At 40.0% G+C, this 283,886-nt stretch overlaps 1 protein-coding gene and 2 long non-coding RNA genes across 3 annotated transcripts; 2 read left to right on the top strand and 1 right to left on the bottom strand.

Moving 5' to 3' along the window:
* The first annotated feature begins 56,958 nt into the window (after positions 1-56,958).
* On the top strand, positions 56,959-203,673 carry STIM2 (stromal interaction molecule 2). Its single transcript, XM_072945459.1, has 12 exons — positions 56,959-57,631; positions 110,645-110,775; positions 147,529-147,643; positions 176,010-176,121; positions 179,506-179,621; positions 182,554-182,731; positions 183,251-183,428; positions 187,899-188,066; positions 188,764-188,864; positions 189,105-189,343; positions 197,253-197,526; positions 202,005-203,673. Exons 1-12 carry the CDS (start codon positions 57,229-57,231, stop codon positions 202,480-202,482), a joined length of 2,493 nt encoding a protein of 830 aa, XP_072801560.1. The 5' UTR covers positions 56,959-57,228; the 3' UTR covers positions 202,483-203,673.
* Positions 203,674-215,295: 11,622 nt separating this feature from the next.
* Positions 215,296-224,907, bottom strand: LOC140700512 (uncharacterized). The gene is made up of 3 exons (XR_012078924.1): positions 224,568-224,907; positions 222,347-222,405; positions 215,296-215,376 (listed from the first exon to the last, which is right to left on the bottom strand). It is a non-coding gene; the product is annotated as an uncharacterized lncRNA (long non-coding RNA).
* Positions 224,908-226,655: 1,748 nt separating this feature from the next.
* LOC140700510 (uncharacterized) lies at positions 226,656-229,291 on the top strand. Its single transcript, XR_012078919.1, has 3 exons — positions 226,656-226,764; positions 226,864-226,956; positions 229,074-229,291. It is a non-coding gene; the product is annotated as an uncharacterized lncRNA (long non-coding RNA).
* Positions 229,292-283,886: the final 54,595 nt, after the last annotated feature.

Raw genomic sequence — 283,886 nt, 5'->3', positions numbered from 1 at the left:
AAGACGGATATGTGCCAACTACTCACACACAGCTTGACTGTCCTTCCCAGCCCAGCCTCCCTCACTCATAGGTCTGCTGCAGGACTGACTTCTCCAGTGAACGGAATGTGAGGGGAGTGATGTGCACTAATTCCAGGCCTGGCCCATGAAAAATTCCTGGGTGACCCTCCACATTCCCTCTCATCCTATCCCCCATCTATGGGTGCCTAAGAGGACCCTGAAGCCCTGGAGGTGATGGAGCCCCTAGGTGGAAGGAGCCTGGGTCCCCTGAATCACCACGTGGAAGGCTGCTGGCCAAATACCTGCATGAACTATTACTTGAGTGAAAAACAAACTTGTATTGTATTAAGAAGCTGAGAATTAGAGTCGGCTTGTATAGCAGTTAGCCTACTTCGTAAAGTTGTTGTAAGAATTAAATGAACATCTGCAAAGCACAAAACAGTCCCTGGAATATTTTTATAAATGAGCTACATACCTGATTGCTATTATCATGATAGATGGTTGGATGGATAGATAACTAGGTACTGAGAGAGAGAAAGAGAGAGACCAAGAGAATTATGTTTAGGAGTTGCAAAGGTATTGGGCACCAGAGTCTTTTTTTCCCAGTTTACTGAGATGTAATTAACACACAGCACTGTATAAATTTAAAGAATACAGTCTAATGATTGGATTTACATATATTGTGAAATGATTACCACAGTAAGTTTAGTTAACATCCATCATCTCATATAGATATTATAAAGAAAAAGAAAGAAAATTCTTTCCTTCCTTTTGAGAAGAACTCGTGATCTACTCTCTTAACTTGTAAATATACCATACAGCAGTGCTACATATAGTCATCACGTTATGCATGCATCCTAGGACTTATAGCTGGATGTTTGTACATTTTGACCACCTTCATCCAAGTCCCCCTGCCCTCCTCACCTCCCGGTAGCCACAAATATTACCTTTTTTCTATGAGCTTGTGTTTTGGGGGTTTTTTTTTAGATTCCACATATAAGTCAGATCATATAGTATTTGCCTTTCTCTATCTGACTTATTTCACTTATACCAGAGTCTTATTTTTCAGATTACTGCCAATATAATATTAAAAATATGGTTTTAGTATCCAGCTGTAGAATTTGCATTTGGGGAGCAAAAATGGCATTGTAGAAAAATACACTGAAGCATTTATTAGTACATCCCTATATTTCCTGAAGAAAAACAAAAGCCTATCACTTTCCTCAAAGAGATGGAGCATGGATGAGACAAATTTTTTCAACCAAAGATGTTCATGCAAAAATAATAGTTTGCTTTTCCATTCTAATAATTATTAAAATCACTTGCTTATTGGGAAATATGAAGGCAGGAAGGAAGGTCATAACTGAGCTGCCTCAGAGGTGGCTCCCTCTCCAGTTGTTGGCATTTCCCTGGCAGTGCTGTGTCTCTGTCCCAGTCACAAAGGCTTAAACCCCAAAGTCATCATTAGGTTTTTTCTTGACTATTAAAATGGCCTCCTATTGGCCAACCTGCCCCCAGTTTCCTCCCCATGCCTCCCTACCCACCCCCAAATCCATCCACCACACTCTCCCCAAGACAGTTGCCCCCAAATCCTCCTTTGTCACCACCCTCTCTCTCCTGCTCTAAACACTGCATGGCTCTTGGCTGCTTCCCACAGAGACTCTCAGACTTTTCTAGAGAAGAGCCATAATGATAATCGTAGAAGAGAACAAACTCTGTCATCCATTCTTTAATCATTGATACAATTCATTCTAATAACATTTCCGAGCACCTGCAATGAACCACAGGATACAACAGTGAAAAAGCAGGCAAGAAGTCTCTGCCCTCATGGAGCTTACACTAGAGGACAGGAAGATACAGAATGAATGAATAAATAAGTTAAATCATGGTACATTAAATGGTGATAAGCATAAGGAAAAAATTAATTAGGAATGAGTAATAGTAGGTACCAGGTGTGGGTGTAGGAGGATGCTATTTTAAATAAGGTGATCAGGGAAGGACTCAATGAAAAGTGATATTTAAGCCAAGACCTGAGAAGATGAGGGAGTAAGATATGTGCAGAGCTGAGGGAGAGAATTCCAGAAGGAAGAAATTTGATCCAAGAGCAGGCCTGGTATGTTTGAGGAGCAGCAAGGAATCCAGCAGGACTGGCATGGTCTGAGTAAGGAGAAAGAAGACACTAGATGAAACGGAGGTTTGAAAACCATCAGATAGAGTCTGGCTTTTCCCCTGAGTGAACTGGGAAGACATTGGAGGGCTCCAAACAGAGGACTGAATAGCATGGTCTGACTTATGTACTGAAGTGATAGTTCTGGTTGCTTGGTGAAAAATAGCCCATAGTGAGCAAAGGCAGAAGCCAGGAGACCAGTTAGGAGCCTAAGAGAGTGTGAGCAAGAGACAATGGATGATGGACACTTAGACCAGGGTGGTACCAGTGGAAATTCTAGATATAGGGTGTACATAGAGCCAAGACAATTTTCTGATTGATCAGATGTGGGGGCTAAAAGAGGAATCAATCATGACTCCATAGTTTGAAGCCTAAAAATATAAACAATGGAGTTGTTATTTAATGATATGGGAGAAGAAACGGTTTATTGTGGGAAGATTAGGAGTTCCCTTTTTGGGTATGTTAGGTATGAGATGCATATTAGAATTAGATACATCCAAGTGAGGATGTCAAGTATGTAGTTGGAATTCAGGGGAAAGGTCCAGGCTGTAGACAGCAATTTGGGAGCTGTCAGCATATAGACTGGCTGAGGTCACCATACCAGATCATGTGAGTAGAGCAGTCATCCAAGGGCTGAGACCTGGGCTGTCCCACCCTCTTGCGTGGTCTGTGAAAGAGAAGAACCATCGGAGATGGAAAAGGAGTGGCCACTGTGAGAGATGAGACACTAGAGGAATGTGGGATTGATCCTAGAAGCCAACCGAAGGGAGTGCTTCCAGGAGGAGAGGCTGATTAAACTACATCAGATTCTGCAGTGGTCACCGCAGCTGAGGGCAGATCATTGACCACTGGATTTAGCAACATGGAAGCTACTAGGGACCTGACAAGATCTAAGTGGGAGCAAAACACTGATGGGGTGTGTTCAAGAGAGACCAGGGTGAGGAGAGGGAGAGAGAGTACATTTAAACACAACTCTTTGAACGAGTGTTGCTATTAAGGAAGCCAATTAAAGGGGCCACAGCTGGAGGAGAATATGGGGTCAGGAGAGGGCTTTCCTTAAGATGGGAGAAATGTCATCATTTTTGTATGTCACCGGAAAGTTGGAGGTGCATTGGCTAAAGCAGCCTGCCCTAAGCATAAAACTTCTTAGAATTCTTAAAGATTCACATCAGTTTTCCCTTTTATTCTGAAGAACATCTATTTTAATTTACAGGTAATCAATCCTTCCAAAATCTTTGAGTAAAACTGACCCTCCCAAAAGAGTACACTATATTTTTCCTATCGCCCTGCAAGTACTCATAGGATATACATGCCCCATTCTGAGAAGTGGCTTCAGATTAGGGCCTGGCTGTGTAGCCTGTCTTTCCAGGCCCCCAGTACCCTGAACGCAGCTCCTTTCCTGGCCTCCTTCTCCCTCCACACTAACACATACACACTGTTCCGGCCAGAGTAGTCTGTAGCCTTCCTACATTTCCAGGCAATGGGCCTATTAAGGAGGTAGTTCTGTGACTAAAAATCAAAATTTTGCCTTGCTCCCAAGTCAAGAAGTTCAGACTCTAACCAGCTATTGAGTAAAAGTTTTTCTTTTTTTTCCCCTCCATTATCCTTAAAAATTATCAACATTTAACAGACAACCAGAAGACTTGGAGAACCAAATAATGTGAAAGTGGCTGGAGAAGCCAAGTGTTTGCAAGGTGGAGGGAGTCAGAACCAGTGAGGGATGTGGCCAGGAAAACCTGAAGTATGTGGAGTGACTCCTCTGTCTCTGCCAAGAGATATGCAGGGACCACACAATCTGTGTCCATCAGGATTCCTCATGTGCTGTGTGTCAGGAGTCCCATTCACTCACTAGTGAAAAGTGGGGATTTACTCCCTTCTATAACTAGAATGTTTAAAGGAGGTGAATCGGCTCAGACGTGACATGATGTCATTAAGGATACACCTCTTTTTCTCCGTGTGCCTCTGTGTTGACTTCATTCTCAGACAGGCTCTTTCTAGTGGCAATAAAGGCAGCTGCCAGCAGTTCCAGACTCTCTTGCTTCAAAGCACCTGAAATCTCAGAAGGACAGAGTCTGTCTCTTTCCTAATAGTTCTAGCAGGCTCTGGGAAAATTTGATTGGTCCATCTTAGGTCATGTCACTTTTCCTGCACCAATCATGTGACCAGGTAGATGCAGAGTTCTGAGTAGTTAGGCCAGAGTCATGTGCCTCCATCCTTGAGGTTGGAGGTGAGATCTTACTGACTGAGGATGAGGGAGATGTTGTCCTCAAAGGAAAACTGATGTGCTGTTGCCAAAAGGAAGGGGGAATGCATATTAGGAGCAAAAAGAAATATTGATCTCTATTCTATACTACTAATGTCAATTTATTTTTGAAGGAAAAATTCCTATTTTAGTCAAGAATTATTGATTAGCTATTCATATTTTTCTAGCTTTTTTGTTACTTCTTTGGAGCTTGAAATTAATTTTTTTAAATAAGAAAATAAGCCAAATGAAACTACCAAGATGAAATTAGTAGACAAAACCGAACATTATTGAAACAGAAGTCAACAGAATAATGAAAGGATAAATAAATTCAAAACTGAATTACTTTCAAAGAATAATAAACAGATTTTATGAGCTTTACATTTATAAATAAAAAAGAACCACACCACATATACGGAAGTGATTAAAAGTCATAAATGGATGTATAATGGAAAAAATGAAGGTAATGTATGTTTTTTTAAACAAAATATAAAATATCAAAATTAATCATAAAAGAATTAGAAAAATCAAATGTTAATTACCGTAGAGGAGATGGAAAAGGTGACTTTAAAACCACCATTGGTACCAGATGGCATAATGGTTGAATTTTAACTTTTAAAAATAAATAATTAAATGTTACGTGAATAATTCTAGGCCATGGAAAAATGTTAAAAGTCCTATAATTTGATATTAAAAGAGAAAATCAACTAATCAACTACACGTAAATGCAAAACGTGAAAACAAATCAGCCAATAGACTCCAGCAATGAATCAGAAGAAGAATAATTTCATGATTGAGTTTGTACTCCAATAATTCAAGGTTAGTTTAGTATCAGAAAATCTATCAACATAATTCATTCCTACATTTTCCCAAGTATCTATTAATACTTAACAAAAGACCTCAAAACCTGTGGCTTCAATAAGTAACAACGTATTATTGCTTGTGATTCTGTAGTTTGGCTGGGCTCAGCTGGGCTGTTCTGCCCCACAGGATGTTGCTGAGTCACTCAAAATGCTGTGATTGTCTTTGATTGGGAGTTCAGCTGGGGCTAGAACATTCATCATGGCCTCTCATCACTTAGTAGGTTAGCCTAATCTTTATTACATCATAGTACCTGGCTTCTAAGGGTGAGTGTTCCAAGAAGATCAATTCCATTGTGCAAGTGCTTGTTAAGGTCTGACTGCAGCATGCTTGCTAATATCCAATTGGCTGAAGTCACGTGAAGAACTCCACAGGGGTGGGAATACTGGGAAGTGTGGTCCACTGGCGTCACCCAGGTAACAGTTTACCACAATATTGAAAGAGAAAAATCATAGGACCCTACCAATAAGTGCCAAAAACACATTTGATAAAATTTAACAGCTATTTCTAATAAAAAAAACAAGGTAAAAGAGGTGTGGAAACCAAGAGCAAACATTTATATTGAGTTATATGAAATCACCAATGTTCAATTCTTTCAGACCTGTAAAACAACAATTGCATATGGTTCAATTTAACATTAACTTAAATGGAAGAGTCCTGAAAATATTCCCATTAAAATCAGGAACTTGAAAGGAAAGCCATAATCATCATTACTATTTAACAATGTCTGGGTTCTAATAAACACATTGAGACAAGAGTATTAAATAACTGGTATAAATGTTGGAGGAGTCTAAACAATCTCTATTTGCTGATGATATTGTCATATACTTAGGAAACTCAAGACAATTTTATAAAATACTACTAAAATTAATAAAAGAATTGAATGTGTTCATTCTTCTTTGAGTAAGCACCTGAAAAACAAAACAGGAAATAATGTTTCATTCACAATAAAGTCAAAATTTTTGTAGAAATAAAATGATAAGGAGGACATTTAACTATAACATCAAAGTATCTAAACCACAATCTTAACAAATAAAAGAATATTTCATAGTCTTGGTCGAGAATATAACATAATTAAAAAAAAATCCATCCTCCCCAAATTAAGATACAAATCTAATGCGATTACAGTTGGAATGCCAGCAATGTTGGGAAGGTGAGAGATTGTATAAAATTGTCTTCAAATGTATATGGAAGGATAAATGCCTGAAAATAGCTAAGAGAAAATTTTAAATAGGTAAAATTTTAAATTAAAATTAAGAGAAAAATTCTACAGTGAAAAAATTTTTCCCATTCTTGTCCCACACCTGCCCAGGTCCATCTCACCCCCACCCACCCGGAGTTTCCTTATATACATACAAGTGGATACAAATACTGAATCTTGTTTTTCCCTATGTTTTACGTAAAGAGTTGCATATTACTCATTCTGAACCTTGTTTTTTGCTAAATCTCCAAGAAATGTGTAGCTTAAAAAGAACGTTTTGATCCTTTGTTATATAGCTGTTTCATGTTTATTTAACTTCCTCTAGCATTGAAAATTGAGGTTGTTTCTAATACTTTCTTACTACAAACAATGTTGCAGGTATGTGTGTCTGTGTGTGTGTATGTGTGTGTGTGTGTATGCACACATTTTCTCCTTAATAAAAATATATCTGTAGAATAACTTCCCAAAAGTACAATCTTGCCGGGAATATGCATTTGACATATTGCCAAATTGCCCTACATAGGGGTTTTGCTCTTACCAGAAATGAATGAGAATGTGTTTGCCCAGAGTCTCATCAACATGGGGTGTTATAAAACATTTGGATTACTGCCAGTTTAAGAGGTGAAAAACAGTATCTCAGCATAGTATATTTGCACTTTTTTTTCTTATTAGGAGTGAGACTGAGCATCTTCTAAGAGACATTTGTATTTTCTTTTCAAAAATTTTTCATAGTCTTTGCTCATATTTCCACTGGGTTGAAGGATAGACAAATGAATCAATGGAACAAAATAAGAGAGTCCTGAACGGAACTAACCATGGACTTTTAGTTTCATTTAAGACAAAAGTGAGCTTTCACCTCTAGACAAGGCAAATTTATAGACATTGAAAGCAGACCTGTGATTGTGTAGGCTAGAGGATAAACAGGCATAAGAAAAATTTGGGGGGTGATGGAAATGATCTTTAGCCAGATTGTGGTGATGACTGCTAACCTCTATTAACTTACTAAAATCACTTAATGATGGGTGAATTTTGTGGTGTGTGAATTATATCTCAATAAATGTTTTTAAAAGTGATTTTTCAATCCAGTGGGAAAAATTAGGTATTAAATAAGGATGCTAGAACAACTGACTATGCAGCCAGAAGAAAATTTAAATGGACCCCTCTTTTACCCCATATGCAAAAATGAATTCTAGGTGGGTTAAAGACCTAAATGTAAAAAATTAAAACAACAATAATACTAGGACATCACATGCAAAATCTAGGGTGGGTGATAAGACCTTTTCATTAAGACCAGAAACTCAGAAGCTATACAAGGACACATAGGTATTTGAGAAAATGAAAATGAGAAACATTTGGAAAAGATACCATAAACTAAGTGAACAGATGAAGAGCAGATTGGGGAGTTGGGGAGGACTGGCCACCCAAAGATCAGACAGAGAGTAAATAGCTAGAATATACAAAAAAAAAAAAAGTCTTATAAAACAAATACATAAGGCAGGGATAAACATCACAACAGAAGGCAGAGAAAACTGAGAAAGGGATATGAATAGGCAATTCACAAAAAAGCAGTCCCAGGTGGCCAATAAGTACGTGAAAAGAGGCTCAAATCCATGTGAAATCAAGGAGACAAAATCACAATAAGACATCAGTTTACACAGATCAGATGGGAAAATTAGAGACCGACGACCTTTATTGTTAAAGGAGATGTGGGGATTTTCATACATGCCTGGTTGGAAAGCAATACAGCAACATCTGTTACGATTACAAATAGATACATCTTTCACTCAGAAATCTCACTCCCAGGAATCTGTCTCTTAGGAATGAAAGCTTCCAAACCTAAGGGTATGTTTACACGGAAGTGGACTGCATTATAAACAGTAGTAAAATCAAACAAACAAAAACCCCAAACCTGGAAACAAAGTGAAGATCATGGGAATGGCTGAATAAAGGATAGTTCTGCCACCCCATAAAGTTATATGTGGCCATTAAAAAGAGTAAATTGGAGCAGGGAGGGTATAGCTCAGTGGTAGAGCACATGTTTAGAAAGCACAAGGTCCTGTAGAGGTCCCAGTACCTCTATTAAGATAAAAAAAAATAAACCTAATTATCTCCCCTCCAAAACAAACAAAAAAGAATAAATTGGAGCTAAACCAGGTGAATTAAGAGAGATTCCATCAGGTGTTGGAGAAAACAAAAATCAAGATACACAAAAATATAAAAATAATAAAATAATGATAAACAACTTAAACATGTATCTGTATAACGGTACATGGATGTTTATAGATGATTGTATGTATATGGAGAAGAAATAATGGGAGGATAATGTCTCAGTCAGCTCCAGCTGCTATAACAAAATACCTAGATGGGTAACTTAATCAACAGACACTTACTTCTCACAGTCCTACAGTCTGACATCCGAGATCAAGGTGTCGAAAGATTCGATTCTTGGTAAGTTTCCTCATCTAATCCTAATTACCTCCCAAAGATTCCGCCTCCTACCTAATACCATCACAATCGGAGTTAGGACTTCAACTTGTGGATTTGGAGGGACACGCACATCCCCTCCGTAACAGATACATGTTCTCAATTGTTGATACTGGTTGCCTGGGATACCAACGGTGCATCGGGGGTGCTACAGAACAACCAAAACAGAAAAGAAGGAAAATGAAGAAAATAAATCATAAGATTTATCTGTTAAAGTAAATTTATCTTTTATCAGCAGATTTCAGTGCACCCGACCGATAGCTGTTGCATGGAAGATTTCTCCCTGTTTTCAAAATGGAGACATGCAGGCTCAGAGAGGATTACTTCCCGAGCCAGGGCCCCACAGCAAGGCAATTACTGAACCATAAATACCACCCAAGCCTCCAGACTTTCCCATGGCTTGAATGGGATCCATTCCCAGATAAATATAACCAAGTTATTAGCATGAAATGGATGAAGGCAAACATACAAATGACAAAGGCTGGGCTTCACAGCCTGAGAGTTTAGAACTGGCCCTGTGACTTATCCAGTTACCCAGAATTATCCAGTGCGACTTTGCCAGGTGGAGGTGAAGGTGGCTGCCTCTCTGCATTTCCGAAAGAAACAGAACAAATGAGGTTGTGGCTGGAGCCGCGTGAACCAGCTCCATTGTCCCGCTCCCAGTTGTCTCCAGCCCATTTGTGGCAAACAGGGCATTTGGAGGGATTAACAGGGAGTAGGAGTGGGTGAGCAGATGCAACAGATTAGAGAGGAAATCTGTTCCTGGGTGGCTCTTGGCAAGCTGGTGGGTTTCTGGCAGAACAGTGGAGAGAGAGGATGCTTGGGGAAAGGAGGAGAGGAAAAGGTCTCTTTTTCCTTTTTTGATTTTGCAAGTCCTTCTGGACAGAAAATTTTACCGCTTGCATATCTTCAGTAAACTGCTGCTATATTATAAATAAAGGGAAGGAGGGAGGTGAGTTAGGAAGTGGAATTTTCTGGAATTCAGTGGATTCAAATGAATTCAGATGGAATTCAATGGGACCTACTCTTTCAGTGGACGTGTCTCTGAGGGCCCAGAGATCTAACTCCTTTTTTGAAAATGCATTTTTCTATGTTATTATAAAGTTTACAACTTGTGATCTCTAACAGCAATCGTGGGCATTTACCCTGGCCTCTGAGAGTCCATCTGGGGTGGGACTCTCTCCCCAGTCTTTCACCTGCGGGGAGCTGGCGGACCTCAGCTAAATCAGAGCAACATGAAAGAGCAAAGAAGCAATCTATTCCACTGCCTGGGGCTGGGGCTCTGATCGGCCACAATGACCAGGCAGGATTGAGGCCAGCTTTGGCTGAGCAGCTGCAAAAGAGGTCAGCCCAGGCGTGGGGGCCCCTTGTCCCCTTCCTCGACCACAAACAGCCCCACTTTGCTAGCACCGCACTAGTAAATGGAGCTCTTAAATAAACGGGAAGTGGCGGACACAGTCCAGAGGGCAAGATTTATTTTTATTTAGAAAGGTTGAAGAGGAAAAATTTAAACCTAATTTAAATATTTACTCAGAGAGGAGCTCAGCTAAACCGCTGAAACTTTCTAACCTTGACTCAGGACGGGAAGCTGAAGATTGCTTTTCCGAAGTCAGCCACAGGCAACAGAGAAACACCCCCGACTGAAAGAAAGAAAGAGGGTGTGAAAATTCAGGAGATGCATGCAGTCAGTTTACAGTTTGAGATCGCGTGGTCCAGCTCCTCATCCCACAGACGCTTGATTGGACTTGCTGTGCGACTCCGGGCGAATTGCTTAGCTGTTCTCAGCCCTGGTGCTTTCATCTGTTACAGATGGAGGGGAAAGTAGCTGTCTCATAGACCTCTTATGAGATTAAAAAAGCGAGAATGTAAAGTCCTGGCACACAGGAGGGGCTTAATAAAAGTAAGCTATGAGGACTTAACTCCACACGAAGCCTAGGAAAGAAACTACAGGTTGCTGGACTCTCTTAGATGAAGACTCAGTGAGTCTGAGAAAAGGCCCAGGGCTCTGTATCTTGAACATGCTCTCCAGGATTTTCTACTGGGCAACCAGGTTCGGAAACCAGGGTCTCATGACCTCAGGCAGAAGTGGCCCTACCGTGGATGCCAGCAGGATTCTCACCCCGCGGTCCTCATGCAGATTTAGTATCACGGCTTCAGAGACCCATGGATGCCTAGCAGATGTACTGAACTGAGTACTTCCTCATCTCACTACTCCAGCCCTGCCCCCCCCCTTCCTGCAGCCTCAGTCACAGTCGCTCTGGATGCAAGCTTGTGCTGTCTGTCCCCTCCCCCCCATATCCCAAGACTTGCTACACCGTTTCTTTCCTCCAGACCTCTGTCTCCCAGCTTCCCCTCTTGCAACACTGTGGACGCCCATGCACAGGCAGAGAGGCCTTAACAAAGACTAAATCAGGCCCCCGGGGCCTCCTGCTCCTCCATCTCTCACCTCCCTGGGCTGCCTCGCACTAGGTTTCAGCCCCAGCCTCCCTCCCTCCCACCTGCACACACGCGAACACTCCAATCCTGGGCCTGACTCTGGGCCTTGGTGCTGGCTCTCAGCAGAGCCTGGAACACCTGTGCTCTCCCCCTTCACCCCCAGCCTTCCCGCAGCTGCTGCTCATCCAGGTCTCTGCTTACAGGCTGTCTCTGCAGAGAGGTAAGCTCTGACTGCCACTGCCAAAGGGACCAACTCTGTGACATTTGGCAGGCTGCTCAGCTTTTCCAGAACTCAGTTTCCTCACCTGCAAAATGGGGATAATAATAGTAATTCTTAGGGTTGCTAGGAAGATCATATGAGTTTCAATGTAAAATTTTAAAATTTTTTCATTAAAAATGTTTTTCCTGTTTTATTAAGAGATAATTGACATAGAACGTGGTGTTCATTTAAGGTGTACGATATAATGATTTGATATATTGATGTATATATATATATACGATATAATGATGTATATATTGCAAAATGTGTACCACAATAGGTTAACATCCATCACTGCACATAGTCACACATTTTTTTTCTTGTGATAAGAGCTTTTACAATGTGCTGTCTTAGCAACTTTCAAGTATACAGTACGGTATTGTTAACTATAGTCCCCACGCTGTACGTTACATCCCCAGAACTTCTTTATCTTATAACTGGAATTTTGTACCTTTGGACCACCTCCACTCATTTCCTCCACCCTCTACCCACCATTTCTGGCAACCACCAATCTGTTCTCTGTATTTAAGAATTCAGATTTTTAGATTCCACATACAAGTAAGATCATACAGTGTTTCTCTTTCTCTGATTTATTTCACTTAGTGTAATGCCCTCAAGTTCTGTCCATGGCATTGAAAATGGTAAGATTTCCTTCTCTTTTATGGCTCAATAATATATATGTAATATATTATACTTCATGGTTTTATATACTTATATATTATATTATATATAAAATATATTTTTTTCTGAATATTTTATGCCTCAGTAATATAATATATATCATACATTTTCTCTTTGCATCCATCTATGGAAAATGTACATTGTTTAAACGAGTGCCAGGCACTTAGTAAGTGCTCAATAAATGTAAGGTGTTAGCTCATATTTGTCTTGTGGAATTACAGTAATTTACTTCGGCACCTTCCATGGAGTGTGAGATTGCGGGGAGCCTTACTCATCTTACTATTCAGGCCAACTGGCAGGGTGTCTGGCATAAAGAAGACACCTCTACTGAGATGAATAACGTACCCCAAAATTCATGTCCACACAGAGCCTCAGAATGTGACCTTATTTGGAAATAGAATCTCCAGATGCAGTTAGTCTAGGTGAGGTCATACTGGATTAGGGCAAACCTAAATCCAAGGGCTGGTGTCCTTCTAAGAGGCCACATGAAGATACGTACGGACACAGACACAGACACAGAGGGAGGAGAACCATGGGATGGCAGAGGCAGAGACTGGACAGATGTGAGGAATGCCAAAGGGTGTCGGAAAGAGCCAGAAGCCGGCATGAGGCCAGGATCACCCCCCGGAGCCTTCAGAGGGAGCCTGGCCCTGCTGGTGCCTGGACTTCAGACTTCTGTCCTCAGAACTGTGAGGGAAATTTCTGTTGTTGTAAGCTACCCTATTGGCTTCTTGTGATGGCAGCCCTAGGAAACTAAAACATCAGCCAGAAACTGCTGACTGAGAGAGAGAGGAATTCAAAGTCACCCTGTTCCGAGTCCCCCATACACTGACTCCCACGTGGGAGCAAAGGCTTCTCTTCTCTTTTCCCTGTAACATTCCAGGGAGCTCTTCAGGGCGCTGGCAGACAGGGTCCCCTCGGGAGATACAGCCGGGAGCCAGAGTCCTTCCCACTCTGGACGTAGAAGTGGGGAGACCAGGAACCACCCTGCCTCAGCCAAGGTCAGCCCAACGTAAACCAAGCCACTATTTGCCATCAAGACAGTGATGTCTGTCCAAGGAAGGAGGAGGGTCTTCCACAACGAAAGTGGCTGAAATCCATCCATTGGTCCCGCATCACTGAGCGAGTGCCCCCGAGTGCCAGGTACTGAGTGAGCGTGACTCTGAGCTCCTGCCACCACTGCTCTGCCCTCTCCTGGGAAACCTCTCATTTCCTCTCCCGAGTCTTTGCTATTTATATATACTGAGCTGCCTCATTTTCCCAAGGGGCTCATTTGGCAAAGATAAAAATGGCTTGGCAAAACCAAGACCAAAATACGTTTCTGATGAGAACCGCCCACCCTTCAATGTGCCACTTGCTGGGGGAGTTTATTCTCTCCCATCCACGGGGCACGTTATCATTTCATCCAGGACACAAGAGCATGCAGCCCCCGTGAGTTTCTCGTTCTGAATCTTGGATTCTTGGCCTTTTAAGATCAACCCCTGAATTCTCTAGGCCAGGTCCTAAGTTGAGACCTGTTTACAGAATGTATCAGGTCGCTAGAACAATGGAGACGAATGAAAATAATCACAGCTGCTTCCACTGAGTGTTTACTCTGCACCAGACACCATGAGTTTTATTTAATGTTCATTACACTCCCTAAGGACTATTATTAACCCAACTTTGGTGATGGGGAAACTGAGGCACGGGGAGGTTGAATAATTTATCCAAAGTTACATAGTGAACAAGGGACAAGTGACAAGCCAGACGGTGATGATGGCAGTCTGGCCCCAGAGCCCAGGCTCCAGCCACTGTTGATAGCACGGCTGAAGGACACATCTTTGCAAAAAGTATAGCATGCTATCATTAAGGACCCAAAAACGATTCCTGGAGTGGAGGGTATAAAGCACATGCTTAGCATGCACGGGGTCCTGGGTTCAATCCCCAGTACCTCCTCTAAAAATAAATAAACCTAATTACCAAAAATGATTCCTTTGAGATCTTACCCTGTGTGTTGTGTTCCTAAAAATAACTAATATCAATTTTCTGAGCAGCAATAATCCACTGGAAACCTTTATTGAAGCATAGAAGAATGTGGAATTTGGAGTCAGTTAGACATAGATTCCATTCCCGGCTCCGCCTTCACTAGAGATGTAACCTTGAGCAAGCTACTCAGCCTCTCTGGACCCTGGTTTCTCCATCTGTAAAGTGATGGCATTTACAAGCTGCCTGGCGCATAGGAGGCACTCAGCATTTTAGTTCTGTCAGTTCCCTCTGCCTAAGTAGATTTTACGTGAAATTCCACAGCTAAGGAGACACGATACACCCACTGTCTTAGCCCATTCTGGCCGCTAAAAGAATACATAGACGGAGTGGCTTCCTAACAACAGAAATTTATTTCTCACAGTTCTGGAGACTGGGAAGTTCCAGATCGTGGTGCGGTAGGTTGGGTGTCTGGTGAGAGCCTGCTTCCGGGTTCGTAGACAGCAATCCTCTCACTGTGTCCTCACAGGGTAGAAGGGACAACTCCAGTCTCTTCAGACCCTTGTAAGGGCACCAATCCGCGTCCTAACGGTTCTGCCATCATGACGAAGTAACCTCCCCAAAGCCCCACCTCCTAATATCATCCCCTTGGAGGTTAGGTGGGGATGCAAACTTTCCATCTATAGAACTACCTTAGGTCACATCTAATTTGAGTGAGATCATTATTGAACTAAGATACAAGTAGCTAAAACAAACCTCCAGGAGTCAAGAAGTTTGGTTACTGATACCAAGCACTAAACAATTACAAAGATGTTTGGTAAACACTCAGAATGTGGTCATTGCTGAGCACCAATAGCCTTATTTCCTGGGAAGACAAAATGTACTGGAGCAAATGCTGGACTTTGAAACAAAAGAGAAAATCTGGACTCCTGGCTCAATAGGGAGTATGGACACCTGCTCTGCCCAGCACACCCAGTTGAGGCAAAAGGAGCCTCGGGTCAATGTAAAGTGATCGTAACTATAAGGAGCTCACAAATACAAGACGCTGTTGGGTAAAGCCGTGTCTGTCATGACATGGTGAGTTTTCCAGCAGCATAGACACCAGTCTGAGCAGTGTAGGTGACACACCACGTCCTGGTGGGAGACACGTGTGCTAAATGTTCTTCTTTTGCCCAGAACCCTGGCTGTGCCCGCCACTCTTCTCCCAGCTCTGTGCCCCCAGAAAACTTTTTTATTGCATCACTGGGGTTTCCTTGTGCCCTGGCTGGACACAAATGAGCGGACACAGGGCTTCTGCTTTCAGCTTCCTGTCTAGCTGTTCCTGGGCAGGGCTGCAGTTTTCTACCTAAGACCACACTCCTCTTGGGCAACCACTTACCCTGCTCTCCCAGTCTCCCATGGAGAAGGTTCTTGGGTAAAGAAGGACAGTTTAGGGGAGTGGGAAGTTGGGCCAACGATGGGAAGAAGGGGGTACAGGAAGCACTGATGAGCTGCTCGGCTCAGACCTCCAGAAAACAGTGTCCACGGGCCTCAGAGTTGTCCAGCCCGAAGGTTGGGGAGGCTGGGTCCCCCTGAGGTTCCCAGAGTGCTGACACGCTACCCACCCACACTTCCCCCCATCATCCCTCCATCCATTCTCTTCACGTACCCCATGGGTGTGCCTTCTCTTCCCTGCCTGACTCCAAAACTCACTATGTTTTTCCAAATCGTTCTGTCTGAATAACCAGAGGGTGAGATGTTTGGGCTGGCCCGACCCCTCCCATCCTCGATCTGATGGCTGCTTCTCCGCCGTTCTGCCTGGGGGCTTCCTGAGGTGCAGGGTCCTGCAGGTGCTCACAAGCAGGGCCACAGTGTCACAGCCCTTGGGAGCAGCCTCAAGCAGTGACTGGGGGAGGCAGCGGAAAGTCCCCCAGAGTCCTCGCCCTTCGATTTCTTCCAGGGGTCTGAGCCAGGCTGCTCAGGGCAGGACTGCACGTCAGAGCTCCCTGGGCTGGCCGCCTTCCCTTTCCCAGCCCACTTTCCCAGCTCCCTAACAGGCCTTCTCGGCATCACCTCCCAGTGAACCTGTCAGCACTTGAACCTTTGGCTCAGAATCTGCTTCTGTGAGAACTCAGCCTAGGACACCAGGTAATCAGATGCTGACCTCTTAAGTGTGTTGAGTGCCTCGTCTATCCAGGTCACTCACCCGCTACCATGGTTAAACTGTCTAAATTCCATAGCGAGGTTGATAACATCCTCCAAGAGTTGGCCACTGCTGACTGCCCACCTTCGCCTTTCCCCAGTGCTCTCTCCACCACACCCTCCTGCCCGACTCCCGCATACCAGCTGTGCTCAGTTATGTGCAGTTCTTGGAATATATTCCAATCTCAAGCCTCTGGCCCTGTGCCATGCTAGTCTCTCTGCCAGAACATCCCCACCATTCATTAGTCTACCTCCCACTTGGCTTCCAGGTTGCAGCCTTCTCTGATCACCCTCCCCAAGCACACACCCGAGCTGGGTGACATGACTCTCTTCTGCGCTCCCAAACCACTCTGTTCTGATATTGTCTGCTCTCTCCCACTAGACTGTAAGCTCCGGGATGCAGGAACTCTGACATCTCTTCAGATTCCCAAGCCTAGCACCATACCTATGCAGAGTAGGTTTTGGGAAAAAATACTTGATGAATTACTAGGGGAAGAAAGAGTAGTAAATGAAAAAGCTTTTAATTTTGGAAAGGGAGTAAGACAATTTCTCTAATACAAGGTGGAATACGGTGAGAATCATGAGGAAATCGAAACCACTTTGTGGGCGGCCAGTGTGGACACAAGGCAACAATGACTTCCTTGTAAAAGAGGTGAACTTGGGCTTTGAAAGTTGTCAAGGACGAAGATAGCAGGGCAGTGGAATCGGAGAGGAGGCGGTGCAGACAACCCTGAGCACGGATGTCCTGAGGAATGAGCCAGGCCAGCAGCGTGCAGGGCACCCAGGAGAGCTTTTGCGGGGGGCAGTGAGGAAGGCAAGGATGGGGGTGCTTCCTCTGACCACGTAGACACCGTCCCAGTACGTGTGACTTTGCTTATTGTCTCGTCTGCTGACCCTCCCCCGGCACTGCCATCTTTCCTTCCTTCCTCGGCTTCCTCTGTTAGTGGGTGAGGCTTCCTGTTAAGTGTTCTGAGAACTGTGGTTTTCAGAGCTTCAGAGGAATGCCTGCCAGCAAAATTACCACTGAAGAGCCCCACTGAATTCCAAGAAACGGCTCCTCACTGCGCTAACCTGGGCACTCCAGGGGGCACCAGCCTCCCGGGGGATACGCCGTCCTCCTCACTTTTGGGGCCCGTCCTTGACAGAGCGTGCAAGGCCAGTCAGGAAGGTCCTGTGCCGCTCCGCTTTCTGTCAGCAAAGCCAGACTGTAACGGCCAGGCTGCTTGCTATTTAAGGCAATCCTGCGCTGAATCATTTCCAGGACAGAGACCCCCTTCCAAAGTGAATCACCATTCTTTTGTTTTTTAATTAACAATTTGAAATTTTTATATAAGGCAAATTTCCATTTTTCTGGAATCCACACATATGTATATATATATAAATATATATACATATGTGTGTGTGTGTGTATCTATCTGTATACATAGAACTATGCAGTAAAGGAAGACTAGACAAAGTCAATCAATGTTTATGGCCACCCATGTGGACGGCCTCATTCCGGCTGACCCTCCGGATGGCCAGTGTTGGGGACTGGCTGGAGAACAAGAGGAGGAGGAGGTTGGGGTGTCTCCTCCCCACTTCCGCCCACTTCAGTGCCCCCCGCTGGCATTGCCTGCCTCCCTCCCCAGGTCAGTCCCTGCAAGGCAGCCCAACTCTCCTCACAGCTTCCACGCTCGGAGAGCTGGGGGCACGGCACCCTCCCCTTCCTCCTTCAGCTCACAGGGGGAGTATCCTCTCCCGACTCTTGCAGGAAGTGGACGCACCCTACTCCCTGTATTTTCCCGGCCCCCTGCCCACACCTCATACCCAGCCCATTTATTAGAGTCTCTCAATTTGAACCATCTGGAGGGAGTGCTGCTTCCTGCTGCACCCCGACCAATACGTTGACAAATCAGAGTCCCTGTGGTGCCCTGTGAAAGGCACTGGTCTTAAATCAAGAGGCTGAAGTGCAAGGATTGGCTGACTTTGGGCAAGTCACTTCACTTTTCAGGGTCTTGGTTTTCTATCTGTAGAAAAAGACTGAGAATGCCTATTTCAGAGTGTGCCATGATGATTAAAAAAAAAAAAGTTAAAATGACCAGGAAACACTAAAGGAATGCAAAGAGTTCAAGAATTCTTAGAAAACTAGAATATTTGGTTACTCTGAATATCCCATCAACTCTTCTGGATAAGAATATTTGCTTTGTTCTTAGTCAGTTCAGGCCAATGTAACAAAAACAACGTGGGTGGCTTAAATGACAAACATTTATTTCTCACTGTTCCTAGGGCTGGAAGTCTGAGATCAAGTCTCTTGGCAGATCCCGTGTCTGGTGAGAGGACCCTTCCTGGTTTGTAGAAGGAGATGGCCCTCTTCTTGTAACCTCACCTGGTGGAGAGAGCGATCCCATGTCTCCTCCTCTTTTTTATAAAGATGTTGATCCCATCATGAGGGCCCCACCCCAATGACCTCATCCAACTCTAAGTTCCTTCCAAGGGCCCCATCACCTACTACCATCTCATTGGGGCTAGGTTTCAACATATGAATTTTGGGGGGACACAAATATCTGGTTCATGACACTTTGTCTAAAGCAAAGTACACCTACACCCTGTGCTGAGACCAGAGGCGACTAGAAAAAGGAAAGCCCCCGGCCTCTCTCCTTCCTATGTGTCCATGTTCTTTATGCCTAAGATTAAGTTTTTTTAAAAAAAAATACAGTTTAAATTTACAGTAGGTCCTTGCTGTTTATCTATTTCATATATAGTAGCATGTATCTATTAACCCCAAACTTCTAATTTATCCCTTCCTCTTTGGTAACCATAAGCTGAGCTTGTTTTAATCATCCACCTTCAGTGAGTGTCTTAGGCAGAAGCTTCTGTGCTTGAGTCTTACAAGGACCAGTCTGCTTTTTCTTTTCCATCTTCTGTCATTCTATAATCAACTGGGCTTTATTTTTATATTCTTCCAAATCTTTCACATTCTGTCCAGTGTTTGGGGCTGTTTTAACTCCTTTAAATCGCACGCTTCCCTAGAGTGTAAAGTAATACTTTTTAGTAAGAACTCTATCACTCACTAAATTCTCTTTACCACCTCACCCCAATGCTATCTCAGGCAGGACTCTCCTACAGATGGTTTTTATCAATGAGAAATTGTTGTCTTGACTTTAGAAAAATCTAGATCAATTTTTGTGTGTGTGGCCAAAATTCACCAGAAAGTATTTCACTCTCTACTTTGCTTTAATCATATAGACTTGGCCTAAAAATCTGATCTTTTCCTGGAGTGGGTCATTCCAGCACTACATGGGTGTTCCCCATACAAGGGAACAATCAACAAGATAAAGTTACTTTGAGCTCTTAATTGGTTTGCCAGAACTTCCTCTTCCTGTCACAAAACAGCCTTTTGAGCCTCACATTTAATATAATCCTGCCCAGCGCTTTAGTGAACAAGAAACATTCTGGAAATAAAAGCGATTTCACATGTAAATGACTAATTGATACTTTTAATCTTCCAATAACCCTTAGTATTTTAATCTTCCAATAACCCTTAGTATTTGTCTTTACGAAATCTAGTGCCAAAACACCTTTGAATGTTGTTCGAATTCTTTTGATCCCTGGAGTTTTATTGTACCAAATATTTGCTAGAAATAAACAGGACCTTCTTACAGGACTTGGCAATACTTTGATATGCAAAGATTTTTGATCCTGCTAAGTATGGTAATTGTGTTTAATAACTGTGACTTGGTATAATTTTCCTTCTTGATAATTTATAGTCATACTTAAAAACAAACAAATAAAAAACCAGAATTAATCTCTTTTAGGTAAGACATGGCATGACACCTCTATAGCGTGTGTGGCAACCCAAATGGGGAAGCCCTACACATTCCTAGGTTCTAGAACCGGAGTGCGTGGGACTTGCTGTACCCCCATCCCTCAGGCTTGCTGTACCCTTCAAGGCCTACAGAGCAGATGAACGTTGCCTCTGTGTGAGAGCCCTCCCCACAGGCAATTTATCAAGGGTCAGCAGACTCTTTCTGTAAGGGCCAGGTAGTAAATATGTTAGGCTTTGAGAATCACGTGGTCTCTGCTCCATCTTCTCAGTTCTGCCATTACAGTGAGAAAGTTGTCAGAGGCAAATAGGCAAGCAAAAGGACATGGCGGTGTTGCAATAAAACTTTATTTACAAAAAAAAGTGTTGGGCTAGATTTGACCCTGAGGGCTTTTAGCTTGCCATCCCCTGCTTTATTTCATTACAGAGCAATTGCTATATTGTATTGTAATTATCTCAAACTTGTCTCTCTCCTCCTTAAACTCATGCACTTCTAATGCAAAGTCTCCCCTGTTAAACATTTTCAAAAATAGAGTCCAATCATTGGGCATCCAATCATAAAAATAATTGGTTCAATCAAGAGTCATCAGTGGACACTAAAACAAGTGAGAGATTTTAATGAGAAACAAGATATTTCCGTAATCTCTAAATATCTCCCCACAACATTCTTATTAATTGCAAAGGGGAAATAGTCATCTTTATGGGGGAGAAACCTGGCAAAACCCCCCTCAATCAAGTGGTCAAAGTTAAGACAACTGGTCACAGGATAAATCAACACCATGTGCCTCACTTCTGTGGGATTCCTGCCGAAAGTAAATAATCCGAGTTCAATCAAGTGAAAACATCAAAGAAACCCTTACTGAGGAGCATTCTGCATAATATTTGGACTATAGTCACTAACAGCAGTGCCATGAAGGACAAATACTGAGGAATTGAACTGGTCCAGATTGAAGAATTGAAAAGAAGTGTGACAAGTGAAGGCAACATATGACCCAGGATTTTCTTTTTATAAAGGGCACTATTGGGAAGATAGACAAATCTGAAAAGGGTCTGCAGATTGAATAGTGTTTCGTGTCAAAGTTAGTTCCAGATTTTGATAATTATACAGTGATTATGCCCTTGATTTTAGTACATACACACTGAGGTATTTACAGGTAAATGGGCATCATGGCTGCAACTAGGGTGACCAGTTGTCCCTGTTTGCCTGGGACTAAAAGAACTCCCAGATGTGAGACTTTTGTATTTCCATGGCACTATAGTCATTATTTCCTTTCATTTAAGAAACAATAATAAATCCTTTCAGCAGGTGACAATTCCAGGTGAGCAATAAGCTCTGAAGCCAAAGCATCCTGAAAGGATACCATCCAATAAAACACACAATCAATTCTGGTAAATGCTTGATCTTAAACTTACTCATTATGATGTTCTAGGTGTATGAGATTTGTGAAAATTACATGACTTACTGTAACTTCTATAAGGTGAACTTTAAAAAAAATGGATTTCTAGGAGGAGAAGAAAACACTGGAATGATGTTTTGCTCTGCTAAGGCTCAGATTGAGTCCTCTGAATCCCAGACACCCAGCGGCTGAGAGTAACCCCTGAGGTTGTGTGACTGGCCAGGTTTAGGGGGAAATGAGATCCCTCTCCTGTACTCTAAAGGTCTAATCAGCTAAGCCCTGAGGGATGAGACAGAAGATGAAGAGGAAGCAGAACTCTCCGAGGCAGTGGAGGAGACTGAACAACATGAATTCTGCTTCCCCACCTCCTTCAGACATCCACTCGGCCCCTTGGGTTACAGCAATTAAAGTGGTTCAGAACTATTTTAGTCCGGGATGGGCATGGACCATCAGTTACCAGATCTCAGAATTTTAATATTAAAATCAGCAAAGTCCCAGGCAAACTGGGAGGAGTTGGTCACCCCAGTGGCAATGGACACTCAGAACATTCAGAACAAAAATGTGTGTGGGGGGGGCACAGGGCGGTGTCTGGGTGTGTCTACGCGTATGTGTCTGTGTGACTGTAGAACAAAACGTGGTAAATGTTGACAGTTGGGGCATATGAGTGAAGAATCCTTGCATCAATCTTGCAACTTTTCCATGGCTCAAATTGTAGCAAATTAAAATGTTGAAAGGAAACTTCAGTCCAGTTTAAGAAATGTCCTTCTAGGTAGAATCAAACGTGTTCTTTGTGCCGTGGCAGTGAGTACGGCGGCCCAAAGTTGAAGCCGAAGTGATCTGAGTCTCTGGGTTGTGGGGCGTTACTCAAATGTGGGGAAGGGAAGCCCTGCAGGACCCCAGCTGGAACACTGGAAGCCTGTCCTAGATACCAGGTTTTCAGACCCAGGAGTTAGAAGCAAGTCGGAAAGTAACTGAATGTCAGTTACTATTTCATCACTGATCCTCTGCCAGGCACAATGTTACGGGCGCTCTTTCAGCTCTCAGAACAACCGTGGGGGAGACTGAGAATAAGGGGAAAAAGAGAGTCATAAAAGAGTTAAACACTTGATTAACGGAACACAGCTACAAGTGGCCAAGGAGGGATCCAAAACCAGCTCCAAATAATGGGAAGACAACACAAATGCCTAACAGTGGGGGAGGGGGCAGTTAAACACTGTATGTCCATCCCTACTGGGGAACAGGAAGTAGCTGTTTAAAAATACGAATGATTGCTGCATCTTCTGATATATGGACAGGTCATCAGTGATGTGTTGTGGAGTCAAATTAGCCCAGCTACATTCAGTCTGTGTTATATGAACCCCTTTGTGCATGTAGGTATATGTTTAATCTATGTGTGTGTGTGTGTGTGTGTGTGTAAAACTATAGTCATACACACACATTTTGTGTTAATAGAAAGTTCAAGGGCTGTAGGCCTCTCAAACTTACAGTCCATAAGAATCACCTGGTGAGCTTGTTAAACTGTACATTCATACCACGCTCTGCTCCTGATTAAGAAGTAGCCTAGGCGGGGGACCCTGCCAGTCTGCATTTACAACAAGCACCTGTGATCTGGAAGGCCGTCAATCAAGCTGTTTCCATTGGTTTCACCTAAAGACTAAGAATTTTCACTTTTAGACTTTAAAAATAAATTGTATTGTGTGAATATTTTTAAATAGGCATGGACCACTTTGATAATTTTAAAATTTATTTTTCAGCCCTGCCCCAATATTGGTCCACTTACCATACCACAGCCTGCCTGACAGCTCCTGGACTGAAGACCAGTACGTTACTGGCAGCTGTGACCCAGGCCCCAGGGGAGCAGAGCGCTGTAAGGCCGTTCCTGAGGCCAAGCTCAAGGTTAGCCCAGGGGTTAGCACATATGTAGGAAACTCATCTGAGCTTCTGGAAACAGCGACTGTGGCATCTCCAAAGGAATGTATGTCTGGGAGGCCAAGGCTCAACAAAGGCAGGTTGTGACCTCCCAGAGCAGTTGCTGGAAGCAAAGACAAAAGAAATCCCCAGCGCCTAGCTGGTTCCTTGAAGAAAAGAGTAATTGAACTTTTTTCTTTAGTGTTTGTGAGCAACTTGTGCTAAACTGGGCCGTCTATTTCCTCTCCCAGGATTATGACCTGTGGAGGTTCTGGGAGCCAGAGATGGTGCCTGGAGATCCAGGCAGCTGGGATGAAATCTCAGTCCCTGGGAATACCTGGAAGGGGTGCCGGGGCTTCCGGGTCTTGGAGTACCCATTTCTGCTCTGTTTTGCTTCTGTTTCCCCTGAACAGAGTGGGGAATGCTGGAGAGAGGAGCGGAGCACCCACACAGAAAAAAGGTAAAAATGTAAAATGTAAAAGGATCCAGTATCTTATCATTTCTCATCATTTCCGTCACTCACACACGGGTCCAGGCTGCCAGTGCGTCTCATCTAGATGACTGTAGGCTTGGCTGTAGCAACAGCAAAACCCACGATCGCCCTGCGCCTGCTCCTGTCACTTTCAGCCTGTGCATAGCGCTGCAGCCATGGTCGTCTGGTCAGTAACACAGAAACCAGAGCGCATCACGCTGGTGCCTCCAATGGCTTCCCATCCCACTCAGAATAAAGTCTAAACTCCTCACCCGGCTCATGAGGCCTTATCCACTCGGGTTCTCAGACCTTATCAAATACTAGTCCTCACCTTGATTACTTCTCTGTAACTGTGCTGACCTCTTGTTCTTCCTCAAACTGCCCAAACATTTCATGCCTCTGGGCATCTGTTCTTGCCCTTCCCTCATCCTGGAATGCTTTTCCTTCAGATATCTGCCTGACTTTCCTCCTCTCCAATTTCAGTACTTTGCTCAAATAATCCCTTCTCACTGAGGCCTTCTCTTACCACTGTGTCTAAAACTGTAACCTTCAACACACTTTCCGCTGTACTTTTCTTTCTCCTTAGTACTTATCACCACTTAACGTATTATACATTTACCTTATCTGGTGATGGTCTTTAGCCCCATTAGACTGAAATCTCCATTAGTATAGGGATGTATTTGTTTTTATGGCTGTATTCTTAGTGCCCAGAACATCTCCTGGAATATACTTGGCACATAAATGTCTGTTGACCGGTTGCTAACTGGACGGGAATCACTTTACTCAGATTTCTGTATGCCTTGACTCTCATGCTGCATTTGGGGTAAGGATGCGTGAGTCCTAATGTGATGCACAGAGGAGAAGTCTTCTGAACTTAAGCATGCATGTGAATAAACACTCAGCATCTTCTGAACTGTTCGAAAGGTCTTCAAGTCCTAGCCACCCTTTCTCTTGAAGGTCCCACCTTCCATCTTAGGAAATCTATTTAGATGCACCTACTTTCCACATTAAACATAATTTTGGTTTACATTTTTAAAAGGACTATTATAATTTTGCTTTTGAAGTCATTTGGCAGCAAGTGCGGCAGTTCATTTACAATCGGCTCTGATTTAGCAGTCATGCACGCTTGGGAGTTCTTTTGAAGTGAAATCAAATCTAACCTTAAAATGATCTTCAAACGTAATGAAATTTTTCTGAATAATCAACTCAACCGTTAATGAAATTGGGATAATGCTGTGCTTTGTGGGCATTTATGGAAGAACTTGGTAATTCAGGTTTTGCGGTGTTCCGTGTATGTGTGAGAGCTGATAATTGTTTTCTTTGGGGGCTCAGCCATGTTGATGGGCCCCTGGAATCTCATCACACCCAGGTCTTGGACCTAGAAAATCCAAAGGATAAAACAGTAGTGGCAAAAGTCAGAGATTAGAAAAAGGAAGTGTCCATTGCTGCCTGATAACGTAGGTCCTTGACTAGTGGTAGATGTTCCATGAGCGTGGCGGGGAGCCAGGGACCGTGGCGGGGCTCGCCGGGCTCGTGCTGGAAGTCTCTGTCCCAGTTTGCTGTCATGCACAAGCCAGACGGGTGCCCATTCTTTATGTGTGGCAGACCTCTGGTGGCCAGGCAGACCACTTCCCTCTGTGACCCTCCCTTCCCAACTTCCATCGTCTTCTGGGCCCCGATGAAGGAAATATTTTCACTGACATTTTATGACACTTTTGCAGAATTCCGTTGACTCATACGAGACAAGATGGGGGAGTTTTCTGCAGCAGTTGCCACGTGGGAAAACAGAAAAGTGAGTCACCTCGTATGCCAAGCCCGGCTGTTGTCTGTGCAGAGCATTTTTCATCACGTCACCTTCAAAGCTGTCCCTCATTTGCAATGACATTAGCCTTGGTGAATTTTGTTTTCCCCTCTTAAGCTGTCAGTTGCCAAGGTTTTCTTGTTGCTCTTGCAGGCAGAGCACATTTATTTATCACAGAAGAGCCTGGCTCTGAAAGGATTCATGCACACTTCCTTCTGGAGAGGGAAAGAAAACATCTCATTCCCAGCCCGTGCCATCCACTGCAAACCTTTCCAAACCAAAAGCTAGTGAATGTCCACGAGTGGACAGATGTCATCCAAAGCAGGCATGGATCATTTTGTTTGTTTTTCTGGCTAACCCTGCACGACTTTGAACCCACTCTGTAAATAAAAGAGACAGGAGAACAAAACTCCATATACTTCCTGCTTTCCTCCCAGCTTGCTGACATTTCAAAGCCCCATATGTTTCCCTAAACAAAGTTTCATGAAAATAGGTATTACAAAATAATACAATGGTTTTTAGGTTATTACAAGCCAAGAGGAGCGAGGCTGCCTGCCTGTGGCTGTGCGGGGCAGTTTACAGGATGCTGTGATTATCTCTACCTCTCTGCATAACAGCAGGCATATTTGAAAGGTTTAAAATAGAGATATGGATGGGGAGGGTGTACCTCAGTGGTAGAGTGTGTGCTTAGCATGCACAAGGTCATGGGTTCAATCCCCAGTACCTCCATTAAAAAACAAATAAATAAACCTAATTACCTCTCTTCCCCCCAACCAAAACAAGTAAAAAAAATAATAACTTAGTGACTTAAAATGGAGACTAAGACCCATGACTTGTGTTTGCTTCTTCATTTAGTCATGTAAGTGAGCAATATCCTGCAACTAAACTGCAAGCAAGATTTAGTTTTAATAAATATTTCCTATTCAGAAATGGATGACTAGATAGCGTTGAAACACATCGACTCCTAAGGAGGTGTGATGGACATTTGCTGGTCGTCTCTCCAGCATGGACTCTTTCCTTCCCTGTGTTAATTTTCCTTGGGAATACTCACCTCTTCCACTCTCACTGTTGGTCTAGACAGGAATGACCTCAGCCCCAGCTCCAGGAATGAATTATAGTTGGCTCAAGACAATCAATGCATCCCCTTCCTCAGGCCATATGGATTGGTCAGGGATGGGTTCATGGTTCAATTTGGGCCAATGATTCTACATTAAGAGAAGAGAAAGAGCTCAAGTAAACAACCTAACTTTATACCTCAGGGAACTAGAAAAAGAACAAAGTAAGCCCAGATTAGTAGGAAAGAAGAAGTGACAAAGATCAGAGCAGAAAATTTAAATGAAATATGGTTTAAAGACTAGAAAGGCAATAGAAAAAAGATGATAGAAAGGACCAATGAAACTAAGAGCTGTATTTTTGAAAAGATAAACAAATAGACAAGCCTTTAATTAGACTTACCAAGAAAAAAAAGAGGGAAGACTCAAATAAATAAAATTAGAAGTGAAAGAGGAGACATTGTAAGTCCTTTCACAGAAATGCAAAAGATCATAAGAGACTACTGTGAACAATTATGTGCGAACAAATTGGACAACCTAAAAGAAATGGATAAATTCCTAAAAGCATACAACCTATCAAGGTTGAATCATAGAGAAACAGAAAATCTGAACAGACCGATTAATAGTAAGGAGCTTAAATCAGTGATCAAAAAACAAAACAAAACAAAACAAAAATATCCCAACAAAAAAATCTAGGACCAGATGGCTTCACTGGTGAGTTCTACCAAGAATTTAAAGAATTAATACTGACACTTCTTATACTCTTTCTATTTGGGCCAGTGAGAGAGGTGACAATCACAGGACTTGGGTGGAAAATACTGAAAGAGATTCTCTGTCCCTGGATCACACCTGGTCTGGTGTGAGGATGTGAGGTGTGGGACAACCAGAGCAATTTGCTACCCTGGGCAATTTGTTTCTTTGTTTTTGTGGCTTTAACCTCACAGCATACTCCACTTTTCTTTTTGTAACATGAAACCCTATTGTCTCTTAGGGAACCATATTTCCCTAACTCTCACTCCTTTCCGTTCTAGCTAATCCTGCCTCCTGGCTCCAGCAGAGGACATGTGACTCATTCATAACCAATCGTGGCATTCCATTTACAGGGGTATTTGATTGGATCAGGGATGGGTACACCATTCCAAGATGGCCAATAAAAATTAGATCCAGGACTTTTATTTGAAGCTTTATTAAAAAGGCAATTGATGGATTTGCTGAGGGGGGAGTATATAAACATCTGTGGACATGTGTGCCACCACATGGAGAGAACAATTCTGAAAATGAAGCAACAGAAAGAAAAGAAAGACAAGAGATAAAGAGATGGTGAGAGAAGGATCAAATCCTCACGTCATTGTCTGAAGCTTGATCCAACCATGCCTGAGGCATGTTCAGCAATAACTCCCTTTTTCTTAAGACAGTTTGAGCTGGATTTTCTGTCACCTAAAGTTTAGAATCTTGATTGACACAGATCTGAAATTATTACACTAAAATAAATATTTTTATTTATTATAATATTGTTATTTTCCCCAATACAAAAGTAATACATGATTAATGCAGAAAATCTGGAAAACACAAAGAAAATAAAGCAAAATCCACTTTTAGTTCAACTCTGATATTGCAGCTGCTAACCTTTTAGGGTCTGTTCTTTGAGTCTTTTCATATGCTCATTTATAGGTCCCTGCAACACGACTTCCAAATTATTGCAGGTACACTATAATTTATTTAATTCCTCCTTTTTAACAACTGAAGTCATTTTCTTCCTTCCTTCCTTTCTTTCTCTTTCTTTCTTTCTCTCTCTCTCTCTTTTTGCTTTCTTTCTTCTTTTTCCTGTTATTTGCTATTCTGTGTTGGTAAATCTTTGCATACATCCATGTCCATTTCCTTAGAAAAAATGCATTTTCCTCAATTTTTTATTATAAATAATGTTTAAATAAATGTTTATGCATTCTTTTGTATAGAATTAACTCCAAGAAGTGGAATGGCTGTGTCGAGGGCATGCTTGCTGAAGGCTTTTGGAATACACTGCCTAATTGCCCTGTGGAAGGTTGTTTGACTCTGCACCTCTGCTGGTCCTCCCCACGACAACACACACTGCGTGTTGCTGTTACCTCATTACCACCAAGAAGAACATTTTCTTCATGTTGGTTTGCTATTTGTATTGTTTTCTTGACTTACCACTTCATAACCAAAAATTTGGAATTCTTTTACTTTTCTTTCAGGAGTAATTGGAAAGATAAGGTAATAACTCATTATTCAGTTATTTTAGTTATTTTTCCAATGACATCTTCTGTAGGTGAAAGAAAGAAAGAAAGAAAGAAAGAAAGAAAGAAAGAAAGAAAGAAAGAAAGAAAGAAAGAAAGAAAGAAAGAGAGAGAGAAAGAAAGAAAGAAAGAAAGAAAGAAAGAAAAGAAAGAAGGAAAGAAAGAAGGAAAGAAAGAGAAAGAAAGAAAGAAAGAAAGAAAGAAAGAAAGAAAGAAAGAAAGAAAGAAAGAAAGAAAGGAGAAAGAGAGAAAGAAGAAAGGAGAAAGAGAGAAAGAAAGGAAAAGCGGACGCATTTTGGTTGGAAACACCCATGGCCCATGGCTTCCAATTTTTGCCGATAATTTTCTCTATCACTGACCTGCCATGAGTTAAGTACAATGACTTGAGAAGTGCTATTGTCTGGTCACACTAGTTAAATAAAAGGGATTTGGAGCTAGATATTCTGGGTTCAAATCCCAGCCCTATCACTTAGCTATTGTGTGACATTGGAAACATTGCTCAGAATCTTTGTGCCTCATTTTCCTTATCTATAAAATCAGGATAATAGTACCTACTGAAGTAAGATTTTTACATCATTATGGTAAGATGAACAAGGCACTCATAATAGAGCTCCTGGTACAAGATAAGCCCTCAATAAACATTAATTATCAGTAGTAAAACATAATAATAGCTAAACCATATTGAATGTTTACCGTGATACAAATGATAGAAACAACCCATTTGATCTTCACCAACTCTCTGAATCACCTTATTTTGTTATGTTCATTTTATAAATGAACTAAGGTGCAGAGGGGTTAACTAACTTAGCGTAAATCTCCTTGTTAATGTGTGGAACTGGGACTAAAGCTCACCTATATTGCCTCTGGAAGAACATAGAGGACAGACTGTTCACATTTAAACAATTTTTTATTCGAAGGCTATACTTTTGTTATAAAAGTTTAATTTAATTCCCACTACAGGAAGAACTTCACGTTCTGTCTGCCTATCACTTAAATCTGGTATTAGAGCATCTTTGCCTGGAAACCTAACTACCATATTTAATAATGACCTATATCATGAAAGGTGGGGTATCTTTAACAATTTAAAGTTGATATACATATCAGTGCCCTAACTGTCTGGTTATAATAAGTGAACATTATTTTAAAAAAATATATATGAATGGCATTCCTACTAACCACGGTTTAAATTCTTAACAAAGAGACTATCCTTATTAAGATAGTAGGGTTGTTACAATCATAGACATTTGTGACTCTTCAATTCACCTTTGAGAGTCATTGCTACAGTCGACGTCCACATATATTTTGTTAGATTGGATTCAGCTGGATATTCAACCACCCTAACAGCAAAGTCCAGTAAAGCTTGGCATAATGACATTTCAAGGTTTGTAACCCTGTTGGTAGGCAGAAAAGACGGCGCTGCTTTAACTTTAACAAAGACTAAGGCTGCGGTGTTGGGTAGATGTTTATATTGGTTCTGGGTGTGGGTGGTGACGTAGATTGAAAGGACAGAGCAGAGAAAGTGGAGAGTGAAGTGTTACTAGCAATAAAAGATAAACCCGTCTAGAGAAATAATAATCATTTTGAAATAGGAATGAACCTCCCAGCCAGGGCAGTTCAACCCCCTGCTGAGAGGTGGGGTCAGGCAATTCTCTCCCCTCAAACAGTTACATAACATATTTTTTCCCTTAGGAGGTTTCACAACCCCTTTTATGAACTGTTAATGTGCTTATTCAATCGTATCATGGGGAAAGGTAACTAATTTTTAACTTTAACCAGGATGGCTTGACCGTCCCATGATAACTCTGGTGAACAGACACAGAATGCAGTTCTGTAGCCTTTCTTTCACTCTGCATCACAAATTTCATCACAATAAATGATAAACACCAAAATGGAAAACGCTTCGTTTGCACATTCACTTGATTAAAATACTCAGCTTTAAATGTATTACTATTCAAATAATCTCTCATCTTAGTCACCAAATTCATCGTTTGGGTCAAAAACATTAGGCTGATACCCACCTACCCCGCCAGAAACCCAAGCAAATGTTTTTGAGGGTGGAACCATTTCACTCGGTTTCGAGATGGACAGAGGCCATCCAGCAAACCCGTATCTAAAGATTCTTAAAACAAAGAACTTCGAAACGTTTCCTCCAAGATCTAGTTTGGCAGATGCTTTGATGCCTGTGAGCTGAAAGAGTAGGATGGAAACTGCCCAGCACTGCGAGTCAGAATTCTTCAGCTGTGGCTCTAAGTATGTGGTCCCAAGAGAATTATCAAGTACTCTAAGCCTCAGTTTCCTCTTCCATAAAGTGGGCTTGGCAAGGGATCCACAGGCTATGTGTGTGAACACAAGGGATGCCCATTATGATTCCTTCTGGGTAGACTTAATTTACATCACCTGGGGAAATTAATTTCAGCCTCCAAGGCTGTACGTAGCTTCAGATGCCTTAAATGGAAGGAGCCCGACCTGTGAACCCTAACTTGGTTTTAAATAGACTCTTTCTGGCAGCTTTTTCAGAAATTCATTATGCAGCAGAGATAAAAAGAAAATACTGAAACATCTTTGGTTGTTCCATATAATCTTGGAGCTGTTGATTTTGTGCTGAAAGATTATCTAATGGAAACCATTTTATCATTCCAAATCATCTCTAGATTAGCCTTTGCTTGGATGGTAAAATACTTGATGAAATGACATTTAAAACATGTCTTCCCCTCTCACATAATACATTGCTTCCCGAATTCGTGCATGCCCCAGTATAATGTACTATGGTAAAAGAATTAAGAGTGTGAACTCTGGAACTCCATCTTCAAATCCTGCTTTTGCCACTTATTAGCTGTGTGGCCTTGGACAAGTTACTTAACCTCTCTGTGCTTCAGTTTCCTCATTGGTAAATAGGGATAATAAAAAGTACCTACCTTATAGGATTGTAGGGAGAATTTGCTAAATTAACAAATATTAGAGACTTAGACAAGTATATGTGCTGTGTTTAGCATTAGACTTTCAAACAGTGGTTGGCAATTAGTACACGCTGAGCAAATATTAGCGTTTACATTACTGCTTTAAATGAGAGAGGTTGTGATGCAGGAGAGTGGGAAGAACTCAGGAAGGAAGATTGGGATAAATCCATTTATTTTATACCCCTTAGTCATTGTATCTACAACATTTAGCAAACCAATTATCTTTCCTGAGAGCTACGTTTGCCTGGGCATCCATCCACAGATGCCCAGAACTCAAGACTGGAAGGAAATATAAAGCTCAAATAACAGTTAATTAGAAGGAGCTCACTTTGAAAAATATATTTGCTTTTTAATGGAGCTTTAAATGAGCTCATGGGATGTTTATTATAAAATACTTGCCTGTACCAAATGCCTTAATGGGAAAAGCCTTATTGCAATTCAGTTGTTTAAATAATATACAAGCCGGGTCCCTCCTGGGACTCTGTTCCCTTTGTGGGAGTCAAAGATTCTTTGAATGTCCCTAGGTATTCCAAAGCAATCACAAAATCACATTTCAGAGGTAGAAGGGAATTTAGAAGTCATCTCCTCCTAACCTCTCTTTTTATAGCTGAAGAAACAAAGGCAACAGGGTTAAAGGATTTGCCTCAGGCAACTCAGCATTCTAGAAGCTCAAGTCAGCCCCCACTTTCTTTAACTCTTAGTCCAGCCCCTTTCTAGTAACCTTTCTGCAATCTTACAGAGAGAGGGAGAGGGAGGGAAAGACCAAGGGGCAGAGGGGAAAGGACGCTGCTACTGGCAGGTGGGAAATGCCCCAATTTTTTCCCTCTCATGTAGGAAAAAAAAAGGATAAACTGACCACATGCCTGTAGAAACAACTACGATTTAGGAGAGAAAGTGTCAAGGCTAAGGAATGAATCACCAAGCACCCAAGGTGAAAGTCTATTAGCAGCAGGTATGCTTCTTAATTGTTTATTTTCACTTCATCGGGGCTAAAGCCTGTTGCTATGTTGGGTCTGCGCAGCATTTTGTGATGCCTGTGGACAAAGAGCATGGCTAAGCACCCAGCAGGTGAGGTTTTGCTCTCCCGGAACCATTCTAGCAAACAGTGTAACCTGACACAGGTGAGACAGGGCTCCCTGGGTGGGTATAGCTTATCTTTGGCAATTCCTTCTGCACTCCTTCCACACCCATAAAACCATACAGGAACCATCCAGGAGCTGGGTTCGGGGAACAGGGCATCAGTGATTTGGGCCATTTCATCTCAAGGAAGTTACGGCTTCCCAACCTAGGGTGTCCAAGGGCCACAAAGGAGATTTCTGTAAGAAGCTGACCCTACCAGAGGAGCACTCAATCTCACGTCCCGAATTTGGTGGGAAGATCACATAGCTGTTTACTCAACTTGTCAGGTACTTGCAAATCCCCAGGTCTGTTCCTTCTGTGAATAAACAAAGCTTATATGCAAATGATGAACACTCTTGTTTGGCTAGAACTCCTGAGCACTGTGGTGCAATATGCCAGTGGAGACTTCACCGGAGGGTTCCAGGCTCCCATTTTTAATTTGGTGGGTTATCTTTCTGTTTCCTTTAAGTGTATGTGACATTCTATCTCTGCATAGGAGATGTTTCTGCAAACCTAACTTCCACTGCATCTTAATGGGTAGACAAAACAATAAGAGATAAGAGATAGATCCTTGTAATTAAGTGTGAGGCCCTGAAGCAGCTCTCAGAGCTGTGCAGTGTTTGCATATTTCTGGGACATTTATCACCTCTGACCTCTGCAGTTGCCTTCTGTTACAGGGAATTCCCTAACCACCAGATTGCAGCTTCTGCAATTCAGAGGCTCAAGAAGGTTTTTGTTTGTACTTCAGTTCATGTAGAACCAGTATCCAAACTCTGGCATCTGAAGACTAAATGCCCTTTAAGGCTTTAGTTTTATGAAACAAAGTGACTGCCCATGTGGTGTGATTTTCCCGGCATGCTGGGACTGCCTGATACCCTCCACGTCCCCCTCCTCAAACTGGCTCATGCCTGGAGTTCTGCTTATAGAGACGCATCTGTTGGTAAAGGAGGAATTTACCTGGACTGTATAGGCAGGCATCAGACCTCTGTGAACTCGTGATTATACACAGAGTTTGAGTATATGTGCATTTGACCATTTTTAGCCTCTGAAAAGAGACTCTTTAGATCTTTGCTGGTACCCAAAAGTGTCAGTAACCCACCAAAAGTCTCAGAATAGTTGCATTTTCTGATAAGATGTTGTTATTTACTACTGAAGGTGCACAAAAACACAGAAACACATGGCCATAAAAGTTGTCTGTCACAGAGAGGGCCAACTGGAAGCTTTGCCTAAGACATTTTCTAGAAAAACAAACAATAATTTTATTAGCTTTTTTCCTATTCTTTATTCAAAACAAAATGTCTGTACTTTTGAGAGAGATTATCACAACACAGACAGATGCTATCTTTCTATTTTCCTTTCAAAAGTAAGGCCTGATTATGGGACCTATGGGGATTCTGAAAATAACTCTGGAAAATGTTATCTCTTACAGCAGAGGTGGTCAAACTTATTCAGTAAAGAGTCAGATAGTAAATATTTCTGACTTTTTGGGCCCCGTGTTCTCTGCTGCAGCCATACAACTCTGCTGTTGTGTGGAAAGCAGCCATAGAGAATATGTAAACAACTGGGAGTGCTGGTGTTTCAATAAAACTATATTTATAAAAAAAAAAGTGGCAAGCCAAGGGTGGAGGATATGGTTCAAGTTGTAGAGCACATGCTTAGCATGCACAAGGTCCTGGGTTCAATTCCCAGTACCTCCTCTGAAAAAATAAATAAATGAATAAACCTAATTACCTACCCCCTCAAAAAAAAAAGAAAAAGAGAGAGAGAGAGAATGTTTAAAGCAAACAAACAAAAAAAAAGTGAGCCAGATTTGGTCCATGGCAGCAATTTGCTGAACCTTGCCTTAAAGGTTTAAAGATGCTACTGAATGAAAATAATAAGGTTCCCTTATCTGCCAGGTTTATGATACATGCCAATTTCAAGCTACTTTGCAAAAACAAAATGCTTAATCATATTATTCCATTGGTTTGTGTTAGAATTGTGTTAGAATAAAAGTAATTTCAGTAAGTATTTCTACATGCTGGGCAAGCTATGAGTGATATTAAATACCTAATAATTAAAATCAAGAACTCCACATGTCACCATCGACAGAACAAAGAGACAACCTTCTGAATTAAAGAGAATATTTGCAAGTGACATGATCAATAAGGGGTTAATATCCAACATAAATAAACAGCTCATACAATTCAGTATCAGAAAAACAAACAACCTAAATAAAAATGGGCAGAAGACCTGAATAGACATTTTTCCAAAGAAGACATACAGATGACCAATAGACACAGGAAAAGATGCTCAACATTGGTAACCATCAGAGAAATGCAAATCAAAACCACAATGAGATATCACCTCACACCTGTTAGAATGGCTATTATCAAAAAGAACGTGAATAATAAATGTTGGTGAGGATGTGGAGAAAAAGGAACTCTTAGACACTATTGGTGAGAATGTAAATTTGTACAGCCACTATGGAAAACAGTATGGAGGTTTCTCAAAAACTAAAAATAGAATGACCATATGATACAGTAATTCTACTCCTGAGTATATATCCACAAAAAATGAAAGCACTAATTCGAGAAGATACATGAACCCCTATGTTCATCACAGTATTATTTACACTTGTCAAGATATGGAAGCAACCTACGTGTCCATCAACAGAAGAATAGAGCAAGAAGATGTGGTATATATACACAATGGAATATTACTCAGTCACAAAAAAGAATGAACTTTTGCAATTTGCAGCAACATGGATGGACCTGGAGGGCATTATGCTACGTGAATAAGTCAGAAAGAGAAAGGCAAATACTGTATGATATCACTTATAAGTGGAATCTAAAAAATAAAACAAATGAATAAATATAACAAAACAGAAACAGACTCACAGATATAGAGAGCAAACCAGTGGTTACCAGAGGGAAGCGGGGAGAGGCAATATAGAGGTAGGGGACTAAGAGATACAAACTACTATGCATAAAATAAATAAGCAACAAGGACATATAGTACAGCACAGGGGAGATAGCTGATATTTGGTAATAGCTTTAAATGGAATATAATCTATAAAAATACTGAATGTTGGACACCTGAAACTAACGTAGTATTGTAAATAAACTATACTTCAATAAAAGTTAAATTAAATTAAATCAATAAAAGACATAGCTTGAAAAAAAAGAAAAATTTCCCCATGTCAGATTTTTCCAGGGCATGAGACAAAAATAAAACTAGCTTCTTTAAACCATGATTTGTCTTTCCATGCAACTCAGGGAGACCAGGTTTTTGGCAAACGGCTACAGTAAAATAATCCTTCTACCCTAAGACCTTCACTCTGGATGGGAAATCTCCCCCTGATCCTCCACAGGTAGACTTCTGTTTTTTCTAGAAACCTGATATCCTTTAGAATCACAGGCTTCTGGTAGGACAAACACAAGCAGGTAGTGTCTGCCAGGCTTCAAGCTGCTGCTTGTCCAACTGGGGAGAAAGGAAATCTTTGTGATGCTCCCAGAGTCCGTAGCTCCTTTCATATCCAAGGCAAATGGTAGAAACTCTGGTCCTCCTTTTCCTTTCCACTTTCAAAATAATGAGTCATTTTATCGTCCTGTTTAATATTTCGTTTTGCATGCTGTCTGGTTAGAACCTTTCGTATCTGCACAGTATCAGAGAGTGAGGTTTGAACAAATGAACTAAGAGGAAAAGAGAAAGGTCTGGGATGGGCACCAGATGAGCCAGAGGTGACTTGATCAAAAGCCGATCAAAGAGCCCATCAAAACTGAAATCATTCCTCTAGACAACACACCCCCCTCAGACTCGGTGTGTGCTACTTGCCTACAGGAAAAACAGTCAAAATGTAAGTAAGCTCTGCCCACTGTCCACAAGGAGCTTAAGTAAGAGGTGCCGGCACACACAGCGACAAGCAAAGAGAGACTTTACATTGCCCAATAACAGAAGATTTAAGTTGGCAGAGGTCGTTGGACTTCACAGATGCCAAGGTAGGCGGGGCACAGCAGGGAAGTCAGGGGTGCAATGCAGGTGCAAGAGTCAGTAGGAAGGAAAGACGTTCTTTTTTCTTTTTTTAAGTCAGATTTATTGAAGCATAGTTACAAGCAGTTAACTCACCCTTTTAAGTGTATAGCTGTATGTGTTTTGACCGACACATGCAATCATGAGACAGTATTTCCATTATCACAAAAAGTTCCCTTGTGCCCGTGTGTAGTCAACTCTTCTGGCCACTCCCAGACCTTCCTAACCCCTGATTTGACTTCTGTGTCTATATATATTTGATTTCTGTCTTTGCCTTTTCCAGAATGTCAGATAAATGAAATCATACAGTGGGTAGTAGAAAAACTGAGAAATCTCAAGCAACGAGGAGCTTTTTAGAGATTAAATGTCTGTAAAGCATCTTAAGACAGATGGGGCAGTCAGAAAAGGTAGCCTGTGTTATAAAAACTGCCATAGATAAGAGATCGTCTGGGGGTACGTATTTCTACATAAGCTTCCTAAAATGAATACCTGATCGTACCACATCCCTGCTGGAAACCTTTCCCATTGTCTTTAGGATGAAATCCAAATTCATTCATGTGGGTTGCCAGACCTTGTTTGATGTGACATCTCTTGTTTCCTCCAGCCCCCGTCTCTCCCCATTCTCCTCTTTTCCATTCTCCACTTCGAAATCTCCACACTGGCCACTCTGCACACACCCTTCCACACAGCATGCACTCTCTCTCACCTCTGGGACTTTGAACGTGGGTTTCTTTCTATCAAGTGCATTTTCCCCTGACCCCCACCTCTTTGGCTTCAGACTATGGCTTCCCCTGGAAGCACTTCCTGACCCTCCCGGTTTGCTTTAACCACCATGCATTTGTGGGCTCCGACACATGTACCCCCCATCTCAGTGCTTATCAGACTACCTCGTCATGGCATGTTTGATTGTGTGTCTTCCCAGTGAGACTTCAAACTCCATGAAGCTCCAGGGAACTGAAGCCCAGTCTGTCTTACTCATGGTTGTCTTTTTAGTACCCAGCACAGAGCCTGGCACAGAGTGGTTTCTCAATATATATTCGACAAACAAAATTTAGACAAAATTCAGAAGAGGGAGCGTTGCTTTTAGCTAAGGGTGAAGAGGGGCAGGGAAATGAGGAATCAAGAACTATGCTGTGGGAGTGGGGAGGGAAATAGCTCAGTGGTAGAGCACATGCTTAGCATCCACAAGGTCCTGGGTTCAATCCCGAGTACCTCTGGTAAAAAAAAAAAAAAAAAAAAACACTACGTTAGGAAATACATGGCATTTGTATTTTGTTTGTTTGTTTGTTTGTTTTATAAAAAATATAGTTGTGACAAGAAATATATGGCATTTGAATGGGGCTCTCGTCCAGCTATTTACCTGTTGTCTCGTGGCCCCAACTGGCCTTCTGTATTCTGCTTTTAAGGTAGATAAAGCCACGTGTCTGAGAACTACATTTCCCAGACTCTCTTTCGAGCTGGGCCTGAGGGAAATCCAAAGGCAGCAGTGAAAGAAGAGCCTTTCTCTGGCTCTGAGAGTGAGGTGGTTGTCGGAGCCCCAGAGCAGGCGGGGAGTCCAGGCTGTAGCAGCCCGGGCGGAGGCAGCATCACTTCAGCAGTTCCAGCTGGTCCAGGCAGTGCCCCTGCGGCACAGCCAAAACAGACAAGCAGCTCAGCGGCAGGTGTGGACGGAGGGGCTTCAGACCAAGGGTGCTGAGCTGCGGCTTCTCTTTTACTCCTTCAGCTTTGTGCTCTTCCAACACTTCCAGTATCTTTGAAACCAATTCCCCGTATTAAGTTCCCTGTGTTTGAAATACCTAGAGTGGTCTCTATTCCTCTGCCTAGACCCAGACCAATAGTGCCTTGAAATCAGGTTAGGGGGTGAAGACAGAAAGGCATTCTGTTGGGAGAGACTGCCATGAGCAAAAGTCCAGAGTTGGAAGAGCCTGGCGGTGTTTTTGCAGAGCAGAAGATAGTCCACTCTGGCTGGGGTGTAGTGACTGAATAGGAGAGTGGCAAGGAGAAAAGCCACAGAGGGATAAAGGGCCCATGCAGTGGAGGAACTCAAACACTGGGTAGAAAAGTCTGCACTGGTTTTGGTGAACAGGGAGATTCACTGCGGCCTTGAGCCAAGTGCTCTGACTGGAGCCGGGCAGGAGAACATTGTTCTGCTTAGCGCTGGGTGGGGTGAGCTGGAAAGAAGGGCAGGATGCAAAAACTGGCAGAAATAGCCTATTTAGAGACTGTGGGACTTGGTTGGAGGAGAGGAATGAGAGAGGACACAGCAAAGATAGCATACAGCACCCCACAAAAGTGGGGGCATTCAGAGAGTCAGGAGGCCAGAATTAAAGTGACTTGGAAGCTGTGGAAGGCAGAAAATAACAACAGGCATCTGTACGGGACTTTGAGTTTTCCCCTGTGATCTCAACTGATTTCAATTCCAATTTCCTAGCGCTTCTAACAGGCTGCTCACTGCCATTCGTCTACAACTTGACAAAGAGTCTAGGTTACAGAACATGATTTGGTAGTCATCTGCCCAGAAGAGAGAACCAAAGACATAGTGCTGGATGAGATGACCAAGGGTGAGAGTAGAGAAGCCAGACCCACAAGGATGCACGTAGGCAGGTGGGTGGGAGGTGAGACAGAGGAGGTGGAGAAGTAGCGGGAACGTGGGTGGCAGGAGGACCAGGACAGTCCTGGGCCACAGAAGTCAAGGGAGAAGAAAACCTGATAAAAAGTGAGACTTGCCAAGACTGTCACCTCACGCAAAGTGTTAAAAAGAGTAAAGATTGAGGAAAAAATCCATGGGGTTTGCAGATATCAGTTTCAATTTTGTAGCAGGCACACAATCTAGATTTCTAAGGGTGAGAGTGGTTGAATAATGAGGAAATAAGACAGTGAGAATAACCCATTTTACTATCCTCTAGGCCTCTTTTGCATCTAGTTTCTCTGCCTACCACAAAGCCCTTCCCTTCCCACACCCTCAGCGCCTCACCCACCAGCTCCCTATACCGCCTTCATCCGAGTCTAGAATGGGCCAACTGCTGCGATTATGCTACAGAGCCAGCTCGCTGTCTAGCTTATTGTGGAGGACAAAGTTATTTATTAGCATCAAAGAATGGTGCTTAATGTTGTAAATTAATGGCCCTTAAAGTTATGCTGAGGGGTTTTTCTTAAAGACTTCTAGCAATTTATTAAATAAAGGCTAGTTGCCTTCCATAACTTCATTAAAAACAAACGCATAAGAATTAGAGTTTTCCCCTCCCCCAGCCCTCTTTTTAAAAAATAAAGTGTAACTTGTGTCATGTACTTGACATCCGCTCAAAGTCACAAAATCTCACCGACTCACACCATTAAGCGTTGAAAGCTGCAGACCTCACTTTCCCTGGTGAACTCCACAGACCGCACTGAACAGCTGGTGAGAGGAGGCCACAGAGGGAGTGAGCCGGCTTCCTGTACTTAGACAGGCGGAAGCCAAGGTTAAGATCTGATTACTCTGCAAGGATTCCAGGACTTGTCTTAAATCACCTTGCAGAATTCTGTTAGCCAATCAGAGCACTTTCAGTAGCACCAAGCAAGAACCGGTCAGCCCTCACAACTCCGGGAAGTTCCACTTTGGGGGTAGGGTATATCAGCCCAAGAAAGACCTTTCATAAAATGCAGAACCTACTAAATTCAAACCTACTGTGTTCATGATAAAATACTAGCCTCTAATTCACATTCTGTGTGGAAAAATAAGCCTGCAAAACATCCAAACAATGGTGCAGTAGGTGGAAACAGATGCCGTTTGTTTTAAAATAAATAAAATCATTTATTTTAAGACTAGTTTATTTAACACTTGAAACGGAGAAGATTGCTTATTCCACACAACAGCTTAGGTTCTGAGTAGTTTACCTGTTATTTAAAAAAAAATACAGGGCTATCAAATAGTTTTCTAGACTTTTTAAAGCAGCACCTAAATGTTTAACTCTGTGTGGTTCTGAAATGTTAAAAAAAAATTAAAGATTTTCCCTGAAGTTTCCCATAGAACACTATGGTGTTATAGGATAAAATGTTTTAAAATGGCCTTTTAAAAAACCTGTGAATTAGTCTCAAACAGCCTAATTTTATTTTTCTAAATGCCAATTCTAAGCCATAAACACTCATGATTGGTATCTTTGAATATGACACGAGCAAGAAGTAAATCTCGGTTAATTTCCACTGCTGGTCTTGAACTGATTTTTTTTTTCCTAAAGCGTGAAATTTCAAACGGAGATCTTGCTTTATGTCATGTTGCTTTCCTTCTTGATTTAGTTATAGTGAGCGTGTGGGAAGGAGGATGAGGGAGGAATAGGGATAGCTGGGTGGGTTCAAACTACTTTTCCATCACCCTCCTTTATGATTTAAAAAAAAATGCTTGAAAACTTAGTCTCTCCCCTTGCTGCTTCAACTTCATCACCTCCCATTCACTTCACAACCCACTGCCATCTGGATCCCATCCCATCCCTCCATTCAGACTGTTCTGATGAAGATGTTACTTGCGAATCCAGTGACCTATTTTTAGGCCCCCTCCTACCTGACCTTTCTGCAGCATTGCACAGCCTGTGCAGACCCGACTTAGTGATCCAGGCGCCCACGGTAAGCAGCAGCTTGGGCGAAGCTGGGTCCCGCAGGGCTGCACATGCAGAAGCTGAGTGAGTCATGGGAAGCTGGTTGTGCAGCAGGAATGTCCCCCTTCAAGGGAGAAGCTGCTGCTCGTCTCTGGTTGATTTTGGCCAAGGCAGAGAGTAGACATGGTGTCGTTAAATCTCTCTCTTTTTTATTTTATGGAAGAAAAGCTTGTTTTGTTATGAGAATGTTTCCCATTTTCAAATGCTTGTAGAACAAGTAAATGTATCTGTAGACCTCCCAGGAGAAATCTCTGCTGGAGATGGTCCTTCCTTTCTCTTGGCTCCTGTGCTTACCTCTCTCTCCCCGTTCATCTCTGCCTTGTTTTCCCTCTATTTTTTTTTTTCCATCTATCTCTCTCATGTTGGGGCTCCCCAGTCTTCCTTCTTGGCCTTCTATTTTCTTATTCTCTTGGGCAATGTCATAAGCCTATGGCTGATTCTGAGTGTTTTCAATCAGTATAATTGCAAAGGGTCCCCACGCTTGGGGTTTCATGCCATGCAGCTGCTGTCTTTACATTCTTCTGATGTCTTTGAACTTGTGTTTTGCAAGTGAAGTCTGATAGGACAACAGGAGTATGTGCTGAGGGCTTGGCATCTCAGGTTAAGTTCAGTCTTTTCTCCTCTGCCTCCCTGGGAAGGGCTCTTGGCCACGCGGCTCTCTGACCCTTGCACCTTGGGCCCTGCTTGCTCTCCCCTTACTCCCCGCTCCCCAGACTGCTCCTGGTCTCCACACTGGCAGGGATCTGAGCACAGGAGCAAGGAGGGTGGAGATCACAACCAGTGGCGTCTCAGGTCAGGCAGTGGAGGCTGTTCCCACTCCAGGCTGGCAACACTGCAGCTCAAATTCAGTGGGTGATTGGCTGACCTCTCACCATCCTTGATCCAAATACCCAGCACATCCTTGCACAGAGGTTGAACTATCTGCTTAGGGTCACCTATCTGCTATGGGTTGGGACAGCTGGCCTGTGGAAACATGGCAGCCATCAGGTTCAAGGACATGCAGACCTTGCCAGACCCAAGGAGGAATCCTGGGCACCTCCAAGGCTCTGAACTCACCCTGCAAGTATCCCCACATCCTTTGGGCCCACACTGTGCCTGGGGGAACATTTTCTTCCTCCTCACTTCCCTGAACCTGGCTAGTGTTCATTTCTTTTGGTCAGCTTGGGGCACCCTCCAGGGTCCAGCCAGAAATAGGGATTGCATAATTTCAGTGACTCCACACACGTAGAACAGTTAACCGTTCTGATATCTACATTTAGAACCAGCATTGCACAATATAAAGATGAATGGTAAAATTCATGCCAGTGATTTACAATTTTTATTTATTTAGAGGAACATTAAATAGCAAATGAAAAACCACCATGACATGTTGAGAGACTGTGGAAGAAAGGAAAATGCTTTGTATTTTAATACCTTAGTATATTTGATAACTTCGGTGCCATCTTTTTCCTGCTTTGTGAACAAGGGGGCCCACATTTCCATTTTCACCAGGCCCCCCAATTTGTGTCCCTGGTCATGGCCAGGCCTGCATTTGCTGACAGCTCCTACCATTCATCTTCAGCCTGGACCACGCTCCACCCCAATCGCAGACCCACATTTCTGACAGCGCACTGTGCCAGTGCCCCTGGAGGTTTTGCAGGCAACTCAACTCAACATATTCTCGTCTGATCTCATCCCCCTAAACGGCTTCTCCCCATATATTTCCTTTTTCTGTTAATGGAATATCATCTACTCACTCTCTTGTAACAGAGTGGGTAATAAAATTGTTAAATGATTGAATGAAACCTTAGAAATGTTTTCAATTCTTTCCTTTCTCTCGATATCCAATATCCAATTGGTCATCAGGTTCTATCTGTTCTACCAAACATCCCAGGCCCGCTCACGTCTCCACGTCCACACATGGTACATGGGCCTGCAATCCCTCTTGAATGCCCCTTCAAACCCCAGGTCCCATATTACCTTCTCCAAGAAGCCTTTCTGTAATTGCCCAGGAATAATTAGTCATTCCTTTTTCTATGACCCTATAGTCTGCTTTTATATCTATTATGCTGTATTGTGATTATTCATTTATATGTCTGTCTCCCTTACTAGACTGTGAGCAAATCAAGAGCAGGGTATATGTATTTATCTATTTTTTTATGTCTTGCATAAAATGTTGGAGACTCTCAGTAAATGATTAGATGGTGCAGGGTAAAATAAGACAGAATTTATGGGCACCAGAAAAAGCAGAATCTTGTATGGAGCAGCCTCTTTTCTGGGGATACCTGGGCCCAGGGGGACATAAAATGGAGGCAGACCCCATATCTCTGTGGCTAGAGGCTCATTTCAAGCACAGACAGCTCATGAAGAAGAAAAACAGAAAGAGAAGCAGAAAAAAATATTATTTGCCACTTGCAAAAACATTATATAATGGAAATAATGAGTAATGCAATAATTACTGAATTAAAAATTTTTTGGAAAGCATTAACATGATAATTTTTATTTTTAAAGATGTTTTGACACACAAAGCTGTACTTGATTAATGTACATAACTTGATGAGTTTGGAGATAAGTATATATCCATGAAAACACCACCACATTTTGCACCATAAACTTATCCATTACATTCAAAAGTTTTCTCCCACTCTCATATTTATTATTAGTATTATTGTTGTTCTTGTTATTATTGTGTGATAAGAACACTTGACATAAGATCTACCTTCCTAGCAAAATTTTAAGTATGCTGGATAGTGTTGGTAACCACAGTCCACAAACGATAAATGCTGGAGAGGCTGTGGAGAAAACGGAACCTCACACAGTGCTGGTGGGATTGTAGTTTGGTGCAGCCACTATGGAAAACAGTATGGAGGTTCCTCAAAAGACTAAAAACAGACTTCCTAATGACCCAGGAATCCCACTCCCGAGCATATATCCAGAACAAACCTTAATTCAAAAAGCTACATGCGCCCCAATGTTCATGGCAGCACTATTTACAATAGCTAAGACATGGAAACAACCTAAATGTCCATCAACAGATGACTGGATAAAGAAGCTATGGTATATTTATACAATGGAGTACTACTCAGCCACCACAAATAATAAAATAATACCATTTGCAGCAACATGGATGTCTTTGTTCTTAGAACGTTGTTCTAAGTGAAGTAAGCCAGGAAGAGAAAGAAAAATACCATATGAGATCACTTATATGTGGAATATAAGAAAAAAAAAGATAAAGAACTTATTTACAAGACAAACACTCACAGACGTAGAAAACAAACTTATGGTTACCAGGGTGTGAAGGAGTTGGGAAGGGATAAATTGGGAGTTTGAGATCTGCAAATACTACTATATATAAAATAGATAAACAACAAGTTTCTATGGTATAGCACAGGGAACTATATTCAATATCTTGCAGTAAGTTATGGTGAAAAAGAGTATGAAAAGGAATATATGTATGTTCATGTATGATGGAAGCATTATGCTGTACACCAGCAACTGAGACAAGATTGTAAACTGACTCTACTTCAATAAAAAAAAAATATATATATATATATATATATATATATATATATATATATATATATATATATATATATAAAACTAAAAAAAATAGGCTATGATGTACAGGAGATCTTTAGGACTTATTCATCTTGTATAATGAAGACTTCATACCCTTTGGCTAATCCCTCACTGTTGGCCCCTCCCCTCAGCCCCTGGCAACCACCATTCTACCCTCTGTTTCTAAGAGTTTGACTATTTTATATTCATCATGTAAGTAGTATTGTGACATTTAAAGCTTCATGCTTTAAATCCTCTCAGGGAAAAAATATCAATGCCATGTCCAAGTATATTCATGTCTCCTCAAATTTTTAGTCATAGCATACATTTGATCAAGACTTCTATATTCACTGCATGTTTTTCCCAGTATCCTACAAATCTAGTACCAGATATTGGAACTAAACAACTTAAGGAGTCAGAGAAAGGCGAGATGGTGCCAAGTACCCTGGTGAAAACACTATCATAAAATGTTGTATTCACACCAAAGACCATTAACAAAATATATTACATTTTTATCAACATTAAATATGAACTCTGCGACAAGGTCTATTGTTAACTCAAACTTTAAACTTTAGTAATAGCAGAGCAAGAGTTCTTTACAGTTAAGAACAAAATTATATGCTCCACTTTGCTAATCATCAGGGAAATGCAAATCAAAACCACAATGAGATAGCACCTCACACCTGTCAGAAGGGCCATCATTAAAAAGAACACAAATAGCAAATGTTGGCAAGGATGGGAAAAGGGAACTTTGTACACTTTTGGTGGGAATTAAATTGGTGCAGCAACTGTGGAAAACGCGATGGAAGTTTCTCAGAAAACTGAGACTAGAACTACTTTATGACCCAGCGATTCCACTCCAGGGTACATATCTGAAAAAAAGAAAAACACTAATTCAAAAAGATACACATTCCAACCCCTCCTCACCGCCATGTTCACAGCAGCACTATTTCCAATGGCCTAGCCAAGATATGGTAGCGACCTAAGGGTCCATCAAAAGGTGAATGGATAAAGAAGATGTGGTATATATACATAATGGAATACTACTCAGCCATAAAAAGAATGAAATTTTGCCATTTGCAACAACATGAACAGATTTGGAGGGCATTATGCTAAGTGAAATAAGTCAGAAAAAGAAAGACAAATACTGTATGACATTACTTATATGTGGACTCTAAAAAAACCCAACAAAGTAGTGAATATTAACAAAAAAGAAACAGACTCATAGATGCAGAGAACAAACTAGTGTTACCAGTGGGGAGAGGGAAGGGGGAGGGGCAATATAGGGGTAGGGTATTAAGAGGTACAAACTATAATGTATAAAATAAGCCCAATATTTTATAATAGCTATAAAGGGAGTCTAACCTTTAACAATCGTTAATCACTAGGTCGTACACCTGTAACATATAATTTTGTACATCAACTATACTTCAGTTAAAAAAGCAGAATCATAAAATCATAACTGAAGTCAATACAGGTGTGATTCACAATTGCCTTAAAAATCCAGCAGGTATTTTGGGTAGGTTAGTACTTTCCTTCAATCTAAGAAGTGAGATTATCTACCTATTAATATCTACTTTTTAATAGCAAGCATTAATATGTTCTGAGCCGGAGGCTTGGTAAAACAGAAAACTCACTAGTAATTTCTAAATTAAGTCTTCATAGCTTGATTCCACTGGTTCAGAATGTCCAGACCAAATCATGTGGGGTGTCTGTTAAAAATGCCACTACCTAAGCCCCATCCTAGACCCACTATATTAGGATCTTTGGAGGAAAGATTGAGGAAACTGCATTTTTAACAAGCCCTCTACCCCATCCCAAGTGATTATTAGGCACTCCAGATTTTTAAAAAACCCAACTTCCAACATAAACACAAGAATTTTAGATTGTCAAATAAAATAACTTTTCATTTCTCTTTAACAATATTGGGAAATGAGGAGTTCCAGCTGAGTGAGTTTCCCAGAAGACTTTAATTTCAGTTTACCCCCATAAGTCCTGGAACTTTTCAATGTTTTAAACATTTTAATAAAAATCTTTCTAAACTGTGTTATATAATGCACCATCCTCTCCAACAGAATATATTACACACATTAGGCATTGTTATGGGTGACTCAAGATCATTATTACAAATATCCATTATTATAAAAATAGCTTAAAAATTTATGAAGTCTATAAAACTGTCTGATTGTACCCTAAAGTCTGTTGCCAGCTGTGTTTTTATGATACTACAGTTGCTTTTTTGTGTTTGGTTTAGATAATTTTCCCGGTTTCACCCTTGCTGATAGGTAACTTTTATTAATGGCACCATTACTTTTTCTACTTTCCATGTTTCCGTTTAATAAGCTCTGGGAAAGCATGAGGAATTCTGGATGAGTAAAGTTCTTGTGTGGGCGTGAGGATCAGTTGGAATGCTTTCCGGTGTCATGAAAAGCCTCAACTCAGATTAAATTAAACAATAAAGGAATTCATTATCTCACATAAGAAGAATCCTTGTTTTGCATAGTTGCAATCAAATTATACATACGAGATTTATCCTGCTTGTTTCACTTATTATATCAAACCATTTCCTATGTCATTAAAATGCTTAATATTCTTACATATAATGTTTCACCATACACAATTAATTCAACAAAATTTGTTGGGTGTCATCTATGTGCCAAGCATAGGAAGGTGGCGGAGATGAAGTGAGGAGTGATGACATGCATGATTCCCAGTCTCAGACTTCCACTTTACTAGGAATGCTCCATTAGTTATTTGACCACTATTGTTTCCAAAGAATTGTTTGACAATTATACATTCTGATAAACATTTTGCTTATATTTTGGTTTATTCCCACAGGAGTAACTTCTCACAGTGATGTCACTGGGTCATTTTAAGGCTCTTTATATGTATGTTTTGAGATTTTTTGTGTGTGATAAAATACACATAAATGAAATTTACCATTTCAGCTACTTTTAAACGTACAATTCAGTGGCATAAACTATACCACAATGTTATATAACCACTGCCACTAACCATCTCCAGAGCTCTTCATCATCCCAAATTGAAATCCTACCCATGAAATGATAACTTCCCACCCCTCCTTTCCCAGACCCTAGTAACTACCACTGTGATTTCTTTCTCTATGAATCTGACTATTCTAGGTCCTTCATATAAGTGGAATCATACAATATTCATCCTTTTGTGTCTGGTTTATTCCACTTAGCGTAATGTTTTCAAAGTTCATTCACATTGTAGCAGGTATCAAATTTCATTCCTTTTTAAGGCCAAATAATATTTTCATTGTGTGTATATATACCATATTTTATTTCTGCATCTGTTGATGGACATTTGGATTGTTTCCACCTTTTGGCTATTACGAACATCTCACTCTATTTTTAAATTGCTTTCTAAAATAGACTGTAGTAGACAGTCTGGTTAGGCCTACTGACAGTACATAAACAATTTTTTTTTACAGTTTCATTCACATAATTATTTTTTTTAACTTTGTTAATAGGAGAAAAAATCTTAGCACTAGTTTGTTTGCTATTTCTTCATTTGCTAGTCAAGTGACTATTTTCAACTGTTTATATTTCCACTTTTGTGAAATATCTGTTCATGTTTGTCACCTATATATATATATGCATATATTTGAATCTTAAGATTTTTCTTATTGTAAGAATTTTTTGGTATATGTATTTTTTTGTTGAAGTATAGTCAGTTTACAATGTTGCGTCAATTTCTGTTGTACAGCATAATGCTTCCGTCACACATGAACATACAGATACTCGTTTTCATATTCTTTTTCACCATAAGTTACAAGATATTGAATATAGTTCCCTGTGGTTTACAGTAGAAACTTGTAATCTATTTTATATATGTATTACTTCATATCTGCAAATCTCAAACTCCCAATTTATCCCTTCCTATCCCCTTCACACCCTGGTAACCATAAGTTTGTTTTCTATGTCTGTGAGTCTGTTTCTGTTTTGTAAAAAAGTTCGTTTGTCTTTTTTGTAAGAGTTCTTTTTTTTTTAATTTAAAAATATTTCCCCATTATCCAATTTACTGCACATATGTTTCCCAGTTTATTTTAGCCTTTCCATTTTGGTCAGGCTTCTTTTTGATATAGAGACTATTTTTCATCTTAATGGAGTCAAATTTATCATTTAGTACATTTGTAAATTATATAATCTATTTTAAGCTTAGAAAATTCATTCCCATCAAGAGCATATTTCTTCACTGATTTTTCACTCAACGCTTTATCCATCTCAAGTTGGATATATCAGTGTAAGATGATCTAAACAATTTCTTTGGACACTTTTGATTGCTAGTCTTACTTAATCTTTCTGCTACATTGGCTGCTAAACACAATTTTTGAAAGTATGTCTGCCATTTTATTGCTCCCTCTTTCCTGGTTCTTACACATTCTTGCTGTTAGTTTTTAGGTTCCTTTCCTGCACCTCTTTTCTATCTGTTCCTAAGGCTGATTTCAACTGTTTATTGTTCTCATTGTATATTCTCTCTGAGTAATCAGCATATTGGATGACACCTCCCCCTGACCCTCCCCCTTTTTTTAATATTTGGCAGAAATACCTACGTGGGTTTCAGATCTATGTGTTTAGTCATTGATTTATTTAATATTCACCAAATATCAATTGCACATTTACTCCACCAGGCAGTTTTTTAGGCTCAGGAGATAAAATGCCTACTCTTGTGGAACTTACATACCGCTGGGGGTCACTGACAATATTGCAAGTAAATACTATATAGTATTTTAGGTAGTGATAAGGGCTGTAGAGAACTAATACAGGCAAAGAAGTTAAAAAGTGTCTATGGCTGATGGGGGTAGGGTATAGCTTAGTGGGAGAGTGCATGCTCAGCATGCACAAGGTCGTGGGTTCAATCCCCAACACTTCCACTAAAAATGATAACAATAAAATGGATAAATCTAATCACCTCCCCCCTAATAGCTAAAACAAAAACAAAACAAAAAGTATCTGTGGGTGGATGTGAGGATTGCAATTTTAATTTGAATGGTCAGGGAAGGCCCTGCTGAGAAGGCGACATTTATGCAAAGAGCTGAAGGAGATAGAGGAGGGAACAACCATTGTGGATATCTGTTAGAAGAACATTCCAGGCAGAAAGAAGGAAAAGCAAATGTAAAAGCCTGAGGCAATACTGTTCCTAGTTTGTTCCAGGAGCGAGGGAACCGAAAGCCTTTGCAGACTGAATCAGAAGGAGAGCAATAGGAAATGAGGCCAAAGATGCAATTAGGGTCACATCACACAGGGCCCTGTCAGCCATTTATTGCTTTTACCCTGAGCAAAATGGGCTGTTTGAGAATTTTAAGGAGAGAAATAACATGATCTCTAGCAGATGTGCCAAGAATAGACTTTGGGAGAGCGTGGGCAAAACATGGAAACCAGTTAAGAGGTGATTGCAATAATCCAGGGTAGAGCTGATTGCTGCTTGGACCAGAGTGGTAGCTGCAGAGCTGATGAGAAATGGTAGAGTCAGCAGGATTTGCTGAGTGATTAGATGTGGGAATGTGAGAAAGGATCTCAGTCACTGAGTGGGAGGCTATAAGAGAAGCAGGTTTGGAGGAGAGTATTAGGAGCATGGGTTTTGAACATGTGAACCGGTGATGCAATTAGTATTTGAGTGGAGATGTCAGTATGCGTCTAGAGTTCACACAATAGCTCTGAGCTGGAGAAATAAATCTGGGGGTCAATAAAATATAATGGCATTTAAACCTCTAAGATTGGATGAAATTATAAAAAAAAATGAGTGCAGTAGAGGAGAATTGTACACACTGAACCCTCAACACTCTGTATATGTACAAAACAATCATTTTGATAGAACAGAGGAATAAAAACTGAGAGGAAAGAGTAAGCTATTATCCAGGTTTAAGATCCTATATGATTATTAAAATCTTGCACCAAATTTAGCTTTAAGCTTCCTGGCAGCCAAAGAATGAATATCACTTATCAAATTCTCAGAAGCCTTGTTGCCATTATTACTTCTTTCTTTTACTTTGCAATGATAAGCCACTAGATTTTCCAAAGATCCTCTCCCATCCATTTCTACTCCAGTGGGTGTACATTACTGTGGCTTTCTTCCATTTATCCAACCATATTTCTTATTAGGTAGAAATCAGATTTTAGGTTTAGCTCTTTCAAATCATAATATGGTATTCTGGTCTTTCCAAGTGGTTCAATGTTAAAATGCGCGCGCGCGCGCAGACACACACACACACACACACACACACACACACACACACACACACACACACACACACACACACACACACACACACACACACACACACACACACACACACACACACACACACACACACACACACACACACACACACACACACCTGCTACAGAGAAATCACATGAGACTGAACAGCCAGCACTCTTTGTGGCCCACTCAGGAATTCGGTTTTTTTTTTCCGTCTCCTTTCCTGACTCACTCTCCTTGCCCCTCACTCTTGCTTCCCTGGGGTTGCACTCCCTAAGGAATTATTGTTATATAAGCCTTTACCTCAGGTTCTGTTTTCTAGAGAACCTGCATTCAAATGTCACCATGGACTGTACCCTGAGGCATGGGCCCTGTAAAGACTCTTATGAGCTTATTTTTGTCGAACGTGCTCTTACATATTTTTTCTTGTGTTCTTTCTTTCCACATTCCTCTTTTGCACAATTTAAGCTCTTGTCCTTAACACTCTTAAGGGCTTAGATAATCATAGCTAATTATGCACCAGGCAACTTTACAACCATTTTCACTTCGCTACAATCCTGTCTAGGTACTATTATTATTACCTTTTTACAAAAGAGGAAACTGAGGTTAAGATGTTTAGTGACAAGGCCAAAGTCACACAGTTAGTAAATGGCTGTGTGAACTCCAGAATCCGTATTCTTAATGACATTATAGTTCAAATAAGCCTCCACTGAGGACCTGGCTTTCCTGGAACCAAGATACAGGGGATTCTCTCCTTATGAGGGGTTTAGATTCCAAATGGCTGCACTTATGACCATGTTTTTTATTCATTCAAACTTAATGAGAAAGGGACTTAAATTTGCAGTTTCCAGATGAATTTTCCACAAAAGGAGAGGAAAGTGGGTAACCCTTTGAAACTTTAAAACTGGTCTACTTTTCTTGTCCTTGTTCATGTGCGTTCTATAGCATCTCTTTCTAAAATGGTCATATTCTGTATACTTTGAAATTGAGGGCAGGTAATTCCCTCCTAGATAAATTCTTCAAGTGTTGAAACTTTTAGCAGCTTTGTGTCCGAGAACTCACAGATGTTACAAACTTTTGACTGGCGCTTTGAGCCCATGGAATCATACTTTGCCTGAAAGCAAAAACTTTACCATCCTAAGCTTTAAATTCTAGAAAAAATACATCTTTTTAAATGATTTAGGATTAGGGTAGTAGGCATCTGATTTAGAAGCTTATTCTCTTGCATCATACTCCAAAGTTTTTCCATTCCATCAATCACTTTTCCAGTCCCTTGCTGTCAAGAGCATAGGCATATCATGGTTTATCTGTTGTGTAATTTGCCTTTTCATTTTCAGAATTGTTGGTACTACTCAAGGAATCATCTGTGTGTACATGAAGCAATTCTCATCATTTTCAGTTGTGAGTATCTCTTATCTCCATCACAATTCTACTCCTCTTTTTACAGAAACTGTGCTTGTCTGATATCATGTGATCATGTTCATGTAACACCTCCAATTAAGCAGTAACAGAGCAAACATCCTCTTCAATAAAAGGAATGACCCCACAAACTCCCTGAGTATCTTGGCTTATGTGGGCAAAGTTGACTTGCTTTTGCTCTGTTAGGTGGTTTTAAAAATTTTTCATTAATACGTTAAAATGTCTCAAAGAGTTTTTGATTTTCTTTTAAGAGCCTTTCTTTCTCCATTCAAGGAGAAAATGTTATGATGAGGTATACCACCTTCACTGAACTAGATGGGTAATATTCCATGCCTTATTGGCTTTAGGCAGAAAGAATCTTGCTAATGAGTTACTTTCACTGTCATTTTTTTCTTTAGTGCTCTCATTTATTCAACAATTTGAGAACTATATTTGTATGTGGAGGCTTCACTGTTTGGATCTGGGGCCATCAAGTAAGCAGTATCAGTTTAGACATGTTTCCAAAGTTCTCCGGACCTCGATTCCCTTGAAAGCTTGTGTGGGGAATGAACTGTACAACATCAAGGAGCTGGTTCACAACAGGATTTGCATTTCTCCGAGGGGCTTAACCAGGATGAGCAAACCAAGCGAACTTTCGGATAGTGCTCAGTCAGCACCCAATATTTCAGGGGCCCGGGGTCGCAGCCGAGAAATCCTACTTGCAACCGTCCTCTGGGTCAAAGGCGGACCGGAAAGGCTCCGTGGGCGGTGTGAGACGCAGGACCAAGCGCCTCTCAGCCACACGCTGGAGCTCCCCACTCCTCCGCCTCCACCCCAGCTCGCGCTCCACGCCCCACCGCCGCCAGCCCGCCCACGCGGCGACGTCACCGCGCGCCGGCCGGGCGCCGGGACTCGCCGCCCACGGCGTGGGAGCCGGAAGCCGGGCGAGCAGCGGAGCGCGGCGTCCCGGAACCGCGGAGCCTGAGAGCTCGCGCACCTGAGGAGAAGCGGCCGCAGACAGCGGGCATGCGCGACGCTGCCAGGCGGCGCAGGCGCGCTGCCGGCCTCGCGCGAGGGACGAGATCCGGTTCTCCGGGTTGGAGAGGGTGGGGCGTCGTGGGCTGTGCAGCGTGCAGGGGGAGAAAAAGTAGACGGGGAAGCAGCTGGACTCTTGAGAAGGGCGGATTTGCTTCTGGGATGGGGACGGGCCGGCTGCACGGATCCTGGTGTGCGTCTGTGCTGGGCGTGCCCCACGGAGTAAGGGATTTGTCGGAAGATGAAATCAAACCGCCACGCAAAGTGCGATACTCTTTTCTTGCGCCGAAACACGCTCAAAATACACACCCAGAGCCTGGGGCCAGTTCTTCCCAGGGATGACAGCGTACCTGTGTGCCGGGCACCTGCAAAGGCTGACTTGTTATTTCAGTCTCCCGCCGCCACCAACAGCCCTATGAGGCTGACTTTATTACAAGGTCCCCAGTTTCCCGTCTGGAAACCTAGGACAGATTAACTTGTCTACAGGTCGCACAGCTCAAAAGTGGTGTTGTTTCCTCCAGATTTATCTGATTCCAAAGCTTATCAGATGCTTGACGTCATGAATGGGTGAAAATTAGACAATAAAAGCATTCTGTAAATAAATGGTAAATCGTGAGGTTTGGACGTTAAGAGGTATAAACCAAGCTGTAGGAATGTCAGGGAAAAGGAGTCAAAGTGGATTTTGAATAGTATTTGGCAAGAGAAAAGGAGAGAAGACAGCTTTTGGGAGGCAAGGAAAGGGAAAGAAAAGGCTTAGAGGTGGAACAGGAAACCTGAGAAGAAAGGGAAGTGATTGCCTCAACTGGAACCTTGTGTTTACGTTTGGCTTGCAAATTGGAGCATCTGTAATTCTAGCGATAGGATTCGGTTCCAAACCAACAGACTTTCTCTTTTCTGCATCTAGGTTTATGCTAGATGCCGAGTAATAACTATGCCTTTGTTCAGCAAGAAGGTGCATTCTGGCCATTCACTTAACAGTCGGAAACCTTGGTACCCGTGACAAAGATGATACGAGATGGAGGATTTCTTGCTGAACCCTGTCCTGGGAGGGGACCCTTTAGTGCTTGCAGGTTCTCTATCTCTGCAACTCCTTTGTGGCTCCACTAGTGAGAGGAATAAACACTTAATCATAATCCCAAATCCAGTACCCTCTCAGTGCCAGCATCTATCTTTAAAAGAAAGAAAAAAGTCCATATCATCTTTGTTTAAAGAGGCTTGGCCCCAGTGATTTGTTAATTTGTTCTTGGTTTCATACTGCTGTTACTGCTATAACAGTTTGCTCTGCCTAATTTAACAACTGATTAACTACTACTTTAGCCTCTAATTGTTTAATGGGTGTACATTTTAATCTCCTAAGCAAGATTATAAGATTCCCGAGGCAGGAACTGTGTTCTCTATCTTGTATCTCTGAATACTGACTTGATTTTTTTCAAGTGTCTCTCTTACGCCCCTTGAAACACCAATACTGAGTACTCTGCCTGGCACATGCTAGGCACTCAGTTAATATTGAATGAATGAAATGTTGCCTTCTGGAGAGCAAGAAACAAGCCTGTTATTCCTTTATATTTTGCTGGCTTTCTAGAAGAACTATCTCCTTTAGGAGGACATTCAGCAAATATGTAACTTGATTGCTGTGCCTTTCAGCAGCGGAAATATAATCTCCCTGTTGCCTTAAAAAGAAATACCACCTAAACACCATGCCCCCAAGAAGTCTGTCAAGAAATCATTGTGGATAGATTGATTAGCCTCAAATAAATTCTTAATTCTTTTCTGCAGTGTGCATCTGCCCTTCCTCAGGCAGTGATATTCATAGTTATGTTGGCTAGGCTGCCTAAGAAATTCTTTGGGAGAGTGTAACTTGAGTATCTTCCTGACTTGAGAAAACAAACCAATAAAAAACCAAATCAAAACCCTAACCCAACAATAGAACCCAATACCAAACAGGACTTTTGTGCTTAAGAACCCTATCTGCAAATCTTTAACAATTTTGTGCCGCTGGAGAGAGAATGCGTGTGTGTGTGTGTGTGTGTGCGCGTGTGTGTGCGCGCGTGCGTGCGTGCTTCAGACAAGGTAGGTGAAGCCAAGTCCAGTCTCAACCACGTTTTTCTGTCAACCTATTCAGCTGACAGCAAAGACTCCATGGGGTGGGGTGCGGTTCTGGAGGTGTTGAGTTCAGCTAAAGTTTAAATACAGGAGAGTCGGAGGCTAGAGCAAATCCTTTTCAATGTTTACATTCAGTGGTGCTACTGAATGTAACTAACCTGCCTCCCATTTACTAGCTTTGGAACCTAGGGGGCAAGTAATGACATTTTTCGGCTTTAGCGTCCTCTTTTGTAAAATGGGTATGAAAACGGTACCACCCACCTAACTTATAGAATTATAATGTGTGAATTTGTAAAGCGCTTAGGGACACTGCCTGGCACACTGGCACGTAGCAAGATCTTTAAGTGTTTAATAAGTAAAACCCTACGCTGTGCTAACCTCCACTTCCACACTGCTAGCCTCTTATTAAGCCCCACCGATACCGAAATTCTGGAGACGCCGCTTTTCTGATTACAGTGTTTTCTAACCCACGCAATTATTTTTGCTGCCGTTTGCAGTGCTAAAACTCGCCCAAACGATTTGGGATATCCGTATTCTTATCCCCGCCCCCTTCGTTCCCGCTCCCCCTCCCCCGCCGCCTGAGTAACTGTGGGGGCGTGAATGGGGGAGGGGGGCATGCCCGTCTTCCCTCCCACCCCCTATCTTCGCTGCTCCGCGAAAGCCTTAGAAACCTCCTCAAGGCTCTCTTGTCCTCCGAGGAACGCCCCCGGGGGCGGGGCTTCAAAGCCGCGCAGGCCCAGTGCAGCAGCGCCGCGCCTGCGCGTTGGAGAGGCTGAAGGAGGCGGGGGATTGCTATGCGAGCGAATGTGTGAGGGGAGGAGGCGTCCGGGCCGAGCGTGGTACTACGACGGGCGCGGGCCGGAGGGGGCGGGGGGATGCGCCGCGGCGGTGGCGGCGGCGGCGGCGCGGGCGCTGGGACTGGTGTTTGGAGGCGCCAGAGCAGCGGATCCCGGTCTCGCTGCCGCAGCACCGCGGGTGTGGCGCGCGGCCTGAAGACGCCGTACCTTTTTGCTCACCTTTTTTTTTTTTTTTTAAATAACCGGAACCAATGAACGCAGCCGGGACCCGAGCTCCGGAGGCCGCCGGTGCCGACGCGACCAGGCTGGCGCCCCGCAGGAGCTCGAGTCTGAGGCGGCGGGGGCGGCCCGAGGAGTCACAGGCGGCGGCGCCTCGCGGAGCGGGCGAGTGGCCGGTGGCCGGGGCGCCGCCACGCTTTCCCCCCGCTCCTCCTCCGCGTCCTCATCCCGCCACGACGCCCGGCCCGGCCTCGGGCTGGCTGCGGCGTTGGCGCTGGGCTGCGCTGCTGGTGCTTGGGCTGCTGGTGGCCGGCGCGGCGGACGGATGCGAGCTGGTGCCCAGGCACCTCCGCGGGCGGCGGGCGGCGGGCTCTGCCGCGGCGGCCGCCTCCACTCACGCCGCGGCGGCGGGCGACGGCCCGGCGCTTATGACAGGTGAGGGCCGGGAGGGCGAAGGGCGGGGCTCGGCCGGGCGCTGCGGGACCCCCATCCCCGGGAGGGGCCCGCGCTCCTGCGGGGCCGCCTGTTGTTCGACGGCCGCGGCCAGTGCGGGATGCCGAGCCGGGTGCCCAGACGCCGGCGCCCCGGCAGCTGCTTCGTCGCGGTTCCCTGCACTCGGGACGCCTTCCCTCTCCCCTCTGACACCCCGCCCTCGGCTGAGCCTCTCGACTGCACTCACTTCCCCGCCCTTAAGTCTGCCCCGCGATGTTCTACGCTGAGCAATGCGGTGGTTTCTCTTCCGTGCTGCAGAAGAGCCAGCAGGGTCTGCAGGGTACTGGGCTGATTTTTTTTTTAAGCTGCTGGAAGTCAGCAGCAGCAATGCGGTATTGAGTCCGCCTCTAGTGCTGCTTTTGCAAAGGCAGCTGGCAGCGAGTCTCACAGGTTCAAAGCCCCGCTGAGCACAGTGTCCCACGGGAGGCTGCTAGAGCGGATTCTTTGAGAGACTTAATACCTAGTGGTATTAGTGGTTCCTTATAAGTATGCGGAAACCTCTAAGTCTAATGTGTATTTTTGGGGGGGGTGGGAGGAAGACCGTTTTGCTGGTGGGAGCATCACTGGGTGACAGAGGGTACAGAAATCTCAGCAGGTAACCAGGAATATACCTAAAATTTACTAAGTGCAGGGTATTCGGTGCTTTGTATTTGAGCAGCGCAGTTCTGATAGGCTGCACCAGCATCTTTTAAAATATGGAACGTTCTTGAAATTATTGAAAACTTGCAAACGTGTGGTAAGGCTAGGTGGAAAAATGACTCCTCTTAAAGCTTTCCAGTGTCATGTACAACTGATAGGTTGTGGTTTAGGTAATGATGTAGGGATCGTGGAATGATTTCTTTTGGAAAAGTAGTGGCCACGTTTAAAGTAAGCTTTTGTTTTTGTGGCACTCTTCTTTATTTTTAAAAGTAATCTGTAAGTTTTCTAGATTAATTGCAAGAATAAAAAGGAAAAAGTAAAGCGGAACACAATGACCCTTCATTAATTTAACCAGAGTGATAGTCCAACAGGCGTTTGAAAGTTACTAACAGCTGCTGTGAGTGGTGCTCAGGAGCTATATTCTTTAGAGCAAAGCAGCTATTCTCTGGATTCTGTGACAGGATGTTGACTATTCTAGAGAGGAAGGAGTTGGTAAACTCTCCAAGCTCTTTGGAAGTTGTAATGTATGGAACATAATGATCAGAATATTTAATTTGCTTTACCCTGAAATAAATCAAGCCCTTTTAAATGAGCTTGAAACATCAAACCTACCTCTGGGTAATTTTGATAAAATGATTACAGAATGATCAGTATTAGGGAGTATAATATAGTTTGAGTAAGAGGGTAGGTTGGATAGTTTTATGCTTCAGTAGTCTTACGGTGATTATTAGGGAAGTAACAAGCTAAAACTATAAAGTGAAGGTTCAGTGCCTCATGCAGGAAGGGAGGGAGCTGAACTGTTTGGGTTTCTAGAAGCTGTGGAGTGTGGCTCTTGGTTTCTTGAGCAGAAACGTTTGGTTATTAAATAATTGGCTAATGTTTTACCAATATGTCATTGGTAGAAGGGCACATGATTCAGAAAACTTAGTATTTATTAACCACTAATGTATATGGGTGTCGTGTAGATTATTTCAAGAAAATTACTTCAGATGGAATTTTATTTTAGTAAGCTGTTTATAATCCTTCCTTTTGAAGACTTAAATTCCTCTGAGTTATTTATGGTATTGTGAAAGAGGAAAAGTGATTCTTACTGGATAAAAAGTCTGATATATCACAGAAAAATGAGTTTGTGCTATAGTGCTTTAAAATAAGTTTACTAAAATGATATTTACCCTGGAATTTATTTTTAATATTCTTATTGTTTCCCCTTGTTAGAGTATTGAGTTTTGACTAGTTAGACATTTCCATTTAAAATTTAAGGTAATAAAACTACGCTAAGTTCAAGTTAAATTGTGGTCATTTTAATAAGTTTACGTAAATACAGTCAATAGCGCTGGTATCTGAGAAAAGATAAATTGAAATTCCATGGTAAAGTTAGAGCATATTGAAAATTTCTTTGAATTTTATGATCCATACAGGACTCCTTCCTACTCTTCTGATTGTATGAATAATGCTTTCTTTTATGCTTTCCATTTGTAAATGTTGTGCTAAACCCAGAATGTAATTGATTATTGCTATTGTACACTTCGGGAGGTAGAACCATAGACTGAACTTAAAAAATACTGTGTTATCATATTCTAAGCAGTGTTAGTGGATAGAAATGGGGTGGAGAGCTTCAGTAATAAAACTAAGTTTCATGTGAATTTTTAAAGTGGAAAATTCTTGTAAGAATTCTGAGAGAATTATTCTCTCTGGCTCTGTATTAAACATGTCATTTAACTGTGAATTCTTGATAGCTCTAAAAATGACAGCCCAAATCACTTTATCTTCTCTTTTCCTCTACAGATGAGTATTTTAAATACTTACCTTTATAAGCTTCGTAAGTTTGCCTCTTACTTGTCTTGTCTAGAAAACGTTCTTTTCCACTGAAGTTTGCCTCTCAAGAGTTTTACTTTAGAAGTTTAGTGTATTTTAAGAATAAATCGCCTTTAAATCATCTATTGCATGCTTAGTTTTGAGCAAGCAGGTGTTATTATAAAGAGAGTATGACAAGTCATCAAAATAAACAGACCTGTTGTCATAAGAATATTGGTTTATATTGTCTTTTCCTTTTTTATATCACCCTTTCAAGATTCAGTTTGCAAATGTTTTGATAAGATGAAACCATTAAATATTTACAATGCTATGTAGTAAGGGCTTAAGTTATATATAATTTCAATAATAACAATAATTTAATAATTTAATAATATATATATAGTTAGAGTTCTTACTTTGAAAGTAATTGAAATTTAAAGCAAGTTAGGGATTGGTGATTGAGGACTTGTTGATTATAATCTAAAGCAGTGCTTTAATAATTCAAAACATCACTTTTTTTTTCTTATTTGCCTAACAGATTTAGAAGTAATGAATTGATCCCAGTAGGGAGTGATCTCATCCAGATGTGGTCCTTGAGAAATAGTTTATGAAAGGGCAATGTCTATAAAATAGACATATACACATACATAGATATATCGCACATGTATATAGAACACAATTCTTTAGTCTACAATTCTTAATTCTGTAATAATTGAAACATTAAAACATTTTTTTCTTACATGTAATTGTTTCAGAATTTTTTTAAAACAAATTTTAACTTTAGAAATATTTGCTTTTTTTAAAATGAACTAATGATGCTTTCTTTAGTGCCTTTGTAAAGGTTTTACCTTAACTATAACACTTTTCACTAGTTTGCTGTTACTAGTCATAGAAAATGCATATTTTAAAACATGTCTTTTGGAATAATTAAAATTTCAATGGAAATTTAAAATATTCTTAGTTTGAAAATATAATTTCGTTTAGAAGAGCCACTTTACTCTCTAGCACTAAACACATCTGTGTAGTAGGGCTTTCAGTAACTTGGATGAAAATACCTCGCGTGAGTGTGACTGTCGTTAGAAAAATGTTAAGCTTCACCTTTCATCACCTTGCCTTCCTAACATTTACCCAGCGAATGTCACTTTTTTTTTTTAAATTAGCAGTTGGCTGGAGTGTAGCATGCACCTATTGCTTTGAGTAGTGTTTTGTGATAAATTTACACGTGTAAATGTTTTGATTGTGACAATAAATTCATAGTGTAGTTCACATAGTAATAGAAACTGTTGTTTCTTTTGTGAAGTTACTCTTTTTGTATTTAGCTTAGGATTTCCTGAGGCCGCCTTTTGATGACTAGGTCTTCTGCTGTATCCTTTTTTTCCTTTCCCGTAGTTACCATTTACCAGTCCCTTTCTTCATCAGGTTTTTCACCATTGCTGTAGGTTGCTTTTTCTTTTTCCTGTGGCTAACTACAGAATTAAAGAATATACGCTCATCCCTTTTGATCTAGTCTGTTCTGACAGTTTAAGAATTAGTAATTATCTTACTGGTCTGGCAACATTGCATCCTTTGGTACTCTTTTTGAGAATACTATGGCAGAACTGATTGGTCTCTGTTGGGAATCCCCTGGCACAGGAAAAACTCAAATGGCCAGCTAGAAAAGCGGGTTCAGGATTTAGCTTAATTTTAACAATAGGAGGATCCACACAGGAATTCTCTAATTTGCTAAAGTCTTCCTTTGTGGTTGGATACATGCTAATGTTTTTAGATTACTTTAGAGTTTTGAATAACTGTATCAAACATTTTGGATATTGCCCTACTCAGTGATAATAATGCAGTGTGGAACACTTTTAAAATGATGTGTGGAGATTTGTATTTGTACATATGGTAGCTAAAGTATGTACTCATTAAGCTAATGTTAAAATTAACAGCTAAAAGTATGATTAGCAAGCCATTTTTTGATATTCACCAGAATTAGGACCTTATTAAGAACTACCTAGGAGATTACTTCTGAATTGATCAGATTTCATCAACTAAGCAATTATTAAGCACATGCAGATTACCACATTGTAGGAATAGTAAAAAATACAGAAGAGAATAAAACGTGGGTCTGTCTATTGGGAATAATAGGCATATTTTTTGAACTATTACTAGTGGTCAGTATTGTGCTGAGTGCTTTATATATATATAACTGTTTTTGATTCTGAGATTAATTCTGTTAGAGAGTTGCTAGCCTCAGATAAGAGATGAGGAAACTGATGCAGGTTGATCTTAAGTAACTTGCCCAAGGTCACACTTAGTGAGTAGCAAAGTCCGTTGTTGACCTAGGTTTCTGTCATTCCAAAGCTTTGATTTTTAACTGGTATGTTGTATGCATCCTTATACAGACTGCGATTAAGAATAACGGACAGCAAAATATTGGGAAAAGGAAGGCTACTAAAGAATATTACTTGGAGGAGGGTTGGGTTTGAGCTGGACCTTGATGTACAGATAGGACTTCTTGTGGAGATGAGTGAAAGGACTTTCCAGGAGAAGGCATAAGCAAGAATAAGGAGTTAGTTTATAGTTTTTCTTTGGAGTTGAGCATAGGGTGTATGTAGAGTAGAGGGAAATGCAAGGAGAAAAAAGTTTCGGTCAAAGTATCAAGAGCTTTAGTATTACCTACTTTATTCCATATGTATTGAAATGTCAACACATCTGAAACTAGGGTATTCAGCCATGTGCTGGGGAGTATGGGAAGCCACAGGAAAGTAAGATACAATTTTCTTGATATGTTCATTTTACTAGATTATTTTGTAAATAAACATTAGATATTTAATAGTAATTTAAAACATTTAACAATACTAAACATGCACAACTTATGGGAAAATGTAAGTTTACTTTAAATTTTAAGGTAAAACTAAAGGCTTAAAAAGGTATGTTGACCTTTCAGAATGTTCTGTTCATAAACGTAGAGTTCTAAATCTATTATCCTGTCAGGGATTGAGAAGCCCTGTGGTTTTTAAACATGGGAGTGACATGACCTCAGTGTTTGAGAAAGCTAAGTCTGGGTGGATGGAAATGAGGAGATAATAGAGATAAATAAAGAGGCCATTTAGTAAGCTATATAGGAGTCAAGGTCTTGAGAGTTCAAATGATGTTATGGCTATGAAAATATTTGGAGGAAATTTTATAAAATGTTTTTTGTTATTAGATTTAAAAGGAATCTATAGGAAGTCTAAAACGAAATTTACCTTTTAAACTCCTAGAGTTTGTAGAATGACTTAAAGTGGTACAAGTCCTTGAAAACAAGCAAAAAGAAACACTTTGTTGTATTGTCTTCTTCATTTCAAATGTACCTGTTTAATATAAAATTATTATTTTTATATATGATTGGACTTACGTTAGGATTTACAAAGTGTATGAAACTTTTTAGTAATCCATATTTAAAAGTGCATGTTTATTCCTTAACAAAGGATAACTGTTTCCAGATTGAACTAACATTACAGTGCGTCAGAGTTGAACTCCCCCGACCCCACCCTGCTTTGAATTACAGTGTCTCAGAGTACTTGACATAATTTTTTTCAATATTAACTTTTGAATTTCATTGTGTGAATTTCACACCTGATCTGTAGATGATGATTTCAAAAGCGAAATCTGAATGATTTGTTCTTTTCCTTAGTCTTCTAGATCTTTATGTTAGTAAGTATTAGATGTTCAGTCCTCCTTGACACTTGCTGATCCTACCTTCAATAACTGTCTCCTTGCCTGGTTTCATTGTTGCTGATTTTAAAGGTGATTCTCTCCTAAGCCTCTGTCCTTAGTCTGTGTTCCTCTATCCTAGCTGAACATTTCCTCCTCAGAGAACTTCGTTACTAGGAAAGTTCTCAGTTGAGGGTGGGGAACCCTAAGCCAATGATTGATTTGACTTTTGGCACTATTTCATTTGGCCCTTGAGGTGATACTGCACAACCATCATGGCTGCAGTCCTGAGAGTCGTTTCCTCTCTCCTGGGCTTCATCAGCCATCTCGTCTAAAGTGAAACAACTTTAGGATTAAGGATTGGTTGTAGAATTTTTGATAGTGACTACTCAAGTGTTTTCTTAAGATAATGATAACTCCCCCACCCCAGGACCAGGAAACCAGAGGATGACAAGAACAGTTTACTTGGACTAACATTCATTTCAGAACCCAGCTGCCTGTATCTGCCCCAGTAGTTTGTTGCAAATGAATTTTTTGTGTGCTTCTGGATCTCGGCTTCTGTGTAACTTACTCTTTTCCTCTAGTCATTTTCACTTTCTTTCTCTATTTTCCTAAACTTGACATACTGTGGAACTGAAAACTTGAAAAATGATTTTACTGAATTAAGTAAAAACTGGGTTTTTAATTTTAAAAATCCTTGAAGTGAGTATCTTATTGATGTAATTAAAAAATACCGAGAAACCTCATCACAAACCCCCAGAGTAATGAGAGCGATTTGTAACTGTTTCTTAAATGATTCTCAGTAAGTGAAAAATGTTTTAAAAATAGTTATTTGAGATTTTTTCCTGCTATTCAGTACAGGATACATTTCACAGATTCATGTTATTGAACTCGTGTTTTCTTTCCACTATTGTTTTTCTTTCCTTTTAAAAATATCTGATGTTGAGTAATAGATAATCTTAATTCCTGTTCTTCTTTACTTCCATTCTCCAGCAATAAATCTCTTAACTGTTCCAATAATGACGAATATATACTTTTTCCTTTGTTTTCCTGCTGTCTGTTATCTTCCACTCTTCTTTCTACTTTGTCACCCACATTCACACCATGTTAATCCTTGATATTTCTTTCTTCTGTATTTCTGGGTGCCAAATGAAAAAAAAAAACTACTTTAAATCTTTGTCCAGCTGTGATATAGATATCCTTTGCTGTTTTTTGAAGTTGGTTTCTTAAAGTGCCTTCCGATGTGCATCCAGTGTTTGGTTTTAGGTCTGTTGAAATGGGTCCTAAAAAGAACCATATAGGTTAAAAGTGAGAAAGTCAGACTTCAGTGAATGTGTGTGTACACATGTGGTTTTGAACATTTTTAGGTGACTGTTTTGTGTCAGACATGATGCAAAGAACTGGAGGCATAAAAATTGACCATTTTTATTCTTACAAGAACAGTATAAAGTTGAAAATTGCCTGAGTGGATTGCATAATTTAAAAGTGTATAAATATCATTTTTAATTGAGGTATATTTGATGTACAATATTGTATAAGTTTCAGGTGTACAACATAGTGATTCACAATTTTTAAAGGTTATATTCCACTTATAGTTATTATAAAATATTGGTTATATTCCCTGTGTTGTGCAGTATACCCTTTAGCTTATTTATTTTACATGTAATAGTTTGTATCTCTTAATTTCCCACCCATATCTTGCCCCTCCTCCCTTCCCTCTCCTGACTGGTAACCACTAGTTTGTTCTCTATATTTGTGAGTCTGTTTCATTTTTTGTTCTATTCAATGGTTTATTTTTTCAGATTCCACATATAAGTGATGCCATACATTAACCCCTTATTAGTCATATCATTTGCAAATGTTTTCTCCCGTTCAGTAGGTTGTCTTTTTGTTCTGTTGATGATTGTGTTTCTTGGAGAAAAGCTTTTAAATTTAATTAGGACCCATTTGTTTATTTTTGGTTTTATTTTCTTTGCTTTAGGAGACAGATCCAAAAATCATTGCTATGATTTATGTTAAAGAGTGTTCTGCCTGTGTTTTCTTCTATGTGTTTTACAGCTTCTGGTCTTACACTTAGGTCTTTAAATCGGCTTTCAGGTCATTTTTGTATTGGTGTTAGAGAATGTTCTGATTTCATTCTCTTACATGTAGCTGTCTGGTTTTTCCAGGACCACTTATGGTAGAAACTGTCTTCTATTGTATATTCTTGCATCCTTTGTTGTAGATTAATTGATCATAATTGTGTGAGTTTGTATCTGGGTCCTCTACTCTGTTCTGTTGAGCTATGTGTCTGTTTTTGTACCATACTGTTTTGATGACTCTAGTTTGTAGTATAGTCTGTGTAGTATAGGGAGTGTGATTCCTCTGGTGCTTTTCTTTCTCAAGATTATTTTCGCTATTTGGGATCTTTTGTGTTTCCATACAAATTTTAAAATTATTTGTTCTAATTCTATGAAAAATTCCCTTGGTATTTTGATAGTGATTGCATTGAAACTGTAGATTGCCTTGGGTATTATGGTCATTTTAACAATATTAGTTCTTCCAATTCAGGAACATGGTATATCTTGTGTTGTCTTCAGTTTCTTTCATCAATGTCTTACAGTTTTTTAAGTATAAATCTTTTGCCCTCTTAGGTAGGTTTATTCCTACATATTTTATTGTTTTTGATGTAATTGAAATGGAATTGCTTCCTTAATTTCTCTTTCTGACAGTTTGTTATTAGTGTATAAAAATGTAACAAATTTCTGTGTATTTGTTTTTTAAAAGGAAATGACTGTGGTAGCTTATCTAGTAGCACTCTTGCATTTTCTAAAAATATCTATTAGAATATTTATTACAAGTGCTTGTTATACATTTGTAGTATTAAAAATAAGCTCCTCCCCTTCCCCTTCTTCGGAGCAAGGTATAATATAAATGAACATAGTTCTTTTTCATTCACTCTTTTGTATTACTTTTAGTCTTCGTTAACAAACAAACAAAAAATACAAGCAAGCAAACGCACAAACAAAACTTCAGTGACTTTTATGTGCCAGTCACCAAATTAAATGTTTGAAGTTTTAGGATTAATAAGCTATTGACCCTGCCTTGTTTTCTAGGTGGAGATATACCAATTTAAAGGGTGATAATACTTTGTGATGAGGGTATATAGGTATATAGTATATGTGTTGTATTTAACAGAATTACAAAGATAGAGCTCCTAACTTTGATGTAGAGAGGTGGGTTATTAATGAAGAGGTCCCCCCTCCTCTACAGTGTTAAGTATTCACTGAGAATATATAAGAGTTTGTCAGATAGGAAAAATTATAGTGGTGTGAGAGGAGTAAGCTGAGTTGGAAATGACATTGATCATAGACATTGTCATTTGAGAATGCTAGATGGAGATTGTGAATTACCAAATACCCAGGATGGCAGAGTCAGTGGTCAGCCTGCTTGCAGTGTGCCAACATCCATATTTGCATGTGGGATTCAAATTCATGCCTGGCATTTTTATATTTTATCTCATTTAATCCTTATAGAAGCCTTGTGAAGTTATTTTCATCTCCATAATAAGTTATCCCATATAATGGAGATTTAGGATTGCTCTCAAATAGTTTATACTTTAAAAATCCTTCAGTGCTAACGGTTTTTATGATAAAACCTAGGGTGTGGTTGGAAGTGAATTAGAAAATGAGGCTGGATATGTAGCAGAGTTAAACTTTCTGATTAATGTTAAATTCTAGATCTTCATTGTCCAAGGAATCTTATGAGTTCCTTCTTCATTTGTCTTTGGTAAATAACCAGTTTTTCACTTCTTGAAGTTTTGCTATTAAGTATTTTGACATCTTAAAAAATACTCATTTAAAATGTATAATTTCTAGGGCTTAAGACAAATGACTTAAAAAATTGGTATTCTCAGTGGGTAATTCCTATTTGTGCTTTGTTTTCATGAATATTCCTTAAGGCTGGAATGTAATTTTTAAGAAACATGGCGTTTTTATATCTTAAATTTTTATTTGCACTGTAAGTCTGTTCCATCTTTCATACAGTGTGATTGAGAGCATAGCCTCTAGACTAGAGCAAGATTTCCTGGGCTTAAGTCCCAGTCTGACAGTGGTTTTGTAATTTAGGGTAGGTGATTTAACTTATTAGAACCGAAATTTCCTTATCTCTAAAATGGGTTTGAAGTATAAATGAGTTAATCGGTATAAAGTGCTTAGAGTCTGGCAAGTGTAAGTGTTCAATTACTGGTGATTTATTTTTTTTTTAAACCTGTAGATACAGATGTAGGAAAATTGTAGAAATGGTCTGGGATATATTGAGGAGTATTGTTAAGATGTTTATATACATTTGAAAAAGTAAGAAGACATACTTTAAGTCACTTGTGATCTAAATAACCATTAATGGTCTAAGATTAGTTAACATTTTATAGAAATATGAAACTAAGTGTAGACAGTGCAATTGAGGAGTACTGTGGTATTTTTAAAAAGTTGTATCATTAACTTAAGTCATTTTGTACCTTTATTATTTTATAATTAAAATATCTGAAGCATTTAGCAGTTGTAACAGCAGTCTGAAAAATCTTTAATTTCTGAGTATGAAGATTTATTATGGGAAAGTTAGAACATACAGAAACGTATAAAGTAGAAAACATACCTGCCTCAACAACTAGGCATAACAGTTATAACACCAGTCACAGTCTTTTTAAGGTCTCTTTTATATTCTTATATATATTTAATAACAGACTCAGAGTATTTTTCTCTTAATGTGAAATTACTTAGTAAATATTTGAATGTTGACTATATTACAGACATATGATAAGTATGGGGGACACAGTGATGAACAAGATTGATAAGGTCTTTGTCCCCATGGAGCTTGCATTTTGTTTGTGAAGATGGGGTGGGGGGAAAGCAGTATTTTAATTTGCGAGAAATGCTACCAAGGAACAAAAGAGACATAAGATAGAGAATAATGTGGATAGTGTGGGGACAGCTATTATTTTAGGTAGTTTGGTTAGGGAAGGCTTCTGAGAAGGTCACATTTAAGATGACATCTGAAGGATAATAAAGAGCCAAGTCTGTGAAGAATTAGGGAACAGTGTTCAGCTCAGGAGTAAAAGGATGGACAAAGACCTTGAGGCAAGAAAGAATTTGAATTATTTGAAGAAATGAAAGAGTATCATTTTGACTGAGCATCTTGAAGGAGGGGGAGAGGAGCATGCAATCTGGCTGTACAGTGGGAAGGGCCAGATGGTGCAAAGCCTCATAGACCTTGTTTGGAGTTTATTCAAGGGGTGATAGGAAGCAGTTTAAGGAGGGGAGTGAAGTGATTTGATTGATTTTTGTTTGGCATGTTGTGTGTTTTATACTGTGGAAAAAACACATAACATGAAATTCACCATCTTAACCATTTTTAAATGCATAGTTCAGTAGTGTTAAGCATATTCACTATTGTTCTACTTTCTGTTTCTGTGAACTTGACTACTTTAGATACCTTACATAAGTGGAATTATATAGTATTTGTGACTAGCTTATGTGTCTTAGCATAAAGTCCTTGAAGGTTCATCCATGTTGTAGCATGTGACAGGACTTCCTTCCTTCTTAAGGCTGAATAATATTCTATTGTATGTATATACTACATTTTTAATGTCCATTCATCTTTTGACAGACTCTTGGGTTGCTTCTACTTCTTGGCTGTTGTAACTAGTGCTGTGAATGTGGGTGTACAATATCTCTTCAAGATTCTGCTTTCAGTTTTTCTGGATATAGTCAGTGATGGGGATTGCCGGGTCATATGATTCTGTTTTTAATTTTTTGAGGAAGCTCATACTGTTTTCCTTAGTGGTTGTATCATTTTATAATCCCACCAACAGAGCACAAGGGTTCCAGTTGCTCCATGATTTATATTTTAAACTTTTCTTTGGCTGCTGTTGGGGACTGAATTGTTGGGAGCAAGAGTGACCATAGGGAGATGGCCTAGAGGAGTAGTTATTAGGAGTCTAGTTAAGAGTTAATAATGGCTTGGACTAGAATGGTGGGAGAAAAGGAGGGGTTAACAAGGTATTTTGGAATTCGTATCTACTTGACTTGCTGATAAACTGGGAAACAGGAGTGACAGAAAGGGAGGAATCAAGGATAACTCTTAGATGGTTAACTTCAAGGTTCCTAATGACGTCTGTGATGCTAATGCAGGTAATCTTTCCCAGAAGCCCTCAGTATATTTCTTCTCATGTCCGATTGGTCAGTCCTGGGTTATTGAACAATGGAAATAGGATTTCCCTAGTTTAGAACAACCATGTTTCATTGTCGTAGGGCTGGTGGAGTGGCCCATCTTCCTGAGCACATTGCTGCCCCATATTTGAACAAAATGGAATTTCTCTTAGGAAGGAAGAAGGGAAGGAATAACACATAGTTAATTAGTTTTGTGAGCTTTGGGGAAGCATCTTGACCTCTTTTGCCTCATTTGGAAAATGGGAGTAAAACTGCCTCACAGAGTTGTGAGGACTCAGTAAAATAGTGCTTAACAGGGAGTAAATGCTGAATTAATGATTTTTATTGAATCTTTACATGATTCTCCCCCTCCCCCAACCATCTTTGTTTTGACTTTGTATTTCTATTAACTACACCACTGTTTTCTGATCAACCAAACTGAAATTCTAGGAGTTACATTTGACCTTTTCCCCATTTCCTCCATTCTTATTGCTACCACACTGGTCCTGAACGGAATCATTTGTGCTAGAGGAGGCAGTTCAGTAATCTTACAACTCCTCTTGTACTCTTATATACTAGTTCATTAATAAAACTTTTATTATTTTCCATTTATACTAAATTAAATTTAAACTTGTTGTGAAGTTCATAATGGACACAAACTCCTGCCAGTCTTCTGCATGTCATAAATACACTCTAACAAAATTAGCCACTCCTTGTTCTTTGAACACACCTTATTTCCTCCTTTATTCCTTTCCTTACATGTTTCCCTCATGCTCGAGTGTCCTCTTAATCTCTGAAGGTCCAAACTAAATGTTTATTCAGTCAGTAACTATTGATACTATTCAGTGTTTAGCACACTGTTGTAAGAATTGGAGGTATAATGGTAGGCAGAAATTGACATGGTTCCTGCTATTCCATGTTTCTTTTGCTGTAAAGTTTTTCCAGAGTCATCTTCAATAAGACATGACTTCTTCCCCCTTGGAACTTTCTTAATAGATTGTTTATACTCTTCTTATCACAATTCTGATAGGCGGTATCTGTCTACTTGCATTGTTTTGCAGTGGTTCTTTCTTTTTAACTCACTTGAGGTATCTATTTTGGTATCTTTCTCTTAAAAGTTATACCATAGTCTTGTAAATACTTTCTGACTTGAAGCTTTGTCTTTGATTGTAATCTGTTGCAATTGCTACCTTACATCTGCATAATGATTAATGGTTTACAAATATCCCAAAGTATCCAGCACTTTAACATATATGGGTAGTTAGTGTGGAATACATATAACTTAATCACTGACATCTTATCAAACATGTCTCTGTTGGTATTGCAAAATTTTATATGTTAAATATTTTGGGGAAGAGCTGTAGCACATCTTTTCTTGTGACCACTAACTTCTAGTGGAAAAATGTTCCAGGATCAGCTTTCAGTCTTTCAGTTTTATAAAGCAGTTTATAAAGCAGCATATGAGCAGTTACGATTAATACATTATTCAGTTGGCTTAAGTCATGGACTCTTCTTTAAGTAATAATTTCTCATCTTTTTGAAAGAGTTTAGGGAAATTAAAACAATGTAATTATTAAAAAGGGTAGAATTTTATTCAACTTGTAATCTCACAGGCTTTAAAACATTTAAAAAGTGCTAGTTAATGTGAAATTAAGAGTAGTAAAGTCAGTAAGTATTAGGCAGGGACTGTGAGATTTCACTGTGTTACTTAGTTGGGGAGTGTATTTATTTAACAAATATTTGAATGCCTACTTTAAACTACTAGACACTTCTTAGGTGCTGCAGAAATACAGAGAATTGAACAAATGATGTCTCTGCTCTCATGATTTCACATTTAATGCTCTACTTGTTGTGCAGTTGTGGTTTTGCTATATACAGGGTGTGGTCTTTGGACAGATTAGTGACCACCACACTTTATGATTGCCACTAAGCCCAGTATTCACTAGTTCCTTTGTAACTGAAGTTGAGTGGTACGTTGATTTTATTTATCAATCTTTTTTACTCATTTGTAATATCAGTTATACAAGTCATGATAAATCTCTTTGAGTCTTATACAAAGCATATGTAAATACATGTATTCTAAAATCAACTTTAATCCAATATTATAGACCTAGAACTAGAATCCAAAATCTGTTAACTCCTGATCTTGTTTTTGCCATATGCTATATAATATTTCTTTATGGAATCTATTTTTTTTTCTCATTTTCCCCTCCCTTCCTTCCTTCCTTCCTTCCTCTCTCTTCCTTCCCTCCCCTCCTGCCCCTCCATTCCCCTCCCCTCCTGCCTGTCCTTTCCCCTCCCCTCCGCCTTCACCCACCACAGTCCACCCCTTGCTTGATGTTGCCGCCCCTGCTTGTCATGACCCCGCCTGCTCTCCTAGTGCCGGCTTCTGCCCTCAGCCCACGCTTCTGCCTTGTTAAAGGTGTGTGGTTAACTGTACATTTGATGCCTCCTTGGAAGCCTCTTTTTGGGTGATGCAGCTATGTGCAGACACTAGGCCATCCACTTTTCTGAGCCTATACCTCTGAGCCTGCTATACCTCTGTCAGTTTTTGTATTTTTATTTGCAGCTCTTGGAATTTACTCAGATTTCCTCTTCTTTTTATTTATTTTAGCTTTTATTAATTTTTTCTATGTTAGTATGTTTGCTACCATTTGTAGAGTCTTAAAAAGAAAATTACCAAAATCAGTACATATTGTGTGCCTTAATATGTACTTCTAAATTAAAAATTTATTTTACCTTTGGAGTCTACTTTAAAATGTCATAGAAACATGCAGATATGTTGGCCCTCTGAATTTAGTCAAAACAAAAATAAATGATAGATTGCTTAAACTTGCTCATAAAATTATTACCTAGCTTTTATTGTGTACTGAAAATTTAGTTTTACATTTTGAAAGTCTTTAAAAATTCATTTTCAGGTAGGTGGCTGATAGTCATATATTATTCATCATAAGCCTTGTATATTTAACTATTAATAATTAGGACTTTTTTCATATTCTAGATTAATAAAGGAATAAAAACTTGTTACGATATTCTGGAACCTCAAATTTATAATGAAACAACATGGGAATAGGCTTTGCTTAGGAAATAAAAGATAATAAGATAAATAAGTCTTTTTTTGTCTTCATTCAGCTTTTCAAGATTTCTAGATAAACAGCAGCTGTTTTTGGTTAAATACAAATTCCAGTGCAAGACATGATATGTTTATAGATAATTCCTTTCTAATCATGATTAAGATGTTCCTGAAAAATCTTACCCTAGCACAATTTGAAATTGAAGTACTGAGATCTTATGGGAAAAATAAGCTTTGAAGTGAGGATCAATAGACACATGTAAGTCTATTTAATGTTTATATTTACTGAAAGAAAAGACCATAGTAAAGAATCATTTGCATTTAGAAAAGTGAATTTCTATTTATTGTCCTTCTGTTATAAGGAACTGTTCAGAATTTCCTTCTATAACTTGTGAGATGCTCAAAAACTCATTTTAGGTTATGTACACTAAGGAGCATATTAGTATGCTCCTTAATGTTTAGTCCATTGAAAAGTTAGACATCCTTGTTTGTTAATGGAATTGTTGCTTCTTACCTCTTAGGGTCCACAGTGGTACCAGACATACTGATTAACTTGGATAAATAAAATGGGAAAAGTTTTGGGTAAATTTATTTAGCAAGTCTTTGAACATCTCCACAACTGTAGCTTAGATATCTTCAGTAATTCCCAGGATATTGGTAGAACTCGAATTCTGCCTGTAGGAACCTTGGATCAGGAGATATGAGGATGCTAAACATTCTGATTTGGCTCTGTTCCCACCACTTAAGTGGGTCTTTGGATCTTAGCACTTTCCCAGCCTTTAGACATGGGAATACTTTTAAGGCCAGGTAGACTTTACCTAGGTTTCTTTTAATTCAAGATTGCACTTTAAAAGTCTCAACTCTGGCTTTTCCCTGCTTTATTATTGTCAGTCTCTCTAGATCCCTCTTTTTTCCAGTCTTCCCTCACACAGTGTTTTCAATAGTGAAAATGATAAACCATAAATAAATTTGTGGTAGAATTATCACAAACTAAAATTATGATCCCAGAGGATTTACTAAATTCATATATAATTGTTTTTATAACTCATAACTAAATGCCTTAATGTACTTGCTGAAAAATAAGTTTTTTTGGCCAAAATAATATAGTCTGAACATCCACATTTGTTTGGTGGCTATTGGGAAGAAACTATTAATATGTGTTTGTTGGGTTATACTTCACAGTTTAAGTCGTTTTCATGTCTCATCACATCTTGCTTCTGTTTTATCCTTTTCCTCTAATTCATTTTTATGTGGAGATAATAAATAAGGTCATATTTTTATAGATAATGGAAAATATTTTTATAATATCTGCAAAATACATAGTCTCCAGTAGCTAATTATTTCAAGCTGTATCTTTGTTGAAAACTTTTCCTTTAACTTGCTTTATTCAAGACATTGATAACTTCACAATTTTAAGTTTTCTGACCTCTTTAGGTCTGTGGTTTGTTGTCTTTATTTGATTTTGGAAAGTCTCAATCATTTATCTTTTTAGATAATTCTCTTGTGCTATTTTTCTTCTTTGGGACTCTAATTAACTGTATGTTAGACCATTTGATATTGTCCCACAATTGTTGGGTGCTCCCCCCCTTTTTTTAAGCACTCCTCCTTTTTTTTCTCTTTTTGCTTTGCTTTGGATAATTTCTATTGGCCTGTTTTAAGGTCACTGATAATCCTATCAAGGGAATTCTCCAACTTTGCAATTACGTTTTTTAATTTTAGTATTATCATTTGACTCTCTTTTGTAGTTTCCATGTCTGCTGAAATCCTCCATCTGTTCATACATGTTGTCTAGATCCTTTAACATATTAATCTTTTCCTCTAGATCTTTTAATGTATTAATCATAGTTATTTTAGCATCCCTGTCTGGCATTTCTAACATCTGTGTTACCTCTGTGTTTGGTTCTGTTGTTTGCTTTATCTCTTGACAGTGGGTTTGTTTTTCCTTGCTTTATTATTTATCTCATAATTTTTTTAAAATTAAATTTTATTTATTTATTTTTATACTTATTTTTTAATCAGTCTTTTTTTTGGAGATGGGGAGGTAATTAGATTTTTATTTAATTTTTTTTTAATGGAAGTACTGGTAATTGAACCCAGGACCTTGTGCATGCTGAGCACGTGCTCTACCACTGATCTATACCCTCCCCTGCTATGTCTCATAAATTTTGATTGTATGATAGAACAGTTGAGACTGAGGTAAATGTTGTGTATGTCCAGAAATGGGTTCACTTTTTCTATTAGACTATTCTATTAGACTGTCAGTTTGGTAGCTTGAGTCAGTTTTGTCACTAGTTGAGCTAGGTATGGCTCTGTCATTGTCACCTTCACACCACAGACTTCACATTTCCCCAGTGGAGTGTTGCTGTTTGTGCTTTGTGCGGCCTGAATAATGCTCCTACTCCACTGACAGCTGTCAGCAGCGTGGCTGCACTGTCGAGGGGCATGCTGTGTGTGCGCTAGGTTTGCGGTGGGAGTGGAGAAGTTCTTGGTTCTCCTGATCTACCTTCAGGCTTAGGTAGGGCTTGTGAGCCTGGACCTTGAGAGTGGGGCTTTCTAAGTCTTCCTTTTCCCCTAGTGACAGCTAAGCTCTGCCTTGTGTCTGAGGGAGGAGTGAGGCTAGAGGGAGTTTCCTGGCTCCTGTCCAGTGGTAGCTTACTGCTTAGCTCCAGTATGTGATTGTGGACCAAGTGGGCTTCTTGTCTTTCTCCTGAGGTAGTGGGCTTTTACTTCTCCCTCTCTCAGGAGCAGTGGGTCTTTGCCTGGGCCCTGGGGATGGGAGGAGATACCCACTTCTCCTGGTCAGGGTTTCTCCCTCAGACACTGACTAATGCTGGTTTTTGATATATGTCTCTGTGCTAATTCTTTCCACATTTTGAAATGTGTTCTCTTATCCTGGTATTCACTTGTATTCCCTATCTGGGTCTTGACTTCCTATTGATAATTGCTGCCCAGACCCCTCCATGGTCTAACTTAATTTCTAGTCTTGTGCTCTTTCTGCATCGCGCTAAGGTTGAGTCATTAACATTACTTAAGTAAAGTAATTACTGAAAAGGCAGTAAGCTTTTCAATTATTTTTGATTCAGAAATTACCAGTTGTTTTAGTTGATATCCTTGACTGTGTATAATACAAAACCCTCTAGACCTTGGATTGCTGTGTAATTTGCACCAAAAAGTCTCTATTGAGGATTCCATCATTTTCTTTAGCTGATTTCACAACCTAATGGTTGTCACAGTTTTTATTCTTCATTGCTCACCTGTGGTGTAGAGTGCATGGTTTTGTAGAGATGAGTCAGATGACCTGGGTTTAAATCCCTGCTCTACCATTTCTTTTTATCTGTCTATTTATCCACGACATATTTATTGACTCCCTTGTCTATTCCGGGTGCAGAGTCATCACTATGACTTCTGGCAGCTTTAATTTATTGAGCACAGTCATTGTGTTAAGTGTTTTTCATAGGTTCACATTTAATCCTTCCAACAACTCTATCAGAGCCGTAGGGTTTTTTTTTTTTTTTTGGTAGTAATTATTTGAGGAAATACTGAATAATTATTTTAGGAAACTGAAGTCCTGAATAGTTAAGAATCATGCCCACAACCTCTAGATAATAAGAGAAGCAAACTTTCCACAAACATTATAATGTTTATCTGATAGTACTTCATAATATACTTAACTCTTCCTCTATTACTAGGATCACACCTTAGTTTTAGTTTTACAAATAATGATTCAGCCAGACTCCTAGGGGCTAAATACTTGATTGTTCTGAATTCTCATTTACTGCATCTAGACCATCCGTCAGTAAATACTATGAGTTCTGACTATCCACATACAGTTTGAGTTTCTCCACTTTTCCGTATCCCCATTGCCATCACTCTGGTCCAGGTCCCCATTTCCCCTCCCTGGATTCCTGGAGCAGCTTCCTAACTTCTTGTTATTGCTCTTGACTTTCCAGTCTGTTCTCTCCAAAGCCTGTAAAAATGCACATAAGATCATTTCCTTCCCCCTTCAGTGGCTTTCCTTTGTAATTACAATAAAATAGAAACATTTTATCCTTGCCTGCAAATCCCTGCTTGTTCTGGCCCCTGCCTACCTCTCCATATTAATCTCTTTTCATCTTTTTACCCAACACTGATTTCCTTTCTGCTGCTAAAATATGCCAGACTCTGCCTGTTTCTGAGTCTTGGCACTTGAGGTTTCCTGTCTTCACTGTTCCTCTATTCCACATCAGCTTTTTGCATGGCCGACTTTAGTTTTTGGTTTTGTATCTTTCTCAGAAAGACCTTTTTGGTGACCACCTATACTATCAGTCTCCTTCCTTCCTCTCCCCAGTAAATACACAAAGCACCTTTAACACTTAGATACACTTAGAGCTAGAAATTGTATTTTAATACATTTATTAACTTACTCTCTGTACTTACCCATAGAGTTGTCAGCTCCTAAAGAATTGGACCCTCGTCTCTCTTGTTCATAAATTACCTAAATGGTATCATAGGTAATCTGTAAAACTTTTTGGATAATGAATGCCTTGATTTATATTTTGATCTTTCCCCCACTAAGTCTAGAAAACCAAAGCAGAATTAAGCTAAAGGAAATGATTAATGTATTTTAAACTATATGTGCTAATTTAAACATTTCAGAAGTGATTTCCCCTCTTTTTATTTAGATCTTATAAATACTTAAAATGGGTGGTGTGCCGTCTCAATTTTCATTCTTCTTTTATATAGTTTTTTTAAATTATTATTATGAACTTGGAAAATACAAATGTATCAAAGAGAAAACAAATCTCACCCTCAGAACCACTTTGACGTTGTTCTTTTTTATATACAGTAAGTATCATTACATAGTTACAGTCCTTTTAAATGCAATTTTGCATCTTGCTTTTTAAAATCTTACCTATTCACATCTTTTCGCTAACTGTTAAATGGAATAGAGCATTTATTATCTACATGTTCTTATTGTTGGAAAGATTCCCATTGTTAAATAGATTGTCTTCAGTTTTTCTGTTAAAAATACCGTTACAAACATTTATGTGCATAAACTCTTTCTGCATTTAGATTTTAAGGGTATGTTCCCCAAAGTGTACTATTGGATTATTTTAAGATTTTAAAAATATATATTTTGGCAGTATATATATAAAATATATATTTTCTTACTGCATATATTACTGCCAAATTGCTTTCTGGAAGGATTGTTTTTTGAGTGGCCATTGGTGTTTTCATTGAAAAAGAACCTTTGCTATTTTGTGTGCAATATCGTGTTTCATTTCTTTAATTATTAGAGTTTGAATGTTTTCCCCTTTGTGTATTGTTAAACACATTGCCCTTTGTGACGTTGAAGTGGTTCTGACAACAGATCTCTTCTCTTAAACTAATGAGAGGGTAAAGCCTGATTCTTCCTGACATTCCATTATTGTGAGTCTTGTAAAAGTGTGATATTATTGAAAGGATGAGTTTTCTGATAGATTAATTGTGCTTCCATTTTTTCCCAATGTTGTTGAAGTTTCAGCTGTTGATAGTTTTTCCCCCCTCCTTTTAATTCTTATTTAATCCAGAAACCTAGTTTCTTGAATTTCTTGAATTTAATAAATCAAATTTCTGAGGGGTAAGTTACCATGAGTATTACACCTATTGGTTGTCTTTATTTTCTATTGCAGGTTTCTCTTGAATATTAACTCCTTTCCAAATGGTGAAGTCCATGATACCTAATTGCATAGTTAGTCTGAAGTTTGTGTTATTCATCTCTTTTATGACTTGACCTATAATATGTAACTCTAGGGACTAACAGTGTGTGTTATAAGCCATGGGGACTGGTGATCAGAGAAAACTGCAGAGTGAGAAAGAGGGAGGGTTGGGAATGGAAGACAGGCATGGAATGAAGGGAAGAACTAGGGCTTTAGAGTAATGTAAAGCTGCACTTTAACTGTGTACCATTTACTAACTTAAAGTTTCTGTGCCTTAGTTTCTTGGGGAAAAAGGGAGATGGTGATTTCTGTCTTTCAAGGTTACAGTAAAGGTTAAATTATACACACACAGCAGGTATATACCTGTGCTGTATAGTGTATTATTTGGTGCTCAGTAGATTAGCTTTATTTTCTCTTGGGAAATAGAAGGAGTGTCACAATGTCTGGGAAGACCATATTGTAGAAACATAGGTGTGAGTTGTACTAGCATATGTTAAGACATTGTGATGCCGACCATATGCAGTAAGTTACACTGTCGTGGGCAAAGCAATTTAACAGATTTATTCTCTGTAATCAAGCTGTAGTGGAAATAGAATTGTGTAATTAAAATAAGGTATGAAAAGACTCTTTGAAGGTTAATTTAAAATGAAAACTTCCTGCTATGTTTATTATAATTTTTTGAAAGAGATTTAATGCTGTATCAAATAATGCTCCTTTTGTAATTGAAGGAGTACTGTTGCTATACTGTAAATCTGCAAGATTGTGTTTTTTGATAGGATGTTGATAACTTAATTTCATATTAGATGCCCATCAATTGGATCCTCAGTATTCTCTGAAAAGTTATTGTTAAAATAAGATTATCAAATTGTCACCTGGGTTAACACCTGGGAAATGGTTAATCCTCTTGGTAAACTAGGTATGGTTACCTCACATGGGATTGGCATAAAGGGATTAGATACCTGAGTTGTTTACATTCCTTTGGAAGAGAAGATGCTTGCTCTAGAATTCAGTGAAACACAATTGGGCCTAAGAGTTACAACTTCTCATCTTTATAATGAACCAGTTCCTGGAGAGCATTCCTCAGTCCCTTCTGTGTGCCGTCCTTTGTGCCAGCTCTGGGAATGGGGACTTGAGGTATTTATAATCTAATGAGGAAGAGTGGGTATAACTACAGAACATTGTGATAAAGGGTGTATAAAGACTTGTAAGGGATAAAAGGATCATGAGAGAATAAGGTGGAGGAGATAAATGAAACGGGCTCTGAAGTAAAATGGACTTGTGCCATTTTAATCAAGGTGAACAAGATACCTACGTAATAGAGTTGTTGTAAACAATAAATAAGATCAGTGTAGGAAGAATGTTTAGCACAGTGTTTGCCACATAGTAACGCTTACAAAGTGTTAGCTGTTAGTATTTAAATTCCTACAGTTTCTTTCTGTGGTGATTCAGTGCTCTAAATGGTTATTTTTAAAAATTCTTTAAGATAATTGGAGTGAAGGGTTAAGAAAGAACCAGAATGGGACTGGAGTATGATTTATTGCTACTATCTCAACTTCTTTGGGAAATTCAAATATAAAGAAAGCTAATAATAGTTAATGATCCTGCTTTATAGAAAGAGTACTGTACATGTTATTTTAAGAAGGGGCTTTTTGTTGCATTCCGGTGCCCATCTGTCAGTTGGCTACGGTAGAAACACCCTGCTGACTTAGCATCGTTGGGAGATTAAGTATCCCACGTGAGTGGAGAGCCAGCATTTATTGAATACTGACTATGTGTCACGTGCTCTTCTGAACGCTCTGCATGGAGTAACTCCTTTAGTCCTCACAACAAGATTATGAGGTAGAGCTCCACTTCCCAGGTGAGGTAACGGAGGCCCATGTTAAGTACATGTTCACAGAGTGGTAAAGATGGGATTCTGCCAACAAGCATGCGAATCCTTAACCTCTTTTGACTCTTGAATAATTGCAGCTTAAGTCCTTTGAATTATAAACCTGTTTTATGTCGAACACTTTGGAAGCAAATTATTTCTAAAATTTGTTACTTCCCTGTCTTCTGCTGCGTACGGGTTCACAGGCACAGTGTTACTGGTGTTCTCTGCCAAAGCACGGGTGTTCTTCAGGACTGTTGGTTGTGTAGAGCTATTCAGCCTTAGCTTTCATGGCCTTGAACTGCTGAACCTTATTTCTTCATAAGCTTTTTACTTAAATACGACAGTACAGAAAGTGGCTCAAAAATCACTGGACAGCTTAGCTATTTTTTACAAAGTGAATGATCCCATATTACCAGTACCCAGGTCAGGAAACATACTACCTTCACCCCTGGTGTCCCTCATGCCCCCTTATAATCACTGTCTGCTTCTCTGTCCAGGGTTAACCACTACTTCAGTGCTACAGGATAGCTTTCTTGTTTCTGAATGTAATATAAATGTAGAATCATCTACATATGGTTACATCATAGTTTATTCATTGTGTATACACACACACACACTTAAAATGTTTTGGTATCTGGAAGATGGGTGTCAAGGCTTTAGTTGTCATAACTATTGGTAGTGTGATGGATTCTCCTTTGAGTAAAGCGTTTAGAGTATTTGTCTGTGATATTTGTGATATCTTTTCATTGCTGAGAATTTGTTTTTAAGGTCTATCTGTTTTGCCTAGGTGAAGTCAGAAGGAGCTTTCAGATAAGTGCAGTGTTTAACTGTGCTTATCAGTCTAAGGAGTTCAGGAGCAGAGAAACTCAAAATGTAAGGTCCAGTGTACTTGCATTATGAGAATGTAGCTAATTTAGCACCTCAGATTATAGATAGGGTGTACATATATGCAGTTTATATATACATACACAGTGTTGACTTATCCTAAGTACTGAGAGATTTCATGATGGTTTATTGAAAAATTCATGTAAACTTTGCTTCAAATCTGATCTTTAGATACGAGATATTTAGAAATGATTACCATGGGCCAGTTCCTCTTATTTGCCAAATAAGGAAGTTGGGACCTTGAAAGCTCATAATTTGTGGTTAAGCGGAAAACAAGAAAAATACGACAGGTGGAACATTCACTTTCCTTTTATATTCGTTATAAAACCAAATCAGTAAGAATGATGGAAGGAGAACTAGGAAAGTACATCAAATTTTCTTGCTTAAAGCTTTTACTATTCAACAGCATATTCATATAATTGAGAAGACTGTTTGAAAATTTAATATAAGGCTAATGTATTAATTCAACATACTTATTGAGTACTTTGAGACATTGTTCTGGGCACTGGAGCATGAATGAATAAAACAAAACAAAACAATGAGTCTACACTTAAATGGGTAAGACATAGTAAAGAAGTAGAGAAATAAATACGTATCAGGTTGAGAGGTAATAAATGCTATGAAAGAAAATTAAGTAAGGGGAATAAAGAGTGTCAGGGCAGAGTCTATGTGTGTATGTGTTGTTTTGTATACAGTGGTCAGAGAAGGCATAGGTGACATTTGAGAAGAGGGAAGAAAGAGACAATGATGCAAGTACCCTTAGGTGGAGGGAACAGCAGGTGTTGTGGGTCCTGATGTGGATGGAGCATGCTTGGATTTTGGAGAAACTTCCAGGGAGACTCCTGGGCTGGTGTGGATTAAGCAGTGGAGAGAGGTTGGGGAATTAAATTAGAAAGGTAGGCAAGGCTGGAATGTACAGGGTCTTGTAGATTGATGTAAGGATATTGGTATTTCTCTGACTGAGATGGGGAGCCACTAGTGGGTTTTGAGAAGAGTTGTGACGTGGTGTAACTTGTGTAGTACCGGGATCACTTCAGTGATTTCATTGAGATGAGACTGTAGAAGGGCTGTAGTCTCAGGGAGCAGGGAGATTAGTTAGGAGGCTTTTGTTGGTCGGTGGGGGAGGGAATGGTGGAGCTCCGGGGCTAGCAGTGGAGATGGTGGGAGATGTGGTATAGGTGTTCTACACGCAGATACCAAGTACAGTGAAAGCCTTTCTGTTCTGTTGTCCTGAACATCAAGTTCATTGTAACATAAACTTTATTGTGATGTGAAAACATAAAAACCTATGCTATATTACATAATTTAAGGAGTTAGGATGTTAGAACAAACTTACTGTAGTTTTTCAAATGCTGGATGTTAGGGATACCATAAACACTAAACCAAATAGTTGAATTTTTTTTTTAACCTCCACGTCCTCAATCCCTTTAAAACAGGTTTTACTGTATTTTTCCTTCTTGCTCTTCTGGTTGATACTGCTTTCATTTATATTGACTTTCTCTTGTTTCTGATATTTAGCTTTGTTCTTATGTGGTGATATAATTACAAATAAACACCTCATCTGTTTTATTTATCCACACTTTAACCAGTTTTCCTTTAGTAGTTTATTAGGTTTTTGACCTTTCTTTCTTAATTTTGTATAAACTCTTCAATTCTCTTAAATGTATATCATTGTCTCTACCTAATTTCAAGTGATTTTGCTTGATTATGTAACTAGATCTTATTTCATTTTGAAAAGGCGGTGGAGAGAACGAATTATTACCTGTGTTCAGCAGATAAATGTACTTAGTAAATGCTTAATTTTTAGTTTTTGCTGTATTTATTTTGTACTAGTTTGTTGTTACTCGGTTCACTTACCTGTTGCAAACTGTATTCATTATGCCACGTACACATTCAAGAATTTACACATACGCATATTTCAGTAATTATAGTGTGTGGTAAGTATCCAGGCTTTGCAGTCACACCAGTATGAGTATCTCGGTTCTGCTGCTTGTTAGATTGGCAGGGTATTTGGGCCTCTTGTACCTGTTTGTAAAATGGGAAACAATGCCTGGCTTCCACGGTTGTGAGTGCCTAATACGGTGTCTGGTAGTAGTAATAATAGTCCCTCGAGTATTTATTGTCTCGTTTCCATTTACAAGCCGTTAGGTTAATATTTAAAGAGTTAACAGAGATCAAATATATGAAGTATTTCTTTAAATTTTCTTTTAGTTGCTCTCCCTTTGCTTTCTTTCTTCTTTCCCTTTCTTTGTTCTGATCTGTTTGGAAAGAACTACAGAGATACAAATGTAGCCTTATCTGAACTTGTGATAAGCATAATACATCAAATAATGAAGCCTGTTAGGAACTACTTGTGAGATGAGCAGAAGCTGATAACTTGGTTTTTAATAAATGAGACTAGTAGAGGCAGTCAAAGTAGTTTCTGCTTGGGTTGAGGTGTTTTTTTTTTTTTTTTACATTGCTAATCTAAAATCAGAACAATTGTTATACAATTATAGCCTTTGAATTGAAAGAAATGGACAAACCTAAATGTTTAAGTTTTCTGCTAATTACAGGAACTGCTGTGGTGCATCTCCCTTTCATTGGCTCCGCCAGTGCTTTCAGGGACTGGGAGCTCACTGTTTCTTGGGCAGCCTTTCCCATTAGGAGACAGATCTGGTTTATGAGAAGTTATCTGTTATAAAGCTGAACTCGTTCAGTACCTTCTATGGTTTCTGGATCTATTCTTCAAGTCAAAAAATGGCTGCTTTTTCTCTTAATATCTTTAAGGACTCTGTATCAATCAGAGTTCTCAAGAAAAACAGAAGGAAAATACTTATCTATAAATAAATTATATTTTAATTACTAATTATTTAAAATTTAAATATTAAAAATAACTAAATAAATTATACATATATGTAAAATTGTAAGAGATTAATTTCAAGGAAATACGTAGAACAATTACAATTTCCATTTCTATAACTGGTCATGTGGTTGTAGCTGGTCTTTGTGACTGCCTTCTTCCACTACGTATTCCATATTCCCTTTGCTCTCCACAAGCACCTTAGCTAGTTGCGGTTCTTTGCCTGATGAGGTGACCCAAAACATTATTTCTGAAGGGTCTGGCCCATTCGTAATCCTGCCTGGATTGTGTTGTTACAGTTTTCTGTTGACTTAAATCACAGGGCATGGTGATTAAGAGTTACCTTAAGGGATCTCCTATATTCCAGACTTACTCTTTCTTACCACCCTTGTGTAATAACAGTCCAGTCTCCTCTTGGTAATCAGAATCCCTCACACCAGTCAGTAAAGTAGTCCCCTTCTTTACCCATTGATACAGAGGGAGGAAGAACTCAAAGTGTTCTTCCCAGTGGCAGTTTTAACTTCCAGTTCACTGTAATCATTTTATCTCCCAGTGGGAGCATTATTCCCTTTGAAACTAAGACCTATAGGCCAGCAGAGCATAAAATCATAAAGTCGTGTGGGCACAGAAAGGAAAACTTTTGCTAATGGATCTCTCGGAGCAGCAGTGAGTGATGCCACTCTCATTTTCACCCTTTGATTCTAGGATCTGTGAATCCTAGCTATGAGAGAAATAGCACTGTATATTGGTTGCTGATTTAGATCATATACAGCTTCCTGGAGAATATTGTGCCAACCCTGCAAGGTATTGCCACTTAACTGGCATTGTAACTGAGTCTTCAAAAAGCCATTCTGTGTTCATGGCAGAACTATGTACAATAGCCAAGACATGGAAGCAACCTAAATGTCCATTGACAAATGATTGGATAAATAATTTATGGAATGTATATATTCCATAATGTATATATAATGGAATACTACTCAGCCACAAAAAGAATGAAATAATGCCATTTGTGTCAACAAGGGTGGACCTAGAGATTATCATACTAAGTGAAGTAAGCCAGAAAAAGACAAATACCATATATGATATCACTTATATGTGGAATCTAAAAAAAAAAAAAAGACATAAATGAACTTCTATGCAAAACAGAAACAGACTCACAGACATAGAAAACAAACTTATGGTTACCAGGGGGGAAAGGGAGGAGGGAGAGGGATAAATCAGGAGTTTGGAATTAGCAGATAAAAACTACTATATACAAAGTAGCTAAACAACAAGGTCTTACTGTATAGCACAAGGAACTATATTCAATAGCTTGTAATAATCTATAATGAAAAAGAATATGAAAAAGACTCTATCTATATCTATGTCTTTAACTGAATCACTGTGCTGTACATCAGAAATTACCACAACATTGTAAATCAACTACAAAAAAAAAGAGGCTCTTTTATTGTTCTGTCCACCAGCTTCTTAGGATGATGGGGAACATGTTAAGACAACTGCTCAGTGAATTTCTTGAGCATGAGTCCATTGCTTACTTGTGCTGTGAAGTGAATTCCTTGATCAGAGGCAATAATGCTTTGTCAGATACCATGACAATGGATAAGTCTTCTGTAAGTTGTGGATAGTAGGTTTAGCAAAAACGTTAGATTCAGCAAAGGCAAATCTGTGTCCACAAAGTCTCTTTCCATAACAAAACCTTTCCTCTTTGTGTTAGAAGCAGTCCAGTGTAATCAACCTGCCACCAGGTAGCTGCCTGATCCCCCTGGGGACGGTGCCGTTTTGGAGACTCATTGTTGACCTCTGATCTCTGCTCCTGGCATATTGGGCACTCTGCAGTGGCTGTGGCAGGTCAGCCGTCAGGACTGAAGTCCCTGTTACTGAGCCCATGCATGACCTTCCTTCCTTCCATGACTTTGCCATGAGTCCAATAGACAATGATACTGGTGGCCAAGAGAGAGGCTAATTTGTACAGAACAGGTCATATTATCCACTTGATTATTAAAATCATCCTTTGCTGAGATGACCCTTTGGTGAGCATTTGCGTGAACACAGATATTTTCATGTTTTTTGCCCCTTCAGAGAGGCTTATCCATATACCTTCTCCAGATTGCCTTGTCACCAGTTTCCCAATCGTGTCCTTCCAAGTCCCTGATCATCTAGATAGACCATTTGCCACATCCTGTGAGTTGATAAGCAGTGGCATCTCTGGCCATTTTTTTCTAAGCAAAATAAACAACCACGCATGCACTGCTTAAGAGTTCTGTCTCCTGGGAGGATTTCCTTTTCCATTACCCTTCAGGAATGTCCTGGAAAGGGCTGCAGTGCTGCAGCCATCCACTTTTGGGTGGTGCCTGCATATTGTGCAGAATCATTTGTAAATGAGGCCCAAGTTTTCTCTTCTTTGTTCAGCTGATTTAGGAAACTTCCCATGAGGTCATAAATGTGGACTAAGAGAGAGAAGATAATGTAGCAGGGATGAATACCATGGACATTTGGGCCACTTTTTCATATAATTTACTTGTGCCTTCAGGGCCTGTGTGGTCTCAATCTTGTATATACTACCACCATTTGATGATGGAGTACTGATAATGTGTACCTGATCTTATGGCTTCGGGGTCAGACAACACCCAGTTCATGATGGGCAGCTCGGTTCACATGGTAACTTAGGGGCCCATTGTTAAGCATCAGTCTCTACTGAGGCCCAATAGCAGGCCAAAATCTGTTTCTCAAAAGGAGAGTAGTTATTTGCAGAGAATGGCAGGGCTTTGCCCCAAAATCCTAAGGGTATGTACTGTGGTCAACCTATACAGGCCTGTCAAAGGCTCCAGACAACATCTCTCTCTGTGCCGACCCTTCAGGCATCATTAGATATGCTGGATCACATGGCCCAAGTGTCAGAGCAATCTGAATCATTGCAGAGCCTTTTTCTGGGCCCTACTCAAAACTAGCTTTATAGGTCTATTGATGTGATGAATAAGTTTGTGTCATGTATCAGCCTGGCTAGGCTGTTCAGTTAAACACTGGTGTAGATGTTGCTGTGAAGGTAATTCATAGATGTGATTAACATTTACAATCAGTTGACTCTTAGTAATGGAAATTACCCTTGATAATGTGGATGGGCCTCATCCAACCAGTTGAAGCCTTACAAGCAAACACAGATTTCCCAAGAAGGAACTGTGCCTCAAGATTGTATTTAGAAATCTTGCCTGTGTTTCTAGCCTGCTGGTCTGCTTTACAAATTTTGGACTCTAAAATTGCAATATCAACTCTTAAGTCTGAGTTTCCTGCCCAATAGTCTGTGCTACAGATTTCAAAGTTGCCAGCCCCCACAATCATATGAGCCAATTCCTTAAAATAAATCTCAATGTGTATTCTCTCTCTTTCTTCTGTGTGAGACAGACAGACCGACAGACACACACACATACACAATGTATATATCTCCCATTGGTTTTGTATTTTTGAAAAACCCTGACTGATATACTTGGTTAATGGGCTGGAGTACTGAAATACAAAGAAACTCACTGGTTGCTGTCCTTTTTTTGTTGTTTATAGGAGTGACCAGATGCAACTTATTCTTTACCTAAGGGGTATCTTGATATGGCCCGTATCAGTAGACCCCTAAAAATTTCACTTAGGTGGAAGGTCCCTGAGTATTTGTCCAATTTTTTCCCTACCCTCTGACATGCAGTTGTCTTACCAATAAATCTGAAGGAGTTGTAACTTCTTGCTTACTAGATCCAGTTTGAATAGTATCATGAATGTAATGGGTGTGGTATTTTGTTCAGGGAAAAGTCTGTCAAGATCCCTGAGAACTAAATTATGCCTGGGATCATAGGGCTGGAGGGTTGATAAACCCCTGAGGTCAGGCAGTGAAGATATATTGCTGGACTTGCCAGCTGAAAACAAACTGCTTCTGGTAGTCTTTATTAACAAATATTGAGGAGAAAAGCATTTGCCAGTCAATCTGCATGCTAGGTACAAAAGGATGTATTAATTTGCTCACACAGTGAATCCACATCTGGTACAGCAGCTACGATTGGAGTCACCACCTGGTTAAGTTTATGATAATCCACTGTCAATCTCCATCTGTTTTCTGCACCGGCCAAATAGATGAGTTGAATGGCGATTTGTTCAGAATCACCAACCCACCATTCTTTAAGTCTTTGAAATGGTGGCACAAATCTTGGTAGCCCCTTCATTAATGTGGGATCACTTTTGGCTTAGTATTTTCCAAGTCAGAGGCAGTTTTAGTGGCCTTCACTTAGCCTTTCTTATCCTAATAGGTCTGGAAACCAGTGTAAAGACTCTGCTAGTGGCTAAGTATGTCTGTTGCAAATACAAATTTACGAACTGGGGAAATAAGCACAGGATGGATTCAGGTAATATCGACCTGAGCTAAAACCTCATCAATTATCTGATCTCTGTAGTTCCTTACTCTGACACATGGAGCGCAATGACATTTTAGGTCTCTTGGAATCAGTTCTGAGCCAGGGTCCAAATATCCCTGAAAAAATTATGTCCTTTTCCCAGTACATAGTCACCCTGGTAAAAAGGTGTAGATCCATTTGGGGATGGCTGGGACAAAGATTTAACAGTATGAAATTTTTGCTGTGTAGGACGGTCTTTCCTCAAGGGGACCTATCCTCCTGTTCATCCAAGAGGTTCTGAGTCTGTAAACTGGCTCAAGTTTCAGAATTCATTGGGGGGCCTTGACTTTGTTTTGGCAATTCCAGTTAGCCTTGTGTTCACTTGATCTAGAAATCTTTTGCCTGTATAGATCAAGTAAGAATTTAGTAGACAGCCCTTCTGTTTCTCCTCTAGAGGCACCATGATCAACTAGTGAATGCCATACATAGGTCTCTGAGTCAGACTGTTCTGATAACTGTTTTCACCTTGCTGTCTGTTGTGGTAACCTTGTCCACCTTGTATTTGGTGTTAGAGTTCTGCTCCTTGGCCCCTGCCTTCCCAGGATCCAGGTATCCCTATGGCATTTAAGGATCCTTGTTCAGTGGTAGCAGTTCCCATTGTAATTTCTGACCTGCAGAGAAGAGCATCCACAGAACTCTTCAGTGATGCTGAGGCTCACCTCACACATTTATTTCTGATAGTCCTGGTGAAAGGTATGTCTTCTGGACCCTCCTGGGGTGGGTGAGCAGGTTTTACATGATAAAACTGTTTTAACATTTCTGTTTCTCAAAGCCTTTGGATACCACTTGCTGCGTTATACCATGGCAGTTCTGACATTTCAGCTTCATCTCATTGTACCTTTTGGTTGCTGTTTTATCGAGCCAACGAGTCAGACTACTAGAGCCCTTTCTAACCCCTTGAGCTACAACACTAAATCTAGAATCTTTGCTTAGTAGTGTCTTATCAGTAAATTCAGCCTCATCCAGCTTTGTTTTGTTAGTATTATTCTACATCCGTAATGTCAAATCTCACACGTATTTCCCAGGTTTCTGTCTTACAAATTAGAAAAATCATGCTGTTCTTTTGAGTTGTAGTACATCTCCCAGGGGTCACACTTTATATTGCACCTTTTGGGGTCAGCTGGGACTTGTAGTTGTAGGTGTAGAAGCAAAGAATCAGTGTAGGTTCTGAGGAGAATTTAGCTGTGTCTGGCAAGGCAACTACCTAAGGGGAGGTCATTACAGATTCTTCATGCAAAGCATAGTTCACCTCAGTGAAGGGTAGAAGGTGTGCTTCTACTTGCAAAGAAGATCCAGCAAAATTTAGTGATTCAGTGAGATCTGCCCATATGTTTCCATCCCAGTTTGCAGGATCCCATTTCTTCCTAATCAAATGCCCTTAACTATAACAGACAGTATCTTGTGAGGTCAGGAATTCCATTTGTGTTGTAGTTCAGCCACTCACAGGATAGCACTCTGGGTTTAGTTTTCAGATATCTCAGCCCTAAGGCTTCAGTAGATAAGGGTTTCAGCGCAGACAGAAGCTTTTCAGGTCACTTACGTAGTGTTAGAGCTGGGCGTATGGAGAGCTGGGCTTATCCTTTCATTTCCCACTTCACTCAGCAGTTAGGGGTCACCAACTCATCTCATTGTAATTATTAGTTTGACAAATGTTCTAAGGTATCAGTTGCACGTTCACCTAAAACCTTGGTTTTTATAAGTATTTGAAGAGTCGTGTCCAATGGTTATATTGCTGTATCATGGACCACTAATGCCTTCCATATCTCTTTACTGGAAATGGAGTCATTAATGCCTTCACATCTAATCAGAGTAGAGAACCAATTTCATAAACTGCAGAACCGGTTTTGAAAACTCATCTTTAAGCTTCTGTTCCTCTAGAACTACTCTTGGTACTCAAGTCAGTATCAGTCAGGGTTCTTCAGAGAAACAGAACAAATATATATGTGTACACACACACACACACACACGCACAAAATGCAAGATTGCTTTTAAGACACTGCCTCGTGAGATTTGTAGGGCAGGCTGAAAGGTCACCTTGACTATTGGTCAAGAAGTAGAACTCCATCAATACCCCCAGAAACTTCCTTCTCCCATGCTCCCTCTTTTTAATCACAGCCTTTCCTACTGCCAAAAATGTCATTATTTCTGTGGTAATAATAATTTCCTTCCTTTTCTTTTTATCTTTACCATTTGTGTGTGTATATATATATATATATATATATATATGCTTAAAAAATATTACTTAGTTTGTCTTGAAGTATATAGTAATAGAATCATTGTCTGTGCTTATAGTCTCTCTTGCTCAAGAAAAAGTATGATTTTGTTCATTTTGTATGTAACTTCAGTTCATTAATTCTATTGCTGTAGTGTATTCAGGTTTTGAATTCTCCAGTTTAGTCAGTTTTTCTGTTGAACATTCTGTTTATTTCTACTGTTGCCTTTTATGAACAATGCTTCTTTGAATATCCCCTTATTGTACATCTGTGTGGATTTCTCAAGGGGATGTCATTAGGATGGTTACTGGGTCAGAAGGTATCATCTTTACTTAGTAATGCCTAATTATTTGCCAAAAGAGATGTGTCAGTTTACTTTCCTAGAATCACCAATGTTAGTATTAATACACTTAAAAAAATTTCTGTGGTGGGTTTGTAAATGATACCGTTTTGTGCATTTAATATGCTCATTACTATTGAAATTGAGCATCATTTTGTATTATTGGTTATATGGATTTATTCTTTTGGAAATTGTTCAGGTCTTCTGTCTGTTTTGGGGTTGGTCTTTTCTTTCCCCCCCTCTTACAGTGTTCCTAGAATTCTTTATATTTCTATTCTTTGTTACAAAGTGTTTTTGGAATTCTTTATATTTGTGTCCTTTGATCACAATCACAGTACCTCTTTTCAATTTGTGGCTTGTCTTTTTATTTACTTTATGGTGTGTTAATGTTAGTTATTAATGTTACTATTGTCAAGTTAACCAGGCTCTTTTACTATTAAAAGCTTTTTGTATCTTAGTTAAGAAATTCTTCACTACTCTGATGATATTCTACATTATCTTCTCAAAGCTGTATAATTTGTATTTCAAATTTAGGTTTTTAATTTGCTAGGAATTGATATTTGTGTGTTCTGTGAGAATCGTGTCTGATTTCCATTTTTATTTTCTGTATATGGATGCTTAGCCAATTCCAGAACTATTTATTCTGCAAGTTTGAATTTTCCTTACCAGTTTGCTTTGTTAATTCTGTCATGTATCAAATGTTTGTATGTGTGTGGATCTGTTTCTGAGCTCTTTATTTTTGCCACTGATTTTTTTTTTTTGTCTGTTGCTTTGACAATACTCACAATGTTTTTAAGTTACTGTTACCTTATAAGACTTAATATTTGGTATAGCAAATTTCTCACTTTTTCTAAACTATCTGGCTATTCTTTGCCCTTTGCATATTCATATACATTTTATAGTCTGCTTGTCCAGCTCTAGGGGAAAAACCTATTGGGAATTTGACTGAAATTGCATTGATTTTTTTTTTTTTCAAATTGATTTGGAGATAGTTGATATCTTTATAACATTGAATATTACGATCTAATAATTTGGTGTCTATTTCAATGGCTCTTGTAAAGTTTTATAATTTTTTTTCCCTAAAGGTCTTGCTCACTGTTTTTATTTATTCCTAGGTGCTTTATGATCCCCCTTTCTTTAAAAAAAAAAAAAAAACCTAGTATCTTTACTTTTAAAATAAGATCATCAGTTCCCATGCTTTAGGATTATCATGGATTCATGATTGTCTTGAGAATTTTTTGTACCTCAAGAAGTATGAACTTATAAATACTCTCTTTTTATGAAATTTTTTAGCACGGCTAGGAATAGGCAAGAGTTAGACCTTAAGTGGGTTTTGAAAACCCTATATGGATGAGAAATATGAAAAACAGGAATTTGATTCTGACCAGATTTTATCAGTTCTAAGTCTCCATCTTACTCTGTTTTTTATGAGGGCTAGCTAGAGTTGCAATCCCAACCTATGGAACTCTTTGGATAGTTGGTTCTTATGAAACTTTCAGCCAGAACATGAGGGCCTAACATTCAGACAGATTTTGAATTAGTTTGAAAAAGTAGGTGAATCTATTTTTGGCTTTATACACTACCCCAGGGTCATTTTCTTTGTAAGCATGTTTGAGGAGTAATCATCAAATTCATTGTATTAGTTATATTTATTGCTGCATTATATATTCCACAAACTCAACAACTTAAAACATCATGCATTTATTATCTTAGAGTTTTTATTGGTCAAATGTCTTGCCATGGCTTACCTGGGTTCTTGTCTCAGAGTCTCCTAGGACTGAAATCAAGGTGTTGTTTGGGCTGCATTCTCATGTGGAGCTCGGAGTCCTTTTCCAAGCTCATTCAGATTATTGGCAGAATTTAGTTCCTTGTGGTTATAGTACTGAGGTCTTTGATTTCTTGATGTCTTTTGGCCAGCTTTCCACAACATGGCAGTTTGCTCCTTTTAGGCCAGCAGGTGAATCCCTCTTACACTTTGTGTCTCTTTGATCTTTTTTATGGATTTTTTTAAATGAGTGAGGTTATTCCTATCCATAATAGATTCTCTTTTGATTAACTCTTTGAAGTCAGAGTCAGCTGATTAGGGACCTTAATGACATCTGCAAAATCCTTTCTGCCATGAGATGTAACATTATCACAATAGTGAGATCCTGTCATACTCACAAGTCCTCACATTCAAGAGAAGTGGATTATACAGGGTTTATACACCAGAGAGCAGGAATCTTGGGAGACATGTTAGAATTCTGCCTACCACATTCTGATCCACACGTGAAAATTTTAGTTTCTCATGCCAAATGATACCTTGATTCCTTTTCAAACCTGGATTGCTTTTTTTTTTTTCAGTGCTTTTGTTTTGAGTTAACTATAGACTTACAAGAAGTTGCAAAACTTTTACAAAGAGGTACTGTATCCTCATCCTGGTATTGAATCTTCCAATCTAAAAATTGAAAGTTTTCCCCAATGGTGACGTCTTAAATATAAATTTGGTATAGTATCAAATCCAGGAAATTGGTATCATAAAATACAGTTAAGTAAACTACAGACTTTAACTGTACCAGTTTTTATATGCATTAATTTTTAAATTTTGAAGTGTCTTTGAGTATAATCCTATGTCTAGATTCATATAACCACCACATTCAAGATATAGAACTGCCCTGTCATCACAAAAGAATTTCTTTGGGCTCCCCGCATATAGTAACACACTACTTCTGAATTCCTGTCAGCCACTGTTCTGTTCTCTATACTTTTGCCATTATGAGAATGTTATATACATGGAATTTTAGATTATGTAACTGTTCTGAGATTGACCCTTTTCACTTAGCATAATGCCCTTAAAATTCATTCAGATGGCTGGACTTACCAATAGTTGGTTCATTTTTATTGCTGAGTAATATTCCACTGTATGGATGTACCGCAGTTTGTTTAGCTATTCCCTCATTGAAGGAAACTTGTGTTGTTTCCAGTTTGGGCCTATAACAAATAAAATTCCTGTAAACATTCATGTTTGGGGCTTTGTGTGAACATGCTTCCATTTCTCTAGAATAAATGTTCAGGAATGCAGTTGATTTGGCCATATGGTAAATATATGTTTAACTTTTTAAGAAACTACCAGACTGATTTCCAGAGTGGCTGTACCATTTTACTTTCTTACCAGCAAAGGATGAGTGGTACAATTTCCCTGCATCCTTTCCAGCATTTGGTTCTGTTGGTATTTTTTATTTTGACCATAAATTCTAAGAGATGTTTGGTAGTACCTCATTGTGATTTTAATTTGCATTTTTAATTGCTTGCCTTTGTTTTTTTATTTGTTTTTGTTTTGGCTGTATACCCAAGAGTGGAATTGCTGAGTTATATGGTAGTTCTATTTTAGTTTTTTAAATAACCTCATACTGTTTTCCATGGTGGCTACACCAGTTTACATTCCCACTAACAGTGTACAAGGATTCCCTTTTCTCCACATCCTTGCCAACGTTTGTTATTTGTGTTCTTTTTGATGATAGCCATTCTGACAGGTGTGAGGTGATATCTCATTATGGTTTTAATTTGCATTTCTCTAGTAATTACTGTTGTTGAGCAGCTTTTCATATGCTTGTTGGTCATCTGTAAGTCTTCTTTGGAAAAATGTCTATTCAGGTCTTCTGCCCAGGTTTTAATTGGGTTGTTTGGTTTTTTTGATAGTGAGTTATATGAACTGTTTATATCTGTTGGATAGTAACTACTTACCAGTCATATCATTGGCAGATATTTCCTACCATTTATTAGGTTGTCTTTTTGTTTTGTTGGTGGTTTCCTTTGCTGGGCAAAAGCTTTTAAGTTCAATTAGGACCCATTGTTTATTTTTGGTTTTATTTCCTTTGCTTTAGGAGACAGATCTAAAAATTATTGCTACAATTTATGTCAGAGAGTGTTATGCCTATGTTTTTTTCTATAACTTTTATGGTTCCTGGTCTTACACATTGGTCTTTAATCAGTTTTGAGTTTATTTTTCTATATGGTGTTGGAGAATGTTCTGATTTTATTCTTTTACATGTTGCTGTCCAGTTTTCCCAACACCACGTATTGGAGAGACTGTCTTTTTTCCATTGTATATTCTTGCCTTCTTTGTTGTAGATTAATAGACCAAAAGTGTGTGGGTTTATTTCTGGGCTCTCTATCCTATTTTATTGATCTCCTGTGTGTCTGTTTTTGTGCCAGTACTGTACTGTTTAGATGACTGCAGTTTACAGTATAGTTTGAAGTAAGGGAACATGATTACTCTAGCTCTGTTCTTTCTCAAGATTGTTTTATCTATTCGAGGTCTTCTGTGTTTCCATATACATTTTAAATTTATTTGTTCTAATTCTGTCAAAAATGCCCTTGGTATTTTGATAGAGATTGCATTGAATCTGTAGACTGCCTTGGATAGTATGCTCATTTTAACAGTACTAATTCCTCCAATTATTGAACACAGTGTATTTTTCCATCTGTTTGTGTCATCTTCAATTTCTTTCATCAGTGTCTTACAGTTTTTTGAGTATAAGTCTTTTACCTCCTTAGGTATGTTTATTCCTAGATATTTTATTCTTTTTGGTGTGATGGTAAATAAGGTTGTTTCCTTAGTTTTTCTTTCTGATAGTTCATCGTTAATGTATACAAGTACAACTGATTTCTGTATATTAATCTTGTATCCTGCAACTTTACCAAATTCATTGATGAACTCTGGTAGTTTTCTGGTGGCATCTTTAGGATTTTCTATGTATACTATCATGTCACCGGCAAATGGTGACAGTTTTACTTCTTTCTTTCCAATTTGGGTTCCTTTTATTTCTTTTTCTTATCTGATTATTGTGGCTAGGACTTCCAATATTATGTTGAGTAAATGTGATGAGAGTGGGCATCCTTGTCATATTCCTGATCTTACAGGAAATACTTCCAGATTTTTACCATTGAGTCTAATGAGTCTGATGTTAGCTGTGGGTTTGTCATATATGGCCTTGTTTATGTTGAGGTATGTTCCTTCTGTGCTCACCTTCTGGATGGTTTTTATCATAAATGGATATTGGATTTTGTCAAAAGCTTTTTATTTATCTATTGAGATGATCAGATGGTTTTTGTTTTTCACTTTGTTAATGTGGTCTGTCACATTGATTAATTGCAGATATTGAAAAATCCTTACATTCCTGGTATAAATCCTGCTTGACTGCTTGACAACGGCATATGATCCTTTTAATATATTATTGGATTCAGTTTGCTAATGTTTTGTTGAGGATTTTTGCATCTATGTTCGTCAATGATTTTGGCCTGTAATTTTCTTTTTTGTAATATTTTTGTGTGGTTTTGGTTAGAAGGAACCTTTGTGATATAGTTGAATCCCTCCATTTTACAGGAGATAAAAGCCATTAGTGTATGGATAGAGTTGTCTGCACAACCCAGGCTTCCTGTTTCCCAAATCAGTGGCCTTTCTTATTTTGCCTTCCTTCAGATAAAATACTGGGTACTTAAGAGAAACTTTTACTTCTTTAGGCGCATAGTTGAGTGTACCATTCCCAAGAGGTTAGGTAGAAAAGTACAAGTGATATTAGGGAGAAGAAGGAATTTTAAGACTTCAGTTTCTTAAGTTACCAGTAATTAAAACTGCAGTCAGAGTTGTTATTGATTTTTTTTTTCTCCTCCAGAAGTTAGACAAAGAGAGCCTTGTTACACTTTTCAGGGATTAAAATTTATGTAATACAGTAAGAAGTAAGGCCCTGTGTGGTTGCTGCATAACTTTGTACTTGAAATTCAGTTGAAATTTTACTTTAAAAAGCATTACTTTAGTATAATTTTAGTAAAATTTAACTTTATATTTAATATGAAAACTTTCAAACTGTGTACGAGGTAGTTCCTTGAAATCTGTCTACTTAAGTCCTTATTCTCACTAAATATAGTCTTGAAGAAAATTGTTTCCTTCAAATTTTTGAGTTGATACTGATAGTGGGAAGGGTTGTTATTTGAGTTTTGAAGATTCAATATATTATATCATTTTTGTGGTGTCTTTTCCCCTGGAGGGGCTTCTTCCTCTCTTGCTCACTGCTGGGGTGTGCTGGAGACCCCAGACTGGACCCCACTCCTCCCCTCCAGCACTGCCTCCTCTCCCCCTTCTCCTTCGTTAGGTATAGCACGTATTTCAGTTGCTAATACTCATCTCCAGTTCCTGTTGTCTGCTCTTATTTAAGAATTTTCTCTTTCCTTCCTTTCTTACCCTTCTTTTCCCAGGAAGTTTATTCCTTGTCAAATGACGAGACACATAGGGACATACTAAAGGGAGGAGCCCAGGTTTGCTGAGGTAATTTTAAAATCCCAAATACCTTTGTAGAAAATACGTGTCCATATTTTAAGTGAATTTTTAAAAATTTTACTTAAGTCATTTTGATTGTGTTTGAATATTTTTTAAAGGTAATACCATTAAATGTTAGATTTGTCAGTAGTTATTTTGAATAAAAAGTTTCTAGAAACTGAGGCTGTGCTGTTTTTGTTTAAATGATAATTTCTACGAGGATTTACTAAAGGTTCATATAAAATTATAATTTCGGTTGAGTTAAAGTTGAAGGTCACATTTAGCATGGCTTGTGAGTTTTTTGCTCTGAAAAACAGAACATTTTATTTAAATAAAACTCATTATATATATTCTCATCACAAAGATGGGGCTTATATCTTCCGTAGAGATGGTTCAGTTCCTTTATATAATAAATATTAATTTCTTTTTAGGTTTTATGGGTGTTGTTAGCAGCACTATAGTTCTACAGTTTTTCTAAAACCATGTATTATTTTTTACTTATGTTTTTCAGTGCTATTTATAAGAACTCTTGAGGGGGGAATATTTTATGCTATTTTGTAGCTGGGGAAACTAAGAACTAATGATGTCAAGAGGTTTGCTGAAGGTTACATGGTTAGTAAGTAATGAAATTGAAATTAGAGCTCATTTCTGATGTCAAAGTTGGTGGTGCTGTGATTGTTTCGGGAAAGTATGGATTGATAGACAGTTACTTGTGATTATAAGAGTTATGCGTGAAGATACAGTAAGAGCAGGAAATAGAATATATCTAACTGTTAAGAGGTCAGGAAGGCTTTAGAGAGGGGGTTAATCACTAGTGAAGTGATTCTTCAGGGACCAGAATGTGCCTTGTATTTTGTGCTGTGGAGACTGGGTTTTATTCTTCGGGATATTGGGAAATACTGAAGGATTTCAGCAAGAGGGATGATGTGACCATCTTCATATTATTCTAAAGAGGCCATAAAAGGGGGTACATTTGTAGCATGGTGGTACTAGAGATAGGGAGACCATTACAGGAAGGCCGGGGTAGGGGGCAGTGATGAAGTTATCTCTGATGGCAGTGGTGGAGAGGGAACTGGATTTGAGCTTTTAATAATCAGACAACATACTGATGTTGTTCCTCTCAGTCAAAAATAAAGCTGAAAGTTTGTGTTTAGAAAACTGACTCGGTTCTGACCATCTTCAGATTGCTGATCTGTAAAGAGCTTGCTCTGAATTGTTAAAAGAGTATAGCTATGTTTAGGATAGAAATCATGTCTTTTAGGGATAAAGCTATTTCTTTAATGAAAGCTAAATTTATGCCTGGATTATGGTAATAATGTCAATAAGACTTTTCAGTATAGGATCTACCCAGTCACATCATTTCAGGAAGCAAAGCTAACTTTACTTAAAATGATCAGTACTGTTTTATGAATGACTTCTTTCATTCCATTCCAGATCATTCTAAATCATTTCTTAGAAATTTCTGATTGAGTTCTGTAGGCAGGAAGAATGCAGTAATTGTAATTCTTTTTGACAACATGTCCTTCTAGGCCACATTCTATCTACTTGATGCCACCCTGCATCTTGTCTTTTCCTCATATCCTGAAATAGAAGGGGCCTGTTGCAGTGTTCCAACCTGTCATGTAGCAGGTGGAGTTTTCCTGGGTTGTGTGTGGAAGAACAGTCTTCCTGTTGTTAATTGTGCCCAAAAAAAAGGTTATAATAATATGAGTTTAGTTTTTAGTTTCTAATTATTCAGAAGTTTAGTTTAGGTATCTATGTGTATCTTTCTCTAAAATTAAAAAATACAAAGGAAAATGGTACCTGGTTTTATGCTTGGTAATGAATAAGGTCTTTTTCTGGTTGATGACATCCTGTTTAATGGAGGCTGCATACCATAGTGGAATGAATGAGAGTTCTAGGCATTAGTAAAACTTGCCTTGTAATATTTTTGTAATCTTCCCCTTTCTAGCTCACTCTGTTAGTACAACCTTAGTTTAGACACTGTGGCTTGGGATAATAAAATAACTTCTCTCTCTGTCTCCAGTCTGTTGTCCTCAAGTCCACCCTCTGCAGCTACCCGAATATTCTAACACAAATCTGACACCATCCTACTCATGTCTCTATGAGTCTCTTATTGCTAATGGGTTCTGCTAAATGCTTGCAGTTGTGATATAGCCAGGGTGGCTCCTTGAATGTTTAATTTCCATGAAGTCTTGCTAGCTCGACAGTTTTACACACACACACAGGTACTTGATTTTTGTAAAATATTTTAATGCATTCATTTCTTTGTATGCTTCAAGTACTATTTTACTTTTTAAATTACTTCTTAATAGTATTTATTGAAATACCTGATATAGGTAGATGTTAATTGAGACAGAAGTATAAAATTATGAAAAAACAGAAAATAGGACACATAACTGGGAGTAAATAAAAAAGTGGCACAGATCTCTGTCAGCCATGTTCATAATTCTTAAAAGCCAAACTTAGCTGAGGCCTTCAAGAAGTGCTAAGAATAATAAAAGACATTTTGAACATTATGTTTGGATAAAAACAAGGAAGGTAGCAGATTATTTCTGATCCTGTAATGATAATAGATGACAGTAGGAAGTCATCTTCACCACTCATTTGACTCTCTTTTGTTAGGAAAGTAATTGATTGAAAATGGTAGATCCAAGTTATTTTGAGAGAAGGATGAGAAAGGAACTAACTGTTCTCGGTAGCCAGGATATTTTCACTCTAGGGTCTAAAAACAACTTTAATAATCCTGTTTTCATGATCTCTTAGCAATCTTGGAGACCAAGAATAGTATGGGAAGGCTGGCTGGTTTTCATAAAAACATTTTTTGAGGCATAATTGACATATAATAAATGATTTCTATTTAAAGTGTACAGTTTGATAAGTGTTGGTGTACATACATACAGTGAAACCATTGCCACAGTCAAGATAACGAACATAGCCATGATCCCTCAAAAGTTTCCGCATGCCCCTTGGAAGAGTAGACTGAGAAAAATCAGTCAGTGGGGAGGAGGACAAGAATATTATGTTGTCCTGGAAACTGGATAAAGAAGAGAATGATCAACTGTGACAGATGCTTACTGATAGTCCAAGGACGATAAGAAGGGAGAATTGGCCGTTGGATTTAGTAATGTAGAGGGCACTGGGGGTTTTGACCAGGATGATTTTGGTGCAGTGGTGAGAGCACAAGCCTGAATGGAGTATATTTTAGTACAAAAAGGGAGGAGACAAATTCGAGATGGTAAGTTAGCGATGTTTCCGAGGAGATTTTCTACAAAGGGAAGTAGTAAAGTGGAGTTCAGAGTGTTTTGCCCTTTTTTTAAGGATGGGGAAAGGCATGTTTATATTCTGATGCCAGTGATCCATTGAGAGCGACATGTTAAGATTGAGTACTTCGAGGAGTGCTCTTGAGGGGCTCTGTGGGATGAAATTTAATTCACGAGTGTAGGGATTGGCATTACAGAGAAACTGGGATAATTTATGTCTGTCAGTAGGTCAGACATACAGTATGAGGTGTGGACCCTGGGAGGTAGTTTGATGGGTCATGAGAGTTTATGGAAATTTTCCTCCAGCTGTTTAATGAAAATTTTTTTTTTCTTTCAGTGAAACATAGCAAGCAAAGTCATTGCCTTGAATAAAGAGGGGGAGAAGGCATTGAGAGTTGCAGATCAAGAAGGTGTGAAATAGAGGAGAGAGTGTGTAGGCTAGGGAGTTAGTTACAGTGTGATTGCCTGGCAACATTAGGGTGCATTTGAGGTCTGTAGTTATGGATTTCCGGCATCGTGATGAGCTGTGTTTGGAGCATAGGTGTAAATGCACAGTAGGTGGAGAATTAGATTTGTTTCAGGATTATGGCTTTGCTAACCAAGGATAATAAAGTGAGAGAATGGTAAGTGAGTTAAGGGTGTTTGCGAGGGAGTGATTACAATGAGTGGCTGTGGATTTAGCTTTTAAAGGAGGGGAGGGAAGACATTAAAGGGTGAGAAACAGTAACCCATGCAGGAGATGAGCAGAGTTTACATAGTGTTTCGAAGGTAGAAACAGCATTTCCTGAGACTGGATGTAATGTGTGTGAGAGTGGTCTTCAAGAATGACCTTAAAATTTTTGATGCTTTAGCAGTTGTAAGAATGGAGTTGCTGTCAGCTGAAGTGCTTGGTAGTTTGTCACATTCAATGAATTGGTTACATTTAGTTGATGTGATTGTTCCACATAAAAAGAAAATTTTCTAGTGTAATTAAAGCTAGGCAAATATAAATATAAACCAGCTTAACCCATGAGCACTCATTACATTTCTGTATTGATTCAGTCACTCAGCACATACTTACTGCGTATTTGCTGTTTCAGGTGATGTTCTAGGTGATGGGAATGTAGCACAGAGTATTCTTTTGGGTATTTTTAAAACTAGGAAGTCTTTCTCTTTTGACAGATTGTGGGATAAAGGGAAAAATAAACTTCTTTGGATTTGGACAGACCTGGGATGAATTTCAACAAAATGATTAAAATTTTTGACCATGGGCAAATTACCTTACAGATGAGAGTCTTGGCTTGTGTATTGTGAGAAGCAGCAGCATGATTTCAACTTGGGAGGATTATTGAGAGAAGTAGAATTAGGTTATCAAGCAGAGCACCTGGCATATGCTACCCGATAAATACTCTTACTCCCTCTTTATCTTCTCTCTTTGTATTTTAGAGTGTATTTGGTTTGGGGAGCAGCCAAAAGATATTAGAGTTGATTCTAATTAAAAACTATTGTTTTTGATATCTGTTGAGGTAATAGTAATATAATAGGAAGAGTAGATTGCAGGAGACTTGGCATTGAATTCCTTCTGTGCTCTTTATTAGTTAATTTCCTTGGGCACCTTACCTTTCCGGATAATAGTAAGAGGTATCTACTGAGTGTTGTTTATGGTGTTCCAAGTATGTTCCACATAGTGTGTTAGGTGTTTTATATGTAGATATCTCATTTAATTTAAACAACAACCTTGCAGATTTGCTGTTATTCCCATTCTACCGATAAGGAAGTTAAGGCAAAGAAGTTAAATACCTTTCCTGAGGTTATATAGTAAGTGGCAGAATAAGAATGAATTGAAAGTTCTTCTTCCCCCTACAGAATGCTCAGCTTTTGTCGTCTGTAAAATTGCAATGCTAATTTTATTTTCTGTGATTGTTGTTAAGTTCTTGTGCTGAGAAAGAAGTGGAGCAGTGTCGTGCTCCTGGCTCAGTGCTGGGCGGTAACAGCAGCGTTCTCTTTGTTTCCCAAGTGGTGATATAGGTTGGAGAGTATAATGATCTTGTTCTCCATCGCTTCTGTTTTGCTTATAGCTTTTAAGAAATTGTGGTAAAATGTACATAACATAAAATTTTACCATTTTAACCATTTTTAAGTATGTAATTCAGTGGCATTAAGTACATTCATAATGTTCTGGTTGTAACTTTGAATTATATTCTTCTCTGCAAAACAAATGAAAATAAGCAAGGCTGTTCCACTCTGTGCATATAATGTTACTAATCAAAATGTTAGTGTTTATAGCATCCTGGGAAACCAAGAAATCAGTAGATAAGTGTATGCATGCACTTGTTTACTTTTTTTTTTTTTTTGCACCTAGTCAGCAGTATTTTCCTGCATATGACAGATACAACAGGGTTATAAACAGATACCTTATTGCTTTCTAGGGAGTTATAGTATAAAACAAAATGGAAAAAATTAGGCAGCTGTCAATGAACATAGAGATGAATACAGCTGCCCAAATATTCCTGCTTACGTATTTATATACATTGAGGGAACATATTGGTTAACTATGAATATAAGTTGATGTTTTTTGGGTTGAAGGATGTGTTGGTAAATGAATTGCATATTAAAATAGTTATGAGGCAAAGGCATTACCTTTTAGCAAGGCTCTTTGAGAAAATTAGCAGGAACTTTTTGAGGTGGCAAGGACAAGATGCTTTGTGTGGGTGGGGGAATAAGTGGGAGGGAAATAATCAGGACATGATAAATTAAAAAATGTACCTGGAAAATGGGAAGGGACCTAAGTAAGTAAGTGAGTTTGTATCAGATAGTCTGTTTAAAACATTTGGAAAGTGTAACTGAACTTAGCAATTTTAAAATTTTTAGCTAATGATCAGGGGAAAGTTCTTTTTACAGTAGTCAGGCTAAGTAATAAGTACTTGATAAACAGTCAATGATTCAGAGCTCCAAGAGGCAGTCATCAGTCAGAGGGGGTTTTATTTTCTGTTCAGTATAATACTTAAGCCATAATTTGATACATCGGCAGTGGTTTCTCAGCCCTCTGTTGGTGAGGTTTGCCTCCTCTATCTGTTGAACTTTTCTAAAGTCTGAGTTAAACACTAAAGATTCTAGAATCCTTCACCTGCATTTTTATAGCATCCTGATACAGCATCGTGTATGCCAGTTACAACTTTCCCTTTCTCAGCTGTTCTGGCATGTAATTTACTTTCAGTAAAGATTAGCATATTTTGAATATCTAATATATAACAGAAAATATGCTAGGCAATGGATTGAAACTTACTTCTCTTAAAAAAGCTATGCATCAGCCTTTATTACTGATTTATTAGGTTTTTTTTTGAGAAACATCCATTAATCCTGTTGTACACGTGGCATTGGTGATATACGAGACATTGAAAATATGAGAGAAGTAAGACTGCCTTATAGAGGATGTCAGAAAAGGAGGAAGACATTATTCACTGTCTTTTTGAGTTTGAATTGGATTGTTGAATTAGTGAAAAATGACACCAATTATCTGAAGATTTTCAAGAAAGTTTACTCAAAATATTCAGATTGAAGTATTTGATTTGATAAATGCTTGAGCTATTAATGGAAGTACTAAGTACAAACAATATTTATTTAAAACTTCTCTCTCAATGGTAGTATTAAGAAAATCCTAATCATGAGACTCATAAGTAGCTGCCAGTAGGGTAAGCCAAGTTCTTGGCAGTATATGATGTGCACATTGTTAATGGGCTACGGTCACTCGTTTGTGATTAAAAGTCAGCTCGCTCTCCTTGTTCTTTTCTGCATATAATTTGCTGATCTTAATGATATTATAGGAAGGAACTAGCTTTAATGACTGGATTTACTTTTTCAGCTTCTTTTTTTTTTTTTTGCATTAGTCAGTGGTTTTTTTTTAAACGCCTCTAATTGATTCCTATGCAGTAAACTACACATATTTCAGATGTACAATTTGATGAATTTTGATAGATGTATACACCAGTGAAACCACCACCACAATCTAGATAGCTAAAGCTTCCATCACTCCCCAAGAGGTGCAAATTTCAAATTTGCATTTTATCCCTTCCTATCCCCTTTACCCACTGGTAACCATAAGTTTGTTCTCTATGTCTGTGAGTCTGTTTCTGTTTTGTAGATACCAGCTTCATTTATTTCTTAACCTCTTATTTTCTTAGCTTTCTGAATTGTATTCCCTGCATGTACCAATTGACTAGACAACAAAATACAGAATATCGCATAGTTATGCTTCTAGTAAAGGCTTAATGGAATCACATTTGACACGTTCCACAACTCTGTGTTGTTTGGTCTCACTCAGCCAAATAGAAGAGAAGTGTACCTTTGTTTTACCTAGACTCTTAGTCCTGAAATGTCAGTCATATTCTTCTGTTTTCTCTCACTATCTTCAGTTGTCACTTCAGCCTAACCTTTTCTTTCTGTCCTTACTTCCGTGATTGTAGTTTATGTTGTTACTTCCTGCCTGGACTATTGGAATAGGCATTTGTTGGTAATAGGCATGTAAACTGAGACTATAGTTTCTGCTCTAGATTAAAATAAAACTATGTGGAAAAGCTTATTTTGAACTTGAAAGCACTACATAAAATATAAGTTGTGATTTCTGTTACAGTTGCTATCAAGTCACGTTCCCTTAAACATTAACAGTGGCTTCTTTTAGACTCTTGTTTGTTGGTTCATTGTCATTCACTGCCTGAGAGCTCCAGGCCATCTTTCCAGGTTCACATCCTGCTGCTCCTCCACCCATGAGTTGCTTGTGTTTTCGTCCTCCCTCTGGGGAGTACTGTTGGCCAGCCAGGACAGTTGTGTGTTATGTGGGACTGGCCTGTGCCTTGTAGTTACTTAACATCCTTGGCCTCCCCACCCCTCCATTGAATGCTGGCGGCAGATGGGAGGAGAGGTGAGCTGGGTAGGTGAGCAGGGAGGAGCACTAAGTAGCACTCTCAACTGAGAACCAGTCTGCTAGTCAAACTGCTCTTTGTGGGTCCCAGAGCTCATCGTATTTCCTCTTTGGGTTTGTTCTTTTTTCTCTTTTTCTAACCCCACTTATTAAAATCTAATTTCTCTTTCTTGATAGCACCAAAAATGTAATTGCTTGCATGTAAAAGTCAGTCAGGCAGTTATTGATTAGTGATGTAGGAAAATGAGTGCTATGAGAAGATGGCCGTGTTCCAGGTCCCAGGCGAGTCCCTGGGATGCGTCCCGCCAAGTGAGGATCCTTGGCTTCATTCACTCAGGAAAGAATTCAAGAGTGAGTCATACTTGAGAAAAAGTAGATTTATTCAGAAAGATGCACACTTCATAGGCAGAATGTAGGCTGTCTAAGAAGGCCAGAGAGGCCATGAGGCACTGGGGATGTGTGTGTGTTTAGTTTAAAGTAAAAGTAGATACATACTCCACAGACAGAGTATGGGCCATCTCAGGTGTGAGAGGTACGGGGTTGTTAGTTTTTAATGGGCATGGTAACAGTATGCTAGTAAGTGGGAGGATTATTCCAGCTACTTTGGGGAAGAGACTGGGATTCTCAGGAATTGGTCCATAACCCACTTTTTAAAAAAATTTAATTATTCTCTTGGGGGGAAGGTAGTTAGATTTATTTATTTATTTTTAGAGAAGGTGCTGGGGTTATTGTCATCATTATTTTGTCAACTGACACTGGTGACACTGACCCATTTATGTTCATTATAATGATACTCAAACATGAATTGGAATCTTCAAGACTGATGTGAATCCCAGCTCTGTCATTTCTAGGAGTGTGGTCTTAAGCAAGTTACTCATATGTCTCATTTGCTCATCTGAAGAATGGAGATAATATGTGCCTCACACAGGGTTGTAGGGATTACATTATGTACATAAAATAGCATTAGCTTCTAGAATAAATTAGCTGTTTCTTATTAGGTGAAATCATTTTAATTCATTAACTATTTCTGCAGAATCAGATTGAGTGGCTTCGAGTAGAGTAGGTAGAAATTAACAATGGTGTTGATCGCTGACTTTGGTTAAGTCTTACTCTGTTTCAGCTGATTCTCTTTTTCTCAGTGGAATGTGCTTGCTGGTCTTGATGCAGAGGAAAGAAAGGAATGCTCAGTGTAATAATGCTAAAAAGATACATCACACCATGTTGCATTTAACACAGGGTGAGGGCACCGAGAGGAGGTACCTTGTCTTAGTTGTTACGTTGGATGCCCAGTGCCAAGCACAGGGCCTGGCACATGACAGGCCCTCCATATCTTGTTTAAATGAACAAGGGAATTCCGTTTAGATGAGAAACATGTTCTGGCTATGGTATATATGATGCGCACTGGTGTGTTTTGGGTAGCCAAGGAAGACGTCTGTAAGATATTGGTAAAGGAGATTAATTCTGGTATTTTAGCATTTGTCTTTGAAACCATTATACCTGATGCATAATATGCACAGATTTTTTATAACAGTTTGTATATTTTAAAAGAAATGTGCATCAGCCGCTTTGAGTTAAAATGATCATTTGTGCTGAATTAACCTAGAAGGGAGACAACTGAGAAAAAATGAAAAAGACTTTAGAACAGGTAATGGAGATCAGAACTCACTATTCTGTTAAATTTCTAGGCCTTAAGTCACTATACCAAAAGGAAATAAAATTTTGTGTGTAGAAATGGATCACCCTTGCCATGTCCTCAACTCCTTTCCTTTCCTTTTGCTGCTCCAGCTCAGCCAAACCCCAAACCTTAGAGCGTCTTCATCATCTCCCTCCTCCATTCCTTGGGGACAGGGACTGTGAATGCTGCCAGGATTCCTGAAGCACTTCCTGACAGCTGTGCCTTGCAGTCTTGCCTCCATCCTATTTTCCACCGTCACCAGAATGATCTTTCTATAAGGAATCAGATTCTGTTGATCCTCTCCTTGAAATCCCTTATGGGCTGCTCATAGTTTTCAGGGTTAAAAATCCACATTCCTTAGTATGGAAAACCACTTTTAGAGATCTGACCCTTCCTTACCAATCTCCTATCTGATCTGTTATTTTTTTCCCACATGTTGTCTGTACTCCAGACATATTAACTAACTTCATTTCTCTGAGTGTCCCATGTTCTTTTCATGCCATTGAACATATGATGTGTCTTTTTCCAGGCATGCTTTTCTCTTCTTCCCAAGATCATCAAGTATAGTTCCTTTAAAATTCCCCAAGATTACCTCTAGAAAACTTCTGACTTTTCTTTCCCAATCTGGATTAGGCGCCCTTTCTCTGTGCTCTCATAACACTCTCATAACACATTAATAACAATTAATGTTCTCATTGTAGGATCTGTGGTCCTAACCCAACAGCATGCCTTCTTCCTCCCTAGACTGTGAACTTTTTTGAGTACAGGATACTCTTATTACCTCTTTAATTTCTAATGCTTCACTGGTTTGCATAGTACAGAAGCCTAGAACTTTGTGATTTAGTTAATGTATGAAGTAACAGTTTATCAGAGGTCCAGAATGTGCCCAGCTAAGTCCTGGGTTAATTATGAATATGTGAGAAATGGAAGGACTTAGTCCCTGTTTGTAAGTTTAGTTGTATGCACAAAGTGACAAAAGTACAACATTAAAGAATGATTTGAGAATAAAGATGCAGTTGAAAACTCCAAATCCCTGGAAATTTTATTGTCTGCTCTTTGCTCTGTTTTTCCTTAGTATTTACCACTCCTAACATGCTGTGCCTTTTACTTACTAATCTTGTTATGCTCATCTCTCCCACTGGATTGTAAGTATTATGAAGAATTCTTATCTCTTTTGTTCACTATGGTATTTCTAGGGCCTGACACATGTTAGGTGCTCATTATATATTTGTTGAATGGATGGAATGGTGTTCAGGGAAAGAAGTACTCACTAGGAGTTAATATTTATGAAATACTTTATGGAGAAGTCACATCCTGAAGTAGACTCTGAAAGATAGTGAGTTAGTAAGTTCACTTAAGTAAAGAATTACCAGTTTTGTTTTTATATGAGTTTTTCTTTCCCCAATCATATGTTTCTTCTAATTTTTTTTTATAGGACTTCATAAGGTTTCTATAGTCCTCACTGTTGACTTCTCTTAGAGTTTGACAGCAAAGCCTATTCAGTCAGTGAGTGATGCTGACCCTTTCCTTATATACTGGTTGTAATACTTTCACTGCTTAGGTTTATTAGCAAAATAAAATATGTGGAAAAAATTAGGTCTGCTGGAGGCAGTAAGACATTGTACACAGATCATTTTATACCGTATGTTGTTGTAATGCCTGAGAGCTTATATTTTACTTTGCATCCATGTAAAATAACTCTTAGGCATATAAGGGTTCTGGTTGTTTTATGTATTAGGGCTCATAATTGACCATTATGCTTATTCAGTTTTTTGATTTTAGCAAGTCTTGATCAGAGTTTTAAATATTTATTATACACATATTTATGTCATGTAACTTATAATTTCATTTTCCATTTTTTTAGAGTTTCCTTTTCTGTTTCCTTCTCTTCTAAGACTAGAGTAATTAAAATTATGTTTTGAATTAAAAATGTTAAATTGACAAACTGGGCTATAAGTAGAACATGTAGGTACTATAAGCTTAAATTGTTTTTTTAGAAAATTATTAGTTGGTCCCCAGGACTGTCTTCTTTTCTTGCAATTTTTTTCCCTAAGTACAGAATTAGATATTCTCGGGCCTTTATAGCTGCAGTAGAGCTTTGTAAACATCTAGTCTGCTTGCTTGACTTTAGAGGGGAGGTAGCTAAGACGCCAGGGCAAGTTATTTGTCAGTCAGTTCATACAGGACCAAATGATAAACTAGATTTTTAACTGTTGTTGAGGAGATAACCAAACTATGGCTAGCCCTTTTATTATGCTAATAACCGCTTTAAACTTTAAGACCATACTGTTCCTAGAAATACATGTGGATGTGATGACATTTTAGAAGTATATGATTTTAGTGACCTGGTAGAACAGAAGTTGGTTCCTGGAATTTGTCAACCCACCAGTCAGCCAGATTGCGTGTGAGTGAAGTTTTGACAGTACTTTTCCATTTTGATACATAGGCTGTTTGTTTACTAGTTGAGTCAACAGGAGGTAATTTCTTACTAATCTTACTTTAAGCCATGAAAAACCTCATACTCTCTAAATTGTTGATTTTTGACAACCTGAATGTGAGGATTCCCCATTGAAAGAGATTTAGCCAGTAAATATATGTTAAGGAAAACATGAAGAATAAGATTTTAGAAAATTCAGTTTTTCCTTGTTGAATCTAAGAAGTTATGTATTTAAAAAAGTCATATGGATGGACTCTTAGATCTGTTAAGATAGAAAAATGAAAACGAAGTTTCTAAGGATCATGTGAATATTCTACATTTCTTTTCCTTATATTCTTTGTGATGTTTCCCTAGGACTTACAATTTAATTAAACTAGATTATACAAAAATTGCACTCTGTACTCTGATTTTTAGTTTAGTTTTGTTTTTTTAAGGAGGAAGTTTATATTTGGGGGGGAGAATCATTTATAAATACAGTAAGTTGGATAAGAAGAAAATGGTTAAAGATGTGAAAAAATGTAGACAAAATGAATTTAGTGCTAGTTGTAGTTGACTAATAGCAATTAAATTGAATTACTTATTTTTAGTGCATTTATATGTTATACTTGTGATATGAAGAATGCTAGACTAGACTTTTTAAAGCCTCTTTAATTTGACTTAGTCTGAAATTTAATTTGTTGGTTTTGTTTTAAATTATATTCTCTTAACTGTAGCCTGTGTTTTGGGATGGCGAGTTAGTAACTGGCCTTTGTTCTATTTCAGATCCCTGCATGTCACTAAGTCCACCATGCTTCACAGAAGAAGATAGATTTAGTCTGGAAGCTCTTCAAACAATACATAAGCAAATGGATGATGACAAAGATGGTGGAATTGAAGTGGATGAAAGTGATGAAGTAGGTGGAGTCACTTTTTCTCTGGTATTCTCTTAAAACAGAATGAGTTTTTAATCTTAAATTTTCCCATTATTTCTCATGTGACTCAGCTCCTTCGTCTTCAACATCTTTAGTTTTTCTCTTTACATTTGAATTTTATTCTTTGTATTTACATTTTTTTTCACGTCTGTAAAGTCTTCCCAGTTTTGTAAGAATCCTCAGTCTCATGTACTTGGGTTTCTTAAACATAAATCTTATTCTTACTGTGTCAGTTACCTTTTGTTGTTTTACAAACCGCCCCAAAATTTAGTGGCTTAAAAATGACAACAGTTTGTTATTTCTCCTGATTCTCTGGATTGACTGGACTTTGCTGGGTACCTTTTCTGTTCCCTTGGATATGGCCTGAGGTTACTATGGCAGTTGCGCTCAAACTCTGCTGGGCGGGACTACCTCCCATGACCTCTGTTCCTTTAGTCTCTCTCTCAACTTGGCCTCTGCTCATTCAGGAGTCTAGCTCAAGCTTCCTTACAGCATGGCAGCTGGCTTCCCGGTGGCAGTGTTCAAAGAAAGCAAGTTTCCATGTGAAAGTGCTTATCATGCCCCTGCTTGCCAGTGCCTGTTGATGTCAGATTGACTTAAAGCAAGTTATTTGGCCAAGCTCAGAGTCTGTGTGTGACAGGATTATACAAGGGAATGAGTGCCAGGAGATGTGGTTTACTGGGGGCACTAGTGTAATCTGCTGTACCCACTGTGCAGATAAACAATGCTTTATTTCTCAAGCATTCTCATCTTACCCCTGGTCTGGTGTCCCTCTTAGTTTTCTTCATAGAAGTTGTTTGCTTTTCTTTTTCTTTCTTTCTTTTTTTTTTTTTTCTTTGAGAATAGAAGAGGGGTTTATTAGATTATGCTGCCATAGACAACAGTGGGCCACACAGACAAGAGGTGCCTGTGTGAGCCTAACAGTTGTTTATTTGACTATGGTCTCATTTTAACCAAATTCCTTCATCATTTCTCATGTCTCTTCAACTTCTTTGTTGTATTCGTCACTGTTGAGATGCTTCTCTTTTAGTTTATATGGTACAAATTACATTATTTTCTACATTATTATCTAATGTTGTGTGATGGTGACATCTTCCCATCACATTGTTATCTAATCATGTTGTTATGTAACAGTAACATTCTCTGAAGATCAGTTTTTGACCTGCTGTGTAAAACATTTACCTTGAGAACATTCATCCATTTTTAGGTTACTCTGGATTCCTCCATCTCTAAGCCAAACCAGATTCTGACCTATGTATGCTGCTTTCTGCCTGACATCTTTTGAGAGCTCTTACTTTTGTTTTCAACTTAGTTTATCTAAAACGAAATCACACTTTTCTTTGAAATCCCTCACTCTTAATAGCACTTGTGGACCTACTTCTCTTCAATTTTTAAAAATTAAAAAAAACTTCTGAATCAGGAGTTGGCAGACTTTTTCTGTAAAGGGCCAAGTTATGGGTTGAAGTATGTCCCCTGTCCTCCCCCCCCCCCCGCAAACGTATTTTGAAATCCTAACTCCCGGTACCTTAGAAAGTGACTTTATTTGAAAATAGTTATTTCAGATGTGGTTATTTAAGATGAGCGTATACTGGAGTAGTGTGTGTCCTTAATCCAACATGACTGGTGTCCTTATAAGGGAGGACAACACCATGTGGGAAGACAGAGACAGGGGAATGGCAGATCATGTGGCAGTGGAGGCAGAGTTTGGAGTTATGCAGCTACAAGTCAAGAATTGACAAGGATTGCTAGTGACACCAGAAGCCAAGAGAAAGGCGTGGACTATGTTCCTTCCTAGAGCCTTTGAGAAGGCATGGCCCTACTGATACATGATTTCAGACTTACAGCCTCCAGAACTGTGAAAGAGTAAATTTCTGTTGTTTTAAGCCATTCAGTTTTTGGTACTTTGTTACAGCAGCCTTAGGAAACGAACAGGCCAGCTAGTAAATATTTTGGATTTTTGTGGGCCATATGGTCTCTGTTGCGTCTACCCAGCTCTCCCACCGAGGTGTCAAGCAGCCATAGACAGTCGGTGAACTGACGGGTATGCTGTGTTGCAGTAAAATTTGTTTGCAAAAAAAAAGACGTCAGACTGCTATAAATAAAATTTTGTGTACTTAAAGTTTATTCCTTTTTCTTCTTTTTCACTTATCTCTTCTAGTTATTTGATTGCTGTATTTTAATGTAGGTATTTACTATCTTATGCCTAGATTATTACCTATAAATTTTTTCCTCTCTAATCTATCATGCATATTACTTGGAGAGTGTTTTTCTGTAGCTAAAAACTTAACAATGATTTCTTAGTACTTAATTGATTAGATATTAACTCTTTAATCTTTTTTAATATCTCTGTATCAACTGATTTTTATTTGCTGAAGTAATCTCTTCTTGTTGTGGTTTAATCATTTTGATTAGAGCATGATTCCATTAATACCAGAATCACAGCCTTCAGTTTAAAATAGTCAAGTGTATTTCTTTCACTTAAGAACTACAGATGACAGGGTAGTCCTGTTTTATATTATTTCCAACTTAGAAAGTATTTGAAGTATGTAAATGTATTCTGTTGGTCATAAAGTAGAGTAGGTAAAGTGAAATTGATGGATTACCAGGAGTTTTACTTACTGGAAAATAACATAAGGTAGTTGTCATTTATTGAGAGTCATTTTATTATATTGGGTAATTCATCTTCTCAACATTATCACCATTCCGTCTCTCTCTTCCTGTACAAACACACACACACACACACACACACACACACACACAGAGTAAAACCATTTTAGTAGTACTACTCTGTACTTTATTTATTTTTGAGGGGGAGGTAATTTGTTTTATTCATTCATTCATTCATTCATTCATTTTTAATGGAGGCTCTGGGGATTGAACCGAGGACCTCGTGCATGCTAATAAGCACATGCTTTACCACTGAGCTATACTTCCCACCATACTCTGGATTATTAGTGATTAACTGTTCTTTCTAATCCTCCCAAAATTGTCTAAATCATTTATTTAGTTGCCAATATAGTTGCTTAAGAATTTGAATATCAAGTATTCTAACATAAATTCTATTTACTCCACACCTTATTACTATCCACATAAATTAAGGAATAAATAGAATTTTATGTTCATATATTTGGTACTTTTTGTGAAAGAAATTGTTCTCTAGACTAAATAGATTTCATAAAATCATTTTTTTACATTTTCTTGATCATTTACAGTATTAGTTTTATCAAACTCCATTGTCAACTCTGAGGGTGTATAGTGTTTAGTAGATGAGTGCCCTGTGCAGTTTCATAATTGTATTCATCAGTTAAATTGGAAATAACTTTTAACATTAAATCTTGTGGTACTGTGAGGAAAGAATATAATTTTAAGTTGTTACACTGATGATGCAGAGTTTTCCTTTGATTTGATATTACTTGAAGAACTAATCATTACTTAGCATTGTTTTAGATTAAGAAATATATTAATTCTGAGGGATTCTTTTTAGGGGGAAGAGAGGTGGGGCTGGGAGGGCATATATGGTTAGTTTGAAGAGTATTAGTATTATAAAATGGAAAGACTGGTATGCACTTTCAGTTTTTAAAGCTGGAATAGTTTTAGATAGTCTCATTTTAGAAGTTATGAATTAATTTATTAAGATTGGTTAATTTTGAGCCTAGAATAAGGCTAGATTCTTTATATTTAAGATCTACATAATAAAGTTACTTTTACTATTAATTAATATATCGAGTTGTAAATATTACTACTCTGGGGTGTTCTCTGACACCAACCAATTCTTCAGTTTCTAACACCAACTACATTTCCAAGAATTCAGTCCAATTCTGAGACTGTCTTCCTGGAGATAGTATCAGATCCCACAAGTTAAAGGGCTCAGTCTTATAATACTGCCTTCACTTCAGATGCCAGTCACAAGTTTCCAATTGTGTTTGCAAACTTCTGACTGGCTATAAATCTGGGGTTCCCATGACAACTTCTTCGGATTTGAAAATTTGCTGGATACATATCTGAAAAAAACAAAAACGTTGATTTAAAGATACATGCAGTGTTCGTAGCAGCATTATTTACAATTGTGAAAATATGGAAGTACATCAACAGATGAATAGATAAAGAAAATGTGGCATATACGTACAGTGGAATACCACTCAACCATAAGAAAGAATGAAATTTTGCCATTTGCAGCAAGATGGATGGACTTGGACAGTAGTATGCTAAGTGAAATAAGTCAGACAGAGAAAGACATGTACTTTATGATATGATATTATGATATGATACTTTGATATGTTATATGTGGAATCTAAAAAATAAAACAAACTTGTGAATATAACAAAAAAGAAGCAGATTCACAGAACAAACTAGTGGTTACCCATGGGGAGAGGGAAAGGAGAGAGGGGCAGTAAGGTTAGAGGATTAAGAGGTACAAACTATTACATATAAAATAAGCTACAAAGGTACTGTGTACAATATGAGGAATATAGACAATATCTTATAACAACTATAAATGGAGTATAACCTTTAAGAATTGTGAATCACTATATTATACTTCTGTAGCTTATATATTACTGTACCTCAACTATACTTCAATGTCTCACAGAATTCAGGAAAACACTTTACTTATGTTTACTGGTTTATTAAAAAGGATACAACTCTGAAACAGCTAAATGGAAGAGATATATAGGTCAGGGTGTGGTAGGAGGGGCACATAGCTTCTGTGTCCTCTCTGGGCATGCTCTCCCAGCATCTCCCACACCTCAATATGTTCACCAACCTGGAAGCTCTCCAGAGAATCTCAAAATTCTAGAGTCTTTATAGAGCTCAGTTTTCCCATAGATCAAGTGGGTGGGACTGAAATTTCCGGTTCTCTACCGCTTTGTGATGACCAGCCCCACCTAGAAGCTATCTAGGGGCTCCACCTTAGTCATCTCATAAGCAGGAACCCAGATATGATCAAAGGGGCAAAAGACAGTCCATCACCAAGGAAATCCCAAGAGTTTTAAGACCTCTGTGCCAATAAAGACCAAATATATTTCTTATTTTATCACAATTCCAAAAATACTTAAATCTGGAAAAAAAAGCAAAAATTCACATTTTTAAATCATTAAAAATACCTTCAATGATGGCCATTCTGACTGGTGTGAGGTGATACCTCATTGTAGTTTTGATTTGCATTTGTCTGATAATTAACAATATTGAGCATTTTTTCATGTGCCTATTGGCCATTGGTATGTCTTCTTTGGAGAATTGCTATTTTAGGTCTTCTGCCTATTTTTGGATTGGGTTGTTTGTTTTTTTATTATTAAGTTGTTTATGTATCCTGGAAGTTAAGCCCTTGTCAGTGTCATCATTTGCAAATATTTTCTCCCATTCTATAGGTTGTCTTTTTGTTTTGCTTATGATTTTCTTTGCTGTGCAAAAGCTTGTAAGTTTAATTAGGTCCCATTTGTTTATATTTGCTTTTATTTCTCTTGCTTGGGTAGACTGCCCTTGGAGAACATTAAGATGTATGTCAAAGTGTTTTGCCTATTTTCTTCTAGGAGGTTTATAGTGTCTTATGTTTAAGCCATTTTGAGTTTCTTTCTGTGTATGGTGTGAGGGAGTGTTCTAACTTCATTGATTTACGTATGGCTGTCCAGTTTTCCCAACACCGCTTTCTAAAGACATTGTATTTACTCCATTGCATATTCTTGCTTCTTTTGTTGAAGATTAATTGACCATAAGTCTGTGGGTTTATTTCTGGGCTCTGGGTTCTGTTCCATTGATCGATGTGTCTGTTTTTGTATGAATACCATGCTGTTTTGATTACTATAGCTCTGTAGTATTGTCTAAAGTCTGGGAGTGTTATTCCTCTAGCATCATTCTTTTTCTTCAGTAATGCTTTGGCAATTCTGGGTCTTTTGTAATTCCATATAAATTTTAGTATGATTTCTTCTAGTTCTGTGAAGAACTAGAAAATTTGCTGGATACATATCTGAAAAAAACCAAAATCTGTAGATTAAATCTGTAGATTGCTTTGGGTAGTATGGCCATTTTAACAATATTAATTCTTCCAATCCAAGAACATGGGATATCTTTCCATTTCTTTAAATCATGTTTAATTTCCTTAATCATTATTTTGCAGTTCTCCACATATTAAGTCTTTCACATCCTTGGTCAGATTTATTCCTAAGTATTTTATTTTTTTGGCTGCAGTTTTAAAAAGGATTGTTTCTTTGCATCCCTTTTCTGATATTTTATTGCTACTGAAAAGAAATGTAACTGTTTTCCCTATGTTTATCTTGTATCCTGCTACCTCACTGAATTCTTTTTTATGAGCTCTAGTAGTTTTTATGTGGAACCTTTTCTACATATAGTATCGTGTCATCTGCATATAATGACAGTTTTACCTCTTCTCTTCCCATTTAGATCCCTTTTCTTGTTCAAGTCTAATTGCTGTGGCTAGGACGTCCAATACTATGTTGTATAGAAGAGGTGAGAGTGGGCATCCTTGCTTTATTCCAGATTTTTGTGGGAAGGCTTTCAGCCTCTCATTGTTGAGTATTATGCTGGCTGTAGGTTTCTCATAAATAGCTCTTATGTTGAGATATGTTCCCTCTATACCCATTTAGGTTAAGAGTTTTTTCATAAATGGGTGTGGAATATTTTCAAATGCTTTTTCTTCATCTGTTGAGATGATCATGTGAATTTTTTCCTTTCTCTTGTTGATATGATGTATCATGTTGATTGATTTGTGGATGTTGAACTATCCTTATGTCCCTGGGATGATCCCAACTTGATCTTAAAATGTGTGCTCTTTTTTATGTGTTGTTGCATTCTCTTTGCTATTATTTTGTTGAGGATTTTTTACATCTATGTTCATCAATGATACTGGCCTGTAATTTTCTTTTTTTGAAGTGTCTTTGTCTGGTTTTGGTTTCAGGGTGATGGTGGCTTCATAGATTGAATTTGATAGTATTCTCTTCTCTTCAGTCTTTTGGAAGGATTTGAAAATGATGAGGGTCTGTGTATATTTGGTAGAATTCTCCAGTGAAGCCGTCTGGTCCTGGACTTACACTTGCATGGAGGTTTTTTATTGTAGATTCTGTTTCACTTCTAGTGATCAGTCTGTTCAAATTATCTATTTCTTGATTCAATTTTGGTGGACTGTATGTTTCTAAAACTTGTCCATATCTTCTAGGTTGTCCAGTTTGTTGCCATATAGTTGTTCAGAATATTCTCTTGTGATTTTTTTGTATTTCTGTGGTGTTGGTTGTAATTTCTCCATTTTCATTTCTGTTTTGTTTATTTGTGTTCGTTCTCTCTCTTTTCTTCTCAGCGAGCCTGGCCAGAGGTTTGTCAATTTTGTTTACTCTTACAAGAAACCAACTCTTGGCTTGATTGATTTTTCCTGTTTTTAAAAAATCTCTATTTTATTTATTTTCTCCCTGTTTTTTATTATTTCTTTCCTTCTGCTGACTTTAGGTTTTGTTTGTTATTCTTTTAGATAATAAATTAAGTTGTTTGTTTGCAGTTGTTCTTGTTTTTTGAAGAAGGCTTATATCTATGAACTTCTCTCTTAAGACTGCTTTTGTTGCATCCCATAAATTTTATGTGGTTGTGTTTAATGCTGGAAAGGGTGTGGAGAGAAGGGAACCCTCTTACACTGTTGGTGGGAATGTAGTTTGGTGTAGCCATTATGGAAAACAGTGTGGAGATTTCCTCACAAAACTAAAAACAAAAACTAAAAATCTTATGGTCTAGCAATCCCACTCCTGGGCATACATCCAGAGGGAACTCTAATTTGAAAAGACACGTGCACCCTAGTGTTCATAGCAGCACATACACAATAGCCAAGACATGGAAACAGCCTAAATGTCCATTGATAGATGACTAGATAAAGAAGCTGTGGTATATTTATTCAGTGGAATACTACTCAGTCATAAAAAAGAACAAAATAATGCCATTTGCAGCAACATGGATGGACCTGGAGACCATCATTCTAAGTGAAGTAAACCAGAAAGAGAAAGAAAAATACCATATGATACCATTCATATGTAAAATCTGAAAAAAAAAAAGAGGACACTAGTGAACTCATCTACAAAACAGAAATAGACTCACAGACATAGTAAACAGTCTTAGAGTTACCAGGGGAAAGGGAGTGGGAAGGGATAAATTTGGAAGTTTGAGACTTGCAAATGATAGTTACTATATATAAAAATAGATAAAAAACAAATTTCTTCTGTATAGCACAGGGAACTATATTTGATATCTTGAAATAACTTTTAAAATGAAAAATAATATGAAAACGAATATATGTACATATATGCATGACTGGGACATTGTACTGTGCACCAGAAATTGACACACTGTAACTGACTATACTTCAATCAAAAAAACCAAAAAAACGAACTTATGGTTACCAGGGGGGAAAGGGGATGGCAAGGGATAAATTGGGAGTTCAGGATTTGCAGATACTAGCTACTATATATGAAATAAACAAACAGTAAGTTTCTTCTGTATAGCACAGGGAACTATATTCAATATCTTGTAGTAACCTGTAATGAAAAAGAATATGAAAATGAATATACATATGTATATGTATGACTCAAACATTATGCTGTACACTAGAAATTGACACAGCATTGTAAACTGACTATACTATAATAAAAAAATGACACCAATTTGAAAAAGTACCTTCATGGGAAAGATCTGTTCAAATTGTGTATAATATATAGACAGAGAGGTATTAAGTAAGCTTATGCAGATATTTGACAGCTTATTTGAATGCATTTGATTGCATAATAGTTCCTAGAATTACAAGTTATTTTAATCTTTTTACCCTATCATCAAATGTTAAATGCGCAAATGTGTGAAGTGTTACCATTATCACTGTGCCAAACAAAGTGAGCATGCATGGCTGGATAATTTATACTTCAGTGGAATTCTTATTGAGTCTTTTAAATATCAGGGGAATTCCAAATATTTTGTAATAAAAGTTAGAATAGAATTCTAACTTTATGTTAAAAGGTAAAACTTATGTTAAAAGAAGTTGGAATTCTGTCAGTGTGATAGGTGAACTTGAATGTTTAAAAACAGAAGATAGTATATTTCTCTCTGTATTTCTGGCATTAATATTTAAAAGCAAATATAGTTTGCTTCTCTATCTTATTAATACCTGAAAGAATCTATAAGTCTGTTATCCAGTATAGTAACTAATAGCTACATTTGTCTATTGAGCACTTAGAATTGGGGTGTGTTATATGTGTAAAATTACTTCAAATTTTGAAGATTTATGTAAACGTAAAATATCTAAACTTTAAAATTTTGACTATATGTTGGAAATAATAATATCATGGACACACTGGGTTACATGGAACATAATATAAAATTAATTTCACTTGTTTCTCTATACTTTTTAATGTGACTTCTAGAAAATTTCAAATCACATGTAGATTGCAGTTCATTTCTATTGGACAGGACTAATCTTAGAGACTATGGTATATTATAGGCTTTAAAAATGGGTTATTAATTCTGCAGCTCTTGGACTAGTTTGATGCCTTCAGTTCATTATAGCTACATCTTGATTTGCATTTCTTGTTAAAGTGTCTCTTATGAAGATGTAAATAATAGTACTGTTACGAGTCTCTAGTAGCCATCATTAGGAAACTTCACGAGTTTAATAGGAAACCTTCATTAAAAATTTAAAATACTTAATTTCTTGTAATTTTTAATTGAGATACTGCTTTTTTAATTTAGAAAAATATTTAGCATTTTGAAAATGCTGGTTTAAAACTTACTTTTTTTCTCTTTAGTCTTCTCTGTTTTTGGTCATATGAGAGCATTTATTTTTCTAATTTATTCATTCATTTAATATTGAGCTAATATTTGAGGCTCTATTTTATGTAAGATACTCGAATAGATCTTGGAATGTATCAGGAACAAAACAGACAAAGTCTCATATAAATCTTAAAGCCATTAGGCTAACATTCTGTTGGGGCTTGTGGGAAGGCAGACTAAACAAAAAACTAAGCAGAGAAGGGGGATCAGGACAGGCAGATAATGGATGGTTGTAATTTTAAATAGGATGGTCATGGCAGGCCTCATCAAGAAGGTAACACTTAAAGTGTATACTGTATGTAGCACTTAGACATGAGAAAAAATATTTGGCAATTTTCCAATGCTAGTCTAAAATTGAAATTGGAGGACTAAAGGTGTTTTAGATTAGGAACAGGATGTGAAGGTTTTGCATTCTAGGTCATTGTCTTCTGGTCCAAGATCAAAAAGATTAGTCGTCAATATATGCTGAATTTGTGACCTGTTTAGATTAACTGTAATGACTTAAGTTTTCATGTTCTGTTAGTATTGAAGATATTTTGGAAAGTATAGATACTGATTAGCGAATAATTTAAATAAGAATATTGAAAGGTTTTGTTGCCCTGAGCACAGCAGTAGGAGGCAGTGAGAATTGATATTGTTATTGCATACTTTGTGACTGGAAATTTTATTATAGTTTCTGGTGTATATGAACTTTGTTTTCTGGTTTTACTTTTCCCCTATTTTCTTTTAAATTAAACATTTTTTTCTTCCCCTTTTCTACTTTTTCTTGCCTTTTATCCATTCTTCCCTTTTATTGATGTCATTTGGAATAGTTTTAATGTTTTTATTCTTAGCAATTGGTTTGATATATGTAACCAACTTTAAGACCAGCTTATGTGAAAAATCTGGTTGTACCATGTTTTCAGTTTTTCTTATATTAGCTATTCTGCCTGAAAAACATCTTTGCCATCATTTGTCTGTACACCTCTCAGAGAACTTAGTTTTAACCACACAGATGTATCTGTATCAGAAACAAGAAGAAGCACTGAAAAAAGTAGGCAAAAGTAGAGTTAGAAAAAAATAGTAGAAAATACATTTGAAAATAGGATCTCTGAGTTTTGAATTATATAGAGTACTGTTTCTAAAGGAATAATTATGTGTTTTCTTTACTGAAGTTTCCTAAGTTAAAATTTCTGCTTATGTTTTAGTTATCTATTGCTGTGTAACAGATTATTCCAAACATAGTGATCATCTCCAAACGTAAGCCACTCATGGTTTTATCGTCTCACAGTTTCCATGGGTTAGAAATCCAGGTGCATCTTAGCTGGGTCTTCTGGCTCTAGACCTTTTACAAGGCTGCAGTCAAGATGTCAGCCTGATTTGGGGAGGATCCACTGTAAGACCTCCTCATATAGCTGTTGGCGCCACAGGTCTTCACTGGTTGTTGATTGGAGATACCAGTTTGCTGCCACGTGGCTCTCTCTATGGAGCAGTGTGGACTTCTGTTAGTGAGTGAGAGGGAGCTGAGGGCGAGGGTTGATGGAGGGGGGAGAAAGACAAAAGCCAACAACGTGGAAGTCAAAGTCTTTTTGGAACCTCATCTTGGAGGTGATGTTCCATCACTTTTTTGTCATTCTCTTTGTTAGAAATGGGCCACTAGGTGCAGCTGATGCTCTAGGAGAGGCAGTTACACAAGAGCATGAATAAGAGGAGGTGGGGACCATTATGGGCTATTTTAGAGGCTGCTTACTGTGATTTGTTTCTGTGCTTTGCTAGCTAGAGATACTTGATGGGAAATTCTCAAGCCGTAGAATTATAAAGTATAAAAACAGTAAAGTTATATAACTTTCTTCAAAAGGCTTCATTTTGGAAGTGACCCACAATAAGACTTTTCATGTTTATCTTTGTAATAGTATATGTCTAACATTTTAAAGCATGTTAAGTTTGATTAAAATGATCTATTGCATAGTGCTTTTACATGCACAAATGTACCAGTGCAACTTACTTGGCTGAAGGGTCACTTGGCATTCACTTTAAAGAACAAGCAGGGCAGAGGTAAGGTGAAGAGAGTAGGTGCTAAAGAATCCTTGCTGTTAAATTATAATTACTGAGATATTTTCCTGTGTACTGAAAATTTCATAGTTTCATAGTTCAGTTAATAACATGATGCCATAAAAACAGGCTTTAATTCTTTCTGGAAATTAATAGCAATAAGCGTAAAACTAGAATAGCAAAGAATGTAAATAGTTATTCCATAGAAAAAAGGGTTAGATGGCCCAAACTGAGAATGATGGATTAATTTAGTATTGTTGCTCTGGGACTTCTCAAATTTACATTTTTGGATTTATATACTAAAATAACAACACAGTTATTTAGCATTTACTATTCCACACTGTAAGCACTTTACATGCACCATGGTATGGACTCCTTGTAGCAAATTTTTGAGCCCCCCAAAATACCATAATTATCTTATTTGCAAATAAGGAGCTAGGCTTAGGGAGGTTAGGCAGTGTGCCCAAGGTTGCCACTTTATTAATGATGGAATAGACTTGAACCCATGTTCTTGATTTCTAGTCTGTGTTGATTTTCTATTTTAATGTATATCATTAATCTCTATCATTATGCCCTCCCTGACACAATCTATAAAAATAGCTGTATATAAGTATTATGTGTACATAAAAATGTTTTTACTCTATATACATGCATGCCATTATACCAGTTGTGTCTTTTTAAAGTGACCACGAAAATATACATTAAAAGTGAGATAAAATTAAATGTAAATGGAAATTTCTCCACCTTACTTTACCAATTCAGTTGGACTAGATTGTCTGGGCAACCGAATATGGAGACCACTGCAGTAATGAATTATAAAGCAAGGTCTGTTTTCATTCACATAGGCTTCACTCCATTTTTATGAGAACTGTGAGACTTTTTCAAAAAAGCAAGTTCCAGAGACACTGATAATGTTAATATTTATTCTTCCCTACTTTCTGCTGTTCCCTGGATACAGGTCTCTTAACTATGTAGCAGATCAGTTACTGATACTCTTACGGTGATCACTCTGGTTTTCATGACTGAAATTAGCTATGATACTGTGATTCTTGTAAGAAATGGTATTGTAAGAATGGAGCAAAGGTCATGCTCACTTATACTAATTTAGAAAAAAAGTCAGGGAATAACTGAGGCAGAAACTTTAGAAACATTTTGATAAGAGAAGAAATGATTAAAATCTACATTTTATTTCTTCCTTTGAAAAATATCTTTTTCTGTAACTTTGCCTATGATTTTTTATTTTAGCTGCAAATTCCATTGATTTTTAAATTTAATTTTTATTTGGAATGTGTCAAATTATTTATCTGTAGAGCTTGCAGAAGTAATGGCAGAAACACTCTTCTCTTATCTAGGAGGAAGTCATCTCTTGGGATGTGTGCATAGTATTTGGATATACTACAACACATCAAATTCTGTTAAGCACGAATATCTGTTTGTCACTTTGCTTACCTATTCTCTGTTCACTTGTTCTTAACGGCAGCTTGAGCTATTCAAAATAATACGGAGGCTGTATACGAGTTTTGGAAGCAAGGCAGAGAAAAGGTAGGGGCACTCTTCTACTTTGCATTTAGCTTACAGAATGAGGGAAGAAAGGCAGTGAACCCACAGGACAAAGTGGATCACTGCAGCCAAATCTTTGGGCCTCAAGGGGGAGAAGTTGATGAAAAAGAAGTTGTTCTGTTTGAAAGATTGCTCTGAGGAATAAATCAAAGTATGCTCCTGGGACAAGGAGCAACTTGTTAGAAATGCGAATTCTCAGCCTTACTGAATCAGAAACTTTGGGGTAGGACCAGAAGTCTGTGTTTTAGCAAGTCCTTCCATGATTCTGATGCCCACTTTGAACTTTAATAAATTTACAGTTGTTTTTGCACTGTACTTTTGTAACAGTTTTTATAATCTTAGGCAATATATTTGGCTACTGTGATGTCTTGCAGAAGACATGATTTCCTGCCCTTGGACTTCGTGATTTCACTTTGGCCTAAGTTCCACCTTAAAAATTTCTTAGTATGTTCTACAGGAAGTCATGGACGTGCAATTACTATAAAGCAGGGCTGTGTGTATATTTTTCTGGGGAGAGGATTCTTTGCTTTTGTTAAAAGATGGTTCTGTAGACTAGAAAGGTTAAGAACCACTGTATAAATTATTGAGACAGATTTTAAGAAAATTTCATTTTATAACTATATAAATGTAACTAGAAAATTTGTTAAGTTCTAAATTTTCTAACCTTCTTCAGCATTTATTTAGTTGTGTACTTGGGCTCTTATGTCTTGCCTTGACAATTATAGTACCTAGTTACTGGACCTCCTCCTCTGTCTTAGTTTTCCAGTTCACTTACCAGCTGCTGCTGTTATCTTTCTCTTTATGATATTTGATAAGAACTAATTCTCCCAGAGTGTTTTAATTCATGTATCTCCTTCTCTTTGAAAGCAACCACCACAGAAACCAGAAGACCTTATCTTTTCTTACCATCCAGACTGTCTCACCTCTACCCCTTGAGTCTCTGATTTATTATAATGGGTTCTGTCTTCCTGATGCTTCCTTAGTCACAGGTCATTTGAACAACACCATTGGTGCTATACAGTTCAGTTACAGCTGGACTAAATAGGCATTTGTTGTAGGAACTTAAATACCACAACAGTATCTCTGGAAAGATGGTTTCAAATGGCAAATAAATGCTCTTAAATCAGTCAGTTTATAAACAGAATGAATGATCTATGGTATGAGATCTGTCTGTAAAGAGCCAAAAACTGCTGAAGTTATTTTATGGCCTTGAAACATTCAACCCAGGACTTCTTGCCTCTTTCTGGGAGTTACCATAACCCTTGCTACAACTGGTAAATATTTTAGCCCCTTCCTCCAAATTATTTTGCTTCCCTTAGTCATGGCATCTGATAATTATACTTTCATTTAAAAAATTGTTTCCCGTTCCTGTTCCATTAGTTTTTAATTCACCTTAACAAGAGTTTCATGTTGAATACTGTTACAGACTGGAAGGGGGCAGAGGAGCGGGAGGGCACATCACAGCCTGCATCTGTACTCCTTCAGTTCCAGCCTGACTGTACTGCCAGTCCTGCTCCTCTCCTCCCCCTCCTTTCCTGGACATTTGCAGGATCACAGCATGGCATTGCCTTTATGTAGTTTTTATTTTTTGAGAGTTTAGCACACTTCACGTATTGTCTCATATTCTAAAAAAATCTGAGTTCAGATGGGTACAGAATCTATTTATTCCCATTTCACAAATGAATTAAATAAAACTGTACCTTTACTGTAACATTAACTCTATCTGCCTTATATTATTATTATAGATAGGATGACCATGTAATTCATCATCCAAACTGGAATACTAGTGAAAGAGGGTGCTGTTAGTAACTACACCAGCATAACAGGTATAAATGAGGAGTGTCCCAGGCAAATGGGGCTGTACCTTTACCTTGCTATATGTCTTATCACAGCCTGCTTTCTATTGTACTGCTCACCTTTGTCTGTGTTTTGCTACTTTGCTAAGTTACTCAGTTGATCTAAGTTTGTGCTAAGGTTTATTCTGTCAGTAAGCTTGGTTGGATCTATTTCAGTTTAGTTTATTGTCTTAAGTCTTTCTATGCAGTATAGTTTGTTTTTTAGTAACATAACTCAGGCATTTTTCTATTCCTTTTTCTTAGAGTTAAGTGATTTTTTGTCTCTCTATTCTTTAGAAATAATATAACTTAACAGTATTTTCCATATTAACTTAAAATAATACTCACTGACCCTTTTATTGATTTTTATAATTTTTCCAGTAGTAAGTTTCCTGGCTTTGCCTGATTTTCATATCTGAAGAATTTTGTGTAATAGTTTGATTTCCCTGTGGACCTATCTAGTGTTCGGCCTGTTAGAGTTTCTCCCAGGACTTGGTGCCGCAGTCACGAACCACGTGGTCTTCAGAAGATTGTTTTGCTTTAGAAACCTTTTGTGTGGTCTTCAGGTATTGTGCCATATCAGGGACATGTAAGGTAAATTGTTCTTATCCTCAGGTAACCCCACCATATGTCGACTACAACATCATGGCTTATAAAGCATTTATATTGTCTCACATTATCTTCAGCCTTTTTTTTTTTTTTTTTTGAGATAGGCAGGACAGGTGGTATCCCTCTTTGTAGATGAGGAGCCTGAGGTTTAGAGAGATTGTGTTCTTAGGTCACATAGTGTATGTAAGGAGAACTGGGTTAGAGCCCAGGATCCTAGTTCCTGTTCACTCTCCAGAAAATGTTGAGACACAGTTCCAAATTAGTTTTTCTTTTGTTGTTGTTTTTTAAAAACTTGTGATCAGCTTTGAGCTCTGGGCACTGAAAGAACCCCCCTATGTCCATTCTTGAACTGTGTTTCTGTTAATAACCTAATTTTAGTTGGAAACCTCTAGATACTGATGTCAGCTCTTTCACTAGGACCTTAAACCTCCTCATTCCCTCTTTTTGGTTTGAATCCTATTGACTTAATGTTTTGAGTGTTACCTTAAGTTTGCCTGGAGGATCCACCTTACCTTGCCCTAAAGATTACTATTTTCACCTGTTAATTATTTCATTTAGACTTTCTGTCCTGGCCTGGCTGGGTCTGGCCTGGCTTGATATTCCTCATGACCTAGTATCGGTACTGTCAAGGGTTGATGACTTGCTTTTTACTGTTCCCTTGGCCTTTTTGTAATGTTATTGGGTCTGGGGGGTTAAAACTATAAGGCTAGTAAAGCACAACTGATAAAAAGAACATTTTAAAACTGAAGGACTATTTTACTTTCATTCTGAAAATGCTTAAAACAGTTTATCAGTTACAGTTGTTAAAAACCAAAATTCAACTGAGTACATTTTAAAGATCTTCTTGGCTTTGTCCAGTGATTCATGAATTGGGCAGCATCCCATTTAGTAGGTAGAAAGGAGCTCTGAGGAGCTGTACAAAATGAAAGACTTTTATAGGCAGAAAGATGCAGAACACGGAAGCAGATTGGTTGTGTCAAGGTCAGCTTCCTTTAGGGTACATTAGGGGCCTATCAGACCGATTACCTCAGTAGTGCTGACCAGATTAATTCCTGCTTAACTGTTTTGAGATTCCATTCCTGGGAGAGGCTGAAATTAATTTAAGTATTAAGTCTTGGTTTGCTGATGTGGGGCTTAGCAAAAGTGACTCCATTATGGGCTTATTGTCTTATTTTTAACAATCGCCCCCTTTTGATCAGACTCTTGGCCTAAGAGATATGATGAAAACTTAAGGCATTAGTGCAACTGCCTGCTAATGCTCTCAAATTCTTGCAGTTTTTGCTGATCCTCTGTGTGGTATTCACAGGTCATGACATCTGGTTCATATTTTTTAAGTAGGCCATTCTCTTTGTTCCTTCTCTGAAGTTCCAGTCTTACGGAGATCATTTGCTTGTTGGTTAGTGACTGCAGACATGCACTTAAAGCTTTTTTGAGAATACAGCATACCAGGGAGACTGTTATGATTGTTCCCCGAGACCTGAAACCAATTAAATCAAATAAGTCAAAGAAAGAGCCTGCTAAAGAAGTCACTTTCTTAAGCCAAGTGGCTTATTTAGTTATCTTATGTAGCTGAGTTTCAGCTTGCCTGGAAGTGTTAATTCACGTGTAGCAGCTGGTTTTGGTCACAACACAGACACCTTCTTGCTCAGCTAGAAGATGATCAAGAGCTACCCCATTACCAAGAAGTTAAGGATATTTGTGGGGCAACTATTGCTTTTGCAGCATATTCTGTTTTATCTTCAAGAGTTAAGGACAGGTTCCTGATCATAGCCTCATTTGTACTCAGTCCTAACCAGGGAAGTATGAACCTGCCACAGGAAGTGAATCCTGAATCATGAGTGCCTCCTCTTAGGTCCCTTCTAACTTGATGATGTAAATTCAGGGGAGTTGACCAATGAGGTGTCTCACTTTGATTGTGGGCAGTCAAGGGTACAGTTAGATCACCTAAGAGGCATTGCCAGCCATCTAGGCATTCATAGGTCCGAGGAGAATGATAGCCACCACAGACAAAGATGATTCCTGTTGGGGCACAGACCACTCCCGCTGAAATGGTCCTGTTGATTGACTCATTCACAGGGATTATTGCACTTGCCAATTCAAGCCATGGGTCAGTTAGGTTTTCAGTGCATTTGGGAAGTAAATCTAGCCTGAAGGGAAAAAAGTTCTAAATTCCTTACAAAGATGCGGGTGCTGGTAAGATCCTTTTGTAATTGGGATAGGATCCAATTTATATAATCATAAGAATGGGGGGCGGTGCAAATGTACCATGGTTTGTGTAGGTATTTGTGTCTAGTTGGATAAATACAATTACAATTGGAGAAAAGTTAAAACAAAGCAGTGGATGTTCTGGCCGTAAAAGTCAGACTCTGTAAGTGACTTCTAAGGGGGTTTGATTGTAGTTTGTTCCTCCCTTCCTTCCCCCCTGCATCCCTCCCTTCCTTCATTTTTTATAGTTTATGATGACATTGGGAATAGAAGAAAAATTTGTCACAGGGAGCACCAGGAGGTCTCTAGCATCATGGACAAATTGGAGTTTCTGATGAGAAATCCAGGAGAATGAAAGGTTACCCCTCGTAGCAGTGGCCTGGGAGATATGGATGATGGCATTATCTTTCTAGACCAATGCCAGAGTAAAGGAAAGAAAGAGAAGAAACAAAGGCTTCATGTTTAGCTAAAGTATGAGGTCTTGATCCATTGTCTTGTGTGGAAGCATTCTGCCTCAATGTTGGTTACTTCTCTTCCTAGTCAGTCTGGTTTGGAGGTCTCCAGTGTTTGCACAGGACCAAATGTCAGATGTAGCCTTCTTCAGCTGTGAAATGTGTACCCAAGTTTTAATGCCTTCGAGTTTCATGTTAGTGTCAGTGGTCAGGAGCACTTGGTAAGGTCCTTCCCAGTGGGGCTCAAGGGCTATCTTGATGCCATTTCCAGAATATCTAATCACCAAACTCTAGACTGTGACCAACAGGATCCTTTGAATTGGGATCTGGAAACAGCTCTTTTAACCTGTTGATGATAGGCTTTAGCATAAGAAAGACTTACAGTGGTTGGTCATATTAGCATGTGATAACAAGGCAGAAAGTTGTATACCAGTAGCTCATGTGGAATGAGTTTGTTTCCTAAAAGGAGTACTGCAAACAGCCAGCAAGATCAAGAGGCAGTCCCTTAAGCCAAGGGAATCCAGTAGTTTCAGCAAATTTTGCAGAGTTTTTGTTAAAGCTTGTATGATTTGCCCAGTGAAGTGAGTGCCCGCATCACTGGAGATTGTGGAAGGTATACAGAAGTGGGAAACAGGTTTTCTAACAGTTTCTTTGCCACTGTGATGGCATTAGCCTTGTGGCAAGGGAGGGCTTCATCCCATCCAGAGAACGTACATACAGTAACAAGAGCGTATTGCTAACCCATACCAGGTGACAGTTGAATGAAATCCAGTTGTAGGTGCTCAAAGGGTCTAGAGGGAGGAGGTTTGAGGCCTCTGGAAACAAAAACAGTTTTCCCAGAATGTAGACTTGCCAGGTCAGACATTGGTGGTAAACAGTTTTATGGAAGTCTCCTCACTCATGTGTATTCATAATTTGAGTCATCTTAATTGCACCACAGTGGGTAAAGGAATGCAAATACTGGAAGATGGGGTTTGCGAGGGAGCCAGGAAGAACCAAGTGGCCATCTTGTGTTTCTGTAACCCCAGCTATTCATTTACTTTACAGCCATTATTTGCCCATCATGGCTTCTCTGATTCAGGAGCACATTGTTGCCATGTTGCAAGGACATTAGGATGACAAAGGTCTGGCAACAAAGGGGTCAGTTTTTACAGAAGCAGAACGGACTTTATCTACGTGTGCCACACCTGTACAGATTCTGTTGCTGCTGCCTGTGCACGAAAGTCATCTAGGGCGTTTCCCTGATAGTCAGGTTCAATCCTTTCAGTGAGCCTCAATTTTGATATAGTTTCAGAAGGTAGGATAACAGCAGCAAGAACATCATTTATTTGTTGTCCATTTTTGGTTGGAATCCTAATGGATGTAAGAAAACCCCTTTGTTTCCATAACATCCCCAAATCATAGATGACCCAAAAGCACATCAGCTGTCAGTATAGATATTAACAGTCTGTCCTTCTGATAATTGGCATGCTCTGGTAAGGTCATGGGGCTCTGCTTGTTGGGCCAACTTAGCTTGTGGGAGATTTCCCCTCTCAAGTAGTTCGTCTTGAATAGTAACAACTTAGCCAGCTGGGAAATTCCCATTTTCATTTGTGTAGTATGACCCATCAACAAACAAGATTAGATCAGTATTAGTCAAAGGGGCATCTAGTAAATTGGTGTCACGAAATGGAGTGTTGTTACCTTGCGGGCGTGGATTTCACCTTTATCAGGCAGAGGTAGTAACAAGGAACAGTTAAGAACACTGCAGTGTTCAACATACAGATTAAGGTGGTGAAAGAGCTCATAAGAAGTTAGTCTGCTTGAAGAGAATTGCTGAGTCAATTCAGAATTAAGAAGACTTTGGACAGGATGTAGAGTTTGTAAATAAACGTCATTTCCTAGGATTAAAGCTGCTGAGGCTTCTACTAAGTTTGCAGCTGCAGCTATAGCCTTAAGGCAGTTGGGCTAGACACAGACAGCTGAAGCAAGTTGGATGCTGTAATAGGCCGTGGGCCTGTGTTTATTATCATGGTCTTGCATGAGCATTCCCAGGGCTTGGTTACATTGTTCATGTACAAATAAGGTGAAAGGCTTTACATAGTTAGGTAGCCCTTGGGCAGGTGGTTCTTGCATCAATTGTTTTAGTCTTATAAAGGCCTACTCAGGTTTATCATCCCAGAGTAGGGGTTCAGGGACTAAATTTTAGTAAATTCACAGAGTGGGAGAGCTGATAGAGAAAAAGTAGGAACCCATAGTCTACAACAGCCAGGCAGGCCTAGGAACCCATGAAGCTGTTGCTTAGTTGTAGGCCTACAAAATTTTTAGATTAGTTTAACTCTTTTTGGAGATAACTGGACTCTTAGTGTTTAGATTATGACCTCGGTAATGAACAGGGTCTCACGATAATTATAATTTTTCCTCAAAGACTGTATATTTCTGTTTTCAGTGAACTGTTACAGCAAATTAATGGAATTTTTTATGGATGCCGTTTTGCATAGCAAAGGGTTATCCACGTACTGTAGAAGGATTCATTTCCTGGTGAACTGGAGGGTACCTTTTGGTGGAGCACTTAGGGGAAGTAAGAAAGGGCTTCAGTGAATCCTTGAGGCATGGCTGTCCAGGTATATTGTTGATTGTTCCAAGTGGAAACAAATAGGTATTGGCTGTTGGAGCAGAGTCTACAGGGATGCTGAAGAAGGCTGAACATAGATCCATAGCAGTGAACCATTTTGAGTCAGGTAGAATTTGCGACAGAAGGTTGTTTGAGTTTGGAACAACTGGGAAATGAGGAAGAGCTGTCTTGTTAATAGCTCTTAAGCTGTGGACAAATCGCCATCCTTGCCTGTTAGGCTTCCAGACTGGCAAGATGCATGTGTTGCGGGGGCTGGTACAAGGAATGATTAACCCCTGTGTGATTAGGTCTTCTATTGGTGTGAGGCCTTATATGGCCTTGGGCCTTAGTGGATATTGAGGCAATTTAGAAAAAGGTTTAGATATATGTATATCTGAATTTTTATAGGTTCTATGCTTTTACTCTTCTAATGACAGTATTAGAGGTAGCCCACAGATTGTTGGGCACCTTGATTAAATTAGGGATCTTTTGCTGGAATTCTTACTCTTCTGTATCAAGGACAAATTGTAAAGAACATAAAAAATCAGGTTCAGATTGGTCAGGAAATTCTAAGGTGAGGTCTCCATTGGAGGCAAAACGTATTAGCCCTTTTAATTTAGAAAGCGGATTTTTTTACTGAAAGATTAACTGGAGCTGTATCACATAGCAAAAAGGGAAGTTTTTCAGGGGAAGGTCTCAGAGTCATTTGTACTGGTGATGCAGGAGAACAGATATGGGACATGCGTAGGGCCGAGTCCCAGGTCTCGGTTGAGCCCCTGGGATGTGCCCTGCCAAGTGTGGGTCCTTGGCTTCCGCAGGAAAGAATTCAAGAGCAAGCCGCAGTTGAGTGAAGGTAGATTTATTCAGACAGATACAGTGAAAGGCAAGAGAAAGGCCACGAGGTATGGGGTTTGGGTGCTCAGATTAAAAGTAGATACACACTTCCTAGACAGAATGTGGGCTGTCTCTGAAGACGGATAGGGGCAGCCTTGAGGCACCGTGTTGCTGGTTTTTATGGGATTGGTGGCTTCATATGCTAATAAGTGGAAGGACCAGTCTAAGTAGCCTGGGAAAGGGGCTGGGATTCCTAGGAATTTGGCCATTTTCCACTCTTCGACCTTTTGTGGCTAGCCTTGGGACTACCATGGTGACTGTGGGCGTGTTGTTTACCATGTTAATATATTACAATGGGTGTATAATGAAGCTCAAGATCTACTAGAAGTTAAATCTCTCATCATCCTGAGCCTCAAGGCCTACTGGGGGTTGAATCTTTCACCATTTTGATGTTAATTGCTGTAGCATTTCTTGAATGGCTGTGCCCTGCCCCCTTCCGTCCTGTCTCACTGGTTGAGATAGAAACACTGTTCATTACATACCCGGACTACAGAAATTTTTTTTACTCTGAGTGATTTGTTCTTCTCTGGGAGTGGGATTTAAAGTAGAGAGTGTAGCTCCAGGATCTACCAGAATTTAGAAAGGTTTTCCATCAATTTGAATTTTAGTTTTCCTGTGGCTGTCTATGGGAATTAATGGTAGCAGTTTACTGGAGAGTTCCTTGGAGTCTCGTCAGTCCTAGGAGGGGTCCATATGGGGGCCCTCCTGCAGGGATATATATGGGGGCATTGAAGTCGATGTTGAAGGATTTGCATAAGATCTTTGAGGACAGTCTTTTTTCCAGTGTCCCAGTTGGTTGCAAATGAGGCACTGATTACTGGGCCTGCATTTTGATGATGAACCCCCTAGGAGTGTACAACGGGGGAGGCTCAGATGTTATTTTGGGTTCTGGCTTTGGAGCTATTGTAGCTGTAAGGCTAATAGCTTGGTGGACTTGTGTTTCAAAGTTTTCTTTTAAGTGTCCAGCTATGGTTTTGAGTTCAGTCAGACTGGTGGCTTCCCATCCTATTTTCTGCCTTTTTATTAACCCACTAATCTCAGGGAATACTCCATTTACAAATAGGGCAGCTCGAGCAGGTTAGGTGACATCGTTTACTGTATGAAACCCAGAATGCTGTAGGAAGAGAGCTTTCAGATGGGCTTTCAGGTCTGCCGCAGATTCATCTTTCTTCTGTTTGCATGTGAGAATAATAGACCGATCAGTGCAGGCAGGGAAGAGTAGGAATAGCTTTTAAAGGATCAATCGCTATTTTGTGAGCTTTTTCTGTTCTACAGAGGAGAGGACCAAGTTGAAGATTGAGGATCTTGGAAATCATCCTCGGGGTTATGCCATTCTCCTTCCTGCATGCATTTTTGGATTTTACCAGGTCCTACCAGCATGTGCACAAGCCGATAAAGACCTGGCAGTACTGGGGTCATAGAATTCTAAATTCTTCAGAAAACTTTCAGAGATGCCCCCTTGAGTTTAGTAAATTCTTTAACTATGGCCCTTAGTTTGGTCTTTGACCAAGGAGTGAAAGTTTCTTGAAGAGGATTGCCTCCAAGCCTCGGGTGGCCTTATTTTAAAGGGTAACTGTTTAATAGTCTTTTCAGAGTGGAAAGGCAATTCGGATAGAGGATAAGAATGTGAGTACTCAGGAAAAGGAGAACAAAAGGGAGCGATAAGACTCATGTCAGTCTTACTGTCTGTTTTAGGTACCACTTGTGTATATAATTTTTCATAGATTTTTTGCAACAGATCTTTCAGTGAAGCTATTTTGTAATCTTTAAACCTTTCGGAGGCTTTTGCATATGAATTAAAATAGATATCCTATCCTGTTTGTTTGATTTGGGCATCCTTGCTTTCACTTGTAGTTCTTAAATGAGTGATCTTACCTGATTGGAGTGTTCCCCATAATAGCCATTGTAATTCTAGGTTGTCTTTAGTAAAATTTTGCCATTTTTGTTCATACTTACAGCTTCTGAGACCACAGTTCTTAGGCATAAAATGAGCAGGTATACCAGAAAGTGGCATGCTCAACTCTGTGGAACTTAAGGATCCCATTTCTTTAGCTAAGCATTGGATCATTGCCTCATGGAATCAAATTCAAACTTAAGGGGGATATGCTGTTGGGTTGGGGCTCATGTGGTGTTTTATGGTGTACCTCACTGCATGGAAATTTTCTTGAGGTTGGCAAGTGACCCAGTCAAACCAGTTCTGTGATGAACTTAAAAATTTAACACAAGAGTCTAGAGTTAGGTGTGATTGCTCTAACAGTCTTTAAGTACTTAACTCGTGACCACCAATTTCGTGGCTTTGGCTTTTGAGATTACCATTAGCATCAGCTTCATGTTCACATTAATAAGAGACCAGTAGTAACCTGGCGAAGATAAGGCCTTGTAGGCGCCACTGGCAGTTCCCAGTGTGTAATCTGGGGACTGAACCAAGGGCCTGGAGTTTGAGTTCCAGGTGGAACCAACCATCTACTAGCTCAAGTTGACCTTCTCTAAACTGGAATGCCTATCAGATTGGTAGCTCAGTGCAAAGAGAGCAGATAGAGAACTGAGAGGAGCTCACCCACAGCTCTTGGAAATAGTGAGAAAGAGAACTCAAAAGGGTTTGCAGGTACCAGTGCCTGTGTTTCTTGTTGTACCTGAAGCCATCAGAAATTTCCTTTGAATCCCACTGCTGCCACCAATACTATTAGAAAACAAAATTCAGATGAGTAAATCTAGAAGATCTTATTGGCTTTATGCAGTGATTCGTGAATCAGGCAGCATCCCGTCTAGCAGACAGAAAGGAGCTCTGAGGAACCGTACCAAGTGAGAGACTTTCATGGGCAGAAGGGAGCAGACAGAGAAGTTACACCAGCAACAAACAGGTGGGTTGTGTTGTGGCAAGGTCGCCTTCCTTTAGGGGATGACTGGGGTCTGTCAGGCAGATTATCTCACTAGTGCTGATCAGGTGATTCCTGATTTATTGGTTTAGGATTCTGTTCTTGGGAGAGACCATAACTGTAATTAAGTAAGTCTTGGTTTGGTGCTGTGGGGCTTAGCATAAGTGACTTCATTTTGGCCCTGTTGTCTTGTTTTTATCACAGTTCAGGTTTTCCTATCTCTGCACTGGTTCCCGCAGCAGCTCCTGCTCCTAAGCCTCTCTTTTAGTAAACTGAGGCTCTCTCTAGTTGCTTGTCAACTCTCCAGGCTTAGGGGCCTGGGTTTGTTGTGTCTTCCCCTCTTTTATGGATCTAAGAGATGTTTATTTTTCAGTCTGTTCAGCTTTTTACTTGTTGTTCGAATGGAGTGGTGACTCCCAAGACCCTTGCATATAGAACCGGGAACCAGAAGTCTCTTCCTTAAGATTTTTGTCGTTCGGATTCTTCTTTCCTTTCTTTCACTTTCTAGGAGGCTTTATTCAGGTACATAGCTTTGATTATCTGTGTATATTCAGTTCTGACTTTTGTCCTGAATACCAGTTTCACATTTTGTCTGCTAGGATCTCCAACTTGGTGTCCTAAATTCTGAAAAAAAATTTATAACCATCTCTCTTGTTTTCCTGTTTAGGAAATCTCATTCTGAGCCAATTACTGCCTTCCTTACAAAACTATTTCCCCTGAAGTTTGTTATTTTTATTGGTGATATCACTCTTTTACCTACAACTCAGGCTTAATGCTCCATACTCATCTTTCTCTGCCTTCTTGTCTCCTCTGAATTGTTGTTTTTTTATTATTATTATTATTTGGTTTTCCAACTTGTCTTGCCATTGCTCATCTTTTTCTCCTTTAAAATAAATTCTGACCATTTGTACTTGATTAACATATTTTAGAGTATGGTATTTTGCTATTCCCTGCTTCCTCTCAGCTTGGACTGGGTCTTCATAGGCCAGAAGTCTCAAACTTAAATGTGCATCAGAATCACCTGGAAGACTTGTTAAAACACAAATGGCCAAGCCTATCTTCAGAGTTTCTGATTCAGTAGGTCTGGGATGAGACCCAAGAATTTGCCTTTTTAAATATTCCCAAGGGATGCAGACTTTGCCTGTCTAGTGACCATGCTTTGAGAATCACTGCTGAAGTCCACCAAGTATAGTCTAGATTTCTTAATTTGGCATTCACGATCTCCTGTAGTTAGTTCCTAATCTACTCTTTAAGCCATTGCTATTTACTGCACAGCTTCTTTACGTACTCTTTACGCTAGCCAAAGTGAACTACTGACAGGCAGCTCTTTGTACACATCCTGTGTTCTCATGAGACATTTCACTCATAATTTCTCAGTCTCTTCCTGTTCCATTTTGCATGTCAAATGATACCCATTTTTAAGATTAATTTTTAGATTTTGCTGAAATAGAACTTCATCTATATAAAGTCTTCCTTGTTTATTTAAAATTTTTTCTATTGTTCCTCTAAGCCAGAGTAACGTTGTACCATGTTTTTCCCTTATGGCATTTGTTGTTTTATAGTTTAGCCTGACCCTTATTTTCATTTTATTTTTTTCTTTCAGTCAACTTTTTGTATTTTATTTGTTTCACATTAGTTATCTGGCATATGTGTGGTAATTGAGAGAAGTTAAACTCTTTCTGTAGGCTATAACTAGGAGCCCTAACAAGCCGCCATTCCCTGACTACCAATATAGGATTGTCTTATTCAAAGAAATGGATTGCCATTGCTACCCTGAGTCTCAGTGATGGAAGTATTTTAAACTCCTTTTCTCTTTTCTACCCTTAAAAAAATCAATGAATGATAGAAAAAGACATTTAAAAACTACAGTATATGGCAGGTTAATGGGATCTCAGAGGTTGGCTTTCTTAATGATCCTGAGGGATGAGCAGTACATTTCAAGTAAATATGTTTTTTTGTGACACACACACACACACACACACACACACACACGCACACAATGGAGTACTACTCAGTCATAAAAAAGAACGAAATTTTGCCATTTGCAACAACATGGATGGATTGGGAACATTATGTTAAGTGAAGTAAGTCAGACAGAGAAGGATAAATACTATATGATATCACTTATGTGTGAAATCTAAAAAATATAACAAACTAGTGAATATAAGAAAAAAGAAGCAGACTCACAGAGAACAAACTAGTGGTTTCCAGCGGAGAGAGGGAAGGGGGAAGGGGCAGTCCAGGGGTAGGGGATTAAGAGGTACAAACTATTATGTGTAAAATAAGCTACAGGGATATATTGTACAACCCAGGGAATATAGTCAATATTTTATAATAACTGTAAATGAAGTTAAACCTTTAAAAATTGTGAATCACTGTATTGTACCCCTATAACTTATATAATAGAAATAGAACTATGTATATAATTAGGTTGAAACAAATTTTGGATGGCTTCATACCCCTTAGTCTCTGTTAAAAGGATATATAGACATAATAATATGCAGTTGGACAATTGACTTATAAAGTCAGTTTACCAGTATGATTTTGTGATTCCTTATATTTTTACAATAACTTCTATAGCTTGCTGGTCCCCATCAATTAGATCTGTTATCTAGATGTTATTCTCCTTTTATCTCTGTCTCTCTTTCTCTGTTTTATCAGAGAGACCAACATATACTACCAGATGTAAGTTAAATATATAATAGATATTTTATAAAATAAATATAGTTAATAAACTTGTATGAGAATTTTAATCTCAGTAAGACTGAGAATCCCTGACTTAATTCTGTGTTGTTCTTGGGAATTATCAAACAGTGGTTTGGTGAATCTAGGTAACACTTTCCTTAGGATAAAATTTAAGAGAGAATATGAAAATGTATGTCAGAAGCTCTGATTAATTTGTAATTTTGTTTTTTAATATATTGGCCATATAAGGGAGCTAATCGGTATGAAAAATATGTGAGTTAATCATACTCAATGGAATAATTTTATTAAATGTCAGGTAAAATGTGCTTTTTTATTAAAGATAAAAAAGATAAAGAAAAATTATTTTTAATTTTGCTATATAGTGTCATAATTTGTCTAACAGTTCTCCTGTTGGCAGTTTGAGTAGTTTTAAATTTTTATTATTGGTACCAATATTGTAACGAAAGTTCTTGACCTTTTTATATAGTTCTGGGAGTGTTGCTGTATGATAAATTCTGAAAAGTGGAAATTCTGGGATAAAGACAACAAGCATTTAACATTTTAATTGACTTGCCAAAATTGCCCTCCAAAAAGGTTGTACTAATTTGTACTCTCATAGATGTATGAATGTGCCATTTCCCACACCTCCTGTACAGGCTGTTTCCCCCCCCCCCCCAACAACTTTATTGGAGTATAATTGACCTACAATAAATTGCATATACTTTTCCATGTAGTTACATTTCCAGCAATCTTTATTCCTTTATGAAGATTCAGATTTCCGTCTGATACTATTTTCCTTCTGTTTATAGGACTTTAAAAACATTTCTAATAGTATGGGACTTCTTGTGACAAACTCTTTTAATGTTTGTATATGTGAAAAAGGTTTTATTTTGCCTTCATATTTGGAAGATACTTTTGCTAGGTAAGAATTGTAAGTTAACAGTTATTTCTTCTATACTTTGTGCTGTTGAAGTGTTCCCTGGGTTGTATGGTGTCTGATGAAAAGTGTTGTCCTCCTTGTCTTTGTTCCCCTTACTTAACATGCCTTTTCCCCTTCCTCAAAGTTGCTTTTAAGATACTCTATGTCTCTCATTTTAAGCTATTTGACTATGACTTAGATTGTTATAGTTTCCTTTGTGTCTCTCGTCTTGAGGTTTATTGATCTTGTGGAATCTGTGGGTTATAGTTTTAATAAAATCTGGACAAATTTTGACCATCATTTCTTCAAATACATCTTTTGTCATTCCTTGGCTTCTCAGGGACTCCAGTTACACCTATGTTAGGCTGTCTAAAGTTTTCCCACAGCTCATTATCTAATTTCGATACTTTCTGATGCTTATTGTATTTAAGTTTGCTGATGTTTTAGTTTGCTGTATTTAGTCAGTCAGTAATCTCATTTGATATTTTTTCATATATTTCATTGGAATTTTCATGTTTAGAATTTTGATTTGGGTCTTGCAAATTTTTTTTTAATCTTACATGTCTCCATTAACATGCTTCATATTTACCCTAACTTCTTTTTTCCCCATCTTACTATTTATCCTAACTTCCTCCTTTTCCCTGCCTTAGTATTTACCCTAACTTCCTTTTTCCCCCATCACTATATTGCCTCTCCCCTCTTCCCTCTCCCCACTGGGAACCACTAGTTCATTCTCTGTATCTGTGGTCTGTTTCTTAAATACCTAGAATATAGCTGCAATAACTGTTTTACTATCTTTGTTCACTAATTCTCTCACATGTGCCATTTCTGGGTTTTGATTGATTTTTACTCTCATTTGGGGTTTTATTTTTCTGTATTTTAGCATGTTTGATAGTTTTCACTGGATGCCAGACATTATTGATTTTACCTTGTTAGATCCTGAATATTTTGCATTCCTATAAATGTTCTTAAGCTTTGTGGACAGGGTTAAGTTACTTGGAAACAGTTTAATACCTTTGGCTGGTACTTACAAGCTTTTATAGGTAGGGCCAATGTAAGTTTAGTCTAGGGTTAATATCCCCAGGGCTGAGGCAAAATCCTTTTTGGTATTCTACCTGATGACCCACAAATTATGAGGTTTTCCACTTTGTCTTGGAACAAGCACCATTCCCTGCCCTGTGTAATTTTTAGGGATTTTCTTCAGTTCTTTTGCATGTCCTTTTTCCTTGGCTTGCTGTAGCTTCCTTGCATGCATGAGCTAATCAGTAGTCAGCTAAAACCCAAGGCACCCCTCCTAGATGTCCAGGCTTCTCTCTCTGTGCAGCTCACGCTTCTCTGGTACTTAGTACCGGACTCTCTAGCCTCCCTTGGTCTCCCCAGCCTTCCAGTTTCATCTCTTCAGCTTCAGAGAACTGCCAGTCTCTGCCTGGATTCTCTCTTCCTGCACCTTATTCTGGAAGTTCTCTCCAGGAACAAATTTAGGTCAGTCATAGGGCATGCTTTGTTTCTTGTCTCCCAGGAATCACTGTAGTTTGTTGCCTGATGTTCAGTGTCTTGAAAACTGTCGTTCTGCATTATTTTCTCTGGTTTTTTTTGGTTGTTTTGAAGAAAGATGGTAAATCTGGTCTCTGTAATTTAATTTTGATGGAAAGTATAAGTTCTGACTTACTAAATTTTAGCAAATAAAAAACAGGAGATTTTTTTGGTTACATCTTAATGCTTATCTTTACTTAAAGTGAATTTCACATATTGTTAAATCTGAATGACTCACCTTATATATTATTGATGTTATGAGTTTATGTCATAAGCTTATGAGTATTGATCACACAATTCATGTGCAAGAAAGACATTTAAGTAAGTATTTGGGTATTTAAAGCTCTGGTATTTGAGACCAGATTCTAATGGTAGATTTTGGCCAGAGACTAAGGTCGAAACTTGACTTTGGTATATCTTTAGTTGCCATGGTACCTACCTGTTTTAACCCCAATAAAAGCAACAAATTTTTACCATATATTTGTAAAGCTATGCTCCCTTCTTCATCTTCATAGCTTTATGAGGTAGTTTTTACCTCACAAATGAGAACACAGGAGGTAAGTCATTTGACTCTTATTTGGTGTTCTTTGTAATAACAGTACAGTACTTTTTTTTTTTTAATTAGTGGACAGACTGATGTTGAATCATGAGTAATTTTGTTAGAGATTTTTGGATTATAATCAATAATAATCTTTAAGAGTAATCATGATATAGGTCATGCATTGGTTTCTGTGAAACAAATGGCAGGCAAACTTCATTTCATAAAAACACTGTGTTTTACAAGTTTCTTTGTAAATTAGTTGTTTGACTCTGTCGTTTGTCATCTCTATCAACTGATCAGTCAATGCACTAGTGTCATAAATAATGGCTAAATTCTATAGCTGGTTTATAAAAGGCCATGGTCTGTCTTAAATGGTGTTGACAGTAATTGTGAAGCCAGTTGACTCTTGAGCTGTTTTGAGAACAGAATTGAAAGGAGGTCATCGGTGGATTTATTGTAGGTAAACTGGGGATTGACTGATGGGTTTTGATGTTGGAAGCTCAGGGAATGGGATTAAGGGCTGAAATGGTACTATAGCAACACTGCAGGGAGTTACAGTGCTCACTGCGGAGTGCTGCAGTGCTCACAGGAGGTGAGCAGAAGTGTAAAGTTATGCTTGTGTTAAAGTGTAGAAACTAAACAGATCAGCTTGAAATTTTCATTAGTGTAGAATTTACATGTTTGAATTTAGGATCAGAGGAAATTTTTTTAAGGTAAAGGTAAAAATAATTTACCTTTTTCTTCCATTCTTTCATGAAAACACATTCCAGTTTGCCTGTGTTTTTGTGTCAGTGTCATCACCACCTTAGATGAAAAGATCAAAGTTACTAAAGCAAGGAATGTCTTAGTACCAGCCCCTAACTAACACTGGTTACGGCGTCTCGTGTGCTGGGTTCCAGTCAAATTTGATAATTGCTGCTCTCTGTAGATTTGATTCTTAGATCAGTGATTATCAGCTGATGTTTTGTAGTATCTCAGACTGTGTTCAGTTACTTTAAGAAATGGTATACAGTGTGCAAATCAAGGCAAAAATCAAAAAAATAAATGATTTACATGGAATAGCTGACATTGAGTGTTTACTGTATACCCAAGCACCATTCTTTACACTTCATATGAAATAAATTAATTTTTGCAACCCTTTGACATATGACTTTTATTACCATTTTGCTCATGAGAAAACAGAAGCATAGAGCATAAAGTAACTTAAGATCATACAACAAATAATAGATTTGGGATATCTGTGTGGTCTGTGAGTCTTTGCTCACAACCATTGTGCTGTTTACTTTAACAGTTTTGGGATGAAGAGAGAAACATGGGCAGCTCATGCTTAATTAGCATGTTATCACTTCTGAGAGTTTGGGAATCAATGCATTTTTATAGAACATCTACGTTAGGATGGTGGTAAAGAACATAAACTTTGGAATTCTTCAAAATTTACTTCCAGTATTAGGTCTCCTGAATAGCTGTACAAAGTAGAATAAATTGCTAACCCTCTCCTGGCCTTAGCTTTTTCATCTTTAAAAGTGAGAATAATGGTAGTTACCTTTCTTGTTATGCATTATTTCCCCTGAGACATTATACTAACCTATTTTAGTAGTATTTTCAAGACAGGAAGACCCTGCAGGTTTTTTTAAGGAGCTCATCTGCTTTAACCAGCTCACATGTCAGACCTTGGACACTGTTGTTTTGATGACAGGTGTCCTTTGGGAAAGTTTCTGCTTACGTTGTCAGTGAAAAGGCTGTGGTTTTCCCTCCATCTCTGTTGTGTATTTTGTTTCAGAATATGTGAAATGGTACTTTAAGAGTATTGGTCAATCTTATCTTTATAAATGTCTGATATTCCCCAAAATGTGTATTAAACCAATCAAAATAGTCAGGGTGAAACTCACTTGGTTAGGCTTTACACTTTAACAGAAATCACATTGATATATAAAAATCACTCAGAATACTCTTATTGTCTCATAGTTCTATGCACTATGAATGCATTTTAATTTAATCTTCATAACCATGTGTAATAGACAATTTTATTTTCCTCACTGTACAGAGGAGAAAATATGAGGCAAAAGGGAACATAAGTAATGGAGTCAGATTTTGAATATAGTCTGTCAGATTCCAGAGTCCGAGTGCTTAACTATGATGATAAATCACCTCTCCTGGGTTTTGAAGTCTTAAAATTATGTATTTAAACATAAAAAGGGAAACACGGGTTTATCATTGTTATATCATGGAAATCAGGGCAAGATTTGTGTAGCCCAGGCCTTCTGAGGAACTGAAACTGGGAAGTTGTGAAGAACCAAGGCTGTTCTGTGCTGTTCTTTCTATCTCTGTGCTCACGTCTGTCTCTTTCATATTTCCTCTCTCTGCTTACTGGCTTCCTCCCTTCCCCTCACCACCTGGCCCATCTTGACCGCTCTAAAATGGTACCTTCAACGGAGTGTCATTATCACTCAAAAAATCCAGAACCTTGGCCAAGTGACCTAATGTTTCATGGTCTGATTTGTAGTTTCTTGTGAGATAGAATCCTGTCATCCTGGTCAGGCTCTGGATTGTTTCCTTCTGGGTCAAGTGTCTGCCCTTTGATCACATAGCCATAGCAGTGAGTGATAGGTCAAAGGAGGGGTGACTGGCATTCAGAGATCCACACTAATGTTGGTAGGAGTTCTCAGGGAAGGAGGTAGAGGCTGAATATAGAGTCCCAGAATATTTCTATACTAACATATATCGGATTTCATTAAAGCAGTATCAAAAAATAACTGCACAAATACAAGATACAAATATAAATACAAATGCAATAAACCTAAAACATAAGCAGTAAAAATAAATACAAGAAATAACAGCACAAATACAAAACACAAGTATAAAATGCAAATGTTATAGGTGCAAGGAACTGAAATCAGCTTATCATTTAAAAAGTAACTGCCTTCAAGTTTATTAAAGTCAAGGAAAGACTGATGAACTATTCTAAATTTAAGGAGACTAAAGGGACGTGTGGACTAAATATAACACATGGTCCTAGATTGAATGCTTTTGCTACAAAGAATATCATTGAGGCAACTGGAGAAATTATATGTATTCTGTGGATTAGACAGTATGGAGTAGAGAGTATCAGTGTTAATTTCCTAATTTTTATGGTCATGCCATGACTATATAGTATAACATTATGTTTATAGGAAAATTATGATGAGTTATTCAGTGGTAATGAGACAACATGCTTATAATTTATTCTCAAATGATTCAGAGGGTGAGGGGGAGCTTTTTGTTGTTCTGCAACTTTTGAAAGTATTTCAAAATAAAAAGTAACTTTCTGAAACTGAATATGTAGTTTCTATAATGTACCAGAAGATCTGAGTGAATGTTTTTGAAAAGATAATTCAGTAGTCATGTGTTATTGAGCACTCCTTTATTTGTGTCATCAATTCAGGCTTTCTACAGTAGGTTTGCAGAATAGGATATGTTTACCAAAGAACTCTATATTATTTGCTGTACATTATTTGAAGACTTACTTCATTGGATTTCAGAATCTATTTTCAGATCTCTTAATTCATGGATTTCAGTGAATAAGAAGTATTTGTCATTTGCTCATGAGTTTTCAGTTACAGGTGATTCTTTTAAGAATTTCTCTACTAGCCTGCCTTATTTCTAAAATTTACAATTTTCTGTGAAGTTTTAGAAGTTTGAGCAGTCACAGTGGTCTGCACTTCTGTAGTATATTGGGAAGAGGATTTAATGGACACTGATGGTTTTTAGTGTATTTGGTTTAGTTAAATATTTTCCAACATTTCAACATAAAGTGATTCTAATTGTAGTGTTTTCTAATCATATTTTGTGATCAGATGTTGAAGATAGAGGAGATATAAAATATACTTTTATGTTTTATGAATATATTTTTGTGTTATCTTGGGACTTGTGTTTTAAAACAGAAGTAAGTATATATTAATGTTTAAATGATAATTCCAGGGAAAATATAATTTGGTGTATTTATTGTTTTCACCCAACTTTCTTAGGAGCCAGACAGTCCTTTTACATAAGCAAGTACACTATAGATATCTTTATAAGCTTTTTTAAAATTTCCTTTTTTGATATCTTAATTCTTTTATTTTGTTAATCACATATTTTGGTAGATATTTATACACTTCTTCTGGGCTCTCAAAAAAAAATAGTTCAGTAGCTAGGATGTGACATCAGTTTATATATGATAATTAGCTTTATTTTCTGAAATATTTGATCCCCAAACCACAGAACTCTACTTCTGGATTCTTTATGTTCATGTGGTGAAAAGAATTTCCTAGGACATTGTTTTTTTAAATGTATCACATAAATGAAACAGTTTCCATTTGTTCCAACTGACTGGACCATTTCCAAGACAGGCTTCCTCTCTGCTCTCTAAGTCATCATGTTTTTCAATCTAGAATTTCTCTCTAGCTCTTGGAACTATTCCAAAATAGGGGCAGTTTCTGAGCATCTCAGTGGCAATGATTTTTTCTAGGTATATCTACAGGATTCTGAAAAGATTGGTCAGGAAGAGGAAGAGGGATGGGCAGAAATAGGGAAATAGAAATGGGAGGAGTGGAGGCAATGAGGCAGGCCCCTTTAAAGATAACTTTAAAAGGAGGCATTTAGGAAAAAAGAGTAAGACACTGTTTAAAACAGCAGAAAATATAAGTGCTAGAGTAGACCTTCTAGATGAATGCTTTTCAAATTACCTGTGGTGAGGGACCAGATTTTTCATGTTCAGTTCATTATGAATAGGATCTACATGGTAAGTACATTTGCCACTTACTTGAGTCAAATTCTTTGAAAACATTGTCTAATTGCTGTAAAAGTTTCTAAATTTTGAAATTCCTCCACTTGTCTGTATGCCATACACTGGTGTCAGTTTGCTGACTGACAGTAGGCTGCAGACCACATGTTGAGTGGTGGTGTTTTCCCTAAAACCTTGTTTCTTCATTTTGCACCCAAGGTTATTTAGCTAAGAAAAGTGAAATGATTTTCTCTATATTACACAACTATTAAATTTTTCTTTTTTTAGTTTCAGTAGAGGATAACTCTACTCAAAAGCAACATTTGGTCTTTTGTCTGATGATAATATTCATTGTGTGTATATAAAAGTCAGAAAAATACGCCTTTAGGGTTTGGGGCTGTAAGATTCTCACTTTCTGCATTACAGATTTCTGAAATAATCTTGTGTGTGATCTTACACTTTTGGAATCAGAAAAAAATCAATAAAGATACAAAGCAAAACAAGAAACATCAGAAATACTGAGACAGAAAAAGCATAATAATAAAAAAAACAGTATTAGTTTCATAAAATTAAAGTAATGGGTTAATATGGGGGAAGCATCAAAAGATAAGGCCTAAAAGATTGTCAGGGATGGGGTTGGAAAATGGTATGTAATTCATAAAAAGAAGTTTGCATTTTATTTGGTAGACAATGGGGAGCAATTGAGGAATTTTATATAATGAAGTAATACAGAGTAGGTTGGTTTGTAGCAAGAAAATTTTAGTGTTTTATCTCTCTATATATTTTAAAGTAAGATTAAGAGGATCTACTTCAGTTTTGTAAAATACCTTAGTTTTAAACACTGTAATTGAACTGTAAATAATGACTTAAAAGATAGGAGAACATAGAAATAATGATGCAGAAACTGAGATTAGCATTTATTGTGTTCTGAAATACCCCGTCACTAAAAAATTAGTAAAAATGTATAATATTGAGGTAGTATATGATGCTGTTGAGCATAACTGTACTGCTTGGGTTGGAAACTCTCATCTCTGATGTTCATTGTTTTTTCAACTTTGGACAAATTCCTTAACCTCTTTGGATCTTGGTTTTCTCATCTATAAAACGATGATACATAATACTTTCCTTATAGAACTGTCATGAAGTTAAATGACTTCTCTCTCAGTGTGTGTGTGTATAGATAGGACGTATTTATCATATAATGTAGAATAGTGCGTGATAAATAATGAACATTAAACAGGTACTTTTACTGCTGTCGTTGCTGTGGTTAGAAGGCATCACATTAAGTAAATTTCATACACTTGCAAGAATAATGTGAGTATAAAATACCAACAATGTACCAGTTATTATCTGAAAATCACCAGCCACTGGATTTCAAATTTTCTTTCTTTCTGTTTTATAAAGAAGAAAATAGTGAATTTAAGTATACTTAACTTAGTGCATTCTCTTTATAGTTTATCAGAGAAGATATGAAGTACAAAGATGCTACTAATAAACACAGCCATCTGCACAGAGAAGATAAGCATATAACTGTTGAGGATTTATGGAAACGATGGAAAACATCAGAAGGTAAGACTGTTTTAGTGATCTGGATCCTTCAGCTGCTTTTCTGCCTGCTTAACTGTTGTTAACTCACTAATTGCAAAAAGCCAAAAAATCAAATAACATTTCTCTGAGGATATTTATATTTTAGTAAATAATTGTTCCATTTTTGATTTTGAACTATGGTTTTCATTTTTCTTAGGATTTATTGAGGGTCAGCCTGTCAGATAATTTAATACCTTATACTAGAATAAATAAGATAATGCATGTCTTAGAGCTTAAAGTTGTAGAGCATTGTTTCATCTGTTAAATGGCATTATTGTAAAAGATTTATCAGATAAACATATGGATCCCAAAGTTTTCTTTTCACTTAAGGAAAACAGTTCCTAAAGTCTTTAGAAGGCACAGAAGTTTCAACCCTTTCCTTAAGTAAACCCTTTATGAAGTTTTCTAATAGCGCATGATAGAGTTGTGTAATTTACGTTTTGTCCCTTTTCCAACTTGTAAGTCCTCAAGCTGTCTTATGCATAGCAGTTGTTTGGGGCCGGAAAAATGTATGACCTAAAACCTTAGCTTGATCCCTAGTACTAGAAAACTGCTTAAAAAAAAAGTCTGTTAAGCTTTTTCTTTTTTTTTTTGGTAACAGAGTCAACCAAGATGTCTTTTTCTAATGTTTCTATTCTTTTATCAAAGTCAAGAAATTATGTTGTAGCATGTATTTTTTCAAATTTTAATTTTTTTAGGGGGGTAGGTAATTAGTTTTATTTCTTTCTTTATTTTTAATGGAGGTAGTGGGTATTGAACCCAGGACCTCATGCATGCTAAGCACGTGCTCTGCCACTGAGCTATACCCTCCCCCTGTAGCATATATTTTACTCTGCAAATTTGAATAATGAAATGAGATTAAAAAGAAGCTGGGGGTAGATTACCAAGTAAGAGTATGAAGAAATAATAATGTTTACTAGACTGTCAGTGGTAACATTTGGGAAACTATTCCGTTAATGTTCAGTATTTTTATTAATGTAGAAGGTTTATAGCTTGTTTACATTTTTGTTTTCACTTTTTGAAAGAGGCATCTGATGAAATACTCCGAGAAGAAGAAAAAGAAAGAAGGAAAAAATACCACTGACTTCAATGAAAGATACATAAACTTAAAAAAAATCTGTCTTTTCATTTCCCTTCCCCATACCATTTTAGTGTAATATGAACATGGGTGGGAATAGGAATAAATGAGTATAAATTTCATGCAGGAAAGTGCTAGAATGGTTGAAAACTCAATAAGACAGTCTGTTTATATGAGAACTCAGCACTGTGTAGGTATTAGTAAAGGACTGAGAAATCCATCATGGAGTCTGTTGCTACTAGCGTATTTTAAATTCGGGGTTTGTGATAAGTTGAATGGCGCCCACTTAACTATGTTTGAATGGAGAAAAAAAGATTTGACCACTTCTCACTACCTGTTGTGCCACCACCCTGCTTCAGCCCCCATCTCTTTCCTGGATAATTGCAGTAGCTGCCTAGGGATTTCCCTGTGTATACTTGTGTTCTTCACTTAGCAGAGTAATCTACTTAAAATATAAATCAAATTTGCTCGTAGTCTGTATTGGCTCAGAGTAAAAGCCAGAATCTTTACAAAGGTCTGTAAGACTCTACATGATCTGCCCTCCACATACCGTCTTCTCTTCCTTTCCTGTCCTGTCCGTCCCTCTCACTGTGCTCTGTCCCAGCTGGACTCCTTACTATTCTGCAGCTGCAGGAATGCTGATGTCCTCTTGGCTAACTCCCTTAACTCTTTTATTACCTCAGTGCTTTTTCTCTCCCTGAGGCTTGCTCTGACAACTCCGTTTAAAATTGCAGACCACACCCTCCCTGCCGCCTTTGTTTTTTGGCACTCTTGTTGATCTCTGTTCCTCAGCTTCACACTTTTTTCATGTCCTGTATCACCTTCTAAGATATAATACATTTGACTTATTTGTTATGTTTATCTTCTCTCCCAGGCCCCCCAAGAATGTAAGTCTCAGAGAGTAGGAGTGGGGAAGAGTTTTTGTCTATTTTATGTATTAGTCTGTCCCAAATTTGAGAGGATTCTGCCCTCAGATCCCATTTTGATTTCCCACCCTCGTGTGTTTTGGGAATCTTTTGTGATTTATGAGAATGTTTGTTCGGTTTTAGCTTAGCCGCTTATATCTCTTTTCCCCTAGGCTTTCGCCTTAATTCCTGCCTCCTAAAATTTTACCATTGTGATGGTGAAAAGACTTCCCCCTAAGTCTTTAAAGAATTAGCCTCAGTTATCTGTTCTGTGCTTCTTTTTCTCCTAACCCCAGCCTCTCATACAACCTTCTCAGGTGATCAGGGCTTGGAAAGAGTAGTCTTAGGGCTCCCACTGAAACAGCAGCAAGAGAAGGAAGCGTTGGGTGAAAAAAACTGCTACCAGAAGCTTTACAGTAACCTAATTGACTTTCTTAGTATTATTTCTCTCAATTGATTTTACCATGTCACACACTTTATTTGTTAAAGGGCTCATGTAAAGGCAGGGCATTATTGCTGGACCAGTGGTTCTAAAGTCATAGCCTAGAGGTATCTCAGGGACAAGTCATGATAAATGTGTAGTTCTGCTTTCATCTGGTGTATTTTATTTCTGTTTAAGATTTCTCCTGGGAAACAGAAATTCTTCTGAAAAGGTTTGGAAACTGCTTATAAAGAGATTAAAATGCAACAATATGTCATTTAAATATGTAATTTAAATTTAAAATTTAGTTGAATATGATTACAGATACATGCACAGGCACACACACATATGTTTGCACACACAAACATGCAGTCATACTTTGCCCATCATTGTTGTCTCCATTGCCTAGAGCAGTGCCTTACTTACTTTGATATTCAGTAAATATTTGTTGAATGAATGTACAATACCTGATGAGCATTGGATACTCAGTAATTCAGTTCATCAAATACTTTGATTACAAGCATTTCTGCTGTAATGAAATATATGCATTCCTGAAAAACTTGCACTTTGTAAAATTATGAACTTAAAAATTAGAGTGTATGGAAAAAATTGGGTTGAAACAGGCTACTCAAAACCTATGCAGGTTTGTAATCAGAACACTAACAATATTAATAAAAATACTAGCACAGGTACAAAAAGTGTGTTAAATTCCTAATCAGTAAATACTATAGTATATTATAGGACTTTACCTTAAAAAAGTAAGTAAATATGACCTACTAGAAAGAGATACTGAGGTTGCTACATTTAAGAAGGGCAACGTGCACAAAAATAAGAGCTGAACAACAAGCATTTCTAAGACAGAGGCTGTGGCCAGATTGAACTAAGAGGAGGAAGGAATGGTGAGCAGACATATCGTGTTCACAGGTTTGCTGTCTTGGTGGTCTTATACTTTGTATTCATTTGCTGTTACTTGGTGATGTAGAATGATAACACCTGAGGAAAAGTCACTGGTGAACTGATGTGACTTTTATATTAACATGATTCCTTTTTACCAGTTGCAGGTAAGCTAATTCATGCTACAGCTACAATGTAGCATAATAGGTTGTTATCTATTATGAACTAAGCAGACATTAGATCCTGAGTATTAAAGATGAGCTAAATGCATCTCTGGGCTATAAGGAGTAAGTAGCTGAGTGGGAAGAACAAAGTAAACAAATAGTTGCAACATATGTGATGTGTACAGTAATAGAAGTAAGTGTCAGATATGGAGATAGCCCACTGGAAGGACTAATGAACTCTCTGGTAGGATAGTACCCAGAAGGTAGTGTTTGCCATAGGCTGTTAGGGTCGACCAGGAGTTCTAGAAGGGGATAAGGAGCTAGACCATAAATGGTAACCCCCTTATAGCCCCTTCATCAGTTACCTGAAAATGTGCTGGAAGTGGAGGTAGCACACTACAGGAAGTGTGTGGGCTTTCAAGCTATGCAAATTTAAATCCTGGCCCTTCTGTTTATGAAGATTAAGACATTTGGCACATTTAAAAATTCACTTATAGGATGCAGTTCTTGTGTGATATAAATGAGTAATGTAATGAAACTGCCTGGCGTAATTCCTGGCAATACCAGATAGGCACTTATTAAGTGTTGACTTACTTATCGTGTAAAAATGATGAATGAACTAAAATGTTCAGCTCTGAAGTTTTTAAGGTTTTTGATTCAGTCTTATAATATTCATCAATAAAATGGACAGGTATATTTGGCTGAATACTCATGATTGTAGTGTGCAATTCTCTGGAGGGTGAAATGTACCTGAGGTCTTTATGGAATGTTGTCATTGGGGGAAAAGTAAAATTATGTTCCTCAGAAATTGATCTTGATCTCATACAGAAAAACTTCAAAATGACCTGAATGTACTTTTGTGTGTGTGTGTGTTTGTGAGAATTCTTGGTTAGTTTGTATATGGCAACAGTCCGATGCAAATGAAAGCCATTTTAAAAACTAGTATTAGATTTCAGACAGATTTCTATTAACTGGATCAGTTGTAAAAATTATTGAATGCAGCAATTAAATGATAGATACCTAGCAAAGGAAAATATAGATAGAAAATTATTGGTTATGTATAAGATTCAGGGACCACAGTAGATAAAAAACTGATTAAGTAATGTACTGTTTTTAAAAATGATAACTCATTGAGTTAAATAGTTATTATAACATGAGACAGCTATGAGGTAATCTTTCCATCCTGTTCAGCACGGGTCTTATCTTACCTAAGGTCACTGTGTAATTTTGGGCTTTACAAATTGAATAGACATTTGGAAGATTTGCAGGGGGTTTGTTATTGGCTTTTGTTGTTGTTAGAAATTTAAAGGAACTGAAATTGCCTGAGAGAATGAAAAATGCAGGCATTTAATACTGGTTTTCAAGTGTATATAAAGCCTAGCTCTAGAGAAATGACCAAAGTGTTTTCTTTCTGTTTAGGAAAGCAAAAATGTAAATGTTACATAGAAGGAAATATAAAGGGAAAGAATTCCTGACCTATGGGTGTTAAGTTTCTAAAAGTAAGGAGGATTATGACTATTTCCTTTATATAGATCCTTAATATTGATACAGATTTTTTTCGGAGTGTGAAAGTTTAAGTTGAACTCTAAATCTTGATGAAATCTACCAGCTTATTTAGGTCTATGCTATTGGTTCCAATGAGACTGGAATGTAAAAAAATGTAAAAGGATCAGTGCAGATAGTTTGGGATTATCAGAAGAGTAACTCAAAATATAGACCTTGTAGATGATAAAAGTAGTAGTATCTTTGTGGCATCCATCAACACAATGTTTGCTTGTATGTTTACAGTATGCATGGCAGTCACTATAGTGGGGTACTTAGTATAAGATAAGGCCTTTCTCCTCCAGGAGCTTACAGTACTGTTACCTGTGCAGAGATGAACTGTTAAATAACAATACTGGAAGGGTCGATTAAATGCTAGGTAAGTGGTTCTATTATGGGAATTTAAAGGAATGAATAGATTTATTATGGGGAAGTCTTCATTTTTGCTGATGACTCTTCTGCAGAATTTTGAAAGAGAGAAAATTTTCCTACAGAGAAGTGATAAAGAAGAGATATATAGGTTAGCACATTAAAATGAATAAATGGATAGATGTAAGTCCAGACTTTAGTCCTAAATCCCTCAAAAGAGCACAATTTACAAGTCAGAAATGTGATTTTTTAGTGTATGAGTTAAGAATACATCACTGATATAATATGTCTTTTGGTATTAACGTGCAGTGCTTAACCTTTCTGTGTCTTAGTTTTGTCATCTGTTAAATGCTGGTAAAGGTTGTCTACAACATCAGATTGTTAAGGATGAAATGAATTTATACATGTAAGGTACTTAGAGCAGTGCCCACCACATAGCAAGTGCTCAATGATTAGCCCTTGTACTAGTGTTCTTGTCAGATAAATGTGAACATGGCTCGTGGGGGACGTTGGAGATTGATACTGCTGGAAGAGGCATCTGGGTTGGGGAATAGTAGAAATGGGGCTAGTCAGAGAGGGAGACCAGACTAGTGAGCCTTGCTGATTAAATCTGATGAGCTTCTTTAAGAGTGACAAGTAAGATTCTACTGATAATACTGAGTGGTAGTGGTTGCCTGGAGCAGCACTTTATTGAGGATTCTTGATCTGTGTCTGGTCTCAGTAGCAAAGAAGGATATTATTATAGAAATCATTGGTTGGCAGTATTTACTATGTGTGTGGGAAGTTATGTAGCGTATTTTAACATTTTTATCATCATTGTACTAAATGTTAGCTGTTACAGCGTCTTGTTTTAGAAAACCTTCTATAGGAGAGGTATAGGATAATGAATTCACTATAGGCCTGAAAACTAGCTTTGAATTTAATATAATGTGAACTTGAGTGGAAAGAATGAAAATACACAGGTACTGAAGATACACAGATGAAGGATATGTTTCTGTCCTCCACCTGTCTACAGTCTGTTACTTGAAGAAAGGTCTGTTGACGGGTAATTAAAGGCTGCGATCCTGTCTGTAGCTGAGATAGGTAGTAGGCACTGTGGGATTATAGAAGAAGAAATAAGTCATTTTGCAGAAGTCAGGTAAGGCAAGAGGAGTTAGTTGCACTTAAAGGGACATTTACCTTTCATCTCTTGTCACCCCTTCACTGGGAAGCACTCTGCTAGATTAATAGCTTTCAGGATATTTATAATTAGTATAGCACATTTAAAAAACTCAAGGCTCTTAATGTGCTTCAAATGCTTGTGCTGTTTTACTAACTCAGGTTTTTAACACTTTTGACTTTTATATAATACTTCTAGTTCTAGGAGAAATTGTTAGCTGTCTATAGAGGTACTGGGTTTTCATTGTCCACAGGAAGTGGTTTATACAAGGGAAGGCCTGTTCTTGAGGTAGAATCTAGTTTCAGAATGACAAATGTCATTATTTGCACCACTAACAAAAGGCTCTTGTAGTCAGTTTCTGGTGTGTAGTGAATAGGTGACACAAACATATTGTTCATTTGTTCTATCAGACAACATTTAAGTGTGCTTAATGTAAGTTTTTGCCATAAGAGTACCATAAAGATTACTTCATCAATTTGTAAATTGCTTGATCAATTTGCAGAACACTTCTGTATTAATCAGAATTGATTTTTGTACTTTGTATAAATTGTATTCCTTATTCCTTTATAATCAAGTAACTTTACTTTTAGCATATGATTATCTGAATGAGTTCGGAGCACTCACAATAAATTGCTAATCCTTCTTAATCATCATCCATGTTAGTATTTCTGTCTCTCTGTTCCCTTAATTTCAGATCTCTTCATCAGGGCTAACTGTTTTAGTTTTTATTATATTAGCTATCTTCATTCCTATTTCTCTTTCTCTTTTATTGTTGACACCCTTCCTCTTACTTCAGGAAACTTGAGTTTTAGAGATTTAGGGTCATTGCATGTACTGATTTGCTGGGATTAATGATGCCTTTTTAATCTGTAGAAGGTACTTGACTTTGAGACAGCTTTGTCTTTCTTTATAGTTGTTTCTTGGTTTTGTCCTGAAATAGAGACCACCTCTCAGAATAGGATGCAGTCACCGACTGCCTATCACATCTCTCTGTACTTTGGGCTCTAGAAAATTTGACAATCTGTATTCTGTGTCAACGTATGAATTAGATATATTGTGAGCCTCATTTTTCTCAAATAACAAACTTTTGTATATTCATCTTAGGATGAAGCTTTTCTTATAATTTAAGGAAGTACTATTCTAAAATTGTTTGTGAATTTGCCATATTGTGGTTTTCTGTACACCTGAATTATTCTACATTTCTCCTCTGCTATGTTCACAGACTCAAGGGATACCTCAAGTTTGGAGTACAGTTACAGAACCTTCTGCAGAAGGTAAAAATGAGGGCTGTCCACTTTTCATTATGATGGACTATCTAGAAAACAGTAGACTTTCTGGAACATCTCATTCTTTCCTCTTTACCCCACCAACTGGGAATCAGTTCCACATGAATGTGTGTTATATTTTGCTTTACCAATCCTTGGTTTGGGAAGAGGGTGGAGAGGAGGGACTCTGGTTCAAGTTCTGGTTGTTAAAATATATGTTATTGCAGGAGATTCACTATATTAAATTCTGCTTTAAGTGGAACAAATATTTTGTTTCTGCTCTTTTAGATAAGAGGCGTGTTCACTGGTATTAGTATTTTCCCCTTCAAAGATGGTCAGTTTTACAAAAATCTTTTTTCAAACAAGTCTTATGCTTACTTGAGTTTTTTTTTTTGTCCCACTGAATATTACTTAGCAATTTAGGGCAACTGTAATAAAAATAATGCAAATTAAAAATACAATGAAAATAAAGATTTCAAAGATACTAGATAGCCATTTCAATTTGAATATGAACATGACTTATTTCTAAAAATTCTAAACATTTCTACAATTCTGGAACATGTGTGATAAAATATAGAGTAAGTCACCTAACGTGTATATGTGTCTCATACTTAAAAGTCTTTTCACTCTATGAATGGTTACTTTATTCAAATAGAGTACTAAGTGCAAATAATGTTTGTTGTCTAAACTTTGTCATCTGGTTAAGGTGCTCTTCAGTAAGAGGTCCTTCATAAGCATTCTTCTGACATTTGGCCAGTCTTCTGCTTCTCTTTTTTTTTTTTTTTTTCGCATCATTGTAAATTCTTCCAAGATTTTGAAAATGGTGGGCCATTTAGATACTTTGGATTCAGAGTGTTTAGCATCGGCTGCTTACTTAAGTAGTTAGCTTAAAATTAAGAGTCTAGATCAGTATGACAAAATGAAACAGCAAATGTCAGTTGTATTGAAGGAAATTAAGTTTTTACTTCCATCATCAATTTTATTTCCTTACCATGTAATTAGCTAAAAAAAAAAAAGTATGAAATAGTTTATCACTGGGAGCCTATGGCTACTTAAGGGCTGTGTTCTAAAACAGAATTAACCATATAGAGTTGTGATTCACTCACATAAAGGTATGATAGTTAAAGTCATTTGAATTGAGAGGTCACTAAGAGAAGGAAAAGGGAAAAAAATAGCTCCCCGGGAACACTGCTAAGACAAAAACCAAGAATTAGCTAATGAAATAAATAATGGCCATCAGAGACATAAGAGGTGAGTAAAGAAGGTACAGTTTCTTGGAATTCTATAGAGCAGAGTTTTCAGGAAGTGATGGATGGTTGTATAGTTGAGGGCATAATCTGCCATATTGCAGAGTATTTGCTGAGTGCCCTCATGAAGAACTTTTAAAGTCTCTGTAATAAGAATTAGTTGTACTCCTGAGGAAATGACTGATTTTGTTTCCTTCTTTGTCTACTTTTTATAACTATTACTAAGGATCTCGTGTATATTTTGTGCATGCTCTTAGTTTCATTCAGTTTCTGTTGTCCATTGACATCCTTCATGTTTTATTCTCTTTATATTATATGAATCTTTGTAAGTCATTTCTTCTCTCTTTCTCTGTATCTCTCATTGAGTGATAGAGAGAGGAGAGATGAAAAGAGGCCGAGAGTGGTGATATAGAGAAATACGATGTATTGGAGAAAAGCTCTTAGATATTGCAAGAAGAAAATCATTAACCTTGAAGAAGAGAATGTAAGCATTGATTGGTATGGGGAGTTGAGTCACATACACACACAAAATAAATCTTAAAAAAGATTTAAGTGGAAGCAACTCAAGAGCCCATCAACAGGTAAATGGATTTTTAAAAATGTAGTATACAATGGAATATTATTCAGCCTTAAAAATGAAGGAAATTCTCTTGCAACATGGATGAACCTTGAAGACATTATGTGAAGTGAAAGAAGGCAACTACAGGAAGATAGAGTATGATTCTGCTTATATGAGGTACCTAGAGTAGTCAAAACCATAGAGACAGAAAGTAGAATAGTAGTTGCTGGGGGAGGAATAAGGGGGAGGGGGGCAGGGGGTTGTTGTTTAATGGGTAGAGAGTTTCAGTTTTGCAAGATGAAGAGAGTTCTGGAGTTGGATGGTTGCATAACAATGTGAATACTTAATACCATTGAACTATACACTTAAAATGGTTAAGATGTTAAATTTTATGTTATGCATATTTTACCACAATAAAAAATGATTTAACGAAATGAGTAGATATGAAGTAGATATAGCGGGTAACACCTTATTTAAGGGGTAGACAAGAAGATGGAGGAAATTGGTGGTTACAAATGGGTAGTATGATCAAGTAAAGGATTTTCTTAAGAACTGATAGATCTAATTATGCTTAAAGAAAAAGGGAAGTACTCTACTGACATTTTTAAAAAATTACACATTTAAAAAGCTTTTCAATTCAGGCAGTATTTTGTTCAAAAAGTACTACCACCATGTATAGGAATTGGTAATTGGGTTTACATCTTAGTACATCTTAATGTAATAAATGTCAGCATTTTTTTTATGGATATTATGTTGGATTATGGATTGAAAAGGTATTGTTAGGTTAATAAAAAATGAATTGAAGGCAAGAAACTTATTGACAGAATGATTTTCTTTTGCTAGATGATGCTGACTCACAGGTTTGTCACTAACCATTTTCAAATCCTTTGTAGAATTTACTTCCTATGAATAATTTGAATGACAGTTTTTTTTTTTAAAACAATAGCTTGAACTTTTTGGAAGAGGTTGAAGGTGGGCTGGGAAGAGGGGAAATGGAAGAGAAATCAGAGAGGGGAGGCCTAAGGAATTCCTTACCTTTCAGATTTTCTTATTTGCTTGTCTAGTTTCTGAATTATATATTATAAGAATATAGAATTCTAACATCCTTATTTTCCATGTTTTGACCAGTACCAAATATTTTGTGGCAGAATTTTAATGATAGTGCTACAGCTCTCCTACAATGAATAATAATAGGTTTCTGTGTGCTAGCTGCACACCCACTGATCCAGAGCCTGTGACCCTAGCAAAGGTAAGCATATCCCAGATTGCAGTGTGAGATAGTTGAAGATTGATCTGCTTTGATAGTTGTTTAAATTTTTCTCATCTGTTTTTAATGAGCATGCTCAATTGCATGAATTTGACCATGCATTAGACTGCATTCTCTTTTAGATGTGTAATTAGACGCTTTTGAAAGAGGGAAGGTTAAGTTTTAAGTTAGTAGATATATGTTTTAGGACTGTGCCTAGATTCTTTGAGTGGTTTTCAGGAATGCCCAAAAAAGTAATCATTCTAGTTTCTAATAGAACCTGCGCTATATTAAGTACCAGAGGTTGAATTTATCACAAAACTAAACGCTTAAAGAATTCCTGTGCATAACTGATTGTAATATGCTTTGTTGAGTGGCTTGAAATTACAGTATACTATGTCTTCTTTTTTTTACTACATAGCTTTAAACTTTGAGCAGTTTATCCATTTTAGTAAGTTTTTCTTCAGTGGAGGAAGATTAAAGAGAGGACTCAAATTATCTCAAATAATGCGAAATTTCTTGTAAGGATACTCTGCCATCAATGATTTTATTAATTGCAGGTGACTAAAGTCAGACTAACTTGCTCCATTCATTCATTACATCAAAAATTGAGTTGTTCCTGGAGACTGGCATTATTCTGAGTTTAGGGGATAGAGCATTGAGCAAAATAGATTTCCTGCCTTCATGAAGTTAGCACTCTTTTAGGAAGAGAGATAGTGAACAAGTTTGCATGTGTATGTGTAGAGATACACACATTCACATGACTGCTGCAACAGATAAGTAATATGATAAAAGTTAAGCAGGGTAACACATACATAGTCAGTGACCAGGTAGGATGGGGGATATTTAAGTAATGTAGTCAAGGAAGAACTTCCCAGAGAAGTGATGTTTGGTTGTAGACCTGAGTGATGAGAGAGACTGAGCCACAGGAAGGTCTGGGTGAAGTATATTCCAGCTTAGAGATCAACCAGGCTAAGACTCTAAGGCTGGAATGACCTCAAAGTATTTTGGGGACTTTAAGAAGGCTGGTATAGCTAGAAGATCATAAGAGATGGGGAGACAAGTATGATCAGAGTGATAAGCGGGGGCCAGATCTCAGAAGACATTGTAGGGTCTAAAAAAGAGCTTAGGATTTATTTTAAGTATAATATCATTATATTGCAAGTCTAGCTCCATTTAGGAGTCTTGAGTAAAGTAGTGATCTATGATCTATCTTTTGAAAAGATTATGTAGTGACTGGGTGGATATTAAACTCTGGAGGGAGAGAGGCAGCAGTGGAAGTGAGGCTCTTGCAGTGACCTGGTGGGAGGGAGGTAGCAGAGAGGTCTGATTGGTGATATGGTTTAAAAGAATACTGACAGGATTTGCTGTTAGGTTGGATTCAGGAAGTTGAAGAGGATGGGGACAGAAATTAAGGATAGTGTCTGGGTTTTATGTACCTGTGGTGTTCAGATTTCTTGGAGATGGAGGCAATTAGGGGGGAAAAGTCAAACAGGCTCAATTGGGAGATTAGTAGTGGGGAAAAAAAAAAAAGGTTAAAAACCCCTGAGATCATGATGCAAAGAAGTGAAGGAATAAGTGCTGAGAGGTCAAGAAGCAGAAGAGGATCCAGGAAAGAAGAAAGAGAAGAAATGACCAGTGAGGTATGAGGGGAATCAGGAGAATCTGGGGTCAAGAAGTCCATGAAGAAAATGTTTTAAGAAAGAGCACAGTCAGCGTCAGATGCTCCAGTAGTTCGAATAAAATCATGGCAGAGACCTCACCATTGGATTGGCAAAGTAGAGGTTAAGGTTGTTGGTGATGTTGACGAAAACAGTTGCACTGTCGTGGTGGAAGTGAAAGTCTGATTGGAGTGGATTGAAGAGGAACTGAAGACAGCAAATATTGTTGACTTTCAACAAGGAGAAGAAAAATGGGACTATGATACCTGAAGATAGGTATGACATGAAGGAAGGATTTTTTTATTTTTTAAAAGATGGAAGATATATTAATGGAATGACCCAGCTGAGAAATAATTGACATAGGAGAAAATCAATCTATATTAATTAAAAAGTATCTTTATTTAACTTAAGAAAAGTGTAGCTGTGTAGTCAGTGGCTTAATCCACTCTGGTTATCTGTATTTCTGTTTCTGTTTCTTTATGGATTTTGATTTTATTTCCTCCTCCTGCATTTCCTAGAGGTTAACTCTGTGGCTGCTGGCAGTTGTAGACTTATCTTTTCCCAGGATCAAAGAGAAATAAGAGTCTTTCTTGCTTGATCTAGTTATAAAAATTTCTGGAAGTAACTGGGTTACGTCATATGGCCATGCCTAGACCTTGTCAGTGTGACTTCCAGGGTATGTTCTATGATTACTTCCTTCTCTGACCCCTCTCCCTGATGATCTCGATTCTTGTTTCAGAAGAGAAAAAAGGGGTACCTAGTAGACAAACAACTATAACAGACTGATGAGCAAGAGAAACTAGACTTTGACAAGAGCAGGTAGAAGAAAAGTTTAAAAGATTTTTCTGGATTCAGAAATAGGTGGGTGTGGTCTGGCACCATGGGTCAGATATAAAATATAGCTACTCCTTCAGAAAATCTGATATATTCTTGATACTTGCAGTCTAAAACTTTTGGACTATGAATGGATTTTCTCATAGACAGGCCTCTTTTGGTCCCACTCTGAATTTTATGATAAGAGTATATTATTTCCCAAATATATTATCCCATTTTGGTATTTTAACTAAATTTGAACTAATATAACCCTCAACCCTGGACAGTAAATTTTCTTCCGCCTCTCCCCTTTCCAAAATCTGCATGGCTATTACAGATTTTCACTATTGCATAGCTCTTTTCACTTGACAAGGTGAAACCCTGACTGCATTCACCTAGGCTCACCAGACATATCTATACTGTGCAAGAGGAAACATAAGTGTTTTTAAAAGCATCATTGGAGGATCAAAGAAGTGAATCTGAGCTGGCAGAAACTAAGTGGTGTTCATTCTGAGTTAGTCTGGAAATCTAGAAAGTATTGCCTCCCAAGTACACGTAAATTCAGGAAATAGATGATTCCTGTCACTTGACCTAAATATCCACTAAAGGCAAATAGTATTCATCACACTTAAGTAGTATTTAAGAATACCAGCTACTGTTCCCAACTGCTTTACTGCAAAAAGCTTAAGAAAATGGAAGGTTTTTGCAGTGTGATGTGTTCATGATGTCCTAGAGTTCTTGTCATTTGAGTTACTCATAAATTTTTACCAAGTGAGGCTTCTCAGTAGGAGAAAAAGAACAAATAAAACATTAGAGAGTCAATGAATATAAAGTTTATAAAAGCATCCAGAGATTTGTCAAGGAAGATATGCCTTTATGAAATTACAAAAAGAGAGGCGAAGCAGCCAAGATGGCAGAGTAGAACAAGCCAGAGCTCAGCTCCTCTCACGCATACGCCAGAATCACAACTAACTGCAGAACAACCATTGATAAAAAAGACTGGAACCTATCAGAAAAGACCTTCCATAATTAAAGACATAAAGAAGGAACCACAGCAAGACTGGTAGGAGGGGAGGACTCGAGGTATAATCAAGTACACCCCCCGCCCTGGTGGGTGACCCACAAGTTGGAAAATAATTATAGTGCAGAGGTTCTCCCACAGCAGTGAGAGTTCTGAGCCCCACATCAGGCACCCCTGCCCAGGGGGCTGCGCTGGGAAGAGGAGGCCCCAGAGTATTTAGCTTTGAAGGCCAGTGGGGCTTAATTGCAGGAGCTCCACAGGACTGAGGGAAATAGAGACTTCACTCTTAAAGGGTACACACAAAATCTCATGCTCACCAGGACCAATGGCAAAAGCAGTGATTTTATAGGAACCTGGGCCAAACCTATCTGCCGGTCTTGGAGGGTCTCGTGGGGAGGTGGGGACGGCTGTGGCTCACCCTGGGGACATAGACATAGTGGCGGACATACTGGGGAGTATTCATTTGCATGTACTCTCCTGGAGGCTGACATCTTACTTGGGTCATTAGCACCAAGACCTAGCCACACGCAACAGCAGGATTCAGAGCGGGGCTACCTCAGGCCAGACAACTAACTTCAGGGGGCATATCCCCACCCATCAGTAGACTGTTGCCCACAGCCTCCTCCAGACATACCCCAGGATGTGGCCTTGCCCACCAGAGGGCCAAGACCCAGCTGTACTCACCAGTGGGAAGACACTGGATCCTCCCACCAGAAAGCTTGCACAAGCCTCTAGACCAGCCTCACCCACCAGGGGGCAGACACCAGAAACAAGAAAACTACGATCTTGCAGCCTGCAGAGCAAGTCTGCAAACGCAGGCCAGACCCTACTCCAGGATCAGCTGGCACCTGGCCCTTGGGTGACAAGAGGAGGGTGCACTGCTGGGATGCATAGGATATCTACAGAGGGCCACTTCTCCAAGGTCAAGAAACATAACTAACCTACCTACCACATACATAAAAATACAAATAGAAATTTAGACAGAGTGAGGTGGCAGAGGAATGTGTTTCAGACCGAAGAGCAAGGTGAATTCCAGAAGAGGAACTAAGTGATGAGGAGATAGGCAATCTACCCGAGAAAGAATTCAGACTAATGATCCTAAAGTTGAGCAAAGAACTCAGGAGGAGAATAGATGCACAGAGCAAGAAGCTAGACGTTTGTAATAAAGATTTAAAAAATATGAAGAACAACCAAGCACAGCTGAAGAATCCAGTAACTGGAATGAAAAATACACTAGAAAGAATCAGTAGCAGACTAAATGAAATTACAAAAAAGAGTTTTATTAAATTATGAGTAGTTATGGGTAATATCTTGCTGTTAATCAATTCTAGGAAAAAGAATACTTTTGTAAGACTTAGGTACCATAAGAAATGATAGTTTTATTTAGTGTAAATTGAAGTGCTGTATTCATTTTTCATATTTTTAATGAAAAATTTGGATAGTATTTTTTTCAAAAATTAATTCGATGTCATTGTGATCATCTTTTATTTTCCTTTACATTAATAGTATGCAAGGAGCAGAATTCTCTGAAATACCAAATTGGTGTAATATTTTTATTAGTAGCATTTGTATAGACTGAAAGCATGTGTAAGCTACAAATAGGTGTGGTATTTGTCTTCTATAAGAGTTTATTTATTTTGCAAGTAAACTGGTTGAGCAGGACTTAGAAGTCATTTCTGTGTGTTTTGGTTTGTCCACACTTCCGTTAAAATAATCATTACTTACTAGATAATAAAGTATTCTGTTTGCATGGAATAACAAGTGTAAGAGGGCAATTTATTGTTTAAGAAGAACTCTGAATCTAATTATTTGGTAATAACTTGTTGGTTTGTCTCCAACACTGTTTCACCAAAGTAAGCAGAATTACTTTCTTCTCCACTGGCACAGCTGGGGCCTGAAAAAAAAGTTAAAACAGGAAAGCACTTCTGAATCTGGGAAATCAGTCAATTGCAAGAGAACAAAAAAATACAACTGGGAATTGTTGAATAGACAATTAGAAAAGCCAAAAAAAGAAAAGAAAGAGGGAATAGAAACCGGTTACTTCAACTCTAGCCCATTAAAGTAGAGAAATAGTAAAGTTTAAATGTTTTAGTGATTTAAACCAATGTAATCATCATGTTCCTAAAAAAGATTACTTAAATATCAGATTATTCCTGAATGCAGCTAAAATCAAGAGAAGAATTGGCCTTCCTTTGCAGTCTCGTTTTCAAAAAGTATCATAAATATTTTTATACTAGTTTCTTAGTTTTTTGCTAAATAAACATCATAAATCCATACTAGAAGTTTTTTTAATATTGTGAATTTAAGATCTTACATCGTTTCAACCTGGTATTAAATGGATATTGAACAGCAAGTAAACTTTCTGTGGATTCTAAGGCTTCATAATTACTTAGGGCCTCTCATCTTTTAGATCCTGATAGCTTGAGAAACCCCACGGGACAGCTGTTTTTTCCTAGAGAGACAGTATCCCAAAGAAAGTGTGGAGCTTGACTTCCTGTATTCAAGTCTTTATGTAACACTTACTAGATACATTCCTTTGGGTAACTACCATAATGTTTCTGTCCTTTGCTTTCCCCATCTGTAAAATGTAGGTAATAACAGTACCCACCTTAGAGGACTGTGTGAAGGATTAAATGAGTTAATATATAGAGTTTAGGACAATACTTGACAGCAAATAATGGCCTAGTGTTTGCTTAGTGTTAAAAGATTACCATAGTTTCTTGAAGAAAACCACAGACTACAAAGTAATAAAGAAGTTAGCAATTATTAGAACTCTCTGCCTACAGAATAGAGAAGGAAAGATTATTAATATAATTTTTAATTTCTTCATTGAAAGCAGTTTCAAAATTAGTGAAAACTCGCAGGACCAGAATGAAGAACTCTTACATACACTTTGTCTAGAGACCCTCATTCCAATTTGCCATTTGTCCTAATAATGATCTTTTTAGCCAAAGAGCTAGGATTATATGTTACAACCAGTTGTCCTGGCTTTGTAGTACTCTTAATAATATTATTTTTTTTTAAGCTTTTAAGTAACTTTTTTTTAAGGTTTTTTTTTTTAAGTAACTTGTTTTATTTAAGTGTATTTATCCTCTTGTATTTACTTTTCTTGTCCTCTTTAATCTGAAGCAATTCCATAGTATTTCCTGGACTTGCATGTCTTTGACCAGTAATTTTCAAACGTGTCATTTTATAGATTGTTTCTAAATTAGGATTTGTTTGATGTTTTCATATGAGTAGATCCATGTTAGGCATTATGGGCTGGACTGTCACAGAAATGGTTCTTTTCACTATATCCTTGTGAGTGGCACAAAATCACATTCCACATATCACTTTCACCCACTAGTTTTAACATCATCGATGTTTTTTCCCTGAATTAATTTTTACTCTGAAAGTTGCCAAACTATAATTTTTCAAATTCCATCATTCTATTTATTAGTTGCACTCTATTGTAAGGAAGAGATTTAAACAGTGTATTATCAACATCTTGTCCTGTGAAAATGGTGGTAGATAACAGACATATCTTCAAAGTAGAATTTGGAGACATAGTGAATCTCAGAATCTTACGACTGTTATGAAGATTGATCTGCATTTATTCATGTATATCAGTGTGGACTCCTGGATTCCTATTTTATTCAGTGGGTTTGTTGCTTTCATTGTTTTGATCCTCAAATTGCCCAGACACGGCTTGTGGGAAGCCTTTCAAGCTGGCTTTTATGTTGTTTTATATGTATGTCTCCATCATTTTTTGTATGTATTTTAAATGTGTTTGCATCCTTATTTTCTAGCACAAACAAATATTCCAGGCACATTTGGTTATTTCTCAGCCCTAGCCCTGGAAACAATCATTTCCCCAAGGAGTTGTGGTTACTTCTAGTTGAGATGGTGTCTAGAAACCAAGATTTGCACACTGGATGTTTTCCTTGCTATTGAGGTATTGTTCCCAGGCCCTCTCAGTGGACAGAGTTAAGAAATACACACCCGTATATTTACTTATCTCTATATTAAAAGTCACATGTTATCACTGATACCTGATAACCAGTGCACATTGATACTAGTCTAACACTACTGGGTTAATTCTGGCTTAACCTCTTCCCATTTGTATCTCTGTTCACTGACTGAAAAACCTAGCTCTGTTATCTTTACTATATTAGTTTTTTAATTTGCTTAGTTCGCCTGCACATAGTCAGTCTCTTGACACCACTGGACTGCTACTTCACTCAGGAGCCTGCTTTATTGGGACCATTAGAACCTCTGCCTTCACAAAGCCACCACTGTAGTGTCCTCATTGTCCTCATTATAAGGACTCTGCTCACCACTAGCCTATTTTCCCATCCTCATATGGAACCTCACTCCCATTGAGTAATTTGAGAATTAAAGTAACTTTGAAGAGAAGTCAGGTGAGCACTATCCAATGACTCTGTGTTAAGGAGTCTGTCTTTATGAATAAATTGTTATTACAAAAGCACGTTATTCACATTTTTTCCTCACATAATTCCAGCTATTGACGAAAGTCCCCTGTGAATGGGGTGGCTATTTAGTATTTTAATATTTTAATCACTGTGTCAGTAGTACTCACGAAACAAGTGAACTTTTCCTAAAAGTAGTTTTGACATTAATAATAATTAGTTAAACCATTGTTGTATATAGTTAAGTGAAGCCTTAATTGGAAAATGCTATACGCCAAATAAATGCAGTTAATGGTATTTGTGAACTGTTAAAGAGTTTTAAATACTAAATGTAGTAGAAAAAGTCATATGTAGTTGTAGGTCAAACAAATTTCCTGAGTATAATTGTCTTGATATTGCTTCTGCCATTGCAGTTGGTGACATTTCTATTCTAGAAGGAAAAAGGATTAACAGGTTTTGCATGTAATGTCTCTTCTTACACGAAGGTGTGTAATGACAAGCTGCAGAAGCTCAATTGTTAGCTGGCCTTTGTGTTCATTTTTTGTTTAACTCCCTCTCAAAGTCAATACATCTTCTTACATCAGGCTTTCTGCTAGGTAATAATTTCTTGACTCTGGTGTTTTATGTTTACTTTATGTAGTGCCCAGTAGTAATTACTGTTCACTCAGTTCATATTTGCTGAATAAAAGAATCCCAAGTCACCTGTACAGAAAACCTTCTGAAGAAACTTGCAAATTCCAAGAGAAAAATAATGAACATTTGTGAAATATTAATATAAAATTAAAGCAAACATTTGTAAAGGTATAATTTATAATTTTTGTTTTTGTTGTTAAACATATTCTTTAAAAACAGCATTCTCTCCATTTTATGAAGCTTAGCAATGCTTTTGAAAAAGTTTGTTGCTTTATCCAGAAATGCCACTGAAAAGAGTGAATGCAAAGGTGACATTTTCCTGGCAGCCTTGGTTAATAAATCATTTTGTTATTCCTTTATTCATCCAACAAGTATTAATTGAGTTCCTCAGAAACATCTGCCATTCCACATTTGTTTAGTGCCTGCTATATTTTTGGCATTATATAACGTGTTGGAAATATAGAAATGAATAGGAGACATTGTCTATCTTAAAGAATTTATCTTCATTTGATGTGAAATACTCTGTTTGCAGTTCAGTGTTTTTTTTTTTTTAAAAAAAAAAAAAAGACTGCGGGCTGAGTGTAAAAGGGAAGATGCATAACCAGAGATTCAGCTGCTCTGTCCCTGAGGTGATATCTTCAATGACACCATAATGAGATATTTGGGAGGACTTGACTAAACATTTAGTACCCTAATAGCCATTGAGTCCACTGGTTTTGTTGACTTATTTATAAAGAAAGCAAATTCCTTAAATTACTTGATTATGAAAAATTTCTGATCTGATGCTTATTTATTGTTTTATGTTGATAATTACATTTGTGGAGCACTTCTGCCATTCCTAAGAGTTACTTCCACGTACATTTTGTTAGTTAATCTTCAGAACAGTCATACAATTTTGAGACTCAGTGTTTCTCCAGCTTTTATTTTTAAGATAATGTGTTTGTTATTCTCTCACCATCTTCACAGAGTGAGGTGTTGATAACATACTCTGTTAAAATGATAAGCTTGCAGTTTACAGAAGAAAAAGTAATAAAGCCTTCCCTTAGTGTCCGTTGTACCGCTGTTGGGAAGAGAACATCCCAGTAAGTTTTGAGTTCTGAGTGTTCAGACATTTACCAATATTTAGCTAGTGTGCCTAAAAATTGCATGTAATTCTTGTGTGATAAAAGGTAAGGAGCTCATGAGAGAAGTGTGTATTTCTCTTTGGTACAACTACTAATATCTAGATTTCACAAGTTCAGGGTGTGGCTTTTAGGTGTCCAAATATAGCATGTTGCAGGAATTTAGTCCATGTTACAGAGACATGCCCCACTGACCACCGTGCAGACGAGGCGCTCACATGCTGGCACTGTTCTAAAGATAAGCCTCTCTTGATTGTGCTGAGCAGCTGATCATCTAAAGTCTCACTCAGAAATGACACCACAAAGTCTGTAAACTGCCTGAGTTAGGATGAAGTGTGGAAGGCTTAAACTTTTTTCATCTTTTATATTTTAAAAAGTTTTTTTTGTGTTTATATTACATTTAGTTTAAGTTGTTTTTCATCAAACTCCATGTTGAATCATAGGTTAATTGCATTTTTCCGTGATGAATGATGTCCGTCACTGTAAAGAGAATTTAAAAGGCTTCTGTAACTTAAAATTCTTAGTTGAAATTGCATTTGGAAAAGTGGTAACGGGGGAGGATATAGCTCAAGTAGTAGAGCGCGTGCTTAGTATACACAAAGTCCTGGGTTCAATCCCCAGTACCTCCTCTAAAAATAAATAAATAAATAAACCATCTCCCCAAAAGATTATAAAATAAAATAAATTTTAAAAAATTATATTAAAAAAAGAAAAGTGGTGAATACTGATGTGCACTTTTATTTTAGGAATTAGTACTTCACATAAACATGCCAATAATTCAGGTATTTTTCAAATAGCAAATAGGTTTTACCTTGTATATCACAGTAGCTTCAAAATATAGAGCTTCTTTCAGTAACCATCTCATAGGCCATCTTTAAATATAGTTACTTCTTGTTAACAATGTTTATTCTTTCTCCTTTCTGACCCCCTTACCAAACCTTTCTTTTGATTACCTATAAAGATGTTTTCATACTTCAGTAGAAAGCAGCAAGTGTGTATTTAACTGTACAGTACTGTATTATGATATCAGAAGTTTATTTCTTTAAAATATTAGTTTGCCAAAAGAAACTTGTTAATGCCAGTTGCTTTCTTAACATTAAGAACAACATAATATTTTTTTTTATCATAAATTTAGGCTATAACAGTTTTCAAAGAGTAGAAGAGCTATTAAGGAATGAAATGCAAAGTAAATGTAAATGGTGTGTCTTATATCCAAGGTGTGACACAGCTGATTGTGAATCTGGCTGTATTTTGAAGTTTTCTCAGCATGCAGAGGAGAAGTGGAGGAGGAGCATAATGCTTAAGAGTTGGGGCTTTGAAGTCAGTAGATAGAGTTTTAAAATCCTGTCTCCGCTGCTTATTACTTCATGTGTGAATTTAGACAAGTTACTCATTCTCTCTGAGCCTCAGCTTCCTGATCTGTAAACCAAGATTATAATACTACTTCTAAAACCTACTTCATAGGGCTGTTGAAAGAATGTCATGAGATAATTCATTTATCACAGTTACTGGAACTTACCAGGTGCTCATGAAATGTTAGCTTCTGCTGTATGAACGTGTCTCCACACGCACACTAATGCTTTATAATTAGAAATTAGCTTTTCCCCACAGTTCTTGGGTGATCTCACAAATCATCTTTAAAGGTTTTTAGGACAGCATATATTTATATTAAATATAACAGATGAAAACTGATATGGTGGCACTTCACTAAGCTTTTTGTATTTTGTATTTTTAGGCCTATAACATAATACAAGTATATGGCTAAGTACATTAGGTGCATTGGTTTTTATAAGATTCCCTTGTATGGATGAAATGTGCAAATAAATACATATGTTTTAATCTTTTGAAGTTTCTCTTTCACACTGTTTGTGTCTCACATTTGCTTAAGGCAGGGATGGACTGGAAACACACAAATTCTCCTCTCATCCTTCTGTCAAACGTAGCTGTAAACTGGCACCTTCTAACCTCCATTATGTCGTAGGTCTCTGTGATCCTCCTTTGGAGTCAAGGATTCTCTAATGTTGCTTTGAAATGTGGTATCGGGAAAACAGTATTTGTTTTTCACACAACTGTGGGGTAGCAGGTGGACACCATTAAAAACAAAACAAAACAAATTCTTGTCTTTAAAGAAGAAAAAAGTCAGTTATATATCCAGCTGATATTTAAATGGCAGCTTTATGCTGGGCTACTGGAAACTTACAATAATATAATAGGAACATAAGATGTAATTAAGCAAATAGTTACAAAATAAGGCAGTACATATGCTATTCCATTTGGTAGAAATAGTACTTACTATAGAAATTCAGCAGAAGGAGAGATCACTTTCGGTTGGAGTGTTTCTTCTGCTTACAACCTAGTTTGTACAACTGAGGATGTACCTATGCATGACTCATGAGTCTTTTTTAGAAGGCTGCTTTAGCTGGGTGGCCACAGGAATGCTAGTTTCTTTACCTCTCTGTTGCTGGCTATTTCTGGCCCTTCCTGTCCCTTCATTTTCCCCATTACTACAAATCCTGCTGCTGTTTAAAAGCTTTTTCTCTTTGGACCTAGTTATCATTTTTCATCTTTTTAAAATGCTGATCCAAAATAATTGTATGTTGGTGGGATTGACAGTAGCAAGTAGGAAGGGGAAGAAAGGGAAGCTGTTCTGGTGTAGAATCAGGAACCTCATTCTCAGTTACAGAAATAGCCTTTTTGATGGCAGCCAGGGAGAGGGATGATGGAAGAGTTCTCATCTTGCCTCTGTTCTGTGAAAATCCATAAATGTGTGCCCCCTCATTTCCTGGAGATTTGGTTCTAGTTACTCTCCTGTCCCCAGTCTCCCCTGTCCCACACTGCTTCCTTTGCTCCAGAGCCCTGCTCCAGCTCTGAATCCCCTGACCCTTTGAAATCCTGCCCTTCAGGCTATTAGAGCCCCTTTTCAAGTCACTCCCGTGGTGAAGAACTGGCATAGCTCCAGTGGGCTATTACGTTACTACCTCCAGGCCTTCAGTAGGCCATGATGCATGCTTGATGTCTTTAGTGGAGTCCTGAATCCATTAATGTAATTACCCACGACAGATTGTTCATATGTAATGTTTAACTATTGTATTACTATTAGTACTATATGCCTGGAAGGTTTGTTTCTGGGAGAAAATGTGTTTCGAGTTTTAAAGTTAAATAGTGAGCTGTCATTTAAGTCAGGAGCCACTTATATTTGCAGTGATCTTGGGAGACAGAAGATTAGAATTCCGTGTTTAGCTGTCCTAGTTACTAGACATGTGTAACTACATGTGTGATTACATAGCCTCTCTTGGCCAAGGCTCTCGTACAGACTGTAGAGATAATCGCTGTCTCTCCCGTGTGGTTATGGGGGTGGTAAATGAGAATGCATGTAAGTGTGTAATAAAGTGCAAAATCCTGTATCAAAGGAATGTGGCATTATGGTGTTAACTATTACCAGGTTAGATAAAAGAGCTAGTTCCTGCCCTCTAGGAACTCACCATCCAGAGGATAACACAGGCATGAACAGTTCCATTAGTGTATGTGGCAGATCTCATGGCAGTTGTATATACATGTGATCAGGAGCACAAAGGAGAGCAACTGTATTCTGGAAATGGAAGGAATAGGGGAAACTTTGAGGAGGAGGGAACTCCTGATCTGTCTTAAAGGCTAAGGAAGAGCACGCCTGGCCAAGAAAGAAGAAGGGAGAGCCATTCCAGGTGGAAGGAGGGGCATGGGGGAACATGACAGATTCGGAAAGCAGCGTACATGGCTGCAAGTGTGGAGCATAAACTATTTACTTGTAGTGCCTGATTCGATTATCAGGACCACTTACCCAACTCTGAAGAGGCAATGTTATTGCTCAGTGGTTAACAACTCAAGAAACGGGCTTGGTCTGAAACCTGGTTTGACTGTTTACTAATCTGTTTTATCTGATTAAGAACTTCACCTTCATAAACTTACAGGTTCAATATGATGGTAAAAGTACCTACTTCACAGTGTCGTTACAGTGGTTGTTATAAATAACTTGCGAATCTCTCAGTGTTTAATAACACATAGTAAATTTTCAGGAGCAATTTTTTTTCTTTCCTGAAAGTTCTTAGAGTTAACTTTTCCCCTCTCAGTAATCTGTAATGTACTGTTACAGGTTAACAGTTCAGCAGTATTTTAAACACCACCTCTTGTTTATTATAATACAATCATTAAAAACAGAATTTGAATGAATTTTAAAGATGGTCTGGCTCAAAGTCATTATTTTGTGTGTTGAGAAACTGAGTCACAGTTAAATAACCTGGTTGTGATACCATGGTGAGTTAGTGGCACAGCTGAGACTAGGATCAGGTCTATTTGCATTCTAGAGTTCTTTCTATTGGTCTTGGAATAAATTGCCAAAAATCATCCAGAGACACTAACCTGTAGCGTTGGCCACAATTTCTAGCAGAAACAATGTAAGCTAACGATGTGAAGATAGACAATTCTGTAGCTTTGCAGATAGATAAAACATATTTTTAAAAGAAATGCCATATCCTTCTCTGCCTGCCCCTCTGGTGGACGTGCTGTTTAACAACAGCGCAAGTGAAAGAGCAGTGAGAGGCGGGTGATGAGAAACTGGATAATTCTTAAATGAATAACTCCTTTGCCATCAAGAATTTCTTATACAAGCAAGTTCCTATTTCTCTTTATTTGGATCTCCTCTCTAAAATGTGGATATAGATTTTCATAACACACTTGTCAATTCAACATGGTCTTCTTCATTTATTCAAGGGGGCCCAACAGATAATCTGTTGAGAGCCTTTTGTTTCCTAAGTTCTAGGGCTAGAATGGTGAGTGAGAAACTTATGCTTCAGTGCTATAAACAGATGTTGCAGCAATAATCATACAGATAAATAATTATAATTAGTTAAATGCTATGCCTAAAAAGTATAGAGTGATATATGATTGTATAGCAATGTTTGTGAATACTCTTCGAGGAATTACAGTTTAAACTGAGATATGAAGGCTCAGTGAAGTAAATAGGCAGAGATGAGTCAGAGGGATGAGAAAAGGAAAGAGGAAATAGCATGTGCAAAGGCCCTGAGGAAAGACATGGTATTATCTGTCCTATGAATTGAAAGATGATTATTGCATTTGGAGCAGAGAAAACTAATAGAAAATACAGGTCCTGGTCATGAGAAGACAAGATATTTACTGACATCACTGAAGAAACCAAACAGCACAAGAAGTGAACCTCTCCCCAAAGTAAACTGTATGCTCTATGTCGGAATTTTGTTGTTTTAAAGATTCATTGTAAAGATAACTACTTTGGGGCCACTTTTATATTCTCTTTACTAGATACAGTAACACGAGAATTTGGGCACTTTAAACATTTATTCTTTTTCGTTTGATTTTTCTTCCTTTCTATCCTGGCTCATTTGGAATTGACGGAATATTTTGATGTACTGTAGTGTTTAGATCAGCGACTTTTGCTGTTGATCAGTTGGGCAGCCATAGAAATGACAAAGAGAATCTTATCCTGTTTTCTTGGCTGAGCTTTCTGTGTGGGTGTGTGAGGTGCAGCTGCGCTGCTGGTTTCTTGGCAGTCAAGACAAGGCAATTCTCAATGCAGTTCATCTTGAATAGGAAGAAACTTAAGAGTAAAAAGACTGCTTTGAATGTATTAATTTCAGTGGAAAGCACCCAGGGCCTAAACCTTTGGCTGATATTTATTCTAAGTTATTTGGCTAAATGGATACAGCAGCCTTAGGCACAGGTCCAACCTGTGGCAGGAACACATGAAGGAGAGAGATCATAAAAAAAAAGCTTTGTCTCAGTGTAAAATTACCAGTTACCATATATAATTTAAAAATTAATCTTTGTTAATGCTTTATTTAAGCATTTTTTCTAAAGAGCACTTAATGAAAAATGCAGATTGTAAAAATCTGGCTTTGCATGCAAAAGTAAATTCATAATTTTCTGTAATTTATCAGAAAGATCTTATCTCAGATTTATCACAGATGGATTCTCAGATCTGCTTTTATACTCACTTGTTTTCTTCACTCTCCTTTGGCCTCTTCTGTGCTCTGTAAGCTTTTTGTTTTTCCAAACCCTCAAATTAAATGCAGGCAATATGGAGCTCTTCTTTTTTCAAGCCCACTTGCATCCTTCCCTTTGGATAAACTCATCATTGTTCTTCGCATTCTTCATTCAGAAATGTTTGAGTTGCTTCCGCATTGAACTGCTTGTTTTTATGTCTACTGTTATTTAATATTAGTGCTGTCAGACTTCATAGGATCAGGTCCTGAGGTCAGTTAGCCTGAGTTCAGATCCAGTCCTGCTGCTGACTGTCTTGGTCCTGTTAACTTCTTAGTTTCTCTTCTCCAAAATGAAGATAATCATGTTAGTTCTCATACCTTTTTTTTTTTTTTAAGGCTTAAAGGAAAAAATGCATATAAATGGCTTAATTCAAAATAAGTATTCAGGAGAAGAGATGTTAGCTATTATTTATTTTATGATTTAGAGCCAGTCTTCTAGAATCCGTTAATAGCTATTCTCAACTACTGGGTGATCTCATTCAGTCTAAAGACCATCTATACATATGACTCCTAATTTATATCTCTGTTCCTAACCTCACTCTTCCCTAAGCTCGAGACTTGAATATTTGACTGCTAGTGTATATTTACACTTAAATATCTAATACTTACTTCAAACAAAACGTCTAAAAACAGAACTTTCGATCTCTATCACCTGCCCCCACTTGCCTCCCCAGTCTGTACCTCCTCATTTTTTCCTATCTCAGTTAGCGGTACGACTCTCTGTGCTTTTTTGGGCTTTCCTTTAGCCACTAGCCCCCATCCATTTCATTGACACATCTAACAGCATTTTTCCCAGAATATGTCTTGAATCTGACCACTCGGCACCGTATCCTCTCCTAGCACTGTGGTTCAAGGCTGTCCCTTTTGCTGGGACAGTTATAGAAGGAATGTTCTCCTTTTATCTCTCTGTTTTCAGTCTTTTCTCCTACAATCCATTCTCCACATTGAATAGTGATATTTTAAAAACGTGAATTATTTACCCCTCCTTCGATTATTGAAATTAGAAAATACCCAGAATTTTTGAAAGTCTTCAGTGACGTGGCCCCTCTGAATACTTTCTATCCCACAAACATAGCTAGTTCATTCCTTATCTTAAGGTTTTTACATGAGCTTTCCCCCCTGTTTGGATTACTTTTGCTTCTAAATTATCACAGTGTTGCCTCCTTGCAATTTTTAGGTCTCGGTTTAGATAACACTTCCTCAGAGAGGCTTACCCTGGCATCGTTCACTTCTTCCTTCTTTCGTTAATTGCCCCTCCCCACTCCCAAAATGATTTGTTTTATGAGGACAAAGACTTTATCCATCTTGTTTACTGCCATATTCCCAGTGCTTAGAATGGAACCTGATACTTGAAAGGTTTACAGTATTACATAGATGGACGTCTAAACACAAGAATGAATGAATAAATATGCATCTCGTAAGTTTTCTACAACCAGGGAAATGATGGATTATTTCATCCTGTTCAAACTTTGCATAAATGCTTATGTTAGAATTAACCATGCTAATGTTTTGTTCTCTTTTCCTTTATGTGTCTTCTCTGTTCTAGATTGTAAGCCCTTACGGGTAGGAGGTATGTCCCCATTGTTCTTCCCTTCTCATCAAACGCTGAATATCATTTTACTACTTACTGTTGATTGAATTGAATTGAAAGTCAGTCTAACATCTTTATTTCCCCTGAAGTTACAGTAATTGTATATGTGTGTGTGTATATAAATATAAATATATAATTTATACAAATTCTGTAAGCAGATGTCTTTAAAACATGTCTTATTCTGTTATCTTTTGCAGTTCATAATTGGACCCTTGAGGACACACTTCAGTGGTTGATAGAATTTGTTGAACTACCCCAATATGAGAAGAATTTTAGAGACAATAATGTCAAAGGAACAACGCTTCCCAGGTGTGTCTTTATTATCCAAATGTATTTTTCCTGCTCATGGAGAACTATGTACTAGATGTTACTTTTCAGTGCCAGATCTACAAGTTACTTCTGTGGTTAAGGGTGCAAAGAAAATACAAATATATCCACTCTTTAATATTTGTAAGGTTCTGAATTTACAAATTTTAATCTATTTTTCTTATCTAAATAATCAGGCCTTTTAAAAAATTTATTCCCAAGGAAAGTAATTTTGAGACTTAGAAGGTGGGCATCTTTTTTAGGTAACAGCAAAGGTTCAACTTCTTGCCACATGGTAAGTGTAACAAAAACTTACTCATTTGATACAGATCTATTTGAAAAGACCTATTTGAATGGATTAATATACAGAGCCTTCTTAATTGGTATTATTTTAATAACAATGATAACCACTTATATTAGTGACCGTTAGTTAAACCTCAAAGAAAAGAAGTTTAATAATTGTAAATAATTGCAAGCATTTTGAAATGTGTATTGCATGGAAGTACTCTGTATTATCTCACTTAAGCTTCATGCTTAAAATGAAGCGTGCATTGTTACTCCTATTTTACAGATTGGAAAAACCAAGTCAGAGAGAAGTTAAATGTTTTGCCTGAGGCAGCATTTGAATCCAGATAGAGCTGATACCTAGTATAGGATGCCAGTTTATTCCTTAAACTTCTGAAATTAATTGTCACTGCTTTTCTAATGATGTTTTTAAAATCTGTTAGTTAACCTAATAGTCCCTGTTAGTTAACCTAATAATCCTTATAGATTTGAATGTTAAAATTTTTTATGATTCCACTGGAGCTTGAGCCTTATCTGATTGCTTATGTTCCATTATGTTCCTGGATTGTTTATTGTATCAGAAAAGACTCTAATCCTTTATTACTATCTAATTATTAAATGGGTAATGTATTTCTAATCAATTTACCTACATATCCTATTTAACTAAGTGACTTTTATGGCTTTAAAGTTTGTATTTTGGATTAAGTTGAAAGTTTTCATATCTCCTTAAATATATTCTGAACATCATGGTAGGTATTTCTGATTTTACTGTGCATATGACTATAATGATGAAGTTATGGAGATAAGAGTCAATTCAACAAGTACATATTGCGTATGTTTTATGTTTATGGTGCACCTAGATGCTGGAAGGAAGAAAAAAATTAAATGCGATAGTGTTCTTGCTTTTAAATATGACAAATCCCTAAGTTAAAACAACACAGGATAGTAGAGCATTAAAGTGGGATTAGGTTTGTTCAAGTTATATATGTTATCCTGGCACTTCCAGTATTTTTCTTACATTGTCTTTTGAGAAGTTTCTTTATGTAACAACAACAGTGAAATAAAATAGGCTGCTTGATGTTTTGACAATAAATGTTATAGGCACTTTTCTTTTGGTTAAGTAAAGGTTATCACAGATAACCTCAAATTCTGGTAGAATTATTTAGATAACATCACACACTTAATGAAGATCAGTTTTAAGAATAGTGAACATGTTACTACAGAAGAAAAGCTACAAGTGTGGAAGTTCAGCTTTCAGGGCAGCCCATTGGAGCCTTTTCCAGTGGAGGCAGAGGGAGACTGGAGTAGCCTTCATCAAGGCCTTTTTATGAGGGAATGGAAATTTAAAGAGGCAATGTCATTTAACTTAAACAACTGTGTAAGTCACAGAGCTTTTTCTAGGGTAACTGTAGATATATTAGCTACTTACAAGAATGTGAAAGAAAATGTGTTACACATTCCAAATGTACACATGCATTATTATGTTTCCTTTCTGTGACATTAAAATATTGTTACACCTGCCAAAGGTAGCCAAAATTATGTTAGTTTTATGTCATGGTTATCTTTAAGCCTTTCACAGTGTGGTCTGTATTCTGTAATTCTTGTTTACCAGAGCTTATACTAAGGCTCTCTTCACCTGACACATGCCTCCTCAATCCTTACAGACTTGTGTGAACTTCACTGACATCCTCACCCACTCAGGTAGAATTGCTTCCACCTCTGGGCTCATATTAAACTTTGCATAAAATCCTGTTTTATAGTTTCCTTTTTACTACATCTCATTGTCTTCCTTAAATTTAGTCTACTGATTGTCTTGCTGTTCATTTGTGCATCCACCCTATGCATTCATTCGTCTATTATACAAACATTTATCAATTATCTACTTTTGCCAAGCACCATGCTAGGTTTGGGGACACAGAGATAAGACGTAGTTTTTGCCTTCAGGCAGTTTGACAGCTGAAAAATGTAACAGAAACATACATGAAAGGTTAATTGCAGAGATGATGAAGGAAGGCATTTTTAAAAGGGAAGGTTAGAATTCTTTACTCTCTAAAGTTTTTTAGAAGCCTCATAGAAGTTTCTGTAACTTATTCTTGCTTAGAGTTCTGAAATCTTCCTAAATAAAATGTAGTGGGCTCAGAGTACAGTCATTGGAATCATACATATTTGGATTTGAATCCCTGCCATACTTCTTACTGTATTATGTAACCTTGGGGAAGTTACTTAGCCTCTCACTACCTTAGTTTCCTCATCTGTAAAATGGCAATTTTATATATATTGTATATTTTGTTTTGAATTTTAACTGAGCTCTTGGCATAGGATCCAGCCATAAGTACATGCTTGTTTTTATTGTCGTTGTTATTAACAATTATTATTATTACACTTTGTGTCATAAAATCCTTATTAGCATCATACTTGGTTGTTAAGAAATCTTTGTTGATTACTGGGCTACTTGGATTTGAAGTCCAAAACAAAGTGATTTTACTTCCTTATTTCACCTGTGTCTTTTGGCACCCTGCATATTTTCTTCATTGCTAATTAAATGGTTTAATACTTCTTATTACGTAAATCCCTCAATTTACTCTCCCGTCCAGAGAAGACTTTCTGCTTTCATTTATGACCTCAGGGGAATTTAATTTTTAAATGGTTTAAATATTAGAATGTACAGGTATAAGTTGTTTGAGATATTTATTTAAAAAGTGAGATGATCTAAATTGAGATTGATTTTTAAAAGTCTGCTATTAAGTAAATTACTTACAATTTTCTTTTTGTTTATGAAATGATAGTAAAATGCCAGAGGTAATTAATGATTATAAAATACTTTGAATTTGGTAAATTTCTAAATCATATTAAGTTAGAGTGTAAAGTAACCTTAGGAAACAAAAACATCAGTATAGCAACTAAATTATTAACATGCAGGAGTGTCCACAGCAGAGTTTGCATTGAAAAGGTTTGATACATGTAATAAAGTGTTAAATCACACATGGATGAGCTCATATTCATCACTAATATGTAAACTGTGTTAAATATGTTGCTCAAATATTTAAATTTGCATACTAGAAATATTTTCATTTAATATATATGTATTTTTTTAATGAACAGGATAGCAGTGCATGAAACTTCATTTATGATCTCTCAGTTGAAAATTAGTGACCGGAGTCACAGACAGAAACTTCAGCTCAAGGCACTGGATGTGGTTTTGTTCGGACCTCTGACACGTTAGTATTCTCTCTTACAAGTTATGACGCAAAAGAATAATCAGATCATCTACTTATCATTTAAAGAAGAAAAAAGTAAGAAAGGTGGTTATGGACTACTGAGAAGAATCTTCTGTTAGATATAAAAGATGTAATATTATCTTCAAAGAGTTATAGTGTGAGATTTTCTGTCATTGAAATATGGAATGTGGAATTTTCAAAGCTGGTTACTGATATAAAAAGTTGAAAAACCATGTTGATAACTCAGAATTAAATTTCTAGATTAAAAACTCTTTAAGTAGCTTTCATATTGATGTTATTATAACTGGAGATTCACTAAAGAGTCCCTTCAAAAAATGGTGCAGTCTAAAACCATCTTGAGAACATGAGGTAATAAATCCTAACTTGACTTCATTAATTACTAGGAAAAGGATTTTTTTTGATATAGATCGAAAACAGAGGCCTGCTTAAAACTGTACAAAGTAGCAGACTGTCCTGGCAGAACACAAGGAGGAGAATGTTATTTGATTGTTTTGAAGAACATTTAAGAAATTGCTATGTCATATTTATAAGGAAAATAGACCTTGTACTTGTTTACTTTGACAAGAATACTTTATTCCCAGAAGGGAAATTTAATATATTTATTTCATTTAACTTCAAATTTCAGAAAGCTTTGGGGGAAAATGTTTGAGGAGTACACAATTTAGAGGAATAATGTTTTATTTTTCAGAAGCTCAAAAGGAATAACAAAATTAATCTAAGAAAAATGGCTTGTAAAAATTATAAATTAGGAAACTAATGTTTATTTTATTTTAATTCTTGGCATCAAGAGACTTGCAGATTCCTGTGATACTGCTCTGGGGGTGCCCCGGCCTAAGAAGGGTGACTGGAGTGGTTGGATGGATTCCATGACTTTACTGGAGTAGATCTTTTTTGGCTCAGGCTAAAAGAGCAGCTGATGAAACAGCTGGAACTCCCCTTTGTGAGAGTTAGTGCAAATGCACTGTTGGTAGAAATTACAAACCCTAGGAAATAGAACACTGTTGAAATGCCAGGCATTCTACAGAGCTGATACCCCTTCTAACCTTTTCCTTGTCCTAAGTTTTCAGTTGAATCTATTGGGGATTGTCTTCTGTGAGATTCTGTCTAGTTTTTTCATGTGAATGATTGGTGAAAATAGAAATTAAACGATAGAATTTGTCTCTACATACAAGTTGATCAGGAATATTTATATTTTATTAATTCAAGAACAAACCACCCTCTACGACAAACAGTATTATCATTTGAAAAGAAACAAAACTAGTCTCGAAGAATGTTGAAAACAAATGTTTTAATAAACAACCAGTTAAAAAGTTAATGATGCATTATATTTTAAATGTGTTTGTCTTAGAATTATTGTTTGAATGAATGAGCCCTACAGTTGGAACACCCACGTTAGATTTATAAAAATGGCATTGTCAAGTGAACAGAGATACATTTTAAAGGAGTTCTCACTGAAATCTTTTCCAGTTTGTGGTACTTATTATACAGTCTGGGACTTGTCCATCTGTTTGTTGTTATTTCTGGTGATTATAGTTCAGCCTGAACAAGGCTCATATTTGAACTAGAGCCTGCACTGAACCTCTCAGTCAGAGGCAGAATAAAAATAAATCCTTTTGAAACGTTAACCTTCTGCTAAAGAGTGAAGAGTGAATCCTTTTCACTGTAGATGAGGGCGTGCACTCTGGAAACATGCAACCTTGAGGGTCTGTGGCATAGAGCAGGCTATTTATCACACTGTGTGAAACATACACTAACCCTAGATTTGTAAGCATGGGAACTTTTCATTTCTGTAGACTCTTCACCTCATCAAATGTGCAAAACGTCTTCCTGCTGGAGGCCTGGACGGTCTGGCAGTTTTTCACCAAAAAACTAAATCTCTTTGCAGCAAACATACATTGTATTGTGTTAGTTATTGTGTCTCCCTCCACAGAGCCCCTCAGTCAGGGACAGACTAGGAAATTATTTGCTGATTTTTGTGTTTTGTGTCACTGAAGACAGTAGGCCCTGGTTCCTTGCTCCTTACTGTAGAAAGTGCTGGGGGCCACGGTCATGCCTGGTGCCTTAGGGAAGGCGATCCTGTTGTTTCTCTAGTAACCCAGGTCTCTCTGGCAGGTTGCCACCTGAAACAGTACTTGTTAGGATCATTCAACCCATGGTTTCTCAACCATGGCACTATTCACAGTCTGGGCTGGATCATTCCTGGATAATTCTTTTGTTACCGCAAAAGAGGGGGCAGGACAGAGATTGTCCTGTGCATTATTGGATGCTTAGCAAGATCCCTGGCCTCTACCTACTAGACACCAGAAACGAACACCCCCACTTGCACCTCCCAGTAGTGACGAGCAAAACTGTCACCTGTCTGCTGGGGAAAATAATCCCCTTTGGCTGAGAATCCCTAATTAGTCACAGTTACATGGCTACCTGCTTTGGGGAAATGCTTTTTCGTGAATGATTAGGATTTCAGTTTGTTTATCAAAGCATGACAGCTGCCTAACTTGACTGAAGGAAAGGAATTGGAATGATAATGGTGATACTCCATGACTCACTCTTTTCACCCCACAGGGGGCCATTCTCACTATATATACACGATGGGAGACGCTGTGGCTCTTTTAGTGGTCCCTAGGACTTTTGTTACTGCCTCCTATACCAGCGGGGCATGGTGCATCCATGTGGGTTTATTTCTGCCCTCCTGTAGGTCTGGTATATCAGGCAGTTATAATAAGCATATTGATTCTTTGAAGAAAGAATTTTTTAAAAGACTTGAGCTTGTATATGGATGGGACATCTTCATATTTTGTTCTGTTTTGTTTTTAGATATCTCCTACATTTTTTTTTGTAAAGTGCCTCTGTGTGTTGATTTTTTAAAATCATACTTAAAGATTAATTTAACCATCTGTAATTCTCGTCATAGGCCCTCCTCATAACTGGATGAAAGATTTTATACTCACAGTTTCTATAGTAATTGGTGTTGGAGGGTGCTGGTTTGCTTACACGCAGAATAAGACATCAAAAGAACATGTTGCAAAAATGATGAAAGACTTAGAGAGTCTACAAACTGCAGAGCAAAGTCTAATGGATTTACAAGAGAGGTGAGTAGATAAAAAAAGGCTGTAAGTCTTGTTATTTATGTGGGAAAGTGCAGTTTGTGAATATGTAATATGGGCATGTGCTTATACACTTAGGTTGGTACACACATCAGGAATTGTATGTACACTGCATTTCATATTTTTAGAAAAGTGTCGCATTGTCATAATTACAGATTTATTCTAAAGGAATGTACTAGGGAATAAATGGGAAGACCAGTGGAAATAAATCACCTATAGGTAGAATTATATGTATAGTTAAATTTTATTTTTAACATGATTTAAATCATTATAAATTTCTTAACTCTCCCTGCTATCCCTGTGTTTTTAGCTCAAGATAACCAAAATAGCTATGTAGCAGGCCACCTGATGTTTTTGTTGTCCAAACTTCAGATTAATAATAGAAAATGCTGTGAATTCTGATTGAAATATGTATCTTATTGCTTGATACATATTTATTCTTCATTACAATAATGAAATTTTGGAAACTTTTGTGAGGAATTTTCATTTTTATTGTTCTGTAAGGCTTGAAAAGGCACAGGAAGAAAACAGAAATGTTGCTGTAGAAAAGCAAAATCTAGAGCGCAAAATGATGGATGAAATCAATTTCGCAAAGGAGGAGGCTTGTCGGCTGAGAGAGCTAAGGGAGGGCGCTGAATGTGAATTGAGTAGACGTCAGTACGCAGAGCAGGAATTGGAACAGGTATTTACATTTTAAAAAAGTGTTTGTGAGGATATTGTTTTGCCGCTCTGAGGAGCTTTTTTGTTTTTGTTCAAACTCCTACATTTGGTTCCATCATATACTCTTCCTTAGTTAGTAAAGGAGTCATTTGTTCATATTGTTAGCATTGGTCAAGGTCCATATAACAAAATAATGAAGTACCAACTAAAAGGTAAAGCTTCCATCATGTTCACTTCACTCATGAAGTGTTATCCCATGCCATGTTAATTGTTTTGAGTAAATTTAAAGTATTTATTTAACGTCTGTCATATGTTTCAGACTATATCTAATGTTAAGAATCTCTATTAAACATCATTTGAATCCTGTTAAATGGTTTTAGAACATAATCTACAAATTCTGAAGTTGTCTAAAAGGTGTCCTTTCCCAGGATCTGCTTCTGCTATGCATTTACTCAAGAAGGAATTCAGGCATTGCGTGGTCCTTCAGAAAAGGCAGGGGCTGGGGGAAGGCATCCTGGGAGAATTACAGGCAATTATAGACAGGTGTATTAGTTTTCTAATCCTGCTATAAACAATTACCACCAACTTAGCGGCTTAAAACAACACACATTTATTATGTTACAGTTCTCAAAGTCAGAGTCTAAAATAGGCCTGCAGGGCTGCCTTCCTTGTGCAGACATGAGGGGAGGATCTGTTTCCTTGCCTTTTCTAACTTCTAGAGGCTGCCTGCATTTCTTGGCTGATGACCCCTTCCTTCATTTTCAAAGCATGTCACTCCAACCTCTGCTTCCATGGTCTAATCCTCTGCTTCTGACTTTGACCCTTTCTTTACTGATAAAGAAACCAAGAAACAAAATGAGGGTGAGAAAACTTGTTCAAGATTAGGGAGTGACTCAGTTGTAAAGCCGGGCCAAGAACCGAGGTATTCTGCCTCCCACTTTGCTTTATGCACTGTTGCCTTCTCAGTCAAGAGCTAAATAAGAAATAAGAATTATGTAATGGATGAGTTTCAATTTCAACTCATGAGAAAGTGTTTGGTGTACATGACTAGTTCCTTTAAGATTGTCACTTTTGGTAGGATTGTCTGACAGAGTGCAGCTCTTTTTTGTTAACTGCTAACTGTTCTCTGTCATAGACCAGACATCTGGTTTTGGGTCTTCCGTGTAAGGAATTTCTTCTTGAAGTTGACTCCTAGGACTGTTTTGCCATCAGGTCCTATTTACCTGACGAATCTTGTCTGTACAGAACATAGTAAAGAACCAGGGAGTTAACAAAAAAAGCCTAGCCGAAATTATACTGTGTCCAAGAATTAGATATTATTTCCTTTTCTCCTGTGAGAACTCCATGCCTGTTCCCACTGAGATTTCAATTCTTGGTTTGTTCCCAGGGCTGAACTAAGACATTTGTTAGCTGTTTTTCTGAACTTTGCGGACAGGGAAAAAACAAATCAAAAAGTAGTAGTAGGAATTCTTCTATAGAGTCATAAACTAATAGCAATGTTTCTGGGGAAACTGCCTCACAGTGAGGGAAAAGACACAATACAAAGAAGGAGCCCAAAGTTACAAACATTTAAGCCTGGGGTTTGGGGCGTAGAGACCTTGCACACATTAGTAGACCCTAAGATTACCATGATGCTACATTCCAGCATAAATGGAATAATCCTGATGAGATTCTGAGTCTGTGAAAAGTGGTTTAAAAGAGAGAACTGGGTATTTAAAAAGAGTTCTGTCCAACATGATTACAGTAATAAGATACACAATTTTATGAGTGCTCACTGTATGCCAGAAGTTTATGCTACGCATATTATTGCAAATATTTTGCTCATAAATTTTAACCCTCACTATACATAGATATTATTCTCACTTACAGATGAGATGTGTAGGTATGAGATGCTATTATATGGCAAAGGCAAGATTACTTGTGTCTTCTCCAAAGTCCATGTTTTCCCATACTACTATTAAAAGCTTTGTTTATAGAAGCAAGTTTAACTGGGAAATTAATTTATGTGTAATGTCACATAATCCACAATTCCACATAGTTTGAAGCATTACTGTATCTTGTCTGGAGGGTAATCAGCTTCCCAAAGTTAGAAGACAGAAAATCTGGTACATATTTTATATAGTGTTATTTTCCATAAAACAAAAGCTTTTGGGTGAATAATAGTACCACTTTATATTTTGTGTGGTTTAAGTACTTTTCACATAAATGATTTCGTTCTTAAAGACTCAAGGAGCCTAAAGTCAGGACAAGTCATAGTAACGCCTGTTGTACATGAAACAATAAGCCTCAGAAAATAAAGAACTTGCTAAAGGTCACAAATACAATAAATCATGAAGTTGGGTCTAAAAGCCAGGTTTTCAGATATTCAGACTGTTTTTTTCTGTGATCTGTTTTTACTTATTGCTGTTTTATTCCTAAGAGATAAAAATTTTGCAAATACTCATTTTAAAATAATTTAATAATTCATCATTTGTAAAAGCTACTAATTACTCAATTTTCACTGCATCCATTTCCCTATAAATAACAATGTAATTCAAAGTGAGGATTGGAATCCAGGTCAAATGATAAACTTATGAATAATAGTAGAGAAAATAGTTGCTATTGTTGGAAGGTTAGAATTTCTAAAATTTTGAGACATTATTTGACAGTCGGTCAAAACATTGATCAGCCTCAGTTTATACTAGAAGCATGTCAGTTCTGTGTTAAGTGTGTTTATTGAGCTCTTTTAGGGAAAATAAAATCGTGAACATAACATTAAGGAAAATGTTTATGATTAAAGAGAAGAACATGAGTGAATTTGTTCTGATTCTCTGTATACTTCCTTAGCAATGAGAACTGTATGGGAATTTTAGCTTTACAATTGTGTGAGAAAAGGGCCTGCTGACCTGCGCTCTGCAGTGTTGTGTAGAACTCCGTGTCACAGGACCCGAGCTCCTGTGCTCTCTTCTTGAGGGATCAGCAGGGATATCACAGCTTAGCCAGTTGTCTCACTAAGCACGGTGCTGTCCCAAGCACGTTGCACAGAGAATCAAGTCAGACAAGTATTGTTAGGGTTTGTCTTCAGTCAGTAAATGCTGTTTTACCCTTACTGTTAATATCTATATCTTGAATTGTCTACTGCCTGTCTGGTTGTGATTCTTTTTAAGTTTTAGAGTTTTAAAAAATATTTTTCTACCTTTTTTCCCCCTGTGGTATCTGACAGTTGTTCTATTTATAAAAATTTGTGTGTAATACTCTAGTTTATTCTGGCACACAGTAAGATTTATTTAAATAAATTAGGCTTGGTCAGATCAAACATTCTTCTGCACATTAGTTTAGGAATTCAGTGTTAGTTACCTTACTTAACTTTGGGGCAGATTAATTTGCAGTTATGGTGCTCCAGAAGCAGGATGCTCCGTGGTCCATCCATCACTGTGTCTGCAGGTCTTGAGTGTGTGTACCTAATTCCATAAAACCCATCACATATCTGTACACATTCTTAGCTTGAGCTTGTGCTGGTTTTCAGGCGACTCATTCCTGGAATAGGTTTTCTCTTCCTTCTGTGTTATCTTCTTAGTGAGACTTTCCTTAAGAATTTTTTCCTTAGCACTTAATACCACTTCACACACTAAACATTTTAGTTTTCTGTTTATTGTCTGGCTCCCCTAAAGGGTAGCTGGAAGAAAAACTTCTACATCTTGACGCTGAAGCTTTTCATAGTTTCCCATGAAAGAATCAAGAAGACTCTCACCCAGAATCTAGTTTCTTGAAATTTACACTTGGTCTGCAAATGCTAATTTATTTACTTCCTGGTATGTTAGAAGCAGGAAAAAATTAAATAGAGGTGACAAAACAGACTGTAATAAGGAGATATGCTCATAACAGTGTGAAATAATTGGCCATAAAGATGCCATGAAAAACTTTTAAAAATGATATAATTACTTTTGAAAGTGAGTGTCTAGTTAGATGATTACAGTGAGGCCCTCTGGGAACGTTAGAAGAGGTGGCAGAACAGGTCTGCACCCTGTTGGGGATACTTCTGCATGTCCTACTCCATGAACAAAATACACGTTATGAGAAAATGTAATCAGTTTTGTACATGTCTTAGATTTGTTTTTCTCTTAGTGAGTCTGGCTATTATAAAATATAAAAATGCAATATTGCAACCTAAGATATATGTGTAAGCTGCCTCTACCCTCTGGCTTTACAACTTTGCTTAGCAAGTTTAAGATGTATTTAAAACTTCACCTTCAGTTTTAATGTTAGAAATATACTGTTTTAGACTGTGATTTTAAAAAATATTTGCAAAGAACATAATTCAAATTGCTTTTTCTTTCAATATGGTACCAAAAAAAAATCTTAGTTTCTTAAAGAAATCTTAATGTAAATGCCTTTAAAAAGAATTTTTTCCCTCTCTAACCCTGCCCCCATCTCCCTTTCTCTCTCTCTCTCCTCCTCCCTCCCTCTCCTTCTCTCTCACTCTTCTCTCTTTTACTTCCTCCCTCCTTCCCAGGTTCGAATGGCTCTGAAAAAGGCTGAGAAAGAATTTGAACTCAGAAGCAGCTGGTCTGTTCCAGATGCACTTCAGAAATGGCTTCAGCTGACGCATGAAGTAGAAGTACAGTACTACAACATTAAAAGACAGAATGCTGAAATGCAGCTAGCTATTGCTAAGGATGAGGTACTCGATTGTGTTTCAGAACTTAAAGAAATTCCTTAGAGGGATTAACTAACCAGTTGGGATACAAAGATCTGAATAAAATTTTTAGTATCACAGATTCTTTTCATGAATTGGAACTCATTGCATAAATTGACCCTGTAATCCTAGGCTGCAAGGTAAAATTACTTTATTTAGAGAAGTATATACCTTTCAGAATGAACTTCATATCCTGTGAAAATCAGCCCTATTATCATCATCATAAATGTTTTATATGGAGCTTTTCTCCTCTAGGGTGCTGCTTCATATCCAATTCAGGTTAGTAGTTACTAGAAATTAATGTCTGACTCTTAATAATTGTGTGAAATTAGATTGAGTCTTGATCTGATTTCTAGAAGAACAGCAACAGAAAACTCAGTTCACTCACTAACACCTCCGTTGCAGTAGGTTATAGTTCATGTTATTCTTCTGGTTTTGATAGAAGATTCAGGCCTTTTTTGATTCATGAAAATAAGAGAGAAAGCCTCCAGAACAAAGTTTGTCTTAGGAAAGCATGCTTTCTCCCTCATCTGTTTTCTTCTTTGGAAGGTAGGGCTTTATCTTGGCTCATAATTATCTCCATTGGTTTATGATTACTAATATATTCAAAACAAAAGAAACCTCACTAGCATGTGTGTATTTTTCCCAACCCAGTCTCACTTCTCTCACCTTGGGTTTTTAGGCAGAGAAGATCAAGAAGAAGAGGAGCACGGTCTTCGGGACCCTGCACGTGGCGCACAGCTCCTCCCTGGATGAGGTGGACCACAAGATCCTGGAGGCCAAGTAAGGCGCTGCCGCAGCCGTCTGTCTGTTCTCACTGTGTTGACGTGTGTAACTTGTAGACAACTTAGGTTTTAGTTTGTCATTTAACCATGAACTTTTACTCATTTTATACTAATTCTAAGAGGGGGTAATTTCTTGAAACTGGTTACTTACCCTGGCCTGTTCATGTAGTTGCCTTTTTTCAGTGATGTATTCAAGGCTCTTGGAGGCAGCAAGTAATTCCTGTACTGGCTTTTCCAGGAAAGCTCTCTCTGAGTTGACAACTTGTTTACGAGAACGACTTTTTCGCTGGCAACAGATTGAGAAGATCTGTGGCTTTCAGATAGCCCATAACTCGGGACTCCCCAGCCTCACCTCGTCCCTGTATTCTGATCACAGCTGGGTGGTGATGCCCAGAGTCTCCATTCCACCCTATCCAATTGCTGGAGGAGTCGATGATTTAGACGAAGATACTCCCCCAATAGTGTCACAGTTTCCTGGTAAGTGGTGAGTTCAAAAAAGAGAGCTGGCACAGTTTTAGAGTAACTTTCTACCGTGCCTTTTATGAATCATTTACTTTGAAATCTATGATGAAAATTGTGTTCATTCTTGTCTTTTTTTTCTCTTTGTTGTTTATTGTGTTTACTGTTTGAGAATACTATGTGAGGTATGCGTGATACACACAGATATACACACACACATATATATATAATAACGTATCATGCATGCTGAATTGTATGAATGAAGTGCTGAACTTTGAGGGAGAACATCCTTTCATATGGCAGCTTAATCTATGGTAGAAAGTAAAAATTAGAGAAGACCTTGGAGACCTGAGTTCCAGTCCTCGTTCTGCCACTGAACAATGTGACTTTGAGCCAGTTGGTTTATTTTAACTTGAGTTGCCATTCCCAATAGGCACGTTTCATAGTGTTTTGTTTGCTTTCCCAGTTCTACGCTTTTATTAAGTGTATTACCCTGCTGTATTTGACGCATGAAGCACTAAATCGGTTTACCTTTAAAGAAAATTAAATTGTGTTTGTGTTTAGAAAACGTACTTTTTTTTTTTGTTGCTAGAAAGTGGAGCTTCTCCCAAAGGTGGTTTTAACATGTACAGTTTTTATCATAATTCTTTTATAAACAGTCTTCTTTGAAAATGTTTACAATATAAAGAATACATTTTGATAGGAAGGTGAAATTTAAGTATTTTAGATATTATTAATTATAGAATTTATTTATAAATATTTAGACTTCTTGCAACATTACAGAGTTTAAATTTAAAATGGTATATGTCTTGTAGTAGAAATCACTTGAAAACTCTTTATTCCTATTATTACCTGCCTGATTCATTTCTCAATCTTTATAACCTTTTTGAAACAGTGTAAATAGAACAAGAGTCCAAAGAATGGAGAGCAAAATTTAATCACTGATCTGTTGAAAACTTCACAGAAATTCCATCTTTGAGACAAATCATGATATATGAGCATTCTCCAATTTGAATTTTTCTGTCCCATTGTTACAGCTTTCCTAAAGTTATGATTTAGGAAGGGTTCTAACTTCAAAACAATGGTATTAAATAAAGCCCTAAGTTTGCAAATAATTGGTGAGTGACTATGCGCTTGTGTTCATTTCTGTGATTTTAATTATATAGTTTAATGCAGACATAATGCAAGCTGACTGGGGAGACACTAAACTCATACAAGAGGAGGGTCGGAAGGACAGATTGTAAATGCAGTGAATACTGGCAGCGCATGACCTCAGTCCTTTCACTTGCCCTGTGCTGCAAGGTAGTGATGGTTGCAAAGTTTAATCTAGATCTGGGCCAGCTCCGCTGTTTGAATATTAGCAACCTACGTTTAATTGAATTATGTGTCCTTAAGCTTGCCATATGCAGCACTGATTCATCAGTATATGATTTTGTTTGAAAATGATAGCTTTTTAGAGTTGCAGTTCCTCCTTAGAATCCGCACTTGTTCAGTATCAGAAGTGTGCCTAGACGTATCCCCTGAAGCTAAGTAGTTCTCTTTACTTTGCTTTTCGTGTCTGTAAGTACTTTCTGGTGGGACAGGCTCTCCATATGTGCATTAAAATCAAACACTTAGCACTAGATGTGAGTAATTTAAGTTTTTAGTGACTGTGATATACAGAGAAATGTGAACTTTTAAATATAAAAATGTACAAGAGTTGATTTTAAGTTCAGTATGATGTTTTAGAAATGCTGGAGTTTATTATCCCTGAAAAAATAACTTTTGCCAAAGAGTATACTTCGAGAGCTCTATCTCCACCCAGTGGCACAAAAGTAATACTCCACTCTAGTTATAAAAGCATAAATAAAGACTTGGCAGTAGGACTAGAGTCTAGAGTAGGATGAAGGCTCTTCATTATATATCCTTTTGAGTGGTTTAAATCTGCACCATGGGTATGTGTAATTGGTCTAAGTATGAAGTAATGACAAGGAAACCTGCCTGTGGTGCATTAGTAGCAAAGTGAGAGATTGTAAAACCATACTCAGAATAATACTGTCTATATTTAATTATGTATAAATTAAAAAAAATATTATCAAGTGTTAGCTCTGTGTGGATAGGAGAACAGATGATAATTGTTTTCCTATTACCTTTATAGTATCTACTAAATATTCATAGTGGGAATGTAGTTGTAATTTATTTAAAGTTTCTTATTATAAAGCACTTTAGATGTGCTTAAAAGTTCTGAAAATGAATTGCCCATCTACTACAAAGGTAAACAGATTTCAATATTTTTGCTCTATTCATCTTTCTTTTCCTCTGAAAAGGAAAACACATCACCTCCCCTTCCCACTATTCTAAGTGGGAATCTAAGCCTGTTGTGCTTTTATTACATGCAGATACATCTATATGTAAGTAATAGATACAACTGTTGTTTGTAGAAAAATATACATAAATGTCATCAAACTGTAGGTATCATTTTTCAACTCTTTTTGCTCCAAGGTATGTTTTAGAAAATTTCCATGTTTATATATATATATAAATTAATTAAATTCACTTCAACTGTTTAACATAAGTTAACCACAGTGTATCTGTTTTATTTATTATAATAATAACCAGAGTTTATCCATTTTTCTACTCAAATAAGTTCTTTCTACTTTTTGCCCTTGCAACCAATACTGCAAATGAGCATCCTTATCTCTTACCTCCTTGTTCCTAACTTTGAGAGTTTCTCTGGGTGGACACCTAGAAATGGATCACCAAGTCCTTGGGAAGGCACCTCTTACTAGTTGTTGCCAAGTTGCTTTCGGAATGGTTCTGTCAGTTTACACACTTAATTGTTTTTAAGTGCCTGTCTGCCTGTATCCTTACCAATACTTGGAATGATCTGATTTATCTGTTTTGTAACTTGAATGGGAGTTATATGATATCTTATTGCTATTAGAATTTTTATTTCTTTGATGATTACTGAATTTTTAGATGCCGTATAGCTTTTTTTTTTTTTTTTTAGTTACATGTGTTACCTTTCTTTAAAAAGTTACACTTCAGTTGCTTGTTGCTGATATGTAGGGAAAAGCTGTTGATTTTAGTACACTGATTTTGTTTACAGAAACACTGAATTCTTCTATGCAAGTGTCTTGGATTTTTTTGTGTGGACAATAATAATGAATTGTTTTTTCCTTTCCAATTGTTAACCCAATCTAAGACCTCTAGTAAAATGTTGAATTAAAGTGCTAAGGTGATTGAAGGCAAATGGTGAATGCTATTTCTGACTTTAAATAGAATGCGTCCAGTATTTCATCATAAAGTGTTTTGTTTTTTTCTTTTGCTCTGTTTTTGATGGATCACTTTTAAGTTAAGGAAATTAATCTCTATTTCTATTTTGCTAAGAATGGTTTTTCTTTTAAATCAACTTTACCAAATTCTTTTTCTTTTTTATAATTGAGGTATAGTTGGTTTTCAGTGTTGTGTTAATTTCTGGTATACAACAGAGTGATTCAGTTATATCCAAATTATTCTGTATAATTTGAGATATTTGCTTGTTTCTTTTTTTATTGGGTTGAATTTTAATCTGTTTAAATGCATTCCTTTAAATGTCAGTGAAGCTATTTTTGTCACAATGTTCTATTTTTACAATAATTAGATTTGGTTTGCTATATTATTTTATTTAGGGTTTTTACATTTTTAATCATACATTAAATTATTCAGTAATTTTCCTTCCTGACACTCTTTGATTTTGACATCAAGATTACATTAGCATCATAAAATAAAGCAAGGAATACTCCTTTTTCTTCCATTTCAATTTTTTCCCTACTCTTACAGAGGCAATGTAGTACTTAAGAATTTGGTCTCTGAAACAAGATTCCTTGGGTTTGAATCCTTACTCCTCCATTTTATCCTATCCTATCCTTACTCCTACATATATATGTAATGTTGTCTAGTATTTTGTTTTGTTTTCAGTCTCTCACAAAACATTTTTTATTTGTGTAACTTTTTGAGAGGTACTCTCTCTGAGTCTCAGCTTCCTTGTTTGTAAAATGTAACCTATCTTGTGAAGCTTTCATGTAATTTAAATCAACTACTACTCCTAAAACACTTAGAACAGACCCTGGCCCATAATAATCCTCAGTATGTTTTGAAGTTTATTCTGTATTCTGAAATATAAGATACAGATTATTCCATGAATATTTTGAAGAGATTGCCTATAAATTGAGCTCTGTGTGTTGGCATGAGGGCAAGAGACAGATTTTTAAATTACTGATTCAATTTCTTATAATGGTTCTAAGTCTAGATTATTAAGTTATGTATTTCTAAAATATTGTCTGTTTTATCTGAGTTATAAAATTTGTTGGCTTAAAGTTGTCCATAGTTTTTTATATGGCTAAAAAAAAACTCACATCTTTACATCTTCTTTTAATTTCTCCTCCCTTTATTAATCTGACAAATTTGTCTATTTTATTTCACTCTTTGATTCTAGAGAGCTAATAACTTGGTTGGTTTTGTTGATATTCTCTATTTCTGATCTTATCTTTTATTTTTTTTTGAATTTACTTCATTTGTTTTTAATATTTAGACACCTAGCTTATGAATTTTCAGCCCTCCCTTTTCCCTTAATGTATGATTTTATGGCTATGAGTTTCCCTCTACGAACCACTTTAACTGAATCTGCAAGTTTTGATATGTGTAATATGATTATCATCTAGTTTTAAAATGTTTCCAACTTTTAATATGTTTCTTGCAAAAGCCATTTTTTAATTGTTTTATTCAGTCACTGTTCGGAAATACTTAATGTGTTTCTCTTCATCATTGCTTTTTTTTTTGTTTTGTTTTGTTTTGTTTTTGTTCATCATTGCATTTTGCTTTTTACTCTTTCCTTTTTTCCCCCTTCTTCTTTGAAAATACATTCTTTAGTAAAAGTTCTTTCATTGAGCAGCTGGGAGTGGTGAATTCTCTCAGTCATTGCCTGAAAATGTCTTTATTTTCACTCTCACTTGAGAATAATAGTTTAACTGGATATCAGATTCTAGATTAGCAGTGATTTCTCCCAGAGTATTTTGAAAATATTTGTCATTATTTTCAGGCTTCTTATTGTTACCATTGAGAAGTTTCAGTCAGTGTTCCATGTAATCTGTTCAGGTAATTGTTTTTAGGTAATTTCTTACTTTTTTCTGATTGCTTAGAAGATGTTTTCATTTTCTTTTGTTATATGATTTCACTATAATCTAATTAGGTGTGGAAATTTTTCCGTGATATTTGGCATGCTTTTGAATCTGAAGATGTATATCTTTTTTTCAATTAAGGAAATGGAAAAATTAGCCATTTTTCTCTTTGAATATTATTTTTTTCTCTCTATTTGCTCCTACTGGGATATTAGTTGTATAGAAATATTAAGACTAGTATTAGCCTATTACTTATATATTGGATCTTATTTTATCCTACACATCTCGACCTTTCTTTTTATCGAATTTTGCTGCAGTCAGAGAAATTTCTTCAGATCTGCCTTCTAGTGTACTTGTTCTTTCTTCAGCTCTAATTTTGTTCACCCTATTCTTTGAATTTTTAATTTTAGTGACTGTTTTCATTAGTTCTCCTTGAGTCTTCATTAACTCTACCTGTTTTTTTAATGCCTTGATCTTTGCTCATATTTTTCAATTTTTATTTTATAGTTGAATGGTTTTAAACATCGTTAATTTTTACTTTTTTTGGATAATTGTATTATTTGATGTTCTTGATAGATTAAGGTAGCTGTTCCTTCAGTTTGCTTACTAGATTGCCTTCTCCTGTTTCATAGTTTTTTAGTAAGCTATCTTAAAGGGTCTTGCTTTTTTTTCTCCCCCATGGAAAGCATTAGTGAGAAGGAGTAGTCCTCAACGTCGTTTCTTTTGCTTCTGGCAGTAGTTTCGAGGGCTTCCCCTACTCAGTACCGTTTCTTTGGTTAACCTTTTGGATTTAGATTTCACAGACCCTTTTGGGTAGTATAAACTTGAGCTAGTATGAGTTAGCTTGTATTGGGTTTGAGTATTGAATACCCAGAGTATTGAGTTTTTCACAAGAACCTTTTAAAACTCCTGTATCCAGAGAGCAAGGAAGTTCCCTTGCTCATTGGTCAGAGTTTTTCCCTAATACACCCTCCCACTGAGGAATGTAGCCCATCTGGGCCCAGGCTTTTATCCAGAACTCTCACTCACAATTCCTCTCCTTACCTCATATGGGCTCAGGACATCATTTATATCCCCAAATTAAAACCGAAATCTTTAAATTACTGAGACCAAGAACCTCCCACAGCAGTTCCAGCATCACTCACAGGCCTGTTAGCTCTGACTTTTAGTCCCTCTGCTTTGGCATCTGAGAATTTTGTCTTCTTTCTTGCAAACTCAGCTATGCATTTAAAACTATTGTTTGATTTTATTCAGCATATTGAAGTGTTTAAAGGTATTTAAAGTGTGTGATTGGGGGCTGGGAATGGTGGTCAGATTTCTTTGACTGCTGTATTACTAAAACTATTAGTCCATATACTAATTATTATTTTTGGTTGTTGGTGGCAGGGGGTACTCCCTTATTGAAAACCAGATTTTATCTTGTTGTAAGAAAATACAGTTTGCAAAATAGTGTCATAGTAAATGGCTATGCTTTCATGTGTAATTATTGATATTAGAATGAAAAATTATCTTAGAAGTTAACTTCTATATAGTGAATTTCAGTGTTTCATTTAACTACTTACAAGTTGCAGGTGGGGATGGCTGTCGGCCTTCAGTGAAAGGGAGCAGAATGTGTGAAATAATGAGGTAGAAGTGTGGTCAGATCTTAATTGATGTCTTAAACTTATTATTTTAAAAATGGAGCAATTCTGAATAATGGCAAGACCAGGCAGGGCATGAGAGTGGGTGGAGGTTCATGTCTGGTGAGAAGAGATGAAAACCACGGTTGGTTATGGTGTTGGGTACATCTCAGAGAGGAGATTGTTCCGGTTGACGATAGGCTGGATGGACTGGTAAGAGAGAGAGTGACCAGGAAGCGACTGATGAAGTGGAGGTGAAAGATACACGTGGCCTAAAAATGTGAGCTTCAGAGGAACATGTTTTTATAAAAGGATGTGGGAGTAAGGGTGTACAGACAGTGCTGGGGAGTGGGAAGACCATCAACCTGATGATCTGATGCTGTAGTATGTGAGGTGAGGTGCATAAGAATGAACAGCTTCAGCTTGAAAAGGTTATTCTTAGGAGAGCTATGTTTCAATTAAGGCAAAGAAATGAAATACCCATCCAGTGAAGATCTGAGCACGTGGAGGAAGTTTGTTTACTACCTGCGTGGGTCTAGACTGAGACTGGTAGCAGGAACAAGGTAGTCTAGGACTTCTGGTTAGTTCCACAGAGGTCAGTGTTCTCTTGAGGTCCGCTCAGTTTTTGTCGGAACTCTACCTGACTCGGAAAACTGTATATACCATATTTAAATAGTCCTTGATTTAAGATTTCTCAAAGTTCAAACAAGTTGGGCTATCTCAAGAAATAACCATTGAAAAATCCAACCTGTGTTTTTCTTCTTTTAATATTAAAATTCATTAAAAGATTTGCAACAGAGTACAGATGCCTTATAAATATGCTATGTTGATTTTTAAATTTAAGGATTTATTCTCTTATGTAAATGTTTAAGTGTTGATGTTTTTTGTATGAAAAAAAACCTCATGTATTTGTACTTCTGTTTATTTTTTAGACCTGTTTTCATTTGTGTTACATTCTTTTCTTTCTCTCTCTTTTATTTCTTCACTTCCCTGAGAAGTGGTACAGGTGGATGGAGGGTGGTAATACTTGGGCACTTACTTACTTGAATAAAGGTAGATTAAATGCTGACATAGTAGTAACGTCAGTTCCCTTCGGCGTGTGTTTGTAGTGTGAGTGAAAGGAGCACTAGATTTTACGAGTGTGTTTATTTTTCTATGCTTGGTTTTCAGGGACCATGGCTAAGCCCGCCGGATCGCTGGCCAGAAGCAGCAGCCTGTGCCGCTCCCGCCGCAGCGTGGTGCCGGCCTCGCCGCAGCCCCAGCGCGCCCAGCCCCCTCCGCACGCCGCGCCCCTGGCGCACGCCCGGCACCCCCACCACCCCCCGCACACGCAGCACTCGCTGCCTTCCCCTGATCCAGATATCCTCTCAGTGTCCAGTTGCCCTGCTCTTTATCGAAATGAAGAGGAGGATGAGGCCATTTACTTCTCGGCTGAAAAGCAATGGTATTAGCCGTGAATTAACTACAGTACACGTTGGGCTGGGCAGTGGGAGGAGGGTGGGGAGGAGGGCTCTGTTGTGTTCGCTGTCCGTTGCTGCATGACGTTACCACAGACTTAGTGGCTTCTAACACCCATTTATTAGCTCTCGGTTCTGTACACCAAAGTCCAAGTTTGGTGTGGCTCAGTTTTCCGCTCACAAGGCTAAAATCAGTTTGCTGGCTGGGTTTTGTAGCTTGGGGGGCCTCGTCAATGCTCACTTGGTTGTGACCGAATTCAGTTTCATGTGGTTATAGCATTGACGTCCTGTTTTCCGTGCTTGCTCTCAGCTCAGGGCCTGCTCTCCGTTTTGAGACGAGGCCCACTGTTCCTTGCTCCATGTGGTCTCCATCTGCAAAGGCAGCAGCAGAGAATTTCCCTTCTGGCAAAGCCCTCCTTTGCTTTGCATCTCTTGATTTCCTTTATCTCTCCAAATTCAAGAGGCTTAAGCTGGATAGTAATCTCCCTATATTAAGATCGACTGGTTTGGGGCCTGATTACACCTACAAAATCCCTTCATAGCAGCACCTAGATTAGTGTTTGATTGAATAACTGAGAGAAGATGTGTGTATACCAGGGCTGGGAATCTGGGGACCATCTTAGAATTCTGCCCACCAGAGGCATAGGATATTTTCAGATATCACTGTTCAGAGGCCATTGTACACAACTGACTCAAGTCTCAGAACATAAACTTGTCTTATGAACAGTTTTCTATGTGAAATATAAAGGCATGAGCTTAAATATGCTTGAGCACAAAGAAATATTAAATATAACTGACAGGTTTTAAAATATTTGTTGCCACTTAGTGATTTGTTCTGTTCTGTGCTAGTACTTGCTGCAAACAGGCAGTATCAGATACTAAAAGTTTAAGAAAACGTCAGGAATTTGAAGGAAGAAATTATATTCATAACAGGTTTTTTTTTTTTGTATAAAGTGGATATAGCCACAGTGTATTGTCCAACCCGAGGACGCCAGTGCTCAGTGAGACCTGTTACTATTGGCGATCTCTCTCTCTAAACCATCTTCTTCTTTGGAATAGATGGTATTAAGTGACAGAAAAACTGGTATTAGTTTCTCATTTTGCCACTTAGTAGCCGTGTGGCCCTGAAATCTGTTCTCATAAGAGAAATAAAACCAAAGGGAATGGATTAGACACTCTGCATGAGCCTTGGTGACTGTCATGTGATTCTTCTGTCAACATCAGCCTCAAGTAATCATTTTTCACGCATAATTGTTTCATCTACTAGTGAAGGTGTATTTTATGATTAGCCAGCGATCATTATAACATATCCTAAGGAGGTAGCCCAAGGTTTGTGTCCTCATTGCCGCTGAAGAATCTGATGCAGCTTTGCTTGGTTAGCACTTTACAGTTAGCTTTTTTGTCTAGTCTTTGGAGTACAGCTATAGTTACCAGGAAGATGGCTTTACCGACAGAACTAATTGTGTGTGAGGAATGGGAATTAGGAGGGAAACTCTGGAGCTTTGCTGTCCAGGAGAGTTCTTTGCGTTGATGGAAATGTTTGGTCCTCATTTCAAAGAGCACTGTCAAAAATTCAGTTAGCTTATAAATATGAGAAGAGTTGATTCAAAAAACTTTTCTTCCTCTCCGTTTTAGTCTTTTAAGTGTTGAACCACCAGAATCCTTACAAAATAATAATAAGAGCATTTACTCTTTACTGATATTTTATTGCTGCACACGTATGCTCCTTTAAACCTTACCTTGAGTTAGGTCTTGCTATACCTGCATTAAATTTACAGGAATTCAACTACACATCACTATGGGAAAAATAGAAAAATAGGAAAATAACATAAATAGTGCATACAATTAAGTTGAACATTCCAAAAAATACATGCTCTAGAAAAAATGGGCGATCTTAAGGTGCACTGGACCATTATATACTCTAAATTTGACTTGTTAGGCAAAAGAAGCAGCATTTCAGTTTATTATGTTTTGGAGTTAGGGTGTTAGAGCTAGAAGTAATATTAGAGATTAATTAAATTCTCTTACTTAGACAGGAAAATTGGGGTCTGGTAAAATTAAGTGATTTGCCCACGGTTGTACAGCTGATTAACTGCAGGACCAGGACAGGAATCTAGGTCTCCCAGTGTAGATCAGTATTCTTTCCACACATTATTTAGACTTTTAGAAACTTGTTTTTGAAATACTTTAAACCTAGGTTAGAATTTCACATACAAAGCAGCCAAACAACACAGCAGAATAGAAAGTAAATTCATAAAATTTTAACTAAATCAGCTTCTGGCTCTGGAAGCTAAGCAGCCTCACAGTGATATATGCTGTGTGATTAATGGACATCTTCTCCAAAAAGAAGCGTAGCAGAAAGGTCCCCACCAGTGATTGATTTCTGAGTCATTTCTTCTATCTAAACTGCCTCTTAACCTCTGTTAGCACTGTCCACCATCAAACTGTAAAAGCACTTAAAAATTACGCAGTAGATGTGACTGTAGTAAATGAAAGCATCACTTAAGACCTTATTTGCCCAGGGGATATTGTACCTTCTGAGAGCTTGGAGTGTATCAAAGACAGTCTTCACACACGTGTGTGAGTAAAGTGCGTAGAAAAGGCTGATTACATTCAGCCATCTAATATGTATATCTGAAATGTATTAAAATAAATACATGTCAGAAGCAATAAACATGCATATCATAACATGAATGTTAGTAATCATAGGTCATCCAAGGTGAGTAGTATTCGGTTCAGTCATTGTATAAATGTGGCCATAGTCCTTGCTGTGTGCTGGGTACTTGCTGATAACTTGAGCTGCCAAGATGGAAGAGGCAAGTCCTGGCCTCCTTCCAGCTGGTGGATCATGATCATGTGTGTTCCTGCCCTTCTGTCTTCAGCTCTCTTCCTTCTCCCATCTTAATTTCTTTTGCCAGTTACTTTTTACCTTGAGTCCACTTTTCACTTCTTAGTCATTCCTTTCATAGAGTGGACACTATTCATCTCAGGCACGATACATACAAAAATGAATAAAACATGATCCCTGTTGTTCAAGATCGACCAGCCTCCCTTCCTCCTCCCTCCCTCCCGTAATTATTAAATATGCACTCTGAGCTTGTCACTATTCCAGAGAATACAGAAATTAATAAGACTCCTTGTCCTCATAAGTTTCCTTTCTTCTGGGGAAATTGACCATAAAGAAGTTAATATAAAATATGTTAGGTAGTGGTAAGTTCTGAGATGCTAACTACGAGGAAAGAGAATGCTGCTTTTGGTAGGGCTGTTCAGGGCGGTGTCTCTGGAGAGGGAGCGTTTGAGCAGTGACCTGAGTGACATGGAGAGGTAAGCCGTGTGGAAATGGAGGGGAGACGATATGAGGCAGAGGGAATAGCAAGTGCAGCAGCCCTGAGGGGGTCACAAGATTGGCATGTGGCGGGGACAAGGAGGGGCTGTGGTGGGAAGAGGCAGAGAATAGCCAGACGTGCCGCGGGAGGGATAACCGTGGACCTGACCGTGGAGAGCATTGTGGACTTTGGCAAGGACTTCGGATCTGAGCCTGCGTATGGGAGGAAGCACCGCAGAGTGCTGAGTGAGGGAGTGTTGTGCCCTTATTGAGTTTGTAGAAACCACTTTAACAGCCAGCCGTGTAGAGGAGTAACCAAGGGGGAAGAACTAGAATGGAAGCTATTGTAACAGTTGAGGTAACTGCCTGGTGGGGCAGGAAGAAGGGTGAGTTTGAGGTATTTTGAAGGAATAGCTTGATCGCATTTACTCTGTGTTGGCTTTGGGGTTGTAAGCTTTAGTTTTCCAGTCCTCTTTATTTTTTCTTTCCACTGTAGAGAAGGGAGGAGGGGTATCACAAAGAAATAAACTTGTGAGAATTTATTGAATGTTTCCCCCCCCAAAAATAGCTCTATATCATTGCCTTTCACCTGCCATCCACTCCCCACACTCAGCATCCTTCTCCTCTCTTTAAAACTTGGGAGAACTTATATTTTAGCTCAGTTATATTCTTTTCTTCCTTCATTAGGAAGCTATATTTAATAAATTTAATGACTGACAAAGGGAGTGCCAGTGATTAAAATTCATCTTTTCAAATACATGATGTCAACTGTGATTTAGAAAGAAAAATTTTCAGTATTGAAACAACATGAAAGTAGGTGCAATGATTTTAAAAATCCATAAAGTGCAAACATTTTCATTTCTCTGACAATTAAAAGAGGTATAACTTAAAAGTTATAATGTTTTTTAGATTCAAAGATGTCATTATCATGATTTATGTTAAAAATTAAACGTTGAGTTTTGATAAGTTGTATTAAAGTAGTAATTTTGTTAAAATGCGTATAGAATTTTAACATCTCTCTCTTTTATATTTCGACAAACAGTGGGAAGTTGTTTTGGTTAGAATAAATGAAGAATGTCTGCTGGTACCCTTAAGAACATTACTGATTTAAAATTTTATCTTTACCTCTGTCTCATCCAGGGAAGTGCCAGACACAGCTTCAGAATGTGACTCCTTAAATTCTTCCATTGGAAGGAAGCAGTCCCCTCCTTCAAGCCTTGAGATATACCAAACGTTGTCTCCTCGGAAAATATCAAGAGATGAGCTCTCTCTAGAGGATTCATCCAGAGGCGACTCGCCCGTAACTGTAGATGTCTCTCGGGGTTCTCCTGATTGTGTAGGTCTGACAGAGACCAAGAGTATGATCTTCAGCCCTGCAAGCAAAGTGTACAATGGCATCTTGGAGAAATCCTGTAGCATGAGCCAGCTTTCGAGTGGCATCCCGGTGCCTAAACCTCGCCACACGTCGTGTTCCTCAGCTGGCAACGACAGCAAGCCAGTTCAGGAAGCCCCAGGTGTCGCCAGGATAAGCAGCATCCCCCATGACCTCTGTCATAATGGAGAGAAAAGCAAAAAGCCATCAAAAATCAAAAGCCTTTTTAAGAAGAAATCTAAGTGAACTGGTTGGCTTGATGGAATTCCATTCAAGTGGCATCTTTAAACTTTTATCTCCCACCCTTCACTCCTTCTGTTTTGTTTTAAGTTGAGGAATGTAATTCCATTGGGGCTTTCCAGACTGGATGCCATAGTGGAATGTCCTTAAGGGCAACTGTCTACTGTCTGCTTATTTAAATGACTATATAATCAATTTGTCAAGCCAGTTATTACTGAAAAATCATTAAGAGATGAGACAGTTTACAGTCATTTTTGCCTATTTATTTCTGCTTTGTTGTTAGTGATGTATATACAACATTTTGTTGAAAGCCACTATGGACTTACAAGCTTTAATGGACTAGTAAGCCAGCATGGGCTTGCAAAAATTTCTTGTTTACCAGAGCATCTTCTTATCTTTCCACAGAGCTATTTACATCCTGGACTACAATAACTTAAAAGGAGTAAAACTAATTGCACTACTGTTTTCCAGACTGGAAAAAAATCTCTGCGAGTGAAACTGTATAGAGTTTATAAAATGACTATGGATAGGGGACTGTTTTCACTTTTAGATCAAAATGGGTTTTTAAGTAGAACCTAGGGTTTCTAACTGACTTGATTTCTGGAAATGAAAACCCACGCTTTTATTATGGGAAGCTTCTCTAAATGCATTTAACATTATAAAGTTTCGAGTCCTGCTGTAAAGATCATGTTGTTTTGTTTTCCCCAGGGCTTTCACTGTGATTTTCTGCATTGCAGGCTGTATGATAAAATACAAATAATTTAAAGAGAGAAGGCTCTTGATTCCTTACCCAGGTGGACGAGTTAAAACCTGATTGAAGGACTTAAAACATTCACAAGCTGATACTGAGGTGGGGAGAGGTGGGGATTCAGGCACTTGTTTACAGACTTAGTAACTGCAAAGGATTTATGGTTTGTGAAAAACTTGTACTGTGGAAAAGAGAATAAATCGAAGACAATATTGTGTGGGACTGTGCTGATTTTTGTTGATAACACTCCACTAAAAACACTATGTTTTCTGGAGAGTCATGTAAGCTGTCTGGTTGCTTAATTGCAATATAGGAAATAGTGATGTGTTGGAAGTAAGTTGTCAACAAATCTCTTTCTATTTTATATTGTTTGTCATATTTTTATGTAGTTTGAAATGTTTAAATGTTCTAATATCAGAATTAACAAATATAAATTTATGGTGCATTTAGATTGTGTTGTTTTAATTTGTAAAGTTTGGGGTTTGTTAAGATAGCTTATTATGACGGCAACTTTTACTGTGAACATTGTCACACAGAGCAACAAGGTACATTAACATCTGGGGAGTTTCTGCTTAAACTGCTTCTTTTGAAAATTCAGTTGAAATGATGTGGTTAATGCAATGTGGATGAACATCTGAGTGAACAACCGATACATACTAGCTAGAATGTTTTTTTTAGCTTTATGCCTAAAATAATGCCCAGCCCAGTCTGTTTAGATGAAATTTGCTCCAAAGAAATACTTTATTAAGAAGATGTACCGTTTCCCAAAGTCTCCTAAATTCTGTGTACTTAAGTACTGCCCTTAAAACTGTTAAGGCCTTGAATGATATTTATATGCATAGGTATTCATGTATTTAATAGTGTTGTAAGGGAAAAAATTGACATGAACATAGTGTTTTGGACTAATTACAAGCTACGTTAACCTGAAAGGTCAAGAGTTGAGTAGCAGACATTTAGGAAGGGGAAAATTATGCATTAAGAATTGAAAAATGTTGTGGAAAGTTTCTTCAGAGTGAAAGGAAAACCTTATCTTCTTTCTCTTTCTTACAATCAGGCAGGTGTTCTTCCCTTTGAAAACTGCAAAAGAGATGAGAACTGCTTAGTTTGATGAACAGAAAAGGTAAAAGCCATGGGGCATGGAGTGGTGCTGGGAGAAGGAATTGCTCTAGGAGTACCCAGCAAGGCCCCCACTTGTTCAGAGTTAGAAGGAATCCTGGATCAGAACCATCTGGACTCTGGAACTTGTGGTGGGTGATGGGAGAGGCTGGCCTAAGTAGAATGTGGGCTGTCTTATGTCAGGGAATGCATTGTTTGTGCTAAATTTCACATACTCGTTTATAAACAGATTCAACCAAGGGATATTTGCTACATTATGTAGCTTGTAATATTTACTTTGCATTGATACAATGCTCTGTTTTTGTAAATTTAACAGAAAAATAATTGGGGTTTGAAAAGCCACAGTAATTTCTGTGTCTCATCGTTTATACATGAAGAGTTGGATGTTAATATAAATTTTAAAAGTTACCCATTTGTTACCTTATTTTAACCTTATAAAGCTATGCTATTTTCCTGATTTTAGAAGTAATTGTAAAAAATAATTTATGATAGAAAAATACAAAGAAGAAAAACAACAGCAAGCAGATCAAATTCTACCGCCCAGAATAATCGCTTTTAATATTTTGGTATGTTTTCTGCTAGATCATTTTCTATCTGTTGATATATATTTTACATAATTGAAGTCATACCATATGGTTTTATATGTATGTCTCTTCACTTAATATAGTATGCACATTTCTCCAGCATTATTAAAAACTCTTCATGAACAACATTTTAATGATTGTATGATATGCCATTGAATTCATTTACCATAATCTTTTAAATTACTATTTTATTATTAAGCATTAGGCTGTTTCCAAATTTCTGATAGGTGGAATAATATCATTTAACATTTATTAAGCACCCTGTATGCCAGGCACTGTTCTAAACTCTACTAGATATTTTCATTTAATCTCTACACCAACCTCGTAAGGTAGGTATGGTTTTTTGGTTTTTTGGGTTTTTTCTTTTTAAAATCACCATTTTACCGATGAGGAAACTGAGCCCAGAAAATCAGTAATTTGCTGAGGGTCACATAGCTAGTAAGTGGTAGAACCATGTTGTTAACTTTGAAGTCTGCATAAATTCTAATCAACATTCTGATTCCTTAGAATACATATATTTAGCAAAGCATAAAGGCTTTTAGTTTATGTGTATGCACATGTGTAAACATGCACACACACGCAGTCTCACATACACCTTGAGGGTGACTCATGTGAAAGTTCTTTCTCCATGTAGCCATGTTTGTCGTCCCCCCCCCCCCATTTGAGTGTATGACTGACTTTTTAACTCATACCATCAATGTCTGAGTTACCATTTGGTTGAAACTTTGCTAATTTAATAGATTTTTTTTAAAATAGGGAAATAATGTCTGGTATGGATGGAGAGTTTTTTCATATTACATATTTTTCATTTCATTGAATTGTCTGTTCATGTCTTTTGCCCATTAAGTTCTTGTAGTCGTCATGTTTTTCTAAATCTTTTACATAGTCTTTCAAATGTACCTATTCTTGTATTCTTCATTTACCAACTAAAACCATGTTTTTTTTAAAATCATACACGTATTTTTCATGTTTGTTTTTAAAAAGTAAGGTGAAGAAAACCTACATTTAAGTTCGAGTCTTACTGATCTGGTTTTAGGTCTTGCATGACAGAGTAGATTTTTTCCCCAAAAAAATTACAGGTAAGAGACAGTGAGAATCTGCTTAGTCCATTCTGCAGCTATTTAATAGTTTACCATGTACCAAGCATCATGCTAAACTCTGGAGGTACAGAGGGAACGTGCCAGGTACCTGCCCTAAGGAACTTGGTATCTAACAGAGGAGACAGATCAAACACACATCGTTATAAGGGCAGTAATAGAAATGTAAAGCAGATGCTGGGGAGAAGGGAGCTAATGGGGAGACAGATTATGTAGCTCAGAAGTATTAAGTGAAGGATAATTTAATGGTGCTAGTTTTCTGAGGACGTGAAGAGATTTGCTGTGGCTGAAGCAGAGCCGAGGGCAACAGAGTTTTAGGACTTCTGCTAACAACTAGTAGTCCGGTTCCAGCAAGTGCGCTTGCAGTTACTGAGTTCCAGCAAAGCACTTGGTAACAGCTGTGAGGATGCTTGTTTGGGGCTAAGTTGTTTACCATGGAAAAGCAGCATTTGCACAATCCCGCATAAACCCTGTTAGTGCTGATAAAAAATTGTCTACCCCCCAAGCTCACCCCCAGCCCTAAAACGGGGGAGTCTGTTGAAAGACATGCCTTCAGATTTACCCAGGTGGGCCTGATCCGATCTTGGATCAATTGGTATCGAGTCGGCTTCAGGCCAAGTTCCAGGATTTTGCCTCAGGCCAGTGACTGGGCTTTCCGGGCGTTATCTATGCATCTCTGAAGTGGCCCCCAAAGGGTCCTCTCCATAGCGATGTTTGCAGTAGGCCCAGCCAGGGAGGTCTCAGCCCAGATCCTGACTTATCAGCGAGCAGGGTTTGAGACAATGCCCAGGATCCTGTCTCGAGCTGGAGTTTTGACTGTCCCAGTCTCCATTATCCTTACGTTTCAGCCTTTACTGGCTATGTTGCAATGCTTCATCAGCTCCCAGAGTGAGGGAGCAGGCGGTGAGCTCATGGAGAGGCGTGCAGCCCGCCTCCCCTGGGTGAGAGCAGAGCGCGCGGGGACCCCAGTGCTCACCGTTCCGAGCCCTGGGCCTTCAGGCAGCCGCAGAGTTGCTGCTTCCCCTTCCCCTGTCCTGCCAAGGTGGCCTGGCAGGTTCTGTTTCTCTATAAAGCGAGACTCAAAGAAATTTTAACCTGGGTCAGAATTGTTCTTCATCTCTTGCTTCAGACAGCCACTTGTGGTTTCACGTGGCTGTGTTACATAGCAGCCATCCCAGTGTCTCAGGTCTGGCAAGAGTATCTCGCGTCTATTCCTACTGCCTCTTTAATTGCAGCATCTTAGTTCTAAAATGTCCACATGGGCTAATGTCCTACATGTGAGAGTGTTAACTTCTGAAATACTCTCACTGATCTCTGGTCCCCGGGTTGTGATGGCATCAGATCACTGAAGGGCACCAGCACTGAGGAACTGGAAAAGGTTTCTACAATAAGAATGTGGCTTTTTTGTTTTATTTTTGAAATTCCAGCCATCCAAGTTTGATTCTTTCCCTTAAAAATCTATGAACCCTCAAGAAGTGCATCTGTAGCCAAAGCGTACAATGACAAGAAATTAAAAAAAAAAAAGTAAAAAAAAATTTTTTAGTTAAAAGAAAGGGAGGTTGGATGGGGTGGGGATGGATAAAATGAAGCCTGAGTGCAACAGTGAACCAGAGGTTGCCTTTGACCTTTAACATAAAGGTAAGAAAAATGAACCTGGATATAGGATCAGGCACAGGACCTTGAGAAAGGAGAGGTGGTTGGGAGGGGAAAAGTGCATTTATTGTCAAATCACCAAATATTGCCCATTTAATCCCTGAACATCTCAGCTAATGCTTCCACTGCCCTGGGGCCTTGCCGTCTTCATCTCTCATTTTATTAACTTTAAAGAGCTAGCTGGACCCGGCCCCACCATCCTTCCTCCACTTGTTGGTGAGCTTGCTAAGCCATAGGATGGATTTTCTCCAATTAAAATCTTTCTGTGCCTTTCCATTGCCTGTAGGATAAAATATAAACTTAGCACAAATTAGCAAAAGACCCTGGTGTTCTAAGCCCTGCTTACTCCTCCAGCCTCATGCCTCACGTTACGGACATTAGCTCGCCAGTTACACACAGCTCTGTGCAGCTTCCTCAGCAGGCCAGGCTGCTGCATTTGCCAGAGCGTCCTCTCCTTTCTTGGGCCACAAACTCTGAACCTTTAGCTCAGCTCAGGCATCTCTAGGAGGCAGTCAGTACACCCGCCGAAGCAGAGAGACCACTCCTGTGAGTGTACAGAACTTTGTATTTATTACAGCACTCATCACATCGCATGACGACGACCTGTTTACTCGTGTGCCCAATAAACCAAACTGCTTGAGAGCAGGCACTCTGCCTTATCTCGCTTTGAAGTCCCAGGAACTGGAACTTCAGGCACTTAATACATCACATGCCTGAAAAATGGATAAATGAGTAACACGTTATTGCTGCCTCAAGTTTCAGACTGTTAAGGGCATTCACAAGTTTAATGATTTCTTAGAAGACAAGTACCCCATACAAATGAGCGCTGTATGGCCTTTTTTTTTTTTGGTAATGCAGATTCAAGAAGGAAGAGATCAAGATGGCATGGAGTAACTAGTCTGTTTTCTTTGTGAATGTTTGGAGCTGCTTCTGAATCATGAGTGCTGTCTGAATAGGCCTCATAGGAACGGTGTCAGAGCGTTGGGTTCTTTCTTCTCAGGCTCCGTTGGCCCACCCGCGGCGCTCTACCCCCTCTCCCGACCTCAGCGTTTAGCCACTACTCCGCATACCTGGGAATTCATGTGATTCCTTGTATTATTAGCTCTTACTCTTTTCATAATTATACAGTGAGAGCCTACGACGTGCTGAGTGCTGGGCACAGGACAATAACTAAGAGAAACGTAGTCCTTACTCCTTTGTCGAACAAATCCATAAATAATTACAGAAATGACCGTCCTTGTTGTCAGTGCTGTGGACAAACAGTCACAGGGCCGTGTGAGTATGACTTAAAGGGCAGGAAGGGCCTTGCTGAGGGAGGGACATTTGTGCTCACCCTGCAGAATCAGCAGGAAACAGACAAGAGTGTCCCTGAGTGGCCCAGGCGGTGGGAACAGGGCGTGGAGACAGACTCCCGGAGGAGAGGGATGGTGTGTGCTCAGGGAACTGACAGCCGATTCGAGTGAGGGAGCCGAGGAAGGGCCAGACTGTGCAGCACACTGAAGACTAGACTCCATCCTGAGATCAGTGGGAAATCCTCGAAAGGTTTAAGCATGGGAAAAGGAATCTTTTAATATTTATTTCACCTGTCTGTTGCATCCAGGGGTAAACGCATTGGTTTGTACATCCTTACCTCCCCCCTTAGTGCCTGTTGCTAAGTCAGGTACTCAGTCAGTAGATAGCAATTTGGCTTCCAAGTGGAGGGAGACAAGTGTAAGGGTGAGGATGCGCAGGGTATTTCTGGAGACTAGTGAGGACCCTGGAGAGAGCATGCGGAGCCGTGGGACGTGAGGTCAGCAGGGGCTGCCGCCACAGAATAACAGACTGCGGGCTTCAACAACACACTTTCTTACAGTTCTGAGGCTGGAAGTTCGAGATCAAGGTGCCAGAAGGGTCAGGTTCTGGTGCCAGCCCTCTCCGTGGCTTGCAGACAGCTGCCTTCTTGCTGTGTCCTTCTCTGGCAGAGAGATGGAGAGGGCAGGGAGAACGCACAGGTCCTATCGGATCAGGGCCGGCTCTGTGATTTCATTTAACCTGATTTCCCTCCTCGTAGGCTCTATCTCCAAATAGTCACATGGAGTTTAGACCTTCCACATATGAACCTGGGGGGACGCGGTCAGTCCAGAACAGCGTTTACACTGTGAAGCCATCACAATTGATGCTTAGGGGGCCGATCTTGGGAGCGTCTTTTTAATTCCAGGCTAGGGACTCAATCTACATTTTAAAAATATCTCCCAAGGGGGATCCTGGCTGTATCAAGGAACACTTACTACATCTCTGCGTTTTACTCCTAGCCTGTAAACCAAGGGCCTTCCCCACGTTTGGGAAATAGTTCATTTTCTCCACTTTCTCTGAATCTTTTGTTGTTGTTGTAGAATTCTGATTACAGAAATGTAAAAGAACCCATGATTTTCTAGGCCTGCACAGGAAAAGCAGCCGGCCTGTCAGTCTCTCCTGTGCTGGGCCTTACTTGTCCTGCCACGGCCGACCACGTTGGCTGGGTGGGAGCAGGCACGCCCACGTCCCCGCAAGCGGATTGCGAGGAGGGGAGGAAAGCGGGGAGCGCAGTGCTGACCTTGGGGGTTTTAACTGGACGGCATTCAGCTGCAAGTCATAGAAAACACAACTGAGCAATGGCTCCCAATATTAGGGCTTTAGTTTTCCCCGTAGTATTAGCGGATAAGAGGGACTCTTAAATCAGGAAGCCCACCACAGTGTGGGTCCTTGCCACCGGCTGTGAAAGAATCCATGCAGCACAGGCAGAGGGACGAAGTGAACGGCCAGGTTATTACTCAGAAGGGGAAATGGGAGGAAGGTGCTCGAGCAAGAAGGGAAGAGAGGCTCTCGAGCAGGGAAGGAAGTGCTGGAGCCAGGCCGTCAGCCAAGGCGCCAGTACAGATAGCCCTGCCCGACAGGCTGTGGGGCTTCTGTTAGAAGACTTGGCCATCTTTCTCTTCATTCCCACGGTGGTGATAGTTATTTTCTGCTACAGGCGCCTTCCTCCCTCAGAGCTCAGCCCTGGAACAAAAAGCAGTTAGCAGAAACTGTTACCGAAGGCAGGTTCGTGAGCCCGCTGCACCAAGAGGCGAAACAAGCTGAAACATCAGAGTCTGGAGCAGAGAAAGTTTCACTGCAGGGCCGAGCAAGGAGGATGGGGTGGCTCATGCCCCTAAAACCCCAAACTCCTTGAAGGGTTTCAGCAAAGCCTATTTAGAGGCCAGGTAAGGGTGGGGGGAGGGTCGCAGGGTATGTGATCAACTTGTGCACAGTCCTCTGATTGGCTGATGTAGAGGTGACAGGGCGATCCACACTATGAACCCCTAGGTTCCAGAAGGGTTGGGGCCATGAGCTGTCTCGATCATCAAGTAGTTCATTTCTTCCCTTGGGTGGTGGTTTTAAGCGTGTGAAAAACTCAGGAAATATACATGAGATGCTGTTATCTGGGTACCTCAGAGAGGAGCTACAGCGGAGGACACGGAGAAGGGGTCTGACCCTTGAAGGCCCCACAGGGTCCTGCTCGGTTGCAGAACTTCGGAGGGAACAAAGAGATACCAGGCAATGCCCTTGGATTTTAAGGAGCCAGCTGTGGGATAAGAGAAACGTCCTGCCTTTTCATCAGCTGGGCACTTCCTTTCCATTGTTAAACAGCCAGGGTCAGGAAGCCCGCCTAACTGCCTCTCTCAATAGCACTGGGTGTCCAAGGGAGGCACAGTGGCTCTGTGATGCCGTCAGAGCCTGGGCTCCTCCGCTTTCCATGCTTCATCCATCCTGAGCTGCCCCCAGCATCGCAGGCACCTGCCAGGCAGGAGGAAGTGTGAGAGCAAAGCGGCCTCGTCATGGTGCTTTTCCAGAAGCCTCGCCCAGGAACCTTCTTCGGCACAGCAGCCAGAACTGCGCCCCACAGCCCTTAGCAGCTAGAGAAGATAGAGTGGGGAATAGAGTGGCCGAGCCGAGTGTGCACTTGCTTATCCTTGGTGTGCTGCTGCCCTCAGACACAACTCCACCGATAACAAAGCGCGGGGAGTGGATTTTACATAAAGAATTAGAAACGCTGGCCACAGGTCATTGAGAACTTGCCTGACTTTGAGATACATTTAAAAATACCTGAGTTTCTACCCTGTGCCGGGAACCATTTTAGATGCTGAGAATACAACATTAAAAAAACAAACAACAACAAAATGAAAAACAGCCCCCACTCTCGTGGGGCTTACATTCTAGCGGAGGATACAATAAACAAATGAAATATGGGTGTTAGATGAAGGCAGTGCCCACATGGGGAGGGCTGAGGTGGTGGGTGGCAGTTTCCAGTCGGGTGCTCAGGGAAGATCAATGTCATGAAAATGTCACTGAGTAATGACAGGAATGGAGTGAGGGACAGAGCCAAGTGAACACCTCGAAAGAAGCAATGACAGAGCAACAGGAACGACAGATACAAAGGCCCTGGGTTCTTCTTTGTATTTCCAAGGCCTCCTTGCTTTATGGATTCTCAATATTTTCTATCTTAATTTCTTCCTATGGACACTGGTACGTACAGTCATGCTACCTGTAAAGGGCAATTCTAGGGGTACCTGGTGCTTCCTCCCCACTTTGGAAAAACCAAGGTGCCTGAATGTACAGGAAGGAAGGGAGACACTTGAGAAATTAAGAGCCTTTCCCACCTCTCTCCCCCTCCTGAATCCTGTTTCCTTATCACTCGGGAGACTATGCTGTAGTGATTATGAAAAAGGACTTCGGAGTCTTGATGGGTCTGAGTTGAGCCCGGACATCTCCTACCTGTGATCCTGGGCAAGTAACGAATCCTCCCAGAGCCCGGGAGCCCGTCTGAGCCGTCAGGATGCCCAGGCCCCCTTCACCACTGCTGTGTCAGGTGATGTGTGTGAAGGGCCCACCCTGACGCTGGGTGCCCATCGGGTATCTCTGCTCTCCTCCCCTTCCGTGTGGTCTTCAGCCTCTGGCTTGCATAGAATATCTGGGGCAGATCAGGCGCTGCCCTATGAAAAAAGAACCTACTCTTTACGAGTGTGCGAGAGCCTCGTGTCACATACGTATTCTTCAGTGAGGTCATATTTACCAGCCTGTCTCCACACCCCACCCCAAAGGCTTCTGAGAGGTTGACAGGAGACCCTGACTTACCTGAGTGTCAGGCACCAGCGCTGCTCACCTTGTGAAACCGCGTCGTTGTCTGGAACTGCCCACCTGCAGACTCCATCCCCGGCCTCACCCTGTGCCTCCTGGCTGCTGACTCCTTGCTCCCTTCGGCCCCGCCAGGCCTGTCGTGGAGCCCAGTCTCTGGACAGAAGCCCCCTCCTCTATGTCCGTCAGCCACATCCTGGCTTTCCTGTGTTCTCCTCCCTGAATTTCACATACATCTCTGCAGTCGCCTGGAGCTCCCTCCGACACACCCCTGATTCCTCACCCAAAATCCCACGCTGAGAGCAGTGTAGCCAACCAACCCCCTTCTCACCTCAGCCAGGTTGTTCCAAGTTGGCTCCCTTTCCCATTTCTCCCAGTGACCATCCCAGTCCTTACCATGTCTTCCCATCGCCTCCCGCACCACCACACCCTCAGTCCCGGGAACAAACCTCCGTCCCAGGAACAGACGGCTTATTTGGTACAAACATCTTCAGCTTCTTGTCCCTAAACTTACAAGATGATCTGTGTAGACAACTGTCCTTTCTCTCTTCACCATCAGAGGAAAAGTTGATTATTTTTCTAACCAAGGGTCACCCAGCCATTCAGGTTTTGAATTTCATGCTCTCCTGCCTCTTCTGGGATGTGACTCATTAATGGTCTCCCTTTACTGTGGTATCTGTAATCTCTTTTTCATGGCTTTCTTTTTCACATTGGGAAACAGACTCAAAGCTTTATTATCTTGAAAAAAAATATCCTTATCACTCTCTAGCTTTCATATCTTACTCAAGGATCTAGGAAGGTAGTCAGTGATTATGTAAAATTTTCAAAAAGTGAGTCTGTGTCAAGGATTTATTAAACTCATGGATGAAGGACAGTGAGAGCCGTTCAGAACATTCCTGAGACGTCCAGCCTCAGAGGGAAAAGCGCCCCGGCCGAGGCAGGGCTGCCGCTTCCCCTGCGCGGCCCCGCATTTAGCTCTCAGGTAACGCTCGCCTTTCTTTTTTCTCCTGGACTCAATCCTTTGCCCTTTTCTCTCATCAATTGAGTATTTTCTCTGAGAGATTGTCTCTCTATTGATTTAATATGGTGTCACATACTAATAATTTGTATTTTTAAAAACCTTGCCCAGCCTTGTAATCTGCCCCAGGACATCTGCATCATAGGACTTAAGAATAAAACCAAGCCAGAGGAAGGACATTTACCAGTAATTAGCTGCTTTGTAGAACAAAACCAACCTTCTTTAAAGAAAACAGCAACAATCATGCATATGACAAATGATTCTCATAAGGGACGATGAAGTCCAGAAGGAAACAGAACTTTTTAAAAATGTTTGAGGAAAGAAAAAACTCTTTCAACCAAGAATTATGTATCCAGAATGAAGATTCTTCAAAAATTATGATGAAATAAAGAGATTTTCACATAAAATAGAAACAGAAAATTTGTAGGGCCAGTAGACTTGCACTACAAGAAATGCTAAAGGGAGTTCTTGAGCCTAAAGAGAAACGATATTGATGAAAACTCAGATATACAGACAGTGATGAACAGCCCTGGAAATGATAAATATGTGGCTAAATATAAAAAAAACATTTTTTTTACTTTATCTTTAAAAAAGCACATGGGACTTTAAAGCAAAAGTAACGCTGCACTTTGGAATTTATAATATGTCAAATCCAATATATGACCCTAACAGCACAGGGGACAAGAAAGGAACTGTCCTCTTGAAAGCATCTTACCTTTCACGTGACGAGGTTCAACAGGTACCCTCTGTAGGATGTAACGAGTAAGGGTGAAGAGAGTCATTCCTACCATGACCGCTAAAAAGAATAAGATATTGCCCAAACTTCTGTGAAACGAATACATAGAAAGCTTGAAATTCGATTAATTCAAAGGAAAACAAGCAAGGAGAAATGGAGAAACAGTAAGAAGAAAAAAGAAAGACTGGAAAAATAGAAAACAAATAGCAAGATAGTAGAATTCAACCCAATCATGTTAATTACTTAAGGTGAATTGACTAAACTCTTCATTTAAGAGGCAGAAACTGTCTGCATAAAAATGTAAGACTCTACAGTATGCTACCTATAAGGGAAGCAATTTAAATATAAGTATTCAGGTAGTTTGAATGTGAGAAGAGGGGCAATGATATACCATGGAGTAGTAAGCATAAGAGAGGTGCTGTGCCTGCATCAGTTTCACAAAGTAGGCGTCCAAAGACTATTGCTGCATATAAACAGGGGCATTTCTGAATGATGACCTAGTTCACCGGGAAGACACAGAAATCCTAAGTAGGTAGGGCGGCTCCTGCTACACAGCTTTAAAATACATGAAACAAAAACACAGAATTAAAGCAAGAACTAGACAAATCGACAGTTACAGCTGGAGATTTTAACACCTGGTTTTCATAAATTGATGTGTTTCCAAGTCCATACTCGTCCTGCTCAGTGCACGACAGGCCGATAAATTGGGAGACGAGGTGTTGAGGCAAGGAATGACTTTATTCGGGAAGCTGGCAGACCAAGAAGACGGGAGAATAATATCCTAGAGAACCATCTTCCTCAAGTCAGAATTCAGGCTCCTTTTATACAAAAAAAAGAGGGAGTGTGGTTGTTGCAAACTTGTTGGTGTCAGAATTCTGTGTTCTTGTAACTGTCCATGTCAGGTCATTGTGTCCCTGTAAACCTCCAACAAAACAAGTGTTATTTTCTATTCTGCAAATTGCTATCTTTATATGAATGAGAAAGTGTTATACCCTTAGAGGTCAGAGCCTTGAGAATGGGCTAGTCTGTATATTTCAGGCTCTAGGCAACATTCTTTTTACAAAAGGTGCGGAACCAGCATGACTAAGCCCAGGAAACAGAGCACAGGGTTAAAGACAAAGGAACAGATGTAATAAGAAGTCAGATTTGTTGTTTTCTATTACAGATGGAACAAGAAGACCAAAAAAAAAAAAAAAAAAGAAATCAGTAAAGAAAGGGAAGGGAAAGTTGGAGAGGGGGATGCACTCCCTCCCCCACGCTGACCACTTGTGCCCCGGTGTGCCCTGCCTCCTGCTCAGCTCTCGCGAACACAGTTTTGAAATTTCCTTCCCTCCCCGCTCTGTTTAGCAAATGTGTGTGGAATCAACTAGACAAATTATGAAACATACGTCACAATTCTCTTTGTTCTATGACAATATAAAGCTGCGGTTATTTTATCCAGAGGGAAAACACAGAACAGGCGAGCACTTGAGTACAAGACAACTGAAAAGTGCAGCTCAATGGCAACATCCCAACTTGCCCGCAATTATTTATTTGCTCAACAGAGACAGGTGCAGAGCTTGGCATTACTTTGGATACCAGTTTGCTTTACTCTATTTGGGTTATTTGATATGGTGGCCATAGTTACAGTTTCTAACTTGTCAGTTGCAATTATTTGAAAACAATATTGAAACAAAAGCCCCACGGTTTTCTTCAGTGTTTCTCCCTGCCTTTGTCATTTTCTCCTAAGCTTTCTTCTCCTTCCTTTCTTTCCCATTGTGTCTCCCATCACCTGGTTCACAGTTCTTGGGGGAAATCTCTGAGCTATAACCAGGGTTAGGAGAAAGCACTGGCCTAACACACGAGTGATTCGGCAGTGTAGACACTTTCACCTGCGTGATGCGGTGGGGAAAGGGCTTGTCGCATTTGCACGTGGAAGCCTGTGCACATTTTGTGAAGTCCTATGTCCCAGAAGTCTTTGAGTTCCAGAGTTGGCGCGCTAACGCTACTGTTGTGTTAGACTCTTGTCTTCCCACCTGACTAGGCTGGCGTTAGTGGGAATGGCTCAGAATCGCTCTTTGTATGTTTCCATGCTGGTAACAGCCTCCTAGGTCCTCTCTTCCTATCTCCTTTGGTCAGGATTCACCAATAATACTTCTTCTTCTATGCCAAGTGTCACAAACTGGCTGCCCTTTGAACCAGAGCTGTCCCTCAAACACTGCACAGTTAAAATAATTTTTTTTTAAGTTCCAAATGAATTACCGGGGGGGGGGGGGGCGGGGTAGAGGGTGGGAAGGGATAGACTGGGATTTCAAAATTGTAGAACAGATAAACAAGATTACACCGTATAGCACAGGGAAATATACACAAAATGTTATGATAAATCACAGAGAAAAAAATGTGACAATGAGTGTGTATATGTCCATGTATGACTGAAAAATTGTACTGAACACTGGAATTTGACACAACACTGTAAAATGATTATGAATCAATAAAAATGTAAAAAAAAAAAAGTTCCAAATGAAAACATCTGAAGATTTCACATGCAGATACAAACTTCCTGATGTCTTTAAACAAAACCAAGAAAGGAAGACCAGGTGTTACGGAGCCTGGCTCCGCTCATGTATCCAGGTGCCTGGCAGCCTGGTGGAGTCCATGTTTGTGACTCCTCTTGAACTGCCCTCTCCATCTGGTCAGCCGCCCTGCCCTCCTCTTCAACCTCCCAAATACCCCAGGGTCCAAAGAAGTGAAAAAAGTCTGCAGAGCTCTGATGTAAGCCCTGTAAGAGTAACAGGGATCTCCTGTCTAGAATTCCAAGCCTCCTTCTCCTGTCAGTATCAGATACACGAGCAAACCTTTTCATTTTGCTTATTTTCCATCTCGGGAATAAAGCAACCTGAAAATTTTTAATAAAAAGCTGTAGTATCCTGTAGTTGTCACTAGATGACAGTATTGTACCAGTATTCTCTCAGCTCTTCCCCATTCCCGCCACCTTCAAAATGTTAATTATATAATTTTTCGTGGGAATAATTTTGGTTTCTAAATTTATTGCAGTAGTTTTCCAGTAATGTCAAATTTATCAGTAAGCAGGTAGCGTCCATAAGCTGCAGTATTTAAAAGAACAAAATGACTATTTATTTATTTATTTATTTCCCTCCTTGGAGCTTCCTGAGTTGATTAATAGAAACAGACCATATTGCCACGTATAATCGTCACGATTATGCAGGCTGTTCATTTACCGTTTGTGTGTTCACATGTGTTCAGCTGCCACATCTGCAGTGCATGTTGGAAAAACAGCCCCTTCTCTGTGCACTTTGAAACATCAACCGTTTCTCATTTGGAGCAATTTCTTTATCTTGTTTTGTGAATAATCATTGTTACCCACAAATCTGGGAGGCAAGGGAGCAGAAAACAGTCTGCACGACAAGGAGGAGGACTTTAGAGATGCACATGTGTGTAAGTAGATGAACGAGAGCTGTGGGCCGGCCTCATGCACAAACAAGGCAAGTGCTGGGAGAGGGAAGTTGCGTGTGTTAATTAGATTAATGGTTTGGGAACAAATCCATTTCAGAGCAGCTAATTAAATGTTTCATTTTGAGTTATTTTGTGTAATTTGCTTGGGTATGTGACAGCCAAATATTAAGTATTTAATTTTACCTTGAAGTACAACCCACTAATATTTCACTGATTTAGTTCTTTGGTTTTGGTACTTTGGGTTTTCCACGTGCCATCTTTTTGGTCCTGGTTAATCCACTTGACAGCTGACCGTGAAACGGGGACCCTGCAGTTTCCTTTTATAAAATGATCAGTTACGCCTGGGACCAACCCGAGTAGGATTTAAGCTTTCTTGCTGTCATCACCTTGATTACATCCTGAAAGGTTAGAGGTAGAAGAACTCCTTGCGGGTTTCTCTCATCCAGCCTTCTAGTGCTGCGGTTTCCCTGACGAACTGGTCCTCCAGGTCCTGCATGAGCCCCTCCCCCGCCCCGCCCCAGGGACGGGACTGTCTTCGGCAACATGGCATCAGCACTGGCCTCACTGAAGGACAGGAAGGACTCGGGGGATGTTTTTCCTCACAGTGAGCCAAGGGGAGGGCAGTGGCAGGAAGGAAATGCAGGTGGACAGGTGAGCAGGGCTGTGCCCGGGGAGCTCTGCAGGCTGCAATGAGGAGTTTGGGTCCTTGGCAACAAGGCGCTCCAGGCAGTTGCTATGATTCCATCAGAAATGGCACACGGGATGGAACCTGTCTCATGTCCCAGGTTTATTCTACAGGCAGTGTGCACAGTCTTCTGTGACCTCTCCCCGATGAGAGAGAGACAGCCTTTCTCTGTGGCTCCAGACTCCTCCCCACCCGTGAGTCAAATGCCTTGAATCTTAGATCCAAGTGATGGTTTTTAACCTCTGTTCCACTACAGGTATACCCCTCTTTCCCCACCTTGCTTGGAGTCTGGCTTTTGAGTAGAATTTGGCAGCACCCGTGTAAGATGTCTAGAAAAAAGGTCACCGGCTGCCTTTGCTTTCAGGCAAAGGCACCCCTGTTAGCGTGAGCTGGGTCCTCCCCTGCGAAGTTGGGGCAGAGCGCAGCCTCCTCAGTCCAGCCCCTCCCTGGGGCCGATCCTGACTTAGGCACTCCAGCTCCTCCCAACCACCCTTCTGGACTCCTCTCCGCCTCCCCCTCCCTCCTGTGTCCTTTGGGACCAAAGTTAAGACTGTACATCTTGCACAAAGCCTGCTAGGACACACCTGTCTCCACAACAGAATTCTCCTGCTCTCTAAATGCCTCAGTCCAGCTGGTTAGATCCTCAGTCCACCAAGTGGGAGGAAGTTTTGAAAGATTCCTCAGAGAGGTGTGTGGGGGTCTCACTATCTTTTTGCCCAGGTTTTCAGTGGCTCTAAACGCTGGGTAAATGATATCTGAATTTGAGCAGATAAAATCCACTTTCTGTGGTGCATGTAGAATTCTGAGAGCACTCTAGTTTCAGGAAAAATTTCAAGAGAAGTCGCCTTTTATACGTAGCACGTATTTTCAACACCAGAGCCTTTGGCTGTGGGGATCTTGTTATAGGAAGCATGAGGTCTGCATTTCCACCTTTGGACAATCTCGTCTTGCCTCGGGTCTGAAAGTCCTGAGTTCCACCTGCACTCTGTCCAACGCTCACACGTAATGGACAGAATTTGCAGAGACTGACTGACGGGAGGGAACAGGAAGGGAAGGGCTGGGCTGAGAGCGGGGCTGGTGGGAAGACACTCTGACTTTAGACTCTGAGATTCTTCAAGGAGCAATAGGAGTTTTCCAAGAAGATGAGATGAAGAGTGGGTTCCAGGTAGAGGGAAGAGTGTATGCAGAGATGTGGAAATAGGAAGCAGCAACCTGCATACTCCCTCTGCTTCAAGGCTCAGCTAAATCCCTGCCTTTTTCAGAAATCACGCAGCAATAATCTCAGACCACAGTGATGTTCCCTGTTGTTGCCGGTCATTCCTATGGAACAAGACCAGAAGCCCCTGGAGACCAGTTCTGTCCTTTCAGGGTGGACCCAGTCCCCAGGACTGTGCTCTGTAACTGCTCAGAGCCTGCCATCCTGCAGGGGGAGTCCAGGAAGCCTGCAATAAAAATTGCCAGGTTGCCAGCTTCTTACTGATTCTGCAACAAAGGAAAAGATCTTCTTTCATCGAATGTAAAAGGTGAAAAAAAAAATCCTGAGTTTCTCTTGGTGGAAAACAAAGGAAGTTTGCTTAACTATGTCTGCCTTTTCAACATGTAAAGAGTTGTTTTTCTGCAAAATAGGGTTTTTAATATTTGATAAGTTTTTGAGAACACTGCACGGTATCAACTCTGAATGGTTGGGCTCAGTTCAAAGGCTTGTATAAATCTTTCTAAAGAAGAGCAGTATTAAAATAGCCCAGTTTCCCTGATTTGGGCTTTAACTATATTTACACGCAAATCTTCAGAAGAGTTCCTCTTCTCAGCTTCACATTCCTCCAGACTCTAATGCGGGCCTTTTTATGGACCAGGAATCTGGCCAATTTGTATTTTTCTAGTAGCTCCAACAATAAAGCCACTCTCATTATGGAATAAAATTGAACACTGTCTCCTAATTTTTTTTGTGCAGTTGATTTGAATGACATCTGTTATGTTTGTCTCACTGCATTGTAATCAGGGCAGTTTGGGGGATTCTGCGGGCCCTGGCACTGACATGATACCCAGAACTGCAACCGTGCCACCGTCTGTCATTTTGGTGTGCCCCGCTTAGTGGTCTGAGGTGTGGGCTTGCTCTGGTTGGTCACGTGATGCCTCCGATGCAGAAGGTCAGACAGGTTCGAATTTGCTCTGAAAAATCATAGTTTTTTATTTTCAGACATCTCTTTAAGGAAAATACTTTCTGATGAGTGTGTGTGTGTGTGTGTGTGTGTGTCCCAATCACCACACCAACAAGGACATCCTTGTTTTGGTTCGTACTTGTATTGCTTGTGTGTGTACCTTTGTCATCTGTGTGGCCCTGTCTCCCTGGTCAAATGCTGACACAGCTCTGTGAACCATCAGTCTCTGCTTCATGCTTTTCCTGCCTCTTTTTAAAATTGGAGAGGAGTCACCTTCCCCTGGCGTGGTGACCTCCAGGCTGGGCTCGCTCTTCCTCTGTGTTTCCTGATTCCTACTTGGTGAGGGAACGCGCTAGGTTGCGGCTGGCTTAGAATTCAAACCTGTTTTCTGTCCACAGAGTCATTACTGTCTTTAATTAAGCTCTAAGACGTTGCTGGGGGTGGGGGGAAGCAGGGAATAATCATCTCTTTTTGATTTGCCCAAAGTGTCTTTGGCTCAAATATAATGAAGGTGAAGATATGACTCTCTCCGTAAGAGCATGGAATTGCAGAAACATTGTGCTGAGCAGGGCTCAACGCAGCAGGATGTTTGAAGATCTGCTTCTGGTTTTGCTCTGGCTGGTCACAGTAGGGGGGTGATGGACAGTTCAGGGGCTGGTTCATCCTTCTCTGGGGCTTTGTGTCTTAGGTGCCTGGTGGTCATGTAGACTGGATAATAGACTGTTCTGGTAAACAGCTAGAATTCCTCTTTGCTTCTTACAGGATCCTCTTTTTTATCCTTCATTTACAAAGAGGTCAGAAAAGATGGGGCTTTCTCCAGTGCATGTGCTACCTCATTACCCACAGGCTGCCGTTTCCCAGATGCCTGCCAAACTTTGCACTTTCTGTCGTACATGTTTTATTAGTTTGCACATAAACGGATGTTGGCAGTCACTCAAGGATCTACCCAGAGCAAGCAAATCCTTTACCAACATCACATGTTTATTCTCTTGGGTTGTTCCGTGTTGTATTTATATCCGCTTTTGATGGCAACTTGTTTTATTATCCTCTATCATTTCCCTTTGTCTCCTTAAATACAGAGTGAGTTTCTTTTGTGGCAAATTTTTGGAAGATTACCCTCTAAAATATTCTTGTGTTGATTCGATAAGTGTTTTGGAAATATTTGAAGTTACAGAAGTTGATACTAAATAATGACTGTTTCGAACTCCCCGGTGACTGTGCGTATGCAGATGGATGCTGATTCCTGCCTTATCCCCGTCTGGGGCCCTCAAGGCCCGCTTCTTATGTCTGTCTTTGTTACCTTCGTTAGTCAATGTAGATTCTGTTTCCTTTGTCTTTAAATTATTCCTCGTCAATTTAAAGGGCTAATTTGTCAGTAACTTTTATACAAAGCAGCCCATCACCAAAGTCAAATGGAGTTGTCTGAGCAAACTGCCTGGACCGCAGCGGAAGAGGTTGGAACAGGGAGTAAAAAGAATACCATTTACTTACTGTGGACTCTGTGTCAAGGACTTTACATAAGTTATTTCATTTCTTTTTTCACTGTCACCCTGTAAAACAAGTGTCAGAGTCATGTGATGAGACTGAGAGGTAAGTCTCTCACCCAGGGCCTGGCAGTGGTAGAGACGAGATCTGAACCAGCCAAATATGGCTTTGAAATATAATCAAGAGATTTAGTGGGTGAGGGCGGGTGGGGAGGATGAGTGGAAGATCAGTTTCACTCAATAATGAGCAACAAGTTAAAACCCGTGTGAGGACATACGTTCACCTGTCACACACAGATATGCAGGATTACTCTCAGGACCCAGAGGCAAAAAGGGAGAGAGAAAGGAAAGTATGAAGGTGTACTGGGGGGTGTACTGGGGTGGTACTGCAAGCGCAGGCCAGTCCCCAGACCCAGGGACGTGCTCCCTCTCCCTGTGCCCTGCTCTGCCTGCCACCAGGCAGCCGAGGCGCCTCTACGATGAGCTGGACCTGGGGTAGCATCACTTCCATCCCACGAGAGGCAACCCTGCTAACTGGAACTCTGCCATCATAGCCTCCTTCCTTTGAGCATCTGAGTCTTCCTGGAGGCCTTAGATGGCTTCCTAGGACAGAGCTCTGCTTTACGCCCTGGTCCCCCAGGAGGAGGCTCGCACCACACCCAGGCTGGGCCCACAGGCCTGAAGGGAGAGGAGCGGGAGGGAGTTCAAGAAAGTTACATCGTTGAGTGTCCCACTGCAAGCTGCTGGCTTTCGGCGCATCCCTCCAGAGTCCCAGAACAGGGGTTTCAACAAACGAAATACTCCATAAACGTTTGATAAAAGCGTGCAGGGAAGAAGGAAGGAAAGAGCTCCATAAGTTGCCATAATTTTGACTGTATCAAATCCAAAGAGCCGTCCTCAGAGTTCCAAACGTTACAACACTTTCTTCCATTAAGCTGACCCTGGACGTCACTTTGCTTAATTACTCCTTAGTGGCTCCTGGGTTTTTCTGTCCTCCAAGTTGTCTATTTTCCTGTGCCAGCAGTGACTGCAGCCGGCTTTCTGCAGCTCAGAAGCCTGGCCGGCTTTCACTGCCTCCTCGCTGGGATAGTCGCCTTACAGTTTCGGAGTTTTCTGTGTGCTGTGCGGCTCTCCTTTGGATGTAACGGTTTCTTGCTTCCAGCACAAAAATTAACCCACTCTGGCTGCTTTAGTTTGTATGTGTGGAAAAACACATACTTAGGTAAGAGACCCCTTGGGAAATAAATTGGAGAGGATGCCTGAAAGTAACCTCCAAGCCTCTTCTGTACCTGGTGGCTTTTTCTGTGGACATGTTCATCTGCTGAGGGAAGTGGACTCCAGTGTCCTGAGTGTTGGTTCCATCTCTTTAGAAAAGCAGATTGGCGTTTGTCTCCTAGTTGGAGGTGGCTGTGAAAATGCGAGGTCCCGGCAGAGGCCACGCGCGCGTCCCCACTCGGCTCCCAGGCCCCCTTTCACACCCTGTGAGCTGGTCGGCTCCCTTTTTCAACAGGGAGGACACACACACTCCCTAAGTGACATGTCCGAACAAAATGCAAAAGTAATGCACTTAGAACCAATTTCTCCTTGGACACCGAACAGCTGACCTAAAACTGTGCACATCAACACCCAAACCAAAAGCAGAACTGTAAAAAATGAACCACCCACAAAATGAAATGGCAAAAGCCTCACACTTGATCTGAAAAACTCAGCCTTTTCTGACATGGTTGGAGCCAGCCCCGAGGCAGTCCCGGGCTTCTGCGGGAGAGGCTGCGCAGGATGGATGGTGAGGCTGGAGGGGCCGGGACCCGGCCCAGTGACTTTGACAACATAGTGACCTTGGGCAGAAGCTTGATGTCGTTTTGTCTCCCTTTGGCCACTTCACACATCTGTCAAAGATGCATAATAACTCATCTTCATCTCATGTGGGGGCTGAGGATTAATTAATAAGTGGTTGTAAATTACTTGACACTCCTCAGAGGAAACGCATCCTGTAAGCGCAAGGAATCGTTATTACCAGGCAGCTCAGCTGGCTCGGAAGCGATAATGACTTCTGGGAGGCTGCTGATCACAGGCTGTGGTCTTTCCGGCTTGGAAACCAAAGGTTAAGGGACCACATGGAGCCTCATCTCCCTGGTCATCCCTGCTGCAGAACAAGGCGTTCTTCCCCACAGAAATGCCTGCCCTGTCGGTGGCATTTTATCCCCTACATTTACGAAACGGATACCTACCTGGATTCTGGCGGGGGATTCACAGCGGGACACTGGTGTTTCCCAAGGTGGAGTCTCAGTGCCCCAGGCCCACGTGACACACGAAACCAGAAGGGCTTTGTCAGGAGACCATACAGAATGCACTTTCATGCATTAATGACCCACAAGGGGTTTATAAGAACCCATCATTCCCAAAATTATTGGATAAACTCTTGCATATACTTGCAAAAATTGCATGCTCCACTTTCCGTGGGTCTCCCCGATTGGAGTGTGACTTTGCAGCTTCTCTCATCAGTAGATGGGTCTGTTTCCATACCCTCTGATTCTGGGCAGGCCTTGTGACATGCTTTGACCAATATGATGTGGCTGAAATGACGTTGTACCAGTTCTGAGCCTGGGCAACAAGAAGTCTTGCAGCTTCTATTCCCACTGTGAGATCGTTGTCTGTCTCCATGGGAACAAACCTGGGTCAGTGTGCTGGAGGATGAGAGAGACGTGACCCCAGCCAACCACCGGCCTTCTGATTTATTGGAAGGAAGCTGCCCACAGACACACAGCTGCACACAGCCCAGACTGTTGACCCAGAGACTTATGAGCCAAATAAATGGTGGTTGTTTTAAACCACTAAGTTCTGGTTGGTTTGTTATGCAGAAATAGATTCAGAATTCAATAATGGCATGCTTTAAAAAACTCTTTTAATAGTCCTAGGTATAGAAATTGGAGTTATATATGGGCGATGCATAGACGATTTAGTGTTTGGCTGACTGGCTGTATCACTGCGGCCTCTTTGTCCATCTTCTTTGTTTCAGGGACGAAGCAAGGACTTAATTTCCTACAATTCCTCATAGGGTTCTAGGGTATATTCAGCCCACTTGAGTGTATCAGAGCTACCTGAGTGAGATTTGGAAAGTGAAAGGGAAACGAAGCTCTCGTCCTTGGGTGACTGTGGGCAGAAGTGCGGGAGGAAGCTGGTATGAGGTTAGTAAGAGCTTCTGGTTGAGCTCCTAGGAATTGCCCCCATGACCCTGACACTTATGAATTGATGACTTCAAGCAGTGGCTTCCGCAGACCTTCCAAGGGCATGTAAACCTCTGATGGCGGAGCTTTCCAAGTATACCAGAAGTGAGAATGTGACCGTTATGATAAGGGCACTTCCAGGGTATAGCATGTGCCTGTCACGATGGCCCTGCACAACCAGACTCCAGATGAAAGTTTTACTTTGCTATCTTTTAAAAATAAGTGTTTACTAATTTATTATAAAGGACACAGTTCAGGAACAGCCAAATGGACGCGATGTGTATTTGGAAGAGGGAACTTCCATGCCCTGCCCGCCCCGCACGCCACCCTCCCGGCACCTGGATGTGTCCCCTAGCCTGGAAGCTCTGTTATTCCTTTTTAACTCAGTGACCTAGGGAACTTCCTGGGCCTTTGGCCTCATTTCACTCAGATGTAAAATGGAAATGACATTTCTTACCCTGAAGGGTTGTTGTGAGGAATAGAAGTGGTCCACGTGTGCAGATCTGTGGCACCTCGTCACTCACTAAATGGAAGGTGTCTATTAGTTCAGGCTGGGTCCGAATTTTCAATGAAAGGAGTCTGAATTGCTGAGTTGTACTCTTTCACGTGGCCCCATGCTACTCCCTTAGCTCTCCTCTCCCATGTGACACATTTGTACATCTCAGGAAATTATCAGTAACTTTCTGAGCTCCTCTACTTGGTCCCCCCACCTCCACCGATCCCTGCATCTATGTCTGGCTTGCTCCTGTTGCCAAGATTGTTTTCTAATAAGCACAAACACCTCCTCAGGTGAATTAGAACACAAGCGCCGTGGCGTTTCCCAGGGATTTGCCTTTGAAATCAACAAGCAAATCAAAGCATTTTTCATTCCCCTGTAAGGATCTCACCAGGGTTGTGTCAGAACTCGAAGACAAGGTGGGGCGGCGCAGGAAGGGAAAGAGCAACCATCCGTTCTCACTCGCACAGTAGTTGCTGTGCTGAAAGAGTCCCACAAGGGACTGAGACTGCATTAAAGACAAAAAAATCAAAAAACGTCATCTGGTGTCTTGCTGTTCTTACTTGTTGTCTGTTTACTTGCAGGGAAGTGGCGGGGCGCAGTGGGCTCCTTGCACTCTTTTATGGAGGAAACTTCAACTGTAGAAGAGAGGAAACCCATCTTCCCAGAGATCTCCATGTGTGGTCCAAACGCGCAGACCAAAAGGCATGGCATTTATTTGATTTTAACGATGCATATTAAGTTCCCCTGTATGTAATAATTTATTTTAATATGAAAATTATATTACTCCCTAAATCTTTGTAGATAACAGATGCTCCAGGAAGATGTGTGCACCGGGTTTTCTCCTTGAATGGTAATACTGTAAAGAGAATGGACTCAGGACTCAGACAGATACAGGTTTGAATTCTGGACTCTCCATTTTACAGCTGTGTGAACTGTGAAAAACAAATGAGTGTTTCTGAGCTGGTTATCTCATCCAAAAAAAGAGAATAATATTTCTTTGGTGGGGTCGTTATGAGGGTGAGAATTAAATGAGCTAACGCACGTAAGAGTCTAACAAAGTAGGTGATAATACTTACACAGGAAACAGTAGCTCTTATTTTTATTGCTACTTACTCTTTTTTTGAATGCTTATTTTTTTATGGAAGTATAGCTGAATTACAATATTGTGTTAGTTTCAGGTACACAGCAAAGTGATTTGGTTATACACATATATGTATATATTCTATTTTTTTCAACTCCTTTCCATTATAGTTTATTACAAGATATTGAATATAGTTCCCTGTGCTATACAGTAAAACCTCTTGTTTATCTATTTTATATACAGTAGTGTGTATCTGTTAATCCCACACTCCTAATTTACCCCTAACCTTCCTTCCCCTTCGGTTACCATAAATTTGTTTTTTATGCCTGTGAGCCCACTTCTGTTTTGAAAATAAGTTCATTTGTACTATTTTTTAGATTCCACATATAAGTGATAACATAATATTTGTCTTTCTTTGGCTGATTTCACTTAATGTGATAATCTCTAGGTCTATCCATATTGCTGCAAATGGCATTATTTCTTTTTTATGGCTCAGTAATATTCTGCTGCATATGTATACCACATCTTCTTTATCATTCATCTGTTAATGGACATTTAGGTTGCTTCCATGTCTTGGCTGTTATAAACAGTGCCGCCATGACCACTGGGGTGCATATAACTTTTCCATTCAGCGCTTTTGTTTTCTCTGGATACATTCCCAGGAATGGGATTGCTGAATCATATAGTAACTCTATTTTTAATTTTTTAAGGAACCCCCATACAGTTGGTACTTATTCTTAGAAGGAGGAAACTGAAGAAATGTTTCTCATCTTCTTGATGCTGGAAGTCCACTTGACTTCAGTCTTAATCAAGGCTGAGATCTCAAAGTAGATGTTGTGAAATTTTGCTGATGTGGGGTTGAGGAAGGAGCCTGGACAAGCCAGAGAAGCAAATACGCGTGTGTAAAGAATAGACTCCATTTGAACAGCGACTTTGGTTCCCTTCAGTTGGTGTTTGCCAATGATCTGTTCCTGAATGACTTGCACATGTTTACGTGGGTCTAAACGTTGACTCAAAAAGTCACGAGCTTGGGGCCTCAGAGGATTTATGGTGCAGGGTACTGGCTGTCTCCATGCATTTGCTTCATCTTTCCTGCTTGATTTCTTTGCCTGAACAGACAAATTTCAGACGTCCAAAATGCCCTGTCAAGTCAGTCTGGTAGGGTAAGAGTAGAAGATACTCACTAAGGTTTGCCTCCTGGTTCCTTTTTTTGTTTTTGTTTTTACTATTTTCTTTTCTCTCTCACTTTCTTTTTTGTCACAAGGTATTTGTTGCCTCCAGGATAGGAGTGGGATGAAGGGGAGCATTAAGGCATCTCTGAATGGCTTTCAAGCAAGTGTCTGAAGGAATTTGAGAGCTAATGGTAGACACAATTGTGTGAATATCCTCCCAGGCTATGAGGAGCTTTGTCTTTTGGTTTTATTTTTGACAAAAGGTACTTTGTAGCCAGAGTTTGTCAGAAGCCTTAGAGTGATGTGTTGGTTTTAAGGCCACGTCTTTAGATGGACTACAGCACGTTAGGTCGAAAAGAAAAGAATTTGGCAGAAGTGATGAGATGTCGCTTGGAGAACAGTGTATGGAAGGACAGAGGCTTTCATCTTGGGAGCTGTTCCTCACTCTCTCTCGGAGGGCTTGCCCCCGGGAAGCCAGCCTCCACGTCACGTGAGGGAGCGTGGAAGCGCATTCTCCCCCAATCCAGCCTTGAGATGACTGCAGGCCAGACGGTGGAGGATGGACTACAGTCTCAGGAGAGACCTTGAGGCAGAGACACCTAGCTTCATCCTGTCCTGGTTCCTAAGCCACAAAAACTGAGATCATCAGTATCTGTTCTGCTGAGCTATTAAGTTTTGGGATCATTTGTTACATAGCAATAGATAACTGATAGACGTGGCTAGTGCATCATGATATAAAGTCAGTTTTTCTTTCGTAGAAGTGATAAAGATCTGGTGGCTTGTTGGTGGTAACGGAGGAGCAGAGAGAATGTCACTGGGGTTAAGACAATGATGGACTTCCACCTGGGGACATGCACGAATGCCCCCTCCTCCTAGAGGGGCGGGGAGAAACCCTGCGTGCGTCCGGGGCTTCTGCCCAGTAGAGAGGACTGCAGCCTGGCTTCCTGAAGAGACAGCAAGCTTCCTAAAGGAGAAACACCTGCTGCACTGAAATCACAGGAAGGAGAACAGCCGGGGTGTCTAGGCCAGGCGCTGGCGGGCTCGTTCTGTGAAGAGTCAGATAAGCATTCTTGCTCGTGGGCTGTTCATTCTCTGTCACAACAACTTAACTCTGCCCTTTAGCGTGAAAGCAGGCAGCCTCCTGGACCCGGAAGGCGCCTCTGTGAACAGAAGAGATGCAGGAGGAGCTGTGTGCGCTGGAGGGCAGAGGCGGCCTTGAACTTTCCAGCTACATCTGCAGACAGATGAGGCCGGGAGGGTGAAGATAAAAGGGGAATTTTACATTTCAACAAGTCAACGGGGACAAATGCTAGTGAGGAGCCAGGGATGTCTTCCCAGATTTTAATCCCTCCCTGGGGAGGTGTGTGTGTGTGCACACGTGTGCGCGCGCGCGTGTATGTGTGTGTGTGTGTGTGCACGTGAGTCTACAGGGACAGTAGCCTCAATGGACTGAGTTCAAACTCCCAAGTCACTGAGTTTCCTTGAATAGGCACATTTTTCCCCTCCATCAGAGGTAAGTGGATTCTCGAGAACTAAAGGTGTGTCAGGGAGCAATGAAAAAGGAGACATTTCTGCACCCCCAAGCGCTGTGATTATGCAGCACGGGTGTGTGCTCTATGCATATAAATAGCTAGAAAAATAGTATCAGGAGATCCAGATTTGGGAGCTGGGGGAAAACCACAAGTTCAGAGCACCTGAGCAGAGATAGCATTTCCTGCCGCTCGTGGCTGACTCTAGATTTGGGCCAGCTACAGAATTTGCAGGGGCCAGTGCAAAAGGAAAATGTAGGTCCTTTTCTTCAAAAAGCAGGAAAAAAAGTGCTGTTCAAGGTGGTACCATACAAAGCTTTTTCCTTTCTTCTGCGGTCTCTTTTTCAACTTGTCGTGCCGTTCTATATTTGCTCTTTGATGTTGTTATAAGAAAAATTAAAAATTTAATTATTAATAAGACTTTTGTTCATCTTTATGTTGTGCAATGCCTCTTTTAAATACAAACACAAGAGCATTTAATTCATATAATCACCGAAATTACGTAACTCATGCTTTGCAGCTTGAACGTGCATATCGACTTCATTCTTACCAGAATGAACAAATCCAGCTGTTTTAAATTTCCCCTCTCAATCCATGCACCGCCTACTCACACGCTCTCGCTTTGGCTGGCGATGAGCCAGGAAGGACTGAAAGGCAAAAGGGGCTATGAGTTGCTTACCTTTCTGGGCCATCATTTTCCGCCTGTGTGGTTGGCTGGCAAAGAGAGTAATACGGGACGAGGGGTGTGGTGGCTTCTGATTTCCTGTGCTAGGGCTGCTGTAACAAAGGATCACAAATGGAGGAGCTTAAAACCCAGAGATTTATCACTTCACAGTTCTGGAGGGAGAAGCCTGAGATCGAGGTGTTGGCAGGGTCCCCTCCCTCTGGAGGCTCCACTCCTCCAGATCTCTCTGCTGTCTTCTGCCAGTCCCTCGGCTTGTGGCATCGCATCTCCAGTCTTCGCACGCCGTTTTCCCTGTGTGCCTGTCAGCGTGTCAATTTCCCCTTTGTATAGAGATACCAGTCATGCTGGCTAGGGCCCACCCTACTCCAGTATGACCTCATTTTAACGAATTACCTCTGCAATGACCCTATTTCTAAATAAGGTCACATTCTGAGGGACTGGGGGTTAGGACTGCAGCACATGAACTTGGAGGATGCGACTCAACCCATCACAGCTTCCTTGGTTGTTACTGTTTCTTAGAACTCATTGCCTTATTTGGAGCAAGTTCTGGTTTGAACAGAAAGCACGGCCCCCATGAGGCTGTCAGTGCCCCCCCACCCCCACTCAGTCCTAGATGTGTCTTGCTGAAGTCCCCACATCATGGGCCACCAGCATTCTGTGCTTGTGGGGAGCCACCAACTCTGTCTGGGTACGTGGCGGCAAGACACAGAGGCAGACATGCATGTTGTGTCTGTCTCCTCTGCTCTGTGCACGTTCCATTTTCCCACCGGACTCCGCTTACAAAACCCAAGTTCAAAGACAAAATTATTAAGCATTTAAAGACGGCAGCAGCTGAGCATTAAACCAAACCTGGGGCTCTTTGAGCCCAGGGCCCTGTGGACTGCATGAGTGGCAACCCCACAAAGCCAGCGCTCTGTGAACCACAGCCTTGGTCCCTTACCTGAGCTCCATCCCCTGTTCTACAGATCCTTAGAAACTTGTTGGTGAGCAAATCCAACCACAATTCCTGAAGGGCGAGGAGGTTAAGTGCCTATTCCAAGATTTCCAATGAGAATAGGCGGGACTGGAGCCCCAATGCCAGGTCCCTGGGCCGTTGCTGATGGTTCTCCATCCATCACTTTGCCACCTGCTTCTCAGCAACCCCATTTGCTAAGAGTTAGTTAGCTCAGTGTGAAGCCCAGGGCACAGAGGGTTCTCCAGCGTTCAATGATCCCCAAGACATTGCATAACACTCCTTGGATGCGTGTGTCTAGAGGACTGAACTGCTTTGCCTTTTTAGATGGAAATGCAGACACATTGTGGTGAAACAGCAGCTGTTTCCTATCTAAGTAGAGTTCAGGGCAATGGGCACATCTGAGATGTTAGAAGGACTGAATTTTCCCCTTCACTACTCAGTGAAAATCTTTGAATTTGAGGTGCGGGGCTGGGGAGTAGGGAAGCCAGAAGGCGGCCTTATTACACTGTTGGGACAAAATACTTAGATCTGGCCTAAGGCAAAAATGCTCCAGTGATGGAATTGACTTTCAGGGTCCCCAGACATTTCCTGGCCTTCTTCTTGTCTCAGTTAACTTTTGCTGCATAACAAACCACCCCAAACTTAGTGGCCTAAAAGAACAGCCAGCCACTTAGCTCAGGAGCCCACAGGGAGTTTGGATCGGGCTCCGCAGGCCGGTTCTGGTCTGACCCATCTTGCTTGGGCATTTGTGGTCTCGGGCTGGGGCTTGCTGGCTTGTGAAGGATTAGAGTAGCTTCTGACCGTGCCATGCCACCTCCTCGACACATTCTAGAATGAGTCTGCCACATTCGATTGATCACAGCAGGTCACAGGCCAGCTCAGATTCAAGAAGTCGAGAAATTGATTCTGCTTTGTGGGAGGAGCTACAAAGCATGCTGGCCACTGGGCGGTCTACCCCGTTACACCCGGACCCCTCTCGGCATCTCATGCCTTCCACCCAGGACTGCTCAAATTCACCCGTCCTGGGTCTCATTCCTTTTTTAATCTTCCCCCTGGTTATTCCAGGGCTCTGTATTTGAGACCTTTTGTGGGAAAGAGCCAGTTTATTTTAGAATTATTTGTACTAGATAATAAGTAACAGAAGTGGGAGCACCGAGGGGTTACACTGAGGCCTTTCTTGTAGTAGAAGTTCTGGGCTTTTTGGAAAACTGGGTGTTAGGTCAAGTCTGTCTCAAACTTTCACGATCATAAGAGTTACCTGGGGAGCTTATTGAAAATGCAGATCCCTGGATCCCATCAGAGATGTCCTAAATCCACATTTTCTGGGAGGAGCTTAGGAGCCTGTATATTTTCAAGCTTCCTGGGTGGTTTTTTGTTTTTGTTTTTGTTTTTAATAACCAGGTTTTGGAAACACAGCCTTCTCTCAAAAGCATAAGAAGCATCTTGGCAGGAGGCAGGGAAGGTGTTTGACTCCTAGGCCTTTGTAGGGATAGACTGTGCCTGATTTAGTTCTCGGTCCCCACAGTGTCTGGCACCTCTGGTGTACTTGAGAATCTTTCCATGTTTAACTGAACTGAGTGGAGCCATGATTCTCACGTGGGTTGTGTTCCAGAAGCATCGTTTTCTTGAGAACACGTTAGGAATGCAAACTTCCACCTCACTCTGAGCGCACTGAACCAGAGACTCTTGGGTGGGGGCGACAGGCTGCTTTATCCAGCCCTCCAGGTGGTTCCGATGCTCCCTCAAGCGTGAGAGCTGCCAGGTCAGAGCCGTTACATACCTGTGAGTAGGGACCCTGGGCATCCGCACACATGAGTGAAGAGGGCCCACGCAGGCCTTGGTCCCCATCAGGCCTGACCCACCTGCCCTCCGTCAGTCAGTGTCTTCCTGGGGCTCCGGAGCTCTTTGAGCAAGCCCGTCCTTGGGACCATCCTCACCTGAGCTAACACGTTCGCAATTTGCTGAAATTCTTTCTTCTGCGTTCTGGACGGGGCCTCTGGCCCTGCTTGTCAGGCAAGGTCTCTGTGCTGATAGAAAAATGAGAGTTCCTGCTGAGCAAACAGAGCTTTTAAGTTGGTGTCAAGATTTTCTCCCCCATTCTTGAGCAGCTTTTAAAATCCCCTGCCTTGGGTGGAGCACCGAGGGTTAGGAATTAAAAAGGAATTGGCCCGAGGGGGTCACCATTCCTGCAGAGTTTCAGATGCACACTGAATGATTAAAGCAGGTATACACAGCATCTCTCTCTCTCTCTCTCTCCCTCTTTCTCTCTCTCTCTCTCTCTTTCACACACACACACACACACACACACACGCGCGCGCGCGCGCACATGAGCCAGGGTATCACGTTCCTTGAAGCCAGGTTCTGCTTCATCATGGTTTCCTAGACAGCCTTCAGCAAAATGGAACACAATAAGTCCTCATCAGCCCAACTGGTCACTGAAGATTTTGTTTCCTGAGTCAGATGTCCCCTGGGAGGCTGGGGAGACTAAAGAAATGGGAAGGGCTTTGGTGGGGATGTTAGGAGTCTGACTTCTAGCCCCAGATTCACCCCAGATCTTGAACACATTGCTTCATCTCCCTGAGATGCAGCTCCTTACCTGTAAAATCGGATCTATATTTAGATTTTTCCCTTTCCCTAAAACAGTTTTGAAGATACTCATAAATAGAAGGGCATGTAAAACAGCAGTTAGAAACACATAAACAGAATTCAGGAATTCCTTAGGAGAACTGAACTGAGATTAGCAGTAAGCGCCTGGAAAGGGAAACTCTGAATAATAAATTAGAGTCTGAGAGTTTGGACAGCCCGGGAGGCCCGGAAGAGGCAGAATCCCAAGTTCTTTGTTGCACGATCAGGTAAAAGAAAGAGGTGCATGAGCGTGGGTCCGGAATGCAGGTGGGCTTGGGTGGCCCATGAAAGGAGGAGGGGAAACAGAGCCGGGTTAAGGCTCCTCCTCTCCAGCCCCCATCACTTCTGGCTGCTTCCCTGACACCAGCGCCCCGGAGCCCGGAGCCCGGAGCCCGAGCACACGGCGGCTCTCCTTGGCTTTAGTGTGGTTTGCAGCTTACTGGGGGGCGTGCAGCCGTCAGGCGATGTCTAATTCTGACCCTGGAATTGTCCCCTGAATGCATTCTGTTGATGCGGGTGTCTGTTTTCAGATGGGGTTTCAAACGGGAAGTGACTCTTTCAGCTTGAAGGAGTACAAAACATCCCACCCTTTGCTGACGGTGTACATTAACAGGGGAGAGACGCTGTTGGTGGGTCACCGCGCAAGGCAAGCAGCCCATGGTGTGCAGCCCGTCTGGAGCGAGCCGACGGTAATGAGGCCCCTCCACATTTCACGCTCTGCTAACAGACATCTCTGGAAGGGTCCCTGCAGCTCCCAGACAGACTGTGAAGCTGTAGTAAGAACAGAGTGGTATCAGCTCAGGCAAGGACAGAGCTGGCAAAGGATACAGAGTCCAGGACACACTCCATGTGTATCTGGCTGGTGCTGCAGCTCAATGGAAAAAAACACCCCCATTCAATTAACATTATTTGTTTATGGGCAATTGTTTATACCATGGGGAAAAATACATCCTTAGAATCATATGGGTTAAGACCCTCACTGTGGAAAGACTTAAATATAAAAATCTAAAAAATTTTATAAGGAAATAAGACATCTTTATGAACTTGAAGGAGAAAAGAATTTCATATGCTCCAACCTCAGAAACCACACCAAAATTTGAAAAATTCAATTTGCATTTAAACAAAAATGTTTCTGTCCACCCAAAAAATACCTTTAAGAAAAGTTAGGCAGAAATAAAGAATACCCAGCATACATAAAGAATTTCTCTAAATCAAAGAGAAAAAGACACACAAGTGAGTAAAAGTGGGCAAAATAGTTAAGACACATTTTACTGAAGTGGAAACACCAATTGCCAATAAACACATGAAAAGAAGCTTAACTTCATTATTAATGAAGGAAATACAAATTAAAACTAAAATGAGATGCCGTTTCAGGTTGGCAAAAATTAAAAGTCTGATAGGACCAAGTTTTGTTAGGATGTGGCGTGATGGGCCCTCTCATCCACGGCTGTTGGAAATCGGCAACAGTAAAATTAAAGACACTTATATGCTATTGCTCAGAAGGATACTTCTCAACACATACCCAGAATGAATCAATATATACACATAGACATGCATACATCTATATGCACACACATATATACACATGCAGGTATACACACACATACACACGGGTACCTATATATGCCCACATACCTGCACATACACACATACATTAGAAGACTTGAAAATAACGGTCATAGAAGTATTGTTTATAACAGTAAAATATTGACAACTTCACAGTGTCCATCCAGAGGAGAAATAAATTGTGTCATATCTGTAATGGAATTCACATAGCAGTGAAAAGGAATGAACTGGAGCTACAGGAATCAATATGGATTAATTCCACAAACATAACATTGATCAAAAGAAAGCAATTTGCAAATGAGTATTTGCAGTATGATATCTACATGAACGTTCAATACCTGCCACAATTCTATTAATTGAACAGGGATATGTATATACATGGAGAGGAAAGAAGAAATGCAAATAAATGAAAAACCTGGAAAATCTATACAGAGGTTCCTCCCGGGTAGAAAGAAGGGAGGGGTGGAGTCTTGGAGGATCCTATTAAGAGGCATGTTGGCAACGAATTCTTCTTTTAAGCTGGGTGATGAGTTGTTAACTCTTCATGCTGTTTGTGTCTCAAGCGTTAATAATAAAAAGGCGTAGCCCTGTTAGTTATGGACCCAACCATGTATCCTTCCCCAGGGGTGAATCAGGATGGATCTAATCCAGGCATGGCCATTCCATTTCCCTTTGCCAGATAGTCACTTTTCCTGAATATTCAGATTCTCCCTTAAGTATGGGACTGGGCACATGACCTACGAGGAAGTCAGCTGTGGGGCATGGTTCTGGAAAGTTCCTCTTTTCTGATGCAAGAATCCTTTCAGCCCCCACCTCTCCTTCCCTTCGTGGACCACTGATGAGGGTGAGATGTCTGCTACTGCACCAGCCATCATCGTGGGGCGACAAGCACCAGCGCGGAAGGCCAGTGCTCTGAGGATGGTAAGGGAAGAGTGGTCAGAGCTGGACTATCTGATGATGTTAATTGAGCCACGGAATGACTCCTGGAACCATCTAGAGCCCACAGATTGTGAAATAAACAATAATTGTCTTCATGGCTCAAGCTGCTGGTGATCTGGCTTTCTGTTAGTTGTGGAAAAACCGTCTTGATATAAAACCCAGCGAATCCTTTTCCTTTTAACCTCAATGTTGGGCTTGCCACTCTATGAAAACACTAAGCACTTTCTGTCCTTCAAATCTCTACTCTTTCTTCCACGTTCAGGGCCCCTTGTGTCCTGGTGAACTCCTCAGCCCGAAAAGCTCTTCTGAAACGTGTTCTCTGTAACGCTTTCCCAGAGAGCCCAAGTTAACAGCAATCTTCCTTCTCTGTGACCCCAGCACTCTCTCTCTGTATGTTATCCTCACCACTTGTGGCTGCACGTTCCACTAGTCCCTTAAGGCAGGACTATGGCGTCCTCATCTCTGTGTCTCCAGTGGCTGACAGTTCCAGGTAGAGCAGAGGGACCCAACAGAGACTGGGTAGAATGAATGATGCCTGCCTATATCTATATCTTAGAGGGAAAACAAATCAAGTACTGAAGTGGGTAATTGAGGAGGAGAGGTATGAAGAAAGAGGAGTTTGAATGGCCTCTCAGAAATGAACATTGCAAAGTCAGTCCTTTTCTAACAGCTCTTGATGCGATATTCCATTATTCACATTCACATCAGCTCATGATTTCGTGTGTTCGATAGAATCACATTTTAGCTCACCACCTATTTAAGTCCTGGTTTCCTTTCATCTCCCCATACTAATCAGGTTTAAGTGACAATTGCTAAGGACTTATTTCTAGGAGATAAATGAATGCACAGGTGGCTCTGGGCACTGACGAAGTGATTGCTTTCCCAGGACTTGAACTACGAAAGCGCGGGCAACCTTTATTATTAGGCAGAGACCCCTGAGTGCCAGGTAATACAGAGACAAAGGCAATGCGTTATTTAATTTTGATAGGTTTAAACATTTGCTCCAGTGCACTTCTCTATATCAGCAATCATGAGAATAGAACAGGGATTACATTAAATGTTTTTTCTGTCTTCTGAAAGCCTTTTTCTTTTTTAAGTAGCTGGTGTGTATGTGTGAAGGTGGAGGGGCGTTGGAGAGAAATGACAGACGAGGAGCATCAATATGCAGAATAACCTTGAGACTTCAATATATTGAAAGGTCAGCAGTAGGTTCTTATGTAGTCACGGCGCTGGGACTATTAACTGGTGCAAATGTAGAGGGGGCAGGCCTTGGCTGAGAGAAGATTCCAGCTGCAACAGGAGGAGACTGAGGCAGAAAGACTGTTGGAAGCAGATCTCCATTCTGCAGAAGGTTATTTGAAAACCCTTATTTTTGCAAAGGTAGGTGAATGATGATGACAGCAGCATTTCACATACGGATTATTTCTCCAGCATGCACATGTGCAGTGCTTTCCATGCGTGATCTCATTTATAAAAATCCTAAGAGGTTGGTACTAGTATTATTTTCATTTTTCCGAAAACAGACTTAAAAAACTTGTCCAGAAGTCACAGAATCAGGAAGGCAAGGAGGTTCCCATTTGGGAAGAGAGTGTGACTCTTGTTTGGTGGGTTTGGCAAATGTAGCCTCTCCCTTGGAGTGCTAAGAAACTCCAGTGAGTTTGAGAGAACCCGTGCCCCAACTTCAGAGGCACAAAAGTTGACATTAGGATGGGGCAATTCCAACCAAGGCCAGCAGTGAGTGTGAACAGAGTCTTTGAAAGATTCGCCATCAGACTGGAGATCTGGGACTAATGGGCTGGCCTGGGCACAGTCAGAAAGGAAGAAGATGGCATCATAGTCCTGGATCGTGGCTGCTGGAACCTGGCCTAGAGTTTTTATGGCCCTTAGAAAAGCATCTTCTGTTTTCTTATTGTGGGTAGTAAGAAAGTGAAAGTGTTTTTCCCTTGTAAAAATAGGACCTTGAACACTTGAAATCAATGGGATTGAAAACTATCAAGCTCTCTTGACACTATTTTCTGTCTCTCAAGTGGGGATAACATTAGCCCTGTTTGCAGGGAAAACAGGATGAAGGGGTGGGTATGGAAATCACCAAGCAGTGTCAGCTCCGGCTGTGGTTCCTTGTCACAGAGAGGCTGTGGAGAGTTGGAGGCTCCTAGTAATTGTCATATTCTGTGTACCTCTTTACCTGGGGGTGGTCCTTCCAGCATCACTAGACGTGGTCACCTCCATTCAACACAACACAGAAGAGGACTCCTGACACCTGGACTCTTCCATCTGTCTTGGAGTGACGTCACTCCCTGTGCCCTGTCTTCTCCCACACTTTTGTGGGCTCACCCTCTCTGGCCACTGGCCTCCTTTCTCTGGCCCTTCCTCTCTTTGTCCATCAAGATACACCTGTTTTGTTTCTCTTTCCCTTGTGGTCCTCTCTCTTTCAGGGCTAAGAATTTTCATAATATGCTTCAGTTTTTAATTAAAAGAAGTTGTCAGTGGGAAGGGGCCCAGGAATTTAGAGGCAGAATATTGGAGCAAGATGGCTCTTTCCAGAGCACTTGACAAAACGCTGATGGCAACTTCCTGTTTTGTGCACTTAAGGCCCAACTGTGCTGAATATCTCTGCAAAACGAGATGGGATATGGCCCGGTGGCATAATCCTCTGTCATCTCCACACTCGCAGCCTTGACCCCCAGACATGCAAAATGTGACTGGACACAAGAGCTTAGCTTGACTCCTGTTTAGGTTTTGGAGAGCGCCTGCTTTTCTGATGTTCTGCCCAGACCAAGCTGCCCCCACTGGAAATTAATAAGCGTGTTCCAAAGGGAATTTGTAGGGTGCTCAAGAAAATGGTGCAGCAACCTCTTCTTGGAGGGATCAGGGAAGGCTTATCAGAGGAAGTGACATCATCTGAAATGGAAGGAAAAGCATTCCAGAGGGGTGAAACCTTACAAAGGAAGAGGGAGCTCTAAGAGAGGAGGCCCATCCCAGGGCAGAAGGAGGGGCAGTGGGGCTGGGAAGGGAGAATGTGTGTCTGTGGGGAGAGGCTGAGCATCGGGACTAGGCTGGAGACACAGGTGAGTTCTGGTGAGCCCCCAGCTGACTTCTGTTTTTGTTTTTTTTTTTACCTGGAAGAAAGTGATCTGATTTGCATTTTTAAAAGATTTCTTGGCTCTCCTCTCTTTTCTCCCTACTTTTCTGCTGATGGCTGACAACAGCAGTGGGAGACCCCTGACAGTCCCGGGAGGCCGAGGTGCGGGTCGGTGCACAGGTGGAGACGCGTCAAAAGCCCCTTAGTAGCATCTGATTTTCACGCCCTCCCCCCACATCCCCATCTGCCTTAATTTTCTTTCTGCAAATTGTAAATCGGTAAAATATTACCTCAAGGCCTAAGATACCACAGGCAATTTAATACTGTGAAAAATAAGGGGCGTCTTTGCTGTTCTGACATTTATTCTGCCCGGGCTCGTTATTTTTCCTAATGAAAGTGTCTTTCTCTCCTTCCGCTTATCGGGTCTAACACGTGCCATTTACCACCTCCGACCTGCTGATTAGGGGGCTGGGCACGGGCTTACATCACTGTCAGGGAAGAAGAGGAAATGTGGCAAAGTAAATGGCAAGACGTTGCCACGAGAGCGAGCAGGAAGTCTGCAGTGCTTAGGAGGACGCGGGGCCCAGATGGAATCCCGCGGCTCCGGGCGGGCGAGGCGCGGCTGAGACCCGGCGAGGTGCGCGGAGCCACGTGACCGATTATTCAAATAGGCCGATGATTAACTTGGTTTACATTGATGCAAATAATCCTGCCGGAGCCGGCAAAGGCTAATGCATTTTGGAACTGTGGTTTTCCATCGATAGCACAAAATAGTGTAGAGCAAAGCCATTTTCATAATATTAATAATGGAATTACAGAATCAGGTCACTTAAAGGAACGGCGCTGACTCAGCGAAAGCAGCGTCGGCTTGCATGTGGAGATTAACACCGAGCAAAACGAAACACAAACTTCTGCAGCTGTCTCGTGGCGTAAAACGCACGTCCCTTGCCGTTTTCTTTTTGAAAGAGAATGAGCTTTAAAAATGGCTTGAGCTAAGTAAGTACAATTCTCAGATGAATTTATTGCAAAGGAAAGAACTGTCCAGGGTGCCGAGACAGCTTCCTCTGAGGGTTTCCCCCTTTTATTCTTTGATTAAATGTTGGGTGTATCTACCTTGCCCAAGCTCTGGTTTAACGCCCACGTCCTGGAACAATGTCTGTAAATGCTTCCTGAACAAGTGGTTAAAGTTGCAAACAAGGAGCCACCAATGCCCTCCAAAGGGATGAATATGTTTGCCAGTGAAGATCCAGTCAGAGGGGAATTTCTAGGGCGAACTCTCAGGATCTTCAGATGGGTAGAGTGAGCCAAGGTGAATTCCTGGGGGCCTTGGTGAACCAGCCAGAAATGGAATATTATGCAAATACTGAAGATCATATTGAAGGGATAGGAAGAAAATTTCATGTATGTTAAATGAAGAAGCAGTTTACAAGTATTTTTAAGAGAAAGCCAGGGCCTACTGTTACGCCCATTTGTCCAGCCCAGTTCAACCCAGCCTTTTAGAGTCTTGGTGACTTCTTAATAGTGTATGAGCACCCCTGGTAAGAAGCCAACTGCTTCTCCTTCAGAAATACCTCTTCTCAGGCAAAGGAGGGGACTGGGGAAGAATTACAGGGCAAAAAGGGACTTGGAAGGGAATCAAAAGCTGCTAGAAGTTAATGCATGCCATGCTTTTTTTTACAGAAAAACTGTGGCAAAATATACATAACAGAAAATTGAGCATTTAAACTATTTTAAAGTGTACATTTAGCAGTATTTATACATTCACGATGTGCAAGCATCATCAACACTCTTTCCTAGTTTTGAGGTTCTTTGCAAATTGAGAAACTTTCCTTTAATATATGCATATGAGGAATTGCAATAAGGCTGAAGGCCTGTTAAACACAGGCTAGTCTAGACTGATCTCCATGCATCAGGCAATGAGCTGAGTTATCGGCCTCCCCAGCCACTAGGAGCAGAGCCACGCTGGGACAGGGTGGTGGGATGGAGAGCTAGATCAGTCATCTTGCTTGTATCTGTCTCTTTCTTTTACTTTCCTGGGTTGTTACCACAGCTGGATCATGTATGGAGTACTGGAGGAGGTCATTGGGAGGACAAGACTGCAGGTTGACCCCATGAGCTGGACCTATCCTTGGAATGGACTTTCTGCTCACTGTTTCCACAGTGGAAACCCTTTGCAAGGACACAGCCTGAAAAGAGCAATGTGTTGTAGAGAACACCTGGGTAGCACATGTGCTTGAACCCTGTTAAAGACTCTAGATAAACTTATAAGATTCTGACCGGAGTGTGCAGAGATCTATTCATCTTACAGCGCTCAAGTCTCATATATAAGTCCTCTTACTTATTAAACCTCCAACTGCCACTCTGGAGTGGCTGCCTCTTTCTCGGGTCCCTCCTTGCTCTCCGTATATGGGGGGCCAGTTTCAGATGCTCCAGAGGTTTTGGACCAACATGACAGGAGCTGCTCTCTCCCTATCTGGGAATGTGCCCAGTGATGTCCATCTTTCTTTGCTCAGGCCAGGCCCTGAGTTGGGTTGTGAATGATGGGAAGAAATGGTAGTAAGTACCTCTCTGGAATTCTCTTGTCACGAAATGCATCTAAGCAGAGAAAGTGCAGAATCCTATACCCACCCAGATTGTCTGAGGGCAGAGGGAAAGGAGTAGGTGAGGGGATAACCCAAAAGGTAAAAGAGGGGGTTTAATCTCCTGGGAATGTTCCTCCTGCTGTGCTGCACAGAGGGAAGTGTTTATATTAGGGATACTTTTTTAAAAAAACCATTTTGTCTTCCTTCCTCCTTCATTGTCACGATCTGTGGTGGTTGTTTTGTTTTTGTTCATGCTCCTGTTGGGGGCTCTGGATAAACATTTCACCTGGCTGTGCTACTGGTACACCCTTGGTTGCTACTCAGTCCCCTGGTAGCCTTGCTAACACAAGTTTAACCACCTTCAGGGTAATGGGAGCACTGGGCTCTCTATTTTTAGCAACCAGAGTAGAATGCAGTAAACAAAGGGTGATAAATAACTCTTGATGCTAAACGTTCCACAATAATATGAAAAACTTCTGCCTTAAACTTGGACATTCTTTTCAACGTTTTTTGTTTTTTTGTTTTTGTTTTTTCCTGGTCAGACAAATTGGCTAAGTTGGGGTGGGCGGATGTAGCTCTCATCAGCCCTGGATAGATTTCCCGGTGGCTCGCCCAATGAGGCGTGCAGAATTTCCGGCTGTGGTCTTCTGCACACATTCATCAGGGAGCAGGCAGGGGGAATGTGGCTGGCAGAAGCCGCCCAGGAGAAAGTATTCACCTTTGTGAGGAAATAATTCTCAGCCCCTGGAGCAGCCTGGATGTAATATCAAAGTCCCCACCAGGAATCTCCACTGGGCTGATTTATTTACCCTTGAACACGAGCTTTGGGGGAGGATTGCAAGCTCGCAGCGATTAAGGAGGGGCTCTCTGATGAGAGGGAAGGAGTGCTGGTGGCACTGCCAGGGGACTTTGTACGTGGGGCAGGTGTCTTGGTGGTGAGGCCACTGCACCGGGTCCTGGGAGGCGCAGGGATGATTAGATTTGCTGGGGTCACATTTGAACTGATTCTCACTCTGATGGGTAAGGCCATACTTTTCATTCTAAGGGAGGTTCACAGATCTGAGTACCTTTTTTTTTTTTTAATTAATGGACTTTATTTCTCAGAGCAGTTTTCAGTTTGTAGAAAAAATTGCACAGAAAAGTATAGCAAATTCTTACAGATGGCACTCCTGGTCCCACCTCCACCAGTTTCCCCTATTATGCACTTCTTGCATTAATGTGCATTTGTTACAATTGGTGAACTGATACCAATACATTGTTACTACTGAAGTCCATGGTTTACACCCGGGTTCACCATGCTGTACAGTTCTATAGGTTTTGTCAGATGTGCAGTGTCCTCTATTGACCGTTACAGCATCCTTCGAGAGGAAGCACCTTTCCCTGGAGCAATGGTGCCTTCCTGGGTGTGCCCACTGCTCCTCCAAGCAGTGCCTAGACTCTGGTGGAGCCCTTATGGGCTGGCGAAGGGGACATGATTGCCAGGCTTTCTGAGAACAGTGTTGCTCGTCCCTGTCCAATGGGGAAAGAAGAGCTGGTCTCAGACAAAAGGCAAAATCACTAACCCCTAAGAGAGGTTTGTTCTGAAACAGGTGAGGATGCTGCCTGCATCTCCATCTCCTGGCCAGATAACCCTGCCTACCAACCTTTGGGTTCACAGTTCCTTTGGGTGTCGGAAGGGTGTGTATGTATTCACGTGGGGCTGTTTGATGATGCCAAGCAGTCCTGTTGCATGGGCAGGTGTTACTCCGGCTGGGCAGTTAGTGGCCGAGGAGCTGGCCCTCTGCTACTCTGACCAGAACCACGGGTCCCATGGAGGCAGCGGTCATCGCCAGCCATGAGGACTCAGCTTCACGTGGCTGCTGGGCCTTGACAAGCCCTCTGCAGTGGTCTTTCCCTGGGCCACCTCACTCTGCTTGTCCTGGGCAGAGGCTCCGCTTTTTTCTAGGGCGACGTTCTGGGACCAGCCACCAAGGTGCGCAGTTGCGGGGTTGCTGTGGTACCGCTGGAGCTCTCCCGGGACCTGGCCCAGCATCCAGCTGGTCCCTTCATCCTTCAAGAAGCAATTTCCCTCTTTTCTTTCTCAGTGGAGCCCATCAAGAAGGGGCAAGGCGAACAGACTTTGGGAGTAGAGACATCTGATAGCCTTGTTTGAAACTGTCCTTTTTAATACTGAAACTTCTTGATGTTTTGTTCAGACCTTCAGTCCAGACTTACCAGACACCGCAGTCTGTGTCTCCTGTGCTTGGAGGAGAACTAGGAAGAGGATGTGTCCCCTGCTTGGAGCATAGTGGAAAGGAGAGAGGGTGATGGCTTGGTTACAGGATAGCAGAAGGGGAGTAGATGAGACGCCTGCTCAGGGCTTGGGGGCTGCTAAACTGTAGCTTGTCTTTTGCAGCAGAGGGATGCTTGTGAAGAAATCTGAAGAGAGGAGAATCCCATAGAAGCCATAGCATGGGGGCTCGGATTACATTAAATGGGTATCGAACTGTGATCTCTGAAGTCTGGAGACCCTTATCTACCCATTTTACTGATGAGAAAACTGAGGTTCGGAGATGTTAGAAAACAACCAATGACACGTGTTGCTAAAGCCAGGAGCTGAGATTTGAAGCCGGGACTACTGACTTGCAGAGGCTCGGGTTATCCCACCGCATTTTGATGGCTTCTTACAGTTGACCCGGGGTAACCAGCAGAGGTGGGATATTCCCGAGGCCTTAAAAAGCAGGTTAATGAAAGGAGCAAACACCCCGAAGCTGGACATCATGGAAAGAGCGGAGCACTTACTATGCGCCCGGAGATTTCCAAGAGCTTTGTTCTCCATGAATTGACTCATTAAGTTCTGAAAAGAACTGTGTGGTTTATCATTATCTTTATTACCCCCATTTTATGATGAGGAAACAGAGTTTCAGAGAAGTTAGGTAGCTCGCCCAAGGGAGTGGGTCCAGAGCCTTATTCTGAGCTACTGGAAGCTTGGTCCGGGCTGAAGCATAACAATGTAATTTGCTGTTGACTGAGCCCCACTGCACGTGGGGCCCGTGCCAGACACCTGCACACATTCTTAAATTTAAGCCTCACCCCACATCTATAAGGAAAGCATATGCATTTCACTTTCACAGATGGAGAAACTGAGGCTCAGAGAGGTCAAACAACTGATGCTCAGCCACACAGCTCATAAGTGGCAGAGCTGGGGCTTGAAGCCTGACTGGCTGGAATTAAAAGTTTGGGCTCCTCTTTCTCCTACGCTGGCAGCTTGCATACCTGAAAACACAGCTGGATAACCCCCCGGGGAGCATTTATAAAATCCAGAGGCCCTCAGCCCTACCTCTGGAGACAGATTCCTGAGAACCTGCATTTTCTAGAAGCCTTCCTGCCTGGTGCTGCTGCAGCCCCTCAACTGTTCCTGCTGTCTCATCAGGTGTCCCCGTGCAGTCCCCTTCCAGCAGCATCACATTCTGGTTGGCATGCAGGCTGCCCTGCAGCGTTGTCATCTGGCCCCTTCCAGTGAATGAGATCCCCCAGATCATTTGAGTTGATGTGGGAATCTGAATCCCCCAAGAGCCACTCCTCTGGGAGGCCAGCCCATAATGAGAAGCCACTTTATTGACTTTTCACAAGGGTCTGGGGCACAGGGCACTCCCATCCCTTCTGCATGGCCTGTCTCCTATCCTCCTGTCTGTAGGGGGACCCCGAGGAGACCCAGATACCACCCAGAAGGGGCGTTGGTGAGTCTGAGCCACGGCCATCATCTTGGTCAGTGTCCGTCAGCCCTGGCTGCACATAGGCTGGCTTTGGGGGAACCTTTGAAAGAAGGTGAATGCCTGCTGCACCCCAAACTAATCAAATGCAAATCTCTGAGGGTAGCGATAGGAAATGGGTATTTTTAAAAAGCTCTGTGGGTGACTGATGCAGGGGCTGGGTTGCAAACTGCCGACTGCAGGAAGCTAATATTTAGTGCTATTTATTCCTTTGAGTTTTCTTTGCTTTATCAAGTCCTGTGGGTTAAATTAAAAAAAAAATTAGCTGATAAACTTTATTATTTTTTTTATTGCAGAGAATTCCCATATACCCCCCTCCACACACACACACACACACAACCCCCATCAAATGCTCTTTTCAATCCAAGTTTGCATGACTTGAAATAACCAAAGGATAACTCTCAGATTTCCTGTCTTGGAAAGATGCTCCCTAAAGGTCTTAGCTCAGGCACAGCCCTAGTGTTGGCAGAAGTTTCAGGGCACCCGCTTGAGTGAATGGCTGAATCCCTAGCTTCTCTGTGGCCACAGCATCAGGCTGTACTGGCTGTTCCTTCTACCTGGCTGAAGCAGGCTTGCAGGATTCCTCTGGTAGATGCTCTGTAGGTGAAAACGTCCTGTCTCATGGACGAACCTGCCAGGCATTCCGCGTGAGCGAGCATATAGAAAAGGGTTTTGAAATAGATTTTAAAAGAATCATGTTCAAATCCCCTTGAAACAATTTCTCCCATCCCCACGGTTGCCCCCGTTTCTTTTCAAAATTCTCTTCAGCTCTAGGAAAATCTTTTTAGCTTATTTTTCAGCTTCATAAATATAAAAACATTTCACTAGGGGGCGCTTCAAGATTGAGTAAGGAAAAAAAAAAAAAAACCCAGCAAGTTGGTGACAATAGATTTCATTTCATCATTAGCGAGGTAAACAGTCCTGCACAGAACAAAATATAAAAAATACATAAGGAATTAAATATGTATTTAGTCGAAACTGTGACTCAATTTCTGTGGGTTGTTTTCTTGAAACTGGACATGGGAGGAAAGTGGCATTCTTGGACTTCCTGGTAATTTTGACTTGACTATTAGAATAATAATAATAATAATAATAATAGTCCCTTTATATGATTTCAGATGGACACTTTGCTCACTGCTGTGCTTTAGTGCAGCTAAGTGTTCAATGTTTTTACCCAAATTTGTGTTTGAGAAACGCCATCTTTCTCAACATTCACGGAGAGCATTAATGTGGAGCCATCCGCTCCCTGCTGCAGGATTAAGGATTGTCTGCAGAGAAGCGGAGAAAGGCTGCAGGTGCTTCAGAGCCTGAGTTCTGGACCTGGTCTCTTTCTATCCAGTGGTCTGACCTTGAGGAAGTCATTGCCCCTCTTTGGATGTCAATATCCTAATGTGTAAAATGGCAGTATCGAGAAGGAGATATTTAAGATCCCTTTCCAATCAAACATGCTATAAGAATCTCCCAGGCTGTCTCCTTGTGGCTCGATTGTTCTCACTGCATTGCTCCTGAACTTCAGCATGAACAGTTAACCAACGGCAGCTCCTGGGAGAAAGACAGAGACTGAGGAGGGGTGTGGGTCCCAGCTCTATACTCACCGGCCATCTTTAGGAGGTGAATGGGTTGAATCGTATTGAATCCCCAGTCCCTGGGAATGAAGGCAGTGCTGTGCCTGTGCCCTTACTTGGAGATGGGCTCTATGCCCTATTTAAACAGGATCAAGTTAAGGTGAGGTTACCAGGGTGGGCTTTAATCCAGTACGACTGGTGTCCTTATAAGAAGGGGAAATTGGAGCACAGAGACACAGAGAGGGAGGGCACTGCGTGAAGATGAAGGCAGGGATGGTGTGGTGCTTCTACAAGCCAAGGAGCACCGGAAGAACTCCAGTGATCCTCCAGGAGCTGGGAGAGAGGCCCGGGAGAGGCTCCCTCCCAGCCTGCGGGAGGGACCAGCCCCGCCCACACCTTGATCTGAGAGCGGCAGCCCTAGCAAACCCATCCCGGAGGACAGTTCACCTGGAAGGAGGAGATTAATGGAGATGATAGACAGGAGAGCCTCTAGCACACAGGGCCTGGCAGCTGGCGTTTGCAGATGCTAGTTATAAAGAAGGAATGAAGGAAGGAGGAAGGGGAGGAAGGAGGGATGAGGAAGGAGACTCCTGGAATTAAGGACCTGTTAGGGGAAAGGAATTTTACGTATTTCTCTTCAGTTCTTGCTAACAATCATTTTGCTGCTGAGGGAATGGGGGCTGCCAGAGGCTATCATTTGCTGAAGGTCACGGCTAGAAGTGTTAGCAGCAAACTGGCCTGACTCCAAAATCTCTGCTCGTTATGCCCTGCTATGCTCACGGTTAGGGGCAGGTGTTGTTCATCCTGCATGGTAAACCTCATTCATTCATTCATCTTGTTCAGGCACAGAAAGACATGGAGTGGGGTCCATCCCAGAGAGTCAAAGACAGACTCGGCTCCATGAAGTTGTGGTATTTCTAGAATGGTTGAGGTTAACGGCCCAGAATATTTTTCACCGCCGCAGGCCAGAGTGAGGTGGTTTGGGAAAAGCAGATCTCAGAAGCCAAACTATGAGTCCATGAGAGTGAAACACTTAGTTGTCACACATCTCCAGCTTCTTCCCTAAATAAACGTGCCCCTACCCTGTTCTAAAGGTCATTGACAGATGACTCAAAACCGGGCTCATTCCAGGCTCATCCCTGAAGAGTCCAACTCAGTCCTGCTCTGGTCCTTCTCCTCTGAGTCCTCTCCGTCCTCATCCTCATCCTTCTGTCCCTTCCCGCACTGCCCACTCCATCCCCACCCTAGTCCAGGTAAACATTCACCTGGAATTTCTCTTGCACCAGAGCTGTGGCTGCAGAGGCGGGCTCAAGAGGGAGCCCTCACAGGCATGCAGGTGATGACAGTATTGTGGGTTACGCACAAGATGCAAAGGGTGTGAGGTAAGACACTTAGATGGTGCTATCCAGGAAAGCTTCCTGGAGGAAGGGTGACAAATAGTGTCTTTGGAGAATGACAAGGGGCCAGGTGTTCCAGGCTCAGTGAAGAGCATGGGCGCAGGCCTGGAGGCCTGAATAGCAAAGCCTTCCCCGCTCCTCTGCAGACGATCGTCCTTAATCCTGCAGCAGGGACCAGCTTGCTCCACATTAATGCTCTCCATGACCTTTCCAACGTCTCCTCGAGAAAAAAGACATTTCCTAAACGTGAATTTCTGAGTAAAAGCTTCAAATCCACAGTTGCACTAAAACACTGTTGGAAGCAAAGTGTCCAAGTTCAATCACATGAAGAGACCATTATCATTAACATCATTACTCTTACCCTCAAGTCAAAGTTGCCAGTATGTCCGAGTACCAGGGGTTAGGGCTTCAGTGTATCTTTCTGAGGGGATACAACTCGACCCCCAACACCGAGTGTGAGAAGCAAAGCCTCTGTAGGAAGGTGGTAAGCTAGCCTCCTGTGCTTCACATAGGCCGAGCTCCGAGCATCTCCCGGCTGTCATGGCCCCTACGTTCTCTCTGCCAGAGCTTGGTCCCTGACTTCAAGGACATCGTGGATGGCCCTGCAGTCCAGGCAGAAGGGAAACTGGGTCTGCTGACTGCCAGGACGTGGAGCACGAGGCAGCTTGAAAGCTGGTCCCTCTCGTTTGTCCACACTCCAGTTTTGCAGCCCCACTAGGTTTGCTGGGCAGTTAGCAGCAAGGCGGGTACCTGATGCTGGATTTGAGCCTGTATTCGCACCCCTGAGTGGTCAGCTCTGTTCTCTGCACCTGTCTTTTCTCGTTTCCCTGTTTGGTTCCAAGTGGTGCCTCAGGATGAAAAGTAACCCAGAGGCACGTGGGAAGGCTGAGGTTTGGTCCACGGGACTCAGGGTGCTTTTTGACTGCAAATCAGCTTAGGGGAAGCAGAGATTTCTCTGCACTGACTTCGGACCCAAAGCAAAACATACCGGCTACCAGCCTCTCTGATGTGCAGCCTGCTGCCCAGCAGCCTAGGAAAGCGATGGTTCAGATCGATTGGTGCACTTTTTCCTAGAAATTTCTGGGGAAACACCTGGGGTGGTATACGTGGTCTTAAACCAAAAAGTACTCTTGCTTCTCTGAGTTGAGTGTTTATCGTATTTTTTTCTCCCTTAAAACACACTTTGTTTATCTGGATGTGGTTACCTTTCCTTAAAGAGTGTCCTTCTTTAAACAGATTTCCAGTCATTGTGTATTCTGTTCTGAAGACATGCACTTCTCTGGCCCTTTTCCTGAGCGGGCCAGCCGATGAAACAGGAAGGTGGGTGAAAGTTTGACTCTAACTTGCATCAGCAGCAGGCCAGCGTGTTTCCTCCGAGCCAAGCAACTTTTCAATATATCTGGAAGATGAGGTGCTGCTCAGAGCACCTCTTCCCCGGCCGGCTGGCCCGGCTGGCCCGGTCTCCCCCGGAGCACTTAGGCGCTGTGCTGAGATGTTAAGTAGTGAGGGTTGCGGGACAGGTTTGTTGCTGTGCTCGGCAAAGCCGACCGCTTTTTACAAACACATTAAACATTAATATGTACAGAATGGGCAGTTTTATAGTGCACAAGCACGAGTTTCCTGGACACGGATTTATTTATTTTTTATTAACGTAACCTTAGCATGCTGCTTATTTCTCGCGGGGCTCCAGATCTGAAAGGCCTTGGCTGGACCCAATGAATACTTCATGATTCCATTTAAGACCAAGGGAGCCAATAAACTCACCTCAATTTACATTTCAGTGGAGTCTTATAAGTAATGCATGCCGCTCACCTCCCAGCCTCTCCTGGACTGCCTTTAACATCTCAGCACATACGTGGCCTTTTTGGGAGACAGAGAACGGAGAGGTATTCTCTTCAAACTGTTTCCTTTTTCTTTCTTCAGCTCCTTGAATCCCCTGTGGGGTCATGAATAGATAATCGTGAGGAGCTGGCCACTGGAAGATACTGCGGGCTCTCCTGTCTCCCCTGGTCAGCCCCTCGCGCCATGGTTTCAGCCATCACTTCCAAGCAAAGCCTTCCAGACAGCATTGCAGTCCTGAGCCAGCCAGCCCATGGCTTTTGGATTCAAGACAGCTGAGAAGTTTTCATCTCAGACCTGACTTTCTTCGAACCGGAGCCCTAATTTGACTTCTTCATTCCTGTCCCACGGCTGACACTGCTCAGTCAGCTGACCTGGAAGGCATCAGCTGTCCTACCTCGGCCCCCTTCATCCCCTCCTTCCAGACTCCTGATCCAGGGAGCTGCTAACTCTGGGTAGCCCTTCCGGAGGCATGCTCCCTCCGCCAGCAGCCGGTGCCATCTTTACATGGTGTGAGTCAGATCATGCCACTCTGCTCAGAACCTTCCAGGATCTCCTCTAACTCCTGCCCGAGTTTCCAGCTGCAGGCTGCCTGATGGATTTTAGACATGCCACTTCTCATAATTGGCAGAATTAGCACGGTTGCATATGCCAGTCCTTGAAACAAACATCTCTTCTTATGTATGTATATATGTGTGTGTACACCAAATATAAATATAGATATAAACACATATATGTATATAAAATCTCCTCTTGGTTCTGTTTCTCTGGAGAACCCTGACTGATTCTGGAATGCCCTTTCTTAACCATCTGGTGTAAGAGGTCGGCCTCTTACATCATCTTTTTGACACTACTCCGTTGGAAACGTGGAGACTAATTCCTCTCCCCTCAAGTACAGGACCCCCCGCGTGACTCGCTTCTGCAAATAGAATGCAATGGAAAAGATACTATATGAACTCTGAGGCTAGATTAGAAACGATAATATAGTGTCAACCTCTCTCTGTCTGAACCCATGCTCTTGGAACCTTTCCACCGTTTTGTGAGAGAAACCAAGAAGAGAAGCCATGTGAAGCTGCCGCAGCCAGTCGACCCAGCCAAGGTGCCAGCTGCCAGCCGGCGTCAGCTCCAGATGTGAGAGAACAGCTCGGGCGACCAGCCTGCACTGCCGAGCTGCCCCAGTGACACTGCCTGCAGCAGACATGGGCTGTCCCCACTGAGTCCTGGCCAGGCTGGTGCAAACCAAATGACTATTAGGCATAAAAACAAATGATTACTACTCTTAAAAGATATTATTTGGCAGTTGGTTTTTATACCGAGAAAGATACCTGGAACCCTGTCTGCTCATGCTGATAGCTTATTATTTTTCTTACTTCTTACTATTTGGAGTGAAATTGTTTATTTACTAACTTGTTTATTATCTATCTGCTCCATTAAAGTTAAGTTCTCTGGAAACTTCTCTATCTTGTCTGTTTTTTATCTTCATGCCTTTAAGAGCACTTGGCACAGAACAGTCGCCCTGTTTTTCCTTTGTCCCCTCTTCCTTGCTCCTGTCTCTGCCTCAGTCTTCCTTTTTCATCTTTCATCTCTTCTTTCTCTCTTCATCTCTTGCTCCTGCTTTCTTTCCTGTCTTTCAAATAATTTTATTACCTCTAATCACTCAAGTATGACAAAAACAGTATTCCTTGTGAAAAATAGAACTATCTCCTATAAAGCTAAATTCTCCTTAGCTCAGGCTGCAGCCCTGAGCCTGTCCTCTCCGCACCCCCTGCTCCTCTCCTCACCTTTGTCTCCCCTGCCGGGTCCTTAGAGGAGGGAAGGGGCCCTTCTTCCCACATGAGCCTCACATGAGCTTCGCTCATCATCCCTCACAGCCTCGCTCTCCCAGCACAGCCTTCACCTTGACGGGATTACTGTCGCCAAGCTCTGTCTCACTGGGAACCTGAGCCTAAAGCTTTAGGGAGTCAGGGTTCAAATTCTACAACCTAGAGCTCAGACACCCGCAATCCGAGCGCTCCGGGCTCCTGGTTCTCCTCCTCTTTAGAAATCAGTCTCCCGCTCCAGCCACCATGGTTTCCTCCCTGCCTCCGAGGGTCCTCTGGTTTCCCCACATCTGCACTTCTGCCTTCTGTTCTTCATGTCCCCAACACGTCCCTGCTTCTGTCCATCTCCTCAGATGCTGCCTGTTTACTGAGTCCTCTGGGGGGTCGTCGCTGCCCTTCTCCGAAGGACCCTCCGCCGTGGGCTTTGACCACTCACTGCCTTCTCCCTGCTGCCATCTTCTGCAGACCGTGGCTCTCTGTGATGTCCAGTCTCCGCAACTAGACTTCAGGCTCACTGAGAATGGGGACCGTGCTGTTTGTTTCATGTGTTCAGAGACCCAGGACATCTGAGAGGCTTCTAGAAGGTCCTGCTCCTGTCTCTGTGGTCACCCAGCGGCCGCAGGGAGAGGACAGTTTTGGTGCCCACGGGATCCCGTATATGTTTTCTGGACATGGTGGCCAGGTGGACTGTAGCAGGAGGCGGACTGGTAAGTTTTCTGTTTCCTCTTTCTCCCAGCCTCACTCACCTGAGACAGGGGTCCCCAGACTCTGGGCAGGTATTCTGCTCCATGGAGGCCACCATCAGGTACATCATAAGAGTCACTTGTTGATGGCAGAGTTGTGGCTGCACGCTCTACGTGCCTTTGATGGGGAGGGACTGAGGAGGGGGCCTTATTCATCCAATCATTTATTCAACACATTCAGCAGAAATTTATTGAGCACCTGCTGTGGGGCAGGTGCTGTGCTTTGTGCTGGGGAAGCCGTGGTGAGTAAAACAACACAGCAGGGCCTCGCTGAGTTTACAGTCTAGTGGGAGAGACAGGCAGAAACGTGGCAAGTAGTTCTGATTCAACGGGCTCCGGGTGGTGCTTGAAATAAGTCAGGGGGTCATGGTCACATAAAAGGCACATGGTTCTAGCTTTGGAGGCTAGGGGGAGGCTCCCTAGGAAAAAGCACAGGGAAGGTGAGATCTGAAGGATAAAGAGGAGCTTGCCAGATGCAGGGCGGGAGGTGGAGGGGGAAGCACAGCACGGTGGTTTGGAGGAGGGAGGAAGAAGACAGGGAGGGGAGCACGTGAGACCTCAGGCCAGAAAAACCAGCACGGGACAGGAACTTGGGAGCTGTTCAAAAGTGCTAGACTTACCAGGCGGAATTGTTGTTAGAACTTGGACTTGCTCCCTTAAGGAGTAGGGAGGGAAGGCCAGCGGTCCTCACCTTGAACACTTGCGCTGTGCCCTGCCGGGCTCCTCGCAGGTGCGGACTAAGGCACGACATGCGGGTCATGTCACACGTGGGCAGTGGGAGCCCAGGCCAGAGGTTGCCCCTTTGCCCACGTGGTCAGGCTCTTCACGAGCCCCACTGACCTGGACACCAAATCTCTTCCCTTCTCAGGCTTCTCCAGAAAGGCCACCCCCGTGAGTGAGTGGGGACTGCTAGTGTTTTGTAAAGGATGCTGGGGTCACAGAGGGGCTCACATAGCAGAGCCCAGAGCGCCTCACACCCTGAGACATGCGTCTCTTTTCTTCTCAGGCTTCTTTGAATGTGCCCTTGACTTAGAATCTTCCCCCCCACTTCCTTCCCACCTTCCTTCCCACCCTCCTCCCTTCCCACCTCCCCTCCTCTCAGAAGCAGAGCAGTCACTTTTCTTATCTCATGCAGAGCAGCCCCACCTGATTCTCTAATCCCAGCACCAGCTGACCTGAGCCCCTGAGTGCATTTATCAAAGAATTTGCCTGACGAAAGTGGGTCTTTCCCTGGAGGAGAGATTCTCAGACCAGCTGCTAAAAGAAAAAGCTAATATTATGGCAGGGGAAGATAAAATAAGCCTGGAAACACTGGTGGCTAGAGAGCCTTACTGGGGTGGTCAGAGCTCTGCACCAGCTGAGGGTAAAGACTCCCTGGCTTCTGAGCGCGCACCAGCGGCTTTCTCCTGGGCTCTCAATGTGCTTTGTAGGTAGTGAGCTCACCTGCAGGGAGGATATGTCAGTTTGAACTGGAGTCATGGTCAGTCTGGCCTTTTGTCTATTCTGCTCACTTCCCTTTCTTTTACTTCCCCTTTTTCACACTTGACATTCAGTATTTATTCACTGAAGGCCTGCCATGTGCTGGGAATTAAACCAGGCATTCACTAGGGAGAGAAGGACGCTCCGGATGGGTGTAGGGAACTTTAAGAGGACTGCTGCCTGCCGTCCCCTTCTTCCTGAAAGTGCTCGCCTCCCGTTGGCATGGCGACCACCGGCGCCTTGTGTCTGTCATGAACTGTTTTCTTGGTGGAAATTTCGGTCTTGAGGTAAGAGACGCTGGGCAGCTCCTCTCCTGATCAAGAGGCTCTGTGATGTCACGCTCAAGTGCTTGGGGGAGAGCCACGTTTCCCTCAAATGTGGAGGAGAGCAGGCGTGCACTGAAGATGAATGAACCAATACCCAGTGAGAAAGAGACAAGTTTTAGGAAGATAATCCTGGTGTGTCACTCCCCAGGCTCCAGCCGTCCTGAAACTGGGCTGCATCTCTGCCCATCCCACGGTCTGGTTTCTCCGTTTTTCTTTGGCGTTGAGCTAGCAAATCTCTTTTTGCCAAAACTGCTTTGAATGGAGATTCTGTCAGTTGCATCCAAACTAATAAAAGAGTAATTAAAATTGGATACGTAAGGTACTTTGCAGTGAATGAGCTTCTCTGAAAATTAAGGGAAAGGGGCAAGAGGATTGATGATTTCACATCATTCTGAACCAGTTTAAGCGAGAAGTTCTGTGACGTGCCTGGTGTAGCATCTGACACATAGCGGTCCCCCATCAATGTTAATGTCCTCCCTCCCAGCTCCTTATCTTTTCTTCCTGGAAGCCTATTTCAAGTTAGATGCTGGAAGCCAAAGACATTTTAAAGCAGGTTTTGTGTGCCCTCTTAGATTACTAATCTCCTAAGTAGCCTGGGTGATCTAATGCTTCTCTGATGTCCCAATTTTCCGTGGTCTCAAGCCGAGTCTGCTTAATATATAACCAAAATGATACTGGGAAATCTGAATCACAGAGACATCTAAATGGGGGGCTCTTACTGGGAAGTCATAGCTTTAAGAGAATAGCTTTTATAGAGAATGCCAATCCTGGGGCTTATAGCGTCTTAGTAACTCAGTTGCTGGCTCTAATCAGAAACTGTTGGATTTAACATGTGTGAACTTCACAGGTGCTTTATCCAAAGTGATCCCTTGACCAGTTTCTAGAATATTCTAGCCCCCTACCTTTTAAATGCTTTCTTTGTTCTTACATGGATTGCCATTTGTTGATTCTTGACTCCTGTTAACTCTGCATGTTTTGAATAAGTCTTTACACAGGACCAAGTGTTGTCTTTGAACTAGGTCTCCATCTTGCTGGATAGTTGCTAAGTTACAGACTTCACAAGGCAACTGTTCACTTTCAGAATGAAAACATTTATAACAGAAGCGTTAATTGGGAAAGGAATCAATAGTACAGTATATGGTAAGAAATAACAGAATATATATATATATATATATATATATATATGCAAAATCTAGGCCCTTGCAGCCAATTCTGAGTGACAGCTGTCATCAGAAATCCAAGGACAATGATGTCTACACTCAAATCCCCACGAGTGTCCCGGTTTAAGCGATTTAGCAGTTCTAATTGCTATGCATGGCTTGCACATAACAAATAGCTGTAACCTTTCTGCAAAGTGCCAAGTCAGAAAATGTTAATCCACAGGGAAGCCATGGCGAGGCCGCGGCTCCAACCTGACTGGTAATTCTCGTTCTTGTTCTCTGATTTAAAAGAAAAGAGAGTCCCTCTCTCTACAGTAGCCCAGCCTCTGTTTGCTGTGTGTGCATTAGTAAAATTGATCTCCATGATGGTACTTCAACCTGAATTACTTAACAGCATCGTTTCGGGCTGCTGCAGAGGGAGAGGAGTCAGCTGGACCAGGGCTCGAGGAAGACGCTAACGGTAATGCTGATTAAGGCTTCTGCACTTTGCAAACATGCCTGGTGGTCGCTTAGTGGCAGCCAGCTGCACTGTACACCTGGAAAACAGGCCCTTTGAGCAAGGCTCTTACTGCATTAAGACGACTCATTGCGAATTTTCCGTATTCGTTTCCATTCACTCCTCTGGTTCCTCAGGGTAATGACACAATTTGGGCTGATTTTCAAGTGGAGAGCACTCAGCCTTCCAATTCCAAAGTTTGCTTTTTATTTTTTTATTTTATAAAAGTCATAATAGAGCAGGCAAAGAGGAAAGAAAAAAAGAAAAAAGAAAAAGAAAAGATGGCAGAAGAGAAATCAAGTGAAGTGTCACCAAGCCAGGAGCTTTTTTGTTTGGAGTCTTGGGGTCTCAGCTCAGGCAAAGGGGTCCTGGGGAGAAAGATCTTAAGGAAAAGATTGGAGCCCATGAGGCCTGCTTAGTGGGGCTCAGGGTGGAAAGCTGCAGGAACGGCCTCGGGGCTTGGGAGGAAGAATGAGCAGTTCTCTTGGGCACCAAATCAATCAATCAATCAATCAATCAATCAATTAATTAGAAGTATTGTCAGTTTAGTGTTGTGTCAATTTCTGGCGTACAGCATAGTGTTTCAGTCATACATATACATACATATAGTTGTTTTGTATTCTTTCTCATTATAGGTTATTACAAGATGCAGAATGTATTTCCCTGAGCTATACAGTAGAAACTTGTTTATCTATTTTATATATAGTAGTTAGTATCTGCAAATTTCTGACTTCCAATTTATCCCTTCCCATCCCATTTCCTCCTGTAATCATAGAAACCATGTTTTCTATATCTGTGACTCTGTTTCTGTTTTATAAATAATTTCATGTGTGTCTTTTTTTTTAGATCCCACATGTAAGTGATATGCTATGGTATTTTTCTTTCTCTTTCTCGCTTACTTTACTTAGAATGACATTCTCTAGGTCCATTCATGTTGCTGCAAATGGCATTATTTTATTATGTTTTATGGCTGAGTGGTATTCCATTGTGTATATGTACACCACAACTTCTTTATCCAGTCATCTGTTAGTGGACATTTAGTCTGTTTCCATGTCTTGGCTATTGTAAATGTGCTGCTATAAATATTGGGGTGCAGGTGTCTTTTCGACAACAAGAAATTCTCCATTGTTGAGAGGTCTGAGCAGAGCGTACACAGCCCTGTATCGATAAGAGGACAGTCATGGTGAATTCTGCCTAGACTCCGTGGTGGTCCCTAAGCTGTTCCCAACTGGAGCCTGGCTCATGCTGCAGTTGGAGTGTGGTACAACGGTGGAGGAATGGCCTCAAAATCAGTTGGGCAGGGTGGGAACCCTGGCTTTTCGCTGACAGTGAGCGGGGCGACTTACTGAACCTCTCTGAGCCCTGGATTTTATACTTGTGGACTCTAACACTTACCTCACCTTCTAGAATTAGATGAATTACTGGTGTAGAGCACTTAGCACAGTGTCTGGAGTGGAAGTTTAATGCAATATATATAATCTTGAGTGATGACATCATAACTATCACAAAAGGTGGAAACTCCACTGAGGTGAGTAACGTAGATGTGTTCTTATCACCTGGGCAACATGGCAGGGCTGGGGGTGGCAGCCACTGACAGAAAACATGTAGGTATGTACTGTGGACCAGGCCTGGGACACAGGTAAGGAGAAGGAAGTCATAAAGTGCAGGGTCAGATCCTGTCTTTATTTAAATTTTTGGTATTTTGTTCATCATAGATCTTTTTGTCTTAGTTTTGATTTTTTTAAAAAAAAAATGCATTGATGTATAATCTATCTTGATTCCTGAGCTTTTATGCCTTCTTAAATTTGCTGCCCAATATATCTAGAGGGAACTCTAATTTGAAAAGATACTTGCACCCCGATATTTATAGCAGCACTATTTGCAATAGCCAAGACATGGAAACAACCTAAATATCCACTGATAGATGACTGGATAAAGAAGTTGTGGGATATTTATACAATGGAATACTACTCTGCCATAAAAAGGAATAAAATAATGCCATTTGCAGCCTCTATCAGAGCCCAACATGTGGCTAGTTCCTGCAGACAGCTCTTTCAGACCCTATGTAGAGGGCTATTTCTGAAATCTGAGGGTGAACTCTGCAAAAAGAAACCTTTGAGATTCTAAGTTGCTGCCATGTAGTTTTTCAGGGGCACCAGAACTGGCCCTGCAAAATTCCTCCCAGGACCCAGCATTGATCTTTGATTTTAATGATGTACATTGTAGAACAGAGAACTCCTTCAGCAGGGGTGGTCCACAATGGGGAAATGTCTTCAATGATGATGGGAAAGGCTGCAGCAAATGACAACTTCTGGGTGCCTGGAACTTTGGGGGCCAGGTTTGCTCAGTGCTGTTGCTCACTTGAGCTCAGTGAAGGTTGAATGGGAATTTTTTCCCCTCGTCTCTCCTACCCCAAGTTTCTATTATGCTAAGAAAAGTACTTTAAGCACTGACTATATTTAAAATTTTATGAGATAATACTTGATTGTGCCTGTGATATGAAGCCTGGGGCAAAGCACTGAATTAGATGCCAAAGAGACAAATACACAAAAAACTTCCATGAATCTTTGGCATGTGTGCATCCACGTCTGCAGGCTCTGTGTTGAAAAAGCAGACACCCAAATCTGTGGGGAAAATACAGAGCAGCCCGAATCCTTTAGAAACTTCTGAGCTTAAGTCCTGTCACTTCCAAGGTCAGCACTTCAGGAATTCTGCATTTTCAAAACTTGCAACCCAGGTGAAGGAGGGCATGAAATTCAAATCTCTTGTTCTACCATCTCCTGCTGCTTTTGAGCTCAGTAAGAATTTCAGAACGCCATTCTTTTTCATGCCTCCAGTTTATTCTGCATCACAACCCGAGGCAGCACCAACATGTAAAGGATGATTCCGCAGGTTGTAGCCACCATGCTGTTTCCCATGTCTGACAAGCCGGCGGCAGTGAGAGGCTGCGGCGGGGGCAGCGGGAAGAAAGGAAAGGCGGGGCTCCAAAGGAACCAGAGGGAGGTTATGGGAAACGAGACTCTCCTTTCTGTAAATCTGTACACACAGTGGAAATATGTTATTTTGTTTGCCCAGTGTCACTCTGGTGCATCACTCCTCTGCTACTGTATGTTTCTGAAGGTGTGAAAAAAACCATGCACAGGTAACTTCCCTTTACCCCACCTCCCACCACCCCAGAGCCATACTGCGCCCTTCTCAGCCTCTCTGTCTGGGAGGCTGAGCTGCAGAACTCTCATCACCTGGGCTCCCTTCCCTAAGGCTTCTGATTGGATTCATCCAATGGGAGGCACTGAGAGGAGATGGGAGCTGGGAGAGTGAGGTGACTCCTTGGGTTCCCCCCTTCCTGGGTTCATTTCTCACTAAAACTCCCGGCTCTGCTCCTACACGTGCCCTCAATTTACACTGGTGAGAAAGTCTGGAAACTGTCTCCCCTTATGCCCTCTTTGCCTGGGAAGTGACAGCTTCTGGCCACACCTGGGGCACTGCGTCAACCCTCGTCAGTTTCCCCTCCCTGGTCCATGCCTTTGTAAACAGCCCCTTTATTTAACTCTCCTCTGTTGTCCCACTGAGTGCACAATCTGTTTCTTATTGTCATCTTGACAGATACACACTGCATCTCACTCACCCTCAATATCTCTCTAAAATTAAAACCAACCCCCCTGGACAAGCGGATGACCCAGGTTGGCCCCTTCATTCATGCAGAGATGGTTATTGACTATTTCTTAGACGCCAGTTCTGTTCTGGGCATTAGGAACACATGGGTCAATGGCAGACCCTGCCTCTGTCCTCATGGCTTTTATATCCTAATGGGAGAGACTTAAAAAAGTCCTCCTCCATTTTCTTTTACTCATCCTCCATTCTTCTTCTTCACTTCCTCAGGGAGACTGTCCTTAAACCCTAGGTCAGGTCAGGTCTCCTTGATAAATATTTTCCTAGTGCTGCCTTTCCAACTCTGTCTGCAATTGTGTGTGTGTGTGTGTGTGTGTGTGTATTTAAAAATATAAATTTTAAATCATTCTTCTAAATCTTCAGCTCTGTGAGTGGAAGGTCTGGGGCTGTCCTGTTCATCACTGCACCCTAATGTCCGTCGTGGTCCTCAGCACAGAGCAGACCCTTGGTAAGTGTTTCTAGAATAGACACTGTTTGAGAAGTTTCACCACCCAGGACTAGAGGCTGGCTCCCCAGCCTCCCACCCAGTTTTCTTTTCACTACAGCACAACCCTACTGTACCTGGAGCCCCCACCAGCCTCTCCCAGAGGAACCTGGAGAAATGACATCTACCATGAGCTAGACTCAGAGCACGGACCCTCCCCCATTAGCTTTTTTCCCCTGAGATTTCTTCCCGGTTCCATCAGGCCCATCGTCTTCTCCAGCCCGAGGGACTTCCTAATCTAGTCTTGTTCCATGTGCCTTCTCTTCATTATTCTTTCCAGTTTCATCTATCACTTTTTCACTTTTAACTTTTTCTTTCTAGGTTTCATTTTGGGGCACATGTTTCTGGTGAGTTCCTGAATTTTTTAATTGTCAGAAGGGCTGAACATCAAACACCTTTCTACATTCTCTGGAAATACGAAAACAGATCTGTTCCTTTGGTTCTTATCGGACTTGCTCACCTGGAAGGCCCCTCTGTCCCTCTTCAGGTTTCTCCAGGCTGTGATTGACCAGGAAGTGTACTTAACAGGGCCTGCAATTGACACCCCAGAGCCCCAGGCGGCAAGGCTCTGGTTGCTCGGTGAAGGCAACTTCAGAGCAAATGGATTGAAAACTTTGCAAGTCCCTAGTTCCTTAACCTCTGCTTTCCCAACACGTCCTTGATTCACAGCAGTTCTGTTAACAAGTTTGATAAGAAATAATGTTTGAAAATACCTCATTTCACTTTTCAGTACATTTGCTTTGAAAACCTCCAGCGTTCCCACAACCTTTCCTTATCTATATCGTACCAAAGTTCCAAAGTTTAATTTTTTCCCCTCCTTCACAGAGACCGATGTGCACACGCTCTCTGCTGACAGGATGGTAGATGGATTTACGCCAGTAATAAGAAGGGAATTTCTTCTGCTTGTGAAGAAACTCTTACATATGCCTCCTGAGAACCAGCCAGGACCTCTGGGATCCCAGAGCTAAGTCCACAGTCAGCAGCACATTGGATGAAGATGGGGAAGGAAGCAGGTGCGCCTCCCCACCTGGGCTTGATCCCCCAGCAGCTGGAGACAAGGGCAGCTGCGGGCTCCTTCCTGGGGCTCAAGCCATGAAGATGCCAGCATTAAGGACAAGAAGAAAAGTAAAACTCTTGAGAAGGGAAATACAGGCTTCAAAGGACACTCAGATTTGATTCTGACCCCAAAATATCTCTGCTTTGGGCTCATCACGTGTTGCCTGCAGCACACACGGCCCTTCCAGGAGCACTTCTCTGTGCTCTGTTTATTCAAATACTGTCTCCGCGCAGCTTAGAGGAACAGGAGGGCGGATAGAACAGACCGGGGTGTTTTCTTTACAGTCTCAGGCAGGCTTGAAAAAGCAGATGACAAACCCACTCCAGCTTTTATATTTCCTCTTCTCGTACTCATTTTTCTTCCTGTCCACAGTTAAGAACAAATAACAAAAACATTCTTGTGACTCTTGAGTATTGAAGCTGCCGGTCCAGGTTACATTTTGGAGAAGCATGGGCATGCTTGGTTTTGCAGTCAATTGGGAACAATTTTCAGAATGCCAGGCCCTTTCTGCACTTTTACTTCCTTTCAAATGAAAATAGCTTTATAGTTTTCACTGATCAGAAAGGTAAGCAATCTGTGTGGTTTACCAGCTTAGAATTCAGACTGAGGTCAAATCACTTTTTGTATTTCAGTAAAATGGCTTGGGCACCAGCTTTGCTACTGCAGGAATGTGTCGACCTTTCTGGGGTCTATTTTTCCCCTATGTCAAATCCAAGGACCCCAGGAACTTACTCAGTCCCAGCAATCAGTCCTGGTTACAGCTGCCTGGTGTCGGGGGAGTTGAGCCTGTGCACTGGGGCCCCCAGACCAAGGCCCGAGCTCAGTTGTGAGCTGCAGTGAGGGAGGCCAGCAGGGCTCCTAAGGGAGTCTCTTTTCTCAGGAATTTCTTAAGTTTCTACCTAGACAACCTGCCCATTGCTAGAGTGTCCACTCACACTAGACCTTCTTTATTTCTCACTCATCTGATTCCTATCCAGTTACAAACTGATCCTTACTGTCAAAATATGAGCCTGCATGTGTGTAGACACACACATACGGACACAGATGGACACACAGACAGACACACACAGACACACACACATATCCATACAGACAAATACAGACACACACAGACAAATATACACAGACATACACACGGACACATGCCAGACGCACAGACACATACAGACACAGACACACACAGACATACACACAGCACACAGACACACACAACTACAGACAGACATACAGACACAGATATAGACACACAAAGACACACAGATACACACACATCTCCCAGGAGCTTCCTCATTGCCCCCGTGGGGCTCCACTTCCTAACCCTGGGTTCCCCCTCCTAATAGTCAAACTGTGGTCACGTGCCCAGCAGCCTTGGCATCCTCTAACTTTGTTAGAGACGCAGGGTCCTTGGCCTCCCCCAGACCAGCTGACCTGGATCTGTATTTGAACATGACCCCTACCGACGCATGCACGCTGCTCTCTCCCTGCTGAGAAACCTTCCCTTCTCCACCTGCTGGGCCTCTCAGATGCTGCCTGCGCATCTGGGCCAGCACCCCAAATCTGTAACATTGTTTCGGCCTGACCGGCAGCCTCCGTCACCACTTGTAGTCCCACCTTGAAGGGTCTTTTGGACCCTGGAGGGCAAGTCTTGTCTCTGGGTTCCAGACCCGCTTGCCTTCTGATACACGGCAGCTGATGGAAGGGGTTTGTCTTTGGGAACATGCTCTGGAGCTTACGCTCGGAGACTTCTCTAGGCGCTCCCGTGATGCACTGACTTAAGGGAGGGAATCCAGGCATCCAGAGTGAAGCCCTCTGGTGAGCTGCGTCCTTGGGCTCTGGCCCAGTGCTCTGCTCCCACCAGCGCACCTGCCTGTGTGTGCTGGTCCTAGCAGTTACCTCCCGGAAGTCAGGAGCTTGTGTCCCTGAAAACGCTCACGGGGTAGTTACTTATCTCTCCCCCAGAACCTGATTCTCTTTTGGTTTTAGGGTCAATGCACTTGGAACCAAAGCCTCCTCTTGCTACAGGTGAATTAATTCCCTGAGCTCCTTGCTTTCGTGAGGACATGTGGTCTGCTGCTCCTAATAGAACTCCAACCACAGTGCTGTAACCAAATAGAGGTTTATTTTCCTCGGCTGGCAGAGTTCAGAGGTAGGCTGTCTGGGTTGCCTGGGGGCTCAAAGGTGCCATTGGGAACCAGGCCCCTTCTAGCTCCATGCTTCACCATCCTTAACACGTGGTTCCACCTCTGGGCATGGTGTATGGACTACAGGCAAAAATCAGGGAAGATCTTGTGGCTGCTTGACTCTTATTATCTGTATCAGAAAAGCAATGGTTTTCTGGACGCTCCAGCAGATGCATTTCATCAGTTCAAACTGGGTGATGGGGACGTGTGAATAAGGTGAAGTGAGCCTGGTGATGGACAGATATTTATCAGTGTCTTCACAGCTGTGGTTCAGGATGCATCACCAGGCGGGATTTAGGAATTTTGATGTAGGGGTGACTGGAGAGTAGACAGGCTGCTGTGGCAGCCTGGGCAAAAGTGAGGAGGATCTCCACAAGGGTGGGTCAACTACAGGGAGGACCACCATCTTCATGGGACACCCCACCTAGGCCCTCACCTCCTCCCGTCCGGCTGCCCCCTGCTAGGTCTCTATTTCCACCAGTGCCCTCTACACAGCAGCCACAGTGATCTTTCAAAATACCTCTGTCCAAATCAGTGCAAATGACTCTCCTTGCTTGAAGCTTTGAGTGTCTTCCAATTTCACATATAAATCATAACCCCTAGAACATCTGGTGCCTGAGGAACTTCTCTAATCTCATCCCCTACCTGTCCCCCTTTCCCTCTGCTCCAGCCACACAAGCTCCCTCTGCTTTTCACAGACAGCTCAATCCTGCCCCAGGGCCTTTGAACTGGCTGTTCTCCCCCAGTCGGCCACTCTCACTCTCTTCCCCCATATTGCTACCTGGTTGGCTCTTTCTCCTCTTTCAAGTATCACCTCTTCCAAGAGGTCTTCCTTGACCACCTGTCTTAAGTGGTCAGACACCCCACCAGCCACCTGTCTCCTATTGATATTTCCTCTGTTTACAGCACACATGCTACCTGAGAGTGGGAATCCTCTCTGTCTTGTGCACCTGTGTCCCCGGTGCTTGGAACAGTGTGTGACACGCAGTAGGAGCACTGTACCTAGTTGTTACCTGCATGCGATAAAATGAATTAAGGACTCTGTATTACTGCAGAGGGAGGAGCTGGTGTACCTTCCTAGACATGAGACCTAAGAAGACTGAAACCAGGTATCAGTGCCAGAAATGCATCCAGGGGGCTTGCCGCCTGGCTGAGAAGGTAAAGGTCACATAGAGCAGGCATCAACAACAGATGGGAAGATGGGATCCTAAAGCAGGATGTAGAGAACAGATGAGGTGACTGGGGACCGGAGCAAACTCTGGGCAGGAAACTGCATTCCAGGAGCCTGGCACCGTCTGGCTCTGCTACTTTCTGGGTAGAACAGTCCCGTTTGCCCAGTTCCGGGCTGTCTTTAAAGCCCTGCCTCAGGCATCGTCAGCTTCCTTGCTTAGGGGCCGATTAGATTGCGAGGGGAGAGGGAGAATGGGAGTGCCACTCACGTTCTTCGCAGGGTGAGGGTGACTTGGGTGGTTCTGCTGGTTGAAGAGGGTTACAGAGCAGAGAAGGGGATGAGCTGCTGGGGGTTTTACGGGTACTTCTCCAGGCCTCCTGCTCCTGGGAATGCCGATGAAGTGAGGGGTGGTTGCCTTTCCCTGTATACACTGAATCTCAGCCTCTTAAACCCTTTTTACCGAATGATATTATAGGCTACAATACCCCCAGGGTTATTGTCATTGCCACCTTTAACAGAAGAACCCAGAATTCTCCTACTGGAATTTATCTGACTAGAATTTCTTTAGGGAAATAAACAGAGTATGATTAGAATTTAATACACTCCCAGGTGGGTTTTCCTGTATTTACTTGCTAAGCAGCCTTCTGAAAATTGACATATATATATATAAAGCTCTCAGTAGTCTTTATCAAATTAAGGATGATCATGATAAAGAATAAAGCAATAAGACTCAGTCCAGCTGGTCACAAATATCTGGCTCTTCTCTCCTTCCTGTATGTGATAGGATTATACCTCTCCAGTGGCTTTGTTACTTGTTTTAGCCAATGAAATCTGAGTGGAAGTGATATTGCTTCTGCATAGAAACTTCAAGGGCCAATGAGAGATTTACTTTCCCAGGTGGTGTTGATCATGAAATCACCTGTCAGGACGAAGCCTCCAGCAGCCTGGGCCTCTGTGGCGGCTGCGTATCCTCCCACCTCACCCCACTACTGGATAGGTAGTGTGAATTAAGATTAAGGTTAAGCCATTGAGATTTTGGTTTTACTATGCTATTGTAATATAATCTCTCCTACCGACTGTTAGAATCATATCTGCTCATATTTGAGAATCGCAGGGACAGCATCTGTCAGTTACCTGCGGCGTGTGACACAAGGCACCACCTAAATATCTGGCCCATTGCTAGAGATCAAAAATTAGAAATGCTGAAGTAAGCAAACAGTGGCAACTATGCGTTAATACTTACCTACCTCGGTCATATTTTGTTATGTTATGTGATTTCTATTATTTTTCTATTCAATTCTGTTGTCTTATTTCTACAATTTAATTTTCAACTTAAAAGAAATGCTAAATGAAGTCCTTTGAGCCAAAATAAAGGGCATTATACGATAACTTGAATCCACATGAAGAAATAAAAAGGGTGCTGATAACGGTAACTATTTAGGTAAATACAAAAGGCATTTTGTTTTTACTTAAAAAATTTTTTATTTTTATACAATTTTTAAAGGTTACTTACCATTTACTATAAAATATTGGCTATATTCCCCATGTTGTACAATACATCCTTGAGCCTGTCCTACACCCAACAGTTTGTACCTCCCACCTCTCACCGCTGTACTGCTCCTCCCCTTTTCCCTGTCCCCACTGGTAACTACTAGTTTGTCCTCTCTATCTGTGAGTCTGCTTCTTTTATGTTATATTCACTAGTTTGTATTTTTTAGATTCCACATAGGAGCAATACCATACAGTATATATCGTTCTGTCTGACATTTCATTTTTAAAAATAATTATTTATTTATTTTTTTATTGGCTCACTTTTTTCTCTTTTTGGTGGGGAGAGGTAATTAGGTTTATTTATTTATTTATTTTTAGAGGAGGTACTGGGGATTGAACCCAGGACCTTGTGTGTGCTAAGCTTGTGCTCTGTCACTGAGCTATACCCTCCCCTACCCTGTCTGACTTATTTCATTTAGCATAATGCCCTCCAAGTCCATCCATGTTTCTACAAATGACATTATTTCATTCTTTTTTATGGCTGCGTAGTATTCCATTGTATCTATATACTATTTTAAGTGTATTTTCATTTGTAACTATTCTCTTGATTTAAGAGACAATGGAATAAAACAATAATTATAAAACTGTGTTGGTGAGCTCATAATGTATAAAGATGTGATTTGTGTGGCAATAATAGTACAGAGGAGGGTAGAGGGAATAGAACTGTATTGGGGCAAAGTTTTTGCATACTACTGAAATTAAATTGGTATTAGTGTAACCAGACTGTATTTAGTTAAGATTTTTTTTTTAATTGAAGTATTGTTGATTTGCAATGTTGCTTCTGGTATACAGCATAGTGATTGTTATACATTTATATATTCTTTCTCATTATAGGTTATTACAAGATATTAAATATAGTTCCATGTGCTATGCAGTAGGACCTCGTTTTTCTATTTTATATGTAATAGTTTTTATATGCTAATTCCAAACTCCTAATTTATTTCTCCCTGCTTCCCCTTTGGTAACTGTAAATTTGTTTTCTATGTCTGTGAGTCTGGTTCTATTTTGTAAGTAAGTTCATTTGTGTCTTTTTTTTTTTTTTTTAGATTCCACATATAAGTGATATCATATGGTATTTTTCTTTCTGTGTCTGGTATGAACATTGGGGTGCATGTATCTTTACCAGTTAGAATTTTCTCTGGATATATGTCCAGGAGTGGGATTGCTGGATCATATGGTAGGTCTGTTTTTAGTTTTTAAAGGAATCTTCATATTGTTTTCCATAATGTCTGCACCAAATTACATTCTCATCAATGGTGCAGGAGGGTTCCCTTTTCTTCACACGCTCATTAGCATTTATCATTGTGGACTTTTTAATGATGACCATTCTGACTGGTGTGAGGTGATTTAAGTTAAGATATTAATTGTAATCCTCATGAACACAATCCTCAATTATTAAGGAAATAATTCACAACATATAGTAAAAGAAACAACTAATGAATTAAAACAGTATACAAGAAAATATCTCTTTAACATACAAAAAAGAAAGAAAGGAACAAAAAAGACATAAAATACACAGGAAGAAATTCCAGCAAAATGGTGGACATGCATCCTACTTTATCAATAATTGCCCTAAATGTAAATGGATTATATCTTCCAATTAAAAGGCAGATATTTGCAAATGGATTAAAAAACTATGATCCAAGTATATGCTGTGTACAAGAGACAAACTTAGGTTCAAAGACACAAATAGTTTGAAAGTAGAAGAGTGGAAATTATGTACCATTCACACAGTACTTAAATGAGAGTTAAAGTAGTTATATTATCAGACAAAATAGACTTTAAGACAAAAATTGTTACTAAAGGAAAAGAAGAACATTTTTTAATGATAAAAGCGTAAACCCATCAGGATGACATAATAATTATAAACATACATGTACCTAAGAAAAAAGCCCCCAAATACATGAAGCAAACGCAGACAGCATTGAAAGGAGAAATAGACAATCTAATAATAATAATTGGAGGGTTTACTAACTCACTATGAATAATGCGTAGAACAACCTGACCTGAGATCAATGGGGAAACAGAAGAAGACTTGAAAAATGCTCTAACCCAACTAGACCTAACAGACATTTATGAAATACTGCACCCAACAACAGCAGAATACACATTCATCTCAAGTGCACATGGCACAGTATCTAGAATAGACTATGTGTTAAGCCATAAAACAAACCTCAATAAATTTAAAAGAATTTAAATCATATAAAATAAGTTCTCTGACCACAATGGAATGGAATTAGAAATCCACAATAGAAAGAAGTTTGGGAGGTTTACAAATATGTGGAAATTAAACAACATACTCCGAAATAACCAATGGGCCAAAGAAGAAATCACAAAGAAAATCGGAAAATACTTTGAGATGAATGAAAATTAAAATGCACATAACAAAACTTAGGAGATACAGCTAAATCACTGCTTAGCTTGATAGTTTTAGCCATGTATATGAAACCACCTATATTAAACCATCTATATTAAAAATATAAAAAGATCTCAAATCAATTTCCTAAATACTACCTTAAGAAACAAAAGCAAAAGGAGAGCAATTAACTCAAAGCAAACAGAAGGAAGAAAACAATAAGGACTAAGAAAGAAATAAACGAAATAAAGAATATAAGAACATTAGAGAAAATCTATAAAACAAAAAGTTTATTCTTTGAAAAGTCCTGCCAAACTGACAAACCTTAAAGCTAACTGACAAAGCAAAAAGAGAAGATTCAAATTATTAAAACCAGGAACAACAGAGAGAGAAAATCACTACTGATTTATAGAAATAAAAAAAGTTTATAAGGGAACACTATGAACACTTGCAAGCCGAACAAATCAGATAACCTAAATGAATTGGAAAAACTGCTAATGTCTAAACAGATTTTCCTGAAGTTTCAGTAGTTTGTGAATACACTAAAAACCACTAAGTTGTACAGTTTAAAAGGGTGAACTTCAGTCACATGTGAATTTTATCTTAACAAAGCGATTATTCAAGAAAAGTCTAATTTCCTTCTTGCTTTCTTAAATGTTACAAGGAGTGAGTGGTAACTTGGACATTTTACAGGTTACAGATATCAACCCTTTGAGTATCTGTCTTATTTCATTTCAATCTCTCTCTCTCTCTTTTTTTTTTTTTTGGTCTGGAGGAACATAGAAGAAGAAAACGTCAAATAATTTTTGACAGAGGATAGCAAAGTCAATTAATTTATGTCTACACCTCTCTTTTTTATTATCTTTTATAAATATCTCTAATGATCTGTTTTCTCTTGTGCCATTTTCTATTTGTTAGACTTTGAAAAGCAGCATGACTTCTCTGCAATTTTTTGAAAAACAACATCAAAACTGTGAGTACTTTTCAAAATGTTGTATAGTTTTCATCTTATTCGTTTACATGCCAGTTCTCTAAATATAGAGAACACAGAAGAAATGGCTCCATGAAAAGATTTGGGCTTGTAATCTGAAGATTAGTTCCTATATAGTTTACAAAAATAAGTACAAGACATTTTTCCACGGAGGGAGAATGATCCAGATCATAAAATTTCGGTTTCCATGCCTAGGTTAATCATAACATGTTAGAAACACAGACCTCGACTCCCCGGTGTTCCCACTCTTACGTAGTGCACATTGTTTCCCAGATTTTCTAGTTTCACTTTGAAATATTACGTTCATAAAACTCTGAGGAGTACAATTTCTTCATAATGCCTTTCCTCTCATCACTGCTGCTGTGTATAATTTATATAGCATCTCTGGCATTCTTTGGGTTTTGTGTAGCTGAGATGCCAAGGTCTTCGCTCTGAAGAGCTTAGAATTCAGAACCTGAAGCTCCATGCACTAGGAACAATAAAGCAAGAAGTGATGGTGGTGTGTGGAGGGTTCAAGGTCTCTAAATCTGCTCTTACAAGATTCTCAAGTCATCATTGGAACAGGTCCTTTTTGTGCTCAGTAGCCAGAATTAAACATGGGACCTTGGGTAACCCCATTTCCTTTTCCCATGGAACTACGATAACGTGCCAGGCTCTATTTTCCTAATTTTCATAAAAACTTATCAGAGTGGCAGGTTGTTTAATTCATAACAATGATTGTCTGCCTCCATCTTTACATGGCCTTCTTTTTGTGTCTTAGTGCCTCAAATTTCTCCCCCCTTTCCATTATAAATCCAGTGAGACTAGTCAGTAGAGTCCAAAATTCTACACATTAAATCCAATGACTCTAAATCCAGGATGATTTCATCTTGAGACCCTTAATTTAATTGCATCTACAAAAACTCCGTTTCCAAATAGGGTCACATTTACAGGGACTGGCTGTTAGGACTTGGATATATCTTTTTGGGGGACACAATTCAACCCGCTAGAGACTACTTAGGAAATTAAATCACAATCAAAATGTTTCTTGTTCAATTTGACTCTGAATAAAGGGAGTAAGTTACATAGTTATTCTATTTCCTTAGGTTGACTTTGCTTATCTCTTCGCTCACTCCTTTTCATTAGTCTTAAAGTCATAACTCCAATCCTATTCTCCTTATTTATAAATTCTTTGACGCTTCCTCACCAGAACCCCAATTACTAACTGTATCAAGAATTTCCCTCAATAGTGAGGTGAACTTCTACCTTGTAGCTACTTTCCTCCATCACTTTGTTCTTAACCCATCTTCCATCATGTAGATTTAATGGGCTTTTTTTTTTCACATTCTAGAAACTTTGAGATTTTATATCAAGGTATTGATATATGCATGAAGTACTGGAGAATATATATCCTTTCTTCACTTTTTTCATATTCTCTGTTTCTACCAGAGAGTTTTAACAATATGTCGGTTAACTTCTTGCCTTTTCCTCTCTACTGCTAATGTTTTTCTTGTTTCTTACAGTCTTTTTGATATAGTTGCCTCTGGCATTGAAAAATACCAAGACTACTGTTTTTTCCTACTTTGTATTATGTAGGAGCCAAAGTTGGGAGCAGAAGCCTGCACTAGAAGAGGATCCTTAGCTTTTATTTTATACTCATTGTGAGAATGTTTGCATCTAAAATCCTGGATATCTGTTAATAGAGCAAAATCACTCGTCCTTGTTTTAATCAACAACATTGTGATCAGGCTGGATCTTGAACATAACTTTTTTAATCAGGAGAAGATTAATTGGTGATGGAATTCAGTTTGGTTCTGCAACCAAACAACCTTTTAGAAAATCTTACTCAGAATCTAGAGGGCGAGATGTCCCAGGACGTTGGCTGGTATCACCTTTTGTATTAAAGAAAGCTATCCAACTTTCCAACTTGGCTTTGTGAACGTCCACATCCATTCAACATATCCATGCAACAGAGGATGAATATAAGCATTGTGTGGACAAATACAAGTTCTCTTTAAGGAGATCTACTTTTTGGTTGAAACTAGAAAGGAGTGATGAAAATTGCCCAGAGCTAATCAGAGAAGTAGATTAGTTACCAGTCTATAAAACTAGCATTATGCTCCTCCATGGGTGCTGTATCTGTTTTCTCCTGCAGACTAAGTAAATGCTTCTTGATCCAGGCAACCAGGAAAGAAGGGCCTCTTCTTATTTGCTAACTCTGGATTGGTGTTACGGCTGTTATGCAGTTGGAGTTGGGGTTGGTAAATATGTCTGTGGATAATGCCAATGAACTGCCCGTGCCCCTGGCAGCCATTGCTAGTTGATCTCTGGACCAGGAAACTTCGATAATGGAAAGTGGTAGGCAGAGAAGTAATTTCCCCCTGTCTGGGTAGAGTCTCAGTCTACTATACTAGATGGGGAAAGAAAACACCTGGAAAACATACTGTCACCCCCATAGTCTGTGTCCTGGCAGCAATGGCTAATTAGTCCTGGTAATTTCTCACTGATCTTAGACCAAGCTGTATAATTCTCAACATAGCACTCAGCACAGCCACCATCAGTCAAAAAGATATGACGTGCAGGGGAGACGTAATCACCATTACTGAAAGAGACTGCCTCTCTTTTAGTTTCCAGAAGGCTGAAACCAAGTCTTGCCCTTCTTTGTTCCTGCTGTAGCGCTTAGCTCAATTCTTGACCCAAGATGTCGCCCAGGGAATTGTTGTCAGTGGCACTGGGTTGGGAGGGTGCTGAGGATGGCTTCCAAACCATCTAGTCCAGCCAATCACAACCAGTTGACAGACGGCTGTGAGAATGTCCCTCCAGACCCTGATGGTTCAATTTTGGTTGATTTCTAGTAGGAGGTACTTCACTGTCGTACATCATTTTCTCTACTATTCTGAGGTTGATTCAAAGACGAACTATGGAATGCATTTCTTGCCAAGAAATGTTGTTTGAAAACGTTGGTATTTTGTTATTACTGACAAATAAGTTTCTACTTTCCAGCTAATAGACTTGTCCACCTTTATACTCCCAGTGCTGTGTCAATCATATATGTGGTGCTCAATAAAGTGAGTTTATGCATTGGATCTCCATGTTTTCAAAAGGCTCTTGAACTTAAAATCATGGTGGCTAAATATCTCATTTCCCCAAAGACAGAAGGAGAGGAAAGTAAATTAAGTGCAATGAAACATCCTTTGATTAAACAAAGGCAGAGTTCCTTTCTAGGGGTAGTGGATGAAAACTGGAAAGGGTTACTGAATGAAGTTCAAATTTCTATTTCTTTGGGACAGCTTTTAAGTACATTCCAGCCTGAAGGCCAGAAGAGACTAAAGATCTCTCTCAGTCCCTCTGACCCTGGAGACACAATCTTTCTAGAGAAGAAAGAAACCCTGGAGGGCAATGACTGTTGCGAGCAATTACTTACATCACAGAGCATTGTTATCCCATGACCAATGGCTAAATGGGAACAGAATAAGGACTCTCAGGGGCATCTTGAAAAATATAAGTAAAAGCTTAAAGGTCAGGGAGTTATAGCCATTAAATGCAGTTTCCTGGAGATGAGTGAATGTACCTACAGCACTGCTAATATTTTATCAAGAGTTAAGGACCCATTAGCATTCTATTTTCAAGAGCAGGTTTGCCAGATCCTGGTACACAAATGTGGTCTTGGCTAATATTGTATGTATGTGTGTGTGTGTATGTGTGTGCGCGCGCACGCGCATGTGTGTATGTTTTGCTTGGCTTTTGTTTCCCTTTCTCATTCTTGGCCTCAATTTGTTAGGATATAGTGACAGAGTTTCAAAATACAGCCATTGATCTTTTCTTAATTGACTGCGATTCCTTAAATGAGAAATCTTACTTGGATAGAGGACTGACCAGGAGAAGGATTTGTAATTTCAATTATAAATCTCTCTCTCTTTTGATTTTCTGGTTTCTTGGTTGCCTGGATAGGCAGTTAGCACTGTTTTTAAAAAGAGGCATGTGGAAGGGACTCTAGCTGTCTATCAAACCCATTTTGTCTTCTTTCTTAGCATATGTTTAGATCATATTTACCATGCTCCCTCACAGTTAAGTGTAGCCACATTACCGAGTTCTAGCCAACAACATATCAGCAGAGGTAATCATGCCAGTGCTTCTCAGTGTGTGGTCCAAAGACCAGCAGGGCCAGCATCACTAGGGAGCTTGTTGGAAATGCAGATTCTTGAGCCCCATCCTAGGCTTACTGAATCAGGATCTCTGGGGGCAGGGCCCGGAAGTCTGCACACTTGCTCTCCAGGTCATTCTGAAGCATGTTACAGTTTGAGAGGCTGTGATGTCAAGCACATCAATTTGCTCCTTAAAGATTTCCCATGTGTGATACTTCAGGTTTTTTTTCTTTCCTGGCTTGATGCAGACGGGTCACTGCATCGTCATTTGCAGAAAAGATTGCTTACCAATTAGGAACACCGTTTTGGATTTCACGAGAATGAAAAACAAACATCTGTTCAGTAAAATCACTGAGATCATGGCATTTAGTTTTAGAGGAGCTCGTGTTAACTTAAACTGCTACAATGATGGATGGGAAAATGCTTTATTCAGGTAATTTAAGTGAGTCACTTTTTATGAAGCAATCCCTTACTGAGTTTTGGGTTGTATTTTAAGCCAATTACTTAGAATTTACTGACCGTACTCCTTTCTTTTCATACTGATTCTGAAACTATCCAACCATGATTATAGATTTTCATATTTTAGTTCTGTTAAATTTTTAATAACTTAACACTCCTCTAGGCATGGAGGGGTTCAGGTATCAGGTCAAATGTTGGGGAAGGAGCACCAGAGGAATGACTAGTGTCTGAAACCTGGTTTTGTTATTTCCTAGATGCGTGATGCTAGGGAAATAATCTCATTTCCCCGAGCCTTGAATTTCCATTCCTAAAACTGGATGGGATGAACAACAGAGATTGTCCCTACAGGGGATGTCTCCTGCTCTGCTCTGTGACTTTCTTGTGTACATTCATGTACTCAGAAAAGGGCCTCGAGGAAGTTTTGGCAAACGGATGCAGACTTATTCCATCACTCGGCCCCTCAGGATTTTAATGCATAACCTTGGCTCATGTATGACCATTAAAAGTTTGTAGAAAGTTCATCTGGTTTCTCTTCATCTTCATCTATTGCCGATTCCTCCCCTCTCATTGCTCTACCAGGGATGAAACCAACTGTAGTGTCGTTTCTCTGAGAAAGGGCTTTCCACTGTGTAAAGTTTAGTTCAGTTAGATTTCTTTGAATTTTCAGCTCTTAGCATTTTTTTTTCAAAATTGTATTACATATAGCTTATTTTGCCCTTTTATTAATAGCTTAAAGTGGGTGTGATACTCTCTGACAACTGTCTACACCATAGCCAGAAACACTAGTCTTTTTAGTGAGTTTTATGAGTATCACTAATGTGAATTGCCTGGGTATTCCCAAGCTCCCCAGCCTGCTTTTCCATTAAGTTAAATTAGTCAGAATCCCAGTAGCCTAGAGGGTGGGAGACCCAAATTGCCTCCTAATATCCCAACATACTCTTGGGAAACTTACCTTTTCTTCCACTCACCTCTTGCTCTCATGTCATGTTTCTGCTGAATTCTCTCTGTCCTCTGCATCTCACTTCTGGCTGCTGTTTCATTTGCTTTGACTCCCATCAACCTCACTTGAATGAAGGCAGGAGACTTCAGTAGGCGAGGAAGAGCTGAAAGGGTGAGGGAGCAGGGAGGGTAAGAGAAAAGGAAATGTGAGCTTAGGGAGGGGTCTGCTCTGGCTGGTGCAGGGAATGACCAAGTGGGACGTTCTGAAAATTGGCACGAGAGCCTGTGCTCTCCGTCGTTTTAATAACATAAACGAGATGAATGTCGATGCTCCTTGCTGTCCCTCTCTATTCTGAGAATCAGGATTTTATTACTGGAATGTTTGAGTAAAGAGCTGCTTGAAGTCTCTGTGTGGTTGCTCCTTGCGGATAATGATGTAATGATGGTAACTGGTGACCAGCATGGTGTGACCCACCACCAGCACCCGTACAAGCCCATCTTCCACCTACTGGTTGGGGCGTGGACTCACCTGGGGAGAAGATCTGGCTGGAAAAACAGCGTGGCTCGTTCCCTCTCCTCGCCTCCTAGCATCCTCGGTAAATCTATTCCAACAGTCTACTTCTCAGCCTTCACCATCCACGACTAGTTCTTGTAACAAAGAACTTAAAGAGGAAACGTGGCAAGAGAAGAACATTCTTTCTGTGATGCAGAAAAAAATCTTCACCATAGGGCCTAACTGTACTGTCATTTGAATACAAACTCACCATGGGTTTGGAAACCTTAAATGTGGCTAGAAGGTAAAGTTTAATCGTATGGGGTAAATTTCCCCAGGGCATCTTCATGGGGAAAAATGAAAAGCCCAAACCACCGTGATGCAGTAAAACTAAGCCAGAGGGAAAAGGAGACTACAAAGGCTTCTCAAGGACAACTTTTGTCTGCAGTTCCTTTAAGGGACTTGAAGCTGAGGCTACAGGAAAGGTCGTGTGTGGCTGGTGGCTCTGACACATCCCCCACCCACCTCCAGCCTTCAGCTTATTCACTGTTTCTGCGTACAGGTGTGATCGCTCCTGGAGTTCCTTTCCTAACAGAAGGGGCAGCTGCAACACCCAGCTGATGACTCGGAAGCCTCTCAGAGCTGAGTGAGGACAGACATGGTGGTTTTCCCCTCCGTGGCTTTTTGCTGAGGATGCTGCTGTTTGTATATTTCCCTCCAGCTACCAGAGAAACAACCCATCTCCTCCGGGAGACCACAGCCTCTTTGTTCAGACATTTATCACCGTGTTTGACACTTGGTGCTGTATTATCTGTCTCCCTGCTTTGCCTCTCCCACTAAATCTGCACTTTTTAGAGGAAGGGACTCTGTCCTGTTTGTATAACATCCCCAGAGCCTAGCACAGTTCTTGGCAGGCTACAGATGCTCAGTAAATATTTGCCAAAGGAATGAGTGAATACATGTGTGAATGAAATAATGAATATATACCTAACATGTTGAACATAATTTTGGGAATTAAACATGCAACAATCCCTGAACACCCAAAACACCAAAATCAAAATGTAAAACAGTATTTTGATTTCTAACATTTCTGTTAAGTTTGGATTTAAGAATTCCTCAAGTAGTTCATCAGCTGTATTAGGCAGGAATTTTGTTTGACGGCTAGGAAGAGAGAGCCGACTATCGGGGTTTAAATGCATTGGGGGTTAGTTTTCTCCTGTGAAATAAAATCCAAAGTTAGAGAGTCCATACCAGGTGGAGCAGCTTCATGAAGCTCCAGTTTTTTTTTTTTTTTTTTTTTTTTTTGGTCTTTCTGTCCATCCTTAGTGTGTGGCTTCCATCGTCAAGGCTACCAGAGGGCTGCTGGAGATCCAGCTAGTATGTCTGCATCCCACCCAAATTCATATCATCAGCTTCTTATTCTGTTCAGTTTACCCAGAGGAGTTTTCAAGGCCTGAGTAGAATAGAGTTTCAACATGGGTCTCAGAAGTTATATAGAACTGAGCCAGGTCCTCCGTGAGACACAGCTCATCCCCACAGAACTATAAAAGTGCTAACTTTCATACTTGTGCTGGGGAGTGTGGTTGCCCAGCATCCTTGCTTTGAGCCAGGACAAATTCTGCGGGATAATTTACACTCCAGAGCAGCACTGAGGGTTCAGACTGAGGCTGGGACCTAGCCTGAAATGGCCTGTTAGCTTGGCTTCTCCCCTCTCGGAATCCCTAACCAGTCTCCTGGAAACACTTTCCTCCTTAATTGCTTGTACATGAAACTCGGTGTTCGGGTCTGCCCCTGGGGAGCCCGACCTAAGATCATGCCTGCTCAGGAACAGCTGAGGCAAGGTTCAAGGTCAAGCATGAGGGCTGCATCCTAAGGCGGCTGCTGTGCCTGGTGAAGACACAAGCATTTGCTGAGGGGAGAAGGGAGGGGTTCTCTTTTCCTAAACCCCTTTGGCCTGTGCTGGGTGAGCCCCCCTCCTGGCTGGGACCCGACGGCCTCTGCCTCTCTGAGGCCCATGGCTCCCCGGCCTTTGATGAGACCCAGATGATTTTGCTTTAGATTTCCATGTAGAATCGGCCATGTGGAAGAGGCCACCTTGAGCAATAATGATCTGTGCTACCAAGAGGCTTAGAGCCTCTTGGTCTGGCCTCGGTGGTTAAAGCCTACTGCACAACTGTAAAAAAAGAGTTGTGTGAATCCAAATAAGCATTTAGGAACCAACAAGACCATAACACTCTGTCTGCACAACTCACATTGAAGGCCCCAAGTTGGATGCCCTTGAACATCAGAAGCATCAGCAGGTCCATGAAGGCTATGTTGCCCCTTATGTTATATCTTATCTATTTCCCAGTGTTCCTGGCTCCTGCACCAGAAGTTGACTGTCCCCTGAATTGAATGTATCCCCCTACTGAAATACAGGACTTTCCTGTATGGGGTCCTGCTCCTGTCAGGTATAGATGAGGAAGGCATAGAGGAGATTGCGTGCTTCTCAAATTACAAGAAGGGGTTGGGGGAAGGGGTGTTAGAATCTGCCGGCCAGTTTATCGTCCCAAATTTACCAGTCATCCCATTCCCTGTCCCATCATTTTGAATTGAATGGATTTGTGAGTAGAGAGGACCCAGGAGATTTATCCTCAGGGAGCTCCTTACAACATGGAATGAAACATGAGGCATGGGAAACAAATATTCTTCCTTATATTTTCTATCAGCCTGTCATATTTTCAATCTACTCTGCTCCATGACCAGGTGCTTCAGGAGATGCTGTCTCACTCAGCTCTGGTCCCAGCCTAGGGTGGAGAATCAGTTTGGTTTAAGCCCATCTTGTTGATACTCCTTCTATTTGGCTATGAGTGGTTTAGGGGGATGGAGATTGAGAAAGATCCTTCCCCCACCCTCTACTGCTGCTGCGAGGACTGAATCCTGGTCTGGATGTCTTTTTCTATTGATGGAGAGATTATTTTTTCCATTTATGCTGCTATTATAATTTGTTTTTAGCTCAAACTTGTATAAAACTAATAGCCATAGATCGCTTTTACATGAACAGTTATTAAACAAGAGTACTTCTTCCATACTAGTGCCTGTGGTTTTTTTGGAACTAAATTCAAGAGCAATAATCTTTCTCTAACTTGAAAATATGCTAAAATGGAATTAAATCTACTTCTGCACACCTGTTTGGTAACTGTTTGAAATTTCGGTTCTAGAAAAGCAGAACTGTGTGAATTGTGAGTCACTTCTGCTGGGGATAATCAGAAAGGGAGGAAATTGGGAGTTGGGAACAGAAAGGGGAGGTAAAGCAGATGGCACAGGAAGGATGGAGGTTTTTGCAGTAAGTCCTTGGGGAAGACAAAGGAAAATGAAGCCCGGCAAACTCAGAAGGATATTCAGGTAACATCTGTGAGCAGGAGCTGAGGTATCGAAAGCCAAGATGTGAGAGAGATTTGACAGGATTGTGATCCAGGGAGGAGGCAGAATCTTCTGAGTCACGTAATCAGGAAGGCATTGACCATTTGAATGGAGAATCAGACAAAGGAAAAAATAAATAGAATTTACAAGCACTTCACAGAAATTTTAAGAAACTCTCCAAAATTTCAAGAAAGTTCAAAGAAAATTAATATTATAGGACCCATTATTACTAATTTAATAATGTCTTTATTATTTTATTTTCATGAATGCAAAATATATTTTAAAGAGAGTTCACAGGTTCAATTCTAGTAAAGCTCAAGCTTCATGAGGGCAGGTATTCAGGGAGATCTGTTCACTTTTGTGTCCTCAGTGGATAGTCCTGGCACCTGCTAGGCTTCCCGTGAGATTTCTGTGAATAAATCTATAATATTGGCTTAGAAAATGGTGCTTCCTTCTGCATCCTTTCCCCCTTGTTGGTCCTGAGACCACTCCCTAATGAGATTCCTGCACGCTAATCCTCATCTCAGCGTTTGCTTTCCTGGGAACTTGCCCTGAAACAACATGTACACACATATATAAAGAATCTTTTTAAAACATGAAGGGCAGTAATTTTCCAGTCGTTGATCTGAAGGACCACCTTAGCCCCAGAGTTCCGTGTGGGGTCAGCTGAGACTTTCGTTGAGACGGTAGCATAAACCAACTTTTTTCTCTGCCTAATTCTATTTCCTTCTCTTCCCTTCCACAGACGTGAGGCCCCGGGAATGTATTCCTTTATCCCACATCCATTCTGCCCATTAGATTTGGAGGAATCAGGAGGCAGATGCTTTCTTCCATCAGCGTTCTGGCCTTCACCTACAAGCAATAATCATAAGTCACTGTCAGCCCTATTCCCTTTTTGCAGCTTAATCCTTGCAAAGGATTCCTTCTTGCATGGAATCAGGGTCAGAAGCTGTGGGGAAATGAAGCCAAATCTGAGACAGATTTGTGAAGACTTTGTGAAGACACACTGACTTTCTGCACTCCCTGATTTCCTCTTCTTTCTCTGTGATGAAGGAGTCAGAGATCAAATAGAAACTGCTGGGGTGCAGAGAAGGTGAACCACAGAGGGAGGTCTGGGAGTTAGGAGAGTGCTAAAGGAAGGCCAAGGCTGCATGCAGCCTGGATGGACAGGAGTGGGTGGTCATTCATTCTTAGCAATGCCTCTATTTCATTTCCCTATTAAACACACAAACCAGATGAGGATGTCACTGAGTCCAAGCTTATACTGCTCATTGCACGACAGGCCAATAAACTGAGAGATGAATTGTTGCGGCAAGGAATAGAGACTTTATTTGGAAAGCTAAATGAGAAGATGGCGAACTAGCGTCCCAAAGAACCATCTTCCCTGAGTTAGAATTCAGGCTTCTTTTATATTAAAAAGGGAGGGAGTAAAGTCAAACATTTCCTGGCTCTGGTCAGCCTCCAGAAGGGATGTGCTAATTTCTTCCTTCCTGCACTCGTTCACAGATGGGCTTGGTCAGGATGTTTCTTGTGAGCTAACAAAGGTAGTTTAGCTTAACGCTCGTTACCTGGGAGGCAGGGCTCCCAGAGATGGTTCATTATGTATAATTTAAACTTATAGGCAACAGCCCTTTAGTGACTAACAAGCAACAGAATACGAAGGTTAAAGTGAAAGAAACAGATCCAATATGGAATCAGATTTGTTCTTCCCTGTCTCAAGGAAATGTATTAGCTACATTATCTACACATCCATCTTAATTCTGGACCAGTGATGACATTTCAGATCTTAAGGCCTGGTGGAGGCAGATGAATAATTGATCTTTAAGACTTCCTAACTGTGATATTTTCCTGGCCACACTCTTTTTTTTTTTTTTTATTAAGACATCCCAAGAAGCTGAGGCACATATTCTGTCATTCCTTGACAGTACATGACGTCCAGCCAAGACAATGAAGCATAGAGGTCAAAGGACAAAAAGCTTTTTTAATATGCCAGTACAGCATCCATTAGCACGCATGCCTAATAGTCATATTGTTATCTCGCAAATGGCATCAGTGCTGTATTTACACTTACAAGGAGAACGCCGCTTCAGCATATTGTTAATTAGGACGCTGCCCGAGGCTAGTGCAGATTAATCTCCTTAAATATGCTTACTGTATGGAGTAATCATGATTAACTAGCACATAAGATTGGTCCAGAATGAGAGGATTTGAAGGAAATCTTGCTCTGTTTGTCTCCTGTTGGACAAGCAGCCACCAAGCTTCCAGCGGAGGCACCTTTAGCACAGCATCTACTAGCTCATCTTAATAGGTACCATGGTGTTAGGTGATCAAGAGATGGTAAATAGACGGCCAGTAATACCCTTTCAATTACCCTTGTAAAGCTGCTGTTTAGAGATCTCAAGGGTATTGGATCAAGACACCAGCAGGCTAATGGGTGAGATGCCTTTGGACAGAGCTTGGCGCTCGAGAGGTGAAGAACTTAAATTTGCTCTGCTTTCTGACCGCCACTGGGTATAACACTGACATTTCTACCTTAATTTTTGGAGTGCTTGCCTAAGGGTGACCCATCGTGTGTTTCCTGGGGATCAGTGGAATTGCTGTTACCACTAGGCTGATTTCCTTTTCTTCTCCAATATTTCTGCTGGCCACCTCGTGGCTGTCTTGGGCATTGCCCTGCTGTAATAGTATGGACTGAATCTACACGAGATCCAGCTATGTGGGGCTGTGCCTTCTCCAGCTTTGCTCCGCTGTGTCCTTCTCTGGATCAAACCTCCATCGCAGGTGTCATTCTCCAGCTAAATGTTGACACTCCTGCGTGGACTGTGCCGGGTGCTCTGTGAAATATGACAATGAACAGGACTTAGTTTCAGCCACTGGTAGCTCCAAGGGTGACTTTGGGTAAGGGGCATAATTGTTTCCCTAATTCTCACCACTTGCCCAAAGCCATCCAAGCTAAACATACAAGATGTATTAGTCTGAGTTCTCTAGAGAAACAAATCTGATAGGGTAGCTATCTAGCTATCTTTCTGTCTGTCTATCTACCTATAAAAAATTCTTGTTATGAGAAATTGGCTCATGCAATTATGGAGACTGAGAAGTCCCGTGATTGGCTGTCTTCAAGCTGGAGACCCAGGAAAGCCAGTGGTACAATTCAGTTTGATTCTGGAGGCCTGAGAACTGGGGGAGCCAATGGTTTAAATCCCAGTTCAAGGGCTGAGAAGATGCGATGAGGTGTCCCAGCTCAAATAGGCAGGCAGGAAGCAGAAAAGGGCAAATTCCTCCATCCTCTACATTTTGTTCTGTTCAGGCCCTCAATGGAATGGGTGATGCCTCTCTGCATTGGCGAGGGCAATCTACTTTACTGAGTCCAGATTCCAATGCTAATCTCACCAGGAAACACCCTCACTGGACATCCAGACATAATTTGTTCCATGGGCATCCCATGGCCAGCCAAGTTGACACAAAATTAACCATTACAGAGCAGGAATTAAAACTGGGCGCTTGCAATGCAATCAGCTTCATATAACTCCAAATAAATAGACCAAATTGACGTAGACCCAGTGTGCTTGCTACGCAAATAGAACTTCAAGGTAAGTCCCCAGCCTCTCTTTCCAATCAGATTATCACCCCCTACACCCCCTGACCACTGAAATTCCAGAGCCTCCACTGGACCCAAATGGGAACGATAGTCTGGTGGAGGAGATAGGGAATTTGTAAACATCCTCAGTCAAAGTTGGAGTGTAGAAGGGGCTCTAAATGAGGCATGGGTCAGTGTTGTAGAGAAAAGAGTGGGCCAAGAGTTTTGACTTGTAATAGATAATATCCAGGAGAGGGTGTGTCTATTGATCCAAAGTAGAGTTTCCTTCTGGAACAAGAAAGAGAGTATATAACAGAGGACTGTATTTTGCTGACTTAGTAAAAGAGCAACACAGAAACTCACAGAAGTTCGCTTTATCTAAGCCTCGAGGAAGCAGAACTGCATTCTCTCTTGGAGCGCTCAGGGAGGGGCTCAGCCATCTGGTCACCTTAAACCAGCAGTGAAGAACTTAAGCCTGAGGTTGAGGCTACAGATTCATTAGTTGGGAACTAAAGGCTGAAAACTAAGCCTTCTATGTTTGGTCTGAAGCCCCGGCTTGCGACAGCGAGCTAATAGAC

Source organism: Vicugna pacos, chromosome 2 (genome assembly GCF_048564905.1).
Source record: "Vicugna pacos chromosome 2, VicPac4, whole genome shotgun sequence".
Lineage (NCBI taxonomy): Eukaryota > Metazoa > Chordata > Mammalia > Artiodactyla > Camelidae > Vicugna > Vicugna pacos.
Note: the sequence above shows the minus strand (reverse complement) of the source record. Positions and strands in the feature narration are given on the sequence as shown.

Bases quoted from the DNA above. Each gene is read 5' to 3' on its own strand.
- STIM2 (XM_072945459.1), top strand. From the start codon at position 57,229: ATGAACGCAGCCGGGACCCGAGCTCCGGAGGCCGCCGGTGCCGACGCG. The intron at 57,632-110,644 runs GTGAGGGCCGGG...GTTCTATTTCAG, and splicing joins CGGCCCGGCGCTTATGACAG to ATCCCTGCATGTCACTAAGT. The intron at 183,429-187,898 runs GTATTTACATTT...CCTCCTTCCCAG, and splicing joins CAGAGCAGGAATTGGAACAG to GTTCGAATGGCTCTGAAAAA.